The sequence below is a fragment of the Uloborus diversus genome, chromosome 10 (genome assembly GCF_026930045.1).
Source record: "Uloborus diversus isolate 005 chromosome 10, Udiv.v.3.1, whole genome shotgun sequence".
NCBI lineage: Eukaryota > Metazoa > Arthropoda > Arachnida > Araneae > Uloboridae > Uloborus > Uloborus diversus.
Window position 1 is genome coordinate 50,313,214 of NC_072740.1, and position 288,358 is coordinate 50,601,571.

The 288,358-nt window shown below is 32.8% G+C and overlaps 3 protein-coding genes across 6 annotated transcripts in view; 1 reads left to right on the forward strand and 2 right to left on the reverse strand.

Annotated features, from left to right (window-relative positions):
• Positions 1-922: 922 nt before the first annotated feature.
• On the reverse strand, positions 923-127,570 carry LOC129231863 (mitochondrial 10-formyltetrahydrofolate dehydrogenase-like). The gene is made up of 23 exons (XM_054866248.1): positions 127,337-127,570; positions 97,643-97,784; positions 91,893-92,127; positions 87,689-87,854; positions 85,756-85,860; positions 82,908-83,000; positions 72,681-72,815; positions 69,971-70,102; positions 69,804-69,889; positions 67,122-67,266; positions 64,293-64,412; positions 63,114-63,176; positions 57,299-57,363; positions 55,170-55,391; positions 51,258-51,451; positions 33,985-34,078; positions 33,806-33,905; positions 32,463-32,561; positions 28,194-28,267; positions 17,900-17,991; positions 14,237-14,342; positions 6,952-7,151; positions 923-1,124 (listed from the first exon to the last, which is right to left on the reverse strand). Exons 1-23 carry the CDS (start codon positions 127,379-127,381, stop codon positions 1,069-1,071), a joined length of 2,769 nt encoding a protein of 922 aa, XP_054722223.1. The 5' UTR covers positions 127,382-127,570; the 3' UTR covers positions 923-1,068.
• A 19,844-nt stretch (positions 127,571-147,414) lies between these two features.
• On the reverse strand, positions 147,415-181,370 carry LOC129231600 (tRNA-dihydrouridine(20a/20b) synthase [NAD(P)+]-like). 3 transcript variants are annotated; one of them, XM_054865961.1, is made up of 8 exons: positions 181,292-181,370; positions 180,594-180,760; positions 174,941-175,062; positions 165,040-165,112; positions 163,173-163,214; positions 156,767-156,907; positions 153,244-153,452; positions 147,415-150,704 (listed from the first exon to the last, which is right to left on the reverse strand). In XM_054865961.1, the coding sequence occupies exons 2-8, from the start codon at positions 180,698-180,700 to the stop codon at positions 150,463-150,465; spliced, it is 936 nt and encodes a 311-aa protein (XP_054721936.1). In that variant the 5' UTR covers positions 180,701-180,760; positions 181,292-181,370; the 3' UTR covers positions 147,415-150,462. The 3 variants fall into 3 exon arrangements, with proteins under 3 accessions (XP_054721936.1, XP_054721935.1, XP_054721937.1); XM_054865960.1 differs by having other exon boundaries at positions 165,040-165,115; XM_054865962.1 differs by lacking the exon at positions 181,292-181,370 and adding an exon at positions 179,022-179,095 and having other exon boundaries at positions 165,040-165,115; positions 180,594-180,723.
• A 136-nt stretch (positions 181,371-181,506) lies between these two features.
• LOC129231601 (cytosolic purine 5'-nucleotidase-like) overlaps positions 181,507-288,358 on the forward strand; it is a 125,405-nt gene continuing 18,553 nt past the window's right edge. The window contains exons 1-15 of one of the 2 annotated variants that reach the window (XM_054865964.1): positions 181,507-181,623; positions 181,717-181,789; positions 250,662-250,777; positions 253,027-253,100; positions 259,809-259,926; positions 264,639-264,734; positions 266,622-266,710; positions 266,793-266,850; positions 267,172-267,265; positions 268,291-268,370; positions 270,109-270,169; positions 274,437-274,478; positions 277,956-278,048; positions 283,316-283,382; positions 286,045-286,267. In XM_054865964.1, coding sequence (XP_054721939.1) covers positions 181,787-181,789; positions 250,662-250,777; positions 253,027-253,100; positions 259,809-259,926; positions 264,639-264,734; positions 266,622-266,710; positions 266,793-266,850; positions 267,172-267,265; positions 268,291-268,370; positions 270,109-270,169; positions 274,437-274,478; positions 277,956-278,048; positions 283,316-283,382; positions 286,045-286,267 — 1,214 coding nt within the window. In that variant the 5' untranslated portion in view covers positions 181,507-181,623; positions 181,717-181,786. Of the gene's footprint in view, positions 181,624-181,716; positions 181,790-250,493; positions 250,555-250,661; positions 250,778-253,026; positions 253,101-259,808; positions 259,927-264,638; positions 264,735-266,621; positions 266,711-266,792; positions 266,851-267,171; positions 267,266-268,290; positions 268,371-270,108; positions 270,170-274,436; positions 274,479-277,955; positions 278,049-283,315; positions 283,383-286,044; positions 286,268-288,358 lie in introns of those variants that run through there. The other variant, XM_054865963.1, reaches the window with a different exon arrangement.

A 288,358-nucleotide genomic window follows, 5' to 3' on the forward strand; every position in this document is an offset into this window, starting at 1 on the left:
AAATAGAAAAACAAAAGCTAATGCTGGAGCTCAAACTGAATTGTCAGATTAATGTATTACCCTAGGTTTGAACACAGAAAATTTACGAAATGATTTGATTATTCAGTAATCTTAATATAAATACCTGTATTCGTCTGCTCCTGTAAATCAACTAAACACACTACAGACTTCATGTTAGTAGAGATTATGCTGTAGTAAAAGATATATCGTCGTCTCAGAGCATCAATAGGATATCTTCGTGTTATTTCTGGGATTAGATATCTTACTGTTGCTCTGAGACGATGATATAAAAGTTGCAGAATAATCGAAATAATATATTTCATAGAGTTATTGCACGGGCAGATAAATCGAAGTGTGAAACAGATTAATTCTCCGTGGCCACGTGGCCTTCAATTTATGCTCAAAAACAAAATCTAGTCTCTAGTGCAAACAATTGAGATTTTACTCTATATCATATTTTTATGTGCAAAAATAATTTTGACAGTTGAAGTAAGATGCAAAACATTTCTTTTGCCATTGAAACGGATCATTAGAGTGTTATAAACCACCAAAAAATTATTACAGGTTCACCAATGAGGCTTAACCCCCCAGGTTATGACACGCTCTGTCTTTTATTGGCAATCTTGAATGAAATCTAGCGTACGATTCCCAATTCGGAAAATAAATAAGCCCGTGAAATTTAAATCTCAAACTTAATATTAAATGGGGTTTACAGGTTCATCAACACTCTAGTAACGTTACTTTTACTCATCAGAGCAAAATTTGAATAGACATACTCTATCAGATGTGCAATGTGCTGTGTCTTCCAAATTCCGCTTTTAGCAAATACTCTGTCCCGTCATTGGAATTTTACACTCCAGCTGTATAAATTTGCTCTGAAACAAAAATAAATACTGTTTATTTGGCATTCCAACTCCGTACACTCGTTTCGAAAATGAAAATTTATTAAATTTACATAAAGTGTTACATAAAGTAACTGGTGCAACAGGAGATAAATACAAAAATGTCCTTCACATGTTTCGCTGTTTGAGGATGACCAACATCTTCGCTCTTATATGAAATGACCCATTAATATTCCATTGTAACGCACTTTGTTCGTAAATATTCATTAAGTGCTTCTTCACCTGCAATGAATAATTAAAAGAATTAAACTTGGACATTTAAAATTCAAAAGCACATTTCGAATAATGTTCCAACAAAAGAACTCTTAGGCGTAAAGTACAGTTCAGTACCTGGTGATGAGACAATAATCTCATGATATAAATCTTTTTATGCGTCACTATTATTTCTGACGGGCGAAAAAAAATAATAAGCAACGAAATGAAGGTTTTTATAGAGTTTGCTCTAAAGGAAAGTCTCAAAAATGTTTTTAAGTCTTAATTCCAGTTAATTGATTAACATAAATTTATTTTACAGTTCTCCAAAATAAGTTCTTTCAAATATTTCAAAAGAAATTTCCTTCTTTTGAGTCTTTTTTTGTCATTTTTCAGCAAAAAAAAAAAAAATAAAATAAATTTGTGACGTAAACTATTACACGGTATCAATTTGACCTTATCGCAATGTATCAACTTGACCCAAGCAACGGCATTACGTTTACCTCAAAAACGGTAAAATAAAAAACAAACTTTTAATGTAAGCAGCGTCTACTATGTAAAATCCTACCTCCTAGTCAGGGAACAGAATACAATCTTGTTAAATCTGATGTAATTTCTTAAACACCTTTTATGACTGTTGAAAGCAAACCATAAAAATTTACTTTTTTTGCACGAAAAACAACTTTTTACGAATAACTCTCAAACAGAAAAAGACAAAGTTCTCCTGCGTACGTACAGGTATAGGACAAAATAATAATGAACACCCAGTTAAAATTAAGTCTTTCTTCGACCGTCCAATAAACGACCAGCAAGTGTTGCAACAGTTCGCTACCTAGTGGCGGTGGTAGGGAAGGTATTAATCAAGCATTTGGAAGTGTAAGGGTTGCTTGGAAAAATTCTGTATTTAGCAAAGCTCGATTATGTTCGATCTCTCTGGCGTGAAAAGAGGCATGATAGTTGTATCTCGTCTCGCTGGAGAGTCAGTGTCCAAAACAGCCAGTCTTGTGGATGTTTCAAGGACCACAGTATCAAGAGTTATGGCAGCCTATACAATTGTGGATGAGGTGTCTTTTACGAAGCACAACAGTGGGCGAAAGTCGAAGTTGTCGGATCGTGATAGACGAATGTTGAAGAGGATTGCCTCCCGAAAACACAAGATACTTCCGCAAACAACGTACGAAATGAATACCCGCCTTCAGAGCTCCGTATTAATGAAAACTATTCAACAGGAGTTGCATGTTGTGAACATTCATGGCAGAGTAGCTATTCCAAAATAACGAGTTTCGGCGCAGATTGCTATGAAGACCCAACAGAGAGGCAGAGACCACCTAAAGTGGACACAACTGCAATGGGTACACGTCATATGGTCTGACGAGTCATTATGTACTTATACCAGACCACCAGACATATGTTCGTCTGACGAACACCGGCAGAAGCATATCATATTGACTTCTAGGTTCCTATCGTGAAGTATGGAGGGGGCTCTGTGAGGGTGTGGGGAGCAATATATTCCCTTGGATTGGGGCCTCTTGTTGTCCTGAGGGGGAGAATCTTCACAGGTGAACATTATCGAAGTATTCTAGCTGATCATCTTTACCCTATACTTCAGACTTCTCTTTACGGGAAAACGTCCGGTGTTCCAAGATGATAACACCCCTATTCACACGCACAACTGTGTTCAAACATGGTTTTCCGGAGAACAAAGACCGTGCGCGTTATTCTCCGCCACGTACTCTATCTGAACTCGAGACAGTCTTGCACGAGGAATGGGTGCGAATTCCAATGAACTATATTCAAGACCTTCATTTGTCAATCCCACGTAGAAGACAAGTCATCATTCGAGCAAAGGGTGACCCAACCCCTTATTAATACAAGATTTTTATTTTTTCACAGGTGTTCCTATCATTTTGTCCTATACTTGTATGTTGAATAAATATAAGTCGGTTGCTTCTTAAAATTCTCAGTTCTAGGGCTCACATGCAGTCGAAAATAAAAGCCCCCGTATCAACTTAACCCTGTCTCCCTTATTGCTTATTACGGTTTTTTTTTTCCTTTTTATCTTTTAAAACAATTTTAAAACTTGTATTGTTTGCTGAGAATGTACTCAAACTATCCTGAGCATTTGGCAACAGTCTGATCAATAGAAAAACCACAAAAATTAAAGGAAAAAAGCCCTCTCATTAACACTTTCCCCTTCTCCGACCTCCTCTAATATGAGATCTTAGCATTCGTATCTCTACAGTTCCAGAAGGAAAATAGGCCGCCAAGGAAACATATTCCAAGCTATTTAATCGATTCCTTGGAATGTGGGAGCAAGAGTTCCTTTTTTTTTTTTGGCTTTCAACATCTATTTCTACACTGTCATGACATTAATTCATAGAAAGTTTTTTTTTTTCTTTCCACGTATTTTCTATCATTCAAACCGTATGTAGCTAAAACTGCTCTTTTTTTTTATTTCATCAGTATTTGATAATTCTAGATAACTATTAACGTGCTTTTAACAAGCAAGTAGCAAGTAACCTTATTTGTAATTTTATAAGCCATTAATCTTTACTAATGCAATACTAAACAATAACTTTCAACTGGCATGGCATTTTTGTTCTTACAAAATTTGAATTGTTAAAAAATGGAAAGTTACTGTAGCTTTAAGCTAAAAAAACTGCATCTTGATATAAAATCCTGACAACAAGTTTTTCGTTATTTTCTGGATCATTTTTACCTTGTTTAACTGAACTGAAATTTTATGCAATACATTTGATGACCCAAAATGCATTTTCTGAAAAGCTCTTTTATTTTTTTTTGGCCTCACGAAATATATCAAGAATACTAGTTTTTATTTTGCATAAAATTATCTTAATGTATACTGTCATGGGAAGGTAAAGCGCAGTATCTGCAAATTTTCCATTTTTCTTTTTTCCTTTTTGCATTTTTGTCATTTATTGTAATTTAGCCATATTGTACAAGATAACTGATTTCTGCTGACATTAAAACACACCCACAAAAAAAAAAAAAAAAAAACATGAAAATCCAACATTTCCCTATTGCTAATATCGATTCCAAAACGAGTTTCTTCAAATGTGTCAAAAACTCGTTTCTGCAGATACTGTGCTTTACCTTTCCTCGGCAGCATTAGTATCGATTTTATATCTTTTTCTAAACACTGAAAAATATAGAGGTAATGAAAAAAAGCTCCTGTTTGAGCTTAAGAGTTTTTGGAATTGGTGTGTCTGAAATTTTAATTGAAAAAAAAATACGTAGGTTTTACAAGTCCACTGTTAAGAACTTGAACTACAGACTAAAAAATGGCATATATACTATACATATTTAAAAGGCATTCAAATAGGGTTTTCATGATGTATTACCTCATTTACATTGCAATTTCGTATTTAAATAACAGAACCACCTTAATTTGCTTCCACACTTCGTGATCAGGTTTATTTATTAGGAGCTCTCTTTAGAACCGCTGAAAGAGAGTAAGTAAAACCCGTAGAAAGGAATGTAGCCTTTAGAGCCCTTTTTAGTGTACGTTCCCATAAAAGTTAAAAAACAAAAGCACGAAAGAAAGCTTAAGGGATCGTAAAAATGTCGTTAAAACAAAGAAAAAAAGTAAAGAGTTAATTCAACAAACAAATGTAGAAACATAAAAATTTTAAGCTGTAGATATCTTTGTCAGTCTGTCTGTTCCCCCTCTTCCTCCCAATAATTTTGTGGAAATAATTTGACTCATACAAATATTTATTTGCTCGAAAGATCTTGACCAGGGAGCACCTCTTTCACATATTTCATTTTTTTGATTTGAACTGTTTTTTGCTACTGTTTTTAAAAATTTGGTTAAATTGAAAGGTATAATCAATTTACCGTAGATTTCCTATGGGGAAATTTAATGTTTATATAAGTCCCGCTAAAGCACGATTTTATTTAATCAAACTTCGTTGAAACAAGCTCTTGATGAAGAAAATGTACGCAACACATTTTTTAGCTTTGGGTATTTTATTTTTATATTTTTAAGATTAACATTTTTTTTTACAACTAACGCCTACGAGAGAAATACAAAATTTTCAATCGAAAATACCAAAAACACTAAAAATCATATTTCTGTTCGGAAAGATATTAAGGGGAGTCGGTACCCTAAATACTTTTAAAAATTCGATTTTTTTTATTTTGATATATTTTAAACTCCATTTCAATACCTTTTTAATGATACAAACTTCTTGATCGTACTCATATTAGAAATAAGTTAAAATAAGCTTTTTAAAAAAATGTAAACCTACTTTGATGAGGTATGATTTTCCCCTTTAAATTGCAATATCTCGAAATGGTATTTTTGAAACTAAATGTTCCTTTTCTCAGCAATTGAATTTTGTTACACTTTGAAAATTTTACCACCTATTCCATACATCTAACTGCATGTACTGAAGTAAACTTTATATCATATTCGCAAAATATGTTTTTATAAAGCTGATTTCGTGTTGCAAAATGGCATTTTTTGAAAAAAATACAGTGACTTACACATTTGAAAAAAAAAAAGCAACTAAGCTTTCTTTCTGTAAAATTTTACTTCAGTATAGAGAAAAGAGTCTACTTAAGGTACAGAAAAAATTTCATAATTGTATCTTTAATTGATTTTCAGAAAAAGGTACATGAACCTGTGCAAATTAACATTGACGGTATAGGGGGTACTGACCCCCCTTAAGATTGTGGAGATTTTGTTTAGTTTTCTGTTTCAAAGAATAGGAGGAAAGTCATTAATGAAAACGGGAAATGCAGATTCGCATAGAACTTATGTGAAAAACTTATCTGGCAAAGTGAAATGAACTCAAAGCACGAAAAAATTGCTAAGGATCTATTTTTATACGATGGTTATTGTAAAAACAGTAGTTTTTAATTTACAATAAACTTTAGAATTTCTGTTATTTATTCATTATTATTATTATTTATTTATTTTTATTTTTATTTTATTTTATTTACTTATTTATTTTTATTTATTTATTTATTTATTTATTTATTTATTTATTTATTTTGTGACGACTTAAAAGTCGAAGCATAAATTATCTCGTAATAACATTTTTAGTTTTATTACTGTCAGGGGTTTTTTTTTTTTCGACAACGGTAAAAATTAAACTAAAGCTTCAGAAAAAAATTATTTGTATTTTTCATGTCTGTTTAAAACAGGGATTCTTTGTTAAGTATTTTGAACATAAATCTATTTTTTTATATATATCTTACTAACTTAAATTGGTAGTTTTATTTTGGTCGAATGTTTTTTATGTAGTTCATTTGTATGGTTTGTTTTCTCCTGATTCTGAACCCTGAGATACTGAAAAAAAATGTCTTGAACTTGAAATATTATTGTTGTTTTCATTAAAAATAAATGAAACTCATTGAACAAGATTCCCAAGTTAGACAGAATTAATTTGATAAAGTTTTAATATTATATTACTTGCTTTCTTTTCAGATAAATCACTGTTGGTTTTCAAAACTTGCTTTAACTCTAAAAAAAATACATTCGGGTAAAAGTTTCAAAACATAGTGGAGAGTAAGACGATCGAGATCGAGATTGTCCTGCTATAGAAAATTGATGTTAAAATACTAGAAAGTAGTCTCGTTTAGTTATGAATGAACATTTTGTTACGAAAGCTCTTTTAGAAAACGGACTATGTAATGTAACTTTAGTTAACTATTGTTGGTGCAATAACCAAACTCTCTTTTGTGTTTCAACTACATGAAAAGTATGCTTTTGGAGCTTAAGAAGTAGTGTCAAAATTTTAAAACAAAAGTTGAAAATTGATGCATTATAAGCTTGCTATTCAGAATACCCACACGGGTTTTTATTTTTTTATCTCAAAGTAATATTTACCTAGATCTTTCCCAAAACCGGACTGCTTGAATCCTCCGAATGGGGCAGCAACGTCTGTCTTATTATAACAGTTGATGAAACACGTTCCTGCATCAATTTTCTCGCTAACATACATAGCCTTCGACAGATCTCTTGTAAATACTCCAGAGGCCAATCCGAATTCTGTTGCATTGGCTCGTTTCAAGACACCATTCACATCGCTGAAATTAATTAAAAGTGCAAATTCAGAAATATTTTACAACTTTGCATGCATTAAACTTTCAATCCTGTTTTTGATAACACTTTAGATTTTTTTCCGTTTTGTAGTGATTTTTTGCTTGAAATCAAGTTATTGATCAGCAAACATATTTTCTTAAAAATTCTTAAAATTTGGCAAATGCATGAATGCTTCCTTTTTATCCACAACTTCTATGTTTTAGATTACACATTTTCAACTGGAGACGAATTTCATATTTTAAAAAAGTAACTGAATGATTTATTTTAAAAGCTAAATTTATTTTCTATTTTTAAGTTTTTAATAATTTTCCGAAGGCATGTTTTTATCCATGCTTTTTAACGATTAATCACATGATTTCATTCACATGCTTGTCCTATGATTTATATATATATATATATATATATATATATATATATATATATATATATATTTCAATATTGTAGAAAACAGGCTTTATGGTGCACTGCAATCTCACAAATGTTTGTGCTGCAAGTGCAAGCGCTTTCTATACTGTATAAATTCATTTAAATATATTTTACGCAGGAAAAGGGAATGAATTGAAAAGTTTGATATTGATTTTAAAATCTACGTTGTTAAATCCATGCTTATAATTAATGAAAAATCCCGTCTGATTCCTTTTAATCTCATCCACCAAATTATGCTACGCAATAAACTGCGCAATGCAAATAAAATATTTTCAGTTCAGAAACTTAAATCGTTACTCCATCTAATATTAATATACAAACATCAAACCATTGCTTAAGGAACTTCATACCATTTAATATAGCTCGTAACTCAAACAAGGTTTGTGAAAATTATGCTTTTGAAATGATTTGACCTCCCCGTAAGTTAGGAGTCATAATGCATATCACTGAATTTATTTGCATAGCTTAATAGCTTATTCATGATGCTGTATAGACTACGTAATTTCCCCAATGACTGTCCCTACTCATATATCATTCTGAAACTTCACTATCTAATGATAACAACTCTGTATATTTTCCTTCAAAATTGAGACCGTTTATATGTAACCGAATTCAAAAAAAAAAAAAAAGACTTTTATCAATTCGTACCGTGCGTAACCATTTCTTATTTTATCACTTTATGTATCTATTTGTATTTTGTATGGCTGTCCATTTGCAACTTCTCACTGTATGAACCGATTGCGATTATTATTATTTCTCAAAGGTGTGTTTTTTTTTGGGGGGGGGGACACCATAACTTCCTTAATGCGCAATCGAACTTCATATATAAGGTATTTCAAAGTCCCCCCCCCCCCCCCGCCTCGCGCTTTCGGTGAAATATTAGACAAATTACATACAAATACATTTAGACTGTTTTTAAGAAGATTACACTTAAAAACCGGGTGGATGCTTTCGGTTAATTTTCGAACTTTCGCTTGCATAGTTGAAAGGGACAGACGGATATCCAAAGTCGGTACAGCTGAACGGTTCAAGGTTCGAATCCCCGTCCGGTTGTCCTTCAAAACAGGCATTTTGCGTACAAAAAGTAATTCATTAAAATTTGTGCAGAGGGAATGTTCTCCACTTTTTTTAAATTAATCATTATGTGTTATATCTCAGGCGTAGGACAAAGTACGAGGGGTGATTGATAAGTAAGGTCTGCAATAGAATAAAATAAGTTTATGACATGGTAAAATTACAACAGAGATATTGGAATGACGAAAATTTATTACTTTTGCATATTGTCTACTCATTTCTCAACATAGCCAAGCGTTCTATCCATTTCTTCATTCCATCCACGAAGAAAGTGTGCGGATGGCTGTGTATCCATTTGCGCACGGTCGCCTGAACTTCGGCATCCGCCTAAAAAACGTTGACCTTTCTACGTCTCCTTCAATTTTGGGAGAAGCCGAAAGTCCAACTGTGCTAAATCTTGACTTTAGGGAGGTTGTGGAACCACTGTGAATTTCAGTCTGTCTATAATGTCCCGTGTTTGTGCTCTAAACTGCAGTTTTGCATTGTAGTGATGCAAAAGGTGTTTCTATCCGGTCTGATTCTGCGGATGCATTACTTGAGTGATTGTAATGTTGCACCCTGTCGCAACTCTGTCTTAGAGTCAGAAATACCATGTAGAGCGCACCACTTGTATCCCAAAAGATGATGAGGATGACTTTTTTTTCTGATAGAACAGTTTTGAATTTCCTGACAATTGGAGAACGACGATGAAGACAACCGTCCCCGTAAATCACTTTCATATGTCCATGAATTTCGATTTGAGTGCGACCTTTTAATGTCGAAATTTATCACCTATCGCTGCAACGTAGGAACATCGATCGGAGTGCTCATTACTCATTGCCACCTCCGCTTACAGGTTTTCACACTGAACTGAAACTACGCAAGAATATTACACTATTATATCGACTACCGGACGCATGCGCAAACGTCTCTTTTTCCCACTACTAACGACACCTCACAGGATACATTACTTATCAATCACCCCTCGTATATAGTGTTAGTCTAAAAAGAAATTTTTAATTAATTCATTCTTGAACAATCAACATTAAAGACAGAGATGAATTCGTATAGATTTTCTACAAATTTGTTCCTTTAAAGCTTAGTATAGATTAAAGTTTACTACTTAAATATAAATTATGCCTTAACATACAATGTAATAAACGCGTAAGCTGTAAAAAGCAGTCAAAAACTTTGTACTGTGAAATAAGTACAATGACACAACGTGTATGTACTAAAAATATAAGTATTTAAAAGAGAGTTAAAAACTCAGCAAACAGCTGTTTCGTGGTTATCAAATGCAAGCCCCTTTATCAGTGCATAAAAAGAAGAATGGATGGATCACCACTGCAAACCAAACGACAAATGAACGAAAATGAAAGGAAGCAAAGTAAATAGACAAGGAACCGGAAACTATTACGTCACCAGAACAGCAAGGAACCCAAGGATACAGAAGAAAAACGTCACTCACGGGCGAAAAAATTTAAAAAATAAGATTTCTTAACACCAGGGAAAGGGGGACGTATTCGACAAATTATCAACTACTGAAGCAGAATTTTTCCAGATGTAATACGATTCCCAAAAATCTAAATCGTAAATCGAAGAACACCCATGAATAATTTTGGCAGAAAAAAAATCGAAAATATGATTGTAAGACCAACAGTGTTGCGCAATAGAAGAGCGTTTAAAAACCTGTTTCTTGACAATTTTGGCAGAAGAAAAATCGAAAATATGATTGTAAGACCAACAGAAACAGGATTTAAAACGATCCACCATTGCGCAACACTGTTGGTTTTACAATCATATTTTCAATTTTTCTTCTGCCAAAATTATTCATGGGTGTTCTTCGATTTAGATTTTCGGGAATCTTATTACATCTGGAAAAATTCTGCTTCCGTAGTTAATGATTTGTCGAGTACGCCCCCTTTCCCTAGTGTTTGGGAAATCTTATCTTTTAAAAAATTTTCGTCCGTGACGTTTTTCCTCTGTATTATTATGTTGCATTAAACGTAGTCTTCCCTTGCTGTTCTGGTGACGTCATAGTTTCCGGTTCCTTGTCTATTTTCTTTGCTTCCTTTCATTTTTCGTTCATTTATCGTTTGGTTTGCATCAGTGAACAATTCATTCTTTTTTTTATGCACTGATGAAGGAGTCCGAAACAACTCGAAAATGATTCCCTGAATTTGACAGCTCCGAAACAGCTGTTTACTGAGTTTTTAACTCTCTTTTAAATGCTTTTATTTGTACTTTATACACGCTGTGTCATTTTACCTAAACGAGTACGCATTTACCAAATCTAATGATAGCATACAGATTTATTACTTAATGATAAAAGAATATTTTTCAAATGTTTTCGAGTCTCAAAATCAGGTCCTTGTAATCGTTTTTTTTTCTCCGAAAAATATTGACATGGATAAGCTACCAATTTCTACTGTGATTCCTTGATTCAGTCTACAGTTCTTATTTAGTAGATTTACAATTAAAAAATATATATATATATATATATATATATATATATATATATATATATATATATATATATATATATATATATATATATATATATATATATATATATAGTTTTGGCTGAGAGTTTTGCAAGGCTGGATAGAGCGTTAAGTTTTAAAGGTACAAAGCTATGCTCGGGACCTTTATGGGAATTTTAAAGCAAGTATTTTGCGTATAACACAGTAGGCGTTGAAATTAATTCAGCACGAAACTCTCCATTCAAGAAAACTAAATGTAATTTAAGCATAAAGAGAAACGTCTTTATTAAAAATGCAGACTCAAAGAGAATCCTCTTTGTATAAAGGAATGATTTTGATTCTTCTTTTTAACCGACTTCAAAAAAGGAGGTTATGATTTCGTATTGCGGCTTTTTATGTGTGTTTTCGAATTATTCCAAAACTACTGGACCGATTTGAAAAAAAAATTTTTTGTTTGGAAGTATATAGGTATACTTCCTAGATGGTCCCGTTGTAATTTGGTCTGGATCTGATAAGGGGTCTCGGAGAAATCCAAGAAACTTTAAATTTCATACGTCATGGTCACGCGGTGTTGCTGTGATCGGTGTATTTTCAGACCTAAGCTTTTGGCTTTCTCTTGAACGATATTTAATTCTCGCGGCGCATGGATGATTAATTTTCTCAACGCTGCGCCGCATGGTAATTTTTTATTATAGGTGTTACTAATGTATTTATTACTGCATAGCAAAGCAGTAAATTAAATATATTTTGCTACTTTATTAGTTGAATCAATTTTCTTAATATTTTATTTACTAATGAATAACTTTATTTAGGCACTAAAATATAAAGTTCTTTATTTAATATTCCAATTTTTAAATATATTTAGTGTTCAATTGAGGGGGAATTGAATACAGAACACCCCTCGCCCACTATTTAATTTATATTCTTCAATAATATACATTATAACTGTGTATGATTTCTGAAGTTTGACCAATATTCTGGATTTACTATTTCACGTTGCCGCCAGTTCAATTTGAAATTAGGGTTATATTAGTTAGCAAGCTTCAAAAAAAGGAGGAGGTTCTGAACTCGTGGGATTTGTTTTTCCTTTGTACCATGTTCCATAAATACTCGGAGACACCTGTACCCAGGGGCGTGCACAGGGAGAGGGAGGGACACCTGTTGGCCCGGGCGCGAGCCTGGAGGGGCCCAATATTTTTGTAACTAACGGTGAAGTATAGGGGTAAACAATATGGAGAGGTGCCCGGAAAAGTCATTTGGGATGGGCTCCAAAATTTCTGTGCACGCCCCTGCCTGTACCGATAAGGAAAATCTTTTTTTGTTTGAAACAGCATAGTTCCTCGGCGGTCTAATGTTGATCAAGTTCAGGTTTGATGAAATTGAGTTAACTCTTCAAATATCATACTCACATTTAAATCGATTTGTACTTTATTAACTTTGCATATCGTCTCACTTAGTGAACCGGTTTTTATGCTTTTTCTTGTTTAGTGGTGGTTTTGTTTAGGGGTGGTCTAACTTAGGGGTTCCAAATCTTTGATTTACCCTATTTGTTCTTAAGGAAGAAGGTAAGGGTAAAACAATAAATTTCATGCAACTTCCCTCACAAACGATTCAATATAAAACCCATTGATAAACAAAGGTCATAAAACAAAGTTTTATACTTTCTTTACCTATAGTTAAAGAAAGTACTAAAAATATATATTATTAAAAGTAATGATAATGAAAATTTTGAATTAAGGATTCTCTGAAGCAAACAGAAAATTCATTCTAGTGGAATTTTTAATTTTCATCTATAGTGGGGCCATGTGAAGAAACATGCGACTTTTATCACGAGTTACATGACACTAATTGCGAAACATAAATTACAATTTACAATATTACAAAAGCGATTTCGTTTTTTTTTTTTTAGTGACTCGTGCATTTGCTTTCGGAAAGTAAACTTTGATAAAGTTGAACAAATGATGAAGACAATTTTTTTTGTACATAGTTACGCATTTGAAAAAGCCTTTCTTCACAGTCGTCGGAAGTCTCCGAGACGCTCGCCGTGTTATTTACACCACTAAAAAGCAAAAAATAAATTACTTTTAAATTAAAAAAAAAAAAAACGCCTTCAAAAAATACCCAGGAACTACGAGGCGAAAAATAACTGATTACATTTACATTCTATTTCTTACCCAAACATAGAAATGAAATTTATTTTACAATTCCAGTACAAAAATCAACTACTCCGAATTATAAAATAAACACTGATTTAAATTACTATACGATGAATTATTTTAAATACCTGACTAACTATATCCGATCTCTTAATTTTTAATAACCTTTCGAAGTCGGGGCCTCCTATAAACTACTACCTAACGTAACTGATTAGGTTTAGTTTCAAAGACTAATTTCGCGTATAGTTAAATTAGTGTTTAATTCAGGATTCGGTGGGTTGTTAATTATGTTATGTAGTTGTTTATAGGAGGCCCCATTAAAAAGGTTATTAAAAATTAAGAGATCGTATATAATTAGTTAGGTATTTAAAATAATTCATCGGATAGTAATTTAAATCAGTGTTTATTTTATGATTCGGTGTTTAGTTTAGTTGATTTTTGTACTGGAATTATAAAATAAATTTCATTTCTATGTTTGGGTAAGATATAGAATGTAAGTGAAATCAGTTGTTTTTTATTTTTTAGTTCCTGGGTATTTTTTGAAGGCGGTTTTTTTTATTTATAAGTAATTTTTATGCTGGGACTGACTTCTTTAAAAGCAACTTTTGAAGTCGTCATTAAAACGCCAGGTAAAACCAAATGTAACTATAAATTAATTGCAAGTTATAACTAACTGTATATAGAGTTTTCAGGAAATCCTACATTAGTTAAAAAAAATTCGCGTACATTACGATGTTGACAACACATTAGTGTAGTGGTTCCTTTATCATAATGTGAAGTCGATTTAAGAAGTTATGTTAAAAGTAGAATTCTTGACATTTACGGAATGAATTTGTTCATTTACTTTTTGGTGTAATTAATAACTATATGACTGTTAGTTTTAGGTACTATTCTTCTTTTCTGTTTTTGAGCAAGGAAGAATAAAGCAGGGTAATAAAAAAAGCTATTTACCCATTTTTAAACCTGGAAATAATCATTATTGGTCCAAAAGATTCTTCTTTTGCAATGAACATATGATCTTCAACTTCAGTAAATATCGTTGGCTCCAAGAAAAAGCCTATAAAGTGACAATCAAGAATAAACGCATGCACTGTTTGTATATGAATTTGCTATTGATAAATTAAATAGGGATAATTCATGAATGAAACTTAAATCATTTCAGTTTGATACGAGTACCTTCAATTTGTTTCGCAAACAGAAAATGCGCAAGTCAAAATTATTTCTTGCAACAAAAAAAGTATTAGATTTCGGCAAAATATGATTAATGGTGATGAATTGTTTCGAGTATTTTGTTATTTCATTACGCTTTGCCTTAGTGCGCAGCATCCTGAGATGCAAACCCATTTTCTTAGTTGATAAGATGGTCTTGCTAATAACACGAAGGTCATGGAACCGATCCTCTTATGCGGCAGAAAAGATAGTTTTTGAAAGATAAATTTTCCGCAGCTGAATGTTGATCCAAAGTTGTGTTTGCTGAATTCAAATCAGAAACGAATACTTTTATTTTAAAATAGTAAGTCACAGTATCGTACAGTGAAATCTGTGTAAGTTGACCACTCGCGGTGCAGTACTTTGGCGGTCAACTTAGACAGGTGGTCAACTTATAAAGTGCGGTAATGTTTTTTTTTTTTTTTTTTTTGTCATTTCTTGCACCATGTATTCATTTTTTGTGGAATTCACCCTTACTCTTTCTGTTCAGCTCCACTTTCATTGTTTAACATTATTGAAAGTAAAACAATAATTAAAAATTCTATTCAAATACTTTTGTTATTTTTCCCTTGTTTTTAACTATATTAGACACTGTAGTTTTAGAAATTCCATAAATGCCAGCTAATTTTCTCTGGCTTTCTCCATTTTTAATTACTTTTAATATTTTATACTTTTTATTAATCTCAAGTTCCACTAACTTTCTTTTTGAAGCCTTTTTATGTAAAACTTATAGCACAAAGAGCAACAAGGTCGACTCTCCCAGTTCATAAAGGCAAAATTAAAATATCCTATCTCTTAATCCCTTGCACCAGAAACATGTAACTTTACTCATTACTCATTAGCAGGCCCAGATCTGCGTACCCGCAGTGCGAGGGGTCCGCATCCTTAAAGGTGCTAACGGCCCTAGAAATTGTTGAAAAAATAGAAAAAAAATTAGTACTAAGGCTTATTCGCTTTTCAAATAGACACTGCTGGCCACTAGGGAGAGGCCCTATTTTGTTGCATGGGGCCCAAAATGTATAGATCCGGGCCTGCTCTTTTTAGCAGAATTCCTGTGTTGCCACAACGTATTGCAACTGAAAGAAAAGACTTTGAACTTTTCTACTGACACCTATTTTCATTAAACAGAGTAAAAAAAAGCTATCTCAAATAGAACAACAAATGAAAAACAAGTTTGGAGAATAAAAAGAAGCATAAGCTTTATGCTGCTGTTTAGTTAGTAAAATGCTAGTATGTCATCAAAGCATTAAAAACATGCTTTGAAAGCTGTCAAACTCCAGACCAAACTTGGCATACATTAGTGGTCAAGATAGACAGGTGGTCAAGATAGAGAGGTGGTCAAGTTACAGAGGTTTTCCTTTATTATATGAGATAGGGCTAATTCCGTTCGGTCAACATAGACAGGTGGTCAACTTACAAGGGTGGTCAACTTTACAGGTTTTACTGTATATACAAATTACTCGCTGATCCGTGCGTACCATTTTCAATCGACAGAAGGAATTTAAAAACCCGGTATTTTAAGGGGGTTTTTATATTTTTTAAATAACAGAAAAAATGTGACTTGTTAATTTATTTATTTTTTTAGAATATTTTTTAAAAGTTAAACTGTTGCTTACCATGTTAAAATTAATGTCTCGGTTCCGGATTTTAAAAATGACAGAACTCTAACTCAGAATCTGGCAATGAGCTGATTACATATTCATGGAAAATTGGGTTAGAATTCTGCTCAAGAAAATAAGTCATCAAATCAATATTTTTTTTTTAACCGTTGGGGATTCAAACTCGCGACCGCCACATTATTAGCACGACGCTCAAACCAACTGAACCAATAGGTATTCGAATCGGGATGCTGTACATTGAAGCAGTGCGTAATAAAAACAGACAAAATCAGTTTTTTGAACTAAATAACAAAAAATCTTCAAAATGATTTCCTTACATAGGACGTTGGATGAAATATTGACGAAATTAGGGCGTGCCTACAAAAAAAAAAGAAAAACACCTTTGAGAAATAATGTATAGATTTCTCAATTTTTTTTCCCGGGTATTTCATAACATCCATGATACTTCATCAGTCTTCGTAAATAATCCATTACTTTAATGATTTTTTAACATTATCAGCAAAAATTAAACACGTCACATTTTGCCTGTTATTCGAAAAATTACAATTGAAAAAAAAAGCGGATTTCTGAACTCCTGCTGTCAAGGGCGAATGCTTTGCTCGGGACAGGGTGGTTATAAAATAACTAGGGGTGTTCAGAGCCCTCTAGCGAGTGAAGCATTGGACGAAATGCTGCCAAATTTCATGGGCATACACAGTAGACCACGGGATTTCGATTTCTGAAATAAAAAAAAATTAGTACCAAAAATCGTCACCAGGGGAAACTTTGGCGTTGAAAAAGTGTATTAGCTAGAATATTGAAGAATTAAATGCTAACTGACAAAATATGCGTCAATTTTATTCATAAAATTTAATTTTTACTAACAAATGAGGTTCATTATAACCAACATCGTGATGCTTTCCAGGTACTGCCATACAATGCACAATATTTTCCACACGTCCGGGAGAGGGGGGGAGGTTAATTTCTCCTACCTGTAATGTTATTCCAGTTTTCAAAGTTGAGATACCGGGAACGTGTCGTCGATACACAACACCGTTTAGAAATCCCCATGGCGAAATGTCACAAGGTGAAAAATTGAGTGACCACGGTGGCTATACAGCAGGAAATGGAAGATTAATAAAACTGCAATCAAAAAAATGTTGCCGCCATACACTCGGTACCTGAAGCCCAACGTGGGGCGGTGTACCATCTTACATGAGTATTATTCAAGAAAGAAATTCTTGCTGCCGCGCCGAAATTTCTTCCTGGCGACTTTGGTATTATTTTTCTCTTGTTACAAATTGAAATTTCTTGTTGGTTTTGGCAAGATGGTTGTAAGCAACAAATATCTGTAGTAAAAAACTCGGTGTGTGTGTGTGTTGTGTGCTGCTTTTTTTGCATTTAATTCTTCAGTATTCACAAGTAATACTCTTAAAGCGCCAAAATTCCCCCTGGTGGTGACTTTTGATACTATTTTTTTAATTATATAAATCAAAATCTCATGGTCTGCTATGTACGCATATGAAATTTGGCAATGTTTCGTCCAATACTTCACTTGCTAGAGGGCTCTGAACACTTCACGTTATTTTATAACCACCCTGTATATAATATTCCACTTAATTTTGAAAATTGATTTCAATTTGATTACATTGCTTCGAAAGAAACATTTTGTGTGTGTGTGATGGACGATGCAAGATAATTCTTCACTCGTTATTTTGTTTTTTTATTTTTAGCACCCCTTTCCTGATACTGATTTCAGGAGTTATGTGCTTTTTCTGGTAAATAAATTAGTAAAAAGGTTGTTCACCTGGTCTATTTAATCGTTTACCACCGTAAACTAATTTCGCTCCTTCTTTTACACCAGTTTCAACGTATTGTAAAAGTTTATCCATATGAGCTCTGAAACGAGAATAAAAATAAATAAATAAATAAGACTAATTTATGCATTCTTATTAGCTTACATGATCACAAAGGTTTGTGAAAGAATGACTTCATCAAAGAATAGTCTGGGCAAAAATATCTTACTAAACTAGTTTTGATGTCAATGTTACAGACATTCATCAATTTCAGACAAAGACAGTAAGTAACAAACGGAATCAATAATAGTTTAAAGTTGAAATACTTAACTAAATATTATCTTTCCTCGATTCTGATCTTTAAGAAAATTGTTAAATCAGTATATCGTCGGCGCCATGCTAAACTATCGAATGTGAAAAATTACGTTTTTCACTCTGTTTGCCGTAGTACTCAAAAAGGGCTACTGGTTATTACTACTTCAAAAGTAAAAAAAAAAAAAAAAACAATTGTTTGAAATTACATATGGGTCATTCCATACGGAATAAGCAAAATTCGCAAAAAAGTGGTGGCCGCATGGTAACAGATTTTTATGAAATTTGGTATACAGGTTCCTTTTATGCCTATATAAAAATATCTAAAATATTTTTGCTTAAAATTTTTTATTTGAATAGTTACATGCGATTGAAAATTGGTCAAATTGAACAGCATTCTCATAAATGCTAAATGTTGCATTTTTGAAGGCTTGTATCTTATTAACTATTTAATGAAAACATAAAAGTTATATGTTGTTGCAATCTATGGAGTAGGGTAATTAATCTGATGTCAGTAAAATTTTCAAAGTTATTATAGTTAACTTTTAACAGAGTTTCAAAAACTGAAAATATTTCAATTTTCTCATAATTAAGCATTTTATTTTTTAATCTCAATCTTTAAGGAATGCATTAGCTTTGATGAAATTAATACCCAATAATGTGCTAAAGTAGCATAAAAGAAATACCTTACTTTTGAAGTTGTATTTTAAATCCTTTTCTTTCAAAATCAGTTTAAACCCTTTCCGGCGCGGTGGTTACAAAAAAGGACACCAATTTTAAAAATTTCTTTAAAAAAAGTTTTTTCTTTAAAATTTCAAAAATTGCTGCATTATTTGCTTTTATTTCTCTTTAATGCACACAGATGGCAGCACTATTAAATATGACTCTTTTTGTTGGCTTAATTTCTTGTTTAAAATACCTCGATTTTCAAGCTCAAATACAATAATTTTTTCAAGGTTTTAAAATTTACACAATAAACTAAATTAGTCAAACATTTTCCCTCAGGAATCCAAGAGCTAATCAATCATAATTTTGCAAAAGATTCGAGTTCATTTTTGAATGCATAAACAAAGTTTCTTTCCAGGTGTCCCCAAATGTGGACACCGCCCTTCTAGAGCATTGATCTCACTGTTGTGGGTGAAAAATGTAATTTGATACATTTCAGAGAAAGGGGACTCAAAAGAATAGTTTTAAACGGGCTTTTGTTTATTTATTTTGGGTTCTTGACCAAGAACAGGTGAATTTGAAGGCCCATGACTGCACACGTTTGAGATCTGCTTTTCCTACCAGACAGTTGTATACTTTTTTTATTCTCAACTTTGATATTATTTTTTCTGTAAATGGTATTATACAGTAGCATTTTTTCATTTAATATTTTATAGCACAAAAAGAATGCACATAAAGCAAGAACAATATGCCAAAAATATTTTTAACATTTTAAGTTGCTTATTTAGATAATTTTATATAATCTATATAAACTTTCTTGAATTTTACTTCATCTTTTTCTTGGAATTTTTATAGTAAAAATATTGGATTTTAAGTTCTAAATATTCTTAATGGCATAAATTAGTGAAATAATTAGTAAAAATGCTTAAGAGCTTAAAATATTTGAAATTACTCCAATTATCATACGAGGTAAACATAACCTCTTCAGAAAACAATTTCGGCTCTAGGAGGGCCGTGGTCACAAACCGGGACACCACCCCTAGCTACGGGGGGGGGGGGTGAATTTAAAAAAATTTTGACTGCGAAATCTATGTCCAGATAACCAATTTATCCCATCCATTGTGTTTTTTTATTATATTTCTAAAATTTTAATGACCCGCGCCTGTAAGGGATAAACTTAGTGCCATTTTGTAAAATGATGATTTTCCCCTTCACATACACACAAAAATTTAAATGAGGGAAAATTCAGACAACTTCAAAATTTTACAAGAATATAGAGCTGTGTTTCTACTATTTGCTTGAAGAAACTCGAAATTGGTTTTTGATTTCCAAACGTAAAATAAAATTCAGAGAAATAGCATTTTCTTTGTGTTTTATGGGTCAATCCATACAGGTTCGATGGATTTGTGCGCTCAACCATTTTTAATTTCTTTGAAATTCATATCCCTAAAAACTGGATATGAAAAATCTTTAAAACCACTTTTATTTTTTCTCTCAACTGGACCTTTGATTTTTTAGAGGTCATCAAAAGTGATTTGTCGTAGTCAAAAATGGTACTTTTAGATCTTTGCATTTTGGCCAAAATCTATTTGAATTACATTTATGACAATTACTTTAACGCTTTGATGTTAAAGTGCATAAATTGATAGTCTTACATGCTGAGTTACGTAGCTGTACGTTAATGATTAAAATAATGGCAACAGGTTGAAGTTCAAGACCAAATGTAAAAATTTTACTCATTTCAAAGGGGGATAACTCACGTAGGGGACGGAAACACAAAATGAAATACGGCAAAAACTAATCACTGGAACCATGCTAAAAAGAATATGTAACTGTTGCTGTGTGTTTGTGCACTCTTTATAGATTACAGCCCCTCAAAAATCGGAAAAATGACAAAAATGACATTTTGAAACCCCTGTAAACCAAAAGGGGATGGAAATAAAATAAAATTTCGTGACCAATTGAATATTCCATTCAAGTACTATGCATGTTATACATATTGTTTTTTGTATTTGATTTGTAAAAAAGATACAGGTCTTTGAAATTGAGCAATTTTGCTAGTCAATTCACACACTAAAACAGAAATAAAAAGTGTGAAAACTTCATTGCACCTTCTTAAATTACGTATATTGTGCCCTATATATAAAAAAACATATTGTAATTTTCAAAATAATTATTTTAATTTTATAACTTAGAACTATTTGAACATGAGAGAGAATGAATAGTTTATACTGTATGGAACTTGTATGGATTGACTCTTATGTGAAATTACGAGAATTCAAAACACTAGATAAACGACTCAATGATGCAAAAGCAAGTATATCTAACATTTAATTCGATTTTTAAAAAAATGTACATTTTAGCAAATGCTTCATAAACATGCTTTTGAGAAAATGAAACACGAAAGAAATGGTTAGTTTTGCTAAACTTACAACAAAAAGAACTAACTAATGAAATTTTGCCTAAGTTCAAATTACTCTAGTAACAAAAATACGCTGATACCAATGATTGAAATTTAATAGCATCTAAAAGACACTTCAATATATTGCATAAAAAAACTTGAGTAAATTTAGAGCATTCCCTCATCTTCAAAAAAACATCTGAAATAGAGGAAAAAATGAAATTTCCGATTTTTTTAAGTACGATTTCGTCATCAAGAAATTCATAAACAATAACTAAATTAGAGCAGATAGTTAGTTATAGATAGTTTTTCAATTTGAATCATTTTTACTCTTATATTTTCATTAAAAGAGCTAGAAGAGTGATTTGAAATCTGAAGTAAATTGGCAAAATTTCAATATTTGTTAATATCTCAGATTCAAAAAAAGATCCGAATAAATTTTACTTTGCTTTTTCCCAATAGAGATTTGTTTATAGAATGCGGAAATATTTATTTTTTAAGTGTACGTTTATAACTTATGGAGTTATTGAGTCACAAACTGGCAGCAATGAACTCCGAAAATTTAGGCTTAGCGTAAGCATCAACTTCTAATGTCAATAACAAAGCAACAAACAGTTTTTAAACTTCCATACTTTGCATTTCCTCATAGATATGCATGGTTTACCTAAATAAAAATTTTCATTGAAATCTGTGACATGTCAGCCACAGCTGATTTGCTCATTTCGCATGGAATGACCCATATAGAAATTAAACATTGAAAATAACAGACGCGTCCGGTTTGTCTCTCCTGAAAAGGGACAATTTTCACATTTCTTAGTTTAGCATGGTGCCGACCAGTAGCTGGAAGTAGCGCGCTACAAGTAGCGACGCTACTGTAGTAGCTACATTTTTAAGTAGTTTGTAGTGTAGCAAACTACTTTTTGGAAAAAAAGTAGAGTAGCGATTTCTGGAAACTACTTTGAAATAAAGTTTCAAAAAAAAAAGAAAGAAAGAAAGAAAGAAACGTGGTTTCTCAAACGAATCTGGCTAGTGCAAATCTTACACGAGTAAAATTTGCACCAATGAGATTCGTAAGACTCAAAGAAATACGAGCTGTATTATTTTGACGCCATACCTTCTATCTGTTTAAAGCCATTAGTTTGTTTGGAATCGAAATTTTTCACATTTCCCCAATGTTCGCCTTGAATAGAGCAAGGCTTAGAAAGAAAAGAATAAGTGATAACTGCTAATGTAGTACCGCGTTTGTTTTCTGACTACAGAGAATGTCCCGTGGACGAACATTTTGGATATCATGCGATTATCGTGCCAATATTAACCGAATATAGAAGCTACTGTAAATGTTATGGATGAGGATGATATTGAACTGCCTTTTATTTATTTATTTATTTATTTATTTTTTTTTTTGGCCGATTAACAACAAATATTACAGTATTATAGAAATGTATGATAATGGCATTTTTTTTATAAATGCCATCCGCATATACGCGAGGGATGCGTTCCAAGACTCCTCGCGTTGGTTGAAATTTCGCGTTGTGGAAAAGGGTATCTATATACGAGTTTTTATGAACATACTAATTACATTGGGATTTTGAAACATCCCTCAAACTATTTTAACCCACTTTTTAACTTCCTATTATAAAATTTAAACATAGAGAATGGAAATTTTACTGTTTTTTAAAAAAAGCTGTGTTATTGAATAAAAATACTGTTAGGAGGCACAAAACTAATGGGAGAGAATGGCATAAAATGAAACAGTGCGACACGTATAATACAAGGGTGGACAATAGGGAAGTTGCAACCTATTAAATGTTCATATTTTGGCTATTGCATATTGTTAATTGACCCTCAAAACTAAAAAATTCACCATCGCCGAGTTTTAAAACACCGTGGTTGATTTTTAATGAATTTTTAAAAATCCACGCGCAAAAGTGCGCTTTTCTGAAACGTCACGAGCCTACGTCACAGGGCGCGAATGGGCAGCCTTCCGCCGAAGATCCCTTGTTTTCGCTAGGGACATTTTGAGCGCGCTGATATTTTTATTTTTTAGAAATTCTCAATAATCCTTTCTACTACATAACTTGGAAAACTTACTTGGAGCTTTAAAATAAATTTTCTGAATGGCATTAGGAAATATTGCGCTGAACATTGAAGAAGTCGTACTATCATCGTAAAGAGAAAAGAAAATGCATGTATTTAACGTGAGTTAAGTCTAGTTTTATTTTGCGCTTTATTTGTTCAGGGTAACCAAACTTTTATTTTTACTTTAAAGCCTCATATTAAGATGAATCTAGCGACTTTTTCCGCATTTTTTATCCATTTTTTGTGCATTAGAAAGAATTGAGACTATTAAAGCGATAAAAATATATTTTTTGAAGACTATAGGTCTTCATCACTACTTTTGCAACAAATTAAGCCCTGACCAGAAACATAAAATTAATTTGCATTTAATTTTTTTCTCGATAATATGGGGGGGGGGATGAAAAAAATTAGGGAAGTTGCAACCTATTAAATGTTCATATTTTGGCTATTGGATATTGCTAATTGACCCTCAAAACTAAAAAATTCACCATCGCCGAATTTTAAAACACCGTGGTTGATTTTTTAATGAATTTTTAAAAATCCACGCGCAAAAGTGCGCGCTTCTGAAACGTCACGAGCCTACGTCACAGGGCGCGAATGTGCAGCCTTCCGCCGAAGATCCCTTGTTTTCGCTAGGAACATTTTGAGCGCGCTGATATTTTTATTTTTTAGAAATTCAATAATCCTTTTGAAGACACTATGGAGACCGGATTCGTTAAAGCACAATCTAAATAATTTTCCTCGTGTAACAACAATGATGATATTCGAATATTTCCGAGAGGATGAGAGGTTTAATGTTCCAGAAACGCGAGGAGTTTAATGCGAGGAGATAAGCCTTTTACGTTTCATCTTCGAAGTCGAATGCACGTTCTTCGGTTTCTCCCATGACATGGGAACCGGTTCGCTAGCGTTTCTCTCCTATCGGACGTCACTTCCTATGCCATCTGACGTCACAGGCGCTTGAACTTTAAAAATTAATTTAAAAAAAACTACTTATCGTATCGCAAAAATTTTTTCACCTATGATGTTCATACATGTTACTCTATCATATAAAAATAAAATTGAAAAATCGAAAACTTCCCTATTGTAAGGACGGACGGCAATAGTGGTGTTGGCAACCGCAAAATGGAAGGCAAGGAAATATGGAAATTAGCATAAGTTCGGAACATAGTAAGACGTGTTGTGAGTATGCAAATTTCAGACTCACGACGTTGCTGGTCACGTGATAGGGCTGATAAGCGATATAAAGAATTGGGCGCGTGATGACCATTGTTGTTCAAATGCAAAGTTTGACGGGAAAAAATCAATTGACGAACTTACATTTTTCCGTATGTCTTCCCGACATCCCTTAGATGATTTTATGGGTGGCTGTGTGGTTGGCAATATCGAAGAAGGGCAGAAAAATTTAGGTGTTGCCAAGGAGTACGACGTCAGCCACAGGGTTGTTTCTAGTGTTTGGAAATCATTTCAAACATATGGAATGTGTAGCAAATGTCACGAGGAAAGTCGTGTACGCAATACGACGTCCGCAGAAGATTAGTACTTAGTGCTAGCAACAAAAAGGAACCAGCGTGACACAGCTACTGAGGTAGCAAAGCAGTTTCCTGCTGCTACTAGCAAGCATATATCCCGAAAACTGTAGCCAGACGTTTGAATGCAGTAAGAATAGACGCCCGTCAGCTTGTTTTGTACATCCCACTGTCAACAAATCAGTGTTTTGCTCGTTTGCAATGATGTCTTCAGCATCGCATTTGGAGAGAAGTCGACTGGGCTTGTGTGCTATTCTCAGATGAAAGCAGGTTCAGTCTGACGTCTAATTGTGGACGACAACTAATCTGGCATGAGAGTGGTACAGCATACAAGCCGACAAGCATAAAAGAAAAGGACTAGTATCCTACAAGTTGTGTCATGGTATGGATAGGACTAAGATCAATGGCCGTACGTCGCTCGTGTGCTTCCAAACAAGACTATGACGGCTAGTGATACATTAATGTTGTTCTGCTGCCTCATGTTCATGTGTTCTGTGGTGATGTGGGTCATAACTTCGTTTTCATTTATGGCAATGTAACATGTCATTAACAACTGCCGTCCAGGAGTGTCTAGCTCACTCAAAATATTCAACCCATCGGATGGCCTGCACGTTCTATAGATCTAAATCATATTGAAAATGTTTAGGATGCTTTGGGGAGCAGTCTTGCTGTTTGACAACGCCCTCCAATAAGCAAGGAATCCCTTATCCGTGACTGACAGAAGAATGGGATAAATTACCCCAACTGCTGCTTGATAATGTTGTGTAAAGCATCAAATGACGTGTGGAAGCTTGCATCGCTCTCCATGGTAGCCATATCCCATATTGACATCGTACGCCGGAACGCCTGGGGGCGGTAATTACATTTATTCACTTTTACGTATTCAGCCCAAAATGACTGTTTCGTCCTTTGAACACTTTTCAACGCCCTCTGGATTTCAGAGCACAATAAATTATCGTCATTGCAATGTTTTCGAGCTGTGGTATTAGTTCATTTCACTTGACTTGAACTACACTTATTTTTTTATGCGTTACATAGCCCATTATAATCCGTCCTTAGCAATTGTCCACCAATATATGTAGCAATAATAAAATGCAGCACTACAATAGTACTGTACAGTAAATACAGTAATTATATTCGACACACATTTTAATTGTTCAAGCAAATCGAAAATCTTTACATTTCTTTAGTTGTCAGAAACTTTCTATTTTTCCTTCCATTTTCAAACTTTAGATAAACAGCTCACTTATGTGAAATTATGTTTCATAAACTTCATATTTAGCATTAAAAAGATGTGGAGTGGCGGGTTGTAAATTAACAAGGCGATGTTTCGACTAGTACGGTGTGGGGAATTTCCGCTTTCAGTGATGCTAGCTAAAGGGTAAGGCCATTCACGAGACTAATATTTTGTACCCAATAAAGAAGATGATACTCAAACCCCGTGATTCCCTTTCGAAAATTTTCGCGGTGTGGGGTGAGGAATTCACGTTAGCTTTAACATTCGTTACTCGGGAAAAGATCGCTATGCAGCCATTTCGCGTTAATCGAATCGCGTAGTAGCGCGAGTCCACTGTAGTTTAAAATTTGCACATTGAAGTTAAGTAAGTATTCTTAGTTATGTTTCATATTTCGGATATTGATTAATATTTGATTATAAGTACTCGTACCGTTTGGGATATTTTCCCTATTTCTTTATTTTTTCTCTTTTTTACTGATTGAGTATTGATATATTAACATAATTAAAGTCAGTTATTAAATATTGTACGTTTTTGAGGTAGTTTGGTAAAATTGAAAAATGCTTTTCTTTCATTTTATCAGGGGCATAAGAAAGGAGATGGTGTCCAGGGCCGAAATCCAAGCTAGAAGCTGAAAATCAATTAACTAGTTCCTACAAAATATAAATTATTATAAAATTAACTCCTATAATGAAAAGTAAAGTTTTCTCTTTTTTAAAGACATGTTTTACATCATCTAAATCAATTTTATGTATATGTATGTTTACATAAAATATAAATCAAATTATGACTGCATCTATTTACAAATAGCCGAGTTCTTCGTAAATGAAATATACACTATCAAGAAAGGGTTGAAAACTTGAAGGTAGAATTCCTTCAACTTTTAGATCTTTTCTTGCAGCGAATATTCGTAAAAATCGTAAAAAAATGTTTGGAATGACAAATGGGCTCGGTAAAGGAAAGAAAGAATAAATAATTCTTAGTAATATTCCATGTTCAAATGAACCAATTTGTTAATTTAAACTACTTTTTGAATTGTTTCGTTCAATCCTCAAACGGTGTGCATGTGTATACCTTTTATTTATTTATTTTTTAAAGACTAGCGAAGTATCGGCTCCTTTTAAAAGGTAACTTGTAGTTGCTACATTTTGAAAAAAATAGTTGTAGTTAACTGCGTACATTTGTCATAAAATAGTTGTAGATCGCTAGAAACAAAATGTAGTTTTTCCGACGACTGGTGCCGACGATATGTGCAATATCTTAATAACCTTATGCATTCCTTCAAGAGGATCTTTTAAAAAGAGGATTTTGATTTTTTATGAAAAACATTTTTGATATTTAATGTAATTTTCGGGCATTATGTAATTATTCTGCCTTGACTGGTTGGAAGAATTGGTATGGCTGAGGTAAGAATCAGAATTATGTATTACACACATAATTGCAATGATTGTGAAACAACGTAAAGTGCCGGATACACTTTTTATGATTAACACCTTTTTGTGCTGATAAATGGGGGGGGGGGAAACCAGGGGAAATTTTTGAACTACATGTTTATAACATTCAGCAGAAAGTAAAATATTTTTCATTTTCCTTAAGCGTTATTTTCCTTAAGCGCTTACATTCAAAGAAATGTTTAAAACCCCATGCTTAATTCTGTAGAAGCATGATTTTTCTGAACTTACATTACTCACTTAAATTTTCAAAACATATTTGAAAAATTAATGTTGTCTTCTTTAGACTTATTTTGTTGCTATAATATTAAAAATATTTAATCTATACTGAAAGTCGATTTTTAATCGAGAAAGTTTTAGTTCAAATCAGTTAAATTTAATCTGAGATAAAGTTCTTATTTTAAAGTTGGAGCTGAATGAGAAAAATGTACGTCAACTTATTAAAAATACTTATATGAATAATTGAGAGAAAATTAAAAATTAATTTTAGTTACATTTTATGTGAGTTAAAACTTATTTATCATTTTATCACACATAAATCTTAGATCATGCAGTTTACCTTATACACTTTTCTCCGTTCTGCTCTTCAATGTGCAAGTCAAACGCAATAGTTGCAGAGTGATTAAACTTACTTGTGATTTTGAGGGCCATGATCTGTTGACCTGTCTAAAGGATCACCAATAACCATTTTTTTAGTTTCTGCAATCTAGAATTAGAAATATCCCATTTAGCAACTGTTTAATTTAACTTGTGTAAATAATGACTAATATACAAATAATTTTAAAACTATTTTGGAAAACAGTAATAAAATTTAATTATTAAATATTCACATCATGGTTAAACCGAAATCAAATTGAAGAGGAATCATTTTGTCATAAGAATAGTACGAAAATTGCGTAAATTAATATTGCCTTAAATTAAGACTGGGGGGAGAGAGCTCTGAAGATGTTTCTGTAAATTTTGCATAGGCATAAGAATGGTTGGCAATCAATGAGGTATTTTCTTCTTTTTTCTTTTCTTTCTTCTTTGAGCAATCACGATTGCTAATTGTTTTCATTTAACTATCATTGAACGCAATAAGGGCGTTAAATGGAGTTATGGATATTATATCGAAATAATATAGATGCATTTACTAGATTTTATAGAAATTATGTGGCGAATTTATTTCGATTTCGAATTTAATCTGTTAGTTTCCTCCCCGACGCAAAAAAGCATATTGGATTATAAATGCGACATGTGTGTGTGTGTGTGTGTGTGTTTGGCATCGCAGCCCCTATTTTATTTTATTTCATTTTAATCAGTGATACCTAACGGATGAACCGGTTTTGATATGTTTTCTTTCTTTGAAATGTACACTATCGAGAGTTTTTATCTACGTTTGAACAACCAACGGCCCTCGGGTCATATGAGAACCGCTAATTTTATCATGTGCATCATAGCCCCTAAACGAAAAACCCGATTCTGACATTTTTTTGTTTAAAATGTGACTTGATGAAGCCCGTAACCTAGGGTAAAACGAAACGGCAATAAATATCTAAATGTTTTCAGGTCAGTCTTGATGCTTTTCATGTTCGCTAGCTCGATAAAAGTTGTCTCACTGTTCCCACTTACTGTTCCCACTCACTGGGTGAACAGTGAGACAAAATTACATTTCGTTTTTATTTAATTTTTCTTTTGTGTGAATTCGTAGATTTTTCTAAACCACCTTTTATAATACCTATTGCAGTAACACATATTATAGAATTTAAAAGAAATTGATTTCAATGTGTTTTCATAATAAAAATGTGATTTAATTTTTCCATCTCATTGAATGATTGAATTTTTCATTCCTCTTCCCCTACATTGAAGAGGTTAACAAAGGAGACGCACTGGTAATTCAGACTATTATTGAAGTGCTATGAGTTTCTCTAGTCTGAGCTTCAGTCCTTCCTTCCATCCCATTTTTCTTTTTGATAAAAAAAAAAAACTCATAATGCCCATCGTTATGATTTGATTACACACAAATAATTAGATTATAATATGCAAGGCACGATCAATTTATGGTAATTGAATTACCCTTTTTTGTCATTTCTATCGATTGTTCCAGCTTTCTCTTGCCTCATCCACAAAGGAGTAAGAGTTTTATTAGAGCATTAAGTAACTACGTAAGTAAGTATTAATACAAAATTAGTTAAATAACTAATATTAGAACATTTAATATAACTTGTTTATAATAAAAAAAACTAATATTAAAACTGCATTGAGTGCATAAAGTTGCGTTATATACCTAATATTTGAAATAATTATTAATTAATAATTATGTGATTAAATTGTGTTAATTAACTAATATTAGAACGATGTTTGATGACTACGTAAGTAAGTATTAATACGAAATTAATTAAGTAACTAATATTAGAACCATAAATATAACTTATTCATAAAATTAAATAACTAATATTAAAATTGCATTGAATGCATAAAATTGATTTAATTATATAAATTATTTTTCAAATAATTATTCATTAATAAATATTTGTTTAAATTGCATTAATTAACTAATAATAGAACGTTGTTTGTTAGTGGAGTAAAGTATGATATTCACTTTTAAAGAATATACTATGATTACAATTTCGTTACAAAAATCAAATTTAAAATTATTCATTCAGCAGTTTCGAGAGTAATTGCAGAGACTCACTTGGTGCACTAAATTTACATAATCAGCAGGAAATTGGCTGATTACTTATTTAGAGGTAATGTTATCAACTTTCTCCATGAAACCTTTGAATCTCCTCATTATTATTTTAACAACACTTAATTTTTATTACATTTCCCTTGTCGTCAGCGCACCATAAACATATATACATAAACAACTATCTTCTGATTTTTGTAAAACTGAGAATAATATACATTGTAACAGCGTACAACAGAGAAGGGAATTTTAAACATTTAACATTAAAATAAATAAATCAATGAATATGAAATGATGTGCACAAAAACGGTCAGGCTCACAAAAGCAAATAAAATGCTGCGATAGAAAAATTGTAATTATTCTTTCATGCTCTAGAAAGGTTATGATTATTAAATTTCGTTTGATTGAGCAAAATTAATGGATAAAATAGGTTTTGTTCAAATATTCTCTGCATTGTGATTTATTGAGATTAATAGAAATGCTAGAATTCTGTACAGTCGAATTCGCTTATAACGAGCCCTGATTTAATGAGAACCCGGATTTAGCGAAGAAATCTTAAATACTTGGTTGGTACACTGTTCAATCTATGGGAGAATGACTCGCTTTTTACGAGCAAACCCCACTTAAAGCGAGCAACATTTTTGTGATTCATAAATTTTTTATTGAATTTCAGCTCAACTTACCTTTTTTTGGTACATTTTCTATGACCTTCCAAAGTTAGTGACAAACCGTAAAGCCTAAGAACAGGAAATGACGGCATTTTTTTTACTTTCTTTTACAAAAAAGGAAGTATTGTATTCGCGAAAAAAATTTCACTCAAAAATCGACCTTAATTTCCGTTTTGCTCACCCCCGAATGAATGTTGAGTTTTTTTTTTTCGACTCGACCACACTTGGATAAATGCCTAAGAATGTATCGACACGCGAAATATCCATTTTGACAATTCCCGTGTTAGTTACAACGAATTTTCTCGTGACGTCTGTATGTACGTACGTATGTATGTATGTGCGTATATATGTCGCATAACTCAAGAAAAGTATGTTCTAGAATGTTGAAATTTGGTACGTAGACTCTTAGTGGGATCTAGTTGTGCACCTCCCCTTTTGATTGCATTAGGGTGTTTCTAAGGGGGTCTTTTGCCCCTTTTTGAGGGGAAATCATTGTTAATTTCGATGTAAACTCAAGTGGTGTTACAATTTGGCGGACACTTGGCGATATATCGCCAGTCTTTCGGTCGTCAAGTTTTTTCGCCAACTTGGCGACAAATTTGGCGATTTTTTTTGAGCAATCACGATTGCTTATTGCTTTCATTTGACTGTTTTTGGCGTTCCTATGGTTTTATTTTCCCGCCAGCACCCTCTGCAGCATCACCGTCGACCGGCTCCTCACGATGCTGCTCCTCTAGCGAAAGCCGTCTCGAGGTTGCGTCCATATCCTACACACACACGCATACCTACACACACCTACACACACATATATACATACCTACACATACACACACACAAACACATACACACACCCACAGATACCCCCTCACACACGCACAAACACACATACACACACCCACAGATACCCCCTCACACACGCACAAACACACATACACACAACTACCCATACACTCATGCCTAACTACACAAACACACATGCCTACATACACACACACTCGTGATTGCGAAAAACATAATTTGAATTCAAGATGTCAAAATTCAAATTATTTTTTTTTTAATTGTTTTTAAAATTTGGTTTCAATTTGGCCACTGTTGGTGATATTTCGAGAGTAAACTATTGAATGACATTAAAATGACCAATAATGGTAAAATGACATTAAAATGGAGTAAAAGAAAGTCATGTGAGGCACACATCAGCTCGTTTAGTTTGTGGAGTAAAGAAACATTAATAATATTATACATGTGTGTTGTGTATATGTGTATCCTTCAAAAACAATTATACAAGAATATTCAGACAGTTCAAAGCGAAGTAACCCACTTTTTTGGTACTGGACAGTGATTAAAAAGAAGAAAAAAAAGCAACTATGATAAATTTTTATGATTTTTTCGAGAACTCGTTTTTTACGAGCACTCGGTTATAACGAGCAAATATCGGGCTCCTTTGCAATCGTTATAAGCGAAATCGACTGTAGTTCAAATGCAGCTGAAAATTATACTATAAATGGAAGAAACACAACAAAATGGAAATGTATGATTTTCCTCGAAAGCAAACATCTCGTACATACCACTTTCTCTACGAAGACGTCGTGTATTGAATCTTCCACAAATAATCGACCAGCTGCAATACAGTTTTCACCCTTGTTGAAATAAACTCCACTCATTCCCTGAAATAAAGATGCATTTATGACTTATGTATAAACTACAAAATGAAACAGAGAACACTTGTCAGCAAAAATTTCCTGACAAAAAAGGAGAGAAAAGAAAGCGTGTGTTTATAAAACCTCTTCTAAAGAGCGCGCATGTTGAAAATTAGAGTCCAAGCTCTAGTTTGCTGAAAATAAAACTTAACTTAAAGGTGACTAATACTTGTAGGCAAAGAAGTTTACTGATGCCACCAGGGAAAAACCTAGACTAAATAATTCAACTAGACTGGAATCCTACATAACACAGTATTGATTTGTATGTAGTGCTTACACGAGTCCCCTCAAGGGTAGCACAACCCTCACCTGATAGTTGAAGTTTTATTTTACTCTTGATGATGTTTTAAAATTTGTTAGTAATTTTTATGAGTGTTTTACTAATGATATTTATTGATTTAAACTTTTGAAAAACACTTAAACGTATTTGAATTCAGTGCAATCTTTTTTTTTTTTCATTATTTAGCCAAAATTGTTTTTAAAATTAGAATTTGACAATAAAATTACATTTAAAAAAATCAGTTTTTTTTTTTTTTTTTTTTGCAAAGAATTTTTTTTTTCCCCCATGAAAAGCATATTTTTAATCGCATAAATTTATTTTTGATTTAACTCAAAACTGAAGAGAAACAAAATACGTATTTCGTTTAACTCATTTAAAATGAAACATCAAGCTGTAAAATTAAAAATAAAAATTTAAGTGAAAGCGAATGGTGTTTTTTGATGACGTTGAAACCATTTGATTCTAGTTTTGAAGATACATATATTTCTTGATTACCATTTGTTCATATGACAAAAAGCGCGCATTAGGGAGTTACACGAAAAACAAAAAGATTTAAGGCACACAGCATCTGACTTTGAAAGCAACATTAAAGCAACTTAAACTTAAAACTACTATATATATGTATGTATATATATATCGTTCTTATATACGACACATTAAATAATCAAATGAAGTTCAATACGTCTTTAATCACTGAGATTAAATAATCTGAAAAAACTTTATTGCTCTTACACTCGACAATTTAAATTTAAAGCACTAAATTTAAATGACATTTTCCCATTTTGAAAAGATTCTTGGTGTACTTTAACATTTACATCCTAAACTTCACAGTAAAGTTACGCACATAAATTCATGAAGTGATACTTTTGTTTTATTTATAAAACCTGTAAGCATAATCAGACTAAAAGCAACTTCAAAACTAATATATTACCTGCCTTACGGCTTTGTCTAAATCACAGTCAGAAAATATTATCAGAGGAGATTTACCACCTAATTCTAATGACACTTTCTTCAAATTTGAAACAGCACAACTGAAAAAAAAAAGGGAGTTGAAAATATGGAAGATTAATATTTAATGAATTCTTAAGAAAATTTTTTCGTTTAACTTACCTGTTCATGATTTGTTTACCGATAGGTGTCGAGCCTGTGAATCCAAGCTTTCTAATAAGCGGATGCTCAGCCATAGCCTGCCCACATTCACCTCCTGCCCAAGTTAAGTACAATGAAGAAATAAAAAGTATTTGTATGCGTATGAAGTAGTAAAATAACAAGTACTTCTAGAGTTGGAGAGTTAACAAGAGAATAATAGCAGAAGTAATTAATAAATGTTCAAAGAGTAGAACAGAAATCCTTTTTTCTAAGAGTAAAATTTGTTACATCGTCAACACAATAAGAAAATTAATTTTCTTTTGTTCTTGTATGCAGTTAAAACTGTAACTGTTTTTATTTGGTGTAATGTAAGTAAATTAAATAACGTAAGTAACATTTCATGCAGACATAAAATGACAAACAAGACCGTAAGTGCTGCTTCATACAGCGCTATAAGTAAAATTACATCGAATGCATAATTTAACAAGGAGCTCGTCTAAAAGTAAGAGGATACTTCTCTTTATACTAATCCCTTTTTTTAGCATTTGTTATCATAATGCTTCGGCTAAGTATTGCTCTAAATAGTTTTTTCCCTCCCTATTTTTAAAACAATCATCTTAAAAAAGAAAAAAAAATCAAAGCTTCAATTTTTCTCAAAACGATTCATTAAAATGATTGAAACGATAACAAATTCATTCTATCATATGTTTAGGTTTCCTTTACATTTTGCCTGTCCTGATTATTTATAGTAAATTTCGATATTCAAACACAGTACTTCAACTTTTATGTGTTTCAAAGTAAGCAAATGAGGCATAATACAGTCGATCTCGCTTATAACGATCGCCTATTTAACGAGAATGGATTTAAATAGGAAGTTAGACATAATATGAATGGTACGTGTTAAATCTATGAGACCATAACTCACTTTCAACAACCAAACTTCGGTTATAGTGAGCAATATTTTTGTGATTCATAACATTTTTATTGAAATCTGCATCTCCAGGTCAGCTAATCCTTTCTCGAAAAAAATCTTTTAACATTCGGAAGTCAACTAACAGTTAGAGATTAGTTCGAAATGCAGTGAATTTCTTAGGATACTGCTGCTGAAGTTCATGGTAAAGCAGATGAAAAAACGATGAAAGTGGTGATGATGATTATTTCAAGCTGAAACTCCAAGTACACCCAACACACTCAACGGCTATTGAGTGCGCAGAAATACCTCAATTTTGTTTGGAACTAGGGGTGTAATGACAATATTTCTGTACTTCAGAGCCAGAAGGACGTGAATAAGTCACATTATGGTGATTTTACAGGAGAGTGGATAAACTTTTTTCTGGCGCATGCAAAGGACGCGTACTTTTAACCCACGGAATAGGCTTCTAAGTACTAATAAACGGAAATATTTTTGGACTTACGTCAGTCTGGCTCTGAGGTACAGATTTTATTTTACTGACCATAAATGTTCTGCAAAAAAACAATAGCAGAAACAAGAGACAATGAGACAGTTCAAAGCATACAAATCAACTTCTTTGGCACTGCACAAAAATTAAAAAATTAAAACAAAGTACGCATGCATATTTTTCTGGGTTTTTTTACTAAACCAAATTTTACAAGCACTCGGATATATAACGCGCAAAGGTGACGATTTCTTCGCACTCGTTATGATCGAGCTCGACTGTTTTGAACTAATGTAAAGTTCGGAAATTGAGTAACTAGTAAAAAAATTAAGTAAACAAATTTTAGTGCAACAGGTTTTCCAGGCACCTAAAAACAGCAAAATTGATTTAAAACCAGAAGAAATAAAACTGAATTCGTTTATATCATCCGTGTTTTCATCAAAAAAAATTTTTTCGTTGCTTAACCGACAAAAAAAAAAATAAGAATAACCTAAAATATTGACGTCATAATAATTTGCAGTAAAAACAAAATTATATGAGACTTTTTACTTGACGTAAAATTCAAAACGATTTAATTTTTCAGTAAATTTTTAGTTGAATATGTAAATTTACCATAAAAGTCGGATTAATATTATGTTTTAGCATTTTCTCTTAACCTTCTTCTTCGTGGAACCCACTAAAAATTTATTTACTTTCATTATAATTTTTTGACTTATCGAACAAATATTTTATTTCTGGTGTTATTCAATTTCAGATAAAATCTTTTACATTATACCGTAGATTATAATCTTAAATACTTTTGAAGGCTTCAAAAATAGTTCTAAAAAGGAGTAATTCGAAAAATCCTCTATAGTAGCAATCTTACGTCAACATTTTTTTCTGATAGTTTTTCTGAACCAAATCCATAGGAATTTGGACAAATGTCTGACAAGCATTTATTTTATGCTTTAAGAGCCATTATTTTGAAGTTCAGACAAGGTGTGGCAGTTACCATTTTTGATTTTTCTAAATTTTTTATATGTCAAAGTAGGTCATGAGAAGTGAACATTCTGATATTTTTAGCCTTCCAAAAAATTTTTTCGCTCGTTAAAAATTTCCAAAGTTTGAGGTTTTGCAGCGCTTTTTTAGAAAAATTCTAAAAGTCGCATTTCAGTGCGCTTTAGCTCTTTACAGAAGCACCAACCCACGGTTATGTTTATATTTATTGGTTGTACTGTATCTAGTGATGATGACTTCATAGTTATTTTGGTTGGGGGTTGTTGCTTTCTTCAGATTAGGGGTCGCAAAGTATGGATTTTATCCGTTTTCGCGCAAGTTTAACCTGCGTTATTTCCCGCCAAAAAGCCACCCCCCGAAAAAAAATGTGACATATACTGAAAGTTTATACTATAAAGAGAGTAAATAGCACAAAATTTGTTTGAGGTTTAATTTTTTTTCGGAGAAAAATGCCCTGATATTTTTCAAATTTTCAAAAATTGTGCTTTTATGATCGCAATTAACTTAAAACAGCATCACTAGGAAAAAAACCTTTTATATATTATGGTACCTGGCTATGTGTAAAACATCATAAAAAAGAAACCAGCATGGGATCTCTTCTTGTTTTCTAGAAAATTATTATTTTTTTTTTTGTAGCTCATTTTATGCGTTTTCTCGTGCGTAAAACGTGTGTCCAGTATGCAGATTAGATCTGCTAAAACTTAAAGTATGTAGTAGGAATGTATATATGTGTGAATAGAGAAAGACAAAAAGACTACCAATACTTTATTTTTCTGATTTTTACAAATTGATGGTATTTTAATTGCAGGTAAATCAGAAAACGATAAATCGATATCATATATATATATCTATATATATATAAAAATCTCGTGTCACGATGTTTGTTCGGGGTAAACTCCAAAACTACTCAACCGATTTTTATCAAATTTCATACCTATGCGTCATTTGGTCCAACTTAAAAGATAGGATAGTTTTTATAATTTTTTATTGCAAATTAAGTATTAATTATACAATTAATTGTTTAGTTCTAAAAATTTTTAATAGATGGCGGTGTAAGTTAATTAATTGATATAACTCTAACATCGTTTGACTTACTGCTAAAAAACAATATGCTAAAAAAACCCGAAACGTTGCTTATCATTTTTGTAGAGCGTTTCGGGATTTTACAGCTTTTTATTCACTTCCTGAGAAAATCAACTATATTTATCAAAAAGGTTTCTGAATTGCTAGAAATTGCAGATTTCACACTATTGTGAAAAATATTTTTCTCCACCAGTATCAAGATTAACTGAATGTTTTTAATAGGTGTATCGGTTTCAGTTTGATCACGGTTCGTCCAGATCGTCTCAGCTCCCAATAAGAGCGAAAAGATGTCTGGATCACGGAGTCTTTAAAAGAACTGCTGACGCGTTACCGTTGAGCTACTTGCTCAAGAGTTTGTCTTAGCCAGTGGCGGATCACCGCATAGGCGCATGAGGCGATAGCTGGGGCCTCCAGCAAAGCAGGGGGCCTCCGGGCCGCGAAGTGTTACATACTCAAAACCAAAATATTTTGCTTTAGGATTTGCCATGGAAAGTCATAATTTTGAGTGCAAAATGATCAAAACTCATGGAAATTGACAGTAATGGATTTTAAGCGCTGACTGATTGCTCCCCATAGGGCCGCGTCTAAGGGGGCCCCAGGCTTCAGGTGCCTTTGTTTGGATCTTTCCAGGGGAAAAAATTGTTCGTTTAGAAGAATTGCAATGGGTAACGTCATAATTTTGAGTAGAAAATGCTCGAAACTCATGGAATCAACAATTAGTCATGGATTTTAGGCGCGGGTTTGCTGCTCCTAATGGGGCCCCCAGCGTCTAAAGGAGCCCCAGGCTTGGAGTGCGTTTGTTTGGATTTTTCCAGGAGAAAAAATTGCTTATTCTGAGGATTTGCCATGGAAAGTAATCATTTTGAGTGGAAAATGCTCAAAACTAATGGAAATTGAGTTAGTGATGGATTTTTGGCGCGAGCTGATTGCTCCGAATAGGGCCCCCTAATGGGATTGCTCCCAATAGGGCCACATCTAAGAGGGCCCCAGGCTACAGGTGCCTTTGTTTGGATTTTTCTAGGAGAAAAAATTGTTCGTTTAGAGAATTTGCAATGGAATGTCATAATTTTGAGTGGAGAATACTCAAAACTCATGGAATCGACAGTTAGTCATGGATTTTAGGCGCGGGTTTGCTGCTCCCAATAGGGTACACCGCTTCTAAAGGGGCCCCAAGCTTCAAGTGCGTTTGTTTGGATTTTTCCAGGATAAAAAAATGCTTGTTTTGAGGATTTGCCATGGAAAGTAATAATTTTGAGTGAAAAATGCTCTAAACTCATGGAAATTGAGAGTCGGTCATGAATTTTAGGCGTGGATTGATTGCTCCCAATAGGGTACCCTAATAGGATTGATCCCAATAGGGCTTCGTCTAAGGGGTCCCCAGGTTTCAGGTGCCTTTGTTTGAATTCTTTCAGGAGGAAAAATTATTCATTTAGAGGATTTGCAATGGGTAAAGTCATAATTTTTTGTAAAAAATGCTCAAAACTCATAGAATTGTCAATTAGTCATGAATTTCAAAATATATTTGTTTCTTTCCTCCGTAATGCTTCATCAAAACAAACAGCATATTTCGTGTTCCACCTTAGCCATCACTTTTTCTGAGATCGGAGAGTTCCCGCTTTTTTTTTCAAGGTCGTGTGTCCCCTAAAGAAAGTGGGGTGTTAGATAAGAAGTAACAAAAGGAAAGGCATTATATGGCTCAAGTTCCACGTCAAATGGAAGCCAAAACAGGGCGGTTGACCTTGGGAAAATGACCGCGAGCACCGTTCTTCTTCCCGGTACATTTCAATCCAATTCAGCAGTGCAGTGTTATCTTGTCTTGCAACAGTGGTCAGAATCTTGCTAGTTTAATGAAAGAAAAAAAGCCTTCTCCCCCCCAAAAAAACAGCACTGGAATTTAGGTGAGCAATCAAACTTTTTTTTTTCTCTAATGCCTGAACTTACTTTTTAGTCGTAAGTTTAAAAACGAAATTGTTTTAATAGAATCGGTAAAGTAGGGAAATGTGGGGCAAAGTGAAATGGTTAAGATCACTTACTTCATTTCAGTATGAACAAATTGGAATTTTGTTCGAAAATTTTCGGCTCATAAAGTAGGAACAATATATTTTGTAATAAAACTTGCATTTAAACATTATTTTTAATTTTTAGCTATAACTTTGCACCTCCAAAAAAAGGTCGAAATATTTACTTATTTTTCTATGGGGCAAAGTAAAAAATGAAATTTTTTCGAATTAAATATTTTTTATTTTATTATTAAAGATATCTTTGATCAAATGAATGAGTAAATAAAAGAATAAATGAATGAATAAATAAAAAGAAAAGGAAAAAATAAGCAAATAAAAAATAATTAGTTAATATATGAGAAAAATTAAATGAGTCAATAAAAAAAATAATTTTAATTCTGAAATTTTGAATTCAAATTCTGTGTTTCGCAATAACGAGTTGCGACAGGACCCTACTCATTGGAGTTATTGTTTACAGAAACGGCTCCTGTCCCCCCAAGCCTGCCCCTCCTCCTGGGAAGTTACGTGTGCTTACTTGTGTGTGTGTAAACCTATGTGTATGCACGTAGGCGTGTGTGTATGTGTATGAGCGTGCGTGTGTGCAGGACATCGACGCCACCTACCAGAAGAAGCAGATTCCGGGGGACAATGCTCAGGACCAGCAGAGGACGGTGGGCGGTAGTGCTGCAGAGGAAATCGGGAGGAAAATAAAATCACAGTAACGTCAAGGACAGTCAAATGAGAACAATAAGCAATCGTGATTGCTCAATAGTGAATGAATAAGAAAATGAATGAATGAATAAATAAGTTAACTATTAAATAAAAGAATGTAAATGAAATAATTAATAAATAAATACGCAAGTGATTTTATAAAGTATTGAAGAAGTAAACGAAATGGAGCTGTTTCACTTTGCCCCACATGCACTTGAATAACTGTACAAATTATTTAAAACAACAAATAAGAAGCTTAATATTAAACAAATACTTTGCCGAATATTAGTAGTTCTCAATTAATATTTAAAACATTAATTCCAAGAACTTTATCATCTAATAATAACAAAAATAATTTTTGACTTACAGCAAAATATTACAATATGAGTATCAATTTTTTTTCTTTCTTTTTCTTTTCTTTTTCTTTTTTTTTTCGTTCACAAAAGTAAATTTTTATAAATTGCTTTCAACTGTCGGGTCTCGCGTAGGGTGGTTAAGTAATTATATCATATTAAACCAAGATTTCTGTTCCTTGAATATAAGGCACGTGCGCAGACCAAGTTGATACCGAGTAATACTTAAGACTTATAAATTTTAAGGGTTATTTCCTTTTACCAGAAATGCTTAGAAATGCCCCCCCCCCCCCAAAAAAAAAAGCATCTATCAGTCACATTTGAATTTCGACGTCTTGAATTCAAATTATTTTTTGGAAATCAGGAACTGCAATAAGACCCTACTCGTTGGGTTTCTTGTTTTTACAAATAAAATGGAATGATCAAGAAATTTGCACCCGTCATATTATGACTGGTGGTTTTCTAGAATTGGTAACACGAGGTATTTCCACAAAAAAGAAATAGTGATTAGATTGCGGTAATACAAATGAAGAATTTATAGCCGATATCCACCAGTAAGTATACTTATCATGAAGATTATTTACAGTGTATAACGTTATATATTTTTATTTCTTATCAGTCTTAAATGACGGGATAAGTGGACAAAGTACCAAGTGCGTACCGAGTACCCGGTACCACACTAATTACTGCTATACTTTGACCACTATTCTAGAGAAATTGATATAATTATTGTACATTACTGATTCTCGTGGGCATGTTCTACGTAATACATTGTTTTAAGCAGCTCCCCCCCCCCAAGGCCGTAGCCAGAGGGGGGAGGTCAGGGTGTCAGGCCCCCTCTCGAAATTTTCAAAATCTTGCATGCTAAAAACGCTGTCAAAAATGTTTTGCACTTCAACTCGAAAAAATTAAAAATCTCCCCCCCCCCTCCTCAATATCACCGAAGATCGTCTAAACTTCCGTTTTAAAGGCTTCAATTCCAAAAAAATCTCCGTTGAAGCGCCCCCGAAAATTAGCGAAAAAGGGCCCACAAACCTCTCCTCCCACTATCGTTACCGAAGATGTTCTAAAACATGCGTTTTAAAGCTGACTTCAAAATTTTTTGCAGGAATATCTCTCTGCCCCCCCCCCCTCATTAAAATCATTAAAGATTATCTTTAATTTAGTTTTCATGGCTTAAATTTCAAAAAATTTTCAGAGGAGAGCATCCGAAAACTCCTTTTTCCCCTAACAGCATTGAAAGTCAACCAAAATTACGTTTTCGGAGCTTCAATTGGGAAAGATGGCCAATCCACTTTACGTTACCGAAGATGATCTTTCAATCGTATTCTAAAGATTTCAGTTTCAAAAAAAAAAAAAAAAAAAAAAAAAAATCCCGGAGATTGACACCAAATCTCTCTCCTCCCTAACATTACCAAATATCGTTTAAAACTCCGTTTTTGCAACTATAATTTCGGAAATTTTCGGGGAGAGCCGCCGAACCCCCTTTCTCGTAGCATAATAGGTGATAATCGACAGTTTTAAAGGATACAATTTCAAAAAGGACCGGGGGAGCGCCTCTGAACCTCTATTTACATTATCAAAAGTTGTCTAAAATGCATTTTTAAAACTACAAATAAAGAAAATTTGCGAGGTCGGGCCCTGGAATCTCTCTTCCCCATAACATCACCAAATGTCTTCTAAAACTGCGTTTTTAGAGCTATAATTGAAAAAAAAATTAGTTGGCGAGCTCCCGAAATGCCCTTTTATTAACATAATTTAGAGATGTAACAATACTGCGGTTTTACAATTATCTTCATACCTCTTTTGCTTCTAACATTACAAAAGATCGTCAAAAACGAATTTTCAAAACTACAAATCCTTAAACTTACTGGGGCAGGAGCCGCTGCATTAAAAACACTTATGATATAAAAGAAGAGACCTGCATTTTCATACACCTCCTATTATTTTTTATTTGACTTCGGAATCGCCCTGAAAGTCGGATCATGCCGCGACAGCAACTTCTGACACTTACCACTGATCCAAAAGAGGGTTTTAACCCTTTTTGACAGGATCAAAGACAGTCAAAAATTAGGTTTTTACGATCGTAATTTTGGAAAATTTTCGACTCAGAGTCCCCAATCCCTGCTATCCTCCCAAAAGTCACTTAAAAGTCCATTTTCAGAATTTTGATTTCGAAAATTTGCGGGAGGACAGCAGCTACTTACCCACCTCTTATGCGGTTACCAAAGAGAACTTTAGAATGTGTTTTAAGAAGGGAAAACTCCTAAATTTAAATCTCCTTCCCATAAACTCTCCCAAAGAAGATTTGTAATGGCGTTTTTAAAGTTTTATTGTATATAACTTGAAATCCTCTCAAACCTCTTCTCTTCTCCACCAACATCATCAATCGTAGACCTTATAATTTCAAAAACTTTCCGAGTTAAAGCAACCACCTCTCCCCCTAACATGTCCACATGCATCCCAAAATTGCGTTTTTTAAACTACAATAACAAAATTTCCCGGGGTCAGCCCCAAATGCGTTTTTAGGGTTCAAAAATTTCCAGGGAAGCCTTCACAAAACAAACCCTTTTCCTTGTGTTTTTACCAAATATAGCCTGAAATTGCGTTGAAAAAATGTCTTTTGAAATTGCGTCTAAAATGAGATATCAAACCCAATGTCAGTTTTTCAAAATATTAAAAATACTTCTGGATCTGCTCCTCTCTTATAAACAATAATTTAGGTGCTCCTGACCTTCAAAGCTCAGGAAAAGTGATTGGTGGTTCATATTACTATTTCATGTTCTAATTTGTGAGCCAATTAAAGGTCTTCATGTCATTGGTATCTCTTTCACGATTGCGACATTTAAGACGCCACACATCATTTTTTGTACCAACAAAACTTGTACATTATTGAATTTTGATTAAGTGATATTATAATAATAATAAATTATTTGGAGAGTGGGAAAAAAAATTATAAAATAAAAAAAAGCCTTCAAAACGGCCGAGAAGATAACCAGCAGTAGCAGTGCATTTTTTAAAGTAGTATAAAATATTTAATATAGTTTGGAAATTCTTGGAATAATGACTGATAATCATCACTAAGGATCGCATTAAAATCTTATATTTGATGTCCTAAAGGTAAGATTCCCCCTCCCGTTGAAAAAAAAATCAGGACTGTAATTGCTAAGGGGGCACCTAGGCATATCAAAATGACCGTTACGTAACGTTTCAGAAATTATTTATCAAATTTGTAGTCTCCAGTTACATTTCGTTCTCCAGCTGAGCTTTAATTTAGACTATGATGTGCGCAAAATTAGAAACGCTTGTATCTGTCTAATATTAACTGAGCAAATTGTAACAAACTTCATCTTCTACAGAAAAAAAGCTCTTTTCGACGACGTAAAATATTAAGGAGTGCGTATGTCAATTTTAAAATACCAATTTTTGATATTTATACATAATTACACTAGTGGCGCAATCAGAGGGGGGAGGGGGGATCACGGCCTCCTCCTCATAATGCTGAGTTGATTTTTTTTAAACTATTCTTTATTATTGAAGCGAAGAAAAGAACAGGTCTTGGGAAAACACAGTGATTGTTAAAAGAAAAAAATAATAATGATGGGAAAAATCTAAATTTCTCTTTAAAAGAAATCTTTGAAATAAAAAAATTTAACAGTATGGCTTACTGTTCTTATTGCCACCCCATTCCTATTTCGTTCTTATCTCTCCCTCTTAAGTTTTAAAATTGACACTTCTCTAAAGTCCCCCCTTCACACACACACACACACACACATACACACACACCGAAAGCATTATGGAGAGAAGAGCGAGACTCTGAAATGCCATTTTTGAAGATCTTCAATTTCACAAAAGTTCCAGGGGTAAGCCCCCAAACAAGATCGAAAATCGCTTAAAACTGCGTTTTTGGAACTTTAATTTCAAAAAATTACTGGCCCTAATGTTGCAAAATATGGTCTTAACAATCGCGTTTTTAAAGACTTGAATTTCGGAAAATATTCGAGCAATGGTCGCTGAACCACCTTCCTCTAATATCATAAAAAAATAAGTTTTTTAAATTACACTTAGAAACAGTTTAAGTGGAATAGCCCCTGAATATAAATGCTTAAGTTTTTAGGACCATAATTTTGAAGCAAATGTCCAGGGGGAGAGGCTCCAGAACCTCTTTTCTGTAAAATTGTTTATCCCGTAATGTTGTCTACAATTGCATTTTTGAAACTTCAGTTTCTAAAATCGGGAAGGAGCTAGGAGTAATTGATTTCGAGCTATTTAAAAAAAAACAAATAATCGATTGGAGGCAGTTCCCTGAGCTCCATTCTTTACCCTAACGTCAATAAATATGGCCTATAATCGCGTTTTTAAGGCATCTATTTCAACAGCTTTCCGCTGAGGCCCTTGCACCTTTTGTCCCCCTAACATCAGCGAAGTCTAAAATTGCTTTTTAAAACAGCAAGTTTCAAATTTTTCCCGGGGGTAACCCCCGGACCCCCCTTTCCTTATCCGATCAGAGGTTATCCCCCTCTCTTTTTGCCAACTACCCCCCCCCCCCCCCGCCCCCGTTGGAAAACTGGTAATTCTGGGATTTTGCCAGAAGATGCCACAAATCAGGGTCGGATATACACCCCTGCATTAACTAAATTACAAAAAAAATAGAGAAAACAAAATTTTTTCGCTGTAAAGTTTTTTTGTCGGAAATGTCGTTTTTCTTCTATTAAATAAGGATGTAAGCCCCCCCCCCCCATTGCTGCTTGATTCAAAAATAAAAGAAAGTTATGATTTTCTGATATTCTGCATTGTTAATAGTAGTAAACTATCATTTTTGTCGTGTCAATTAGAGGGCCTCCGGATCAAGTTGCTCCTGGGGCCTCAAAATCGCATGATCCGCCACTGGTCTTAGCGTTGGCAATGATTGCATTAATGCTTTGGGAATTAAATTGGAAAACCAAGACGGTTCCAGACTTTTACATTAAACCTACGTTAGGCTTCTCTAAATGTGCCAGAATCATAACTGGCTTTAACCAGAAGACTACTGATTTCTTCGAAAATATTCCAGGATAATTTCTGGAAGGTTACCAAATTTAAGCGGAAAACATTTATTTTCTTTCTCCCCCCCCCTCCCCCACAAGAAATTTTTAATATCATTAATTCTTGTAAAAATACGTTCGCAACAGAAAATTGCAGTTACAATTGCAGTTCTGCACTGCTGTTGAGACGAAAAGTGAACTAATTGAGAGTGTATTCCCGAATAAATTTAATTTATTTTATTGTGATTGCCTCTGTAATCGCGTTATTTTGGCAGCAAAAAACGTTGATGCAGACGCATTTAACTTTTAAATGCAACAGTTGTTGCCCGGTAATTTGAAGAAAAAAAATAATTAAATCGATACAATTGCTGATTAGAACACATCATTAAAGTTTCCAACTAAATTTTAAATTCTCTGTATATACCAGGAATGACACTACACAATCTCCAGTTGAAAATTTATTCACCAATTAATCTTCTCCATAATTTAAACCCAGCCAGGTTTTCACAAATATACACGTATAGTTATCAAAAGGGTCACCGGAAATGCTCTTGAAGCAGCAATTTTGACGGGAAAGTTTAAAGGAGGAATCATCCTGCTGCCATGCATTCCATTAATATCATCAGAATCTCCAATACAACTTAGAAGGCTTCATATTCCGCTTCGCTTTGCCTTCGCGATAACCATTAATAGATCTCAAGGCCAAACAATAATGTCGATTTGGACAAGGAAAGTAGGTGTTTCTTCCATGGGTAATTACATGTAACCTGCTCAGGTGTGGAAAAACCATCAAATCTGTTCGTGTTAGCAAAAGACAGATTAACCAAAAGTAAAGTGAACAAATGAGTACAAAGATAATTTTCAATTTTAATAATTTAAAATAATCGAAAAAATAGTTCGAAATCAAAGTTATCTACCTTATTTTTAAAATTCCACTTTTATAGTTTATCAGTTTATTTAGTATATTTTGTGAGAAGTCATTGATTAAAAACTATAGTTAAAGCTGAGATGAATAAAATGTGCATACAAGAACTGTATATTGGTTAATGCTTAATTTCAACATTATGATACTTTACCTACCACTTTCAAGTTATTTTGCACCATTTGACGAAGTAAGTACACAGCAAAAAATTTCCGAAACGTTTCTGAGTATTTCCGTGTAACGTTTCAGGATTTCAGTGGTTTTTATCAACTTATCGGAAAAATCAAGTGACATCGTCAAAACGTTCTCTGAATTGCTACACATTGCACGAATGCAGTTCCTCACTGTTGTGAAAAATATTTTTAGCTGCCAGTTCAAAGATTAACTGAACGTATTAATAAAGTGTATCGGCTTCCGTTCGACTACAGAATGTATATTCGTCCATGCTAATCAGCTCACAAAGAGAGCGAATGAGTATGAACTACTTGCTTTGCAAGAATTGCAAGCGCGTAAAATTCGTGGTACATATTTGCAAATCTGGGTTTGCTTTGGCCATGTTTGCGAAGCTGCTTATGGAGTTTTCTTAACAAATCATAAAGGTGCCAAACTATTATATGATACCTACCTAAGTTTACTCTTAAGGCCATGTTTGCAATACTTCTTATGGAATTTTCTAATTAAATCAGAAAAGTGCCAAGCTGTTATGTTATACCTACTTAAGTTTTATCTAATGTTCGGGAAACACGACTGGCTACAAGCGGGAAGATTTCTGAATTTTTCAGGAGGCTTCAAGGAGAATTTCAGAAATGTTACTGAATTTTATCGGAAAACGTTTCTGATTTTTGTAAGGTATCTTACTGGTAGAAATTGGTCACATCAGCCGCCCATTATTTTCCAGGAACAATTCTGAATCGTTTTTAACAGTGATACTCACTAAATTTAATGAACGTAAGTATAGAAAGTAATGCTTTCACTGTAGAAAATTTAGTTAGTACTTTAGTAATAATTAGTTAGTAATTTAGTAGTCCTACTTCGGCCAAACCCGACCATTCTCAATTCCCTGTAATTTAAAATCGACTGAATATTTTCCAGCATTGTTAAAAATATTGATTTGATCGTATAAAAATAATGAGTAAAAATTTATTTTCTATTATCAGCCACAGCAACGCGTGGCTGGGTCAGCTAGTATATATATATATATATATATATATATATATATATATATATATATATATATATATATAGTATCAATCCCAAAATAATTCTTTTTTATTTATGTCCATAGCAGTCGAAGAAATTTCATGAATAATATCTGCTTCACTTTCCTCTAAATGTCTATTTTCTATGTCATCTTCAAATACCTGTTCAGAGTTCTGTTTCTTATGGTCTTGGTCAGGCATCTACCAGTGAACAAGGAGAAAACAAAGAAGAAAACATTTTGTCAATCTCATGTGAGGGGTGGGCTCTCCCAACTCGTAAAAGTACACGATTTTCAATGAAACAAAGAGAGTTTCTTTAAGAAAAGTTCCTTTATGATGAGAAAACAGGGAGAAATCAGACGCCCGACCAAGTAGAACATGCTATGAGAACAGAGATGATTGAAGACATAAAAATATTCCAACCGAAAAATATCTGACAAAAGGTCAAATTCAAGCTGCTTTTAGCCGATATACAATGCAAAAAAAAAGAAAATAATACTGATTTATCAAGAACTGATAGCCTTTTAGAGGTATTTGAAGATAACATAAAAAATAGACATTTAGAGGAAAGTGAAGCAGATATTGTTCATGAAATTTCTTCCATTGCTATGGACATAAACAAATAAATATGAAAGAATTATTTTGGGATTGATACGATAAATCTGTGTATATATATAAAGAAAACACTATCATATACTGTATTTATAATCTGGACAAGTCAACCAAAATGAACTTCACTATTCAGTTCAATAGGCGCCATAGGCTGCTCTATGATACTGGTAGACCCCTTGGGGATAGATAGTATCATAGTATCCCCCAAGGGTAGATACCCTTGGGGAGTACCCCATGATGAGGCCCCAGGGTATTTTGAGATTTTTCATTTTTTTCGTTCTTTTAAAAGAATTTCTCTTTCTTGTTCAATCCTTATATTGCTATGAAATATATATATATATACACACACACATATGATATCGATTTATCATTTTCTGATTTACCTGCAATTAAAATAACATCAATTTGTAAAAATCAGAAAAATAAAGTAGTGCTAGTCTTTTTCTCTTTCTTTATACATACATATATACGTTCTTACTACATCCTTTAAGTTTTAGCAGATCTAATCTGCATACTGGACACACGTTTTACGCACGAGAAAACGCATAAAATGAGCTACAAAAAAAATAATTTTCTCGAAAACAAGAAGAGATCCCATGCTGTTTTCTTTTTCATGATATTTTACACATAGCTAGGTACCATAATATATAAAAGGTTTTCTTTCATAGTGATGCTGTTTTCAGTTAATTGCGATCAAAAAAGCACAATTTTTGAAAATTTGAAAAATATCAGGGCATTTTTCTCCTAAAAAAAAATTAAACCTCAAACAAATTTGTGCTATTTACTCTCTTCATAGTATAAACTTTCAGTATATGTCACATTTTTTTCGGGGGGTGGCTTTTTGGGGGGAAATAACGCAGGTTAAACTTGCGCGAAAACGGATAAAATCCATACTTTGCGACCCCTAATCTGAAGAAAGCAACAACCCCCAACCAAAATAACTATGAAGTCATCATCACTAGATACAGTACAACCAATAAATATAAACATAACCGTGGGTTGGTGCTTCTGTAAAGAGCTAAAGCGCACTGAAATGCGACTTTTAGAATTTTTCTAAAAAAAGCGCTGCAAAACCTCAAACTTTTTAAATTTTTAACGAGCGAAAATAATTTTTTGGAAGACTAAAAATTTCAGAATGTTCACTTCTCATGACCTACTTTGACATATAAAAAAATTAGGAAAATCAAAAATGGTCACTGCCAAAATTTCCGTTTTTTTGTCTGAATTTCAAAATAATGGCTCTTAAGCCCCACTTTGTATTTCTCTTATATTTTTAACATGTATTGTATGAATAATGTTGTAATTTCTTGCTTTTTTTTGGCGATTTTTTTCACGAAAAATGAAATCGAGTTTGAAGCTTCTTTTTTTTTTTTTAACTTCACGTTATATTTTTACGGACAACAGTGCAAAAAGCTAAGTTTTATATCTTATGCAATAAGTATGAACACTTATCAACAACTTATGTTTACTAAATGTTCCTATGACTTTGAGAGATTTTATAAAAACCTTCTCAAATCTTCAGATCAGGTCCTGAAGAATATATTGAAAATTAGAAATTAGTATGTTGATTATCATATTAGTTTTTGACGTAGTAAAACGTATACGAACAAACTATATGGCAGTTAGAAATTAAAATCGTTCTGATTATTTAAAATGTATATTTCTTCTAAACTTGATAAAGGAAGTAGCATTAACAGTTTTTAAATCTAGATCACTTGTGTGGTAATACAGGTTGTTAGTGAAAGAACTCTTCTACTTTGAAATGACATAACAGCAAAATCGTGTTAGATAGAAATGTGAAACATGTTGTATGTTGCACCAACGCTCTGAAATTTTTTGTGCTCCGGTTTTCAAAAATTGTTCTTAAATTCAGAGGGCGCTGTAATGAAATGATTTTTAATTGATGTATGAGAAAGTACTCCGCCTATTTTGAAATGACTCAACAGCAAAACCGTGTGAGATAGAAAGGTGAAACAAGTGGTATGTTGCACCAGCCGGTGTGTAATTTTTTATACAACGGTTTTTAAAAATGGTTTGAAACTTGGACATCATAGAGCGCTGTAGTCAAATGTGTTTTAATTGATGCATGAAAGTGTGCGTATCGAACAAATGTTAAATCTCATTGCTCACATCAAACCCATTGGTTCGATATGGCTACTTTTCACAACTGTAGCATTATGCAATAGAATGACTGACAAATATTATTGCTGTGAAAGGTAGCCTTATTGAACCCATCGCAATGAGATTTGGCCTCTATTCAAAAAGCACTCTCATACACCAATAAAAAGACGTTTGACTACAGCGCTCTCGGAATTTTTGAACTATTTTTGAAAAGCGGGTATAAAACATTCCAGAGTGCTGGTGCAACATACAACTTGCTTCACCTTTCTATCTCACACAGTTTTGCTATTATGTCATTTCAAAGTAGGGTTATTTTTTCAAACACCCTATATTAAAAACATTTTAGGGCGAATAACACCAGCATTCTAAGGATAAAAGTATAAAATAAACATTTTTTGTGTAAGCCCTTCTTGAAAAAGATAATTTCGTGAAAGCCGATGCTTTCCAATTTGATGACGCTAGCACTTGTTGAGTGTATTCTTATTTGAGAACACCAAGGGCATTTAATGAATGTGTATAGCTAAGAAAGGGTGAATCTTTTCGTTGTTGAGGAATCTTGGAAAATTCCTGAAGCAGAAATGAATAGTTTTATAAACGCAAATTCATTTTAACTAGACATAAATATCCAAAAGATGCCTGGTGTTTAGAAAAATATCAGTTGAGCACATTGGTTTTTATTACAACAAAATAATTTCATATGTCCAATGCCGTTTACGACAGGTTTGCTTTTCCCACTAAGTGATTATTTTTAAAAAAACTATCGGAAATAAATATTTAATGCATGTTTCCTTACTCCAAAAATGCAACGACGTTACTTAAAATTGTGCTCAAATTTATAGTCAAGGAAAATCATTGTATTTTGGAGCAAAACCTTACCACGTCCAGGTAGAATGTTAATAACACCTGCTGGGAATCCGGCATATACGCTAAGTTCGGCCAATTTCAGTGCAGTAAGAGGACAGACTTGAGCTGGTTTTAAGACAACTGTGTTTCCTGCAGCTAGACATGCCGCCATTTTCCATGAAACCATCATTAATGGGTAATTCCAAGGAGTTATTATGCCACACACCCTGCGAAGCATAAAGTTGAGAATAGGTTACAGAATAACATTCGATTGCATACATTTTGCGAACATTGTACGAGAAATAAAGAAATGTTAGGAACCTAAACAAAATTTTCTACTTTCGCAAGCATTATTATCCGTCAAATGTTCGTGTTTAAGATTTAAAGCAATTTTTGAAAACAGAAGAAAGCAAATAAATATAAAAACGAGATCAGGTTCATTATTTGTAACGCTTAAGCATCATGTTTCAGTAAATTTCAAATACTATTAGTTTTTAAAACTGGATTATTTACTTTTTAATTTTTTTTAACATCAGCAGGCATTTTCAAAACATCAGCAGGCAAAAATAGGGAAAACAAATAACACAAATGAATAGCAACAAAAATAAGTCAAATAAAATTAAATAAGTAAAGATTTGATCAAAAAAGTACGAACGATTTATAAGGGATGCAGTTGTCTACAAAGGAATCGAATTTTAACCAGTTAATATTAAAAATAAAATAATTTTTTCCTGGAGCTTTATTTTACTCTTTGATCAATGCCAGAAAAGCTACATTAAAATTTTATTTCAAAAGAATTTTTGCTTTTATTTTTTAATCACGGCCAAAAATAAAACCTAATAATAATGTATTTAAATTGTGCTGTCAAATTAAGAATTTTACATATCAATTTCATCAAAACTAAAATCAGTTGCAGTTTTTCCACGCTGCATATATTCTCTTCATTTTGATTCAATCAGTCAGTATCTAACTTTCATCAATGTTAAATATAAAAGAAACTCCACTTCGTATTTTACTTACATCTTTTTTCTATGCTTTGAAACAGAAAACTACTATACTCAGAACCTCTTTAGTTTTCTCAACATTTCAGAACAAAAATTATTTTTAGTGTTGCAAGTTTTTATATAAAAAAAGTTTCGTAGGCGTCAATGTCAAAGATATTTGAATCATTAAAAAAATATTTTAAAAAAACGCATAGCATCCGAACCAAAAGGACTATCCAGGTATGCAAGAAGACAACACATTTTGAACTAAATTTGGGCTATTTGTTCTATTCCCTCAAAAGTTATTAAGGAAGAAGAGATACAGACAGACCGACATACATACATTTCCGTATCAATACCATATTTTCAAACTTTTTTTAAAATTTCAATATTTATTTAGTTATTCATTTAATTATTTTAGAATGATATTTTATGATACATTAAAGTTTCTTTCACGCTTGCTTTTTTTTTTTTTTTTTTTTTTTTTTTTTTTTTTTTTTTTTTTTTTTTTTTTTTTTTTTTTTTTTTTTTTGAGCTATTGCGAAGCCAATTGTCCTTATTTGACTGAAGTTGCTGTTCTGAGTAATTTCTGAGGTCAACCGGTATTCCGTGCGCGGATTATCCTCCTTGGCAATGGCGTCCATGTCCCCCGGAATTCACTTTATTTATACCCAACTGTCTCGAATTTACACTATCCCCTTTAGACGAAAACAGCCACCAGAGCACAGCATCTAACATCCAGCACCTAGCATTATTTTGGATTTTGACGTCTTGAATTCAAATTATATTTTTCTCAATTATGATAGCGATAGGAGCATTGTTAGAAACAAGTAACAAAACGGTTTGGGTCCTATCGCAATTCCTGATTGCGAAAAGCAAAATTTGAATTCGAGACGTTAAAATTCAAATTAATGCCAGGGCTGGATTCTAAATGTGCTGGATGCTGGATGTTAATATCTTTTGTAGAAATGACGCAGTGCGAAGCTAGTGTTTTATTTTAAACTTTTTCGCGAACGTCCACTAAAAACAGATCAACTTGAGTGGATTTTCTCTTTTTTTCTTACGATTACTTTAAGCCACTTGTAAAATCATCATTTTCTTTAAAATGTATACTACGGTCTTTTAAAAGAGATTCTGAAGTAACAAAGTTAGAAATGTATTGTGCACGGAAATTTGAGAATCCTTTTCTATAACTGACGAAGCAACGATTTTGTAAAATATCCAAGAAATCGGACGAAAATCTTTTAAAGTCAATCAGTCATGTACACTACCATGTATACCGTAAGGGATCGTTCGCGAATAATCTGTTTTTATCATGAATCACACAGAACGATTGCAAACAAAAGATGCAAACTTGCGAACAACTCCTCACCATTCGTCACCTATCCAAAAAACTGTTGAAATTCGGCTCATTAGATCGCTGATAACTTTCTGAATTTTTAAGATATTGAACTAGAATTTTATCAAGAGTTGAGGAATCAAGTTGGGTTTTAGATTATAAAAGTTATAAATTGCTATCTTTCGCGCTTGCGCAGTGAAAAAATAATTGCTTTAAATGTACATATCTTATCACATTTTCAACATTTTAACTTCAAATTTAAATAGTATACTTCTCTCGTATGCTCTCAAATTTTCTGAAAGTTTGGTAAGCTTTGATGGGGAACTTTGCGTGTTACGAACCAAAAACCTTCAAATAAAATTCCAAATTTTAAAAGAAATACTTATATCTTCGTGAAAATCAGTGGTAATTTCTTGAAAGTATGTAAAATAATTGTACATAGTAAGTTAACTAATTGTTGAAATTTACAGCTCCTTCTGGGCTATTTACGATGAATGATGATCAAACATTTTTGTTTCTTTCAATTTGTTACTGATCCCCGAAAAGCGAGGGGGATATAACTTTTATTGGAAAATGACAGCTAGAGCATATTTTTTATGTGACAAAAGTTACAAAGCAATTGGTCTTTTATTTCTTGAGAAATCCTTAAAAATGTGAATTTTTGAAAGTGCCCCAATACTTTTGGTCATATATAGTGTATATACAGGGTGTTCCGTTTTAACCTGCAAGACCTTTATTTTCGCAACCGTCAGTCCTAGATGCATACTTCCAATTGCAAAAATGTTCAAAATCAAATGCAGAGTTAGGATATTGAAAGTTTGAAGTAAAAATAAAAATGAGTCAAAAAATACAAAATTTAACTTTTTATACGGACCCCAGGTCCCCTGACTAATATTTAGCGAAATAATCTCCATTGGAAACTATTACTGACACAAAAAATTTGACATTTGTGCGACCAAAACTCAAGGAGATATTCCATTTCAAAGTTTTAAGGGACCATGTAGAAGATGAGATAAAAACTTATCGCCCATTCAGAAGAATGACAGGTCGTCGAAGTAAGAAAAGCAAGGTATTTATATTTTTCATTGCTATTCAAAAACAAATGCTAATGTTATGCCATGATACGCAAAAACACATTACAAAACCTTGAATAATTTGAAAAACCACTGTCTATGCACGCATATCATTTTAAACACTTTTTAACAGCTATATTTCCCACTAAAAGGTGTTTTTGACGGCGAGTGAAAAGTGGTCTAAATCACAGAACGCTGCGTTTCATATCTCGGTGAATATTGGTCGTACTAATTTCAAACTTTTTGTGTTGGAATTATTTTTCAATGGAGATTATTTCCGTAAATGTAAATTAAGAGACTTGGGTCCCGTATAACAAGTTAAATTTTGTATTTTTTGAGGCACTTTTATTTTTACTTCAAACTTTCAATATCTTAACTCTGCATCTGATTTTGAACATTTTTGTAATTAGAAGTATGCATCTAGGACTAACGGTTGCGAAAATAAAGGTCTCGCATATTAAAACGGAACATCCTGCATATTTTTCAACTCTTAATGAATTATGTGGTGAATAATACCGCAATTTTCAAATCTATCAAGTATCATACTTACCCAATGGGCTCTTTTTTCGTAAAAGTGAGATTCCTGTTAGGACGAGCGTTATTAATAGGAATAGTAGAACCTTGAATTTTGTCACACCAACCAGCAAAGTATCTCCACGTATCTATTGACATGCCTACGTGTGTTTTCAAGGCTAATGTATAGACAGCTCCGGAATCTATACTTTCTAATGTAGCAAGTTCTTCTTTATGTTCCTCCATGAAATCTGCAAGTCTAAAAATTTTAGATTTTTTAAAATTCCTTAAATGTAATGTTAATAGAGCTAAAGAAGAAGTAAAGTTTTAAAAAATCAATTTGTTACACAAAAAGTATATTCAAATCTATGCCCTAGAAATGGACAGGACCATCAGCGCAACGTGAACACATAAAAAACAAGTAATGTAAAAAAACCCTAACTGAATTCGTACGTATGTTAAGAAAGAAAAACTTTAGTAATTTTTTATATAAAAAATCAATTAATGTAAATATGTATGTACTTGTATATCAGAATCACAATATTAAGTTAAAAAATACAAATTTAATTAATTAATATTTGAAAAACTATATAAACATCGAGTGTCATCCACTAGAAGTTTTGAAAAATGTGTTTGAACTTGAGTGGATGAATAAAAAGTATTTTGTTAACTATTGAAAATTGGAACAAGATCAATAAATATACAGGGTGTATCAGTACAGCGTTTACACACCTTCAAGGCAGAAAGAGTTGCACTTAGATGATGGGAAACCACATAACAATGCATGGTCGGAAATGCTTTCCTAATGCGATGGTGACGAAACAAAGCATAAGAAAGACACAACACGAATAAGAGGAGAAAACATGTTTATTATTTTTATTGCAGCAAAAATGCTGGTAAGCTTTTTTTTTTTTTTTTTTTCGTACGTGGTAAGTTTTTGTTGCTACGTAAACCGAAGTATCAGATGACGGCGCATGCGCACACACGCGGTTTTCGTTGCCGCGCTCGCTATGAAGCTTCATTTCATCTGCCGACAGAGTAGTAGTAGGACGGAACGTTATACGAACGCTGAGCTCGCTGGCATGCATCTGATGCTTCGGTTTACGTTGCGACAAAAACTTACCACGTATGCAGACAAAAACTTACCAGCATTTTTACTGTATTAAAAGTAATAAACATGTTTTCTCCTCTTATTCGTGTCTTGTCCTTCTGCTTTGTGTCGTCACTATCGTGTCAGGGAAGCGCTTCCGACCATGCATTACTATGTGATTTCCCATCGACTAGGTGTACTCTATCTGCCCTGAAAGTCTGTAAACGCTGTACTGATACACCCTGTTTATAAGGGGAATGTGAACAAATAGTAGAAATGTCTGCTTAATGCTCCACTCATGAAATGTTGCTCATTGTTTCCTTTAATAGGGTTACGTATTTGTTCTTCCCAATTTTCAGGCCTAATACTTTATCGAGGGACTTGGACTAGCAACCGTTCTTTCTTGCGGCACCACTATTAATCCTCGGACCTGGGCGCAAGGTATTTGAACTCTTGCGAAGCAAGTTGCACTAGAAATATTATTTAGCCGAGAGTATCCAATCCAAATTGGGATCTTTCCCATCCCACATAATCAAACGACATGGACGCTGAAGATTTTCTGCATCTTCAAAATTTTAGTGCCATGTCCGGGTTTGAACCTGCAAACTTGGTCGAGCAGCAGCCAGAATACAGCCAGAAATGTAAGACAAAGAAAGCCCGTGTCTAGCCATGCGCAAGTCAGCTTCGACGCATCAAAAAAAGAGACCGCAGCGAATACGCAAGGAAAATTAATTAATTTCAACTTCTCTTGCGTTTTCTAAGTGACGTCACGCATTCAGTTTGCAGGCTCCTTAAGAGGGCGATGCCTAACCGCAACGCCACCCTCTCATGGCAAATTAGTAAAGATAGACTGAACTCCTTTACTAATTATTCTTTTTGATTTTTTTACGTTATTATATTTATTACATTAAAAGAAATGTACTGACAAAATATGCTTAGCAGAATGAAGTGTTGCTAAACGGACTTAACAATCAGCATTAGCATGAATTTGCTCAATACTTTTTCAGGAACTCTAAAATTTGAAACGATTTTCTTTCTGAATTTAATAGAAATTAATGCAATAAGTTGTGACATACCTGTACATTAGTCGCGCTCTATCCCGAGCATTCATCTTACCCCATTCACCATCTTCAAATGATACCTGTCGTTTAAACAAAATTATTAAAAATCATTTGCCTATGCTCGGCAAAGCACCAATATGCAATAACAATTACAGATATTTGATTTTTTAAAAATTGATTTGATCGCAGTGAAGATTAATGCAAAAATAAAGCAATTTTTTAAGTGGAACATTAGTTTCGAATTTATACACTACTATCATGATTCATAAAGGAGATGGGCGTTCTTGATAGAGTGACATGAACGTGTTTTGAATGGCCTTAGAAACATCTTTATTCACAACACCCCTTTCTTAGTCAACATAGAGTATTTGATCTTTTTCTCTCTTTCATGTGCGAGAATCGTTATTAGAATTTTCCAATGAAATAAATATGTATCGTAAATGTGTTTAATTCACTTCTTCGATCTTTATACGAGTCGTATTTGTAAAGTATACCGTTTCATTGTCCCGCCGCCGCAACGCTGCAATCGGCGTTCCGCGCATGCGCGTTACTTGTTCGCTGTGTTCGCGACTGATTTGTTCGCTGTGTTCGCTAGTCTCACTTCAACTTAAGAGCCAGCTTTTTTTAAGGGTCAGGCAGGCTGGATAGTTGACATTTTTGATTTTGCTGAAATTTTCTGGACATGTCCCTTTTTAAAACAATTAAACACGTACGTGAAATACACTGCCAGCTCAGTCATTTCCAGCCGAGGACTGCAGTTTCGTGCTTATTAGCACTCATCAGCCCGGCATAGGAAAGTGACAGAGCTGGAGATGGAAAACCTCTTAAGGAAGCCAAGAGTGCGAAACAAACTGGTAACTAATATAGAATTAGCAGACCAGACGAGTGACCGAAGCAATGGTTCGGTTCAACTCGAAGATTGAACAATTTTCGAGTTGTGACGTGTTCAATCGTGAGAAGTGTTCAATCTTCGAGTTGAACCGAACCATTGCTTCGGTCACTCGTCTGGTCTGCTAATTCTATATTAGGTACCAGTTTGTTTCGCACTCTTGGCTTCCTTAAGAGGTTTTCCATCTCCAGCTCAGTCACTTTCCTGTGCCGGGCTGATGAGTGCCAATAAGCACGAAACTGCAGTCCTCGGCTGGAAATGACTGAGCTGGCGGTGTATTTCACGTATTTCTGCTTTAGCCCTGGCTAATGGGCGGTAATTTACTGAATTAAACACGTGTTTTTTATTTTTGCAAAAAAAAATTTCTTTAAGTTTTTGGAGGTCAAAATTGGACTTTTTGATTTGGAGTTCGTTTTTTCAAGAAAAGCATAGCAATTAACATAGGCCAATACTTTACTAGTGAACCGTGGCACTGGCAATTATTTTGTGTTCTGCTATATCCTCGATATCTTTTAGTGCATAATTAGTTGTTGTTGACTCCTTACGCAAAGGTCAGGAGTCACTCAAATTTGTACGGAAAAATATTTTTTTCTGCAACTTTGACCGTCGAAATCTTCTTGCGCCAACAGGGAGCCACAGTAGTATATATTTCAGTAAATGCATACCACAGAGTAGTATCTAAAAAGGGAAAGATTCGTATAGCTGACATTTGGCGCACTGAAATATTTGACTCTGATATTGCAGAAATCACAAAATTGCATGACTTTCAACGTCATTAATTTCTTGCGCCGAGAGTCAGCAGATATGAAACTACGAGGTATAGAAACCTTTCTTATCATAGAAACACAATAAGTTAACAGACCTTGGGCTACTATTTCAACTTTTACATAATTTGGCTCTAAACTTTGCTCAAAGAGTGTTTTTTGGCGCTTGTGAGAAAATGCCAATTACCTGCTTTAAGTATTTATTACTATTATTTGGAACAATATTATCATAAATTTTCATAAACTAACTAAAATGGTAACAAAAGACAGCATATACTTAGAACTAACGTGAAAATTAAATCCATTAACTACTCAGTGTGCAACAGAAACTCTATTTCTCTAAGTTAAATAAATACCTTTGTGAATGAAAAGCAAATTATGAAATAAAAGTGTCAAATAGCACGAATTGCAGATTACTGCAAACACGTGCTTCGGCTTTACAAGGAACGCCTTTTTCAATGCAAAAGAAATTAGCGTATGGATGAAAAGGCATCCGACAAAAGTCATACGCTTTTGTCGAATGTCTTTTCATCCATAAGCTCATTTACTTTGCGTTGGAAAAGGCGTTCCTTGTAACACCGAAACACGTGTCTACAGACTGTTATTTCTTATTTTCTATTTGTCTACTTGGCCAGGCAACTTTTCTTGTAACACCTCGTCTTCCTTTTTCCATCAGTAACTTGTTCAGGTTCAGGAAATAGGGAAGTATCAACCTATCAAATATTCCTATTTTAACTATTGCACATTGTTGACAGAATTACAAAACACAAAAATTCACCATGGCCCGGATTTTTAAAACCAACGATTGATTTTTTATGAATTTTTTAAAGAGCGATGCGCAAAAAAGAGGTGTGGCCTAAAACGTCAGCAGCTGACGTCATTTCCCTGTTCCGATCGGAGCTCCATTTCCATGCCGTGTTGCGCCTACCAGGAGGTGAATAGCACTGTGTTTTTCCGCTTTTTAAAAGCATTTAATCAGCATTTTTTTCATCATGGAGCTAGGATTCACGAAAGGTCAATCCAATAACCTTCCTCAAGTAACGTCATTCATGGTGTTTGACTTTTTTTGAGAGGACGAGAGATTTAATATCCTAGAAGTACGGGGAGTGAAACAACAAAGTTTCACTATTGTTATTCTTTAAAATTGTACGTACATATGCGTCTATGTTTGCAGTTCATATTATTCGCATTAGTTTCCCTTATCAAGATTATTTCCATTTGTGTGTCGATGGTGTTTTTTTTTCTGAATATATAAATTACAATGTAAGAGCGCTATTCCAGTTCTTACTTGGCGGCTTTTAATGAAGCGCGCATTTTGTAACAACCCTACTGCAAGTGATTCCAGTACTAAGTTTTAGAGCAGTTTTCGCATGAAAATTTTTCTCTTTGTTGGCGATAAAAGTTGATCCTGCGTTTTTTTTTTTTTTTTTTTGTGGAAAATTGTTTTAAATCCATTAATACATGTTAATTATCCTTGAGTTTTTGTGCAACTTAGCAAAAAAAAAGAAAAATATATTTTTTTGCCCTTTTGATAAAAATAATAAATTTGAAAATGGTGTTCATTTCATAAAATAAGTACCTTTTTGCAAGTGAGAAAGGTCTTGTAAATACAGAAACGCTTCTAAGTGATAAACTGAAAATGTATTTTTAAATTATCAATTTGTATTAGTTAAAATTTGAAGATAGTTTGAATGTTAAAAAGAAAGTATTACTAGTTTTTGCATTGTTATTAAAATGCTAATAGTAATGCATCTATTACTTTCTATTTAAGTTTATTGTGCAGGGTTTAAATTCCTTTGTTTACTTGCATTTTTAAAAAAATATCTCATATGCTTATTAAACATTTATTTATGAACAGTTGTGAACATATATTTCAAATTGTATTTCTCACTTGACATAGTTTTTAATTAAAATGCAGTGCAATATTTTCAAATTTTAATTAATAAACACACTTGAAAACACTTCTTTTGAAGATCCTGCTGCGACGGAACAATAACAAATCACTTGTGAGCAGTTTTTTTAGATGTAGATACGCATCCAGGAACGAAGCAATACTTGTAATTGATTCTACTAGCCATGACAAAGAAAATCAAATTAAAAACAATCGCGGAATGCATTAAACCCTACAGACAGCAAAGGATTTTCACTACCCTTTTATGCGCGCGGTTAGAAGGCTCTTGTTTTCCCGCGCCTTCCCTCAAAGATCGCCAAGCTTTGTCCTAGCCAACCCCGCCGCCTCGCAGCGCGGCAGTGACGTCAGTCAAAGGACTGATTTCGCGAACAAGCAAATGACGTCACTCGCGCGTGAACTTAATAAAATTATTTATAAAAAAAGTATTAGTCGTATCGTAAAAAATTTTTCACAGATGATGTTCATGTATGCTACTCTATCATATAAAAATAAAATTAGAAAATCGAATACTTCCCTATTCCAAATTGAACCAAAAACCTTTTACAAAGTACCACGAATTTGAATGTATTTCAAAGAGGTTAGACCCTTTCCAGTAGGAAAAAAAAACGCGCGTCTCACATAAATAAAAGACGCACGATTATAATATTTTCATGAAAGGTGAGGAAACTGGAGTAAAATCATCTTCAGAAAACACATCAAAAGACATGAGAGAATAGATAGATCGTAATGGAAACAAATATTTCAACCTTCCTAATTGATTTCTTCACAAATCAGAAGCCTCTTTACATATCAAAAATAGGACGGCACAAATTTTTGATGACGTTAACGACATTGAGCAAGAAAGCACAATTGAATAAGTAAAGATTTTTTTTTTTTTTTGAGTTAATGTCTATATTATCAATCATAGAATATTAAGTTAGAATTAAAAATTTGGTATTTCAGGACATATTATTTATATCAGATAGAGGCATGAGTTTTATATACATAGCTTTCCTTTTTTCTCTTTTTTTTTTTTGCAGCAATATGAAAAACAAGAAGTGCATGTGCATGATTTGCTTACCGCACTTGAGCTGATTTGCATACTGAGTAGTTTGTGGACTGAATTTTCAATTTGATTCCAAGTATATGCTGTCTTTTGTTACCATTTTAGTAAGTTTATGGAAATTTATGATAATATTGTTGCAAATAATAGTAATAAATACTTAAAAGCAGGTAATTGGCATTTTTTCACAAGCTCCAAAAAACACTTGTTGAGCAAAGTTTAGGTAAAAGTTGAAACAGTAGCCATAGGTCTGTTAACTGATTGTGTTTCTATGATAAGAAAGGTTTCTATACCTGGTAGTTTCATATCTGCTGACTCTTGGCGCAAGAAATTAATGACCTTGAAAGTCATGCAATTTTGTGATTTCTGCAATTTCAGAGTCGAATATTTCAGTGCGTGAAATGCCAGCCACACAAATATTTCTCTCTTTGGATACTACTCTTTGGTATGTATTTACTGAAATGTATACTACTGTGGCTTTCAGCTGGCGCAAGAAGATTTCGACGGTCAAAGTTGCAGAAAAAAACATTTTTTCGCACAAGTTTGAGTGACCCCTGACCTTTTCCGTAAAGAGTCAACCACAACTAATTATGTACTAACAGATATCGAGGATATAGTAGAACGCAAAATAATTGCCAGTGCCACGGTTCACTATTAAAGTAAAAAGTATCTTGTAAATTGGGAAGTCCAACTTTGACCTCCAAAAGCTTTAAGAAAATAAAAAAACACGTGTTTATTTTTTTTTAATACGGGACATATCCTGAAAATTTCAGCAAAATCAAAAATGTCAACTATCCAGCCTGCCTGATCCTTAAAAAAACTGGCTCTTGAACCATTTTGGTTGCTGTTCATTGTTTTTTCAGTTTTGTGTACACACTTAAAATGTTTAAGACAATTATTCAGGGGTGCTGATAACTGAATAGGGCAACTAGGATGTGGTCGAGGGTCTCCGCTGTTTAGAGGAACAGCGGAGACCCCTAAATAAATAGATTTAGCCATTGATTAAAACTATTTTAGCCAATGGCTAAAATTGTAAGGATTGAGTACAGAGGGGCCCGAAAACGTTTGGCCTATGGCCTTCCGATGTCTTATTCGGGTCCGACAATTACTCATCCCGCTGATACTATTAAATACGTCCAGATTATTAATTTCATAAATGAATGTTAATATATAAGTACATAAACAATTGGAATCGGAAAAGAACAAACTTTTGAGTTACTTACTTTTGCTGCTTTCACAGCTTTGTCTACATCTTCTGGAGAAGCACATTGAACATCACAGATAATCTGTAGAGTAAAGTTAAACTTCATTGAAACATATTGTGTTCATTAAATTAGACCGGGTTGCTTCAACTTTAATTTTATTTTGATACATAAAGTCTAAAACCAGAAAGATTTTTATTTTCCAGGATAAGAGCAAGGAAATACATATTATTTACTTGTATAAATTACGCGTGTGTAAATTACAAACAAAAGTATTTTCTTGGGATGAAATAATATGGAGGTGTTATGGTAGGTAGAGCATATTCCACAAAGGACCACTTAAAAAGGGTTACTAAAAGTCATATTTAATAACGCGAACTTTATTTCTTGTGCACAGTTTTCTAACATTCAATCTTTGGTTGCAAAGATAATGTGCAGCTTTATCATTAAGTGTTACAAACCCTTAACAGCAAACCCAAAAACTACGCCCTTGCTAATGCAAATTACAAAACTTTTCTGTCATTCTCCCGTGAGTGCAAATTTTTCTTGGTATTTACAAAGCACATATTGTACTTTAATACTTTTTGTGAACATTAATTCTTTGGTTTTTTTTTTTTTTTTTTTTTTTGCCCAAAACATTATTAAGACTGATGGTTCTTGGGATGCATTACGTACAGTTTACTTTGGGAAAACTTTTCAGAAACAACAGTTTTAGGTGATAAGACTAAATGGAGTATTAATTTGCTCTCTCAATCACTTGGGTTGTATTTTGCCTTCTATCTTATTTTTAACCCTTTTTTGCACGATTTGTTGTTGTTGTTGTTATTAGTAGTAGTGTAATCGTAGTAGTACACTATGTAACGAAAAAAATTTAAGCACAAAGAAGGAGTTCAAACTGAAACGAAATTTTATATACTTAAGGAATGAACTCTGGCATGAATGCACAAGCCGGTACTGGAGAGGATTGTGGCTTAAAAGTATCGTACGCACTGCGTCATCTCGTGGAGGCAGTAATGCACTTACATTTTTTCATATTGTTATATGGGCAAACGTGTCGGAAAATTAGGAATTGCTAAAGATGAGGAATGATTAAATTTTTATGATTGAACTCGAAAACGAAAATGTTATTGGAAAATGGTTTTGAAATTTACCAATCCAATAGTTTTGCTTTAAATAAAGAACTGTAACAAAGGTACTTACCGATTCATCGGTGGGATTGATTGATTTTAGAACTTTTCCAGATGATGCATCTTGAAAACGATTATTTATGAAAAGTTGAGTTGGAAATTTTATATCCATATTATTTACATGCATATTGACCTAGAAAATAATATCAATAGATAAATATTATCATAAATTATAAAGAAGCCGAAACTGAAAATAAAAATATTCAAGTTAGATTATCAAAATACAAGTATTTTTCAGAAAGAATCATTGATATCAAAGTTTCGTAGTTTTAAAAATTAATTACATAGCAATAAACGCCCAGAAAAAGATATTTGAATTGTTCGAACGAGATTCAGTGTTAGTTCCTAGTAGACACTATGTTATTAGCAGAACAGCAGCAATACGACAACAGGTATACTTGAATTCAATGTACCTGTTTCTCGTTTCAAATTTACAAACAGCCACAAAACTGAACATAAGAGTTATTGTAGCAATGAGAATTAGTTTCAAAATGGTTTTCAGATTATTTAATGATATTTTGTAATCAGGAAAAAAATATAGTCAATACCACACAATCAAGAATTTTATTTACACCGTAACACAGAAGTAATGAAAGTACGATGTCTTATAATTGCACGTATAAATTATGAAGAAGCCTTTAATGATAGGGCAGAAAGTGTCCAGTTGATATAGGGTTAAGTTGCTACTAGGGTTTCAACTTTCGAGTGAGTTTTTGCCCAGAACTGAGAGTCTTACGAAGAAGCAACAGACTTATGCTGTTTTTGCTTTCGTATGCAGGAGAATCTGCAGTTTTCTTTTTGTTTGATAGTCATTTGTGAAAAATCGTTTTTTTTTTTGTGCACAAAAGTAAAATTTATATATATATATATATATATATATATATATATATATATATATACATACACATAACGCTTGTTTTCAACTCTCCTATAGGGTGTTTAAGTAATTATATCATGTAAAGCAATATACTGCTGTGCTCCTTAAAAAGGAGGTATGATTCTTCCCATCGTGAAGAGATAGAATGGATGGAGTGAAGACTTTCATTCGTGAAACAATCACACCAAGTCACGTGATAGATTTTAAAGCGAAGCATTGGAAAAAATCAGGTTTCTTTCGCTCGTTTCACGCAAAACGTGTCAACTATTCATCATTGTTAAGTCACGTGACTTGATATCTTTGCCCAAGCTTTTGCTAAGCCAATGATTGGACTTGCTCCCTCCATTTATGATTCCTGCTCTAAGATTTTTCCTAATCGCTTGTGCTCGAAGCTGTTTTTTGAGTTAACGTAATGGCGCTTGGGTCAAGTTGGTGTCGTGTAATAATTTGACTCGCAAGTTTTTAAGTTTCCTTCCTTTACCAGAAATGCTTAGAAATGACGTAAAAACTTAAATTAAGGAACTGCATCTTGAAATATTTGAAAGATCGCATTTCGGAGAAGATAGCCATACTTATGTTTGTACTAACTGTAAACATGATTTGCGTTTATCATCTAATTCGGTTTAAAACTTGGAGTATTTTCGAAGAGTCTCCTTTAAAAACAACTCTTAGAAAGTTCTTTTCGTATCTAATTCAGCATAACAGCTTATTCATTTGTGCATCAACTTGACCCTCGTTGGATAAGGTTTTCCGCATTTCGAATTTTTTTTAAAGATGTTTTCATATGAAAAAAAAAATGTCATCAAATATGTTGGATAGTTTGCTTCTAAAGGCGAATAAAAAAAAAGTAAATGTAGACTACTTCTTTCATTTTAACTGAGCTGGACGAGACGAGCAGGATTTTGTCTGAATAGGTCATATTGCATGCGGTATTAATTAAATGTCTTGTGCGATAGAGACCTGTGCACTAAATTGGAAAAGGTCGGATGTTTTTTGTCCTAGTTAATCGCAGCAACACTATTTATTTGTTCGCTTTCATATTTTACCAACTTCCTAAAATTCTCATTCTTCCTGACACAAAACAAAAATGATTAGTGGATTTGAAAATGCTTTCTTACGTTTTGATGCATTAAGGGAAAAATGCATCTTTAAGTAAAATATGTAGACGAGCAATAGTGCAGCAGGGACAAAATAATAACACTAAGTAATTAATGGAACAATATACAGAGAAGTCTGTTAGAAAAGTCTAAAAAAAAAAAAAATTACAGATACGTTCGAGCGTTTTACACTCAAACCTGTTTTTATGCGGTCTTTTTTTTGTGTGTGTGTGAGGTTTTTTCTGTGCGATTTTTTTTTTTTTTTTTTTTTTTTTTTTTTGTGCGGTATAAGAAAATTAAAAACAGATTGGGACTCAATTGACGAAATTGTTTATGAAACAAGTGCGAGGTAGTATCTTCAAGTGACGACAGGGGCACCCTGATGGGAAGTCACAGTGACTTCCCAAAAATTTCCTTATTCGGGAAATTTTGTCTGACAATTAGCCAAAATTATCATGTCTCGGTTTATTTTGATTTCGTTTAAAGAAGCTATTCCTAGTTGCTTGATAAGTTTTTAGGTTATTTTCTACGTGAGACTTTTTTATGCGTTCCCTATCCACCGCATAAAGAAAATATTTTTTAACTGTGTTGCGAAAACTATTTTTATAGCTAATCGTGAAGTTTCAAACTATTTTTTATGCGATATTTCTTATGCGGTCTCTATCTACTACACAAAAACAGGTTTCTGTGTACTACTTAAACTAAACGGACATTTAGTGTTTCCATGCATTAAAAATTATTTAGTAAATTTTACCTCCTTTAGTTCCACAATATGTGCTAAGAGTTAATCATTTGCACTAAGAAAAATAACAGCAAAAATATTTGAAGAAGAAAAATACAAAATCTCTTAAAATTGCAGGAAACTTACAGCATTGAACTCTAGTTTTGGAGACGCTGAACCCCTGCGTTGTCTCAAAATCACAGACTTAACAAATTCTTCAAATGTCGTAGCCATGTAAACATTCTCATTTTCAATTGTTATGCCACACTTTTCCTTAATCTCTTCGACTAATCTGTTGAACGAGAGAATTTAATTGCACTTTATTGAATCAATTTTGATTCATGAATAGCATTTATCAAGAAAGACAGGTAAGTTAGAATGAATAATTTCTCGGCATCAAAAGAAATTGAATGGTATAAACTCAAAATCGACCTTCGTCGACTTTGTTAAAATATGGTCACGTTACGAACATAAAATGTTTTGTAATATGAAACTATTTCATGATGCAATTTTACGTTGCAAACTATTAGCTTGGGTACATTTCACAGGCTAGCTCTACAGCTTAGAGATTAAAATATTTCAATTTTACTGTGTTTGAAGTTTCTTAAATGTTCCGATAGTTGGAGTAACAAAAAAAAAGCAGGTTTCATATACCGCCGTAGGCAGGCAAACGGCAGTATCTGCAGAAATGCGTTTTCGAGATAGTTAAAGAAATGAATGTTGGATTCAATACTATCCAAAAAAAATGTTGGAATTAGATGTTTTTTTCTCGCCTTTTTTTCAGCGGAAACCATATAAGCAATCTTGTACAATAATGTTAACGTACAATCGATGAAAAAAATGCAGAAAAATGAAAAATTTGCGGATACTGCCCTTTACCTGCACACGGCAGTATACTACTGTACATGAATTAGAAACGTGTTTTAAAAATCAACAGCCAATCAAGCAATTCTTCAATCGTAATTTTAGAAAAACCATTTTAGTCTGATTATGATTCTGAGAGTACTATACACATTTTACTATTTCTGAGAAATTTATCTCGTGAGAATTTTTTTAGAAAACTTTTGTGTTTGGTCAACAGTTTAGGCTTTCATAGTGCTTAGTTGACGACTTATCAAGTTTATCCATCTTTTTGCAACCATGAGAAATACCCTGAATTAAGAAATTAATTAGTGCGTTTATCATACCTTTTTAAATTTAAAATAATTTCCTAAATTTTGTATGTATCATTTAACGACAATGTATATGAACTTAACAGGATTACTCTGATTACAATTTTAAGCAAATCTCTGCTATTTTTAACATGTAAAATGCGCACGGTTAACCTAGAGGATTCTCAAAATGGTTGTACTTTTAATTTTCTTCACATTTTGGAAACATCGTACGTTATAATAACGTAGGTGAAGTTCACGTCGAACTGCTTTACAAACTGCGTTCTACAACGCATCTAGGAAAACGTCTACTCATGAAATTTCTATTCGTAATTCAGTTTACATCTAGTGTCACTGGTTCTTTCCGATAAAAAATCTTTTTTTCATGTACCCCCCCCCCCCCCCCAGAGAAGAAATTAAGTAGCATTTGATCAGAAAGAAATTTTAAAAAATCCAAATTTTTGTAGCAATCAAAAAGAGCATGGAAAAACATATTTTTGGTCACATAAGTATTTTGCCCTCGTCACCAGTATCGAAATATGCGGTCATAAAATCAGTTGAAAATTTAGGAAAAGTCACCAAATTTAGCGAGTTTTGGTGAGTAATTGAAAACATCTTTCACATGCTTTGCAGACGGATGTCCTGCTACACACAGATGGTGAAATCGCATAGTACCTTCAATGTCTCACTAAATCTTTAATATTGGCTCTTTTCTTAAAATTTCGGCAGACTTTAAAACGTTATACCTGGATAATAGGGGATACGCGAGCAAATAATTTTTACATCAAAAAAAAATGTCACAATTGTGATTGCTACCTATTTAGTTTTTTGCACTACTCCCTTGGTTAGTAGTCGGATTTAACCTATCCAGTTATAACAAAAATATTCGTAACTTCTATCTAGTGAGGATTGCTCTGATAATATTTCTGTACAATTTCTATGATTTTCACGAAAGTAAGATATTTATTTCAATTTTCTTATACAAGAATTTATCTATACTATTTAAACCTGTGCGCTTCTGTTTCTGTGTGTATTTGTATGACTATAACTCTATCTTCTCCAGACTGTCAATGTCTACTAAGTCGATACTGGTACCGTTGAATACAGAACATCCAGAAAAAGTCATTCTATCCTGTCTCACCAAACTAAACCTTAAGGGGCCAGGGATATGAATTGATAAAAACAATATCTAGGACTTCCAAGGAAAAAACATTAAAATCATCAATTGTCACTCGCCGCAGGGGGCATTGAACCACCGCAGTTGGCGAACGGGGGCTTGCGAGCGAAGCGAGAAATGGGCAGAGCCCATAGTGTACCATTAAATTCTGTGCGCGACTGTCTGTATGAAATCTCATCTCCTCAAGAACCACTGGTAGTTCAGAGTCGAACGAGATACACAAGAATTCGAAATATTGCGAGGAACCGATTTCGCCATCATATAACATCATTACGACTTAGTTATTAACTAAAACGTCAATAAACGTTATTTCAACTTTAGCCAATTCGGCTGCCTGAAATGAGAACGGGCGAAATGTATCTATGGCTTATTAGTGAGCAAGTCACTGTAGGGAGCTAACGGGGGTTTGCAAGCGAAACGAGCAGGTGCCGAACCCCCTAGTTGAATATGAATCTCTAAATTGATTATATGACGAAAATATACAAACCACATTCTACACACCTTGCCACATCCATCGATCCTGCCCCGCTTTTGAAGAAGTCTGTATCATTTTCGATTTCCGCGCTAAGTATTCCTTCCCAAATTACCTTTAGAAATAAAGTCGAAAATAATAAATTTCGTGACAAATATGGAACTGCAAAACAGATATGACACATTAAAAGAAATACCTTGATGTTATCTGAAACGGCCCTTTCTTCTTCAGTTAAATCTATGTCCTCTGATTCAGATTCCACTGCTCCGTACCTTGAAGCATTTATAACGCGTCCACTGTCCTCCAACTTCATTGTTTTTATATTGATCTAAAAAAAATATAAATAAATATTTGAATTTAACTAAAGCACTAATGGCTTACAATAATTCTTATGACCACTAATTTGATTGATATACATGCGCACAAGAACGTTAACGGAGGGAGTAAACGGTTCTGTTAACTTTAGAACCACGAGTAAAAGATATTTTACGATAATACAAGGTTAGCATAAAATAATATCCCGGTTTTAAAAGTTTTTATTTCATTAACTATTACACTTCGCACTATAAATGATGCTTAAAAATAAAGATTAACTGTCCAAATTTCTTTTCACTCACAAATGTTCGATGTGCACGCCTTTTTTAACGCGACACACGTCTAACATGCATTTTGGAGTGTTTCACTGTCAATTTTTCATAATGCTACACATATGCGATCTTTCAGTTCTTGCAATGTTGTAGGTAGGCAATGGTGGTGTATAAAACACTGTCTTCGACGAAACCCCATTAAAAAAATCACATGGTGTTAGGTTTGTGGATCTGGGTGGCCAACGCATTAAGGATCATCTTCACCAGCAACAACCAATCCAGTGTTGCGGAACGTCAGTGGCTCAGCGAAGGGGGGGGGAGGGGGAACGCCCCCCCCCCCCCAGAGGTCTTGGCTTTAGCATTGCTGCCAATCTTAATACAATAGCTAATACACTGTTGTGATCAAAAAAAAACCCTCCAAAAGGATTTTCAGGCTGCGCTAGTGCGGAACGTACACGTTTAAGTAGTTACGTACGTTCAAAAAAAATTGGACAGTTTATCTTTATTTTTGTGCATCACTAGCTGCATTGCCCGGCTTTGCACGGTCTACCTCAAAAATAAAAGTTTTGTTAATTGACGCATGTTCAACAATCAGGCTTCAATTATAGGAAAAAAAATACTATAAAATTTCCCGTCCAAATAATCATTCTCAAAGAAAGAAAACGGCAGATCAAAAGTTCATGAAAAAATTAAACGCAACCCTCCATAAATGCAACTAAAATCCTTTTAAAAAAAAAAGAAGGTAAATCGCCAAATAATAATCAAAATGGAAAATTTTTATCTGAAAACAAAACAAAAAAAAAAGTTTAGTCACAGTCGAGGGAAAAAAAAAGGTGGCAACCTTCTGAATTGTTTTCACGCTAATTTAAAATGAAATCGCGCAAACGATAAATTTTCGACATAAAATTTCTATTCCATGAGGCTTAATAATGCTTTTTAATTTTTTCCTGGTGATTTAACAGCTTTTTTTTTTTTTTTGGTATTCGAAGGAAATTAATGAACTTCATGGGTATTTTTCGCGGGCTTTTGAATGGGGCCAAAATCGAACTGGTCTGATAATTATTTCGGGTAGAAAAAGCCATTTAATGCCATTTTCGCGTCTTAAAATTAAAATTCGAACGGTTCGGTACTTATTTTGGCGTTCGAACCCCCCCCCCCCCTATGTTCCTTCTCGAATTAATTTTTTAAAACCGGGATACTCTTTTATGCTAATCCTATATATAAACAAATGTGTTCCAAAATCTAATCTTTAAGTTTTATGTAATCTATAGCTATTACAGTAGTGGTTAAAAAAAAAATGCATCACCTGCGCCGCAAAGGACAGGAATATCATCCCGACAGCATTCAACACACAGTCAAGCATCCCGTATCCCAGATGATTTGGGGATGTATTTCCGATCAAGGAGTTAGTGGGCTTCACTTTGTGCAAGGAACAGTAAACGCTCAGGTGTATATTGGCATTTTGGAAGAGAAATTGCTTCTTACTATCCGGGATCACTTTACTTCACTTCCAAACGTCATTTTCCAGGATGATTCTGCTCCATGCCATAGAGAAAAACTATTAAATAACAATTTAAAAACCTTTATCCTGCCATTAGACGTAAATTGATATGGGGTTAAGTAATTTTTTTTCTCTAAACTCACACGCAGGTTCAGAAATGGAAAAATGAGCATGGGGTCAGCAGTTTGCCTTGGCCCGGAAACAGCCCCGATCTACGTAAACAATTATCGGATTCCTGCTGTTAAATGTTTATTCCATAAGTTTTTCAGAATTTCACATACATTCATCGTTAATCGGTCGACCAAAACTTCTCACATAATCCCATCGTTGTGAAAAATGCGAGGGTGATGCAATTTTTTTTTACCAGCACTGTACCTTCCTTAATTTTTTACCATTATGATAATTTTAATGAATGCTGTTGTTATTGCTGTTATAATTTTAGGGTAGTGATAGTGAGTATTGCTAGTTTTTGTACACTAGTATCATTCTTTACCTATTTTTCGGATTACCGCGAAATTCTTATATACGCGGTTACCGCGCCAATCTCTTCATTCAGTAGATAATTGGGAGTTCACTTCGATCCATATCGTTGAGATCGCAAACCAGCTATGCAATGAAGGTAAATGAATAAAATTGCTTTATTGAATGACCTGGAATCCTGGTCTGAATCTAATAGAAAATGTATAGAGCCTCGTTCTATCTCGATGAGTTGGAACATAACTTAAAAGTAAACAAAAATTTATGAAAAAAGCTTTCCTCACTTACTAAAATTAAAAACAAATTTCATAAATAGAAATAAAAATCAAATCAGCACTCACTGCTTTACCATCTTTTCCTTGAATAAGTAAGCCAGCGGAGTGAACTATTGCTGGAGATTGCAAGCCTTTAATGGTTACTTTCTGACCGTCAGGAATTTCTCCATCCCATAGAGTTGAACCATACAAACGTACAAGCTGTAAACAAAGTATTGCTGAATAAAGTAGATTTTCAAGACAATTACTTGATGCGTACAACAAATTATTAAAGTTGAAGGCCCAATGTTCATGACCAGGGTCCGACAAATCTCGGGCACCAGGTCGCTCCACGTGATTAAAAAAAACTACCTTGGCAACTAGTTCTTTCAGAAAAGAATCTTTCTGAAGTTATGATACATTGAATTTTCATATAAACTCTGACAAGGAGACCTCACGGTCTCGGAAATTCAGATCGGGTTGAAATTCAGCAGATTAGTACTACCCCTTGAGAGTGTCCACACAATAAAGTAATAAAACGCATTAGCCAGAATATTCCGAGAAAACAGCCTCTAAAATTTTACGCGCAGCCTAAATATATTAGTAGAGATTACTCCTCATCAACAGCTCGGTGGCTGTGTGGTCAGTGAGCTGCATTCCCGTGCTGTCGATCCAAGTTCGATACCTCTCGAAGAATTTTTTATACAAATTTAAAAAGCGACCATTTCAGCAAATTGAAATTTGAATTGAAGATAACACTTGAGTTTTAAATACGTAGTGTATTTTTAATCGAGAAAATAGAGAAATTCTATCGATTATAAATTATAATTTGAATTACCACGGCAACAAAATTAGGGTAGGACTTGTTAATTTATATAAAAAATTTAAAAATATAGCTTTTTATTTATCAATTATCCATTTATATACATACACCTGAATGATAATTATCATAAAAACACGGAAAACAAAAATTGTTCTACCATCTTGCACAATGTATAAAAGAACATTGTTTACAGGAGCAACCTTTTAGTAAAATATTCATAGAAAAACATACTTCATTAACAATCATGAAAATTTCTCTTTTGTCTGAAAGTTTGGAAGTATACCAAATCATTTTATTGAAAATTGGCGATGTCGATGATGGACTATTGATTATATTTTTATAGTCTTCAAGGGAATTTATTTTTCTATTTTCAACGTGATACGCACAATTTTGTATACGCTATATTAGATTTTTTTACCAGTCTATAAAAATAGGCGTCAAAGTTGAACAAGTGAGGTACATTTTGGTGAAAAAAAAAAGAATTCTTTAAGAGGTATCGAACCCGAGATGGATTGTATGGGAATCCAGTACGCTGACGACATAGCCACCGAGCTGCTGCAGACGAAAAATCTTTACCAGTATATAAGCTGCATGCTAAACTTTAGAGGCTGTTTTCTTGGAATGCTCTGGCTAGTGCGCTTTATTACTTTATTGTGTGGATACTTTCAAGGAGTACTACTAATGTGCTGAATTTCATCCCGATCTGAATTTCCGAGACCGTTAGGCCTCCTTGTGAATTCTTCTTTTTTCTGGCGACTAAAAATGTTTCCTAGCGTCCAAGATTTTTCAATATTTGTCGGTCTCAGTGTATGACTTCCGCAAAAAAGAAAAAAAATCTTTCCAGTCTTACTCCAAAATCTTAAACGAAATATCGAGTGTTCATTATTTTGTAAAAATTAATGAGGACATCATGGCGTCATGACAACAATTAAAATTGCAGCCAAAAATAATACTGAAGGAAAATATGGAAGGCAGGTTTTTTTTTTCTAGTAGAGATGGGCAGTATAGTTATTTTTAATGATTTGTTCATTGTAGGATCTTATTTTTCGCCCGTACACTGAACTCAATCCTTTAAAAAAAAACTTCGGAGTAATATCAATGCAAGAGCTATTCACATACATTAAAAATGTTTCATCAATTACTATTTTAAGGAAAAGCAACTAAAAAACTACCTAACAGTACACTAAAAAATCTCGGAAAACTCTCTGAATATACAAAAAAGCTTTCCGTAATAAACAGATTCGTACGCCCTCAACAGTTTTCTGCTCTTATCAAATACCTTTTCCCGTTTAACAAGAAAGTAAGAGTCGACGCCTGCGCAGCTCACACGGCAATTTTATAGTCCAGCACCAAATCCAAACTGAAACTCGTGAAAGCACGCAATGAAAACAAGTGCTGACTCATGTGCGAAGTAACACTCATCAAGGCCATTAGTAGAAGTTTTGTTCCTAGCATGAATTCACTGAAGATAATTTTAAAGTCTTCTTTTTTCTTGCTAATGTATCGTCATGAGATTGAATTTGAAGCTATGGTCACTTATTTTTAAGTACGAAGTGCGACTTCTCGACACATGCTCGCGGAAGGAATACAAACTGAAATTAAAAACCAAATAACTGCCGAGAGGACGCCATGTAAATTCGTTGCGTCGCATAACTTGTGTAGGTAATTTACTTTTTTCTTGGATACTTTTCTTCTTTCTACCAAATGGGTAATTTTTGTAGGCAGAATTTTATTCTGTCATAAAAATCACCTTTTTGGTGACCAAAGCCTGCAAAAGACCACCACCGACGAATAGGTAAGTCGCTTTGCAACTCTATTACTTTAAAGTGATTTAGTTCATATAAATCTCGTTAAAAAAAAAACTATTTTCCTCAGTATCATTTTTTCGTTGTGAACTATTGCAATTTGAAAATATTTTACATTACATAGAACACATATTTAAAGTGCAAGTGTGTCTAGTTTTATTCTGTAAAATTTATGAATTGAAGATTATAAAAAACTTTAAATAAGTGTTATTGTGTACTTTGTTTTCATGTGTCAATCTCAGTTAATATTTGGCTGAACATTTATGTATCAAGCATTATGAATTAAATGTTATAATATGCAAATTGTCAGGCTTGATAGTTCGTCTTTACAAGAGAATGAAAACATGCAACCTTAAACAGTGTAGCTAGATTGTATGAAGTAAAAAAAAAAACTATCTCTTGTAATTAGGAACATAGTGCTTCAGTATTATCTAAATGACGTTATCTCTTTAAATATTTGCATTAGCGAAACGCTTTAAATTAGTTAAATGTGTATTAATTTATTCAACAAATAGATTCATATATGTATTTAAAAGTGTCTTCATTTTTTTCGTTTTACGAGCCTTAATTTTACCAAAAGCAAAAAAAAAAAAAAAGACTTAATAAAATAAATAATTTTGTATTTTTACACCATATTAAAGTATTTGACTTATAATTTATATGATACTTTGATTTATAATGTATATGATACTTTGATTTATAATTTATATTATACATGAAATATTATTTATCTCAGCAGAGCTTCATTAATACGATTTATTTTAGTTGCAATGTACCTGCCCTTAAGGGAAAGAAGCTGCAAATATAACAAACAAGAATTATTTCTCAATGTTATATTTTTGGGTTTGGGGTCAAAATGTCGCGGCCAAAATGTCGCCGGGCCAAAATGTCGCCGATCCAAAATGTCGCCGGCCCAAAATGTCGCCGGGCCGAAATGTCGCCGGCCCAAAATGTCGCCGGGCCGAAATGACGCCGGTCCAAAATGTCGCCGGTCCAAAATGTCGCCGGGCCGAAATGTCGCCTGTCCAAAATATTGCCGATCCAAAATGTCGCCGGGCAGAAATGTCGCCGGTCCAAAATGTTGCCTGTCCAAAATGTCGCCGGGCCAAAATATTGCCGATCCAAAATGTCGTCGGGCCAAAATGTCGCCGATCCAAAATGTCGCCTGTCCAAAATGTCGTACATCCAAAATTCGCTCATTCAGTTGGTAAGAAAAATGCATATGTACAAAAATGCTGTTTAACACCAAATTTGCAGAATAAATGATTACTGCCTTTAATGAATGTCTCCGTCAAAAATGGGGCTGGACTAAAAATTGATTAAATTCTAAAAAGATTATTCCGTTTTGATTCTCGGCTGTTTTTCAGCAAACAAATAGAATAAATACAAGCGTTACGTTATCTTATTTCTTGTGACTCGCTATCTACCAACTGTAAAACGTTCTGACGGCGTTCAGTTCTGACGTTCGCTAAATTATTTTAAACTTTTCTTCAAGAATAGTGTGCGTTTGTATGTGACCGATTTTTTGGGGCCATTCTACGTCAAAACCTGTAGTAAGAATTCGAACGATACCCGCAAGTACCCATATATGATTTAGGGCTGCGAGGTTTTTTGCGTCAATTCGTTCAAGATAGTGGAGTAACTGAACGTTTTCATCGATATGCGTGACTTTCATTGCTCAAAAATGATGAACGGAATCAAATAAAATGTTAGGAAGCAGCAGGGGGACAGATTTTGGGGTCAATAACACCAGAGGGTGGTGCAATCGAATGTTTTTTTTTTCCTTTCTTTTTTATTATCTGTGACTGATCTCAAAAAGTAATACAGTAGACCCTCGTTTCCAGCGGGTCTTTTTTACGAGGTTTCGATTATACGCGGTTGAAGATTTGACATCTTTATTTTATTTACGCAGATGAGTTTCGGTTTTACGCAGATGCGGCAATGCAAACAGGTAACATTTTCCTCTCTTTCAAAACCGAAGCTCCTAAAGATTGCAGATTACACGTAACTGCATTTTGGCGTGCTGATAATCGAACTTGGGTCCTTGGAGACATTTTATGCGATTGGTTCCAGAGCTTTTTCCATCAGAAGTAAAGTGATTAAACTCACACAGTTCAGAACTCACTGGAAGAAGAGCTTTTAGGAGTGACAAAGGAGGTCAAAACCAACGAGGATACCGACTCCGGTGCCACACAACCAAAAACGCTCACATTGAAAATTTTCGAACCATCCGTAGACAATAGAAATGATCTTTCTGATTTGTTAGTGAGAGAAGATTCTATCATGGAAATGACGCAAGTGATCATGGATGAGTTAATGCTCCGCAAAGAATTAGAGGAAAAATTCTTAACGACTACCAAAAGACTATCATAGCCAGCTCTTCTTCATAAAGAGAACACGAAATTAGTTTGTTTTCTTTATGCATATTATGCATAAAAATTGGTATAAGTACACATTAAACTTATTATACAATTAGTCATCACTAGAATGAAGTATTTTTTTATCTACGGAACCTAATCCCTATTTTGACGCTAATATTAGGTCTCAATTTACGCAGTTTCGATTTACGCAGCATTTCCGTGGAACATAACCCCCGCGTAAAACGAGGGTCTACTGTACAAGGGTTAAGACAAAATTTGGTCTACATGTATATCTTAAAGGGCGAGTTGCTCATTTATTTTTGGCTTCAGTCATCCCAAAAGGATGGATCACCGAATAATTTTTATCGTTTTATGTGACTGCTATATCTCAAGAAGTAATGCGAGGATTCATACGAAAATGTAGTATACAAGTGAAAGGAAACGAAAACAAGCCTTATTTTCGTTCTAAGTTGAGTTTCGTAATCGTTTACGTGAGTCAGTGTAATTAAATAAACAATGAAAAATATACTGAATATAAATATGAGAGGTTGAGCATGATATCAATAAAATCTAAATTAGCCGTGTATTCCTCTCATTTTTGTAGCACTTTAACTAGCGTGAGTGTTAAATGAAAATTGAGTTTGCATTCTTATATAATTTGCGTAGTAAAAATTCACAATTAAATCAGCAATTTTTTCTGAGAGAGAAAAACTTATTTGTTTATTATTATTATTATCAATATTCTTTTCTTTCTGAATTACCAAGCTATATTGAGCTGGAACTATTACTTTTTGAAAGTCATTTTAAAAATAAGTCTAGGTCAAAATTGATCTGAATAATCTCATTGATATCAGTTATTTCACTCTACATTATGAAATTTTTTCTTTTCTATTTGAAATTGGAAAATGTGATTAGCTGACAAGCACTACTTCGCATGCATGAAAGTATCCTCTTGAAAACCTTCAATAAAATAGCTGTTCTGAAATTGTCCCTTGATGTTCTATCGAATATATAAATTTCATGAATGTTGAGAATTGAAAATATTTGTCATCGCGTAGAGTCGTTTTTCAAAAATGTGAGTGAAAGACACCTGTTTTAGCAGTTACGGGTTTCATTGATTTCAAAAGATTTGACGGTGAACATTTCGACGTAATTTCAGAATTTTACTCATAAGAGATGGGAGTTCCCACGGCAATAATCTGTCATCTCTGTTAAACATTTGTTTTGCTGTCCCAAAATCCCGGTCGCAAAGGACATGCAAATATCCTCTCAGAGGAAGGTCTCGAGCAGTCTTGTTAAACTTCTTCAGTTTCATTTCCAGAAAAAGTCTCAGAACAGTTTTGATCTTACCTTAACCAACGTATATCTCACTGAAAACGTAGCTTTTTTTTTACAGTTCTTAGGGTAATGTTAATAAATCTATGAGAAAATTAAATTTCATTAAGATACTTCTACTTTATTTCCACACTGGCCCGTGATTTCGAATTTTTCCAGTGAAAGGGGAGAGGGAGGATAACGGGCGTATGTATAACCAATGCAAATTTCATAGGATTGCTATAAAAACCACTTCCACTTGTATACAAAAAAAAATTCAAAGTCGAGGGCCATTCCGCCTGATCCCCTAAATGACTGACCTGTCGCTACCGTAATAATATGCTAGAGTGAAGGAGTTATTTGTTTTTACTTCATTACACCAAAAAATACAAACCGCCTATTCTCTTGCCATATTCACATTGCGCCTCACTATTCTTTCATTCGCGTTTAGAACAGTTTAGTTTTACTTCCATACCAATTTTTTGTCTGAATCCTTGCGTTACATCTTGATCCTTTACGTTACATCTTGAGTATTATTATTAATCAGATTAAACGAGAAAGAGAATTCCGTTGCAGCAGCCTTTCACATGTTTACGTTTGTAATAGTATACAAAAAAACGTATGTTTTTCTGAAAACTATTAATTTTCTGGAATTAACCTGATGTTTACGAATTAAGACAGGAGAAAAGGTTTGGAATTTTTGAAGGAACTTACTTTGAAAGGCAATTAATATTTTTTTGCAACTTTTATGCTGGAAAGCATCGACGTACATTTAAATTTTTCGTACAAATTGAACTAGCGAATTTTAGGCCGGCGACATTTTGGACCGGCGACATTTTGGGCCGGTGACATTTTGGGCCGGCGACATTTTGGACCGGCGACATTTCGGACCGGCGACATTTTGGGACGGCGACATTTTGGACCGGCGACATTTTGGCCGCGACATTTTGTCCCGCGACATTTTGGGCGTATACCATATTTTTGTATATATATATGAAATACATAAGCAATGAATAGCAATGAGAAAAAGAAAATTAAAAGTAGCAATTATTAGAATAAAGTTGAAAGGTTGAATTCGGAGCTCATCAGCCGTGGAAGATTCGATAAATATGGTCAAAAGATCAAAAGATATTAAACTACTTACTAAATAGAGAGTGTTTAAGCTCTAATATATGCATTACATTGGGCCAAACGCACCATATGCTAAACGATATGCAATAAACAAGAGCTTAAACCTAAAATTAAAAGTTGGGGTTTTTTACTTCGGCTAAATTAAGAAACAAGTCCCTATAATTTGTCTTCCTCAGGACAGTACCTACTGCATGCATACTAGTTTAATGTAGGACAGTCAGGAGGAATGAGTCAATGGCAAAAATGGAACAGCTGCATTTACATGCCAAAATAAAAAGTAATATTATTCCATGTCATAGTTTTTTTAAAATGATTGTTTTAAAAGTAATGTTATTAATATACAATGTACATATGGTGAGGGGCGTTCACCACGCAGACTGTGCCATTGACATTTTCAGGGGGTTGCTTTTTTAAGGAGGGGGGGGGGGCGCTTTATAGCATTTTATGGGTGCACCATCACTCTTATGGTGGGGGGGGGGGAATCTCGTATATATGAAATGGAATAATCATGTAATAGAGTTCAATGTTTTAATAAATAAAATATATATTGCATTTTGCGCACAATGTAAAAATAAAATCAGTAACCTATTTTGAATAAGTATTTATATTTGTGATGAGCTGGAAAAGGGCAAGAACAGAAGAATCAACCCGAATGGTTCCAGCAGGGGTACTTGGTGTCATATTTAAATTCATCAATTTCTCTGTTGGTACTTTTCGGTACACTTTGTTCGTCAGAGAAATTGACTTGAGGTGAACGAATTCCGGAACGCGAAGGGTAGGTAAGTCCTGTCAAACTTTATCCGAAGATAAAAGCTATCAAGTTTGATACAAGATATGTTTTTAAGTTCTGCATTAAAAATACAATATGTTGATAGTTTTGTCTTGAAAATATTGAGAGAGAAACTGAAGTTTAAGATTGTTTAACAAACAATCCCCACTTTTCAGAAGGTACCCCCCCCCCCCCCTCCAATTCCCCGACGATTTTGTGATTAGGAATGAAACTACTAGATTATTTCATAATTTTTCAAAAATTTATAACTGTGCATATGTTATGCTGTTAACCATGCTATTTGTCATTAGAAATTCAAAAAAAAAATCCACGAATGGTTACTTAAATTGCTTGTATTATTGCTCTTAAATATGAAAGAATTGAAACTAATATGGTATGCAATACTATAATAAAGAATTATATTTTAGAAAAAATCACGGAAAAAGGATTCCAAAATTCTCGGAAACGTTTTTGAAAATTGTTTAGAGATTTCGAAATACTTGGAAACGTTTTCGAAACTTTCATGAACCACAGCAGCACAGAATATTCAGAAACATTTCTGGAAATTACGGAAAGAGGATTCCGAAATACTCAGAAACGTTTCTGAAAACTACAGAAAGAGGATTCCGAAATACTCAGAAACGTTTCTGAAAACTACAGAAAGAGGATTCCGAAATACTCAGACACGTTTCTGGACATTACAGAAAGAGGATTCCGAAATACTCAGAAACGTTTTTGAAACTTTCATGAACCACAGCTGCACGATATACTCAGAAACGTTTCCGGATTTTTTTTACAGTGTAGGAAAATATGCCTATAAAAATTTGTTCAAAATATTTTATTTAAGTCTAGATGAACTACCCAGGTTTTATTAGGTTTTACGGCACAAGAGCTTGTATAGACTATACAACACCAAAGATGAACTAGGAATAATGATAGTTCATTTTGGTAAATTATTTCTCAGTAACTGAGCTAAGACATCTCTTTTCCATTTCAAGTATCACAGGTTCAGAAAGATTCTCGTTCTGGGTAAACTATACTAAATAATTTCTGCTGAAACACAACACAGAACTGAGCATCTCTGTTAAATTACGCAAGTACTTCTAACTCTACGAACCAAGTGTCTTGATAACAGTTTTACTTAAAACTTATTCTTTTTCCTCTCTTCGTAAAAATACTGGAAAAAAGCAAGAATCTCTGTTAAATTATTCAAGTTTCTCGCTTAAAAACTGCGGGTCAAGTTTTTCGATAACAACTTCACAGCGAAAAGCTTCTCTCTCTCTCTCTCTCTTTTTTTCGCAATGTAAATGATTGCTGTAAAAATATAGGGGAGAATATAAGTATTTTGTTAAATATTACACGAGTACTTCTTCAAAAGATCTGGGTTAAGCTTGTTGAATAAGTTCCACAGAAACGTACGTCTATGTTTGTGCATTTCTTACGTATGATAAATATTTTTACCTATCAGTGTGAAGATAATGTCGGTTTAAAGAGAAGTTTATTGCTTCTGGCTCTGTCGCAGCTAGTTCACGCTGATGATCATCAAAATAGGTGAAATTCCAACCTCTGGTTGCCATAAAGCGAACGGGTTGGTACCTGCTCCTAAATCAGCAAGAACTCCAGCTATATGGCGATCCTTTTAACGACGTGTTTGTCTTGGGAGAACAAACAGAATCAATAATATTTTATTTATGTCGTGTTACAGAGCCTTGAAGTGATTTTTTTTTTCAGTTAATTTAGTGTCTTGGTTCTTTCCCTTCTGTGTTTTCGCAAAAAACTTCTGTAATTTTTCTTGTTCTAAATTATCCGTATTCTCCGTTACCTTTAAAAGTCTCTGTAGAATTTAAGTTTTTTATTCCCTGTAGTTTTAAGTCAAAAAAATTATCCTGATGAATTATTTCCAGGAGATTCTCATGTATTTTCCGGAAAAAAACTATGACAGTGTAATAAATAGGAAAGCAAAGCAAAAGCATTAAAGATATGTAAAATAATTAGAAAACTACAAATATCAGAAAATTTTGAATCGTTACTTAGAACAAAGATAGAGATTGTTTTAGGGGATGCAATACAAAGTAATTATTTAAGTAGAACATACGAAATAATTAGTATTACCTGATTATCTATCATAGCAGCAGCTCCTGGAACTTTATCCATTCCCCTAATAAAGTTATGTAGTTCTTGAACATTTAATTCCTCAAATTTAATCTAGCGAAATAAAATAAAAATCGACGTTATTAAACTAATTTCAAAACATTATCACATTTTAAAGCTGCATTTTAAAGATGCTCAAGTAATCATATCAAAGCTCGAAACTTTCACATTCTCATTTTCAGTGATGTTAATTTTAAAAAATTCGAAATTAAGATTTGGAAACTGATTTCCTAGACATGTTACTCAAAATGTCCATTGCTGTGATTTTTTTTTTTCAAAAATTGTCGCAATAAATTATAGATTTACAATCTAAGAAATGCAAAAAACGTATCATTCCAAAAAGAAAATTGAATCAATAACCAATAATAGAAGCGGTATTTATGATAGTTATGAGTTATATTTTCCATCATAATGCCTCTGCGTTTATTATTCTCTTTACATTTTACATGCAAGTTTATAAGAGATGTTCGGTACGAAATGCAAATAAAATTTACCATGCCCAGATGGGAGGTTACAAGAGGTCACTGTGAAATCCCAAAAATGTCCTTATTCGCCACATTTTGACAGGCGATTCGTCAAATTAAGAGACGTAAGGCCCCTATATATACGAGCCAGCCTTTTTGGATCGGAGCGCGTGTTTGAGTGGTTGTCTTTTCTGGCGAGTAATCGCGTTGGTGATTGTTCACTGTAAGCAATTATTAGCGGCACGTGAATTGTTCATAAAATAAATATTATTTTTTGCAAATTTGGCGAAATTCGAAACTTTGCTGTGGTAACCCAAGCAGTGCAACAATGAAAAATCCGATCCAAAATGGATAAACTTAAGCTGATGCGTCGGCCTATCTATATAGCGGCTCTAAGGAGACGTAATTACAATTTTTAACAACCCGAATGTACCTTTTCATTAGATGTAGGTATGTGTGCATCACCGTATTTAATTTACCGTATTTTTTTATTATCACCGACCAAGTTTTGAGTTCCATTCGGCGAATTAAGAGTTCCAACACAATAATTTAAGTTTGGGCTTCCCTGATCGTTTCCTGGGAACTGGGTTGTAAAACATATGAAGAGTTGCGTTTGAGTATTAATGAAAATACAGAAAACATCCACCAGTATCCGGCTACTTGTGAACAAATTTAGATGAACGGGTATCGTCAGAAGTTGATGGTCTTCCAGGATGTTTTTCATCCGTCATGTTACCGGTTCGTCCTAATTTGTTCACTAGTCTGATATTAACTCCTGCTGGTGGCTGTTTTCTTACTTTCGCTGCTACAACTGATGCATCTCTTCTAACGATAAGTATTCTTTCTTAGAATTTCCTCACATACATACGAAAGAAATTGATACATTAGTGCTTTCACGTAAATGGATCGTTATTTTTGGAACGCCCTATGAGCAAGAAGTTCAGTCAAACCATGTTCGTTTGCTGTTTTTAAACGATCTATGCTAATATTTGCTTGTTCGTAATAAGAAAAACGTACATATGCAGGTAGATAAACGTTTTAAAAGTGTAATTTATTAAAAGCAAGGATTAAATCAGAATCTATGCGCAATACCGCAATTGCGTATAAAATAGACACAAGAAAGAGAGAATGGAGTCGTTTTCAAAATTTTAAAAGTATTTTCTTCTGAAAGAGCATGCTTTATTTCATTGAATCTGACCATTTTTTAAATAATTTCTTTAAGTTTAATATTTTAAAAAAATTACTTAAATCGGTGCTCTTTCATCGTTTGACGCTTCTGCCGATGACATCAGAAATGATGAAATGCCATTCAGTGTTGCCATTCACTGTCCAAAATATTTAATTCGCATCTATACTCACGTGCATTGGCAACGATATGGTTGATAGCAAGCGTAGAGCGCAATTGTAATTCGCTTCTTGATTATCACAACGTGGAAATGCGGTAGAAAGATGCGCCATAGTGCATCATTTGTGACGTCATAAAGACCACGCATTGTTTGAAGAATCGGACATTTAAAAAAAAAAAAAAATAAATAACTGTTGGAAAAATGAAAGTATTTTCTGAGTCTATGTTTTTTTTTTTTGCTTATTCTATCAATTTCAGTGACAAAAAGGAATACTTATGACTGCAGGAAACAACCTCATTTCGATTACAATTTACATTTGCCACAAATATAAGTGTTGTCTTTAATTAAAATACTAAGGCAAGGATCACATTGATATCTGCCAAGAATTCTTCTGATATCATGATACAATATGCCTCTTGTTATAAATCAAACAGTTATAATTGGGTTACTCCACGGGTGACTGACAGACATTTTTAGAGCAAAACAGTAAATATTTTGTAATGTTCAACGCAAAATATACGTTGTGCAAACGATCTTTTCTCCTGGATTTTTGTATTATTTAAGCTGAATTTAATGGTTTAGTTGAATTCGAGAAATGCAATTTGGTTAATTTTTAAAACTTTATTAAAAACACGGTAACTGACTGACATTTTAACAGTAGCATGTCAGTCTGTTACCATGCTTTTGATATATATATTAAATCATCTAAAATATATTTCAAGAATTAAACTATAATATTAAATTTAGCTTGAAAAATACAATTATCCAGGGGTAAAGACCGTTTGCACAACGTACGTTTTGCGTTGAATGCTGCGAAATACACACGGTTTTGTTTTTAAAATGTCAGTCAGTTTCTCGTGGAATTGTCCAATTATAAAAAAATGATAAGATAGTCTTGACTGGGCATCACATCATCAAACGTAAATGACGTGTAATATTTTTAAAGCAATATATTTACATTATCTTTAGCTTTCTAGCTTTATGTAACCCAAAACTTACCATACATAGCTCCAATTTATTTAACGCCGGCTCATATGAAGCACCTTCTTCTGTTTGTGGAATTTTAGGAGCCGTACCATTTGCAACCATAGTTACTGCTTCTGCCTGTGAAAAAGTAATTAACATTTTTTATGAATCTTAGAAAAGAGGCGGAATTAACTGTTGATGCTTGGATAAAAGTATCATCCTCATATACATAATAGCCAATGATCGAGTTACGCTCCTGAGGTCATCAACAATGAAACTCGCGCCACGGCATGATGATTTTATAGTATGTTTTGGTGATGTTTAAAATGTAGGGAAAGGTTTTATTGGGACAAGGCTGAACTAGATCCGGTAACTTAACTGTTTTACTGTTAATCCACTGGAGTTAGAATTAAAATGTCAACTATCAAAATATCACCAAACCGGCAATTGCTTCGTTCAAATGTAGGAGCAATTTTCACCCGTCATATCAGACCTCAAGGGGAGTTATATCCCCCTTAGTCCCCCCCCCCCAAGAATCCACTACTGCTCGTAGGCATTTCCATCCTTCGGGGGATAATATAGCACCTAACAAGGGTGTAAAATTATGTGTGCATAGAGGGTCTTCTTATCAAAGGATGCGAAGTTTTGTAGTGTATTTTTACGTATCATAGCGTAATATTTATATTTATTTTCCAATAACAATGAAAAAGGTGGATATTTAGGGGTTTTTTTAACTTCGACAACATATCAAAGTGTTTCACCACATAACAAAAACTCTTATTACAACCCCCCTCCTCCCCCCCTCTACCATAAACCCCTAGAAAAAAGATCGTTTAAGGTGATTTCTTTTTAATATTTTAAGGGGGCTTTTATAAAAAAAACTGCTACATTAAAAACAAATTTCTCATAATGACGCGAAATTTTCGGCAAAGCAAATGTATTATATTTGCAAAACTGAAGGAAAATTTGACTGTAGTTACATAGGTTAAAGGCGCTATATTTCGCCCCACTTGACGTTTTTAGTCTCTGAGTACCATGTGTAACGATTAATGAGTCCAAAAAAAATTACATTACACCACTAACTAAGCCTATACATGGTTTTTAATCTTAAATACATGAAAAACAATTTGCGTTCGGTTAAGAAGTTTTTAAATAATGCATTTTTAACAGAATTGATAATAGTTATCCTATTTTCGTCCCCCTGCCAATGCAATAGATATTAATGTTGTATGAAACAAATAATAACAATAGATACCGATTAAGAGTTGTATCAATGAAAAACATCACAAAATATGCACTTTTAGCACAAAATATTTAATTAACAACTTGATTTTTCAACCCACCAAGCAACCTCAGAAATGAATTTTCTTTGTTCTTCGCTCCGGAGCACATTTTTTGTTTCCACGAGGCGTATTGAATGCAACGTACTCATAATTATCTATGTTTTGTCTAAACACGTTTTTGGCACATAGGATATTCTGCAGAATCGTTTTTTGCTTGAATCTTTTTTGGGAACTTAAAAAAGAACATCCTATCTGCCAATATAGCGGTTTCTTGCTCTGCGTCTGCGTGAAGTGAACCATATTTGATAAAACGTTCATGTCACTTAGTTTATCGCTTACCATAAGCAAATATGTCAAATGCAGCTAAATAAACACATTCTAATAAGTCCAAAAGATCATTTAAAAATAGTATTACGATAACTCATGTTTTCAAAAATCAAAAGAGTGATTCGAAATGGCAACACAGGACTAGACTCATGAAACTTCTATAAATCGATAGTGTTCTTGATTGCAATCAATAAAAAATATCACCGGTGGTGACACTTAGTGTTAAACCAGAGAAACTTAGGGGGACGAAACATAGCTACTATACCCTAATATTAGGGAAGCAATAATTGTAAATTGTTATATACATGATGATTAGGTACACGAAATATAGCTAGTGAATTTATTTCATACATTACCATAGCTGCAATTCCTTCCGGATACAGAAACCTATTGTATAAACTATCAACAGTATCATTTGGCTCAACATCGCATTCACGTTGGAGAAGTATTGGCCCTGTATCTAAGCCATCATCAGCCCAAAATACTGAAAATCCAGCTTTTTTGTCTCCACTTATTAGAGTCCTGAAAATTAATAAAAACTAATTAATCGTCCGCAGTAGAAAAGATAGATTAAGTAAATACATCAGGAAAACAAAGAAAAAAGGCCCGAAAATAGCCTCAAAATGTCTGAACGCTGAAATAGTTGACGAACTCAAATTCGGATTCAAAGGTTATTTTCAAAACAATTGCTCGGTGAGAAGTAAATTGCATTGAAAAAAATATTTTTTTTTTCCAAAAAGCTAAATAAAATGGTTTAAGCTTCGTCAGATTACCGCAGGTATGAAAATATGAGTTCTGCGTTAGCCTTTCAATGGAAAGCAGCCCTAAAAGAGTTCTGCAAAATGTATTTGAATATAAATTTTAAAAATAACACATTCAAGATCGAATTTTAAAATTTTAAGGATTTTAAAATTTCCTCCTGCCGAAAATATGGTACACATTGCAGAAAAAATGTGGGATTAGCAAAGTAATTTTATTTATTTATTTTTAAAATAATTAGAGGATTCATCCAAAATTTGATACACAAAAGGACCAATATAGAAACAAACGCTGATTCGTTTTGTAAGTCAACTGTTGAAAGCTGTGTCGATTTCTGTCAGCGTCTGCGCGAGTTATATTCAGCTTAAATTAATAATCGACGTGGAATTTGAATTAAATTCAAATATTATGACTAACAATCGCCTCAAGAACTGCCGAGAGTTAGGGGAAGGTGGCCCAAAGCGGGTAGGTTAACCAAGAACGTTCAAAAATTGTAGTTTTTGGATTTTTATCGTAACAATTTCGCTTTTATTTCCTAACAGGGATCGTGAACTACAAAATAAAATGTGATCCTTTCATTGTTTCAAACCCAATATTTATCTATCATCAAACATTACAAACACTTGAAAATCCCGCTTTGCACTACCAGGGTGTCTAAAGCGGGTAAGCCGTTCGGGTAAAGCGGGAACACTTGACTATTTTGTGATTCGGTATGTTTGCAAATCAAATATGAAGTTATAAATGATTGAATCAATTGACCAACTAACTGCCATGATAAAAACAAAATAAAATAAAGTTGTACTTATCTAATTTAAATTGAAAATCTAAATCAGCATATTTGTTTATAAAGCATAAAGAAATAATTTATTAAATTAATAGACTAATTGCCATCGTAAAAAATAACTTTTTTAAGTAATACATCCTATTTGAATAGAAAATCTAAGTCAATACATTTGCCAACAAAATAAAATAAATGCACGATTAAATCTTAAACCCGCTTTGCCCGAAAGCACGTTTTTATGTAACTTAAATGTAAAAAAGAAACAAGCAGAATGACCACCGTAGTTTATAGGTGGATGATGTCAGAATAACGTAATATTATTCACAATAAAAAAAAATAAACTGGTCTTCGATTAATCACAAGTTACACACTTTTTTTTTTTAATATATGTCATTTTTTTTATTTTAAGACTGGTTACGCCATGCCGCTCCATCGCTGCTTCGGTGGGACTGATTGAAACTCGGGGGTGTTCAGGTAAACACGACATATGCATACATTGCCGCTACCGCACCATGCGGTGGCATACGAACCCACTATGGACGACCTACCCGCTTTGGGCCGCCATACTCCCCTAGGGGTTAAGAAAAGTATCAGAAAACTGAAATTTTTCAAGAGTCAAGGGTTTAACTTCCTCTCATTTTTTGTGCAAGGCTTTAAATAACAGAGACATTAATTAAAAATAAATTTAGCATTCTTTCGCAAAATTTTGTGGTAGAAATATGTTTAAACATTTAAAAGTATGTTACTAATCGAAAGAGCGAGTTCTTCTACGCGTATGTTTTATTGACTATACAGAATTTTTCAATTTTTTTTAGTTTAATCGTACCTTTTGGCGGTTTTTTATAGATGGTCTTAATGGTTACCCGTGTTAATAACAAAGCCAATTCGTAATTTTACCCGATTGCGCGTGCGCGACGCAAAGGAGGGTAATGTGTTTATGAGTCTATGTTTGTATGTACGTATGTTTGTTCCTATGTGGTGTTATAGAGGCTAAATGCTTTGGACAATTTTGATTATTCTTACGTCAATCGATTTGTCTTAACCTTGGGAGTGTCACTAAATACATGACAGTAATCAAACTTCACCATATCAACAACCAGTCGCTATATTGTCAGTTTTTGATCGTGTCGCAACACAGCGTGCGATAAATGCAGGTAGCGTTTTCACTGCCTGAATTTTTTGTTTACTAAGTCTACTAATTCGATTTTCATCTCTAACATGTTGCATTTGTTTTTGTCGTGACTCAGGAGGATGAGTTTCGCAACGTGTACTTTCTTGACTGGCTTTTTTAGTTTTGCGAGAAAGATTTCTCTGACGGGAACGTTTTCGAGCTCGCGTCATCATAAGTTATACAGTCTGTTTATATAGCTGTGGTTCACTTAAGTTCGCTAATTTTTGCTAAAGGTCAAGCATATGTAGCTTTAAGCCGAGTTAGGTCCCTAGACGGACTAATAATCAGTAGTTTAGACCACTTCAAGTTACTTAAAAATCCTTACAATATAAACTCTCTCAATGAAATGACAAGATTGCGAAATTTACCGTCTTATAATTATAACTAAGTCAATGAAAATTAACTAAAAATTGTAAAATAAAAAATAACTATTAAATACAAACAAAAAATGCCACTGTGTGAAAAAAAAAAACTAAATAGGAAAAAATAAAAGTCCAGTAGTTTAGAATGTTATTAAGTACTATTGAATAACTTCACCATTGAAATTGTTTTTAAAATGGATACACACACAGGACAAATCATAGGACTCAAAAGCAGAAAAGAAAGATCAACAGTCGGGGTCCATCCAAATTTTATGAGGTTCCTTGATTGATCAAAAAGGAATGGATCCCGACGGTTGATCCTTCTATTCTGCTTTTGAATTTATGATTTGTCTTATGTGTGCATCGATTATAAAATTATTTCAATGGTGTAGTTATTCAGTAGTACTTAAAAACATTCTAAACTACTGTGCTTATATTTTTTCTTTTTAGTTTTTTCTGGTTTTCACGCAGTCGGGTTTTTTGTTTTTATTTAAGAGTCATCTGACGAATGTACAAAAATTGGAGCCAACTGAATCATAATGAGCGAGATATTAGACCCTGAACCTAAGGTTGGCCTTGATTGGTGCAGTTACCTTACTATTTTAGGTACCAAAATGAGGCAAATAAGTTTTGCTGAAAATGTTGTTAAAATAAAGACAACCGGAAGATAAAAGTGCTAAGTTCCAACAGCTGGTAAATTTTTATAAGTTCGTTTCAATGGAAAAGGAACATCTCCACATGATGGCAAGTTTATCCACATTTTTTGAGACTCATGATCGACGCTAATCAGGTAAGTTGACGAGTTCGCGGTTTATGGTCTGTTTTTTGACTCAATTTCGCTCCCTCTATGCGTCGCTGGAGAAAATAAGTATTTCGTCGCGAAAGCGGAATAAAGAATAAAAATTAAAAGTACTTCGAAGAGCCTCAGATTATGTACTAAAGTTAATTACAATTATGTTATTTAATAGATAGAAAATGGCTGTAGAAAAAAATATAAAACATTGGGCTTTATCTGATTGTTTGCGGGAAAGGAAACCCATACAGTCGCACGAAAAGCTTAGAATTGATAAGAGCATTATTTTATTTTAAATTTAAATAGAGAATTTTAATATTATCGTTATTCTAATCGGGATTTATTCATAAATTAAAAATTCCGCCGAAACATTAAGTCACACCAAACTGACCGCCGTATTACTCAAATTTGAAGTCGTGAAAACGTACAAACTTGGTCGTTGTGATTATACACAAGATCCAAGAGTTCATAAGAACACATCATGTGTGTGGTGTGTATTCGCGCACTCTTTCATAGATATACTAGAACAATTCACAGAAATCTTTCTGACTCTTTCATAATTTCTGTCCATTCCAAGGTCACTCTGAAAACAATTTCAGATGCTTTTGGGCATCAAAAGTTTTCATCTTTTAAGTAAAACAATGTTTTTAATTGTTGGACAATTAATTATAAGCGATTAATTAAAATGCATTACCAATTAATAGATGAGACTCCTCTGTGTTTAGGCAAAAGAGAAGGATGATAACATATTGAACGATGACGAGGATGATTGATGACATCCATTGGAATGAATTGAGTGCAAAATGGTAAAACATTAAGTTCAGCATCCACTGATTTATATTGATCAAGTACATCTTTGATAGGCTGTCCTTTAAGCCGCCATCTCGGTATCTTGAACACTGGAACTCCATCTTCTTTTGCCGTTGTGGCTAATTAAAAACAAAAGCATTCATATTGTGAAAACCGAAATGAAAAATAGTCATCTCGCATTATGGAACCTTTTTTTTCGCATTCTTGTTTCTAACGAAGTATAGTTTTATTTTTTGGGGAAAACAGTTTTCCGAACTGAACTTCAATGTATGACGCCCCCCACTCCCACCCCCTCTCAATCAACACTTTCGTAACGTATTGAAAATCCACTCTCGTGGTGCCAGGGAGGAATGACCTCAAGAACTTAAATGTCTAAAAAAAGTTCTTTAAAAGGAAAACAATGAACATAACGAATGAAAAACAAAAACTGTAAACAAAAAAAAATCATTTAAAAAAAAACTAAATGACACTGCCTGATATGGAAGCAGCAAAAATTACATAACAAAGTGATTTTCTTATCTAACGTTTGTTAGTGAAAAATATAAATAGCGATAGAGAGTTATCACTATGCAGTTTTTATGAGCTAATATATTTAGATAGCCTATACCAATCTCTATCTTTATTTATTAATTTTTTTATCCAACTTTCTAAAAAAGCTTTTATTTTATCATCTTTCTGTTGAAGTGATGTTTATAAACTTGAAGAGAATTTTTTTTCACTCCTAGTTAGATTTCCGGTTTCAAGAAAAATAAATAAAACCGATAAACTTGCATTTTTTTCCTCAATTCTTAGAATTGATTAAATATTTTCTTTTGCTTTTGCGTTATAATTTAAACCCGAGAATTATCTTTTATGTAATTTCATGTATTTTTCATATCTATCAATTATTTAAAAATTAAAATATAATTTATATTGATTTATATACATATCGTTTTGGGTTAAATCTAGAAATGACATTTATATTTCCCATTAGGTAAGGAACTTTTTGCAAAAGCAAATTTCAAAATTCGCCAGAAACGAGAGCTGCTTTATCAAAATAAACAGCATAATTTATTCATTTTTGATACATAACACATTATTGTGTCTAAACAAATGAAGCGCAAGAAGAGAGTAGAAGGTTCATTGACCTTAATATTTTCCATTAAGATTGTCATAAAAGAACCACATTTTTTTTACAATATTTTAAAGTGATTAACTTGATTAGTTTTTAAGATGTATGTCATGCCTTCACATATAACTCCCCGTCTTCACAAACCCTTGATAAACATGCATGTAAAATATTTACAATTTTTCTTCCATGCGTCGTCGAAGCTTAATTCGGTCTCAGTAACTCCACTTCACTTTTCGCTTTAGGGGATTCATTCTTAAAATCCACGCATTTTGAAGAAAAAATATAATTTTTAGCGTAGGATAGAATTTTTGCTCATTTCTATGAAAAGCAAAACACGAAACAAATTGGGTGTGAAAGATGTAAGCTGTTTTTCATAGGTAAAGCACAGAACAAAATCGTGACCAAAACTGGCGGATGGTGCTCGATTCTTCTTCCTAAATACAGTATGAATTCTTTGTACATGAACAGGAAAGTTCTGTTATGCGTTAAAATCTTTGAACATATCATCGCCGCAGAGCAACAATTGGATATCTTAGTGTTATTCCTGGGATTAGATGTTTTAGTGTTGCTCTGAGGTGACGATATATTGACGGAAAAGTGAAAACACGAGTGCATACAGAGAAAGAACGTCTACAGTATCGACAGAATCTCTTGAATTATATGATGCTTCGCCATTGATAAAAATAACTGCAAGAAAGAGAAGAGTTCTCCCCTTATCATTTAAGGGGGTCCGGGACACAAAAATCCTCAAATTTTGCAACTTTTTTTTATAATTTGAAAAATTGCTGCGTTTTTTTCTGCTTAAGAGGACGTTTGAATCTTGTTTCTACCTTAAATAGAACGAAAGTTATAGTTATTTTTGTTGCATGCATCTAACGAATGTGTACATAACTTTAAAACTTTAAACGCGTTTTTCTCCATGATGCAATTTTTCCCGATTTCTTGCATTCAAACTCTTATAAGTCAAGAACCGATAAAGATAAAGTAATGAAACTTGGAGCATATCTTTTTCAAACAGTTTACTTTAAATTTTATTCGTCGAATTTGAAAAAAACGTTTACTGCAAAAAATTAACGATTTTTTTAAAAAAAAAGTATCTTCGAATTTTTCGAAATTTTTCTTTAAATATTTTTTATTTTTCATTGAATCAATATTTTTAAAATCGCCGAATAAAAATTAAAGCTTAGATATTTGTGCATACTTTTCTGAAAAAAAAATTGAAAATTGACCAACAATATTTTGAGTTATAGCAATTTAAAGCAACCCCATTTTTTTGAAAAAAACTAATTAAATTTAAATAATAAAATAATTTTTTTTCATATTTATGTTATGATTTTGCTTATTAAATAAATGATGAATCAGTTCAAAAAATTTCAAAACTCTAAAGTACATAATAAAAAAATTTTCAAAATGTGTCCCGGACCCCCTTAAGATGAGTTAAAAGGAACAAAGGAACAAATTGGATCGGCTTTCCAATGAGCTCGAATGTCCCATCTTCTGAGTTCTTATTTGGATAATTTTATCAAAACACTTGAGTGCCATCAGCAGCGGATAAAGGAGGGGAGGCTAAGGGGGGCTATACCCCTTACCTCCCCCCCCCCTGAACTGAGAGTCAGGACAGGTCTGAACTTATACTAAATAAGATCGAAATTTCAGAGATTTTTGATACTGCAATACTTTTGCGAATGTATGTTTGCATTATATTTAAAAAAATATACGAGGGGGGACCCAAAAGTAACCGAATTTTTGTTCTAAAATATTTATATATTGGTTTATTCACAAAATTTCTTTTGAATCTTTCAAATTGTTTACCCTTAGATGAAATACACTTGTTAATTCTTTTTTCCCACTGTTAGAAGCTCCCCTGGAACTCTTTAGCTTTGACCATGTTCAGTGCCCGTTGCGAAGCAGTTTTCACAGCTTCTACATCATCAAAACGCACGATTTCAGAATTTTTTTTCATCCTCGGGAACAGAAAAAGATCACAGGGGTCTAGGTCTGGCAAATATGGGGGTCGAGGAACGACTGGCCACCTCTGAGAGGCCAAATGGAGGTTAATAGTAGACGTTGAAGAGCGCTCAGAACGAGCGTGATCTTCAACACTCATGCTACCACGTTTAAAGCGCCCAAACCACTCGAAAACTTCTGTACGGCTCATAGCATTGTCCTTGTAAACTTGTTGAAGCATTTGGTAAGTTATTCCATTGCCGACTTTTGAAGCACGAAGCAAAATTTCAAGCTTACAGTTTGTTCTTTCAAATCTGCCATAATGAGTTCGCAGGCGGAAAGCAACAACACCCGAGAAAACCAACACTACGATCAGACGTTATCAACTACACTGACGCCACTTGCACAGCTGGTTTGTGAAGGTCTGTATTTGAGCCATCTAGCTGGAGAACACTCTACTACATCTAGGATTGGCATCGCACCATTAGTCCGGTTTCTTTTGGGTCCCCCCTCGTATATATATATTATATATATAGTGTCACATTAATGGAAGCGGGGGAGGGGCTAGGAGACTATAGCCCCTTCCTCCCATTTGGTCAAAACTTAAAACAGATTAAATTGTGATGCTGCAATGGAACGGAAAGGCTTGGAGGAAATAGTTTCGTTTTGAGGTCCAGGTTTTTTAATCTGAAAGTAATTACAGTGACCTCTCACTTATACGCGACCCAAGGGGACAACGAAATTTTCGCGCACAAGTGAAATTCGCGCATAAGCGAAAAACCCAAAAAATAAGCTTAAATGCAATAAGTTTATATCAGTTATAGTAAAACTAATAGTACACTACTAATATTAATGAATCAATATGCACATAATTTCGGTTTACGCATTGTAATTTTTAAAAAAAATGAAGTTGTACGTTTGTTATTTTTTGTACAAGGCAACGTCAATGCTTACCGCTTGACCACGACTTTTAATGACGATAGCCTTTTCATAAGTAACCCGTTCTCCCCTCTCGATGTCAATCACAAGACTTATTCCACTCCCAATTGCTCATTTGTGCAAAAAAGAACGCGTGTTTGGAAGAATTCGAAAAATGGAATAAAGACGTGCGATACATTCAAAGAGACAGAACAAGAAGGGTACAAATTTTCTGATAAGCGAAGCGCAAATACGCGATTTAACTAAAACTTGAAAAATTTTTATCGCGCATAAGTGAAAGGTGCATTTTAGGTTTCGTGTATAAATGAACAAGAGTTAACATTGTTTCCTTATATGGCTGGCCGGGCCCGTGAAAAAAACGCGCATAAGTGAAAAACGCGTATAACAGAGGTCGCGTATAAGCGAGAGATCACTGTACTTTCAAATAAAAAGTATATAAATTTTACTTTGTTTCCAGGTTAAGTGGGCTGTGCTGACTGGACTGTTGCTGACAGTTGCCCTGCATACATTTAAACGGATTCTGGGACATTCAGCCTGGAATGTCACTGACAAGAGATCAATTGTGTTCAACGACGAGCCCTGCCGACCGACAAAGAAATGTCTGAAGATTTCCAAGGCGGAAGGTGAAATACTCACTTTGGCGGTTTCATCCAAACAGCCAGAGCCAACAGTTAGGGTTTAGGGCTCTATTTTATTTTATGGCCTAATTATCGCCCATGAGGCCTTTGTAGCCAGGACCCGGGTATGATTTTTAAGGACACAGGGCACAAATTTTATTTTGTGCTCCTCCTCCTGCTTGTACTGAATAATGAAATAATAACATATTTTAATATCTATGTATTACCGCAGTCACGTCATATAAAACACTATTTGTTATCGTATACAATACATAAAGTGGCGGACAAAAAAACCTGCATCACTAGCAAAAATCTCATTTTAAAAGAATTTCTCTATAAATGAGAGAACAATTGTTCTGGAACTTTTGTCACTTGAAAGACATGCTTTAGCTAACATTTTTCAATCAAGATAAATCTCCGTGTAAATTAGGTCACCAGCAGCAAATTGAACAGACCAATACAATAAGTTTATAGATTTTCGTGAAAGTATCATTTATGTTCACGAAGATATAGGAATTTATTGTGAGAATATTAATTTTGTTGGCAGGTTTTGGCTCATAAAATGCAGGGTTTTCCGTCAAACTTTCCCAAACTTTCACAAAATTTAACAGCATAATAAAAGAATCGTTATACTAAAATCTGAAATGAAAATACTGAACATTTTTGCAGAAATATGAACATTTTCTACCAATTAATTTATCACTACGCACGGGCTCAATATTGAAATTTTCAATTAGCAAAAGATGCTTTTTACTTTTACGTTGAATTTTGAGCAAACGGATAGAAGATTTTCGTCTATGACGAACGACTTTCGCTGAAAATCATGAAAAAAAGTAAGTAATAAACAGGGAAATCGCCGAAAAATGTTGCATTACAGTTAAATAAAAAGATAAGTATTTTTAAACTATTCTGTACATCTGACTCAATTTTGCTGAAATAAACAAGCAATCTTTAACAGTATAAGAGATTTTTTTTTTAAACTGGATTTTTGAAAAGTAGAATTGAAAAATAAGGAATTACCTAGTGGATCTTCTCTTTTTCCTTTATCGGGGACTGTGAAAACACCGACGATTTTGTGTCCATCTTGCCTCAATAGCTTGTATACTCCGCTGGCAAATATGCTTTGTCCAATTATAGCTATCTTCATGTCGTAAAGGATGCGCTAAAGAGAAAGATCTTGATTAAATTTTAGGCTCGAATAATTCAACTGTTCTAAACTTTTTGAACGTAAATGACACTAGAAAATCGGGAGAAAGTAATTCATTCATAGGGATCAAAAGAGTAAAATTAAAGATACAATGAGAATTTAAATACCTTTTTTTTGGAAATTGCTATAGCACAAAAATATTGTTACTGAAATATGTTTGGTGGTTTTCCCAGTTATTTGAACACATTAAAACTTTTTACTAAAGTCGCAATTAAGGTATTTTTAGGCAAATATATTTTTTTGATATATAGGCAATTAACATGACCAAAAAATCCGTTGGTGTAAGAAAAAATACTTTTTTTTTATCAAATAGCAGATGTTTGGAAGAACAGTAGAGAATAATTAAAGACAAATGCATTAATTTACTGTAAAACATAACAATATTATTAAAAATGTAAAATATTCATTGTTTATTTTACTCCGTTTACAATGGCAAATCAACAGTATTAAACATATTTTTTCTCATTAAAATTTTAAAAATATAAACTCATTTACAGAAGTGTAAATTACGTAAGAGATTTTAATTGGCGTAAAATCAATTGACCTAGTTTTGTTTTAAACACCTATTTTTAGAAATTAGTGATAAATAGCTATTAATTTACATATAAAACAATGCACTTAAAACAGTATTTTTACCCTCGATATTCAAAACCAATTTTTAATTAATTAAAAGTAAGCAAAACATTAACTTACTGCAAACACTGTAAACTACTAGATAAAAATAAAGGACGCTTCCTAAAAGTGATAAAATTAGTAGAATTTTCCCCTGTATTTAAAAAGAGAATTTCCCTCCGCTTATTGACGTGACTTTGTTCACGTGAAAAAGCCATTCTCTTATTTGACGTAAGTATTATCGCTATGATAAGTCCAGTGCTAAAGTTCATGGCCACTTTCAGCTTGGGTGAAGCTTCATTATTTGGTAACTTTCCAAAAATATTATGATTTTTGATGATAAATACTCCATGAAAGATCACTGTCATTTTCATCAAAAAAAAAAAAAAAAAAACAAACTAAACAAATTTTTATGTAAATGTTATCTGTTTGTATTGAATCATTCACCATTAGTTTAAGTACAATACTTTAAATAGTTTTCAAGGATGTGTCCATCAAAAGACAACTTTTTTTTCAGCATTGTTTTCTTTCATTCTTTCTTCTTTTTCTTTCTTTTATATCTGTTTATTTTTTTTCTTTTTAACCAGGGGCGGACTGAGTCCCCCAAGAGGGCGCCAGCCTCGACTCCCATCAAAGGGTGCGAAAAAAAAGGGTACACAAGTTTGAAAGCCCCCCCCCCCCCAAAACAAAGAAAGAAAAACGAGGACTCAAATAAAGTAAAAGGAAATCGAATTTAAAATAAAGGTTCGAGGGGGAGGGGGGAACAATGCATGCACGCTCGAGGGCGCAAAAGAAAAACTGAAGGAGCTCAGGTTTCAGGGCGCAAAAAAAAGTCGCATATGTTTGAGGGAACAATAAAAACAAAGGAGCGCAGGTTCGAGGGCGTAAATAAAATTAAATGAAAAAAAAAAGAAGGCACAGGTTCGAGGGCGCAAAAATAATAATAATAATAATAATAATAATAACACGCTCAGGTTTGAAAATGGAAAAAAAAAATTTGAATTTTGACCTCTTGAATTCAAATTATGTTTTTCGCAATCACGAATGTGTGTTGTGTGTGTATGTAAGCGTGTGTGTTTATGTGTGGGGGGGGGGGTATGTGTGTTTGTGTGTAGGGGGATGTGTATGTGTTTGTAGGTAGGTGTGTTTGTGTCTGTGTGCAGATATGAGTGTGTGGGTAGTTGTGTGTATGAGTGTTTGTGTGGGGGGATGTGTATGTGTGTGTAGGCATACGTGTTTGTGTCTGTGTACAGGCATGAGTGTGTGGGTAGTTGTGTGTAGGCGTGTGTGTATGTGTTTTTTTATGTGTGTAGATGTATGTATGTGTGTAGGTGTATGTATGTGTGTGTGTGTGTATGTGTTTGTGTATGTGTACGTGCGTGTATGTATGCGCGTAAGTGTAGGATATGGACGCAACCTGGATACGGTTTTCGCTAAAGGAGCAGCATCGTGAGGCGGCCGGCCGGTCGACGGTGGTGCTGCAGAGGGTGCTGGAGGGAAAATAAAATCAGCGTAACGCCAAAAACATTCAAATGAGAACAATAAGCAATCGTGATTTCTCAAAAAAAAACCGAATTTGCACAGGCTTGGAGTCATAAAAACAAAAAACAAACAAAAAAAAAAAACCTAAGCGCTCAGGACCAAGGGCGCAAAAAAAAAAAAAAAAAACCGGAGGCGCACAGGTTCGAGGTCGTAAAAAAATGAAGGCGTACAGGTTCAAGGACGCAAAAAACAGAAAAAAAAAGAAAATAGAAAAAAAAAGTCTCACAAGTTGGAGGGGGTGGAGGATGAACGAAAGCGCACAGGTTTGAGGGTGCAAAAAATGAATGAATGAATAAATAAATAAATAAACGAAGGTGCAGAGAGGGCGTTTGAGGGTGCACAGGCAGGGAGAGCTCATCGGCTAGCGGACCAGTCCATCCCTGCTCGTATCCCTTGTTCTTTCCTTCATACCTTTGACACTCGAAATGAAAAACTATCAAACCCCGAATTTCATTTTAAAAGCTTTGACGTTCCTTTGAAATGCTTCAGTATGATGAAACAGGGACAAAACACAGAAAAAGAAATTACCGCTGCTGCTGTCTGGGACAATTTCTGCTGTGACACGTTCCACTCTATCGAGTCTATCCTGAATATTGTAGCAAAATATCTGGCGGAATAGCTGATTAAAAACGTTTTTGGATGCAGATATTTTTTCTGAAATTCTAATATATTTGAACTGCAACATTTTAACCCCTCTATTTGCACACACCCAGAACTCAATTTTCTGCCAATCAATACGACTTTTTGAATAAAAACCCGCATTTGCTTGTAATAAAGCGGATTTTTCCGAACAGTGCGTTTAAAAAAAAAATCGTTTCAAACTGCATAAGTGCAACTGTTTAATGGTAGATAAGGCACCTTTCGCAACCAGATTCTTAGGTAGGAATATACGTGTGGTTTTCAGCTGATCGATATTCAACCGATTATTTTCATTTAAACAAAATGAAAATAATTCTTCTTCGGGAGGGGAGGTGTGATTTCTATTTATGGTATAATGTAACTGTATCACATACTTTAATTCAATTATTTTTCTTTCAGAGCAGAGAAGCACGGATTTTTTTTTTTTCCAATTGTTCAAAATATTCCAATTAAATTCTTTATGCTTTGGGTAGGAAGATTATTACTCGATTCTGATCCTTCGCTGCATTACCAATGAAATTCCTTCACTCAAATAAAATTTTAGTCTGCTTTTTCTATTTTTTGCATGTATAAATATAGTTTTTATTTTATTGATTTTTGTTTCATTTATTAATATTTTTAGTAGTTAAAATTAAACTTAGTGATTGTTTTCTTTTTTCATTTTTATCTGCAAAATTTTTTGGATTGGATATTTACAAGTTATTATCTTACTATTTAAATTTAAACGCATAGCTATTGTGGTTTTGAATGATTTTAAATAGCCGCAATTATCGATAAGAGCCGCAAACTACATCGTATTTCATATATAATACATTTGAGGTTTGATATATTTTTATAATTCATAATTGGGAAAAAATATCTCATGCTTATTTTATACAACGAAACCTTAATGACCTTTAGTGGAAAGAATAATACGTAATAGAAATTAACATATACAGTATAATGTTTCTTGTTTAAGTATAGAAACGTTACTATAAGGAGTAATTCATAATGACATTCAGAACATATGTTTTAAGTTATAGTTTTATTACAAGCATGAAACCACTGACATCTTCTTTTGTATAAGTTTGTATTATAAGATATAAATAATGTTAAGATATTTGAAGATCAGAAATTAGCATTTAAGTTTAAAAGTCATTTTGTAATTGAAACAACAAAAAGAATAGAAGTGGTGAATGTGCTGTCATAAAATGCTTACTATTAATGATAAGTAGAAAGAGTAGAAAACTAGTACAGTTAATTTATTTCAGAGCCCACATAAGTGATTATTTCCCTTTCATAACAGCAAAAGTATTCTAAGTTTCGAAGCAAATTTTCCTTGATGCGAATTGCAGTACGACTAAATAAATCATCAATCCTGGAGGGAAAATAATTGCTATTTTAGCAATATCTAATTCACCGAAATCCGTTCAAAATTATATGAAAATCAATTTATTGCAACAAATACGTTTATCGGAAATAAAATGTTGTAGACAATAAAAATCAAAAGAGAGCTAATAATTTGGTGGAAACTGTAGCATTGATTTATGTGGAAACGATACTAAGCAAATGTATTTGTCGATTATTTTGATTCGTGACATAATATATCGTACATATCAGCAACAAAAGTTTTCCCTATTTCTAATGAAAACAGCAAGAAAACATCATTATGAAATTAATATCTTTTGTATTACTTAAAAAAAAATTCGATGTTCCGAATTCAACAAAATATCAATTATTGTAAAACTTCTAGAAAAAACTTTACTTCCAACTGAAAGCTCTTCAACATATTAAGTTTTCTAAACTCGTTGTAGTCGTTTTGGAGTGTCTACTAACTTATGTTTTTACATACTTTTATAATAAGTGAAGGATATTTATATTCATTTGGAGAAATGTGCTACGTATTTTTTGGAAGCAAAGCAAAAACAGACACAAAAAAAATTAAATTTTGAGTCAAAATATTTAAATATTAATCTAAATCAAGGAAACTTTTCAAAGATGCGTGTTAAGAAAAACAACGATTTTGAAAAGGACTTAGAGAGTTACTGCATTTACAAACACGTGCGTATATTGCTTTTTTGTTGCGCCCTGGATACATTTACCAACTTAAATTCCTTCATGAAGATTTTTAAATTCATCGCAACCAGTTTCTTTAGATTTTCTTCAATATTCGTGGCGTTTTTGGTTATAGTTTCAGCTAGCTCCCTTCAAAATGGCTTTACTCAGAACAATATCGCCCTATGTGCTCTCATTCTTGTGTCATTATGCATGAACATTTTTTTGAGTTCCAAAAATAGAAACATTGCGAGTGTTCTTCAAACTGTTGCGACTATTTCAGTATCTCCATATTTTAAAATAAAATGCAACAAAGCAGTTAAGATAATGAAAATTCTGACCACTACGTTATCCTTGATGACATTGAGTCAAACTTTGATACAAATAATATATTTTCACGACAAAAAATTGCAGGATCTTGATCAATTTTATCCTTTATTTTTCGAAATGATAAAAACATCAAAACACGGAGACACGTTAATGAAACTTTTCTCACTAGCCGTCAGTATTATATTACCTTCTTATTTTGCTTTTAGATTTAATGCCTTCATCATTTTCTACTGTGCTGTTTCTTGGCATTTGAGAGAATTGTTTACCGTATTTACAGAAAATTTAGCTTTAAAACCATTTCAACTAAGTCATTGCCATCGACATTACGACTTTCTAACGAAAGTGATATTTACGGTAGATAAGCATTTACGTTCAATACTTCTTGCTACAGTTATCTACACATCAGTTGCTATATACGTAACTTTATTCAGATTTCTTCACAGTGACTATATAGTTTTCACACTTTCTGGACCATTTTTGTCTACACTTTTCGCAGTGTGTTTTCTTTGTGTATTGATATCCTTTGCTGCAGGTATTCCTGAAGCAAATGTTGATTTGAATAACATTATATTTAACTTAGGACACGATTACAGTTATTCCAATGAAATACTTATGTTAGTGCAAAAAGTGCAACAGGGACCTTCGCTTACAGTCGGTGGCATTGTTCCTATACGAAGAGGGTTATTTTTAGGACTAATGGGCACTGTAGCGACTTACTTTCTGCTAATTAAAACATTTCCTTTATTGGGAAACTAATAATAATGTACTTTTTTGGCTAATCAAAACATATCTTGCGTCAACTGAGAATAATAGTTCAAAAATTAAAAATTAAATTATTTCCTAGGTTTGAACATTTCTTGCCCATAATTCAATTTATTTAAGAATTATGATTCTTACACTCAGAGATGCCCCCTTCCCCAAAGAGTAAGGGCGCACCCCCATAAACATCGCAAAGACCCCGCTCCCCCAAAAAAAGTGAAAAATACCCCTCAAAATAACCCCCTAAAAATTTCAATGGCACAGTCTGCGTCATAACCCCCCCCCCCCCCCCCCCAATCTGGGCACCCTTGTTACACTTCTTTTTTTTACCTATTATTGAAAATCAGGATTTTTGGTCTTGTATTTTCTAATGAACATGAAACTTAATAATAATAAGCACATTCATTTTTACTCAATCAAGCTTAATGCTTATTGATTGTTCAGAAGTTGGCTTTGAAAAAGGTACAAAAGTTCTTTAAATCAAACAGTAGAAGAGACCGGGGCATGTTGGCAAATTTTTAAAACGTTCTTTTTTTAAAGGTTGTACATGAAGAAGAAAAACTTTCTTCTATTGCTTGGATAATCTGTATAGCATGAGCAATAAAGTCGTATTTTTGACACTACTATGCTTTGTGTAATTTATACATAATTTTTGTGAAACTTTGCATAGTACACTTACCGTGTCCCGGGGTAAGTTGGCGAGCAATATGAGGTAAGTTAGCGATTTGGGGAAAAATAATGATAGACATAGAGCATGTAACATCAAACCTCAGGATGGTTTAAAGAAGCAAGTAAAACTTTCCAATGAGTAAAAAAGAAGCGAAATTAGTATTGTAATAGCTTTAAAGTTAGGTATCACTATTACACCATATTAAAAGTTTAACTTCTATTTTAAAAGTAGATGTTGAAAAAGGTGAAAACTTTATGGATTAAACAAGGTTATATTTATTTTTATACTTCAGAGGTCGTGGGTTCGATTCCCACCGGAGTAATGGGTGCTTCTTGTGTTGTCTTAGATAATAAAGAAGTTGAACCTCTCGCGCGCGCGAGTTAATAACACCCCATATCTTCAAAGTACACTCAAGCCTGTTTTTGTGCGGTCTTTTTTGTGCATTTTTGTTTCTTTTCTTTTTTTTCTTTTCTTTTTTGCGTTCCCCCCCCCTTTTTTGGGGGGGGGCGGCATAGGAAAATTTTAATCAAATTGGGACTCAATTGACTAACTTATCTTAAAACTAACTAACGAATGCTTTTAGGATAATTTTGTGCAAACTTCTTTTAATGCGATTCTTTTTATGCGGTCCATGTCTACCGCACAAAAATAGGTTTGAGAGTAATTATTGACTGTGTCACGACAACAACAACTTAAACTTGATCAACTGTAACTAGTGATTGCAATACCGGTGCAGTGAAACCTGTGTAAGTTGACCACTTGCGGTGCTCTACTTTAGTGGTCAACTTAAACAGGTGGTCAACTTATAGAGGTTGAATTATATGATATACAGTAGAACCTCTCAATAAGGGTCACTAAGGGGACCAGAAATTTTTTCCCTTAAATAGAGGTGTCCCTTTTTCGGAGGTATTTGAGTTGATATAAACAATGTATTAAATCAGTATAATTTCGTAATAAACATAAACTTTTTAGATAAAATGCTAAAAATAATTCATGTTTAGTAAATAAAATTCAAAATTATTCAAATTTCAAAATTTATTCTTTTAATAATTAAAAGTTTATGAACAAATTTTCGCAATGGTATAGTTTTGTACTCATATGAATTATTTTGAAATTATTCCTTGCATAAACTTGTTAGATTTCAGGCAATTTACAATTCAATACAATATAAATTTCAATCAATGTTCATATTTCAAATTTTCTGCACAAAGCTATCCATGGGCCGTTGATTATCTATTGGCCGTTAGCCTATACGAATAAATTGCCGAGAGGGGAAAACACGCATGTAAATTTTGGCAAGAATTTTATAATGTATCATAACCATGCATTATATAATTCTCGAAAAAATGCATCATATTATTACACGTCAATGTCAATCTTTCACCAGTTGAATTTTTGATTCTTAAATTTCAGTAAATTCGAAACTTTGTATGTATTCACACATTTTTTTTTTTTTTTTTTTTTAAAGTTTTCGCTGTAACTGTCCTTAAAGTAGAGTGTCCCTTATTCAGAGGCAAATACATAGAGGTCCCAGTTCAAAGGGACTGGGACCAGAAAAAATGTCCCTTAAATAGAGGTGTCCCTTAAAGGAGGTACTACTGTAGATCTAATTCTGTGCCTGAAAATATCGGTCAACTTAGACAGGTAGTCAACTTTACAGGTTTTACTGTATACCGCATACCGGTATTTCGAGCAATTTTTCAATTTCGCAATACCGGTATTTGCTGAGGTAAAATACCGGTATTTTCTATATTAGTTGAAAATAATGAATAGTTTCAATTAAAGAATTTTCAATTTAACTAATTAAAGATCTTGTTATATTTTAAATGTACATTTCTTTTTCCGTGATACAGAACCTATGGATGTAAAAATTTGGCTTCAAAATCACCAACTAATATAGTATCGTTATACAAAAGTAGTGGAAAGATTGCAAAATGATATCGTCATTACTAGATGGTGAGATTAATCGCATTTTAGAGCGCTTTTGTGCATCAGGTTTTTTTTTTTTTTTTTTCCATTTCCCTGATCATTCACCGCTTTGTGAAAGTTCATTTCGAGTGTAATTTTAAATGCATTTGTCCTATGAACAATTTACATCAACCATCAATTGCAGTGATACTTTATGATTTTTTTTTTTTTTTTCAATATTTGTCCCAATTGTACTAAATTTTGAAAAAAAAAACTTTTTCCTGTTAGCATAAAAAATGGTAATTTGTTGTCACCACCAGTATCGGCTTGTTGTCTTGTCTCGCTATTTGGTTTTATACTTGGCAAGCTAACATTTAGAAATTACGTATGTAGTGCCTTGAAAATTTGCATAGAAGGTAGAGCATAATCAATTAAACATATTTTCAGATATTTACATTTCTATAATTGTAAAGAATTTTGGAAAGAAAGCGAAAACGAATAAGAAAACTAACAAGATCAAATTTAGTCAAGTTTATCATGAATTTCAAACCAAAGGGCTAATGAAAAGCAAACACAAACCTCTCCTGCTCAAGAAAAAATGATGTTAATATTGGGAAAGTATCGTCTCTTGGGAAATAATTACAACTCGTTATAAATTAAAAAAAAAAATGATGTACACAATACAAAAGAAGCACACACAAAAGGATTTATCCAAAATAAACACTCAAGAAACCGAATTATTTGAGGATGAAGGAACTTCTAGACAGAGATGGGCAGATTCGTATTCGTAAATCCGAATCCGAATTTGATTCACAGCACCTTAACGTGTCAATCCGAATACGAATACATTCGTATTCACAAGTATGAATTCGAATAGATTCATGTTTGCTAATGTGAATCCGAATACGAAATTCGGATTCATACCTATGAATCCGAATCTGAATCTATTCGGATTCAGACCTATGAATCCAAATCATTTCTGATTCACATCTATGAATACGAATCCATTTGGATTCACACTTGGATTCAATGAAAAATTCAATTTAAAAGTTCAATATAAATAAATAAATGTTTCTTTGTACCTCGCTACAGTTCGAGTTTTGGGTGTTAGCGAGTTTTGGGATGTATATTTATTGGCGTCAAACTAAGTAATTGACCAGAAAATGAACTTCCTACTATTTGGAGCCCCAAGTCGAATACTACTGGACCCAGGTTTTAGAAGTCTATAAAAAGTTAAAAATCATGATTTTATGGTCATGAACACTAAAAATTTTCGCTAATTTTTCGTACAGTCAAGTGCCCATACTTGGGACAGTTTTGAACTTTTACCTCTAGTAGCGTATTAATCATACATTTTCCATTCGAACGAAGTAATCTATTTTCAGGATGTGCCTTACTACGTCCCTTCAAGACAAGGTATAAGTGTGTAGATTTGTCCATTTAAAAATAAAACAAAAAATATGTTCATTCTCCCAAGTTAGGGACTTCCCTAGGGGGCTCGTGATAGCGAATTCTGCGAATTCGTGATAGCGAGTCTTATATCTGTTAGGCTAACAGATATAAGACTAGCTTTGAATTCTTCCACGATATCGCTGTAAATGGCGTATTAAATTCGAAGTATTCAAAATGTTCACCTGAACTTCTTTAGTTTTGGAGGGAACATTCGCATCACATTTTAAACATAAACCTCGAATAGATTTATGAGAGGCTCTCTCTAGGGAAATAGCATCGGCATTATCACTCACCGGCTTGAAAAAAATCATCACTTAGTGCTAATCTAAGCGAAAATCGCAATTTCTGAAAAGGTTCGCATTCCGAATTCAGAGAATTGTCCTCGGAATAATAAGTAATCTTGCTAAAAGAAACAAAAGAAATTCATATTGTTATTAAATAAATGTAATTGAAACCGAAGAAAAATATAAAAAAAATCATAGCAGCAGTTAACATTAAAAAAGAAAAAACTTGCAAAGTATATATATATGAAACGAGATTACCTTTCAATGAAATTAAAAATAATAAATTAAATTGGATACGTACCTATTAAGAGTTAAGCTTAGAGTGGTTCAAAAAACCTTTTTTTAGCTACAGTCCAGGATACACCCTATTTTTTTTCAGACTTACTAATAGTATTGTGCTGTAAAAGTTTTAGTTTCTTTCTCAAATTTTAAGAGGGTGCTCAATTTAACATTAGTCGTAGCATGGGAAATGTCACAAATTTGGAAACATTTAATTTCCCCAGCTGTGTTTTTGTAAATAATTTTTTTTTTGCAATGTATATGCATATTACTTTTGTATATTATATCATGTAGTATTGTTATTTCAGTTTAATGTAATTTTTAACGCCCCTCCCCATACTTACGATGGTTGGGGGAGGGAGTTGAGCACTCTATTTCAGTTGAAATAAGAAGTCAAAATTCTTCCGGTATATTACTATCCACAAGTCTAAAAATATTGAGGGGTGTCCTGTTATCTATTAGAAACTTTTTTTTAAATGTATTTTTGAACCACCGTAGGTAAGCTATTTACTTATTCACTAAAAAATAAACATACAATCCTCCTCAACTTACAGTAAGTCAAAACAGTAGGGGGAAAAAAATATGCAAGCGTTTTATAAGATAAGAATTCTAAAAAACAGTCTTCTTTTCAGTCCTTGATGAGTTTTATTAAAATATTTAAACTACAAGAAGCATATGGTTTCCTTTTTTTCTTCGTGCATTTTATTTCAGGTGTTATTTTTCCAAAAAAAAAAGAAAAAAAAAAGGAAAATAAATTTAATGTTCTACGCTATTTTTATTCTTTCTCAGTTTATGTACTTCCATATTATTTCCTTTTTTTCCCTTAGATAAAAGAAAGGTGTTACTTATTTTGATTGTTAAAAAATTTCTGGGAAATACACCCATATGGATATGGGACTTCATATTGTAGCAAGATTTTATCAAGCTCAGATGTGTAATTATTTTTTACTGATTTCTGAATTACTCAAACTTAGAGTTTATGAATTTTTAACCATATATAGGAAAAGAATTATCTGATTTAACATCTAACTTGAGCATTTTAACTTGTTAGTATCAAATACTATATTTAAATAAATTTAAATTTCAAAAATTCTATTTAAATCAGAAAAATCCGATTTAAATAAAAAAAATCCGAGTTTTTATATATATGTATTTAAAAATCCTGATTTTTATCAACCCTGTTATGAAGTAAGATCCAACAAATTAAACACTATTTTATAATCTGTTTATTAAAATATGTAGAGTTTTTTGCTGTTCTTGAGTACTGATTAAAAATTTCCCAATTTATCTGTTGAAGATCACTATTCTGTCAGTGCATTATGTTTTTATACATCATTCATTAAAACTTTTTATACAGTTTAACCTCAAATTATTTGACAAAAATTCCCAGCAGATTCCATCGTTATTTCCTATTTGAAATTGCATTTGAGGAAAAATATCAGCAGCAGTAAAAAACATTTATCGCCGCTTAAATTTCATTATGTTTCATAACGAAACTACCGTTCTTGCCACTCTAATCTCTCAAACCGATCTCCGTGCTTGGTCATGGCAGCCAATGGAAGCAGTATACGAGTCGTTCCTCTACCCTATTATAAAACTTTTTGGTACAAACAAGAACGTTTTCGCAGTAGTCAACGGTTGCGATGGGTGAAAATAAATGCGAAATACAAAATACAACCTAGCTTTCTTTTACGCATTTTCTGTTTTTTCGTGAGAAACTTGGTTAGTAGAACTGTTAGTAAATAATTATCTTTGTGATCGATGTTTCCTTCCGGAGATAGAGTTGAAATATATGTTTGTATTATTGAATAAAAAACCGTTTTCTTCCATCATGATATATTTGTTCTTTTTTTTAAACGAAACGCTTCAGAGAGAATCTGCATTTTCAACGATACAAGTATCTGTAACATCAACAAATTTTTACAATCAAATTTGGTCCTTTGTAACATCAATCACTGTACATTCATTATATTTTAAAGTTGTGAAATTAAGATAAATTATCTGTGATAAAATTATATAAACAAATCAAGTTTCAATTTACATGACTTTGGTAGAATTCCACTTTTAAAATTTTTGGACCCATAACAATATCGTCACTTTTCTTCAGAAATTCACTAACACCGAAAACTCGACCTGTAGCGAGGTACAGACAGACATTTATTTATTTATATTGGGCTTTTGAATTGAATTTTTCAGTGAATCCAAGTGTGAATCCAAATGGATTCGTATTCACAGATGTAAATCAGAAATGATTTGGATTCATAGGTCTGAATCTGAATAGATTCGGATTCGGATTCATAGGTATGAATCCGAATTTCGTATTCGGATTCATACTTGTGAATACGAATGTATTCGTATTCGGATTGACACGTTAAGGAACTGTGAATCAAATTCGGATTCGGATTTACGAATACGAATCTGCCCATCTCTGCTTCTAGACAAGTAGAGGAGGTGTATCGCGCATTGTTAACAGTGTCACCGACCTGCGTGAATCAGAAAGAGTATTTTCAACTGCAGGAAAGTTGAGCACTAAAGTGAGTTCCAGGCTTAGAGAAAATTTAATCGATGCAATATGTTTTTTTTTACGGCTGTATTATTGATTTTTTTATTATGGTATTTGCTGATTATGGTATTGATTTTTTTTAAGGTATTGATTTTTTTATTATGGTATGGTATCGTAACTGAGTAGATTTAGTTTTAAAGACTAATTTTGCGTATAGTTAAATTAGTGTTTAATTCAGGATTCGGTGGGTTGTCAGTTACGTTATGTAGTTGTTTATAGGAGGTCCCGACTTCAAAAGGTTATTAAAAATTAAGAGATCGTACATAATTAGTTAGGTATTTAAAATAATTCATCGTATAGTAGTTTAATCAGTGTTTATTTTATAATTGGGTGTTTAGTTTATTTGATTTTTGTACTGGGATTGTAAAATGAATTTCATTTCTAGTTTTGGGTAGGAAATAGTATGTAAGTGTAATCGGTTATTTTTTGCTTTTTAGTTCCTTGGTGTTTTTTGAAGGCGGTTTTTCTAATTTTTTATTTAAAAGTAATTTATTTCAACCCAATGATCTTGTTTACGTTTCGTGTGTGTGTCAAAGTGTTTTTCATTACGTTAGAGCGCATTGGCATAAGTTCAAAGCTTTATTGCATTAAAAAAAATCGCTTATTAATGCTTCCACTTCAGTCTTATAATATTTTACTCACACAAAGTTATGCATATACATATAAGAGAAATTGATATATTTTGCACGAAGCACTACAAAAATACTCAAAAACTAGAATCTGATACATGGCTATTTTGCATAATTCAAACTGGGAACGACAAACTTCGCTTTTCATCAAAGAAAGTAGTATTTACGGTTCAGGCCAGATAACTATTGAGACATAAAAAAAGCTGGTTTATAGGAAGCTTAATGATTCAATTTAATATTTTACAAGAAATATACAAAAATTTGAATATAATACATCAATCAAACATTTTGCATTTTAGGTAAGTGCGATAACCGCCAATCTAAGGTACAGGTCCTAATAATTAACTCATTTACGATTCAACGGGCTCCAATTTTTGTAAATTCACACGACTCATGAAAAATATGAAAAAATAATTACATGCGAAAATTCAAGCTTAAACTATATTTGCCAGCAGTTTAACAAAAATGGCGAATTGACCTTTTTAGGAACACAGGTCTCCAATAAGGCGAAAAGTAACTATCAAACTAAAAACAATTAAAAATTATTTACTGCCAATATAAAAACATGTTAAACCACATCTGACAAACTGAAAAATTCCATGTTTACCTCAATAGAAAATGGAGAAAGATAGTCGTCACATTCGGAGTACTGATAAGTCGTTATTTTCTATTTTTTGTCACTCCTGCGCACAGTTCGTACAAAGATTGAAACACAGGATCCTCCACCCGATCCTTTAGTGTGTTAATAAAGACACCGGAGTCCTAATAGTACCAAACATAACCTTATTAAGCTGCAGCTTACTTTTCTGAGGATCTGAGGTTATCAAACCACGGGGAAAAGTAACGGTACACAGCGACGGTCTTTTTGAATTCGTCAACTGCATTAATTAGGCTTTCTAGAACAATAAAAAAAAAAAAATTTATACTAGTAAACCATGAAGAAAGAAAATTTACTGTAAAACAAGATCAGGCAACGTTGAACCCCCAAAATACGTTTATGCAATAATCAAAAACTTCGTGCTTCGACCGGAGTCCTAATAATGCCCACCATGGCCTTATTGGGCTACAGTCTACTTTTCATAGGTTATCAAATCACAGGATAAAATGACGGTAGACAGTGACATTTTTCTTTTTAGAATTCCTAAACTACACAAATTAAGCTTTTTAGAACAATTAAAATTTTGTTTTAATACTAGTAAGTTGCAGTGAGCCATGAAAAAACAAAATTTAAAGCAAAATAAGATTAGGCAATTTTGACAAGATTCTTTTTGTAAAAACTGTTGCTACACTTTTGCTTGTTTATAACAAACTGCTTGTTAATAACGCTTTTTCATCAGTTAGACTTTCTGAAGACGTTAAAATCCCGATCTAGTGAGTTTCCTACATAGTTTTGCTATCCTCCATAGAAAAATGGGAAGGAGTTGGCATCATTGGTGCACATGGCCTTATTAGCACACCCACCTAGCTGAAATGGTAGCCATAAACTTAAGCATTCTTTAAAGAGTGACTTAGCGCTCAGACGAGATAACGATACAAGTAGGGAGAAAAGGAGAGTTCACCAACGGGAGGGGGTGTTGGGGTGTTAACACCCCCTCCCAATCCCCCTCCTCAGCCTCTACCCCCTCCCAACTCCTCTCACTCCCCCTCTGACCTTGGGTTGATCTTCCTCCTGATAGCCGCCTCCTGGGGCCGCCGCGAGGACTCCTAGAAGGTTACGGGATTTTTTCCCGCGTTTTTGAAGATTTTCGCGCGTTTTTGGACTTTGTCGTTTTTTCTTCTAACCTTATACGAAGGTTTTCGCACGACCACGTTTTCGCACGGCCGCGTTTTCGCACGACCATGTTTTCGCACGGCCGCGTTTTCACATGACCGCGTTTTCACACTTTGTCGTTTTTTACTTTTTGGATGGCAACACCAGTTTTCGAGTGGCAACACTTGTTGCTATGTTTTTTACTTTTCGATTTTTACTTTTAAGAACGTTCGTGGCGCCATCTATCGGGACTTTGACTATTTTTTTCTGGACTTAGAATATTTCTGCGAATTTAATTATTTTTATTTTACAGAGTGTCGGGAATCGAACACCATTACTTTGAGTTAGCAAAAACGTATGCTAACCACTATGCTATATTTTCCATTACTCTTTCAGTCTTAATGTGAATCTGTACCATGACAACGAATATTACAATTTAATTAATTTTAAAACCATCAATTAATTTACTCTTTAGTACTAATCAAGACACATCATTAATTAAATTTCAGCTCATAATTGAAACTATCATCATTATTATTATTTTTCATAATAACAATGTTTTTCACTTAAGTAAAGATTTATTTAAATACAACCCATTCGAGATTTTAGATTTATTTCAATGCTTTGTGGACTTGAAATATATTTTAAACTTTGATTTTCTTTTTCATGCATTTCAAATTTTATCATTTTTTTTTTACAACATTGATTCTTTGCATGAATTTCAAAACTTGCAATCAATTTACTCTTAGCATTAATTAACACTTATCATTAACAAATTTTCACGGAATTTTTTAAAATCATCTTAAATATGTTTTTTTCTTTTTTTACTTTTATACAACAAAATATTTTTTCTAACTTGTTAAATTTTCTTAACTAATTTTTTTTTTTCTTTGTCAAATTTACAAAATAATTTTTCTAACTTGTAAAAATTTCGAAGAAATAATTTTCTTAACTAATTTTTTTTTTTTTACTTTCATACAACAAAATATTTTTTCTAACTTGTTAAAATTTCGAAGAAATAATTTTCTTAACCATTTTTTCTTACTCGTATTTTTTTTTTTCATTACGAATAAAAATTAAATCAATTTTTTTTTTTTTTTTGACTTTCATACAACAAAATATTTTTTCTTACTTGTTAAATTTTCGAAGAAATAATTAACTTAAATATTCTTTCACACATTTTGAACTTTAACGTTTTTTCCTGTCATTTAGAACTTTGATTATTTTTTTTTTCACTATTTTAGCGTTTTTCAACTATTTTCAGTCTTTAACTATTTTCTTACTTTTAAGTCTTTAACTAATTTCAAGCATTTCAGACTTAGATTATTTTTTTGTGATTTCGATTTTTTTTAAAGTATATTTTAGAGTTTGATCATTTTCTCGCTTGTTTTTACTTTATCGTTTTTTTTCCGATATTTTTCGAAACATTATCAGGTCTACAATTTTCATCCAACTAATTTAATTTAAAAACTTGCAATCAATTTACTCTTAGTAGTAACTAACACTTATCATTAACAAATTTTCACGGATTTTAAAATAATCAACTTAATTAATTTTTTCCAGTAAGCAAATTTCGCACTCAAGTTACATTTCATCACTACATATGCTTTTCAAGAGTTTCATTTAATTCATCACATTTTATTTAATCAACTCTAATATTTATTTTTTGATTAGTATTTAACTTAGTCATTTCATCTCATAGTATTTTACTTTATTATTTTTTTTCATACAAGCACTCTTCTTAGAATAAAACCAAATTTTCACGAAGTAGATTCACTTTGACTATTTCATTTTCCCAATAATGTTTTATTTTACTTTACCATACTTTACTATTTTACTTACTGCGTTTTACTATTTATCATTCATTACAGCTTTTCTAAAATATTACTTTACAACCAACTAATTTCATTAACAGAATTTTCATTACAATTTATAAATTTCAGTTTTATTTAATTATTTTTACCTACGGTAAAATAAAACACATCACATAAAAATGTTAAACATCAATGAAGAAACCAAGAAATGTTAAAATTATAAGTCGAGTATCAAAACTTCATGTCTACAATCCTACAAATTTTAAAAATAGACTCACCGAAAAATAACTTCTACTGAAATTAATTTCAAAACTTACAATCAAATTACTCCTAGCATTAATAAACACTCATTATTAAGAAATTTTCATGGATTTTAAAAATCATCTTAAATAATTTTTTCATGTAAGCAAATTTCGCGCTCAAGTTACATTTTATCACTACATATGCTTTTCAAGAGTTTTATTGAATTTATCACATTTTATTTAATTATTTTTGATTAGTATTTAACTTAGTCATATTATTTCACAATTAGTGACAGGAATCGAACCCACAAATTTTTCGAAACATTATCAGGTCTACAATTTTCATCCAACTAATTTAATTTAAAAACTTGCAATCAATTTACTCTTAGTAGTAATTAACACTTATCATTAACAAATTTTCACTAATTTTAAAAAATCAACTTATTTAATTTTTTTCCAGTAAGCAAATTTCGCACTCAAGTTACATTTCATCACTTTATATGCTTTTCAAGAGTTTCATTTAATTTATCACATTTTATTTAATCAACTCTATTAATTATTTTTTTGATTGGTATTTAACTTAGTCATTTTATCGCATAGTATTTTACTTTATTATTTTTTTCATACAAGCACTCTTGTTAGAATAAAACAAAAATTTTCACGAAGTAGATTCACTTTGTCTATTTCATTTTCCCGATAATATTTTACTTTAACAACTAATTTCTTTAACAAAATCGTTATCATTTATTTTAGTCTTTATCCTTTTCGAACGATACATTCAAATGGTCAGCTATACGTTAAATTAAGAAACTTTATCTAAAATTTGACAAATTAAGTTATAGCTAAATACTGAGTAAAATTAAGTACAAAAGACTAACCTTTTTGGGGTGAAATCCCTCAAGTACCAGCTGTCGCGATGTTATTCAAAAACAATGAATGAAATTGTAATAAGTGGATTGTTAATTATAACTCAATCTCACAAATTACAACTACACGCTTGTTTTATTTGAAATCGCTGCATACGGCTGGCTGCCCATCGGCGAATCAACGCGGCTGTTGAAAAAAGCTACCCTCATCCTACAGCACTTCGGATCGTCCACACACACCGATGCGAATTGAGGAAATGACTTTATCAATATTGCTATCTACCCCTTTACCGATAACAGATAACAAACCCCACGTGCGAGTATTATTCACCCCCTAGCCTACGTCTTTCAAGTGTCGTCACTGTTTCTGACCCATTAAAATTAGTTCACGTTTCTCAAATATCAAGCACATAGATTGACAATAGCCTGATGTCAGGTTTTCCAAACAAAATTTTAGATTTTAATTCGTAGTTTCGAATTAATTTCTTTTTCATTTCAAACTTATAAAAAAATTTTCCAGCTTGTAAGAATATTTCTTTCAAAAACAGATTTTTGATTCAAAACAGTATTTTTTCAAACTTGTAATATTTTTCTACTTATAAATATGAAATCAAATTTTTTTTTTCCTTCAATCATATAAAATGTTTTAAAGAAATAATTTCTCATACTTGTAATATTTTTCTACTAATAAAAATAAAATCAATTTTTTTTTTCATAATTTAAAAAAATAAAATAAATTTCCTCAACTGAATCTTCAAGCACAATGATTTAATTAAATTTAAAACTCAATAACACTTTACTCTTAGTATTAATAACTCTTTGCACTCTAAGTATTAATTAACAGACACGCATTACAAATAATAATAATAATGTTTATGATACTTACAAATCATCCACTCAAGCTTTCAAATATCCATCTAGCATGTTATTGTTCATTCGTGTGAGGGAACTTGTAATTAAACTTTACTCATCAACCGAAATTATACGCGAAAATATCACATTTTTAGCACTTAATATAATCCTACAATTAACAAATTGGTTTTAACTTTGAATTTAAGAAAAATAAAAACTATTACACACTTAGTAACATATCTATCGATGTATATTATTTCATGACAAATCACAAATAGGTGAGGGTCTTTTATCGATCATGTGACCAACTAAGTTAAGAAAGAGCGTTCTTATCTCATATGAGAATTTATAAGTCTTTAATATTTCTCTTTAATGTAAGTGTATTGATACGTACGAGTTTGTGTATGTGAATATAACTGTGTATTGTTTTCTAACCATTGACATGTTTAAGCTTTACGGTTCTAATTTTGACTTTCCACTTAGCATTAGTCGAAGTCCTTCGCATGTATTAAACTATAGAAATATCACAAAAATTATATTTTCATTCAGTCTTAATTACAAAACCATACAATAAGATGAAGACAACACCGATAGTATAAAGATTACTTACAAGAAAGTGCATATAAAAAATATATGTAAGAGTTATTTCAAAGTATAATCCATCAACCATATTCAACAACTCAATAAAAACACAAGTCTCTTTTAAAATGATAAACACAATTTATTCACACACACAGTAAAAGACAATTAAATAAACTTACATCTTTAAGTAAAACTCTTCAAAACTTTCAAGCATATTTTTAACATCGATTGCATCAAATAAATCAGACACATGACATTTTAAACATGGACTATCAACATTCAAAGTAACGAAGTCACGAGTCAAGTTTTCCCAATTAACATTAAAAAGAGCCTGTTCGAAAAAAGTGTCGAACTTTCGACCCCTTGTTAATGATTCACATTCATGCACTCTCATGTAAAAAATGAATCCATTTTTACAATCCACACATTCTTTTTTAGAAAGGTAGTTTATGTTGCATATGAGCTCATCAAATAGACACTTACGTAGAGAATCAGCCAATTTACCAACTTCTTGTGATGTATATGTGCTGATTTTATCACATCGACAATCACAGGGATATTTTTTCTTAATTTCCGAAAGGATGTACTCTTTTAGAGTATAAGTCATAAGTTTGTCTTTGACACTACGTGAGATACAAGGGGACGCGTAACACAATTTGTCAATCTGGCTTTCCAAAAGTAGAACTCTATCAGGCATCAACTGGAACACTTCTCGTTTCAGTTTGAACAATCTTTGCACACTAACACAGATGTTACCATTCGCACTCTCGACGAATACACATAAGTCCTTTTTTATAACAAAAGCGAAATCACGGTCTTCGATTAATTTTTTATTTATATTTTTACGTAGGCTTGAAATAAGTGATCTCCACACATCTGGTTCTAAGGAAATACCATCCTTAGTTGGTCGAAGAATACCATCTTTCCCACACGTATATCTTCTAATATGCACGCGTGTACGTTTCCGAAAAGTATTCACTAAAGTGAAAATACAATCACCCAAGTGTATCATATCATCAGGCTGTGGAGAAGCCTCAATGTTCATTTTCATGTTCGTTGCATCCATCTGTTCATCTTCAGGCTTCAAAGTTTCAGAATGATTTTCACCAACGTTACTCATTCTTAACTCTCATAGGATTAGGAGTCACAATACTAAAATAACTTCCTGTGAACTTAAAAAATAAATGAAACTAGGTTTTAACACTAGCGGGTGAAGAAAAATCCTAAGTACATAGAACAAAATTTCACGACGCCTTTCAAAGCTCAGAATCACTCTGAAAATGATTCTCCAAACATCCACTATAAACCAATGAATATTCACTTTAACCAATGAGAAGTGTACATAAGTCTCTTGCTACTGACGTCATAGAATATCACACGAACTTTTGAGCAGAGTTGAGTTGTTTTCCACAGTATTCAGATTTTTAGAAAATGCGAACACTTTGACTTCCAACTTCATCCTGACCTACTACGAGTAATTTTAAGATGGTAGCAGGTTTTCACATCACACCTCATGCAAATTGACATGATCAATTACACGTGATTGACCATGTCATGCGCGAGATGCGAAACATCATCGACATTCGGTGTGATGTGAAAACCTGCTACCATCTTAAAGTCAAAGACAAACTTATGACTTATACTCTAAAAGAGTACATCCCTTTCGGAAATTAAGAAAAAATATCCCTGTGATTGTCGATGTGATAAAATCAGCACATATACATCACAAGAAGTTGGTAAATTGGCTGATTCTCTACGTAAGTGTCTATTTGATGAGCTGATATGCAACATAAACTACCTTTCTAAAAAAGAATGTGTGGATTGTAAAAATGGATTCATTTTTTACATGAGAGTGCATGAATGTGAATCATTAACAAGGGGTCGAAAGTTCGACACTTTTTTCGAACTGGCTCTTTTTAATGTTAATTGGGAAAACTTGACTCGTGACTTCGTTACTTTGAATGTTGATAGTCCATGTTTAAAATGTCATGTGTCTGATTTATTTGATGCAATCGATGTTAAAAATATGCTTGAAAGTTTTGAAGAGTTTTACTTAAAGATGTAAGTTTATTTAATTGTCTTTTACTGTGTGTGTGAATAAATTGTGTTTATCATTTTAAAAGAGACTTGTGTTTTTATTGAGCTGTTGAATATGGTTGATGGATTATACTTTGGAATAACTCTTACATATATTTTTTATATGCACTTTCTTGTAAGTAATCTTTATACTATCGGTGTTGTCTTCATCTTATTGTATGGTTTTGTAATTAAGACTGAATGAAAATATAATTTTTGTGATATTTCTATAGTTTAATACATGCGAAGGACTTCGACTAATGCTAAGTGGAAAGTCAAAATTAGAACCGTAAAGCTTAAACATGTCAATGGTTTGAAAACAATACACAGTTATATTCACATACACAAACTCGTACGTATCAATACACTTACATTAAAGAGAAATATTAAAGACTTATAAATTCTCATATGAGATAAGAACGCTCTTTCTTAACTTAGTTGGTCACATGATCGATAAAAGACCCTCACCTATTTGTGATTTGTCATGAAATAATATACATCGATAGATATGTTACTAAGTGTGTAATAGTTTTTATTTTTCTTAAATTCAAAGTTAAAACCAATTTGTTAATTGTAGGATTATATTAAGTGCTAAAAATGTGATATTTTCGCGTATAATTTCGGTTGATGAGTAAAGTTTAATTACAAGTTCCCTCACACGAATGAACAATAACATGCTAGATGGATATTTGAAAGCTTGAGTGGATGATTTGTAAGTATCATAAACATTATTATTATTATTTGTAATGCGTGTCTGTTAATTAATACTTAGAGTGCAAAGAGTTATTAATACTAAGAGTAAAGTGTTATTGAGTTTTAAATTTAATTAAATCATTGTGCTTGAAGATTCAGTTGAGGAAATTTATTTTATTTTTTTAAATTATGAAAAAAAAAATTGATTTTATTTTTATTAGTAGAAAAACATTACAAGTATGAGAAATTATTTCTTTAAAACATTTTATATGATTGAAGGAAAAAAAAATTTGATTTCATATTTATAAGTAGAAAAATATTACAAGTTTGAAAAAAATACTGTTTTGAATCAAAAATCTGTTTTTGAAAGAAATATTCTTACAAGCTAGAAATTTTTTTTTTATAAGTTTGAAATGAAAAAGAAATTAATTCGAAACTACGAATTAAAATCTAAAATTTTGTTTGGAAAACCTGACATCAGGCTATTGTCGATCTATGTGCTTGATATTTGAGAAACGTGAACTAATTTTAATGGGTCAGAAACAGTGACGACACTTGAAAGACGTAGGCTAGGGGGTGAATAATACTCGCACGTGGGGTTTGTTATCTGTTATCGGTAAAGGGGTAGATAGCAATATTGATAAAGTCATTTCCTCAATTCGCATCGGTGTGTGTGGACGATCCGAAGTGCTGTAGGATGAGGGTAGCTTTTTTCAACAGCCGCGTTGATTCGCCGATGGGCAGCCAGCTGTATGCAGCGATTTCAAATAAAACAAGCGTGTAGTTGTAATTTGTGAGATTGAGTTATAATTAACAATCCACTTATTACAATTTCATTCATTGTTTTTGAATAACATCGCGACAGCTGGTACTTGAGGGATTTTACCCCAAAAAGGTTAGTCTTTTGTACTTAATTTTACTCAGTAGTTAGCTATAACTTAATTTGTCAAATTTTAGATAAAGTTTCTTAATTTAAGGTATAGCTGACCATTTGAATGTATCGTTCGAAAAGGATAAAGACTAAAATAAATGATAACGATTTTGTTAAAGAAATTAGTTGTTAAAGTAAACTATTATCGGGAAAATGAAATAGACAAAGTGAATCTACTTCGTGAAAATTTTTGTTTTATTCTAACAAGAGTGCTTGTATGAAAAAAATAATAAAGTAAAATACTATGCGATAAAATGACTAAGTTAAATACCAATCAAAAAAATAATTAATAGAGTTGATTAAATAAAATGTGATAAATTAAATGAAACTCTTGAAAAGCATATAAAGTGATGAAATGTAACTTGAGTGCGAAATTTGCTTACTGGAAAAAAATTAAATAAGTTGATTTTTTAAAATTCGTGAAAATTTGTTAGTGATAAGTGTTAATTACTACTAAGAGTAAATTGATTGCAAGTTTTTAAATTAAATTAGTTGGATGAAAATTGTAGACCTGATAATGTTTCGAAAAATTTGTGGGTTCGATTCCTGTCACTAATTGTGAAAAATTTCTAAGTTTAAAAATATCGGGGAAAAAAACGATAAAGTAAAAACAAGCAAGAAAAATGATTAAGTTAAATACTAAGCGATAATATGACTAAGTTAAATACTAATCAAAAATAATTAAATAAAATGTGATAAATTCAATAAAACTCTTGAAAAGCATATGTAGTGATAAAATGTAACTTGAGCGCGAAATTTGCTTACATGAAAAAATTATTTAAGATGATTTTTAAAATCCATGAAAATTTCTTAATAATGAGTGTTTATTAATGCTAGGAGTAATTTGATTGTAAGTTTTGAAATTAATTTCAGTAGAAGTTATTTTTCGGTGAGTCTATTTTTAAAATTTGTAGGATTGTAGACATGAAGTTTTGATACTCGACTTATAATTTTAACATTTCTTGGTTTCTTCATTGATGTTTAACATTTTTATGTGATGTGTTTTATTTTACCGTAGGTAAAAATAATTAAATAAAACTGAAATTTATAAATTGAAATGTAAATTTATGTTAATGAAATTAGTTGGTTGTAAAGTAATATTTTAGAAAAGCTGTAATGAATGATAAATAGTAAAACGCAGTAAGTAAAATAGTAAAGTATGGTAAAGTAAAATAAAACATTATTGGGAAAATGAAATAGTCAAAGTGAATCTACTTCGTGAAAATTTGGTTTTATTCTAAGAAGAGTGCTTGTATGAAAAAAAATAATAAAGTAAAATACTATGAGATGAAATGACTAAGTTAAATACTAATCAAAAAATAAATATTAGAGTTGATTAAATAAAATGTGATGAATTAAATGAAACTCTTGAAAAGCATATGTAGTGATGAAATGTAACTTGAGTGCGAAATTTGCTTACTGGAAAAAATTAATTAAGTTGATTATTTTAAAATCCGTGAAAATTTGTTAATGATAAGTGTTAGTTACTACTAAGAGTAAATTGATTGCAAGTTTTTAAATTAAATTAGTTGGATGAAAATTGTAGACCTGATAATGTTTCGAAAAATATCGGAAAAAAAACGATAAAGTAAAAACAAGCGAGAAAATGATCAAACTCTAAAATATACTTTAAAAAAAATCGAAATCACAAAAAAATAATCTAAGTCTGAAATGCTTGAAATTAGTTAAAGACTTAAAAGTAAGAAAATAGTTAAAGACTGAAAATAGTTGAAAAACGCTAAAATAGTGAAAAAAAAAAATAATCAAAGTTCTAAATGACAGGAAAAAACGTTAAAGTTCAAAATGTGTGAAAGAATATTTAAGTTAATTATTTCTTCGAAAATTTAACAAGTAAGAAAAAATATTTTGTTGTATGAAAGTCAAAAAAAAAAAAAAAAAATTGATTTAATTTTTATTCGTAATGAAAAAAAAAAAAATACGAGTAAGAAAAAATGGTTAAGAAAATTATTTCTTCGAAATTTTAACAAGTTAGAAAAAATATTTTGTTGTATGAAAGTAAAAAAAAAAAAATTAGTTAAGAAAATTATTTCTTCGAAATTTTTACAAGTTAGAAAAATTATTTTGTAAATTTGACAAAGAAAAAAAAATTAGTTAAGAAAATTTAACAAGTTAGAAAAAATATTTTGTTGTATAAAAGTAAAAAAAGAAAAAAACATATTTAAGATGATTTTAAAAAATTCCGTGAAAATTTGTTAATGATAAGTGTTAATTAATGCTAAGAGTAAATTGATTGCAAGTTTTGAAATTCATGCAAAGAATCAATGTTGTAAAAAAAAATGATAAAATTTGAAATGCATGAAAAAGAAAATCAAAGTTTAAAATATATTTCAAGTCCACAAAGCATTGAAATAAATCTAAAATCTCGAATGGGTTGTATTTAAATAAATCTTTACTTAAGTGAAAAACATTGTTATTATGAAAAATAATAATAATGATGATAGTTTCAATTATGAGCTGAAATTTAATTAATGATGTGTCTTGATTAGTACTAAAGAGTAAATTAATTGATGGTTTTAAAATTAATTAAATTGTAATATTCGTTGTCATGGTTCAGATTCACATTAAGACTGAAAGAGTAATGGAAAATATAGCATAGTGGTTAGCATACGTTTTTGCTAACTCAAAGTAATGGTGTTCGATTCCCGACACTCTGTAAAATAAAAATAATTAAATTCGCAGAAATATTCTAAGTCCAGAAAAAAATAGTCAAAGTCCCGATAGATGGCGCCACGAACGTTCTTAAAAGTAAAAATCGAAAAGTAAAAAACATAGCAACAAGTGTTGCCACTCGAAAACTGGTGTTGCCATCCAAAAAGTAAAAAACGACAAAGTGTGAAAACGCGGTCATGTGAAAACGCGGCCGTGCGAAAACATGGTCGTGCGAAAACGCGGCCGTGCGAAAACGTGGTCGTGCGAAAACCTTCGTATAAGGTTAGAAGAAAAAACGACAAAGTCCAAAAACGCGCGAAAATATTCAAAAACGCGGGAAAAAATCCCGTAACCTTCTAGGAGTCCTCGCGGCGGCCCCAGGAGGCGGCTATCAGGAGGAAGTTCAACCCAAGGTCAGAGGGGGATTGAGAGGAGTTGGGAGGGGGTGGAGGCTGAGGAGGGGGATTGGGAGGGGGTGTTAACACCCCAACACCCCCTCCCGTTGGTGAACTCTCCTTTTCTCCCTACTGATACAGATAAATGACTTTAGTGACATAAAAAAGCCGACTTATTGGAAGTTTATATATTTTATATTCAATATGTTGAATAAAATGTGAAAAAATTGGAATTAATCAAACAATTTTTGCTAAGTCGGAACTACGAACTTGGATACTCATTAAGGGAAAAAAATGATAGTAATGATTATAATAAAGCTTATAAATAAAGTGGTACAATTTTCTAAACACTTTATAATTAAAAGTTATACAGTAAATTTAAAAACAATTTATTTACCCATATTTTTATGAATATGTAAATTATTTGCATAAATGATTTTATATTTTAAAGAATATTATTAACTGTCGCTAAGTTTTTACAAAAAATTACAAAATTATTATATACCTGTAAATATGTTTGAAATTTTTTCACTTTTTTTCTGGGAATGTTTTGTTGAGTTCATTTTTGCCGCGATTTTCACAAAAATTTGCAACTGCTCATTACGGAGAGGATATGGAAACTGTTCACATGTGCATCTACATGTTGTGTTTACAAGTGCCCCATCACCTACTTTATAACTATTTTTTAAAAATAAAAAAACTCTTAATTTAATTAAAAATTTAAACATTGTCATAAATTTGCTTGAATATTCGTTTTATGGTTTGCAATAATTTTGTTTAGCTTATTAGTTTGTTTAAAATATGTTTTCACTAAAGAAGACAGCAATAAAATTACATACAACACCAGCTAAAACAAAGAAGTTGTCACCAGAGAAACATAAACTGTCTTATTGCTCCAAAATTTTGATCAAGAAGTAGGACTCGTACTGCCATTACTCGAGAATTTTTCAAGATTTTTGCTTGATGTTATCCTAGTAAAATATACCATGTTCGCATGCGCCCCCTTTCCCCCTATACATTAAAAAAATAGAAGTGACATACAGTGGTGGTAAAAAAAAAAAAAAATGCATCACCCGCGCCGCAAAGGAGAGGAATATCATCCCGACTGCATTCAACACACAGTCAAGCGTCCCGTATCCCAGACGATTTGGGGATGTATTTCTGATCAAGGAGTTGGTGAACTTCACTTTGTGCAAGGAACAGTAAACGCTGAGGTGCAAATTGGCATTTTGGAGGAGAAATTTCTTCCTACTATCCGGGATCACTTTACTTCAGTTCCAAACGTCATTTTCCAGGATGATTCTGCTCCGTGTCATAGAGCAAAATTGGTAAGTAACAATTTAAAAACCTTTATCCAGCCATTAGACTTAAATTGACATGGGGTTAAGTTTTCTTTTTTTTTCTCTCTAAACTCACACGCAGGTTTAGAAATGAAAAAATGCGCATGGGGTCAGCAATTTGGCTTGGCCCGGAAACAGCCCGATCTACGTAACAATTATCGGATTCCTGCTGTGAAATGTTTATTTCATAAGTTTTGCAGAATTTCACATACATTCATCGTTAATCAGTCGATCAAAATTTCTCACATAATCCCATTGTTGTGAAAATACGAGGGTGATGCAATTTTTTTTACCAGCACTGTAGCATTATGAAAATTAAACATAAGATGTCGGCAAACTTTGCCCATTGCAGTAAGCCATTAATCTCAAAATTATCTATGGTAAAACTTTTAATAGTGTTGCAAATAGTATAGAACAAATTTACAGTGGTTTTGAAATTTGCGAATGAGATTAAATTTTTACAGGGATTTTTTTTTTTTTTTCTAGATTTAATATTTACATCTTGCTATAGTACGATATGAAATGAGTCCAAAACCAAAATTTTACCTACAAATTTGGTGCCCTCCCAAATGTTGGTCCCCTGCGCCTGTGCCCCATGTGCCCATGCCTTAATCTGGCCCTGGTGATACTTTCTCGAAAGTATAAAATAATTGTACATAATAAGCTAACTAATTTCTAAAATTTACAACTTATCAGCTTCTTACGATGAATGATGAACAAAAACATTTTTGTTTTCCTCAATTTGTTGCGATCTCCTAAACGCATAGATGACATAACTTTTATTCGAAAACGACAGCTGCAGCATACCTTTTATGCGACAAAAGTTACAAAGCAATTAATCTCTTATTTCATGAGAAATCCTTAAAAATGTGAATTTTTGAAAGTGTCCCAAAACTTTTGGTCATATAGTAGAGCAGTAATTCTTGAACCGGTGGTCCGGCGCGGCGGAGCGGCACCGGTCCGCAAAAAAAATTTGAGTGGTCCTACGCAATTGTCCACATTCAAAAATTTACATTTTTCAAAGAAAATAAAAATGCAAATTTAAAAAATATATATAATAACAATATTTCATGCGACTACGATTTTTCGCAATTAGTTTATTTATTACAGTAATAAATTATCTTTATGTTGAGATATTTTATGGCAGTTTTCATGCAAAAAAAAGTTTTAATTATTTATTTATTTAATTATCAATTACTGCTTTGTACAAAAAAAAAAGAAAAAGTATCACCTGTCCGCCAAATTTCTTTTACGACTTTTTAACGGTCCCCCGATAAGTGTGTGTGTGTGTGTGTGTGTTTTTTTTTTTTTTTTGGTGTGGGGAGGGCAAATAAATTAAATTTTTAAAAATCTCACCGGTCCGCAAATTTTTTTTCAAAAGATTTCGCCGGTGCGCGGGTCAAAGTTTGAGAAACGCTGATATATATATATATATATATGTGTATATATATATATAATCTTCATTTCATACAAAAAAAGTTGATATTTAATTTTGAAAAATTTAAAAAATATATACATTTCTTTCAAAATAATGTAAAACGATATCGAATCATGTGTGACAATGAACAGTAATTATTCCAAGAACACGTGCTTACCTTTGTTGTCGAAAAGCGTCGGCCGAAATTCAGAGTCCACAGCATACTTGATTCCCGCGGTTGACCTTGAACTTCAAAAGTTTCCGAACAATGGCTTAAACTGTCAGTGACCCGATAAGTGATGAATTATCAAAAACAACAAAACCCACACATGGAATTGCACCTACAACTAAGCTAAAATCTTAAAAACCTTAGTTGAAAGTGGACAGAAACATGTGTTTCTACATATCAATATCGAAGATTCAATATGAAAATTTAGTGACGTGTTAGTCACCGCATCATATGTAGGTCACTCATCTAGCTACGGTCGCTAACACCTGGTGGAAGGGAATCACGTCAGCCTGCTCTTCAAACAAAAATTGTTATTTAATTGAATGCATTAAAGCCGAAATACGTAAAACGTTTGTGGCTCTGGCATAATTCAGCCACGCAATGGACTTGGTGGTTCACTGTGCGGAAGTGTACTTCTCCCAACGTGAGGGAAAAACCGGAATAAGAAAACGAAAAGTAAAACGCATTCTGCCAAGGAACCTGTTCGTTAGATCCAAAACTGCCTTTTGTGCAAGATATCACATTGCAAGGGCGTACATAAGGGAGGGGCTGAGAGGGCCTGGGTCTCCCCCCCCCCTTAAAAAAAATGTGTTAAAAAATTTAAATAAAAGTAGTTCTTATTTGGTTAAAGTTTGCTCACAAATAATTTCCAAACCTTCAGCTACAAAAAAAGGAAATAAATAAAAAAAGGTAGTGATAACAATAATATATTATGATATGTTAGATTAGGGATTTCCGAATTGGGTGCCGCAAGAATAGGTGAGGAGTGCCGCGAGGTGTTCATTGCCCATAGTAACAATAAAATGTGTATAAAACTAGACTACTGTGCCGTTAGAATCTCATGGCATCCTAGAGTGAGAAAATTCTAATTCTTCAAAGGGGGCCGCGACTCGTTAAAGTTTGAGAGCCCTGCGTTAGAGGTTACCAAGCAATGGTGTTCAGAAGGAATCTGGGGACAGGGCCGTCGAGAGAGGGGGGCAAGCCTATGCATTGCACAGGGGCCCGTGAGAGATTGAGGGGCCCGCGAGGCGGGCCTGAGATAAAGATAAATCCCCTCCCCCAAGGACGTAGCCAAGGGGGGGTCCATGGGGTCCGGACCCCCCCCCCCCTTCCCGAAAGACCCCTGTCCTTTGTTTCCAGTTGTTGCATCTCGCATCAACAAAATTTTTCCGAAAGATAATGCTTTTATAAAACGCAGCATTTTCCCCTTAAATATTCCCATTAATCGGCAATTTTCTCAGCGCTTGAGTCAATTCAGAACACGAGAACCTCGTGCAACAACTGCAGGTTCCCGATTTTCGTCTGCTTCATGCTGTGTCGCGTACTTTGTTCGAAACGGGGAAATGTCCCTTTCGTCTTTCAAACCAGCTGGGTCGTGTGACCTTGAAATTCAGCCCCTCTCCTTTGGTCCATCAAATTGCCATCGGCAAAGTAAAAATAAGCATTTATTGCCACTTCCGCCGTATTCCAATCTCATTGGCGTGGTTTTCTTTATTTCTTTCTCCTTTCTCTTTGGATTTTCGTGGATTTCGTAGACGCATGTTGTACGAAAGACAGCCAGAGTGAGGTGCGTTCCTGGTGAATCAGTAATTGAATTCCGATTTTTTTTTCTGTTTTAACACGCAGTTTTTATCTGCGTCATACTTATAGGAAACATATCTTGAACAAAAAATTGTATGCAAAAGGAAATTAGTTTACCCAAACTAGGTAAGTCGCAGTGCTCCCCTTTAAAGTTTTCTTGATAATACGAGCAATTTTACGTGTTAATGTGTTTTTCCGTTTAAAAACTAATTTTAGATTTTAAGTCAGCAGCGAAAAAAGAAATTCTACACATTTCGTGCGTTTGAGGATGAGAAAAAATAATTATTGATTTTTTTTCATTTTAACTCTTTATATTTTTGGCATGGTTCATTTCAGATTCATTTCATATTTTGATAAAAATTTTATTTGAACTTTTAAATTATTTTTAACATCTCTCTCCTTTCTGAGTAACAAATTACGTAGATTTTTTACTTATGCTTTCCCCCCAATATTTAAGCATGATCATGGAACATATTAAATGTCCAAAAAGAATTCGTGTTTGAAGTTAAAATAAATAAAATAAATGAATAAATAAAACTTGAAAATTGATGTAACAAACTTTTTGCGGTATCAAAATTTTATAGAAAAATAAAATTGAAAATTACTTGAAAATTTTACTGTGATCAGTTTATGAAATTGCAAGTTCGGCCATATTAACGCATGTAATAAGTAATTTATTAGAAATTACTACTTTTAAATCTCACTGAATTGTGATTCTATGATCCCAAAAGAAAAACAGTTAGTCAGTTTTTAATTGACGAAAAAATCTCTTATTCGATGTTGTTCCATAAAACATATTTGTATTTGCATCATTGGAATACATTTTCCGTTTGTTATTCACTGGCTTTGTACTAAAGAGTTATTTAATTAGCGTCTATACATCATCCATCTTTAGTAAATTGTGAAGGTAGCATTAAACGTAACAAAAAACAGACGTCTGCATTTCACTATAAATTACGAGGTAAAAATTACCGCTATTTACTGCATTACAAGCAAAGAAACAAAAAAGGTGAATATGAGGTGAATTTTTTTGAGCTTTTTGTTTCTATGTTGCTTTTTTTTTTTTTTTTTTAACTCTTATTTTCTTCAAGCTAAAGATATTTACTATTTCTTGCAATAGAGTGTTTTGCTAACATCGTATTAAAGAAAAAAAAATCATTACCTGCGTCGTAAAATACGATATGTATTGTTGTTAAAATTAACAACATGTTGTTAAAATAAAATTACACAGATGCTTAATTTAATTCATTAGGTATACATTCATTAATCGACATGTAAAAGATCCCTTAATGGTGGCATATGAATGACTGGATGCCATATCGTTGGTTCGCACTTGTTCCGCAAAAGGCTAAAGCCTCTAACACAGCCCCATTAGATAGAAAAAAATGATGATAAAAAACGGCAATACGCCTTTTCCGATATTTAATTTTTTTTCGAACAGCTTTCACCCTTTGAGGAATAGTGACTTCACTTGAGAACACCATTTATTTCTTGCTTCTCTTTTTTTTTTTTTTTTTTTTTCAGCTAACTGAAATCACTGTCAGTTGGCTGAAGAAAGAAAAAATAAATATATAAAAAAAATGGTTGCATCAAAGGAAGCGTCCGTCCCTCAAAGAGTTAATAGTTTGTTCAAGCTTTTAATTGATGATTAGGAATGATAATTAGAAAACGGATGAGATTGGAAATATCATTCTATTTCGTATTATCAAAAGAAAATTATAAATGTAAATAAATAAAAAATAATTCAAGCCTTTTAAATGAAATCTTGTTAATATTTTCGTTGGGAGAGTTGTGGGATTTTGCCTGAAATGTTGTTCAAATCGGACAGGGTTACGTTATGTAACATTCATCTAGTTACACATTCGACTCTAGATATAGATTTATTTATCCTCATATAAATAATGCCCATGATCGAGTAACCCGCGTGTTTCAACAATCAATTCGTGCCACGGCATGATATGTAGTTTGATTATATGTTTTGGTGATGTTTAACATGTAGGGAAAGGCTTTATTGTGACAAGGCTGAACTCGATACGGTAACTTAACAGTTTTACTGGTAAGACTGTGTCATCTCAGAGGAATGAAGAAACGAAAACAATGAACGCTATCTACTGGAGTTTAGGGTTAATTCACTGGTGTTAGAGTTAAAATTTCAACTATCAAAATATCACCAAACAGGCAATTGCTTCGTTCCAATGAAGAAGAGTTGAAGCAATTTTCACCCGTTATGCCTTGACGGGTGACTTTCTAGCTTTCAAATAAAATGGCATAAGTACAAATGTACATTTTTGTTGAAATATATTACAACGCTTTAATATTTTATTAAATTATCGAATGCATTTTCCAAGTAATTTCTAGAACAGTTTTCGTTTTTCTTTTATTGTGCCCTTTTTATTAATAGAAAATATATCACTCATTTTCAAGAGAACAGAGGTTCACCCATATCTGGAAACTTTGTACATGATAACTTTCAGTTTAATTTTAATTTACAAACTAACAATAATTAATTTACCACTTAACATAAAATTTTTGTTTACTAATTTTAACTAATGACTTAATTAATTTCAATTATTTAATTAATTTTAGTTAATTATCATATTTTAATATTCAGTTTTAATTGGATTTATCTTATTTTGTGTCATTATCAGCTACTAATTCTGCTCTAGCATGCCTCCTCTTTTGAAGTTCGTGCAACCTTGGACCCCCCCCTGAACAAAGTTCTAGCTACGTGCCTGCCTCCCCCCTTAAAAAAAACTTTTTAGTTAGAAGGAAGTCTTTCTCCTAGAGTTAAGATTAATAGTTAAGATTATTAGTTTTCAATCGAAGTGAATTCAGTGAAAGTGATCAGGCTCGAAGTGAAAAATTCTACTTGTGGGTCATTCCATACGAAATGAGCGAAATTCGCAAAAAAGTGGTGGCCGCATGGTAACAGATTTTTATGAAATTTGGTATACAGGTTCCTTTTATGCCTATATAAAAATATCTGAAATATTTTTGCTTAAAAATTTTTATTTGAATAGTTACATGCGATTGAAAATTGGTCAAATTGAACAGCATTCTCATAAATGCTAAATGTTGCATTTTTGAAGGCTTGTATCTTATTAACTATTTAATGAAAACATAAAAGTTATATGTTGTTGCAATCTATGGAGTAGGGTAATTAATCTGATATCAGTAAAATTTTCAAAGTTATTATAGTTAACTTTTAACCGAGTTTAAAAAACTGAAAATATTTCAATTTTCTCATAATTAAGCATTTTATTTTTTAGTCTCAATCTTTAAGGAATGCATTAGCTTTGATGAAATTAATACCCAATAATGTGCTAAGTATAATGAAAGAAATACCTTACTTTTGAAGTTGTATTTTAACTCCTTTGTCTTCAAAATCAGTTTTAAACTAAGTGACATTTTGTAAAATGATGATTTTCCCCTTCACATACACACAAAAATTCAAATGAGGGAAAATTCAGACAACTTTAAAATTTTACAAGAATATAGAGCTGTGTTTCTACTATTTGCTTGAAGAAACTCGAAATTGGTTTTTGATTTCCAAAAGTAATATAAAATTCAGGAAAATAGCATTTTCTTTCTGTTTTATAGGTCAATCCATACGGGTTCGACGAATGGGTGCGCTCGACCATTTTTAATTTTTTTGAAATTCATATCCCTAAAAGCTGCATATGAAAGATTTTTAAAACCACTTTTATTTTTTCTCTCAACTGGACCTTTGATTTTTTAGAGGTCATCAAAAGTGATTTTCGTAGTCAAAAATGGGACTTTTAGATCTTTGCATCTTGACCAAAATCTAATTGAATTACATTTATGACAGTTATTTTAACGCATTGATGTTAAAGTGCATAAGTTGATAGTCTTACATGCTGAGTTACGTAGCTGTAAGTTCATAATTAAAATAATGGCAACAGGTTAAAGTTCAAGGCCAAATGCAAAAATTTTACTCATTTTAAAGGGGGATAACTCACGTAGGGGACGGAAACACAAAATGAAATACGGCAAAAACCAATCACTGGAACCATGCTAAAAAGAATATGTAACTGTTGCTGTGTGTCTGTGTACACTTTATAGATTACAGCCCCTCAAAAATCGGAAAAATGACAAAAATGACATTTTTAGGCCCCTATAAACCAAAAGGGGATGGAATTAAAAATAAAATTTCTTGGTCAATTGAATATTCCATTCAAGTACTATACATTTTATACATATTGTTTTTTGTATTTGGTTTGTAAAAAAGATACAGGTCTTTGAAATTAAGCAGTTTTGCTCGTCAATTCACACACTAAAACAGAAATAAAAAGTGTGAAAACTTCATGGCACCTTCTTAAATTACGTATATTGTGCCCTATATAATACATCATACTGAAAAAACATATTGTAATTTTCAAAATAATTATTTTAATTTGATAATTTAGAAATATTTGAACATGAATGAGTAGTTTATACTGTATGGAACCTGTATGGATTGACCTTATGTGAAATTACGAGAATTCAAAGAACTAGATAAACGACTAAATGATGCAAAAGCAAGTAAAACTAACATTTATTTCAATTGAAAAAAATGTACATTTCAGCATGTACTTCATAAACATGCTTTTGAGAAAATGAAACACGAAAGAAATGGTTTTAGTTTTGCTAAACTTACAAAATAAAAAGAAGTAAGTACTGAAATTTTTCCTTAGTTCAAGTTACTCTAGTAACAAAAATACGCTGTTACCAATCATTAAAATTTAGTAGCATCTAAAAGACACTTCAATATGTTGCGTAAAAAAAATTGAGTAAATTTAGAGCATTCCCTCATTTTCAAAAAAAACATCTAAAATAGAGGAAAAAATGAAATTTTCGGAAATTTTTGATTTTTTAAAGTACGATTTCGTTATCAAGAAATTCATAAGCAACTACTAAATAAGAGCAGATAGTTAGTTATAGATAGTTTTTCAATCTGAATCATTTTTACTGTTATTTTTTCATTAAAAGAGCTAGAAGAGTGATTTGAAATCTGAAGTAAATTGGCAAAAATTCAATCTTTGTTAATATCTCAGATTCAAAAAAAGATCCGAATAAATTTTACTTTGCTTTTTCCCAATAAAAATTTGTTCATAGAATGCGGAAATATTTTTTTTAAGTGTACGTTTATAACTTATGGAGTTATTGAGTCACAAACTGACAGCAATGAACTCTGAACATTTAGGCCTAGCGTAAGCATCAACTTCTAATTTCAATAACAAAGCAACAAACAGTTTTTAAACTTCCATACTTTGCATTCCCTCATAGATATGCATGGTTTACCTAAATAAAAATTTTCATTGAAATCTGTGACATGTCAGCCACAGCTGATTTGCTCATTTCGCATGGAATTACCCTTGTCTTTATTTTCATAGCCCACTATCGACGCCTTGAACCAAAAATAAATGTGACTTTTTTTTTTTTTTTTATTTGCGTGAATTCCAAGGCTAAAAAAAATTGCTTCTTTTTGAAAGCTAAACAGAATTTTAGTGAAATGGAAAAGGGGCAAAGAAATTAAAAAAAAAAAGAAAGACTTATAAGTATAAGCGCTTGCATTTTCAGCGTTCGAAACTCAAAACATAGGAAAGCAACGCAGTTCGATGAAAAGATTTAAAATATGAGTTGATTTAGTTTTGAGTACAATGATACAAATTGAAACTAGTTCTAGAGTTGTTTCTAGAGTAAAAACGGGGAGGGGGCGATTGAGGGGCACTTTGAAAGATGTTTCCTCATCAAAGTGCATAGAACGCCCTTACATATCTAAAAAGGGCACAGTTATGTCACCATTAATTAGAATCAGTGCTGGATTTACCTATAAGCTAAACAAGTTATAGTAACTTAGGTCCCCCGCTTCTTTGGGGGCCCCCAACTCTCGAAAAAATTGCATGATTCGATCCTAAAAAAAGGAGCAATACTTTAAAAAATGAATTTCATTTTCACGTGCTTAAAAACCTAAAGAACTTGGGACATTTTAAACTTCTTCAAATGCGAGGAGGGGGGAAGGGATGCCAAAATGTACCAAATTCAGCTCCTCGCTACATTTTGCATCAAAAATGTAAAAAAGTATGGTTATGACGTTCCTGCAACATATTGCTTGCTTGAGATACATTTTCTTGACTAACATGTTCACATTTTGCTATTTATTTAAACCTGAATTCCGTATTTTGAAAGTTATTTTGTTATTGCCTGCTTTTATATTACCTCTACTGCATACTGTCAATCTGTTTCGTGAGAAAAATTACTACACTATCTGTATTCCTTTTCGTTTTCTGCACTACTTGTTATTTAAAAATACAAAAGTGCAGAATAACAGGGGTTTCTTACTGAGTTAGAATGTAAAACTGTACGATCAAGTATTAAAATATCAGAGATTGGAAAGTACAAATGAACTGCTTTGAATAATTTTAATTGTTCTAGAGGCCTTGAAAATAATTTAAAAAGTTTCTGATACTGCTTGAAAAGTGCTTCAATTTTATTTACTATCAGTTGTATAAAGTATGATTTGTCCGAATGGTTAGGCTGTTATTTCCACCATTTCTTTTAAAGCATATTTTAATCTTGATCGTTTTTCAGTTAATTCAGTGTCCCGTTTGTTGGTGAGTTGATAAGGGATGATAGAAAACTAATTATACGGAGAGTCGATGTGAGCAAGTGACAATGCGTCATCGTTTCTCCCTCGTCGCTCTTCCTCTCTGTCGATTAATATCAACGATTTGTCGAACCACGAGCTGTTTGTATTTTGTATTGCCTTAGTCTGCAAAAGAGCGTAAAGTTTAAGAAATTTTTTGTTTTCCTTTTTTCTTTCATCATGTTTTTGTAGTTCCTATCATCCCGTATAAGACCTCAAAATGCAGAATTTTTTAGTGTATTTTTCAAAAAATTTCACGGTGGACAAACCCCCGGACCCCCTAAAGTTGGAGATCCCTGCATCACTCTCCTGATATCCCTCCTCCTCCAAGGAGGTAACAAAAAGACAGACAGCAGAAATGCTTTTTATTTATTTATTTATTCACTTCTGTTAAGTACACACACACAAGCGCGTAGGAAAAGACACATCGTGAGGAAAGAAATATAAAATGGCCTGTTTTGCTATCGTCATACAGTTGTCCGAGCTACAAAAAGGGTCCCCCATACCTTAAATCGCAAATCAATTTTAAGTATTTTTGTGAAAACGGAGCTTAGAAAGAGGAGGTTAAAGATTAAGTAAAAAGTTAGGGGTCCTGAAGAAAGTTGCATAGGGGGCCCATAAATCCTGTCGACGACTCTGTCTGGGGATCCGTTTCCCTTACTCAAGGAAAGAACGTGTCTTGGGAAAGCGAAGTTATTTTAACAAAAAAAAAAAAAACAAGTAATGTTGGGAAAAAAATCTGAGTTCTTTCAAAAAGAAACCCTTAAATAAAAAATCTGTTAATTAATTGACAGATTCAGACTATTGCTTAGCAATTAAGTTCCCCTATTTTTCTTTCACTCCCCCCCCCCTTTTTCCCTAATCAATCTGAAAATAGGGGTTTTCAAACTGTTTCTCTCCTTAATTCTCGTGTCCTGCAAGAAATTTAAAATAAGTTATAGTTGTTCGACGGATTTATTTAGGCGTTTCAACTGTTGATCAGGTAATTACGTCCAACACCTCATATTTCTTTCATCCCCACCCCCATTTTTTTTTCGTCTTCCTAGTCGACCTAAAAATAAGAAAGTCTTCAAAATGCTGCACTTCGTAAGCCCCCTCCCCACACCAAAACCATTAAAGAGCGTCTTAAATCTCGTTTTCAGGGCTTCAATGTCGAAAAATTTCCAGGGGACAGTTACTAAACGCCTTGTCTTCTAAAAGCATCGAAAATCATTTAAGATTGTTTATGAGCTTCAAAATTCAAAGATAGCCGGACCCCTAACGTTACCAAATATGGTCCACAGTCGCGTTTTTAAGACTTCCATTATGAAAAGATTTCGGACGAGGGCCCGGCTGCTCCCGCATAAAGTCTGAAAATGAAAAAACTACTACTTCGAAAAAATTAAGGTGGAGAGCGTTTACATCCTTCCACAGCGTGTCACTGAATATATCTTTAAAACTTCAATTTTTAGGACTTCTATTTCGAAATAGTTTTGGGGCAGAGCCCCAGGCCCGCAACATCATCGTAGTTAGTCTGAAACTGAGTTTTTAGAACTTCATTTTCGAAAAAATGTGCGGAGGGGCGATCAATTTAGCTCTATTTTTTTTTTTTTTTTTTAAATCGATCGGGAGCGATTTTAAAAAGTCCCATTCCTTTCATTACCCTAACGTCAACAAATATAGCCTATAATGGCGTTTTTAAGATTTCAATTTCTAAAAATTTCCACAGAAGGACCTCGAATTTTTCCTCCCCGTAGCATCACCAGAGACCGTCTAAAATTGCGTTCTTAAGAATACAATTTCAAAAAAATTCCGGGGGAACCCTCCTCCCCCCCCCCTTATTAGAAGCGAGAATCCTTTAAGTGCGCCCTTCTAAAATTATTTTTTGGTTTCACCTTGCACCACCAGGTGACAAATGAAATCCTTGCCCCACCTCGAAAAAAAATGAGAAAATCAGGGCACTGTTTCCACTCCCCCCCCCCCCCCAAAAAAAATGATATTACCAAAAAAAAAAGTAGGGGAAGGGAGTTAATCTTGTTTATATCGACCCCCTTCAAAATAAAAACAAAAAACGCCACTGTCTCATTGTTTATATTCCAGAGCACAGAGTAAATTTGTCGCTAAAATGTGCTTATGAGTTAATATATCACATCGGCTACTGTGCTACTTTTTCATAAATAAACGAGCTAATGTGTGCATCACATGACTTCCTTTTACTCCAGTTTAAAGATAATAGTGCCTCGGAGTGAGCAAAAAAACACTTTAAATACTTTCATTCCAAGTCTGTTGCGAACCGAAGCAAAGAAAATGTTTTATACAGATAAATTTTCCCAATATTGGCAGTTTTAATGTGATTCAATGGTTAACTCTCTAAATATGGCCAAATTGAAACCAGATTTCAAAAAAAAAAACGCCAAGTTGGCGACAAAACTTGGCGACCAAAAGCTTGGTGATATATTGCCAAGTGTTTGCCAAATTATAGCACAGCTTGAGTTTGCATTGAAATTAACAATGATTTTACCCCCAAGAGGTATAAAAGACCCCCTTTGGAACATCCAAATGCAGCCAAGAGAGAAGGTGCACAACTAGACCCCACTTGGAGTCTATGTACCAAATTTCAATTTTCTAAGACATACCGTTCTTGAGTTATGCGAGATACATACGCACATACACACATACACTCCTGTTTGTGAAAATTGCAACACCACGAAGGACTTGCTCGAGTGAGCTGAAAATTGCAGGAAATGTAAAGTAGGGCATGATATGCAAATGATTAGAATTGCAGACTGGTAGCGCATGTGTATGCTGAGCAGCGCCCTCTGAACGGTGGATCGAACCGAATATAAATAGACGGCTGTAGCGAGGCGTGCATAATAATCGGTGGTTATATGCTGGAGTAAACGTAAACTGAATCTTTACTATGCCTCTTCGACGAAAGAAAGCGAAATTTGAGCAAATTTCGGAGTTTGAACGGGGCAGAATCGTCGGCCTTCGTGAAGCTGGATTGTCTAATCGTGCAGTAACCGCTCGTGTGCAGCGTAACAGCAGCGCGATCATGCGTGTTTGGAAGCAGTGGACGGACGAGGGTCGGACAGCTCGGAAATCCGGGAGTGGACCCCGAAATAAGACGTCAGCTCACGATGTCACGCGCCACCTGGTGCGTATGGCGCTGACGGAACGCACAGCTTTTTCTAGACAATTGGCAGCACAGTGGTCAACAGCTACAGGTGTTTCATTGTGTGCTATCACTTCGGAGACGTCTGCTAAGCGTGGGCTGCGCGCAAGGATTCCTTTACAAAAGATTCCTCTCACGCAAAACCATCGCCGCCTGCGGCTACAACGGGCCAATGTGCATAGGAGCTTGCGTGCTGATTGGCAGCAGGTCGTCTTTTTTGACGAATCCCGCTTCAATTTGTGGCATCGTGATGGCCGAATTCGTGTCAGGCGCTATGCCGGTGAACGGTACATTCCGGAGTGCATTATCGAACGCCACAGTGGACGAACACCCGGAGTTATGGTCTGGGGCAGTGGTTGGAAAAACTACATTTTTTTTGTAGCGAACTACAACTACAACTACTTTGTTACAAATGTAGTTAACTACAACTACAACTACTTTTTTCAAAATGTAGCAACTACAAACTACTTTTGAAATGTAGTCGCTACTTCGCTACTTTCCAAAAAATAAGTAAATAAAAAGCATAACACAATAGGTTGTCCCTCAAAAAATGAAAGTCAATTTTTCAAGTCGCATACACTCTTGTATTTTTCCTCTTGTGTCAAAACAATCGTGAGAAAAAGTTTCATATAATTTGCACAACGGCAATCGGTGCCGACTTGCACCTGAAAGTGTTAAACAGTAACTTGTATGCTAGGCCAAATCGAAAAAAAAAAAAAACTTTTTTAGAAACTCGAAATTTCTGTTAATAAAACGTTGCCCCTGTACCGAACACCTCACATGTACCACAAGAACATTTATTCAAATTAAAAAACATTTAGATATGCCACACTTGACCTAAAATTTATAATTTTATTTAAAAAATTGATTTTTTTTCAGTTATCTTTTAAAAAAATACATATAAATTTAAACAGAATATCAAGTTCAAAAATTACTGGCGACCACATTTACAGATCAACAATTACAAACGAATAAATATATATCTATATATATATATTTTTTAAATGAAAAATTTAACTCAACCAGGAAAAAAACCAGATCTTTGAGTACTATGTGGGAGACTTTAAAATTGCAGGAAAACAAAAATTTCTATTTAATGCTGATTACCTACTTTTCTACTTTACTGTTTATATTTTCTAGCTTAATAATTTCGTAAAATCTTACATTTCTGAAAATATGTATCAAAAACTTAATTTTTTGAAGAAAATTATAAATGTTAGGCACGTGTGGGATAGTTAAATGGTTTTTAATTTGAATAAATGTTTTTGTGGTGTATGTGTGGGGTATAGGAGTAACGTTTTATCAGCAGAAATTTTGAGTTTCTCAAAAAACATTTTATTTTAATTTGGCCTAGCATTACACAAGTGCTGGTTCACTTTCACCTTTCAGACATAATCGGCACTTGCTGCCGTTGTTCAAATTATATGATTTTTTTTTTTTTTTTTTGACGTAAAAGAGTAAAATATAAGAGAGTGTGCGACTTGAAAAATCAACTTTCGATTTTTTGGGGGGAGGGGGAGGGCACCTTTATACATACACACAACGTAAAAGGATTAAACAAAAAAGATTGATAAATTAGCTCATCAGAAGACGCTAAGAAAAATGTCCGTTATCATACTCTCACACACTGCAATGCTCGTATTTATTGTAAGTCCTCCAGAACAGTTCATTTTCATCCTTTTCTCTAACATTTTCAGTAGCTTCTTTTTATTTGATGAATACTGTCGAAAATTTAAGCCTTGCTAAAATATTTTTGTTTTTCAATCTTCAGTCTGTTCATATAAAATTCACCAAATTTTCAACTCCCGAAATCACCGATATCTTCATTTTCGCGAAAATAAGTGCATTTTACAATATAAATATTGGTGAAATATGAAAATTACGAGGGCAAAAAAACTAATGGCGTCAAACAGATAGAACGTATGGCGTCAAAATGAAATGCCTGAGGTCAGCTCGTATTTTTATGAGTCTTATTTCTCATTGCATCCGCTGATGTACTTGTGTAAAATTTGCGCCAGTCAAATTCGTTTGAACCTTGATTTTTTTTTTCAGTTTATTTAAAAGTAGTTTCCAGAATTCGCTACAAACTACTATTTTTTTGTAGTTAACTACTCACTACACTACTTTTTTTAAAAAGTAGTGCGCTACACTACAAATTACGCAAAAATGTAGCTACTACAGTAGCGTCGCTACTTGTAGCGCGCTACTTCCAACCACTGGTCTGGGGTGCCATAGCATATCATGGACGATCACATTGCTACGAATTGTGGACAATTTGAACAGTACCCGATACATAAACGAAGTTTTACAGCCCCAAGCTATTCCTTTCCTGCAAGGATTGCCAGGGACTGTATTCCACCAGGATAAGGCCCGTCCACATGTCGCCAGGACTGTCAAATCCTACCTTGATTCGCACCAGGTACAGCTTCTTTCTTGGCCTGCATATTCCTTAGATATGTCACCAATTGAACATGTGCGCGATTTCGTTGGAAGGCGTCTCGCTCGTGATCCTCGTCCTGTTGTTTGGACAGACGAACTTTGGTTGCGCATACAAACAATATGGAATACTCTTCTGCAGGCAGATATTCAAACTTAGTTTCACGGAATGCCGAGTCGTGTAGCAGCTCTTATTGCGGCTCGCGGTGGCCACACAAAATTGTAATTTCTATCTCTTTTTATTGTTTGTTTGGTTTGAAAATGTAATCATTTATTTGAACCATTACCACTCAACTGTGTATTAAATTTCATTCAACTATGATGTTTCCTTCATGGTGTTACAATTTTCATAAACAGGATTGTATTCGGCTTATTAATGGAAAGATTCTCACCTCTGTGAAAGACTTTATCAATGTCATTATTTCTGAGGTGAAAATAACTGATGGAGGGGAAATACATCAATAATAGGTAGGGTAACGGCACCAGTAACAGACATTCTTAAGACATCGCTCTCAGGTGAACTCAATTTTCTGACCCTTTAAATGTGATTAGATTTTTAAAAATATTTTTCTCCCATGCAACAACATCTCATTTAACTTTTGGCTGCTTCTAGATCCTCTGAATGAGTCAATTATATTATTATTTGCTGAATTTCGAAGAAAGCTCTGAACCCCAGTAACAGACACCGAAAAATCTGATGATACCCAGTAACAGACAGGGTAAAAGGACGAGTAACAGACTGGATGAGAAATAGACAAAATTCCATTTTTCTCTTAAAAATTTGCAAACTTTCATTGTTTCTAGTACAAAGGCCTTTAAATTCAAATGAACAATAATTGAGTACCTACCCAACTACAGAAAATTTTCATCATTAAAAAAAAAGAATTTTTGACATTTTAAATTCAAGTTATGTTTTTCGCAATCACAAACGCGTGTGTGTATGTAGGCGTGTGTCTTTGTGTAGGCCTGTGTGTGTGTCTTTCTGTAGACCTGTGTGTGTCTTTGCAGAGGCCTGTGTGTGTCTTTGTGCAGGTCTGTGTGTGTGCATGTACGCGCGCGTTTGTGTGTGTGTGTGTATGCGATAGTGTGTAGGCATTCATGTGTGTAGGCATGCGTTTGTGTATGTATGCGTGTGTGTGTGTAGGATATGAACGCAACCTGGAGACGGTTTTCGCTAGAGGAGCAGCATCGGGAAGACCCGAACAAAGGTAGTGCTGCGGGGGGGGGGAGATTTGAAATCTTAGGAACGTCATTCAAAGATCAAATGAAAAAAATAATAATAATTTGAATTTTGACATCTTGAATACAATTTTCGCAGTCACGATGCGTGTGTGTGTATGTAGGCGTGTGTGTAGGTGTGTGTATGTACGCATGTGTGTGTGGGATAGAGACCCAACCTGGAGACGGTTTTCGCTAGAGGAGTAGCATCGAGAGGGACCCGTCGACGGTGGTGCTGCAGAGGAAAGCGGGGGGAATCAATCAAAAACAGTCAAATGAGAACAATAAGCAATCGTGATTGCTTAATAATAAGCAATTCGTGATTGCTTAATAATAAGCAATTCGTGATTGCTTAATAATAAGCAATTCGTGATTGCGCAACTGAATTCAGTCTTTGAGGTTTTAGCCATGGCTGAAATACATCGGCCAAAAATTCAAACTACGTCTTGCTTGTCATCCACCCTGAATCCGACTTTTCTAATCCCCAACCATGGGGCATACTGAACTTAAATGCTATCTGGGATTCTTACGTATTTATATGGATCACTGTTGGTGGTAGAAGATGCCCAGCGGCGTTTCCAGTGAATAAAACTGTAACACATTCTTTTTCATCATTACTCACAAAATACGGCATGAGTAACAGACACCCTTTTGTACCAGTATCAGACACCCTGTCTGACACTAGTCACGTTGTTCGATTTTCAATATTGAACCTGTAAGCACAATCAAATCAATGAATGACCTCTTCTGGAGCGAAAAAAAAACAAGAAAAGAAAAAGGCTTCAAGAACCAATAACAGACATGGGTGTCTGTTACTAGAAAAACGAGTTTTCTGGGGATGGGTAACAGACATAGATAAAACTCACATTAAAAGTGATTGTACGTAGAAAACGATGAGAAGAGCATACTTCAAACATTAAAAATACCTTCAGCATGCACTCATGTTGACATTTTACAATGCAAAATGATGGTTGAAAACACTCACCTTCTTAATGTAAACAGCTAGCTGCAGCATGAAACATTAGCTAACTTCGAGTTGGCTATCCATAACCTTCCATTACTGCCTTGTAAATACCTACTAACTCATGAAATTCACGCTGATAGCACTAGATGGCTGCACCGTATTCATTGGCCACAGCAACCAACCCGCCTAAAATTCTTATTATTTAAATCCAAACTTATGACTGTCTGTTACTGGACCCTTGTCTGTTACTGGTGCCGTCACCTTACTACCAAAATTATAAATTGCCAGAATATCCTCAAATTTACTAAATACTATTTTTAACATACATTTTGAATTTACTAATTAAGCCTTACTTTAATTAAGAGAACTTATTATTATATTCCCACTAATCATTAAAACAGCTGATTGTTTGCACAATGAACAAAATTACTACTTTTATATTAAATTGACCTCTATTTTTAAATATTAAAAGTTTTTTTTCTTTTTTCCTTTCTGCTAACAAGCCATTTTTTTTATTTATGCTTAAAGTAATTGGAACTTAGCTGGGCCATTGTTTATGGTAACTTCTAGTAGGTAACACTTTCATGTAAGAATAGAAAAAAAAAAGAAAACAAAAGGTTTCGAAATTGAAAAATATTTGCGTTCAAAAGTTAACGTTTTCTGGAGAATGATCCATATGCAATTTCGGTGGCCTTCATTCGTGTTACGAACTTACCATTACTGAAAATATCATTACTGAAAATATTCCTTTCTGTGACATTGCTTGTAGTCTCTACCTTTTTTTTTTGGTACCTCTTCGAGTGAGAAAGCTTCACTCGAAAAACTATGGACGATCTTCTTCATGTACCTTCTAGGTATTTTGGGACAAATGAAAAATAGAGAGGATAAGAATTTCTTTATTTTTCAGCTCAAAATAAGACGACCAGGCATTATAATTTGAATAGATCAAACATTTAAACAGAAAGAAGAAAGATGACTAAAGCACATTGTAATGGAAGTTACTAGCAGGGTTGCCAGACGTCCTGGATTTCAAGGGACAGCCTCGTACTATTTTGAAAACATGTTTCGCGTCCCGGGGAACATCCATACGGGACGGCTAAAGTCCCGTATTCTGGCTAATAACAGTATTTTACGAAACAAGACATTATTTTAAGCGAAAAAAATGACAAAACAAGTGAAATAAAGAGCTAAAAAGAAAATCATGTGACAGCAAATGCAAAAATTGTTATCGTTTTGATTTTTTAGTGTATATGTTTTTGTTTTGGTGGCAGACCATGAAGCTTACTCATTCAGATTTCCCCATTGGCTGGTGTGGCATTAAAAAACAAGTTTTGCTCCACGATTCCTTGCATTACTATTTCAGATAAAGTAGTCACATTTAACAAGAAAATATTCCGATTTTCCTTATAGTAAATTGGTAATTAAAAAAAAAAAAATTAGCACCTGTTCCTATCAACGTCGATCTGAAAACTGAACGTCGTTCTATTGCCTGCTTTATCCTCTGAGATAGATTTTCCAAAATTGTGCTCACCCATAAACATACTAAGAGGAACCTTCCGAAAACTATAAAAACATGGTTGTTTGTCACTCCTTAAAAATACACCATAACCAGTAATTGCACTCTATTTCAAAAATCCCCCCCCCCCCCTTCACTCCTAGAAGTCTTTCCCGTATTTGCTGTTCTAAAATCTAGCAACCCTGGTTACCAGGAAAAAAATGATCTTCTGAAGAAATGGAATGACAGTTTGATTCATCGAAAGCTTATTAATTAGCATCAAAATCAAAAAGCCCAAGATGTGATAGATTTGACAAGAGTAGCAACTCTTCTGTGATCGATAAGCTAATACCGAACTTCAATGCCTTCGTAAAAAAAAATAACGAAAACCTTAACGACTACAAGGAATTAGGCTACTTTCGGAAACGGGCACCAGCTCACTGGTGCCACAGCAAGCGGACGAAACGGTTGAATCCCTAATTGGAAACTTATTGCGACTCGATCGTTTCCGAACGCTTCTGGTGGCACCGGTGCGACCGGTGCCTGTTGCCGAAATTAGCCTTAGAGTTGCACTGAAGTGGAAAATTGCTTTCTGGATTGTTAGGGTAAAGAAAAGGTTGATAGAATGACAGTATATAATACCAACTTTTCAAAGTTAAGAGTAATTGCTAGGACTCTCTAAAGGTCCAACTTCTTCAGGAGAAAAAAAAATCCATGGTTGCTTACCAAGCACTGGAAAGATGAGCTTAACACTAAAATTCAGCACTTTAATGTAATAGGACCATCGTTAGGAGTCAATTTTAGGGGGATTTTAAGATCTACTGGGGTACAACTTCTGGTCCAGGGGCTTTCCAAGTGATAGACGGAAATGGGAACCAAATAAAAAAAATCACTCTGCAAAATCATTTATATAAGAAGTAGCAATGAAGTAAGGTAGGTGCAGCTAATAAAACCTACATAAGAGATATTTGAAATAAAATAAAAACTATATATCCAAATCAACAAAGTGTAAGGTTAATTAAACATATGGATCAATTACTACAAGAAACTGACAAAAAATCACCTGTTTTTCAGAAAACAAGCATGAAATAAAACATTTTTTAAAACCATGTCATTAGCCATATTATGCAGTGGTGGTAAAAAAAATTGCATCATCCCGACTGCATTCAACACACAGTCAAGCATCTCGTATCCCAGATGATTTGGAGATTTATTTTTGATCAAGGAGTTGGAGTTGATGGGCTTCACTTTGTGCAAGAAACAGTAAACGCTCAGGTGTATATTGGAAGAGAATTTTGGAATTTTTGGTGGCATTTTGAAAGAGAAATTGCTTCCTACTATCCAGGATCATTTTACTTCACTTCCAAACGTCATTTCCCAGGATGATTCTGTTCCGTACCATAGGACAAAACTGGTAAGTAACAATTTAAAAACCTTTATCCTGCCATTAGAAATAAATTGATATGGGGTTAAGTAATTTTTTTCTCTAAACTCACACGCAGGTTCAGGAATGGAAAAATGAGCATAGGGTCAGCAGTTTGCCTTAGCCCCCAAAACAGCCCCGATCTATGTAAACAATTATTGGATTCCTGCTGTTAAATATTTATTTCATAAGTTTATCAGAATTTCACATACATTGATCGTTAATCAGTCGACCAAAACTTCTCACATAATCCCATTGTTGTGACAATGCGAGGGTGATGCAATTTTTTTACCAGCACTGTATAATTGTTCTTAAGCTGATTGATTGTACAGAGCTCTTAAATTGTTCTTAAAGTGATTGATTGTACAGAGCTCTTAAATTGTTCTTAAGGTGATTGATTGTACAGAGTTCTTAAAAGGAAGCAACTTAAATTAGGCTAAAAGTATTTCTTTATGCATTCCTCTCGGGTACCACAGGAAAAGTTTGTAGCAAGTCACCGGCAAATAGGAAAGTAACAACTCTCATAATTTTTACTGAACTTTTTAGGTTTTTATAGTTTTGTTTATCATTTACATGTACTAGAAGTGGCTCATCCCACATTTGTCCCCCATTACGTGGCAGGTCTCTTGAACTTTTCCCAATGGTACACTATTTCTTATGGAACAAACATAATCTTCTTGGAGGGAGACATTCATATTATTTTAAATGCGAAGTGGTCAGTTTTTGCACCAAGTAAAGTCATGACAATTCCGAAAGAATGCTCTTCAAGTATTCATAGTGAATATCAATTATCATAGTTATATCGCCTAGCAAAAACTATAATTTGCCCGAAACAAATGTTATATTGAGTCATAAATATTATGTGATGCTGAAAATGGTTTGCAATGTTCCAGGCTTGTTGACACTCTCCTATACCTTACACTCTGAAAACTGAAATCCAGGTTAGTTACAGTTTGACAGTTCTTACGCTGAAGCCAATTTCTGTTTCATATGTTTCCACCCCTCATCTGACAGCTGGAACAGGGTCTTGAAAAGGGTGTTTTGTTACGGGTACATATCAATTGTTGTTGGTTTTAGGTGCATAAGAATACAAGAATACAAAACATAAACTGGTAGTCAAGACAAATTTTATTAATTAAAAAAATTGTATACATACAAATATGCATAACTAGCAGTAACCGCACAAAGATGCTCGTGCTAAGAATTTAAAAGAAGTCTGTTGAATTCAAAAAAATCCACGTCCCCCCTCTTCTGATGTGAGAAATGATCATTTTTCTTCAAAAAACCTATTAAAGTCTCTTTGGAAATAAAAACTATTTGCCAAAACACATAAGATTAACAGTAGCTTTAAAAGTCAAAATAATCCTTCAACTGTATTAATTCATAGCTTGACGCACCAAGCAACCACGCTAACGTAACCCTGCCCTTTAGTGAGTGAAGTGGTTTTTTTTATGTAATTTAAAATGTTTTGCCAATAAACAAATACTATAAAAAACATTATAAAGATCAATCACAATTGAACAATACGACAAATCAAATTATTTACTTAGAGAAGTAACTACAATCAGGAACATTGAAAATAGCGCCCCAAAAAGAAAACTTTGGATTGAAGTGAAATTTAATATACAGAATAATATAGGTGAGAGATAAACTTGATTCCTAAAATCAAGACAGTTAAAGATACAGGCTAAGAAATGAGATAAATACAGGGATACTTCAATAGTGCGTCGGACCCCCTTTTGCAGCAATACAAGCCGCAACACGGTCTGGCATTGAGCTAATTAAACGTCTGATGTTGTCCTGAGGCAGATAGACCCACAAATTTTGAACAGCCACTTCTAAATCTTACACAGAGTAGCACGGCAGCATCTGGCGTTTCAGCTGATCCCATACATGCTCTGTAGGGGACAAGACAGGGGAGCAGGCTGGCCATGGAAGAGTCTCGAAAGAACTTAAGGAAGACTTGTGCGACTCTAGCTGCATGCGGCCGAGCATTATCTTGCTGGAAAATTGCACCTGGGAGACCATTTAGAAACAGCCCTACATGTAGTCCCAGAATTTCATTAACATAACACTGACTCGTTAAAGGCTATCATAGGCTATGGCCCCAGAGACCATTATACCCATGATGCAGGCAGTGTGTCTTGCGACAGAGTGGATGGAATGGTACCTTTTTCTAGGGCACCTCCACACCCGTGCTCGGTTATCATCCGACCCCAAAACGAACCGGGATTCATCACTGAACATCACCTTTTGCCAGTCAGTGACATCCTACATTGCTCTGGCTTTGCATTAATGTAGACCGAGTTGCCTATGCTTTGGTTTTAAAGGGAGTACATGAAAAAAACACCCGGACTGCAGATTCACTCCCGCTAGACGTCTAGAAATGGTTTGGGGAACAACTGCTACCCCTACGTCTGCAAGTACGGCGCAATGAGTCACTGTGGGATCCACGAGCGCTTGCCGGACGATCCTTCGATCCTCTCTTCTTGTCTTCCTGGTCACTAAAGACCCGGTTTTTCTCACCTAAGTACCATTTCGTTTCCCCTGGCTCCAACACTTTCTAACGGAACACTCCGAATGATCTACCTGGGCAGCAACACAGCTCCTCGACCAGCCTGCAATTTTCATGCTGATGACAAACCTCTCTCAAACTCACTTAAGTGTGAGAAAGGTTTTCTAACTCGCCTACCTGGCATCCTTCAGTCATTAAGGTTCTCCAACAATCGAGATGTAATCTTAACATTTATGAATCTTAAGTTAAGCACTGGTTTATATGCCACCTTTCTCCCGATTGCACTGATACGTGGGTAAAGGGTTATGCATATTGACACCAAACTTGGATCATTTGCATATCAGATGTCACTCTTCTTATATGCAAAATTTCGCGATTGTAACTTTCTTCTTTTTTGGGGTACTATTTTCAGTGTTCCCGAGTGTATCTTCAACTATAAGAACAAAAACAAACATTGAAGAAATTCAGAAAGCAAAACCCAATAGAAAAATCCTACAAAATCAAATTATGTACCCGAATATCGAAAAATGAGCTGATGTGTGCATCACATGACTTCCTTTTACTCCAATTTAATGTCATTTTCCCATTATTGGCAATTTTAATGTGATTCAATAGTTCACTCTCTAAATATCACCACAAGTGGCGAAATTGAAACCAAATTTAAAAACAAAAAATCGCCAAATTTATCGCCAAGTTGGCGACCAAAAGACTGGCGATATATCCCCAAGTGTCTGCCAAGTTATAACACCACTTGAGTATCCATCGAAATTAACAATGATTTCCCCCAAAAAAGGGGCAAAGACCCCTTTAGAAATACATGAATGCAAATAAAAGGGGAGGTGCACAACTAGACCTCACTAGGAGTCTAGGTACCAAATTTCAACTTTTTAGGACGTACCGTTTTTGAGTTATGCGACATACATACGTCACGAGAAAACTCTTAACTAACTCGGGAATCGTCAAAATGGATATTTCGCGTGTCTATACATTCTTAGGCACTTATCCACGTGTGGTCGAGTCGAAAAAAAAACTCAACATTCATTCGGGGTTGAGTAAAATGGAAATCTAGGTCGGTTTTTTGAGTGAAAATTTTTTCGTGAATACACTTCCTTTTTTGTAAAAGGAAGTAAAAATGCATTCAAAACACAGCTCGCAGACCACAACAGCATAGCCGACCATGTGTCCGAGTCGGGTGGCATGGTTCCTCGCAGCTATCCATACTGTCGGCCAGAGCCCCCTCAATGAGTTAACTTACCCTACCATCTAATAGGAATATTTACCCCGCCATCTATTACGAATTCATAGAACTAAACACTTAATTAAACATATAATTTGCAATTACAAATATTTCGGTCACTTTTATCAATAAATGGACTATTCAACACAAAAGGAATTTTTCAATTAGAACCAGTAGTTCCTGAAATTAGCGCTATCAAACAAACTCTTCAGCTTTATATTATTAGTATAGATTTATAGCCTGTGTTTCTCTGTATGAATTTACTTTTCATATTGAGAAAGAATTTTTCAAATTGGTGCTGTGGCTCTTCAGATTACCCCGAATATATAAACATGCAAAATCTGCTCTCTCTCTTTATAATATTAGTATAGATTCAAGCTCAAAACCTTTTTTTTTTTTCAAAACATCAAATATAATTATCAAGATAATCCAAAACAGCAGATAAAGAATTGAATGAATTAAAATATTTTCTTTCGGATTTCGGCAAATTTTTCTCAAGCATAAACATTAAATGATGATGCATATTAGTAAAAGCAACACCATAAGATAAAGACAGGTAAATCCAATGTTTAATACATTCAATAGGTGTAACATCTGTTCCAGTAAAGAGTGACGGATTTTGAAGTAAACCTCGTGCTGACATCACACCTAAATTAAATGAAAACTTTCTTAGATGTATATGCAAGAATAAAAAAGACAGACAGTGCAACGCATTTAAAAATAAACAACTTGATGCAAATAAAGTAATTAAAACAATGACAGTAATTTGAAAACATGTTACTATCAAAATAAAACTCAAATTTCATTGTAAGTTTTGATAAATACTTTGGATGGTATTTAAAGCGTTGATCATTAAATTACTGTAGATCCTTAATAACGAAGAATTTCACTCTGAGGCACTCTGAAGAATATTTGATAGGAGTCAATGATTAATTGGTCTGACTGCCAATAGATCTACAATTAAGAAAGAGTTTTCAATTGATTTCAAGGGACAGAATAAGACTAGCATTTGAATTAAGACTATATAAACTCAACTGAAGATTTTCTGCAAGGATCTACAAATAAATTCACAGAAGTTTAAAAATATTTAGTATGTGAAACTAAGAAGTGATAAATAAAAGAATAAAATTATTATACTGGGCACATTAGAATAATTAAAAACATTTCATAAATTATTAAACATATGAAATACATACATACATAATGTAATGCTTTAGTAGGGTGGGAATGTCATTCCCCATAAATATTTCATTTATTATTTGAAAAAAAGAATAAAAGCATATACAGGGTCTGTATAATAAGTAGGGAGACTCATTTTTTCTTTATGCGATTGTACCTCTCAAGTGCGCACAAACTGGATAGGTTGGTAGTCTGGATTACTGGTTAGACTCACTCCAGTCTGCAGTTACTTAGAGGTCTTTTGTTCGGGCAGCATCGTCGTTATAGTGTACCTCTGTTTTAAACGCCGGTTCCAGCTCCAAAACGCAGAGAACATTTGAGCAGCATTATGCAATAAAGTTTTATGTCGAACTTGGTAATTCGGATTCAGAGACTTTAGAGATGAGTAAGCAAGTGTTCGGAGATAATTGTGTGTTAAAGGCGCATGTGTTTTTTCTGAACATATTTTGAATCTAAAAATTCAAATTCTGATGTTCCATCTCCTTGTTGCTGATCATCAATTTAAGTACTTCAAAGCATTGCCAAATGGAGGATCAGGGTTTATACTCTATTCCAATAAAAAAATTCCATGACTTTTGCGTGATTTCACAAAGATTTCCTTACCTGGTTTTATGAAGCGATAGTACTATTTAATGTCAAACTTGCCAATTTTCGGAAATGAATGATTTCGAAAAGAAATGAGGGGTGACCAAACTTCTATGTTAATGCCACTACCTCTTTGAAGCACTTACTTTAGTAGTTAAAAGTATGAGAATACTTTTATAAAGTATGCATATACACCTAAAAAACTCAACTATTCATATTTAACTTCATCATATAAATTTAAGTAAAATAAAAATACAGTGAATGGAATATAATGATGCTTAAATGTCTAATTTTTTTATAAACAGGCAGAAGGATAATGAATGTGACAAAGATTGAATGAGTCATTAAACAAAGATCCAATAAATTTGCCTTAAAAGTAGCTTTTAGTGTCAACAGTGCATCTAATCATCCACACTACGTGACAGTATTTTGGTTATTTAAAGTAAAGCCACATTCTTTAGTTTTTGATTCATGTACACTTGTTTTTTTTTCTTCACATTTTCAAATGCATATAAATTAGTAGGTTCAAAAATTCCAGATCATATAGTTTGATTCCTGACACTGAACATAGAAGTAGGCTGCACGTATTAGTTTTGGGGCCGTACGTTTTGGGGCACTACTGTTTTATAGTATTAGAAATCCCCTACTTCTGTATTCTATCGCCTCACTAAAGATTTTTTTTAAGCCTTCAACAGATTAAGATAAACTTTGATAAATTTAATAATAATGATTATATAAGTGACTGAAACGAACTTGGATGCAGTTGAATTGTGTGTTTTGAGTGGACAAAGCAAAACCAAGAACGTGAAAGTTCACTACTACAAAATATAAAATATAAGAAATGTTGAAAATAATGGTAAATAGTTTCCCAGTGTTAACAACTTTTATGTGCAATACTGTTATATCACTCAAGATTTCTAACAATCTTTTAGCTACTGTTACTTTCTCTTTGACCAAAATATTTTTCCATCGCTTTAAATACATTTCCATGACTTCGAACAAAAATATCAATTTTCCATGACATTTCCAGGTCTGAAATTCGTTTTTTTTTTTTTAATGACTTTCCAGGATTTCCAGTATGCAATCAGCAAAACCAGCTGAAAAATCAGTTCAAAATGTGGAAAATTGACAAAAACTGATTTGAATCATTTTACTTGCACTAAAAATTAGGAAATTCAAATAACAGCTTTTGACTTTGCACAAAAGCTCGCCCATTTTTTTAGCCTTGTCCTTCCAAATAAATATAAGTTCATATAAATTATACCACAGAAAAGTTTTTGCTGAATTTACAGATGTAAAACAATAAAAAGAAAGTTAATTTTTCAACAAAAATGCAAAATATAAATAACAATAATTTTTGCATAATACAAAGCCAGCTAATTCGTAAAAAGAAAAGTCAATAATGCAGAGTTTAAATCATTACCATCAACATTTGTAGCATTTTGGAAATTCATTGCATCTTTCAAATGGAAGACATCTCCATTACCAACAATAGGTATCTTCATGCAGCTTTTTATCAGCTTGATTCCATCTAAGTTAATAGGCTCATTTCTTTGCAGCTTTGTGCGACCATGAATACTAATAAAAGTAGCACCAGCCTTTTCTGCTCTTCGGCAAACCTCCACTGTTTTTCTGAAAAGTATCAGATAACTGGTCAGAAAAGAACATTACTATACTATATTGCAATGAAAAATAATGACTAAAACAAGGTACCTTAAAAATACAAGGAGTGAGAAAAAGGCGAACTAAATGATAGCAATATAAGTGTGAAGAAAATGTATATAATTGAAAGTAGATTAGATAGTGAACTCAAATAAATGCTGCAATATATGTTGTAATGAAGGCTGATATACCACATGAAAGGACAAAATCTAAAGAAAATATGGAGCTGGGTTTAAACTGATGTCAAAAGTGTTTTAGCACAGAAGCTAAAATTGGGACAAAAGCTTGAGCAAAACACTAAAATGGCAAGACTAATAAATATGTTCACATATCTTTCTAACAGCCTCTATTTGTTTCATCTCCAGTAGAAAACTAAATTCAAATTTTAGTCATAACATCTTTAAAAAAATAAATAGACAACAGCTGCTATTTTTGATTTTAATTTAAAATAAATTTAGAATAGTGGTAAGCCCCATTGAGAAAACACAAGTTTGATTTTTAGAAAGCTAATAATACATTTATAGGGGGGACACACACTATATGACCAAAAGTATTAGGACACTTTCAAAAACTCACACTTTTAATAACTTCTAAAGAAATACGAGACCAATTGCCTTGTTACTTTTGTCACATAAAATGTATGCTCCAGCTGTTAACTTCCAATAAAAGTTATATCACCCTTGCATTAAGGAAATCAGTAAAAAATTGAGAAAAACAAAATTTTTTTTTTGATCATCATTCATCATAAATAGTGGAGAATAAGCTGTAAATTTCAGAAATTAGTTAGCTAGCTATATACAATTATTTTACATATTTCTGCGAAAGTATCACTGATGTTCACAAAGATATAAGCATATTTTTCAAAATTACAAACGTTATTTGTAGGTTTCTGGCTCATAAAGTACAAAGTTATAAATCAAAGCTTACGAAACTTTCAGAAAACTTGACAGTGTACAAGAGAAATATAATATTAAAATTTGAAATGAAAATGATGAAAATTTGACAAAATATGGACATTAAAAGCAATTAATTTTTCACTGCATGCGCAAAATATAGAAATTTAAAACTTTCAAAATCTAAAACCCAACTAGTTTTTTCAACTCATTATAAAAATCCAGTTCAATATCTTAAAAGATCAGAAATTTATCATAGTCCAGTCATATTATACAAAAAGAAAAGGGTTAAAATCGCAAAACGCGATGTAGTTCTGATTTTTTTATATGTTGTTTGGGTCAGTTTGGGTAGTGAAAATCTAAGTTTGCAGTTTTCAAAAACCTGTGCTCGCTGCATAATTCGCGAAAAACTGCGAAATTTTCGGACTTTTTTTAGTTTTTCCTTTATAAATCCTAAATTACGCAACTTTTGATACTAAATGTGAATTCCATTTTAAAGCACATTAAATTTTGAACAATTTAAGCTCATATGGCATTCTGTACGACCAATAGTTTAGGATATATCATACTTCAAACATCCGCCATTTTTGGCAAAAAATAAAAAAATTATGCTTTGATCACATTCCACGCCAAATATGGACATGAATTCCCACTCTAATTGAAAAAACTGGATATACTGTTACAGAACGTTTCATTTCGAGATTGGTTCGTAAAGAATCACTACATTAAACGATCCATCCTCATCCGTCCTTTTCAGATATTTCTTATTTTAAGTGCAAGAAGGGATATATGGGAGTATACTGTTGTTGTAGAACTGATCTTAGCTGCTCAGCTTTGTGCAATCTGCAATTTGAAAAGACTACCCACAATATCTTTGCATTCTAATCGACAAAAATAAAAAAATAAAAATAATAAAATGAAAAAAAAATTGACCTATCCTTTTTTCAGTTCTGGAGTACGATCGTATCCATCAAAGACACTACACAATCAAGACATTAAGTGTACTTAATTTTTAAGATATCTTTCAGTGATAAAACTAACATGTAAATAGTTTCACTCTTTTGAAATCATTCTATTTTTTTCTTTTGTCCATATCTCCCTTATTCTAGTGGGAAGTGTTTTGTACTGAAAATCTTTTGTTCAAAAATATTATCTATTCAAAATCAAACTCGGTAGATAACTTTCCCGTCGAAAAACAAAATACGGCCGAAAACTCATCAATATGAAAGGCATAGATAAGTAGGGGAAGGAATGCTTGTGTTACCTGCATAGGACTCTCAACTATTTAATGGTTTTATAACCGCCCTGGTTTTGCCAGCTCACATTACTTATATAAACACTCATTAGACTCTTATTATATCATTATTTGCCTCCTTTTTTAGAATAGGATCTTCCATATTGTCTTGAAAAGTGTTTTGTCTTATTTCTTCAAAAATCGAATTTTCTGATTATTTTTTTGTTTTGTGATTGTAAAAGAACTATTGAATCTACAGACCTCGTTTTTGGCTTAAATGAAAGCAAATGAAACGTTCTGTAACAGTATATCCAGTTTTTTTCAATTAGAGTGGGAATTCATGTCCATATTTGGCGTGGAATGTGATCGAAGCATAATATTTTAATTTTTCGCCAAAAATGACCAATGTTTGAAGTATGATATATCCTAAACTGTTGGTCGTACAGAACGCCATTTGAGCTTAAATTGTTCAAAATTTAATGTGCTTTAAAGCAGGTATTCACATATAGTATCAAAAGTTAGATTGTTTAGGAGTTATGTAGGAAAAACTAAAAAAAGTCCGAAAATTTCGCAGTTTTTCACGAATTACGCAGCAAGCATAGGTTTTTGAAAACTGCAAACTTAAAATTTCACTACCCTAACTGACCCGAACAACATATTAAAAAATCAAAACTACATCTCATTTTGCGATTTTAATGTCTAATATGACTGGACTATCAGCGATCTAAAGAGTCGAATTTCAATAATTCTTGGATAGGTGACGAATCGTGAGGGGTCATTCCCAATTTCGCAACATTTGCTTCAGTATGTTCATGATAAAAACAGATTATCTGCAAACAATCTCTCACAATTCCTCGCCTATTCGAGAGTTGTTCAAATTCGGCTCATTAGATCTCTGATAACTTTCTGAACTTGCTTTAAGATATTGAACTGGAATTTTACTTCATGACATTTGAAAAAAAAAAATAATAATAATAATAACAGTAACAATCAATAAATAATGTAATAACGAAAGTATGAAAAAAAAAAAAACTCAAGATCAATGTTTGATATGTGTAACAAATCAACTTATTATTCAAAACATAATAAATAAGATGAAAGTATATATTGCTCCATACTTATTAACTTTCATGCATACTTATAAGCAAATACATTACCTTATGTCATCATGAATACGAATCTTTAAGGAGATGGAATATTTTGAATCAGGTAATCGATTCCTAACTTGATAAATCATATCATGCACAAGATCAGGCTTATCCAATAAGCATGCCCCATAACCATCAGCAAGAGCCCAGCTTTACAGAAATAGAAATTATAGAAAAGTTGACAGTATTACATTCAAACTACATTAATTGTGTTTTGCAGTTAAAATTATGTGATCAAAAAATTTTAAAAATCACAGATCAGAGAATTAGACAAAGAAATAATTTGCAGTTAGTTACTCCATTTTAACTATAAATTATATAAACCTGCCATCAGCAGGCAATAAGCTTTCAATGTTTGATACTTGCAATACAAATATTTAGAAGTGAATTATACAGGCAATATATAAAATGAACATACAATTTCACTGAATACATTAACTTACATTGAATAAAAACATTTTATGTAAGCAATTGAAATATAGGATAAAAATTACTAAAAGAAATAAAAATCAAACACCAAAAAAAGATAATCATGATTCATCTGTAGCAAATACTCATTAAATTTATAAGAAACAAAGGAATGCTATGGTAGAGGACTATAATGCAATATAGAAATATATGTATGGATACTAGTGATGTGCCGGATCGTTAAAAAAGTAGATCCACGAATACGGATCCGGATCATTAATGTCAAGATCCGCGGATACGGATCTTAAATTTTTTTCCCTCAAATCAATACCCAAGTGTAAAATTCGCTAAGGAAAGTATTCCGTCAGGGTAATGGCACTGTTTCTTCAGAAAATGTCATCTACGGCGAAAATATAATCAAGACTATGATTTGCTCTTAAAAGAAATCTCCGTTAAAATTGAGGGAGCGTTGGAAGGAATGAGTCAGCTTTGCATTAATGCTTAGATAGTATGTGAAAAATTATTTTTAGCTTGCTCGTTAGATGTAGGATATAGGAACAAGAGTGTAAAGCTGCTTCTGGACATGCTAGAAATATTTTTTTTTTTTTGCATTTTATTTCAGTATAAATGCAGCGTTGACCCATTCCAAACAATTTACCCGGACCAACGACATAACAAAGCCGGGAACACCTTTACAATCAGTAAATAGAGAATTTAGTATCACTTTTTTTTTTGAAGGATGCCGAGAAAAACCAAAATGAAGAATAATACAAACCCGAAATACATAACAAAAACCAATATTAAATAATAAAAAAAAACATGTCCCCAAGGGCCGACCTCAAATGAAGATGAATTTTGTGGGTCAGAACACACATTGTTAAATATGAAATGACAGCAGATAGAAATTTTAAATCATTGAGCTTTTTCTCCTTATCTTCCAACTATGAAATCGCTACTAATCAGGCATATAAAGGCTTAGAATTGCATTTAGAACTTAACAAGATTATAGCTCCTGCTGTATATAACTTGAAAGTTCCAAATAAATATAAAACGCAGAAAACTTCGTTCTTTCAATTAGCTCCAATATTTTTAACGTACTGGTAGGTTTTTACTACCATAATTGTGAAAAACGTTAAGTTGGTTTTTAATTAATATCTCCGGCACTCCGGTAATTAAAGTTCTACAAAAACGAGGCTAATCTAAGTATACTTTCTTTCAAGTCAGCTTTTGAACGAAAAAAAGAACTATCAAAATCGGTTTATCTGTTTAGGAGCTATGATGCCACAAATATACGCACATATACACATTTTTAAAACTTATTATCCCTTCCTTTTTGCGACGTGGTGTACAAATTGGCCTCGGAAATATTACCTTACAATTTAAATATTGAATAAAACCTAATTGAAATGGAATTTAATAGTCTTTTATTCAAATATTTAAGAATTTTTAGAATAGAAAAGATCCGTTTAAGATCGGTCAAAAAAGTAACGGATCCGGATACAGAGCTTTATTTTCCTTCGGATATCCACGGATACGGATATCCGGAACATCACTAATGGATACGCTACCCTAGAAATGTTCAATTTCTTGTCCCAGGCTCATAGCAGATTTAGAAAAGTGTCACATCTTTATTATTATTACTTATTTGCCACTTTCTAGAGAACAAGGCATCAGACATTTAAGACATTTAACAGCGCTACATAATACTTATTTATGTGTAGGCTTGATATAAGTGGGTCATTCTACAGAAAACAACTTTTGAACGCAAATATTTTCAATTTACAAACGTTTTGTTTTCTTTCCCCCCCCCCCCCTTCTTACATGAAAGTGTTACCCACTAGAAAAAACTATAAACAATGGCCCAACTAAGTTCCATTATTCTACTCATAAATAAAAATAATAAAAAAATTCCTTGTTCTGGGAGATTAAAAAAAAAAGAAAAGAAGAAAAAAATTTTAATGTGTTAAAAATTGAGGCAAATTTAATATCAAAGTAGTAATTTTGTTAATTGTGCAAACAATCAGCTATTTTAATGATTAGTCGGAATCTAATATTAAGTTCTCTTGATTAAAGTATGGCTTAATTTTTAGTTCAAATGTGTGCTAAAAATAGTATTTAGTAAATTTGAGAATATACTGGCAATTTTTAATTTTGGTAGAATGCCTAATATTGATGTATTTCCCCTCCATCATTCATTTTCACCTCAGAGATAATGACATTGATAAGGTCTGTCACGGAGGTGAGATTTATGGAGGTGAGGAATTTTCGATTAATATAGGCCCAATGGATATATTTTTCAGGGAAATTTTTTTTTCTTGGTTGCTACAATTTGCAGTTGGCTCTCTGTTTACAACTTTCAAGGGACCACAAAAAATTGTCCTTAAGTAAAAAGCAACTTTAAATAGAATGGTTTTAAAACTATAGTGGACCATCTGGGACTGCAAAAAGTCATCTTTAAATAGAGAAAATCATTAAATAGAGCGTCGTTAAACAGAGAGCCAACTATAGTTCATTGGAATTTGCAACCCATTCCTAGTGCAAGACCCTCTTGTGTTCAGATTGAGTGTGTGGAGGAAACTGCACACCAACTTTGTTCTCTAAAAAATCCCACAAAAGCTCAATGATACTAAGATAAGGGTCCTGGAGACACCACGTAAGATGTTCCACTTCATTGTTATGCTCATGTGACCATGTTTAAACACAGTACTGCATGTGAATAGGGGTGTTGTCATCTTGGAGCACCGTACGTTCTACCGGGATGAGAGTCTGAAGCATGGGGTGAAGATAATCAGCGAGAATGCTTCAATATTGTTCACCTGTGATTCTCTCCTCAGGACAATATGAGACCCCATTCCACTGGAAGCAATTGCTCCCATACCATCACAGAACCCCCAATATACGTCACGGTAGGAACCAAGCAGTCAATATGATATGCTTCTGCCAGTGTTTGCTAGACAAACTCAAGTCTAGTGGTCTGAAATAAAGTAAATAATGACTTGTCAGACCTTATGACTTGTTCCCATTGCAGTTGTGTCCAGTTTAGGTGGTCTCTGCACCACTTTAGTTTCTTCATAGCATTTTGCGTCAAAACCAATGGTTTTGAAATACCTACTCTGCCATGAATCTAAGCAGCATACAACTCCTGTTGAATAGTTTTCATTGATACGGGGCTCTGAAAGTGAGCATTCCTTTTGGAGTTTTATCGGCAGCAGTGCAGTCTTACGTTTTCAGGAGAGAATCCTCTTCAACACTAGTCTATCATGATCCATCAACTTTGACTTTTCCTACTGTTGTGCTTTGCAGAAGATACCTTACCCAGATTTGTCTAGTCTACCACAATGCTCGATACAACAGTCCTTGAAACACCCGCAGGACTTGCTTTTCGGGACACTAACTCTAGCGAAAAAAGCTCCAACTATCATGCCTCTGTCCACATTATCACGCTTTGCTAAATACAGAATTTTTCCAGGCAACCCTCAAACTGCCAAATCCTTAATTAATACCTCCCCTACCACTGCCAATAGGTGACAAACTGTTGCAACATGAGGAGGTTGTTTATTGGGCAATCGAAGAAAGACTCAATTTTAACTGGGTGTTCCAGTTATTTTGTCCTATACCTGTATATATATATACACTGCTCGACATTGAAAATGCAACACCAAGAAGGAGTGTTCAGAAATTTATGCAAATTTTAGAGTAGACTTACATCACTGAGTTATGTAAATGATGTGAAATGTGCAACTCTCCGACGAAAGTGAAGTAAGATATAAGGGAAGGAATTTGCAGAATGGGCAATATTCGTGTCGTTACTTCCGACTGGAGAATTATCGAAGAAATTTTGTTTTTTTTTGGAGGATATGTGTAACATGAGATAATGCCAGGCTGCCGTCAACGAAGGTACTTCCAGCAGATAGACGATTTTACGAGGAGTATGGTGATTGGACTCAGAAGGGGAGGTTGGTCCGTACATCAAATCGCAGCTGATACCCACATGGATGTGAGCATGGTGAAATCGGCTGCGCCATAGATGGTTGGAACAATGAAATGTGGCAAGATTGAGGTGTGCAGGGGCAGCCAGAGTGACGTCAGAACGCGTGGATCGACACATCCACCGACAAGCTGTAGCAGACCCACAAGTCACTTGTTCCTCGATTCTGCAGCAGGTGCAAGATACCCTGAATTTTCCCCTGTCAACCCAGAACCCAGAACCTTTCTAGTCGTTTGGTGGCACGTGGTCTGCAATCACGGCGTCCGCTAAGAAGATTGCCATTGACCCCAAAACATAGACAGCAATGTTTAGTATGGTGCCGGACTAGAGTGACGTGAATGGCAGAATGGTGAAATGTATTGTTCTCAGATGAATCCCACTTCTGTTTATCCAGTGATAGTCGCTGCATATGTGTGTGCCGTCGACGTGGAGACAGATCTAATCGGGCAGTAACTGTGGAAAGTCCCACGCACGACAACGTGGCGTAATGGTTTGGGGCACAATTGCGTACAATTCCATATGACTTCTAGTTTGTATTCAGGGCACTATGATGGCGCAACGATACTTGGATAATGTGCTGCGGTCGGTGGCAATCCCTTGCCTTCAAGGGTTACCTAATGCAATTTTTCAGCAGGATAACGCCCGACCACACAGTGCTCGCGTCTGTCAACATGCTCTCCAAGGCACACAGATGCTTCCCTGGCCACCATACTCTCCTGACTTGTCACCAATCGAACATGTGTGGGATGTGATTGAACGCCGTTTGCAGACTCTGTCTCTGCTTCGTTCAGAAGACTAACTCTGGCAAATGGTTGAAAGGGAATGGAGAGCCATCCCTCTGGACACCATCCGCACCCTTATTGACTCTATGCCTAGACGTGTTTCTTCGTGTATCGCTGTCCGCGGTGGTCCTACATCCTACTGAGCCTATGCAGTTCTCACTCTGTGTTCTGCCTATCATTTTGAAATTAAGATCATTTATTATTTCTTTTTGTCTCTGTCTTTTTTCCAAATTGCATCACTTTATGACCACTCTTTCTTGGTGTTGCATTTTTAATGTCGAGCAGTATATATATAATTATATATACATATATATAATAACCATGATAGATAAAAGTTTAAAACAACTACAAGCATAAAGCAGGGTTGCCAACCTGATTGAAGCAATTTGAGGAGTATCTGTGGTTTGAGGAGCGTTCAAAATTTTGAGGAGCAACTCGGTATTTTGCATAAAAATCATTTTAAAAAACCTAAAACCACTTAACTATGCTAGTTTTTGAGCTTTGATATTCATCTTAACTAATAGTATAATAATAATTGTTTTAAAATTAATAAAAGAGCTTTAAAAACTATATCATATTTTAAATATAAGCATAATAAAATAACAAAGTAAAATTAAAATAAATTCAATTTTATTAAAATCTTCATGAGCTACTTCTTTAGTAAGCATCATGATCAAATTTCACAAATGGCTTAAATTAACTTGGATGAAACAGGATAGAAATTTTTGAATGGACATGGCAAAACAATGACTGTTCAAGTGCTCAACAAAAATTAAAATGTAAGGAGAGGTGGAATTAATTGTTTACACAAAGTTATTAATGCCTAAGGGGTAGAATGGCATTGAAGACAAAAATGGGAGAGCGCTAAAAATGCAGATGAAATTGAACTTCAAAATGCATAAAACGTCATCTCACAAAAAGCTACTTTTTATGCTTGCACTGTCACACTCAAGCTTTGCTCCGTCCCCTTCTCTTCTCCACTCCCCACCAGCGTAAAGACATTCCTTTCCTTTTTTCAACCCAATAACGAAAGTATGTGCGTCAGAAAAAATTCTGATAAAAAGATTAGGGGAGAAGGGAAGAATATATTTGCGCAATTGCTTGAAAAAGGTTCGGCCTAGAAACGCGGAGCAAAATCACTTCTTTGTGACGCTGTAGAGCTTTGAATTTTTTGGGGAGCATCTCCGTAAGATGCCAAGCAGTTAGCAACCCTGATAAAGTAGTATTGAAAAAATACCGTTGCGGACAGCCACAGTTTAAATCCACACCATCAGAGGAACTAAAATGAAAAAAAAACAAAATTAAAATATAGATAGGATATTGGCAAAACATGTATAAAATAGTTTGTTTGGGGAGGGTATAAAAAATTTCTAAAAAGAATTATCTAAAACATTTTGAAAAAAAATACTAAAATCTATATACTGGGTGATCCAAAAGTCAGGACAAACTCTAAAAATGAAAAATTTGAAAACGAATAAAGATAAAAAGATGCGGCTTGCATTAAACGGATGGAAAAAAAAGTTGGGTTTTATTTGGCAACTAACTAAATACAGATCTGATAAATAAATACGTTTGTGCAGAAAAGTAAAGAAAGAAGTAACGTCAAAAAGCACAAATTGCAGATTACTGCAGACTCGTTTTTCGGCGTTACAAGGAACACCTTTTTTAATGCAAAAGAATTGAGCTTATTGATGAAAAGACATCCAACAAAAGCCAAGAACAGGATAAGCAAACAGCTTAAAAGATAAAAATAGTGGATTAACCAAACACCAATGAGAAAATTATAAACCAAAAAAGAATCAATAGGAATGCAAACAAAGGGCAGGAGCTCTCTCACTGGTACGGTAAAACTGAAAGAAAGAATTCAATAGAGCAAAGATTACGCCACAAAGCTAAGACAAAAAGAATGTCAATAACCATGAACCGTAAGAAAGGAAAACTGAATGGAAGAAAAAACATCGGGAAATGGAACAAACAAAAACGTTTTTTTTTTCAGGATAAGGAAAAAATAAAGATAAATAGAAGAAAAGGAGGTAAATGTCAACTGCATGACAAAAAAGTTTAAAATAAACAAAGTAAGATAGATAAAAGTGATTGGAAAAACCAAAATAGAAAAAATAGATGGGGAAAAGACAGCGTTAAAGATATGGAAGCCAGACACTGGAAAAATACAGAACTGCTTTAAGATCATTAACTAAGTTAAAACTGTTCCTCAAAAAATGGAAAGATTCCCAAAAGTCAAGATCTGATGCATTTTGGCATTTTTGGATAATTTGATAAGAGTTGAAATCAAAAGAGTGATTCGAATCCCAACCATGCTGGGTAATGCTAGACTTACTTAATTGTTGTTTTTTTTCACATAATTTTGATGCTCTTTCAAGCTAAATTTAAAAGCAAGCCGATTCTGTCCAATATAGGCAGTTTGCAACTACAATTAATTTTCTAAATTCCACAACAATTAAGAGGGTGCATAGGATCTTTAAGAGAAGAGAGTGAAAGTTTATTAATAGGAGCGAACATCGCATGGAATTGGAAACGTTTTAGAATCTTAGAAACCTGATAGCTCACAACAGAATGGATGGAAATAATGGCAAAACAACAAAATTCTTTCTGATGAAGGTTTGGTGTTAAGAACATTAGTTTGGAATTTATTTGAAGGTTTTTTATAAATTGAATCAATCAATGTTGGCAGATAGTCTCCATCAATTGCCACAGTTTTAAGATAATTAAGTTCCACATTAAAAAGTTCTGGTGAAAAACAAATATTAATAGCACGATAAACAAAAGAATTGAAAGCAGAATTTTTTGGATTTGGAGGATCAGGCGATGTCTATGAGGAGGTATAGAAACAGCACTCGAGGTTGCTGCTAGCCCGAACTCACCTGGAAAAAGTTCTGACACCAAATTACAATATAAATAAGAAAACTAATTTGATATCAGATTCACGATGGTAATTGATACTACAGCTGCCTTAGGTATGCTTTCATAATTAGCATTTTATTAATGCATATTAGTTTTAATATACAATTTGCAGCATCATACAAGCCTAAAGTTGTCACATAATAAAGAGTAATGTCCTGAGATGGATAAAAGAGGATAAATACCTATAAGCAATTTCAGCTGCTTCAGCAAGCTCTTGACCATTTCTTGCAGCAAATTGAACAATCAATGGCCTATCTTCTAAAAAGAAATAACTAGATTAAACTGTTGGTATAAATGAGGACAAAGTACTATTTCTCATCAAAATTAGGAATTTTGAGACAGTGTATCTAAATCAATCACCTAATGAAAAATAAATAGCATATATAATATAAACAGATTACTACTTCCTGTACATTGTCTCAGATAAACGTTCTTAGATCAGACACGAAGAAAAAATTTGAAAATAAATGCACATTAAATATAAATAAGATTGAATCTTTTTAAACTACTTCCAACAACAGCTATCTTGTCAGTTCCCCAAGAAAGGTGGTGAAAAAATAAATAAATTCTAAGCATTTTCTCAGCAAGACTTAATATTGCCACTACACATTAGTTTGAATATTTTGTGATTTTTTTAATGAACAACTAATACAAATACAAATACAAAAGTGACGACCAGCAACAGGCTCTGGGCCCAGCTAGACTGGTCCTAGTCAATTTACAATATCCAGTGAAGATCAATGGCCCTCTTAAAACTATCTACTCCCTTACTCATTACCACCTCTTCCGGTAAACTGTTCCAAGGTTCCACTACCCTGCTAAAATAATAATTTTTCCTAACATCCATATTAGCCTGAGATTTAAATAGCTTAAAACAATGACCCCTTGTCCTATTTTCAGTGCTAAACTTCAACCCCGTAACATCTTTCATTTTAATAAATTTAAACAACTGAATCATGTCCCCTCGGTCTCTTCTTTGCTCAAGACTGTACATTTTTAGCCTTCTAAGCCTGGAATCATAGTCTAAGTGAGAAAGTCCATTTATTAGCCTTGTAGCTCGCCTTTGAACCCTTTCCAATACATTAATGTCTTTCTTAAGATGAGGAGACCAAAACTGAACAGCATACTCCAAATGAGGTCTTACCAAACTTCTATATAAGGGCAGAAGAACTTCTTTAGATTTGTTTGAAATAGATCTATTGATAAACCCAAGCATCTTATTGGCCTTGTTACTAGCAGTGCTGCACTGTTGGCTAAACTTTAAATCCTGACTTATTAAGACCCCCAGATCAGTAACTTTGTCTGCCTGACTAATGACTGAACCTTACAAATAATAACTTGTACACTTATTTCCATGCCCTAAATGTAGCACTTGACATTTCCCAACATTAACAGCCATACCCCATTTATCAGCCCACTCCGTAATATGATCTAGATCCTCTTGCAGCTATTTTACTTGTTCTTCATTTTCTACAGTCCCCATAACTTTGACATCATATGCAAAACAATTCATGTTTCCAGAAATATTTTTGTGAATATCGTTCACAAAAACAATGAACAAAACAGGCCCTAACACTGATCCTTGAGGAACCCCGCTTAAAACCTCACTCCAATTAGAATAATTTCCCCTTACAACTACCCTTTGTTTCCTTCCGGTCAGCCAGTTTTTTACCCAAATGAAAGTTTTCCCTCCTATTCCTATATCAGCTAATTTGCTAAGTAGAGCAACATGCGGTACCTTATCGAAAGCTTTTTGAAAATCAATGTAAACAACATCTACAGGCTTCTTATTGTCCAAAGCCATGGTAACTTTGTCATAGAAATGTAATAAATTAGTTGCACAAGATTTACCTTTCCTGAAACCGTACTGAAAACCAGTCAATAGATTATTAGTCTCTAGAAAATTTACTATCTTAATTTTTATCAATGTTTCAAAAATTTTGCAAACCACCGAAGTTAGACTTACAGGTCTATAATTTCCCGCACTCCCTTTAGACCCTTTCTTGAAGAGTGGTGTAATGTTAGCCAGCTTCCAGTCCTCTGACACTGTCCCCGAGTTATAAGAAGCATTGAAAATATTTACGATTACATCTGCTAATTCCTCCGCACATTCAACTAAAATTTTTGGATAAATATTATCAGGTCCCGGAGCCTTAGTCTCTTTAATTTTTTTTCAAATGAAGTAAAACGTCATCCCTGGAAAATACAAAGTCCTCAAGCTGTACTATAGCGTGTGTCTCGTTGGTGTCAACTGTTGAGATACAGTTAGCGTTAAAAACACTCGAAAAAAGTTATTAAGAACATTAGCAATATCACTATCGTCCTGAATTAAAATTCCGTGCTCATCAACCAGTGGCCCAATATGACTATTTCGAACTTTCCCCGAATTAGCGTATGCAAAAAACCTCTTGGGATTCCTGTTTATGTTATCTGCCAGTCTTTGCTCCAACTCTCTTTTCTGAATCCGTACCAAATACTTAAATTTATGCCTTGCCTTACAATATTGGAGCCTATCTGCACTGTGACCAGTTTCTCTAAACCTATGAAAAGCAGCTTGCTTGTAATTTAGAGCATCTTTAGTTTCCCTGGAGAACCACATGGGCCAAATTTTAGTGTTGACACCCTTTCTCCTAAAAGAAACATGATCTCCAACCGTTTTCGCTAGCTTTTTCTTAAACTCTGCCCACTGAAGATTCACATCGCTATTGTCCAATCCAGAAGAAAAAACTACTTTCAAACTCTGCCTAAGTGCCACAAAATCAATATTTCTGAAATTGGGCACAAACCTAAAATTCTCTACTTTGTGCGTATCAAATGTAATCCCAAACCTAATACTGTTGTGGTCACTGTCTCCAATGTGTTCCCCTACACATAACCCCTGAACAGAATAGAATGGAGAACAGAACTAAAATGATTAATGCTTCAGTTTAAAAGTATATAATTGAGTTTACAGAATTTCCACTTTTATACAAGATAGAATATGAAGTTAATTTGAAAATTTCAGCCCTTGCTTAACAACAAGTACCCATTCCCTGGAGATATTATTATTACACAAGTGCTCCCATGGTCTTGCAATCATGAGAGCGTTAGTGATATTCTCTTAGGTCTCAGTAGACAAATACTCGTTATTGGAAGAAGAGGAAGACATCATGGTGACATGACTGTTTCATTGGGAACCTCAATCCCAAAATTTTCCTAAGCTTAGTATTGTTATCCAGAATGAGGGTTTTGTTACTAGAATGCTCAAAAGACAGATTACTAGATAAGAAAATTTACTGTGTGGTCGTTCCTCTCTTCATTAATGTTAAATCTTTGCTAAATTTCAGTTGACATTTAATTTATTTTACACATCTTTCAAACTACTAATAAATAATTTCTTTTTTCTTTTCAGTTCTTTAGTTTGAAAAAAAAACTTAAGTTTCATAGCCAGTTTTGCGCCGCCACAATCTGGCACCTGGACCATGAGCCCCATCTGCACCTCTTTAGCTATGGCCCTGAGGGTCACATGCAGTGCAGGAAAAACATGAATACCTCCCCTGCAACTACCACTAAGTAGCAGAAGTTGAAAATAGACCTAGATTAGCCACCAGGTAAAAGTACAGCTCTCTTTAATCTATTTTTTTCAGCTGGGCTTCCACTTGTTCACCCTCCCAATCACAAAGAAGTCACACCATAAGCAGACAACTGATGAGTGTTGCTCCACAGTAAGGTATTTTTAAAATAAATAAAGAAAGTGAAACAGCTGAATTTGTTTCTGAACAGGAGATTGCAATCAAATATTGTTGCCATGTTTTAAAACAATGGTCTTTTTTTACTTTGAGAAACATTCTTTTCTTTTTTCCCTTTAAAATTTCAATGCTCATTAGTCAGTTTCTCCATATTTCTAAAAGTTATATCTTTGCCTTAATTTTAAATATTCATGTATAATGTTTAAAGTGCTTCAGTAACATAAAGTACAAGAAGATTGACTTACTGCATTACAGAACAATAGATTTCCTAGATAGCATAAAAGATGGAGATGTTAATATAACTAGTGTCTGATCTTCCTTACCAGAAACATCACGAGTTCAGTAATCATGAAAAAAGTTAAAAATGGTCGCATTCGAAAGAGTATCTTTAAAAAAAAATTTGACCCAAATATTGTGTGCCCTCGTCCTTTTGTTCTTGAGATATGGGGGGTCAAAGTCTGTCGAAATCTTCCGAAAATTCGCCAAATTTAAAGACTTGGCAAGAAATGGAAAATACCACGTGATTTCATCGCCTGCATCTAGCAAGACTCTCATTCCAATTTCTGGTCATCTGCAAAGCGCGTAAACGATGTTTCGAATTAACCCTTTACTTGTGTGTGTAAAATTAAAAAGTAACTATGAAGCCTGTGAAATGGAAACTAGAGAGCTTTATCCAGAGGAGCTACAACTTTATAATGAAATTGAACGTAGGATTTAACTTTGTAATCGTGATAATAATGCATTTTAGAATTTAAGTGCATTTCAAGTGTGTTTTACTTAACTAATTTAAGTTTGTACTCTTGTTATGAAATGTGTTGTAAGCAATTAATAATTATGTATGAGAATTAATATGAATAAGTAAAAAAAAACATGCTTATTAAAGCTTATATATTGAAAATAAAATGGATAGTTTTTGATATTGAAAGAAAATGATCATGGATTGCAGTATCCCAGCTCTTATTAATTTTTTGAAAAGTTATTATCATTCATGAAGTTTTATTGTCTGACCACTGCCAGCAAAAATGTTTAATTTTTAATTTAAAATCGAAAAAAATAATAATTAAAAAAAAAGAAAACAATGGATAGTAAATGTCAAAAATTTGCACAGCAAAACTAACGATGTCGGAAATTACTTCATAACAGATTCTTATCAAAAATTTTATAGTCGATCTTATATTACAACAACCACTGTAGTTCGAAAAAGTCTGTCACTGCAACTGAAAGTCGCTATAACGTAAATGCACATCATATTGCATGTTATTTAGTCATTTTTAAAAATACTGAAGTCACTTTTACCAATTATGTTTCACGTTAAAGGGGAATTCAAATACGAGCAAAATAAAAATTAATAGTTTTTTTTTTTTTATTTGACTTGTTAGAGGGCTTACACATAACTTGGAAACGATACACATAACGAAAAACACACTGGAAATAACTGACAGAAATCGTTTTTTTTTAATTTGAGAACATGGTTTGAAATTTTTAAAAATGTTGTTTTCTTCGTATTTAGATACTGTTGAAGACTTCAGATTTACGACTTTTCAAAAAAAAAGGACTTTAAAGTGTGTTTACCGTTTCTCTACGGTTATATTTTTTTCAAAACAGTTTCATCATCAAATACACTCTTTCAGTGGAAATATTTCACCCGCAGAAGCATAAAAGTTTTAAACTCAGTTATTTAACAGACAGTCTTAAGAATAACAAAAAAGTTTAAACTTTGAACGGTATATTCAAATGTATTCAGTTAATACGTTCTATTGGATGCTAAAATATCATTACATCTGTGGAATTTTAAACGAGATTTTGTGCTCGAACCCTATGACAGATCGGTCGCAGTAATAGGAGGTCGTTCTTGTTGACCTGCAGTTAGGAGCGCACTGATGGGAGGCCACTGTGACCTCCCAAAAATTTTCCTTATTCGACAAAGTTCGTCTGACAGTTCGGCAAATTAGAGGACATAATTACAATTTTTTAACTCCCGAAAGTCACTTTTCATACATTATTATTTGCGCATACTTGTATTTTATCGCTCGGCAAAATTTGAATTTTCTTTCGGTAAATTGAGTTTTTGCTTTCCCAAAAGTTTAAGCTCGAGGAACCTCTCACTGCAGCATATTTTAATTTGCTTTATTACTACAGTAAAGTGTCAAAAATCAGAACTAATTGGTACCATTGGTAGTTTGAATTTTTGGAAATAACCAAAAAAAAAAAATACCGTTTAAAAAACAGGATGTCAATCGATCAAATAAAGTTACAAATATGTGTGTACATAACGTACAGTACAGCACATAACCCGACACTATGTGTTGACAAACCTATTAGTTGCTTATCGCTAGCGCCTCGACGATACTTTGTTTCTGCAAAACACACTTCTCGATACATTATTTATTGAGAGATTGATAGTTTCCAACATTTCATCTGGAAGGAACTTTCTTTTCTGACTCGAAAAATTTGCAATGATGCCAAACTTTATTTATTTTTTGTTTATTAAAATTTTCCAATGGATTTCCTTGTCATTTTGCGGGGCAACTATAATACTCCACCTCTATTACATCTGCACTTAATTTCATTTCTTAAATCAGTGTGTGTAATTTATTTCACGAAATGTATGCATAGCTTAGCAACTGTCAAAAAGTTTATTGAAACTTCCTGGGAAATTTTCTGATTTTTGACGCAACTCTGTATTTATGATCTTATTTATACTCTTATAAATATTTAAATTATTTTAACGAGTATATTTAACACACAATTTAGGATTAATTAATACGACGGTTGCATCAGGAAGCATTTGTTTTGAGGTGCAGGAAAATCTTATTATTGACGAATTTGGAGAGAATGATGCGTTAAGCGATGAAAGTGGTGATTTTGAAGACTGCGAAGAAGAAGCATCTCAAAAATCATCAGCATCTAGCTATCATCCAAGTTCTGACAGAAATAAACTGCGTGTTATTACGACAGAAGACAAGAAACGGGCAGTAGAGTACTGGAAGTCTGGAAAATCTAAAAAATTGAGTTTAGCTACAGTAAAAAAGTCTTTCAGATTCGTGACATCCCTTTCCCACTCATACAATTGGGAGAAACAACTACAAAGCACTCTTTCTAATATATCGAAGCGTTCAAAGTACAAACATATTTCTCATCACGTTTATCAGAAGTTAATTGAAGCTCGTGAGAAACGATATCCCATTCATGACGAAGATATACGTATTTGGACATTGGAACATAGTTCTATGCAACAAGTTACGGATTTCAAAGCATGTCGCTCTTGGGTGAATAGATTTAAAACTCGGTACAACATTGTGTCACGAAAAATCATGGTTTTGTCGGGAGAATCACTGCACAGAATGCAGCTGAACGACAACAAGCCATCTCCAATTTCACCGCTGAAATATGTCCAAGTACAACAAGTAGTCCATCCAACTGGTACAACTCAGACCAAAGTGGATTCCACAAGGAGATGCACAGTGGCAGAAGTCTAGATACACGAGGAGTGAAGAAAGTAGAAGCTGCTGCTCAATCAAAGCACAGTGTGACTCATAGCTATACTATTCAGCCAGTTATTAGTGCCCGATGGGCGATTGCTGTCACCAATGCTAATCATTCTTCAAGAAGCCAAAGGTGAATTGGGACCGCGTGTAAGACACACAATGTTCAAGCCTAATAATTTGAGCATCCAAGCTACGAATTCTGGTGAGTGGAAACATCTTAATTTAGTTGTTCAAAAGCTTTAATAAATGTTTCTTTGAGGCCTCGGTGGCTCTCAAGAAGGAGTCTAGCTTCGCATACCGGAGGTCATGGGCTCGATTCCCATCTGTGCCCTGAATGTTTTTTCCTTCTGATTGTGTTGTAAATCATTCGTGTGTTTGTTCGGAGGCAAATACGCTTTGTTCACGGTCCTCCGTGTATGTGAAGCAGATTAGCTTCTGGTATTGACAAAAGCAAAAAGTTGACTTTAACTAAATTTTTTTCATTAGGGAAAGTCACGAAAGTGCTGCTAAAGAGATGGCTTCAAGACGTTTATTTCCCCTATGTTGGTGATGAGTCTCACCTTGTGGTAGATTCTCTAACCCAGTATTGTGACGACTCCATCGTGAGTGAAGCGGTCCCTGACGCTGCGACTTTTGAATTAAAAAAAATTCCACCAGGTGCTACTGCAAAAGTTCAACCTTTAGATGTTGGAGTCTTCAGATCCTGGAAGCAGTTGGCAGGGAGAATATCTGACAAAGCAATGATGGAGGGAGGAATACATATTTTTCAACGTGACAACATCCTGAAACTGCAGTCGCTAATTCATTTCCAGTTTAGTGCACCACAATACTCGGACATGATAAAATATGTGTGGTACATGTCTGGACTACTACAAACTCGGCCACTTCCATTTGAAACACCTCTGCAATTTTGTTTTCCGCAAGAAGTTGACCGTTTCGTTTCCTGTACGAAATTTAAGTTCATAAAATGTTCCTGGTGCCACGATTTTCTATGTTTTAATCATTTTTTTGTTCAGTATCATATTTGTCAGTAGCATGTTTTTTTTCCTTTCCATAAGCGTCTTTCGTTTTTATTTTGTATGTGTCGGATCTGTATTTGATATTAATTTGCTTAATAAAATTTCTGAATTTGAATGTTTTTTAATAGTTTATATCATCTAAAGTAAACAAATTACGTTTGCACAGAACCTAAAAGAAAAAATAATTAATACTTATGAGAACCTTGTTTAGAAATAAATTATATTTCACCAATAATAATAACCATGAAAACTAGTGAAGTAAAATCTATTTACATCTACTACTACTACCTAAAATGCTAAAAGACATTTTTATCTTGACCTTCTCCATAACATTTTACAGAGGGGAGGTTCAAATTAAATTATTCGAGAAAATTACTTTTAGTTATTCGAAAAGCAACAAAAGACACACCCACATTTACATTTCTGTAGTTGGAAACAAATGTTTGAAAGAACTCCCCTTGGGGTCTAGGAGATTCGCCAAAAGAAAATATGATTTGAAGTCAATATACATTATATTTCCATTGTTTTTACAATAAAATAAATATTTCGGGCGGTGGCGTTTTCCCCTATACAGTTGCACGTTACCGGAACACAAGCCACTAAAAATTTCAATGCCGCAGTCTGTGCCACGACACCCCACGCCATGGTAGTCACCCCGAGTAAAGAATTAATGCGATATTTCTCACGCGTTTTGGTGGTGACCAAATATGGAAGTGAAATGTCTTGTCAGATGCAGATGTTGAATTCGTGGCGTACCTTCCATTTCTGAACAAAGCTCGCTAAATTTGGCGACTTTACTAAAAATTTCGGCAATATTTAAGACCTCATATTTCGATAACGTGGTCACGAGGGCATGTAGTTTCAGTGCCATAAACATGTTTTCCAATGCTCTTTCGAATGTCACCAATTTGGAATTTTTTTGAATTTCCTTGATCGTGATGTTTCCTGGTTAGTTTTCCTTTTGAGCAATCAAATGCATAAATAGGAAAGATCAAAAAGTGGTATGGCTCACACTTATTTGTAGTATGTACAAATGTAATAATTTTTAAACTGGCATGGTCAACAGGTAGCAGTGCCAAACATTTTTTTACTCAAGGGCCTCACCTCATTCTAAGATGAATCTTTTGAGCCAGAACACATATAAAATTCAAATATATTTCAATCTTTTTTATAGATAACATGGGGAAAACGCCAAAAATAAAAGAAAATTACCAATCAAGAACTGTTGTTATCATTACTACAAGCTTATTTCATTGATACGAAGTTTCAATCTGTTTTGTAGAAACAAATTTCTGATTATTTGGCTTCAAATTTACAGCAATCATTCATAATAGGACCATTTCACAGTATTTGGGACAAATGTAGAGTCTGTACCATGACACTGTTTCTGTCATAGCTACTAAATTTACTATTTAATTAGCACATCATTTTAGTTTGAGTTTGTGTGCTGGTAGGACAAACTCAAAATAAAATGATATGTTAATCAAACAGTAAACTAAATAGTTATGTCAAAAAAGTCATGTTACAGACTACATAACTGTCCAAATACAGTGAAATGAACCAATACCAAATAAAAACAACCTGTTGTTTGGGAAGGAACCAACATACGTCTTTTGATTTGTTACATTTAACATAAACAACGGACCACATGAATTGGCTTCGCAGGCCACATCTGACCCGTGGGCCGTAGAGCCATCACGTGGGCCTTAGACCATCACTGTCCAGAGCAATGCCATGAAAATTGACTTATTACATTTTCTTCTTTCTTTTCCTAGCTTTAAAAAAATGCAAAAATCATAAATTATTTCATGCTTGTTTAACTAAACAAAATACATAAAAATAGCATACCACAATTAGTTGTGAAGTCTGTGTCACGAGCTTTAACAGATTCAATGAAAGAATGGCTGATGATCATGGGTGTAAATGCAACATCACATGCATATTTTCTGACAAGCAGTCTAAATGGCAACCTGTAAAAAGAAACTCTCTTCAAAACTAAATAATTAAAAAATGAGTAAAATTTAGATTTGTAATAATTGATTTTACAGCTAAGTAAACAAAAATCGAAACTTGTGATCTACCTTGACATTTGGCTAACCTAGGGGTGTCACTGATGTTTGTACCCCTGACGGTAACCAGTAAAAGACATAGGATGCATGAAAAAGATCCGATTTTCCCAACATAATGCGTCCCAAAGGACACGCTTTTTTCCCTCCGGATAATTTTTCCTCGAAGTTCTTGAAAGTTTAAACAGAGTGCAAAGGAATTTTTCGTTATCCTAAAGGGATTACAATGAGAGATCTTTAAGGTCCATTAGCCATCCTTTTGTAATTTTATTTTTCATTAACTATGCGACTTACAGGAATGTGAAATATTTATGCCCTGTAACATTGGAAGATAAAATAAGTGCTGCTCCTGTCCCCAAGGGAGGATCTTAACTAGTTTCTTTCTATTACACAGGATATTTCTTTAGGTCATTGGGCATGGATTGCTGAATAAAAATAATTTTTAAATTATTAATGTAAAATATTTTTGGCTTTTCAACCATAGATGGAGTTTCCACTGCTGATGAGTACTGGCTCCATTAAATTTTTTCTGCTCTCCCTTTAATTTTTTGTGCTATTGAAACATATTTTATTAAATCCTTTATAAGTTTTTAAAAAATTATAAAAGATTTAAGCAGTTCCAAAGCCCTAAAATGACATGTGAAAGGACTGACAAACTTTTTCTACACTTTTTTTTTATTAGTGCATCTTTTATCATTTTTTTTTCTTGAAGGCATCAGTAATCCGGATTATTTCTCAACAACTTATGAGAAAATTGCTGCAAGAAAAGTATTGGTTACAAAGTTTAAAAAAAAAAGTAATAAGATGACTTTTAGTGTGGGTAAATTCATCGGCCATTGAGATAATTTTGTTGCATAACTGCCCAGATCCTTCTAATCAATAAAGTCCTCCAAAAAGTTGCCAACAAGGCAATTTTGAGCATATCCCCATCTAGCTGAGTGGGCTTTAAAATCTCCCAAGATGATGGAGTCTCTATTCTAATCTTGAATAAGGTAATACAGATCGGGTTTATTCTTTGAAGGATTATAAGCAAAAGAAATTCGGAATCCAATGTTCTTTTTCCAAATTTGTAATTCTATTGCTTCCAAAGTGTCAGTAGCTGTCATGGTATGTTTAATCAGAGGTTCTGCAATAAGAGAGTTCTTGACAAAGACAATTCCAGATGCACCTTCTCTGGAACGTTTAAGAGAATATGATTTATAATTCTTTAAAAGGGTGGAATCCAGGTGATCAGCAGACCAGCCATTCTCAGCTATACCGAATGCATCAGGTTTTTCTTGAAAAATAGTCATCTTTAGTTCAGAAAATTTGTCAGTAGTAAGGCCACCGGTATTCCAAAAAAGAACTTTAAAACCGGTCTTATCCTTGCCCTTAAAAGGGCAGTTTTTAAAAGCCTTCAAGGGAGTCTTCATGGTCTTCTCACAGGAGAAATGACTACAAGGTAATGGCGATGGCTGTAGCAGATTTAGCGTGACCCAGGGTGCACCACGTGGAGGCCTGCTACTCTACACCTGCTACTTCTTTTTTTTAATTTCTGAAATATTTTAGATTATAATCAGAGTAGTTCCAGATCTATAAAATCTGCATCAAGCTAAAACATCTAAGCAGGGTTGGCAAAAACCCGGGTTTTTTTAAAAAAGCCCATGGACCCAGGGTTTTTTTAAATAAAACCCCAAAAAAAACCCCAACTAAAGCTGGGTTTTTTAAAAGAAATGTGGGTTTTTGTCTTTTTTTAGGGAAAATGTGGGGTACATGTAGCATATTGTAGCATAAGCATATAGACAAAGGGCCAAAATTGTCTTGAGATAAAAAAAAGCTGAAAAACTAGTTAAAATTCAGCGTTTTCTGAAGAAAAGTATAAAAGACGAAGAAACCCAAGAATGGTGAAGTTTCAGTTTTTAGTTTCCATCATTACCAACTGTTAAGGCAAAGTTATTTCTTGAGTGATAAAATCTACTATTCGTTTATTTTTTGAGCAATCACGATTGCTTATTGTTCTCATTTGACTGTTTTGATGTCCTATCTTTTTATTTTCCCACCACCACCCTCCGCACCCTGTCACCGTCGACCGGCTCCTCACGATGCTGCTCCTATAGCGAAAGCCGTCTCCAGGTTGCATCCATGTCCTACACACACGCGCATACATACGCAGCTACACACACACGCACGCACACATACACACAACTACCCACACATTCATGCCTGCACACTGACACAAACACATATGCCTACACACACATACACACATTCATATACACAACTACCCACACTTATGCCAGCACACAGACACAAACACACATGCCTACACACACATACACATACCCCTACACACAAACACACATACCCCACACAGAAACACACACGCCTACATACACACACTCGTGATTGCGAAAAACATAATTTGAATTCAAGATGTCAAAATTCAAATTAATTTTTTTAATTTTTTTTTTTTTTGCATTTTACTTTATTTATACCTGCCAACTCTACTGGTTTTTCCGGGAGGTTCCTTAGTTTTGAGAATTTCTCTCGATTGTGTCTGTCATGAAAGGAAGTTACATTTAATTGTACTTTGATGGACAGTAAAAAAGTTTGTTTTTCCCTAAAATAACACTGAAAAATGTGATATTGCAGTGTGTCTCTATCATCTACTGGATTTTTTTCCCAGTAAATGTTGGCAGGTATGCTTTAGTGTATTTCATTTTGTTTGAATTCGAGCTTAATCCAAACATTTCTTTGAATTTTATAATGCTTGTTTTTCTATTTCTGTGTACAGAGTAACAACTTTTTCGTAAGATAATGAAAATACACATTACATCCAGATATACATGTACAAAATAGGATGTACATATTTATGTACATCCTATTCTATTTTCTGTCTGACCGTTAGTAAACCTGTTAATTTCTAAAAAATATACCTTGTTTATTTGAGATTTGTGACGTGTTGGTTTGCAGAACATAATTCACATGAAAGCTTTTTAGCTAAAGTAGTTTCCTCTGTACAATCTACAAATATTGAGAAAATTACACGTGACAGGACAGTCAAGATAATTTGAGTTATTTATTGACCAGTTAAAGAAAAAAGTTAAATATATTTATTTAAAATCTTTAAAGTATTTTTTAATGCTGTTAAAGTTCAAAATTCATTTTTATATCCATTGTCTGTGGTGAAGACCAAATAAAAAAGAAGTTTAAATTGTAAAAGTATTTAAATAATTTAATTTATTTAAAAAATTCTCGGAAAATTTAAAAAAACCCAAAAGTGGGCTAAATAATGGGTTTTTTTAAATGGGTTTTTTCAAAAAAATCCATTGGGTCCAACCCAATTGGATCCAATCCGGCCAACCCTGCATCTAAGTTCAACTTAGCTTTTTTTTTCTTTTTTTTTCTAGCATGACTTTCATCTTTTGTAGAGAAGTAGAGATGGTTTATTTTGATTTTGCTTTAAGTAATACACATACAAATGTGAGGGCCAGCAACAGGCTCTAGGCCCAGCTATTCAATTTCCATAAAAGTGTGGCATCAGCATTTACTTTTATATTCAGTTCTAGTCATTGCTCTCATTCAAGTAACTTATTTCATTCTTATTTTTAGAAGGATTAGGCAGCTTTTTCAACCTTTTCTTTTCTAAGAAAAATATTTGAATTAAACTATAATTGAGGCAACTCTTGATCAACAAAATTGTTCGCACTTCAACATTGTGTCAAAATGTTGCTGCCATACTGGCCTGTAGCTTTAAGTTAAAAAATGCTTTCATTTAGCTTTCTAAATAGGTTCAGGTTGGTTCACTCTTACCGGATTACTTAAAATGCAAAAAAAAAAAAAAAAAATCCAATGGCAACGCACGATTTTGAAAATGAACCCACTTTTTAGAAAACCATGAGTCCTTAGGGCTTGGTTTCATGCGTCATCAGCGACACCCCTGGACCACATACATAATCTGTAAAAAAAACTTTTATTATATGTTCATGCATAAAAGAACTATTATCAATAGAAATTTTACATGTAAAAATCAAGGTTAAAGCAACAAAAATTTGGAACATGATTAAACTACTGCCGACTTCTCAGCTGTTCAAAATAGATAAACATGAGAAATAAAATTAAAAAAACGGATGAAAGGTCTACACCCCAGGACCAGATGAAAGGTAGTTAGTTCAAAATTAACTACAGTGACCGTCGCTTATTTGAACCATGTTTGTCTCAAACAGTTTTGATTCAATAAAACAAAAATGCAAAACATTTTTCTCAATTTGGAATTTTACATACAATTTAAGAGAACTTTATTTTATCCTTAGTAAAACAAGATCAAATATCAGTAAAAGTAAGCGGTTCATGCAAAATTTTGATACTTTAACGTCCAAAGAACTTTATTGCAAAACAATACGAAAAAGCACGTACATTCAAATTTTAATTCATCTGCCTCTAAAAATATATCTGCTGAAAATTTATAAAAATACGTAGTAGTTAATTTATGTAGTCTTTATTCAACCTCATAAAACTAACTGTAACCATCAGAAGTTTCGACTGTACTATTCAGTCACAAAACTTGGTGACTTTTTAATTCCTTAAAAATCTGGAGAAGTTTCTCTGGTGGCAGGATGCTAGAGACAAAATACTAAAACAGGAATCCAAAACCAAAAACAGGAGAGTTGGCATGTCTGCTTTTGATTTTGCTATGAAATATGACAATCTCAAGATAGAAAACAAATAATAAATTTTGTATTAAGTAGAAAAATGATGCATAATGATTTATTAAGAGCTTAATGGTTTGCAGTAAGTATTTTATTTCCCTGTTAACAGTATGAAAACATAACAAGCGCCAGATAAATTCAGCAATGCTCAAATTCTTGCTAAAAATGGAAAATTTTCTTCAATCAACAATTATTTTTTTTTTTTTTTTTGTAATTTTAAATGGATCTTTTTAAAACAGAGACAAGTAAGAAAATTATGTAATATTGCTAATTAATTTCGATTCATTTACTAGGCATGTCAAGAAAATCCATATTCTTGAAGATCAACACAGGCAATTTAGTATGCACTTTGCATCATTTTTATTAATAGATTTCCTGAAATTCTGAAAACGTATCATAGCCTGTTAATTCTGTTATCAGTTCAAAGGAAAGAGGGTGGTCTCTGGGTCTGGACCCCCCCCCCCCCCCCCCCGAAGCACAAAATTAAACTCCAATAATGAAAACTAAAGTTATTCCTTTCAGATTAAAACAATTTTTTATCATCTCGTCATTTTTATGCTTGTATGATTGTCTCATATAAAATGAAAGCCAAATTATTGCTTTCATTTGCATTTCAAACTCTATCCAAGTTGGTTCTTTTTTTAAAGCTTGATACCCCTTTGAGGATTTTTTTTCTAGGTCACTGTCTGTAATAGCAGTTTATTGGGAATTCAAAAATAGAAAACGCAAAGCTGAAAGAATACATACTTGGAATATCGCACCATAGGAGCACACATAGTTACAAATTTCTTTTTCTTGAACAAATCAATAATACTTGGGAACTTCTGAAATTCTCCAACTTGGATGTTCTCCATCGTGGAACTCAGTTACAAATTACTATACACAATCAAGGGAATTTCAAATAACAAACATTCCTGTAAATTTCAGAAGAAAAATAAATTATTTTACCGAAATGAAACTCAAAGATATAAATATAGCTGCTACTAAAAACAGTCAATGCTTTTCTTATGACAATCTATGAAAATTATTCTGAATATTTTTAGATAGTTCCTTTAATTTAATGATATGCAATTTAACTTTTTCCTCAAATTGATGATATATTTCACTGATCCAGATTTAACCACATTGAATGAATATTGCTCGTTGATTTAACGATAACTTTTTCCAGTCACTTGACAATATTTAAATCGGGGTTACACTATACTATTTTTTTTAATTACTCCAAAACATTATTCAGTACGATCAGATCAAAAGTCCAGGTTACTAGATAAAATTTTGAAAATTCAAAATTTGTTTAACAAAGTTAGCAAAGCATGATGACCTGTAAGCTGCATAAAATTTTGAATTAAAGGTAGTAATTTAAATATAATGGCTAATAGCCTTTATTTTATATTATTCTGCGTAATACTACTACTAGTTAATGTTATTCAAAATTTATGTTATACTTCATCCATTATGCACTATTCCTGAAAAAAGCCGGTTCCTTGGGACTTCGAGTTATCGAGAGCTGACTGCAAGATACGCCCGCCATACTGTTTACATTAAGCACGGCACATGTGCTAAAACTCGCAACATTTGGCGAGATATTAACTTTTCACTCTGGTGGCAGAGCGTTTAAGCGTTGGCGAGATATTTCCTTTTTCATACTGGCACATCCTTGGCGAGACTTTACGCATGAGGATTGCTTGGTTTTCACGCTCATGCGATATTTCATTGGTCAAGCGATTTTTCTGGCTATTACAGGGAGGAGTAGGTAAACACAGCAGAAGCGTAGAAGGTACTGTGTTAGCACGCGTATTCGCGTTGTTATTGTTTATGTTATAAAAAAAAAGTTGGCATTTGAATGATAAATTAAAAAAATATTTTGCAGAGTTTTTCTAGGTGTATTCCATCATAGTAAATTGGAGTGCACACAGCAATAAAGGAAATCTCCAGCTGCCATGGTAATTATATATATCTTCTTGGAGACTTTTAAAATTGTATTGACTGGCTTAAAAGAGATTTCTCTTTGAGTTTATTGTGTTTCAAACTGACTTATCATTTTGTAAATTTTGGCACAGAAAAATGTAAATTATCTGGGTGAATTTTGTGTGTAAATAATTGAAAGTGAAGTTACCTTTTTTTTAAAAGCTTTACTGTATAGATAATTTTCACTGATAAGAATGAAGTAAAACTAGGAGCGACTCCCATTTTTGTGTGACAAAAATATCATAGACATTAAAATATTTTTTAGTTTATGTACCAGATATTTGTTATCAACTTTTAGTTGTTCAATAACATGGTTGTTTCCCAAAGCCAAACAGTCGAAAATAGAAAGGAAAAATTTCAGGGTCCGCAATTTTAGTGGACATTTCATTATGCTTTTAAACCCAGGAGAGCTCGCAAGTGGTCCTGAGTCACCCCGGTCACTTAAACCTTATGTTTTCAAGTGTGCAGTTTAACGGATCTGATCTAGAGCTTCAATAGCTTAATCTCTGAATGTTTTCTTTCAAAAGCACCTGTAGGTAGTTTGTGTTTTCATTTCTTGAAAACCCACATTCATTTCCTAGAAGGAAATCTGCAACTGGAGATCAAATCAAGCTGAGTGCCATATCCAAAAAAAAAACTAAATTTATTGTGTTGAATGCCACACTTTAATGTGTTGCATTCAACACAATAATATTTAATTTTATTGCGTTGAATGAGAATAATTTGCTTAACAAAGTTCACTCTAATTATGCCTATGATAACTGCTTAATGCTTGTGAAGTTCAATATGGGAATGTGTTTAAATGTGATTTTTTTTTTCCTGTATTTCATTCCTTGGAAATATGCTAAGTATTTCTTGTATTGTACTAATCAAATTAAAGTCTTTTAAATTATTTTTTATGTGTTAAAATATCTGTTCTACAAATTGATAATGAACATTTGTTAAAATTTATATGTCTGAATTGCATTAAGCAAAAAATAATTGTGGAGTCAGGCATTTCACGCAAGCTTTTGTGTGCTGCTTGACACACAAGCTCTATAAGGTTAATGAAAATTGTTGTGTCTTGACAATGTATCCTCATGTGACTTTTTCATGGCAAAAACCGTAAGCTGCTTTACTTACTGCAGAAATTGTGATAATTTTGGACTACACATTCTTAAAGTTTAAAACAAAACAATATTTTACTGTTTCACTAGTGTTCACCTTTTTTTTCAAAAAGGAGCAAGGTGGATTTGTAAAAGGGGGCACTTTTTGCAAATAAAAAGGCACCTACTCTTTTTTTCGTACAACCAAGGGTGCCCACCTGGGGGAGGGGGGGGGGGGGTTCAGACTGTGTTATTCAAATTTTTAGGAGAGGGGATTTGAAAGGTATTTTTTCCCTTGGGGGGAGGGGTCTTATGATACTTAAGGGGTGCACCGTAGCTCATGGGGGGGTGGGTACTCATGGTTACAACTTTGTATGCGACGCATTGAATAGTTATATAAACATGAAGGAGAAGAAATATCAAATAAAAAAATATCTTAATTCCAGTGTTAATAATTCTCAATGACTAAAACTTTGCAAAGAAATCTTGACACAAATTGTTGGGCAACAAATTGCATCAAAAATTGTATACAATAACTCGTTCTTCAGTACAAGGAACTATAATCACATAATGAATTCATTTTTCTCTTATAGCTTCATTTTCTTTCTTTGGTGTAGCTCCGAATCAGATGCTTTAACTTTTTTAAATATAAATTTGTACCTTAGATGTTTAACTTCTTTCTTTTAGAAGTATTTATAAACAGATTAATACTTATCACTAAAATAGCACTTATATTTTGTCTTACTTATCAGTTACATTTGTAAGGCTGTCTTATGTGGAAAACATTTATTAAGTAGAGAATAAAGCTGACATTTTAATTCAGTTTCCATATTTTCATCTAAGTTATATCTAACAAACAGAAGTTAAAATTTAAATTTTTAAGATGAGAGAATACTCTAATCTGTGCTTTTAACAGGGGCTGAAGCTCACTCACTTCAAGTTTTGTGCAGTCACTCTAAAATTTAACAATTAGATCCAATATGGTAAGTTCCAAACGTAAGAGAGAGGACATCAGGCACAGATTTTTGCTAAAATACCTACAACTTTCTAAGTCAAAAAATACAGCCAAACCTGACATTTTATGAACGAATGCTTAATAAATTGATCTAAAATTAAAATTACATTTTCATTTACCCCCATAATTTGATTAAATGTGTATGTAACTGAGGGGACAAAAAAAATTCAACACTATTTGACAAGTACTATAATTTATGTAAAAGTCTGAATTAGAGCTCTTTAAAGAACTGTATTTTTTTTTCTAAGTCAAAATATTTCAACGTAATAATAACGTCAATAAAAATGTTCAAAACAAAATCTCATTTTATATAAATGTGAAAAATAAAGTGTCTCAGACGGGACATGAGATGTAAAAGAGGGGACGGCTTACGAATTTTTACTGCATTACTACAAAATATCCTGGTCAAAAATGACTTTATGTTGTTTATTGGAGTAGGTAACAGGGTTGTTGTGATATATGACATCTGATTCCATGCTGCATCATTATCAGGATGTCCACCAGTGGGGGGAGGCGGGCTTGGTGCAGGTTGTGCCATTGAAACTTTGAGGGAGGGACATAATTTTAGAGGGCTTTTGTTCTCATTTGGGGGGAGGGGTGCTTTGGAGCATTTGAGGGAGTATGCCATCAATCTTTGAGAGAATGGGGGGGGGGGGGCAAGCAATCTTTGGAAAAGCACAATGGCAATTTTTGCATACTTATAACTACAGAGTTTTTTACTCATACAGATAGAACTAGAGAATATTCAATCCAAATATTAGGGATCTTTTAGAAAAATCAAAATATTTTAATCTTCACGATAGATCTAAACTTTGTAGACTGAAAAATATTAGCAAGACAAGAACATTCTATAGATAAAATGCAGGCTCAAGTCATTCAAAACTGCTTTACAAAGCAAAGGTAGTTTATTTCTGCATACATTCTACTTTTGGATGATATTAAAAGTAATGGGGACTCCGAAAATTAAGAAGTGCAGTTTTTAAAAAAAAGACAATTTTTCGAACTACCGAACAAATGCGCGTTTTAGTGCAAATTGAAAAGAAACCTAACGATATAAGATTTTTGGTTAATACTGCAATAGATGCACGGGTAAGAGAACTCAAATATCATTTGCTTGCATAGTAAAATAACAAAACTCATTACTGTGCTCATGAGATTAGCGTCCAAAAATTTTTCTTAAAAACACACAAAACAGTGCGCTAAATTTTAAAAAATCAAGAAATCTATTAGGAGCAAAATATAAGGTTTTTGTGATCAGATTGAGTCCGACAGGTTCACCTACATAGACTCAAAGTGACATCAAGATCCTGATGGTGAATAAGGGATGTCAAGTTGTTAGAATGAGAATGTCAGTTTTCTGCCCAAATCCTCTCAGAACAAAATAGATTAATTTTTTCCTTCTCCTTAGGATTAGCGGAACTTTAAGAAAAAATAACTTTAATGGAGAGGAAAAACTTTAAGGCCACTTTTTTTTGCAGGATAAAAAATAAGGAGATAGTAGCAACATTCAGGAGTTTAAAGGCCCTTATTTTGTTTTCTTGAAAATCAGGAGTTTGTAAGAAGCGTAGGAACCCTGATGTGATCAAACACTGAGGAAACTGGATTAAATATTTTTTATTACCCATTTATACATTATATTTATGAACAGGGTCAGCGAGTAAGTTTTATTAAAATATCAGCTTTGTCCCTTCTGTTACACATCAATCTCCAATCTGTTACTGCTATGGTATAAACAACCTGTGGTTGACTGAAGTTCACCGCATTTTTGCCGAAGGTGAAGCACATGTAGCTTTAAGTCGAGTTAGGTCCCTAGAGGGACAAATTATCAGTAGTTTAGACCACTGCAAGTTACTTAATAAACCTCACGATAGAAACAAACTATCCCAATGAAATGACAAGGTTGCGAAATGTACCGTCTTTTAATCATAATAACTAAGTCAATGAAAATTAACTAAAAAGTGTAAAATAAAAAATGGAACTGATGTGATATACCCCACCCTTGGCGACTTTTTCCTGTTGGCGCCAAGAAAGCGTCGCCAAGAAAAACAATGTATGACGTCATATGTCATACATCGTTCTTAGCGATGCTTTTTTAGCGCCAACAGGAAAAAATCAGATAAAAAAAACATGATCAAAGCACTTCAGAAACACAATATATATAAAAACAACATAAAAGCACAACAAAAAACATCACGAATATATGCTTCAAAAATGTACAGGGCCGGGGTTTTTTGTAAAACACATACAATGAAATAAATTATTGTATTAATTACAAGTTGAAATTAATGCATTAATTTTTTTTTTCATCATTTCTCCGGGATACGAGCCCTCGGTCTCATAGTACTTTCGTAATGAGACCCTCGGCTCGCCAGCCCTGCCTCGGTCTCATTACGAAAGTACTATGAGACCTCTGGCTCGCCAGGACCTCGCTCCGCTCGGTCCGTTATCCCGCCGACTGTTAATATACATTACAGTCGGAGTATGGTCACAGTTATGTATATTTTCATGGAGACACCCCAAGGGTGGCTCCTTCCGTTCAGTGTACAATAATGACACAGTTTTAAGTGTGAAATATGCACCATTATTGTGCAGATTTATTAATAAAATTCAGCATTTTTAAGAGTACAACCGAAAGAACTTTCAATTGTTAACATAAAATTCAGTACCTAAAGGAGGCACGTGAATAGAATAATTCGTGGCATCGATAAGAATTAACTTTTAGAACAAAATAACCGTACTATTCTGTAAAATTAATTTACATACAGTAAAAATAAAGTTAAAAAACTACAAGAACCCCTCAAGGATTTGTAAAAACAAAGAATTTTGGAAATGAGAGGTTTTTTTTTGAATTCTAAAATAAAGAACTTACCTTTTTATATGGTATAAATATTCACACTCAGTCTAAAACAATACATCATATGACAATGGCACGTTACAAGATACACACCACGTTGGAGTTAACTTTTAATTAACCTTCAAGTTTGAAGAAACTGGCCTTTTCTAATGTTTTTACTTCAAAACACAACTACTGAATTTAAACTAACACAAAATAAGCATTCCTGTAAGGTATATTGCACGAAACAACACCACGTATCTCTCCTGCGTGAAACCCAAACAAACCCAAGTAAACAAGTTTGAACAGATCTGTAAGATTGCCTTCAGGTTGCTAAACACAGGTTAGTTTGGCCAGGGATGCCATGCATAAAAAATTATCGCCTCATTGGCGAGAAATTTTTTTTTAATTTTGTGCATAAAAATCGAATGTCGCCAAATGGGGGGGGGTATATCACATCTGTACCTAAAAAATTATTAAATAAAAACAAAAACCCGACTGCGTAAAAACCAAAAAAACTAAAAGCAATAATGTATAAGCCCCGTAGTTAGAATGTTATTAAGTACTACTAAATAACTACACCGTTGAAATAGTTTTATAACCGTACACAGATAAGACAAATCATAAATTCAAAAGCAGAATAGAAGGATCAACAGTCGAGGCCCATTCCTTTCTGATTCAAAGTAAAGCCCTCGATCCGTCTCTAGAAGGATCCAGGGCTTTAATTCAAAGAACCCCGTAAAATTTTAATGGGCCCCCGACTGTTGATCCTTCTATTCTGCTTTTGAATTTATGATATTATCTTATCTGTGTACGGTTATGTAACTATTTCAACGATGTAGTAATTAGTAGTACTTAATACCATTCTAAACTACTGGGCTTATACATTTTTGGTTTTTACGCAGTCGGGGTTTTTTGTTTTTATTTAATATTTTTTTATTAAAATCTAACGGGACAGATGTCGCAGCAATGAGAACCCTTAAGGAATTTCTTTTAAAATTATATTTTATTGTTTTGTTATTATTATAAAAATTCAGTTTTATTTATTTAAATATATTGATGTAGCGATAAAATTTTACTCAATTCCCAGTCATTGATCAGGATTATTAATAATAAATTAGCCAGAGAATAATAAAAAACGTAAGTATAAGCTGAATTTTTTACCTTTTCGTTTTTATAAATCTAAATATTAGGAGAATGCCACTTCCTTTGCGCATTCTAATTTTGATCTAAAATCTAAATATTTTCTCTCTCGATAATTAAATTCATTTACAAAATGAACATTGATATAAGACTACACTCTTAAAAATTCTTCATTCAACTGACGAGATTTCTCTTGGCAGCAGTGCTGCCGGACTTTTCACGATATTTAACGGATTTCCGTTTCTATTTTCTCCTGTCAAATGAAGAGAGTTTCGTCCATATTTTGTCCGTTGTAGAAGGAATATTTTCCGCCATTTGACAATTTTCCGTTTCTTTTCTTCTCCATTAAATTGGAGAAATTTTCTGTTATTTAAAGAAACGTCCGTTATGGTCGTTTCTGTTATGTGAAGTCAACTTTTCGTTATTTGAAGAAACGCTCGTTATTTTTGTTTGTTACATGAATAATTTATTTCGTTGTTTGAAGAACGTCCTTTATGATCGTTTCTGTCAGATGATAGAAATTTTGCGTTATTTGAAGAAACCCTTTTTTGTTTCTGTTAAAGAGGTTTTTTACAAAAAAAATTTTCAGATACTTGAAGCTATATTTTTTATTTGTTCGAAACGTGGATACATCAAACTGTCAAACCGCCAAAATCCCAAGTAAAATTTTAGACCCTCATCCCCCCCTCCCTTCCCCACGCAAAAACTCACCAAATATGCATACGAAAATCATTAAAAAAAACTTATTTAAAAACAACTTTTTTTTTTTTTACTTTTAGAATCTGTTGTCTGAAGTAGATTCCTCACTGCTAAATATATTTATCAAAAATCTCTTTTTGTCACCTGAAAGCAGGTATCTTATTACTTAGCGGTAATTTTTCAAAATGCAGGTTTCTTTCATAAAAGACAACAAATGGTGAAAGTTTCAAATTTTCATCAACTTCATAAAAATTTTAAGAATATGAAAATTAGTTTGGGAAAAATGGCTATTTCCTGTAATGAGATTATCACTTTCAGATGCTGAAAACAAAATTATGCTGGTAATCTATGCTGGTAAACTTGAGATTTACTCACTCTGGCATTTTCCCAAAGCTCTATTTAAATAAGAACCTATAAAATGCATGCTGTAAAACATATACAGTAAAACCTGTCTACAACGATACTGTTGGGACCTGAAAAAAGTAGTGTTATAGACAGGTTATCATTATAGATAGTTTGATTGTTAATGCTAACATTTTGCTTGGGACCACGGAAAATATCGTTATAGACAGTATTGTTATACACAAGTTTCACTGTATAAAGGACCTCAACAAAAAGCTGTGCTTAGTATTAGAAAAAGATAAAGAGATTTGTTTAGTATCACTTAGTAAAATACAAAAAGAATGGATTTACAGTAAGAGAAGGTTAAATTAACTTTATTTTTATAGGCATTTATACGTACAGATAATATTAACAACGTTAGCAACAATCTCATTTCATTGGAAAATGAATCTTTTGCAAGTTAATACAAAGTAACATCTCTTCAAATTCAATTAATTTTATTTATATTCTTGCATCGACTGCCACCTTTATGGATATGAACAATTGACTAAAATAAAGAATTGAAAGTGACATTATATGATGAAAATTTAACTGATTTAATTCTGTTAAAAATAATTGAGACTAGACAATTTATAAATGGGTTTACACCCCAAATAAGAATACAGTTTCTTGACTTTTTTTTTATTTGTTCAAAGAATATGTTGAATATTTTGTTCAAAATATCATAAAGTCATTTTACATAATTTTTCAATCATAAAAAATACACTAACTAGATAAATAATAAATCTTAATTTAATTTTTGATATGATTAATTAAAATATTAAATTTCTGAAATTAGGGTTTACAACATAAATGTAAGCTTCTATACATAATTTTCTGAATAATGAAACAGCAGAATAGCTAAATTTCTAATTAAGACGTCCCGAAGATATTGTAAAAATAGTACAATTTTGAAAAATAGACGAGAGCAAAGTATAAAAATAACCAGGCACTTTTTTTTTTTTTTTTTTTGCTTGCATGTTTGAGCAAAATATTTCTAGTAAGGTTTCTTTGATCTATACTTCAGTTTTATATTGTTTTTAGCTTTATAGTGATATGACAATACTGCCTATATAGTTTGAATCTTTATCAACGGAGTTTTCTGTGCAGCTGAATTTCTTTTCGCAAAGCAACAAATTGGAGATAATACATGTAGAAGAGTAATTTAAAGTATTAAAAGTATTTTACATCCATTAACTTTGAACCAACATTGTAGTTTTAGTTGTAATAGCATGTGATTAAAATAAAGCTAATCCCATAATAAACACTGAAAAGTAATATAGAATTATCGGCAATAATTTCCAATCTAGCAAAATTAGCATTTAGATAACGACTTCTGACATCAATGTTTATTCATTTCAATCATATTTACTAATTCACTGACATTTCTTCAATTAAAATTTTAAGTCTGTCTTTTAATTTTTAAATGACTAATTTTTAGCCAAATCAATTTTTCTGCCAATTTTATTAGTTTCAGCAGGGAACATAATGCTTTACACAAATTGTTTAAGCAAGAAAAACCTATTTAAAAAAAAAAAAAAACTTAGTCTTGTTTTAAAACCACAAATATTTTTTGTGAGTTCTTGTGCCACAAAGGATATTTTTTTAATGCAGTAATTTTTAAAAAATGACACTTTAAACAAAAGCATAATTTGCAAGGTAAAAAAAAGATTGAGATATCGAGTTTTCAAGATAACAAGGTCATAATCATAATAAGAAAATATTCTAAAAATTAGTCACAGTAGTTAGAAATAAGTGGAAACATGTAATGAAAGTTGAAAAAACGTCTTAATAACAATAACATTTTTTTTTAATGAGCCAAAAATAATAGAGAAAAAATAACTCTCTAAAGAAGTAGAAAAATGTAGTGATTTATCATGACTAAACTGATCAAAGATTTGAATTACCAAGTTACAGAATGGTTTCAAAGCAAGTTTTGAGCGCTCTGAAACAAAAGAAATTGGACAAAGGATTGCACCATTACCTGCGTCTCTAAAGGTGTTTTCCATTCATCTCCCCTTTTTATGGAGGTGAAAATAAGGTCAAATGGTCCAACGAAATAGCGTGAGAAGGGGGCGAAAAGTTTTAGGTACATTTCTTCCGCTTCTTAGGACTTCAATTTTCTGAATCCTCCAGGCTTTACAATGAAAGTGACAGTAGATAAGCTTCTCCGAATCATTCTTAACCCCTGAGAGAAATAATGAAGGGGGGTGAGAAATTTTTGGAAACATTCCAAGACAATAAACTGTGATTTTTCCAGAAAAATCATATTTGACTTGGAAAAATATTTGTCATAACAAGGTTTTGATTAAAAACTCTTTGATATAAGAATAAAAAATAACATTAGATAAATACACAAAATCAAGGGGAAAAATAATTTTTCATCATATTAAGATTTTCCAGATATCGAGAGTATGCTGTACTTGAAAGACATAGCACAAAAATAAAATATTATTAGCAAAAGCACCAAAGAATAAATGTAATCTTTTTGGGCTCTTGGTTCTTCTTTCTCAGTTTATTTCTGCAAAAACACTTAAAGAAAAGAAAAGAAATTATCACAAGACAATAAAACTAAACTGAGAAGGGTGTAGAACTGTGCCTGCTGTTTGTTTAATGAATTCTTGCCCTTTTCCATACCTTGAGTCGATTAAGCATTCTTTTTGAAAATAAGAAGAAAAAAATATTTAAAAAAATTGGCTTCTATTTTAAGTTACTTAAAAAACTTGAAGGTGAAAAATGTTAACATAGTTGCAACCATCCATAAATAATCAACATTCCGAAAGTGATGTAATTTTGTTGCATTTACCTACGCATTTTTTAAAAACACTTACAGTATGTTACAGTAATATTAACACTATGGACAGGATATGGGAACTGCTCACATGTGCCCTTAAATGTTGTTCATAGGTGCTCCACCATTCACCTTAGAACAAATTGCAAAAGTGAAAAATCTAAATTTACTAAAAAAAAAGGGGGGGGCATTGTCTTTAATTTACTAGAATGTTCATGTGGACAGACTGGTACTGAGACCACTCAAACAATTTTCTAGAATTTTTTTCAAGTCAATTTGACACTGGCTAAAAATTTGAATTCTGAAGTCTCCCATTTGAGGCTTCATATGCTAGTGATTAATCTCCTGAAGTTACATCATACTACATGCAACTTCGACTGTAAACAAGACTAATAAAAAAGTTTGAACCAATTTAAAGCAGGAAATTTTCTTTTTTTTTCTTTTCTTTTTTTTTTCTTTTTTTTTTTTTTTTTTTGAAAAACTGTGAGGTAAAGTTATCAAAATTTTAGGATATTTAGTAAAAATTTCAAGATATTAGGAATTATAGGATTTTTTTAAATTAGAACAATTTTTACACCTGTAATAGTAATAAAGATGCTCTAGGAGATTGAAAAACTGTTCCATAAGAAACAATGACGATGAAGGGCTAGAACAAATAGATAAAATTCTACTGGACAGAAGTTTTTTTTTTCTATCAACTTCTTTCAACAAAAGACGCTTGCAAATTTCTTTTCTAAATAAATGTTAAATGCGTACTTAGAGAAGGCCTTTCTTTTACTAGAAAGGTGTTTATTTTTGGATTGGTCTTGGTAAATACTTCCCAAAGAAACATACCCAAATATTAACTATAACTTAAGTTATTAAAATTAAGTCACACATGCATGACAATAACAACATACCTCTGAATGAACTAATGCAGAAAATATATTACTTGCATGTATTGATGCTTTCCATCCAAAAATATTAAAAATTCTTCTGTATTTTAATATCGTCCTTTTTAAACAAACAAAAAATGCATTTTGTTAAAATTATGCAAGTGGTGATTTCAAAAATTTTAGGACACAATTTTGATAAAATTTTAGCACATTTCTAGGACAACAAATATCAAGTTTTTTTAAATTTAAATGTAATTCATTAGCTTGATTTTCGTAGTGGATGATAAAACATTTCCAATTCTTGAAAACTACAACAGAATGCATTCAATCTTTTATTATTTAACACAGTGGCACATTATGAAGTAGAAATATATACGAGTAGAATAAATGTATGTTCAAGTGCTTCTTTACTTGCCTTGTTATTGTTTCATCAAAGTAAATTAAAGAATGAGAAAGATATATCCTTAATAAGGAAGGATTTAAAGTAGGGTGCAAGTCCAATATTTATTGTGTACTTAACTTATATCAGATAATTTGATACTTTTTTTTTTTTTTTTTGCCATCTCAGAATCATCAAAAATATCCCTGTAAGTTACAGATAAATCATTTAAAGATGCAAATGAATAATTGTTTTTTACGGTAACTAAAACTAAGAAAACCTCCGCTTTCATAATTTTATCTTGATGTGAATTTGGCACAAAAGCTTTGAATTGCTTTTTACAACTAATTTGTTTTCAGTAGAGGACGAAGAACATGGAATTTAAAATACAGCTTGATTTTTCAAGCTACTTTCAACCTCTTATGTCTCGCCACATCAGCATGAGACAGTACCTGTGAAAATCCTTGATTATCAAACAGAACAAAATGCTTTAAATTGATCCTTTTCTGAATGGCACCTGTGCTGATCTTGCATGCATTTTTGTCTGTTTTTTTCCCAACCACAAGGAAGAGAATTTCGTTTGCCGTAACATTTAAATAAAACAAATTATGATTTACAATTTTAAAGCAAAATGTTAGCGACTAAATTTAAAAATTATATGTGTAAGAAATAATCCAACTTCACTGAACAGAAACACAAAGCAAACTGACTCTTTGTACTGAAAGAACAAGGTAATGCTCAGACCACAACACAAAATAAGCCCTATAAAAATAAAATTACTTCCCACCTGGGGGCAACCTATTTAAATTTTGCTCTAAATATATTTTTTGATCCAAGTGTTTATAGTTGGGTTCTAACTCAACTCATAGTATTTATTTTATTTCAATAAGCTGTGATACCCTTACCCCCCCCCCCCTGACCACAGAACTGCAATTTGAGAGGAGGGAATACTCCCCCCCCCCCGTTGACATATTTTTCATTTCTTTTGAAAGGGGAGAAATCAAAAATATCATATTCTATTCCTTACCCCTCCTTTTTTTTTTTTTTTTGCAACATTTGCTGCACAGCTGTTTTTATTTCTAAAAAATTTTTGCAGAAGAGAAATGACTGCAAGAGTTACAAAGCATATATAGATTTAAAAAAAAAACAGCTTTATATTGAGCATATGTTTTGGTTAACTGCATTCCCTCCCCCCCCCCCCCTCCTTCACCAGAAAAAAAAACAGAAGCAGCATAGGTTTTTCTCTCTTTTTTTTAGAGAAAATTTCTTAGGGTCTACCAAGTTTATTTTATTCTACAATATAGGCATATCATCATGAAAAGTTTCATTTCTGGGTTGAATTTTATTTTTCTGCACAAGTAGAAAATAAAATAATGAAAAAATTTAGGATATTTAGGACAACTTCCTACCCCTTCACTAAGTACTTGCAAAGCCAGAAAATAAGCAGAAAGTAGTATAGCTCCATTCTACATGTCAGGTTTGAAAAAATTATTCCTACTTAGTGATTTATTACTTGAACCTATCTAACAATAAGAATACTTTTTTCTGAATTATAGCAAAAAGTATGTATCTTTAAAAACTCAATGTCATGTAGACTGGGGCCCAATTAAAGAGATTTTTGTTCAGCCCATGCATATTACACATGTTCTATCCACTTCATGCAGGGTGTATGAGAGCCATTTAAAAAAAATAAGATGCATTAGCATTTATCAGAAAGAAAAGAAAATACATTCATATATTATTTCCTTCTTAAGTTTACCTAGCTTTGAACCGCCATATACATAGGATGAACTCGCAACAATGTATATTTATTTCTAACTCTGAATTGAATTCTTTCTTCTTTTTACCGATACTTAAAATTTTCTCCCCCTTAAATGTATTAAACGGTAAGGTGGAAATTTTGTACCGGCGAAAAGTATGTAACACCGAATTCTTGGGGAAAATTTCATTATTAAAGATTCTTAACAATTAGAAGGCTGGTAAAATCGAGCTCAGGTTCTATTGGATAAAAACTCCTTAAAATCATACACCGTTAAATTACTTTTTTCTCATTACAGTCAACTCTCAATAACTCGAAGTCCCAAGGGTCCATCAGCTAAAACCTTCGAATATTCGATATTTCGAGTTACTGGAAGTCCCTTTCTCAGTCTTTTTAAGAATAATTTGTATTTTCTTTTTCAGGAACAGTGCATATTGGATAAACTATAACACTTATAGTTGGGACAAAATTAAATATTAGTACAACGTAAAAATATTTTTACAGAGAGAATAATTAAAAAGATACTTTGAGAAAAAGGAAGTTAGTTTTGACTGCTTACGTTTTTTATCGTAAAATATCATTAAATTTATATGCAGTGGGCTCAATTTCTTTTCTCTTGATCAAGCTTATTTCTTATTGTCTTTAAAAGTCATTTTGTTCTAAAAGCAGATTCTTTGAGTCATCCAGAAAAAAAACTTTTTTCAATTTTGATTAAAATTACAATGACAAGCCAGCTATAAAATTTTGAACCGTCTGTCACGGCAAAAAATACCGGTTACTTTTCCTCACGCAATCTTGCAACACTAAGCACCTTAAGGAGCTCTACTGTATAAATAATCAACTTCAAGCAAGTTGAAAAGCAAAGCAATGAGTTAAGGGAAAAAAATTTTATGGTACAGATGTGATATACCCCCCCATTTGGCGACATTCGATTTTTTTGCACAAAATTAAAAAAAAATTCTCGCCAATGAGGCGATAATTTTTTATGCATGGCATCCCTGGCCAAACTAACCTGTGTTTAGCAACCTGAAGGCAATCTTACAGATCTGTTCAAACTTGTTTACTTGGGTTGTTTGGGTTTCACGCAGGAGAGATACGTGGTGTTGTTTCGTGCAATATACCTTACAGGAATGCTTATTTTGTGTTAGTTTAAATTCAGTAGTTGTGTTTTGAAGTAAAAACATTAGAAAAGGCCAGTTTCTTCAAACTTGAAGGTTAATTAAAAGTTAACTCCAACGTGGTGTGTATCTGTAACGTGCCATTGTCATATGATGTATTGTTTTAGACTGAGTGTGAATATTTATACCATATAAAAAGGTAAGTTCTTTATTTTAGAATTCAAAAAAAACCTCTCATTTCCAAAATTCTTTGTTTTTACAAATCCTTGAGGGGTTCTTGTAGTTTTTAACTTTATTTTTACTGTATGTAAATTAATTTTACAGAAATAGTACGGTTATTTTGTTCTAAAAGTTAATTCTTATCGATGCCACGAATTATTTAGACATTCTATTAACGTGCCTCCTTTAGGTACTGAATTTTATGTTAACAATTGAAAGTTCTTTCGGTTGTACTCTTAAAAATGCTGAATTTTATTAATAAATCTGCACAATAATGGTGCATATTTCACACTTAAAACTGTGTCATTATTGTACACTGAACGGAAGGAGCCACCCTTGGGTGTCATGAAAATATACATAACTGTGACCATACTCCGACTGTAATGTATATTAACAGTCGGAGGGATAACGGACCGAGCGGAGCGAGGTCTTGGCGAACCAGAGGTCTCATAGTACTTTCGTAATGAGACCGAGGCAGGGCCGGCGAGCCGAGGTCTCATTACGAAAGTACTATGAGACCGAGGGCTCGTATCCCGGAGAAATGATGAAAAAAAAATTAATGCATTAATTTCGACTTGTAATTAATACAATAATTTATTTCATTGTATTTTAATATGTTTACAAACGCCTAAAGCCCCAGTCAAATATTTCATAGCATTGGACTGAGGTGTTTTATTTATTTATTATTTTATTTTATTTTTGACTTTTGTGTAATAACTATAGTTATTTTTTGCACTTTATTTTATTTTAAATATCGTGCGTCTGGAATCTTCTGCAGAATGTTCATAGTAAGGAGGGAAAAATGAAAGTAAGAAAAACAGAAAGAAAAAAAGCATTAGCTCCCCAGAAGCTATCTTGTTTATTTATAAATTATACATTTTTTAGTCTAAATAAGCTTGCCATGAGTTTCTGTAATGCACTGATTTGAGCAGTTATCAAAGATAAAAGCACTTATTTTCGCATGGCCTTAATTTTCGTGATTTTCGTGACATCGTCGTAATTACGAAAATTGAAACCTCTCGAACTCTTTTTTCGTCGGATTTTCAACTTTCGGTACATACAAAATTCGCGAATTTTTCAGCTCGTAAAATCACCGTTATATTCATTTTCGCGAAAAATTAACGGTTCGCGAAAATCAATCCTTTTACAGTTGCGTATTTTCTTTCCTGTTTAAAACGTTCATCTCAGCGGCTCTTAGTTGGTTTAGATGATTTCCCTTCGCTACATTACAAAAATCTATTGGATTGGACTGAGATGTTTGGGGGCATTGAGATAAGAGGTCACTGTAATCTCCCAAAAAATTCATGATTCCGCAAAATTTGGCTCACGGTTCTGCAAATTCGGAGACATAATTGAAATACTTAAATGCCTAAATGTAACTATTTAGTAGATGTAAGTACATATGTGTGCAAATCCGTATTTTATCATTCTACAAAATTTGGAGCCCCGTTTGGCTATTTGAGAATTTCTCCCCTCTCAAAAATTTTAACTTGGAGGGCGCCCCTGCTGCTGATGATTCCCCTTCGTTTAAAATGATTTTAAAGTTTCTAATTAGTTAAAGTTAGACAAGAACTAAAACCTTTTACTTTAAACTTGTGCGAACTACGATTCTAGAATAGATAAGGGGATACCGCAGATCGCCTTCATTTGAAGATGGCGCCAGAATGTTTTCCAGGGAACCATTTTTTTAACAGCTCGGTCGCAATATTTCTCTCATTTTCATTTGGCAATTTTGCGCCCCTCAAATTTTTTATTCCGTGCTGGGGACTGACGGAGTATTAGTCCGGCCCTGCTATGAGACCGAGGGCTCGTATCCCGGAGAAATGATGAAAAAAAAATTAATGCATTAATTTCGACTTGTAATTAATACAATAATTTATTTCATTGTATTTTAATATGTTTACAAAAAACCCCGGCCCTGTACATTTTTGAAGCATATATTCGTGATGTTTTTTGTTGTGCTTTTATGTTGTTTTTATATATATTGTGTTCTGAAGTGCTTTGATCATGTTTTTTTATCTGATTTTTTCCTGTTGGCGCTAAAAAAGCATCGCTAAGAACGATGTATGACATATGTCGTCATACATCGTTTTCTTGGCGACGCTTTCTTGGCGCCAACAGGAAAAAGTCGCCAAGGGTGGGGTATATCACATCAGTTCCTTTTTTTTTTAATTTCTTACTTTGACTGAAAAGGAGTACATTCTAGATACAAAGACAACTTTGCATTGAAAACATTAAATTATTTTGAGACCGAATGAAAACTTTGAGATAAAGGAAGATTCGAGATACCGAGAGTCGACTGTAGTTTATCAGAAATAGAATGACAAGTTGCTCATCGTCGGACAAAAATTGCATGTGCAATGTGCATACCAAATTTCATTTTTCTAAGCCATAAAGTTTTCCCAAGAAGCACTCACCAAAGATCCAAATGAAACATTTAATTCGAGTATAGATTCGTTCAGAGTGACATGCATTAGACCAATTTGAATGAAGTCATGTTGTAACCAACTCTGGAATCCCACAATATCCCAAAACATTGCTTATAACACAAATGGATCATTGACAAATGCTCCGAGTCCGAATATTTACATTATTTCAGAATCGGTGCATTTGAACTTGATAAATTCGCGATCCGGAAAATGAGTGGTGATCCAAGTCTAATTTTACTCTTGGAAGATTGTCGAAACACCCAAACGCGTTCATAATTGAGACAAGTTAATAGCAGCAGGGAAACTCAGTGTGGATAAGAGAAAAATAAGCAATCCCTCATCTCTAAGGACTCGAGAAGACTAAAAGAGTATGATGTATTAACTATTTGTAATATCAAAATTGAAATTAAAGAACAGCAAGTTGTGGCCCAACCCAGAAACACTTTTGACAAAACTACTAACGAAATTTTTTTAAGTTATTTATTGAGCTTATATGAATTTTGGCCACAGAAGAATAAAATTAAGTCACATTAGAACAAATTTTTTCACTATGGACAATTGAACATGCTTTTCTAACTATAAATATTCAATAGACATCATTAAAGTGAAATTTTAACTCATTCCATTCATTTTCATAAGTTAAATACCTTAGAGTTAAAAATGACTTTTCTGACATCTATCTGGCTCTGAAAATAAATTTCGGAATGGGTTTGCTTCCATCAGTCAAAAGTACTACGTTTTGACACTGAAGTTGATACAAAAAAATAGCACGGAGCAAGGGAATCTTATTTTCAAAACGGTTAATTTTCAACTATTTTTTTTAAATGTACCATTTTTCAAACAAGGCGTGGTCTTTATGACGTCGCAAATGATCAAATTTGGCGCATACTCCAGTGGCGTACTGAATGCTGACGCTTGTTGTCTACTTCATTTCCAGGTTATGATAATTCAGAAGCGAATTGAATATTGTGCTCTCTGTGCTTGCTTATTAATCATATCAGTACCAGAACATGTGATTAAAGATGCGATCGAAATATTGCGCTCTGCGCTAATGGCATCAGTGAATGGCATTTCATTATTTGTGATGTTATGAGCAGAAGCGAAAAACCTGAAATTGAATCTGTGCACCGATTAAAATATTTTTTTTTAATATTAAACTTTGAAATTATGTATTTAAAAAATGGTCAGATCCTATGTTTTTAAGCATGCTCTTTTAGAAAAAAATACTTTTAAAATTTCGGAAGTGACTCCACTGGCATATTTTCTCATGATCCCTTCATGTTGTGGGCATTTGTTTTCAGACATTGTCCAACTTCGGTGCTGTGTTGGTTGCCGTCACATCACCTATTTTACACATCATCAATGTCGGGAAAATCTAAAACATAGATGATCAATATGTAAATAATCAATCTTTTAGCACAAATAGTTCTTGATAGTTTCATTTAAAAATTAAATTGTTTAAAAAATAATAGACTCATTTTTTCTAAGATAATTTTGAGTTTTTAATAGACGTACCGAGTACTTGGCCAAATTGGGATGAGGTACCCGACTCAGTAGAGTACATAGATTTCTTTGACCCCCCCCCCCCCCCGGTTCCGTATGAATTTTTTAAATTTTTAACATGGTGTTATTTTATTTTAGAGCGTGCACCCTTCCCTCGGGAGGGTGCTATGTATGCCACTGACTCGGCCAGTACCAGGTAGTTGTAAAAAAATTAAATATTGTTCAATACACATGTTTAGTCAATAAAAAGGTATGAGTATTTGTAACGACAAAAAAAAAAAAAAAAATTGGATGGATTTCTTTACATCCATAAGCTTACTGTTTGTAAATTGAAAAAGAGCATTGCTTGTAACACCGAAACATGTGTCAGCAGTGCTCCTGAACATTTGTGTTTTTAACATTGTTTTATTTGCTTAAAAACATTATTCATGTTTGGCGGAGCACTAGAACTATAATACATTCATATAATTCGTATTAATTTCAACTTGATTAACTATATCTTTTATTTATTCGTTTTCAATTTAAAAAAAAAACTTTTTTGTAAAATTTTTGACATAAACATAATATTTTAAATAAAATCGAATATTAGCTGGAATTTGTTTTGGAAACTATTATATGGAGATCTATATAGCTATTCATATGAGTTAAAAATTTATCGCGTCGTATGTCAATGGTTCATTTAAAACATAATTGGTCGAGTACTCTGTACTCTACCAAAACGATGTTTGGTACATCTCTACTTAATATTTCCTATTACTGTAAAACTTCAAAAATTAAAATACTGCAAAATTTAATATACTAAGTGTTTCCTTCCATATATTATTGATCACCTTTTCTACTATTTGCGAAATGAAGATTTTTTAAGCAGCATATTTAATAGACAAAATTAGCAGTTAAATTGACTTTTGAACACTTGATCGTATAAAATGAAGGGGAGATCGGGGCAAGATGACTCTGCTAACAATTTTCGTGGTTTATTAATTTAATTTTAAGAATAGTAAAATTAATTTTAAATGAGTTGTTAGTGTAGTCCTTTGTAGTATTAAATATATTACCATTTAATTTTTCAAATAAAAATAACGAAGGACATTTTTATTTTTTCATAACCTTAACAAATCGTCATCTTGCCCCAGTACTGGGGCAAGAAAAAAAACAACGTTGAAAAAGGTTGAACATATTTTATGTTTTGAATATATTACGTAGTTTTACAAATGATAACTGTGTTTTTACATCTTACTAAGTATCAAATTAAGCGTAATGCATTGTAGCGTAATGTTCAAGTGTTAAGTTGTGCAGCTAACAACAGACACAAATAAAAATACCATTTTCACGATTGGAACATTCCTCATGCCACCACTCTTGGCTTTTACAGCTCTGGATCCATTCTTCTCTGTTGGAGAGGGTCACAAAATTCCACTTTCCAAGCAAGGCATCTTAGAACACTATTCTTTGAATTTGATGCAACTGCATTGCTTGGCATGAATACGGGATTACAGTAATAGACTTGGGTCTACAGGAACTTGGTCTGAGTTTTGTTTTACTCCCTTTTTGGCTTCACGAGCTTATTTTCCCTTATTATCCAAACTTATTTAAATAATTCCTTTTTTTCTTCCGCTTTGCTCCTTGTTCTGACATTTCTCCGATGAGTGTGCTTGTAAGAATGTTTGAGCTTCAGTTTTTGTTTTCTCGCATTGTGTTGCTTTAAGCAATGCATTGAAATCAAAAACACTAACATGCTTCTTTGGTGTATCGGAATCAGTATTTGCCATAACTTCTGCTTCGTCTGGAGGGTTTATATGTTGGTTTTCTACTCCCAAAGTCTGAGGATTAGCACTATTATTCTCAATTTCATCGCCAGCAACGTCATAGTCCGCTAAAAACAAGAAAATTATAAGACTCGATACCTCATTCTTTAAACCCTTTATTGGCATTTCCAACTGTAGCTGCTTTGAAGTAAGCGTTGCTCAAAAGCTCACCAATATATATATATATATATATATATATATATATTTTTTTTTGTGATAGTTTGTCCTTGATGAATGACCATAAAGTTGTCACATGCTTGGCTACAGTAGGTTTTTGATGGGAAGAAAAATGACGCATCAGGAGCTAGAGACGTTGCGATGTGTGAAATGGCAACCCAACCATGATAATGTTTTTTCACTGCAATATAAGATAGCCTGCTAAGCTATGTGAGATTTATGATTGTCAATAATCAGCAGAATTCGGAGCAGTAGATTCTTTGCTTGGTTTAATTCATTCAACTAGTCATTTAGTCAACTAGTTTATAAGTAGCCCCTGGTCACCTGCTTTCGAACGATACCTCCCTTGATTCAATGCGTCCTTTAGCCCCAGAGGAGACAGGAATTTAATAAAGTGGACAACATTGTTAGATTAATAAATTTCGAAACACGGGCAATAGGCAAGCTCGTCATCTTGCCCCGCGTTTCTGCCCGTCATCTTGCCCCAGATTGCCTGTTTGAACGAATTCTTCTCCATAACCATAAAAAAGGCGATTTATTGACATTTATTCATGGTAATAGGTAGTATTTAAACTAAGTTACTCATAAATACTCAAGAGACACGATATATCCTATATGTATATGCAGCAGAGCTTATTTACACATGCATAAAAGTTATACCGTGGCTACGGTAAACAATCAGAGCTTCAGAAATAATACAAATATGGCGATTTCAGCGTCTCTATACTATTGCTGAACAAACAGCGGATAGGAGAGCCAGTAACATGCAGTTGATTCAGTTACTTAGTTTAAAACGGAAAAATTAAGGCATTCGTCATCTTGCCCCGGTCTTCCTAACTTATTTTTTTCTGGTTAATGTTTCATATTTAAATGAATTAGAACCAATCCACCTCTAGTTTTGAAGGAAATTAAAGACTTCAAAATATAGGAATCAGTGGTAATAACAGCATCAGCAAATAACAAGCACTTGAGAGTCTGCGACAGCTTTCTGGAAACAAACCCTGCAATATAATACTCTATGTGCTTAGCAAATTTAGTCAAAGGTCCAGGATCAAAGATGTAATCATGATAAGAAATAATGAATAGAAAATATTCACCATTAAACACAGCATTACACTACCATTTCTGAGCAAACACCACTGTTAAAGCCCTTTAAAGTCGAATGTTTTTGTTAGACTTTTCACCGTGCCAGTTAAAACCGGTTATGGTTTTGGCTACACGTTTCCCCGCGTTGGGTGTCTTCCCTTCCTTCTATCCTCCTTGGTTTTTACAGCAAAATCTGTCTCCTTGTTTTTCGACAAAAATCTCTCAACTTCAACTGTGACTGAAAATAAACGAAGGGCGCCCTTGTATGATGGAAAATAAAATTTGATGTCATTACTACCACGTATTAATCAGGAATGGCAGTTTGTGTTTAGGCAACGGAGGTGAGAATTTGTTGTGTGGCATGACTACTTATCCTAAGAGAAACGAACTAAAACACAATATTAAAAATTTAAATATACTTAAACAATTAGTATTTGAGACACTTGTGAAAGGAATAATAAATAAATATGTATATACTAGTCGACCCAGCCACGCGTTGCTGTGGCGAAGAAGTTGGATTTAAATAAACTTTTACTCATTATTTTGATAGAATCAAATAAATATTTTAAATATAAAGCTTAAAATAGTTTGGCCGAATTTAAAACATATAAGATTGATAATGGGCGTGATTCAATGTAAAAACGATTCATAAATGTTCCTGGAAAATTATGGGCAGCTGATGTGGCCCATTTCTGCCAGTAACATGTCTTGCCAAAACCAGGAACGTTTTCCGATAAAATTCAATAACCTTCCTGAAATTATCTCGGAAGCCTCCTGAAAAATTCGAAGATCTTCCCGTTTGAAGCTAATCGTGTTTCTAGAACTTTAGTGTAAACTTAGGAAAGGATAAAAAAAAAAAAAAAAGCTTAGCACCGTTCTGAATTATTAAGGAACTTCTATAAGCAGTAATGTAAACATAGCCAAAGCTTAGCCTGAATTGCAAGCAAGTATCGAGAATTTTTACTCAGTAACGTTTCGGATTTTTTTTTAAAGTGCAGGTTGAAGAAAAGTACTTATTGAATTTATAAGTACTAACTAAATTTTCTATGGAAAAAGCACTATACTTACGCTTAGTAAATTTTGTAAGTATGACTTCGGCCAAAAAAAAGCAAAATAACTTGAAAGTGATAGTAAATATCGAAACTGATTGTAAAATAACCGAATGTAGAAACTAAGCGTAAACCACCATACACTTTCAGATTCTACACTACATTTTATTCACTTCGCAGCTTTCTCTATAGTTTATAATCAATAACTTCTTTACAAAAGACACAAACTAAATTAAAAACATATAAAAATTAAATTTTATCAATGAAGTAGATAACATTAACTTCGAACTATTGTTTCTATTATTTGAAAACTGAAAACTATCAAAGCACTAAGTTGTGCGCAATGTTTATACTAATACGAAAAGTATGATGACTTTCCCACTTGTGAGTAGGCGACATATGGTTTCCCATGAGAGAAACATTTATGTTTCAAGTCCAAACCGAAAGTAGACATTGTTTGTTCTTGAGATCTATTTACTGTCCAACCACGGATTGCATGGCATTTTCAAATGTCCAGATAAGACGAATCTATGTAAATAAGGGGGAAAAGTAAAAATTTGATTCGCGTATTCCGCTCATTCGAAGGAGACTGCTTCTGCAAAAGCTGGCATCGGTAAAAAATAATGGATTCGTCCATTTCTGGCTGTAAAAGGGATGTTTGTCTTTCCATACAATCCGTGGTCAGACAGTATGATCTTTGCAAAAGCTAAACGAATCGAAAGTTGAAGCCTCCCAAATGTGTTTGAAAATTATGACGCTATTAATGGATTTCGTGGCAACACAAACATTTCTCCTTTAAACTTTCCAGTCAAAATTGTTGACTTTTGATGTAGAAACGTGCACCGTTGCATACTCTAGGTGGATTTAAATCTCGAAAAAGAATAAATTGTTGAGTCAATTTTCAACCGGAAATCGTGTAGTCGCGTTCCTCGTGTATCCAGGAAATTTAAAAGTTCAGTTGGAATGTTTACTGCTTTGCTTTCATCGACAACTGTATTGCCTTGTTCAGCATCAATGGGGAGCATTTTTTTCCAGCCGTCAGTAATGGCTCATTATTCGCAATAATTGTAGCTAAGAGAGCGTCATTGCTCTGTTGTTATACGTTGCAAATCACTGTTAACTAAGTCGGTGGCCCAACTGTCTAGTGACGGCATATCATAATGACTAAGTGGCAAATTTGAAATTGAAATGCAAAAACATTCAGTTAAAACTAAAGCTTCATATTCATATTCATCTCTGGTGTAAAATCTGAATTTTGACTTTTGTGTGTTTGTTAAACTAAATGAAATACGTCTTCAAACGTAAAAGTCGCGTTACTTATGTAAACGCGACTACACGATACCAAAGAAATCGTGTAGTCGCGTTCCTCGTGTATCCAGGAAATTTAAAAGTTCAGTTGGAATGTTTACTGCTTTGCTTTCATCGACAACTGTATTGCCTTGTTCAGCATCAATGGGGAGCATTTTTTTCCAGCCGTCAGTAATGGCTCATTATTCGCAATAATTGTAGCTAAGAGAGCGTCATTGCTCTGTTGTTATACGTTGCAAATCACTGTTAACTAAGTCGGTGGCCCAACTGTCTAGTGACGGCATATCATAATGACTAAGTGGCAAATTTGAAATTGAAATGCAAAAACATTCAGTTAAAACTAAAGCTTCATATTCATATTCATCTCTGGTGTAAAATCTGAATTTTGACTTTTGTGTGTTTGTTAAACTAAATGAAATACGTCTTCAAACGTAAAAGTTATATAGTTTCTCCTTAGGAATGATGATTGTGTTGGATATTATGTCGTCAAAATTGTTTTAAACAGTTGACGAATACTGTTTCTCCTTATGTCAAACCTGCATTAGAAAGTGTCAACTCCCAATGACCATGTGCGACCAATAAATACAATTTGCGTCATGCATAGGAATATGTATTAGACAGTCGACAATTGACGATCCACAAATATTCCTGTCTGTTCTGGAATGTTTACCGAAAACAAATGCAAAAAAAAAAAAAAAATATTCATTTTGTTTTGGATGCACACTTTTGTTTTGGATGGAGTTTTGGTGCCAATATCTTGGCTTCAATTATGCCCGAGTATGATGAATGTCGTATTCTTTGTTTACGTGGCTTCCGCGATTTTCTGATTTCATTCAACACTGTAAAAACAATCAAGAAACGACCTGAAAAATAATGGGCAGCGAATAGGCCCAATTTCTGCAGTAACATATCTTTCAAAAAGTATGAAAGTTTTCCACTTAAAGTCAGAAACCTTCCGAAAATTATTCTGAAATCATTCTGAAGAATTCCGAAACCTCTCCGATTCGAAAAAATCATTTCACTGAAACCTTCAGAGATAACCTAAGTAACATAAGTAACTGACGCACATTTTTCGACTCACCAAGAGAGTACCAAAATAAAAATTGCAACCATAGTCACCAGTCACTAAGAAGGACTTGCAAGCATGCACAAAGAATTCTACTTGTTTGTTACTCTTGTAAAGTTACGGAATCCAGACACTCACTTGCTCCCATTGAGAGTTACGTCAATCTGGACGGACCATGACGAAGGTATTGAAGTCAATTCTCATCGATAAAATTCATTAACCTTCCTGGAAATTATCCTGGAATTTTTTTTGATGAATTTCGTCATCTCCTTGGCTAAAATCCAGTCGTGCCCCCCTTCAGAGAAAACTTAGGTAAGTTTAACACAAAAGCTTGACACCTTCCTACTTTCCTAAGAAAGCTGCAAAAGTACGACTGCAAGCATGACAAATGGTAAGACAGAATTGCAAGCAAGTACTATCATACTTGCTCGCCAGCGATGCCTGCAAAGCTACGGATTCCAGAGGCTCATTCACTCGCAGTCGGAGCTTGAACACTTTAGCCGGATCCTAATCTAGTTGAAGCCGATACACTTAATAAATATACTAAGTTAATCTTTAAACTGGGAGTTAAAAATATTTTTCACAACAGTTAGATGTCTGCATTCATGACGTTTGTAGCAATTCGGGAAACGTTTTGACACAGATACTTGATTTTCAAAAGACATTGTTGAGGACTTATGAAATCCCGACACATTCCACGGGAATAATCAGTGACATTTCGTATTTTTTACAGTTTATGTAAAATAGCGTGGAACATTGGTTAATAGTTTTATTTCTGAGAGTCCGGCCGAACACTTTAGTTTTTTGACACAATGTAAAAAAAAAGTTTTTGGTGGTTGAATGCTCTTCGCAGAAAATATCTTCTGTAAAATATACTCGTTGGTCGTTTTCGAGATTTCGTTTTGTACTGCAATATGCTGGACAGAAGGGTCTCTTTCGTATATGGAGAAACTAAATTAAGCCAGATAGCTTCGTTGCTGCTTATATAACTTTTTATAACTTACTCATCTCTCATCGTGTTATTTCGTCATTGTTGTCCATATTTCGTACATCAACTGCGACCTAAAAAGGAACTTTAATACAGTATCGGCAAAAGTACTTCTTGAATTCTTGGGAACTCCAAAACTCGAAATTAATATGAGCCTCATACGTGTTTAAAAGCAGCGGTGAGTATGGAACCATTCGCCGCTTATCAATTTCAACTTGATTTGTAGAATTTGACATTTACATTGAAAAGTGCGGCCACTTTTCGTATCGTTTCTACGGAGATACAATTGCCATCGATATTCGTAACATAGTATCATTTGTAAATTTTAACTAACTTAAGAATAATTAATTTTGAGGAAGAATTAACTTACAGCGCCATCTATTAAGAATTTATAGAACTAAACAATTAATGCACACTATTAATGTGTAATAAACATTTTATTTGCAATTAAAAATTATAAAAACCATCCTATCTTTTAAGTTGGACCAAATTACAGATAGGTATGAAATTTGATAAAAATCGGTTCAGTAGTTTCGGAGTTTACCCCGAACAAACATCGTGACACGAGATTTTTATATATATAGATATATACTTTTAATTAAACAAGTTATTAAGCAACATAAACAGTCACACGAGGTGTGTGACATGCCATGAAGGTGAGAATTCACATATTGTGAACCAAAAATATACTAAAATAAAAATTGTTATTAAAAATTTGTTGACAGGTTTAAATAGATACAGTTTTGATGAAATTAAAAAGCATTGTTAGATGAATTGTTCCTTAAAGTGTTTTCTGTAAAAGGCGTGTGACAAAAAGTTACACTTTTTGAAGAATGACCCATATGCGTAGCTATGGTAGCTTGACCTGAAACTTCGGGCTCTGATTCTAGAGAAAATTCTAAACGATGCCAAAAATGATTTGTGAAAAAAGAAAAAAAATATGTTCGTTTCATTGTCTTATTTTTCTTATTAATCTATACCAATAATATAAAGCTGAAGGGTTTGTTTGTTTGATCGCGCTAATCTCAGAAACTACTGGTTCGAATTAAAAATGTCTTTTTGTATTGAATAGTCCATTTATTGAGGAAGGCTATAGGCTATAATTTACATTGATATTTTATTCAGAAAAAAAGTTATTCAATGCTTTTTGTGATCTTTAGCAGTTTTTAGTACTTTTTACAGCACAGACCCCGAACCAATTGCGCCAGAAAAATATTTGCTGTATTGAACTGTAGGAAATTTATTTTTGAGTATGATGGAAAAAAAAAGGACAAAAAAGGGCATGTTTTGTATTTTTTATGCATTTTTGAAAAAACCTTATTTTGCATTCTTTCCTGGATTTAATTTTTTCTAAACTCAACCCGCAAAAAGTATAAAGGCCTCTTTTCTGAACTCTAACTATATAATAGTAAAGCCATTTCTCTTCAGGAAAATTTAAAAAAAAAAAAATGCAATACTTATTTTTTACATTTTTTTTAATGCGGAGCACGGCACGACTTCCAAGCATAGCTGAAGTTTTGTCAATCTTCAATTTAGAATGGTCATTATGTCATAAAAATGACGTCATGTCCACGTGATCCATCTACAGAGCTTGCTTTTGCTTTTTTTTTTAATTTCCATTTAGGAATTTTATTCATTTCTCTCCCCCCCCCCCCGACGTTTTACTGTTGTTATTTAACGTGACATATTTGTGTGCATTTGATTCAATAAAAGCAGTTAGGTTTCCTTTGTCTTTTGCACATTACGGGGAACAGAGACTTTTTTTTGGTGCTATTTTAATTCAATAAATAAAGCGCGCATTTTTTTTTTTTTTTTTTTTGCATGATCTTTGTGTCATATACATAGAAAAAGATTGTTAATTATCATCAGAAGTAGATATGTATAGATGGTATCGATAGATCGATAGATAAATATAGGTCGATATAAGGTAGATGGTCAGTAAGAGATATCCCCGTATTTACGGAACTTCGACGGGGGTGATCAATGCCTCCCACTCCCCCCGACTCTGAAAAAATAAAGCATTCACATAAAAGTGGACGTGCTTTTTGTTATTTTTCAACAAAATTGGCATTGAGAGTATACCTACCACCCCCCCCCCCCCCTCCTTTGAGGCTGCTTGCATAGAAAGGCAAACTAGCTGATCGCCGCTGGCGGCTATCTTTTTATGAGTTTTGGCGAATGTAGCTTTAAATTCCAAAGAGACTAATAGTTTTTTTTTCTTTTTTTCGAAAAGGTGTGTAAAAAAATTATCATTTCACGTCAGAAGGGGGGGGGGGGGTCATAGATTTTTTTTATTCAACGGGCTTCCTTTCAATTCTTAGCTCCAGCAACGCCGTGCGGGTACGACTAGTGTTATTATATAGTTCTGTGATAGACAAAGGGGCCCTCAAAGCTGTAAATCCGTCACTGATTACACCAATATCCTAATTTCGAACCTTGATACGCTCATATGAACGTAAACAACTCAAGGCGCATCGCTTCTTTGAAATTTTTTTTCATTTTGTTGAGAATAATTCTTAATTCTTTTATCTTGATTTTTAGATCCAAAACAGCGCACATGCTGTTTTTATTATCAATTTCTTGTTTGTGTGACTAATGAAAGATGTGGTACTATTTAAATCTTGGTTTGAAAACAACTGACGAAATCTCGAATGTCTATTGCAAATTGCAATGTTCATATGATCAGACGTAACACGTTTTGTAACCTTGGTTTGCGATAACTACTTAGATTGTTTTATCTTAATGTAGCAAGTTAAACTTTTCTTAGATTTGATTTTCTAGTGAGTTTGTAAGGCTAAAAAACGATGAAGACAAATTTTATTTCATCAACTGAAGCATTGCTAGATAATAATTTCTACTTACCTTTGTTTCTTTGTAGTACATTTTGCCTTCAAAACCATTTATTCCTGTAGTTCATCTTTTAATTTGAAACAGAAGCATACAATCTACTGTAAGTATATGAACTTAAACATCTTCAGCATAAGAAATAAAATTTAAGAACCATAAATATATATATATATATATATATATATATATATATATATATATATATATATATATATATATATATATATATATTCATATATTCATAAATCTTATTAATTTAAAGTAAAAACTTTTACCTTTGAACAGTGGACCCCAAAGTGGGTGCTACAAGGAGAGGCGAGGGTTGCCACGAAATGTCCATGGTTTCAATATGTAGGGTAGGTGGGGATAAAGCCCCGCGATTTACAGTTTCTATAACATCATGGACAAGAAAGGATAGCTTTTCCCGCTTTTTCTAATTAGGGTCGTAAAACCGTTTGTTACGTATAACTCCTCCAAATTCAAACTCTATCTGATTCGTAATTATCCAGAAATGAACAATTTAGTGAAAAATCAAAATTGATGGGTTTTACCCCATAAAATGGGGTGAAGCCCCATAATGCGGATCTTTACCTCATTCAAGATGAATGTGAATAAGTGACTGCTTGATGAAAACACTTGACAACCCCCATGTCATTGGTTTATTGTTATTTATTAGTATTGAACTCGAATATTTCATGAATTTAAACCGGATTTTTTAAAAACTGGTACAGAAATGGTTCCGTCTCCGGAAAAGAAAGACTCAGTTAAGTAGGAAAATATGGCAGTAAGTTACCTTTGTCTTACATGAAATTGTGAGAACAGCGTAGCTTATTAAAAAGAGTTATTGCATTCGTAAATAAACACACTTGGAATATTGTTTTGCGCTTAGTGTTTCACAACATTTTGTTTGCTCACAATCGATGAATCTTTGGGTTCTAAATTTACGCTACTTATGCGCGTAAACAAATGACTAGGACATTTTTTTTTCGAAAGAAACTCCCCTCCCCTATACTTTTTCTTTCTTTTTTTTTTTTTTTTTTTGGTGTAACCTAGCTTGATTTGCTTCAACTAATCTGATTGTACGATTTGTTTGCGTATGCATAATCCGTTCGAAATACTGAGCGATTTTTTTTAAGCTGTTACATGCATTTTTTACATGCCCAGTTTTCATTTTTAGCTATAGTTAAAATGTATGCGAGTTTTTCATTCTTAGCTAATGCATGCACTAGTATCTCTTTTACCTATTTTGCGGATTATCCGCGAAATTCTCTTTTCCGCGTTTACCGTACCATCCCATTCTTTGGACAATCGGGAGTTGACTGTACTGTCTTATTCCAAGGACTTTACTTCTATTTTTGCAATACATTCTGTTTAACCGTGTACAAATATTGACAGATGAAATTATATTTATCTTTCCTGTTTAGAAATCGGCTCTTTGACGGTCGTCGGAAACTCAAATTGATAACTGTTTATTTTAATTTCGGTTACTCGATTTATCTTATGTATCTCTTTGTTCCAAGTCAAGTTATCCGCAGTCATTACGACATTGCTCACATAGGCCTGCGATGAAAAAAATACAAGATGAGTAATTGCTGAACTTGATGCATTTTTGGGTGCTAATTTCGGGAAAAACAATGGAACAATTCCCTCACATCCCATTTTTGTGAAAAATTCGATTTTATGTTAATTTTTATGTATATTTTCCACGATATATTTCTTTTTTTACCTTGAATTTCTTTTCCCCATTTCATCCTGGCCATTTTCTACAGTAGTCAATTCCGAAACCCATATACCCCTGTGAGACACTCTCCGATCCCTCACCGCCCCCCCCCCCCTCTTCTACCAATAGGACACTCCGTACATTTAAAAAGAACACTATGAAATCTTGGCTCGCGTTCTCAACAAAATCAAGTACGCTGATCACAATTAGACCATTTACGGTGATTTGAAGGTTATCTGCATGCTTCTTAGCCAGCAAAGTGGGTACACAAAGTGCTCGTGCTTCATTTGTGAATGGGACAGCTGCGATAAGGCGGCTCAACATTGGATCAAAAAAGAATGGTCGAAAAGACAGAATATGGAACCAGGCGCCTAGAACGTTATTCGAAAAAGCTTAGTTGAGCCAAAAAAAAGTTTTTCTGCCGCCACTGCGTATAAAACTAGTCTTAATGAAGCAGTTAGTCCAGGTTTTATATCAAAAGATGGTGGCTGCTTCAAACATCTGTGCAAAAAGTTCTCTGGCTTATCTGAAGTAAAGTTGAAAAAGAGAATCTTTGTGGGTCCTGATATCCGTAAGCTTATGAAGGACAAATTGGTTTCAACTACCATGACAGCAAAGGAGAAAGACGCTTGGGTTGCCTTCAAAGATGTCCCTCGTAAATTTCTTGGTAATTGCAAGAATCCCGACTTTAAAGGACTTGTAATCAACTTGCTGGACAAATTTCAAGCCTTGGTTTGCTCCTTAGAGCAGGAATTAGTAAATAGAGGGAGCAAGGTGGCTTAGCAAAAGCGTAGGCTAAGACCTCAAGTCACGTGGCTTAACGACGAATGGTTGACATGTTGTGCGTGAAACTAGCAAAAGAAATTTGATTTCTTCCAATGTTTCGCTTTAAAATCTATCTCCTGACTTGCTGTCTTTGTTTCACGAATGAAAGTCTTCACTCCCTCTATTTAATTTCTTCTCGATGGTTACTCCATGCAGGGTTGGTAAAAAAAAAACGGTTTAAAAAAACTCAAAAACCCGTTGTTGTTTTTTTTTTTTTTTTTTTGTTTGTTTAAACCAGGTTCATTTGGTTCAAACACAATCTGTAAGAAAAAGCAATTTTATTATAGAAAAATCATGAAGATTTTATGAATTAATTGTTAAGGAATGTTTAATATTCATATTTGTATGTACCTAATTTCTTCGTAATTAATTAAATAATTAAGAGTAAAATCTTTCAGTTTCATTTCCTCATGCGTAGAGATTTCTATAGGAGAATATTGTTTGAAAGCCTTTGACTTATAAAAATACGTAAGTGCGCCGTGGTCAAACATTATTAATTACAAATAACCAAGAAAAATTATTGCTTATTAATTTCCTCATAATCATTGCTATCTACGATAAATAAAATAATAAAATTAGAATTAAAATCACGCATTCTTGAACATGGAAAGCATTTTGCAGTATCTACAAATGAATCACAAGTATAATGTACATTACAAAACTTTAAAAATCGAAAGATTAGCGCATATTTTGTTTAAAGATTTTTAAAAAAGTTACAAATCATATTATTTATTTACCAAATGTAACAGTGACAACAATTGTAGAAACAGGACAAGAAGGTTTTAAGAAAATTATTACGTTTTCCATTGTAGACATTATTTCTCTTGGTGCTTAACTTAGAAATAAGTATAAGGGGGAGAAGCCCCCGGGACCCCTAAAATTGGAGATATTCTATTTCCCACTTAAAAGGGAGCCCTGAGTCACTCTCTTGATACCAGCCCCCTCTCTTAAGGTCATATCAAAAAGGAGAGCATGAAAACACATTAATGAAAACAACACACAAAAAAGTAAAGCATGGACATGCATCACAGAAAACAAACAAAAACATGGAGATGGGGGTTATAAAAATGTTGCTAAAAAAAAAAAAAATCCTGCCCCCCCCCCCCCTTCCGGAACTCAATCCTAAATCCGCCTATGTTAATAGGATAATTTTGAGCGAATTTTTTATGCGATTTTTTTATGCGGTCCCTATCTACCGCATAAAAACAGGTGGGTCATTCCATGCGAAATGAACAAATCAGTTATGGCAGACATGTCACAGATTATAATGAGAAAATTCATTAAGGTAAATCATGCATATCTATGAGGGAACGCAAAGCATGAAATTTTAAAAACTGTCTGTTGCTTTGTTACTGAAATTAGGAGTTGATGCTTACGCTAAGCCTAAATTTTCAGAGTTGATGGCAGCCAGTTTGTGACTGAATAACTCCGTAATTTATTAATATATATTTAAAAAGTAAATATTTCCACATTCTATAAACAAATCTGTTTTAGGAAAGAGAGAAGTAAAATTTATTCGGAGCTTTTTTTTTTTCTTTTTTGAATCAAAGTCATTAACAAAGATTGAAAACTTGCCAATTTACTTCAGATTTCAAATTACCCTTCTAGCTCATTCAATGAAAAAATAGCAGCAAAATTGATTCAGATTGACAAACTATTTATAACTTAGTATCTGATCTAATTTAAGAATTGTTTAGGACTTCCTTAATGTTGAAATCGCACTTTAAAACATCAAAAATTTCCGAAATTTTCGTTTTTCCCACGAAGTGTCTTTAAATAATACAAAACCCATTTTAGGGTTTGTAACGATTCGGCGCGGCTGTTTCGGCGCGGCCGTTTCGGTGCTGGCCGATTCGGCGCTGACCATTCGGCGCTGGCCGTTTCGGCGCCAGATTTTTGCATTCTGAACTTTGTGAATTTCAGTAATATTACTTCAAAGAAGAAAAAAGATTTCTGGAAGAATTATGAGAATTTGACGCTTTAGAAGCTAGTTAAAATTTATTTTAAAAGACTGGGGGGAAAGAGGGGGCATATGTGATTCACGTATGTTTTACTGCGATAACATAAAAGAAAATATCTTGAAAAATTGGTAAATAATGGCAATACCAGTCCTACCTCTTAGTCATTTTTTTTTTAATCAATGCTGAGCCGTTTTGTGTTTTTGTGGCGATTTCTTCTTAGTTGTAGCAGCTATTGGAAATAATTTCATTAGTCTTCTTCATGTGAAAACACTTTTCAAACTAACCAAAAAGCTCGATTTAACTATTGCAAACCCATGTAAGGTCTTCAAGGTAAATTTAGGGCAATGTTTGATTTTTTTATTAAATAAAAAAATATTTATTTTTGAAAGTTAGTTCTATAAACGCTATTATTTTTCTGTAATCAATTTATAAATGTATTACTTTTTCTTTTACTTTTTCGCAAATTACTTTTTTTCTAAAAAAGTTTTATTATTGCTGTTATTATTATTGTTGTTGCTTTTTTTTTTACTAAACAGTTAGTCGATAATTTAGTGGAATAGAGCAGTTACAGAAAATAAAATGACACAAAATATTTTATTTTAATAAAAAAAAAATAAGTTTAAAATATTTTTTATTCATTATATTAGTCTTTATGAAACTTTTTTAATAATAATCTTTACATTACATAATAAATATTATTTGTACCTTGTGGGTCTTATAAGTTTTTTCTTGTCTATCCTGTGTTCAAAGCACCCTACACAACTTAAAACTTTATAGAGAGCAGGGTTACGGGGGATTTTCCCCCACACGTTAACTCTTGCCAATGACAAATGTAAAAAATTCACCTTATTGTTAGTTGACAGTTTTTAATTTTTATATAAAGAAAATATATTTAAGTGAGTGCACAAAATAATGATCAGCAACGAAAAAAAATTCAATTTAAATTTAATGAGTTTTAAACTTAAACTGCATAGAAAAATGTCAATACTATCTCCTAACTTATCTACTTCAAAAAATTATGAAGACGTTTTTAAACTTTTATTTTATCAACTAACAATAAAAAAGGAAATAAAACGCATCTTTAAAAATATTACTTCATAAAACTTTTTACAAAACTTAAAAAACCAAAGATATCTAGAATTTTGAAGCATTTTTGTATGCAGTTTTGTATGCATTTGGCATATTTCTATGCAGACAATTTCGATTTTTGAACAGGTCGTTTTGAAAAGAGTCGCGCCGAAACAGCCGCGCGGAAATGGGTTTCGCGCCGAAACGACCGCGCTAAAGGGGCGGCGCCAAATAGTCCCATTCCGAAAATTTTAATAATTGCATTCAACGTATTTTTGTCACTATACACTGTTAAAAAAATTTCCTGAAAATAACGGATAAAGTACCGGCAGCAAAGTTGCCGTAAATATTACGTTTCCGTTAAATTATTTTCCGTGACTTAACAGAAGTTCCATTTCTCATTTCTCCGTTTAGTTCTGTTCTTCCATTTATAAATTTTCCGTGATTTAACGAAAATTCCATTTCTCTTCTTTCCGTTGATCTATTTTTCCGTTTTTAAATTTTTCGTTCATCTATTTTTCCGTTTTTAAATTTTCTGTATCTTTACAGAACTTTCGGTTCTTGATTTTTCGTTGCGCTATTTTTTCGTTTCTCATTTTTACATATTTTACTGAAATTTCATTCTCGTTTTTCTATCCTATGTTTAAAATAATATATTTTATAAAAATAGTTAACCATTCAAAAACTATTATTTTTTTAATTTGTATTTATTATTTAAATATATTTTACGTGAAATTTTTGCTTGATAACTTACCTTTCAAGCATCTATCTTGAAATTTGCACCTTCAGATGAATAAAAATAATCGAAAAGTACCAGCAAGGAAATTAGTGGATTTGAATATAACACCAATTTTTGATGCTGATACTGCTCGATATTTCCTTCCATATCTCCTCGTACATATTCTGGCATGGCATGGAAAAGCATACATGAAAAATAGAATTTTTTTTTTTTTTTTTTTTTTTTTTTTTTTTTTTTGCAGAATGAGTCAAATAAAATACCATTAAAAACCGGTTGACTTTATCTTGGAATAATATACCTGATGGGGGGTACCGCATACCAATTTACTGTGTTTAAAAACAGAATCATTGACATACACGTGAAGAATTTTTTGCTCAGATGATGTATACCCCCCCCCCCCCCGGTGATTTCCGCATTTTTCACTCATTGGAATAGCAACATAGATTTTTAGTGCATAAGCATTATACTTAGGCTAAACATATCAATCAGTTCGTTTTACCCGAAATGTTTTAACAAGAAACTTGCAATAATCTCAAATAAGTTATTGGATGAGATCCTAAGTAAATAAATTTAATAATTTATATTTTTTATTATAAATGAAATCCCGAAAGGAGTAATGAATGTTTCCAGATTTCTAAGTAGTCAAGAAAACTTATTCTTGTCAAAATTGTAATTGTATTTTCAAAGATTAACAATCTGCTATGCCTTTTCGCAAAAAACATAACAGCAAGACATACTTTTATTTAGAGATTCAAGATGTTTACTTTCAATCTGTCAAAAAAAAAAAGAAGAACTGAGTGACTTTTTTCTGTCTTGCTCGCACACCACGATAATCTCCGGTTGATACGAAATGTTGGCATTTAACGTTTTAATGCCTTTCAAGAATACAACGCGTTAGAGCAAAAACAGTAACTGTATAATAGTTCTATAAATTCTAAATCAGCTACCATCGGAATTCTATCAAATGCATATTAACAAGAAAAATACATTTGTATATTAACATGTACAAAGATATTCTACAATACTTACATGTGACCAGCGGTGCTAAGTTTAAGTGTCTCAATTGCGTCTGTACACAAGTAATCCAATAGCCTTTATTTTAAATGGATAACACGAGATTCTAAAACTATTCTCACCGCTAGAACACACAATATGACTAACGAACAGAATTGTTCGAAGTATTGAGCAAAATAATACACCGCAATAATATTCTAATACTGACTCAGTAAAACTCACATCAAATCACCAGGGCGATCAAAACACAGCTGCCTGTCTGAAAATGGCGCAAACATTTTTCCAAACTTACAAAGTCCAAAGGCGTAAAAACAATTTCGACATACGAGTATATTACTTTCCAGACATGAAATAGCAAGCTATCTATTTTGTCTTCGACATCTGAGTCGTTATTCTAAATAAGCTTTTAATTAAAAAATGTAACAGTGCGATTTAATAAGCACTATCAAAAAGCGATGTTTATCATAACTTGAAGGCTAATCAGGATACTAACAAAGTACAGCACAGCGGCAACCCTAGAAATGGAAAAATTCTGTTTTCGTTACTTCCTTTCGTGATATTTCTGTTTTTGGAAGGAAAAAATACGTTTTGAAGCATTACAGAAATATTCTGTTAAAATCAGTCAGAAAACTACCTGAACTTTCAGGTTTTTTTTAACAGTGTAGAGTAACTTGAACTAAGGCAAAATTTCATTAGTTATGGCTATTTATTGCAAGTTCAGCAAGACTAAAACATTTGTTTCGTGTTTCATTTTCACAAAAGTGAGTTTATGAAGTACTTGCTGAAATGTTTCCTTACATCATTGGGAAGCAATATAATATTCCAGGATACATAATAATATTTAATTGTGCTACTGGAAGTTGAATTTTCCTCTCAATACGTGATGTAGGAAAAAATAACAAGAAAGTTTCCATAAAACCTATCACGTCAGCAAGACTAAAAGAACATACTGAGTTTAAAGATGAGGACAGAGGACCATCTCGTCTAATTCTCAATAGCATTTGAGATTGGTCTATGAGTTTGAGGAACTTAGTTTTATCCATGAACGAGTTTATTTGACGAAATACACCCATTCATTTCAACCGTGCTGCTGTGACGTTCTTTAAAATAAAAGAATTCCTTTGGTAGTGAAACTCATCTATTTTAGTTATAGCTTTTCTTTCCAGAACAAAAATTGCCCGCTAAACAACATTTGCCCCAATGAATCGAATTTTCAATGGAAAGCAGATGGCTTTTCTTTCTACTGTCAATGGCAAAAAAGCATAATAGGCGTTGATGAAACTATCAAACTATTATCATTCAGATCAAGTTTACATACGACATACAATAATCCACTTATACTTGCAAGATATTTTCTCTTTCTAACTTGCTACAATCACAAATATTAGGGTTTTTTTTTTTTTCTTGTCTCATCAGTAAAACTTATTAATCTTGAAAGTTAGGTTCAATAAAATTTAATGAAGTACCAGTAGCTATTTTGGAGCTGTGAAAATAACATCGTTTCATCTCAATTAACAATTGAACACCTAAAAAAATTCCTTGTCTCTCATTTATCTCAGTCATCAGTGAAAAGAGCATATGTCTGAAGAAAAAGAATTTAGAAATCAGGCCTAAATCCAACATCAATAATCTCATTTGTTTGTTATACATATAGCAACTATTTGTGGCTAGGTAATTTTTTTCTACACATTGGTTTTATTCATCTCTATTTTTTCAAATAAATGATTTTCTTATGTAGTTAGTGAATCTACATGGACCGTCACTATAGTACACATGACCTATTAAATATGATGCTTTTCTGGAACTACTTGATTTTTTTAATGACTGTACTATTAACGTCTTCAACTGGATTTTCTTATAAAAATTGAGCCAAACGTTTTTATCCAGATCGAAAGAACTTTTGTGGAGAGCAAAAAGAAAAGAAAAAAATCTTTTGATGCATTTGTTGAAGTTATATTATTACTGCTTGAGATATCCGCTAATTCTTTTTAATAAATTTCACATTATGCTAGTACATTTTTTTTCATCATTTAGTCGTTTTTCTAGTTCTTTGAATTCTTGTAATTTCACATAAAACGCTAAAAAATGCTATTGCTCTAAATTTTATTTTAAGCTTGAAAACTAAAATGCAACTTCGAGTTTCTCCAAGCAAATAGCAGAAATACTGTTCTATATTCTTGCAAAATTTGAAAGTTGTCTAAATTTTCCCTCATTTAAATTTTTTTGCCTATGTGAAGAGGAAAATCGCCATTTTATAAAATGTCACTAAGTTTAAAAAAGATTTTGAAGACAAAGGAGTTAAAATACAACTTCAAAAGTAATGTATTTCTTTTATGATACTTAGCACGTTACTGAGTATTAATTTCAGCAAAGCTAATACATTCCCTAAAACTTGAGATTAAAAAATAAAATGCTTAGTTATGAGACAACAGGAATATTTTTAGGTTTTTAAAACTCGGTTAAAAGTTAATTATAATTACTTTGAAAAAGCTACTGAAAGCAGGTGAATTTCCCTTCTCCATAGACAACAACAATATTATGTAATTTTTATGTTTACAGTAAATAGTTAATAAAATAGAAGCTTTGAAAAATGCAATATTAAGCATTTATGAGAATGCTGTTCAATTTGACCAATTTTCAACCGCATGTAACTGCGAAAAAAAAATTAAGCCAAAATATTTTAGATGCTTTTATACAGGTATAAAAGGAACCTCTATAGAAAATTTCATTAAAATCTGTTAACATGTGGCCACCACTTTCTGTCATTTTTGCTCATTTCATATGGAATTACATAGGTTTGAGTGTATATTTTCTTTCTTTAAACTCTTAGAAAAATAACTTAGCTTCTAATTCAATGATTAATGAGCAACAAGCTAAGCCGCTTAATTGTTTATTATGGAGGAAGGGGGTGGGGAATAAGTAATGTTGTTATTAGAAGATTGTTTGTTCCACTCAGTCCCCTGAGCTGCATTGAAAATTGTGAAGGAGCTTTATATTATATTTAGTCCCAAAACATAATAATATTTTATAACTAAAGTATGAAAGATATGAATTTTCTTTTAATATTCCATTTTAGTTTAGTTACTACAAATATTTTTAAAACTCTTCATTCTTAACATATATCTTTCAGGTGAATGAACTTTTTACATTATTTAAAATTTTCCGAAAAGATTCTCTCCTCATTTTTTTAAACTCAAAAACGCAGTAGAAAATGTATTTTACAGATTACTCATGAATTTTTTAAGTAAAAGGGAAAAAAACTGTTTAAAATAATTATTTTTAACATAATTGAAAACGTAAAAATATTTCCAATAAAGACAAAATCATGCTTAATAACATTTATTCAACTAAACTTCTACGTTTTTATCAATAACATCTTAATTTCGTAATTATTTTTTAAACACTTCGGCGTACATTTCAAAATTAATTTTTTTAAACCTTTTCCAAACTTAAAAATATTAGTTGAAAACAGCATTATAGATAAGCTTAATTAATTCCGCAATAATTTTGAAGATTTTATCCTCTTCTCGCTCGTTCACGAGCTCTTTGACATAGTTGCTAGCCATGTCTATAAACTGGGCTTTCTGGGATATAAACATGCTCTTGTAGTTTTTTCTAACAACGTCCTCCAAGAAAGTAGTACTGATTCCAGACACATTCAAGCCTGAGAAATCAACATCTAATCCATCCAAGTCGACGTCAAATTCAATGTCATTCAACTTCATGATGTCTTCATTAAAGCTTGCTGATACATTAAGAAATGCCGTAGCATGTGACAAATTAGCAGCTGCTTCTCCCTCCATTGGAAGAGGTATGGTGGGCATCATGGCTAACATAACAGAGCCACTGATGTTGACATCAAGTGCAACGTCACTTAGATTCATTTTGGCGTATAAAGACAATTTATCGCCAGAGCAGCTTTCATTTTTGTAACTTTTTTGCACAGATAAATCCAGAAATTTAAAGTTGGTCAAGCCGTAGACAATAATCTAAAATAAAAACAAAATTTGCCATTAAGATTGCTACTTTCAAGTGTGAGATGAGTATTTTATATTAAAATTTATTGAAAGGAATGTTCAATACTTAAAAGGAATTGCTATTTTTCTACATGTTATACAGTCAATCTCAAATAGAATAAATGACGTTTTTGAGACTGAAGTCAACCATTTTTTTTCAATAGTAAAATTCACAAAATAAGCGCCGACAGCAAACAATAAAACTGACCACATATTCAGTAAAGGCAGCGAAAGATAGTGATATTGAATTTTATGTTCTCACGAGAAATTGAGCTCAGGAAATAGGAAAAAGAAATTAGTAAACTAAATAATAACATGATAAACATGCACAAACAAAATCAGAAATTGGTAAAATAAAAGTAGATTTTTTTTAATACTTTATTCCCTCGCTTGAGTTCTTGACTTAAAAGGTTCTTGATCAATTAATATCCAAATAATTCTTTAACCCCAAAATTGCTATGTTTTCCCTTTTGTTTGCAATTTTTTTCTAGTTACCTTATGTTAAACACTTAATTAATTGTAGTATGTATTTTATAAATATTTTATTTCAGTAAGTAACCTAATCATTCATTTAGAGCACTCTGGCTATTTTTACAGTAATTTCTTGAGTATCTCTAAAATTTAAAATACATTTTTTGGTCTTTCGGGGGAATAAGAGAAAAGAAATTCTACTTCTCTACCACAATTAGCTCGCTGCGCCTTTTTGCAAAGCTCTTTTTCTGACACTTTTCTCAAACATTACTTTGCTAGTAAAACTATTCAATATTTAAATTTGTGAGACAACGAAGATGGGGCCACTTTTCAGTACTGCAGATGAAATTCCGTCTTTAGAAATAGTTGACGGACAGATTTCCGCCCTAATGGAAGTTTAAAGGAAAATAGACTTTAAATTCAAGGACGGAAATCCGTCTAAAATTTTCATCAAATTTTCCATATTTTTATTTCAAATTGTATTATATCTTTTTCGTATGCTGTCAAATTTTCTGAAAGTTTGCTAAGGAGTAACGAAAAATGTTTTTGGATTCATCAATCTGTTGCTGTAGCAAATGTTTCAAATTTTTTGTGTTGGAATTATTTTTTCAAAGGAAATTATTTCCCTAAATATCAGTTTGGGAACCTGATTAGTAGTTCCTTGTAGTAGTTCCAGATTAGTCAGTTGGCTTAAAGTGTTCTTTTGTGATGTAGCATTTCGCAAGGATGGAATGATTTCACTGTGGCCTTTGAATATCACTAGTGCAACAGCTTTTTTTCCTGTTTATTTCAGAAAATCTCGAAAATGGCATACCGGACTTCCTTTTTTTCCAAGCATATTGAGAATTTTAAAATATGGGTAAATATTATTAAATTTAGCATATTGCGTTGAAATAATAAAAAAATAATAATTTAATGAGAATAAGTACGAAATGGAAATATTTATGTGATTGGCGCTATAAAAGTCATAACTGCATTTAAGCATCCTTATTTTGCTGATGCAGAGCGTTCAAATTCATTTTATTATTATTTGCATCAACAGGCTAGTAGTAATTAAATTTGATTCAATGCATTAATTCCTCCACTTTTAATATAAAAGAGTCATGGGAGCAGTGAGCAACGAATTAATGGTGTCTCACTGTTCCTGTCTCACTGTTCCCTCGTTGAAAAATATGAACTCAATAGCTACCATTCTCAGACAAAGAAAATTAACAACATCATTCTATTGCTAAAATGAAGGTTAGTAAATAGACTAATGTAAGATTAATAACACGAGTCTGTAAAGTTTATCTAACAGTTTAGAAACAGTGCAACAAACAATGGAGATATTTGACCTTGATGGGTTCAAACTATGATGACAAAGTTATTTTTCTTACATGATACTTGAAAGCAACCATTTTTGTACAATATTGTTTGCAGTATGTCGACTTGACTTTCTAAACGTTTTACCAGGCTGGAAATAAAGTAATAGAAAGTAAATTGCTGTTTCACTCTTCTCCTCCCTGTCTCACTGAACTCGCTCCTCCCCTACTGCAAAGTAGCAAGAGAGGAATGGCTAAGTTCAGTTGAGCATATGTTTAAGAAAATTTTAAAGCTATTAATACGATTAATTAAAGCAATTCAAAAAATAACAAAAATGACTAAAATTCTGAGACATTTCAGTAACTATTAATGTACCTTGGCCGTGTTGCAAGAACTAAGTATCCCTTTGAGAATTTTATAATATCCCAAATGTTTAATACTTGGAAAGATTTTCGATTTGAGTATGTAAACCTGAAAAACTAGTGAAACTACTACAGCAGATTTTCTAAATATGTTTAACATACATTATCTGCATTACACACCTAATTTTGAACTGTATTTCTAAAACATCCGCTCAGATTGTCAACTTTTCGTTTTTCAACGGAAATTTAAAAACAAATCCAATAAGTTTGAAAAAATTAATAAATAAGGAATTAAACGTCTGGAAATAGCGTTCTGATGCTCTCCTCTTCGCCTACATCCATAAAACTGTAGTAAAATTATAAGCGAGAACTTCTCAACAACATCCATAGTATTTTTTAAATAAACAAACGGGCAAAGTTAATAAAATTCGCAAATGGATACAATCTCCTTACAACACGACATAGCATAAAAATAAGTAGACACTTGCTCCAGCTGACAGACACCGTGGCTGATTATACTAGGTAAAATATATTTTTAACATTTTATTCGTAATGATGTAATTTTGGAAAGTTTTTAACACAATCACACAGGTTATGTCATAATTTAAAGACTTCACGGAAACCTGCAATATCAATTATTGTATTAATCTAATAAAAATAAATTCATCATTTTGTTTGGGTGAATCGCGCTGGTGGAAACAATAACAGTACAAAGATATTGATCAAAAACAAGTGAATATTAAAACAATGAAGCGTTATAAAATATACAAGTATCAGAATTTAATTAAAATGCAAAAATACAAAAAAAAAAGAACATTGAATGCACATCAAGCAAGGTGCTGGCGTGTCTTCAGGGGGAAGGCAAGACCACTACGAAGCTCTTTCTACCATGCTAATGGGAATGTCCCAAAAACTTATTTTTTTGCCAAAACTCGGGGGAAGAAAACTTATTTCTTTTTCCGACAGCCTCGAAAGTAACTTTGATACGTTTATTCAATACACCTCTACATAGAAAAGTAGAATGTACACTTATAGGCTTTTAATAAATTTAACAGATGTTTTTTGTTTTTGTTTTACAATTTTCCGTCATACAGATTTAAATGATAGTAAATATCTCATAAATAAATGCGTTTATAAAAAAAATCATACTAGAAATTTACATTCTTTATCAAGTAACACACCCTTACCTCTGTTTTTAGATATGCTTGATTAAAACTGAAAAGATAAGGGGCGACTCACTTACTCCTTCTTATGGGGTAAAAAGAACACCCATCTGATTTTTTTTTAATATAATCGTTAAGAATTTTTAAAGTATCATTTTAGAAAATAATGATGGATTTTTGTTTATCAATAATGTTTAAGATAAAAATAAATAAATAAGTTTATTTATTTATTTTTTGTTTCAAAACTTGTGTATAAGGTTTCAAAAAAGAACTGTTCTACAAAAGGGTCTCACTCACCCCAACTAACTCCTAATATATATATATATATATATATATATATATATATATATATATATATATATATATATATATATATATATATATATATATATATATATATATATATATATATAATGTGTGTGTGTGCGTATGTGTGTGTCAGGGTAAGAGAATAGTGAATGGAAATTTTTGGCATTAAAGACTTTCTTACCTAAAATAGTACAGGATTTTTTTTTTAACTGTACCTTATCCGAAACTATTCTTTCAATGATCACACTCTACAACCATTTGGATTCTGAACGAAGCTGAATTCTGAAACTAGCATAAAGTAAGTATGGCAGTTATGTCTAAATGAAGAGAAAGAATTCCCTATTTGCTTTGTCCTCTCTGGCTAAAAAGGAACCTTTTTTATTTTGCTCATTGTATTTTTTGGAAGACAAATTTTGAGTTTTTAACAAATATTAGGCAGTTATTAGAAGGGCTCTGATCTTAACAGCCCTCTCTGGTTTTGTGTCAACCTAATGGTTGATAGTTTTAAGTTGCAGTACTATCTATTACAGTATATCACTGCGAACAATTAAAAACGAAAGATAAATCAGTAAGGTCAAATGAATAAAGATATTTCCCACATTAAGCTATTTACTCGTAATTTTTAAAGACATATATAAACTGTTTAATTGAGTAACCAACTTGAGGAAAACATTGTACAGTAGTACTTTCTTTAAGGGTTTACTTCTATTTAGGAGACATTTTTTCTGGTTCCAGTCCCTTTAAATAGAGACCTCCATGGATTTACCTTTGATTAAGGGAACCTCTATTTAAGGGACATCCACAGAGAAAAATTGTGTAAATTAGTTCAAAATGCATAAGAAATATTTAATTTATCGAAATATAGGTTCTTTTTTGTACTAAAATCAACTGATAAGTTTGCCTTGACATTAACATAAGAGGAAAAAAATATGTATTTTAATATTATAGGTGAGATTAGCAATCAAGCTTTTTCCTCTCAGCAATTAATTCATATGGGTTCTGCTCTGATGTATAGTGCATTGCCCATGACAAACCATTGTTACATTGAATGCTGTTACATTAAATAGCATTGTAAGTTACATGACCTCAAATAAATCATATAGCAAATTCCTTAAAAATAATTTCTCTAAGTTACAAAACTGTCATTCTACTAATTTTTTTAATTCAATTTTAATTTTTAAATATTTTTTAAATTTGAAAAATTCTGAATTTCATTCAGTGTGTTGAAACATGTTCAATATTTATTCTCAAATGATAATAGTTTATGTTTATTATGATATTGTACTGAGTTAAGTACACGGTATGCATTAATTCATATACCTCCGAACAAGGGACACCTCTATATAAGGGACAAAAACTAAAGTCCATTTAGTGTCCCTTATTGAGAGGTTGTACAGCATTTATTTAAGTTATTTAAGTACAGCAAAAAATGTTGGTAGTAAATAGCAATAAAAATTTCTTACTCCTTCGATAGTGATATTTCCGACTCCAAAGCTCGATTCATTGAAGGAAAAACTCAAATCATGAAGTTTTAACGGATTGGCCGATGGTACTTCGAGTGTAGCAATTCCATTTGATAGAATTCTTCGGGCAAGGTTTTCAATGAAACTTAAAACAGGGCTAGGGACTTCAACTACTTCATCCTCTGAAATATCTATTACCATGCCTTCTGTTTCATTACTTGAAATGCCTATGTAAAATATGAAATATAGTGTGTAATACAATGGATCCAAAAATTCTATGTACCAGCAGTCTCCCGGGTGACTAAAAAATATACCTTGGAGAGTAGTTTATTAAGAACAACAGCCTTTCAGAAGCCATGTTACTCTGAATTTTTCTATAAATTCCGAGAGATAATTTGTGTAGCACCAAAAAATATTTCGTGGTTCCAAAGATTTCGCCATTTTTTTTGTTCCTGTCGTATTTACATATGCATATATGCGTAGGACAAATTTCCCGTTGTTTTCAGTGTTGCATAAAAAAAAAGATCCTAGTAAAGATTATGAATCCATTAATCATCTCTAAAAATCATTTTTTCACAAATGAGCAGATTTTTTGTACCTTTTTTTTAATTCAGCCATTGTCATCATCTGCAAAAGAAAAGACTTAAGTCAAGTATTTTAACTAATTTCAAAATTAAAAAAAATTATTGCTCTCATTCATTAAAAACTTAATGTTCTTATTAATAAATTTTAGTAATAATAATTTTGCTTATTTTTGTCATAGGCACAGCGAAAGTGTTTTTTTTTTTTAATCGAAAATGGTGAGCTCCGAGCATAACAGAGGTTACATCTGACAGATTTTGCTTTAAGAAAGTACATACAACTTACGAAAATAATTAAAATTTGACAAATCTGTCATTTTAAGGAACAGTGCTAGATAAATTGACCTAATTTTGAAATAACATTCTCATTTAACCTCCATAATTTAAGTAAATGCATAAGTAAGAAAGGGGACAAAATATGTTACCACTGATTGACAAGTAGGGGAATGTGGGGCAAAGTGAAAAAGTGAGAAAAAGTAAAATGGTGAAACATTTAATCTACTTTTAGCGTCACCTATCTGGTAATATTTTAGCCATGTAGCAAAACATGTCGTCTATTGCAGTCAGGAAAAAAATACCGCCGAAGATTAAAGCATATGATAATACAGGTAATTTTCAAAAATTGATGCTCATATTGTAATATTTTATTGTAAGTAAAATTATTATTTTTGTTACTATAAAATCATAAAGCTCTTGTTATTAATATTTTAAATATGAATGGAGACCTTCTAATAGTAGGTGAAATATATATTTAGTTAATATTAATCTTATTTGTATTTTAAACATATTGTACAATTAGTCAAGTACGTGCGGGGCAAAGTTGATGAGGCAAATTGAAACAGTTGATCTTGTCTACCCACCCAATGATATACTAAATAACTCACGTGTTCATTTATTAATTGATTCATTTACATTCCTTCAGTTAGTAATTCACTTACTTATTCATTGCCCCGTAACAAAAATAAGTGAAAAATTTCCTTTTTTTTTTTTTTTGAAGGCGCAAATTTATTACCACAAATTAAAAAGACTGTTTCAATGCAAATTTTATTATAAAATGATACGGTCTTTCTTTATGTACTATATTTTTTCAAAACAAATTTCCAATTAGTTCATTTAAAAACCACAGTCCTCTTAATTATTTCACTTTGCCCCACATTCCCCTACTATAGTTTATGCAAAGGTCATGAGCTTATGGATAAGCTCATTTATTTTGCAATGAAAAGGGCGTTCTTGTAACGCCGAAACACGTGTCTGCAGTAATCTGTACTTTATACTTTTTGACGTTGTTATTTCTTTCATTACAACCCTAGATCTATATTCTCTCATTTTATCTGATGCTGTATTCCCCATGTCGATAACATGCAAAAGTAAACAGTTAAAAAAGTAAAAGTGGCACAGCTTTACATAAATGTAATGAAACACTGAAGAAACTGCTTTCAACAAAATGTTACTACCGATTTATGCATTCCTAGATTCCATTCTGAACAGTGCAGCAGGGAAGAATTTTTTAAAAAATCTGATGTGAAGCTGTGACAGAGCACATTCCAGCCTTTTCCCTTCTGTTACACATTGATGTCCCCTCTAATACTGCTATATTTCTTCTAATTAGTAAAAACTTTACAAAGTTACTACAAAATATAATTCTACTAATTAATTTTATTTTCTATCCCTCTATTTAAGTTTGAAGCTCTTTTATATGGTGCATAAAAAAAGAAAACTTATTTAAAAATTTGTAACAAAGAGGACAAATTAATTTATGGAAAATTTTTAAATTTTGAAAAATAAAAGGAATTATTTGTTTGCATACAATCTCTGGAGACATATAATCAAAAACAATGTACCTTACTGTGTAAATAGAAATTTATGGAAAATCACTATATTTTAAAGTTTGTGAAACTTAAAAAAGCAGCATTTTTAAAGCGAGAAATCAAATTCATAAATCTCTCTTATTCATCATAAATTTGAAACTTAATTATGCATACCTCTCAAAAACAGCTATTTAATCCAGAATATAAATACATTTCCTTCAAATTATGCCAAACACAGAGGTATTGCTTTAAGTTCACAAAATGACATGGTGGTTTCAGTTGGCAGGAAATGAGACAAAAAATATTAGTTTCCACGAGTCTCGTTAAGTTATTTAATGCTTCTGATACATGAATCTAATTTTTTGCTGTGATAATTTAACAGATTCTTTCAGTGGAATTCGTCTTATTCTTAAACTTGATTTTTTTTTCTCGCTACACAAATGCTTTTTTTTTTCTCTCTTTTTCCCCTTTAATTTAACAGATAGTTTCACTATATATAATGTGAATGAGCTCTCAGAGAATCTCATCTCAAGAATTAATTACAATTGAAAAAAAAAAACCATCATAAAGTAGTATCAAATAGCTTCTAAATAGGCTATTGTTAAAAATGTAAGTTAATGTTATTCTTTTTTTTTTTTTTTTTTTTTTTTTTGTAACATGATTGTTTTAAAATCCTTAAAACAGTTGGAAATACTTCTTCTATGTCAAATAATGAGGAAAAAAGAAAGTACATAAGAATGGAAATTCACAGTAAAATCTCATTGCAGCGAATATCAACACAACGAAATATATGTTTCAACGAAACAAATTTTCAGTTTCATTTTAATTGCTATTACATTGCTTAAATTTCATTGCAATGAAATTCCCGTAACAACGAACAAAATTTGAGGTCCCTTGAAGTTCATTGTAAGGAAGGTTCGTTGTTGAAGTTCGTATTCTGTAATCCTATTTTGTTTAATTACTGCTTTTTATTTCTAAACATAAAATATTTCTATAATCAATGAAGAAATTGATATTATATTTAAATATTGACAAATGGTATCACTTGTTATAGGTCAAAAGAAGACGGAAAATTAAACATCTATTTTTAATAATCGCTACGCACTATTAATTAAAACATACAAACACCGGAATTAAAATACGTAAAACCTTTTGAAACTTACTGAATTGAACGTAATTTACAGACAATAACAGTAAAAATACTCGAAAAGCCATCTTTTATGCTTTAAACTTCCAAAATTATCTTGAAAATAGAAAAATCAGCAAACACTAAATACGAAGAACAGCAATGGCGCCGGTCCACGCCCCAAGCCTTTCTATAGGTACGTAGCTACGTGGTAAAATCTGGTGCATCTTCTTCTCCTCGAATGTCGACACATTTTTTTACCAAAAAATGCTGTTGAATTATCAGCAAATTATTGCTAAAACTTTTAGATCCACTGAATTTTTCTACACATTGATGGCGCCTCTAATACTGCTATATTTCCTCAAAAAGTTAAAACTTCACAAATTTACTAAAAATAATGATTCTACTAATTAATTTTATTGTAAAAGCCTTTATTTAGTTTTGAAGCTCTTTTATGTTGTGAATAAAGAAAACCTATTTAAAAATTTGTAGCAGAGAGGACACAAGTTAGTTTCTGGAAAGTTTTTAAATTTTGAAAAATAAGAAAAAATATTTGTATGAAGACATCTCTGGAGACATATAATCAAAAACAATGCACCTTACTCTGTAAATAGAAATTTGAGGAAAATCACAAAATTTTTAAGTTTTTGATACCTAAAAAAGCAGCATTTTTCAAGTGAGAAATAAAAATCAGAAATCTCTCTCATTCATCACGAATTTGAAACTTAATTTCATGCATATCTCTCAAAAACAGCTATTCAATCCAGAATTTCAATACAATTCCTTCAAATTATGCCAAACACAAGGGTATTGCTTTAAGTTCACAAGATACAAATAATATTAGTTTCTATGAGTCTCGTTAAATTATCTAATTCTTCTGATACATAAATCTTATTTTTAGCTGTGATAATTTAACAGATTATTTTAGTGAAATCGTCTTATTCTTACACTTGATTTTTTTTCTTCTTCCGCTACACAAATGCTTTTTTTTTTCTCTCTTTTTCCCCCTTTAATTTAACAGAGAGTTTTATTACATCATGTACACGAGCTCTCAGAGAATCTCATCTCTGGAAATAATTACAAGTGAAAAAAAAAGCATCATCAAAGTAGTATCAGATAGCTTCTAAGTAGGCTATTGTTCAAAATGGAAGTTAATGTTTTTTAATATTCTTTTCTAACATAATTGTTTTAAAATCTTTAAAACAACTGGAAATACGTCTTCTATGTCAAATAATGAGGGAAAAATAAATTACACAAGAATTGAAATACACTGTAAAATCTCATTACAGCGAATACTTACACAACGAAATATCTGTTCCAACAAAACAAATTTTCAATTTCATTTTAACTGCTATTACATTGCTTGAATTCCATTGCAATGAAATTCCCATAACAACGAACAAAATTTGCGGTCCCTTGAAGTTCGTTGTAAGACAGGTTCGTTGTTGAAGTTCGTTTACTGTATATAATATTTTGTTTAATTACTGTTTTTGATTTCTGAACATAAAAGATTTCTATAATCAATGAAGAAATTGATATTTTATTTAAATATTGACAAATGATATCACTTGTTATAGGTCAAACGAAGACGGAAAATTAAACATCTATTTTTAATAATCGCTACGCACTATTAATTAAAACATACAAACACCGGAATTAAAATACATAAAAACTATTGAAACTTACTGAATTGAACGTAATTTGCAGACAATAATAGTAAAAATGCTGCGTATGATTGAAAAGCCATCTTCTAAGCTTTTAACTTCCAAAATTATCTTGAAAACAGGCAGCTAACAGGCAGCTTAGCAAACACTAAATACAAAGAACAGCAATGGCGCCGGTTCACGCCTCACGCCTTTATATACTAGCTACGTGGCAAAATTTCGTGCCTCTTCTTCTCCACGAGTGTCGACAGATGTTTTTAACAAAAAAAAATGCTTTTGAATTATCAGCAAATTATTGTGGAAACTTTTAGATTCACTGAATTTAGAATAATTTTTATTCAAATTGAAATGCGTAAAGCGTTTCTTTCTGTATAATTATTTCCATGTGGATTTATATCATGATGTCCGCTCAAGGCTCAGCTGAATTTTTTGATCAAATTGGAACCAAAACCTGAGCAACATGATTTTACAGTATCAATTATTCTATTTCGGTAATTTTTCCGAGAATTACGCCAACTTTTGAGATGCTAATTTTTGAACTATCAAGACGTTCGAAGACTAAACTACGAAAATCTCGGTTTCATTTAGACATAAGTATAGATCCAGCTGAACTAGGGTGGCCATACTTCCTCAAATTCCGAATACAGTCCCCAAATGTGTATTTTTTAGCTCTATGTCCCCAAAATTAGTGCTGGTTCTTAGGTCCCTAAATTGAAACATTTACATTTTTCTGTCCCCAGATTTGAAAATTTGCCGCTGCATTTGCAATGATCTAAAAATAACAATAGTTTCGAACATTCTCGGTATCTTTTGGTCATAATTAAAGATCCATCTAAACTAGGGTGGTCGTATGTCCTCAAATTTCGTAAACCGTCCCCAAATGTGGTGCTAAAACTAGTGCTGGTATTAGGGACGCAATAGTCCCTAACTTTAAACGTTTACACCTTTTTGTCTCAAGATTTGAAAATTAGCTGCTGCAGTTGCAATTTGGAACTGTTTTTTTTTTTTTTTTTTTTTTTTTTTTTTTGGCGGCTTTACCGAATTCTACAAGTTATTAAATTTCTAAAAAAGAAATTTTTTCTTTGATTGTCTTGCTATCTAAGGATATAACCCTGTGAGTAAAACTTTGGCTGTATCGCCAAGATTGCCTGTCACACTCATTATTAAGATTCTTTGAAAAATAAGTTTTACAGCTCTAGAAAACTTATTTATTCTTGAAAGAGTTTTTTTTTTTTTTTTTTTTTTGATGTAATGAGAAAATAATTAATGGAAACTAAAATTTAGAATCCAGGAGAGATAATTAATAGGGAAAATCTTTAATGCTCATTTAAAAATAAATCAGCTATAAAACAGTTAATTATATAGAGGTACTTATAAGCGTACATTAATAACAAACCTTTGTTCCCATTCAATATTCAAACCGAACAAAGAGAGTCAAGTAAAATAAAAATCTATGAGTCTAAAAAATAAGCAACGAGATAGCAATTTTAAAAATGAAGAAGTATAACAACTGAAGAGTAAACTTACGTGCAATTGCCACAAGATTAAATGCAAGGAAAATAAAAAATGATTTCAAAAAACAGGTCATTTGATTACGAGACAAAAAGTTTATCCAATAGATTTAGGTTCGACACACAGAAGCACATTTCAGAACACAGGTGAACACAACTTGATGCAAGCATTTGATGCACTAGCTCAACGAGATGTTTATCTTGTCCATGGTTATCACAAAATTCCATCGGGAAGGGAAGCATAAAGATTCAGAAATAGTAAATGCAGCATGCCGTTGAGTTTTTTACAGATTAAAAGCCTTATGCAAAAGACTCCTTTAAAGAACTCACTGTTTCTAAAAAGCCTTAGAATTAACTTACTGGAAACAGTAATAGTTTACAATTGACAAACAAAACTTTTGATTCCGGAGCAGGATACTAGCAAGCATTGAGATTAGGAAAAGCAACCACTAAACCACCCTGATTTAAATTACTTCTGTCTGTGAAAAAGACATCTAAAAGCTTGGAACCGAAGTTCAGAAATTTCTGTTTCTCACCAAAGAGGCCCCCGTAAAGGAACTTGCTTCTCACAGGCTGTGCGTGAAGTGTTAAATGATATATTACCACCTAACTTTTTCCCCTCCTAACCTTGACCCGTCAGATCATTCGAAAAAGAATGACAGATTTATATGATATTCATTTCTTTTTTTTTTTTTTTTTCAATTCAAAGCAGCGAAATATTAATGAACTGCTTTTTAGTGTTTATCGCGTCAGTGAATCGCTTAAAATTTGTAACTTCAATTTTTGGCACTTCAAAGGTTTCTAAGTTATCTGAGTAAAAGTAAAAGCTTCGGTACTAGTTGAAGAAAAAATTCTGTTTTTTACTTCCTTTTACAAAAAAGGACTGTATTCGCGAAAAAATTTTTACTCAAAAATCGACCTTAATTTCCATTTTACTCACCCCCGAATGAATATTGAGTTTTCTTTTCGACTCGAACACACGTGGATAAGTGCCTAAGAACGTATGGACACGCGAAATATCCATAATGACGACTCCCGAGTTAATTACAAGGAATTTTCTCGTGACGTCTGTATGTATGTGCGGATGTGCGTGTGTATGTCGCATAACTCAAGAACGGTAAGTCCTAGAAAGTTGAAATTTGGTACGTAGACTCCTAGTGGGGTCTAGTTGTGCACCTCCCCTTTTATTTGCATTCATGTATTTCTAAAGGGGTCTTTGCCCCTTTTTTGGGGGAAATCATTGTTAATTTCGATGGATACTCAAGTGGTGTTATAACTTGGCAGACACTTGGGGATATATCGCCAGTCTTTTGGTCGCCAACTTGGCGATAAATTTTGCGATTTTTTTTTTAAAATTTGTTTCAGTTTGGCCATTGTTGGTGATATATTTAGAGTAAACTATTGAATCACATTAAAATTGCCAGTAATGGGGATATGACATTAAATTGGAGTAAAAGGAAGTCGTGTGATGCACACATCAGCTCGTTTTTTTTTTTTTTTTACAAAGCTTGATAGTAAATAAATCAAATAAAATATGTGTTAAATGTATAAAATCTAGCTATATAAATTGAAGGGCTCGGGGCAAGAATGTGATAGGCCACATGAGTTTTTTTTTCCGGTAGGCCAATTTCTAACTTTTAAAAAATTCTACAAATATTTTTTATAGATATTATACATGCTATATTCTGCGATTCTTCAACCAGATACGTTTTTCTGACAATGACATAACCCATTGTCATGTTTATTTCAATTATCAAAGCAGCATTTAGAACAACACACTCATTTTTTCAAAAGTGTGGCTTATCACGTTCTGGACCCGAGTCCTTCAATTAAAATATGTTACAGGGTGGCGACAGATCAGGGAGATCAGGGAAAAGTCAGGGAACTTTATTAATCAGGGAAAGGTCAGGGAAATATCAGGGAATTATGAAAAAATAACAAAAAATCAGGGAAAATTTTTTTTATGAAGAAAAAAAAAATTTTTTTTTTTTTTTGCTTTACAAAATTAAGTACTCTAATTTCCTACGCATTTTCCGCCAATTATCTGTTTAGAAAAAAAAAGTAAAATTAATGAGGTGTGATTATACACTGCCGCATATTTGTGCATCTTTTTTCCTCAACGTCAAAGTATTGAATCTTACTTATTAACGACATGATGAACTTCCTAAGATTGCTTCTGTGTCTGTTAGGTTGTTTATTTTACCTAGCTTGAAATTTCCTTTTACGCTTTCAATGCTACGTAAAATGAACAACCATACAGACAAAGAGGAAGCCTTCATTAATGCCTTAGCTTCTTTGCCTTTATTCCATTGTCTTGAAGTAATTAGCATACTGTAATCACGATCTCAAGAAGAAATCTTTGGTTTTTGAATTAATACTATAAAAGCTTAAAAGTTATCACTTCTTTGAATTTTCAATTTAATTGCTAAAATTGGACTTTCAATTAAAAAAACTTTGTTTTTTGCCATTATACTATTTGTTGACACCGCAGATTATAAAGGTTTTCTTTTCTTCAGACTTAAGTGATTCTTTAATTTTATAACCAAGTTGTACTCTTTTATATGTTTTGAAATTAACTAATTGCTTTTTTTTTCTTGCATTTCGAAGTTGTTTGTTACAAAAGCAATCTAAGAATTTTTTTTCATTACATACTGAAATCATTTTAAATAGAGTTAACTTGTGTACTTAAGTAAATGTCTTTTTTTTTATTGCTAAAATGCTGTATTCATTCATTAAAACCTATGTTCTTGATTAGAGAAAAGCTCCCTATGAATGGATGTCAAATGGTTTCATCTGTTTTGCATAAATATGTCAATTAGTTATATAAGAATAACTACATTACTTCTATTCTTTCACTATTACTTGTTATTCTTGCAACAATTATTATACTGTTTGAAAACTTAGTTCAAAATAACTTTAATTACAAATACAGATAGGAATTTATATGGGCCAGAGCGGAGCTCTTTTACCCTGTATGAGGGAAAGTCATGAAGGAGTTGATTTGAAATGGTGTGAGGGGGGGGGATGGAGTAGAAAAAAAAAAGAGGGCAAGGAGGAAAGCTGGGAAAAAGAGGAAGGGAACAGGAGGTGAAAAAGCCGGAAAAGCAGCACCAGGCGGTGAAGCTAAGGTGGCGGATAATTACTTTTTAGTTCTATCTTAAATACACATATGTTTTTAAGAGTAATTTTAATAGTTTCTTAAAATTCTTATGCTAAGTGGTTTCTGGAAATGAATTTTTTTTTATTTTAATTTTCTATAATCTTTCCATGTAGAAAAATTTAATATACTGTTTTGTAGTTCCCCCCCCCCCCAAAAAAAAAATTGACTTGATACATTTTTTTAACCATTTTATTAAAAAAAGTAACATCTTTTGAAAATATATCTTTAGTTCAACAACTTTACACAGCTTAAAACGTTAAAAATACTGCATTTTATACAAATATACAATGGATTTCAAGTAGAGCAAAGAAAGAAAACCATTATCATTGGTAACGTAAATCAGGGAAATTTGGTGAACTTAATCAGGGAAATCAGGGAAAAGTCAGGGAACTTTTTTTCACAGTTCCTGTCGCCACCCTGTGTTACATAAATCAAACACTGAAAGAGTGGGTTTCAATGAGTGTGCAATTTACATATTTATCTATCACCCTTACAGGTGTGAAATTTGGCATGCAAGTATTCCTAAAAGCGATCTAATGCACTCCAAACTAGCTATTTTGAAATTTAATCTTTTATTATTATTATTCAATAAAGTTATATTTTTTCTGAAAGACTTTTTGAGCTCATTTTGCTGTAGCATAGTTTCTTACGATTACATAAAAACATTCAATGCGCCATAAAAATACAAAAAAAAAATTGTTATTAAAGTAATATTTGGTAGTTTCAAAAGTTCTAAATTTTTGGAAAATTCTGAAAGAAAAATCACATGTTTTGAAAAACTTTAAAAAAATTGAACGAAAATTCCCTTTTTCTAAATTCAGATTCTGTTATGTTTCTTGAAATTCTTAAGATAATAAAATCAAAGTTTCTCGCTTTCGTTCTAATAAGAAACGATAAAAACTATTTTTTATATTCATATTCAATTAATTTTTTCTTAAAGAGTCTAAAGATTTCCAAATCTCAAATTGACTAGGTACACAGATTCTTTTCTTTTTCCTTAAACATTTATTTGTTTATTTAAAAATTTAAAATATACCTTGATTTGTATTTAATCAATATCTATTGCAGAGAGGGAAAAAAAATCCCCCTGATTTTTTTTCACTTTTTTTTTCTTGTTGTATTAACGTTTCTTTATTTATACATGTATGAAGTAAAATATACTACGGTTTATCATTTTAGGTTGTTAATTTAGTAACTACTTCTCATTTTGTTTTCATATGTATGATTTAACTTCAATGTACTACAGTGTTTTGGCTTTGATTTCAATAAAACTGGTTTGTTTATATTCTTTGTCGGAATCGTGGCACAGGCTGCGCCATTGAAATTTTCAGGGGGGTGTTTTGAGGGGCCTTTTTATATTAATTCTTTTTTTTCTTTTTGGGGGTAGGGGTCCTCGCGATATTCACGGTGTGCGCCCTTGTTCTTAGGGGGTGGGCCACCATGTTTTAATGTGGTCGATAAAACCAAATTCTTTTATGATGAAATCGAAAACAGTTATTACTGCTGTTAAATTATTTTTACACTGCACATTATTTCTTTTCATACAGTTTTACTTTTACTCGTTTTGTTCCCCCAACAAGAGATGAAAATTTTGCTCTTAAAGAGCAATAACTATGAAAAGTTGGCACTTATCATCGGCAAGGGAAAATGACGAGCTGTGCTGCTTATTATTTCATAGTGAATCATATATTCATAGTGAAATTAGCTGCTCTCGCTCCCGCTTAATTTCACTATGTAACCACATGCCAGGCAGTGGACTTTAGGAACCAGGGTGCCCCCCACCCCCAGCACAATGACATAACTCCCCCCTCCCCAAAAAAAATCTCAATCCTACTTTCAAATTGGGTTTAAAGATAACACTTTACAGAGTCAAATTTCCAGCTAAATTCGAATACTCTGCATTTTGCATTGAATGAATCGATCAAAAAAAAAAAAAAAAAAAATCAACCAGAAAATCTGTATGAGATGGGATAAATAAAGTTACAACAAATATGAAAATGAAGCAGCCTACATTTTCAACAGCAATGGCATTTTACAATCTGAAAAAAAAAAAAAAAATTCCCCTTTCAGTTCTGGGCTACGGCAATGAAAGTTTTATGCTCGAAGTCTATTATGACTTCCATCATAGAATTAGACACCGAACGAATCAACTGAATGTATGAAACAAATGATTATTACATAATACATATTTCAGCTGAAGAAAAATCTTTTTTGGTTTCCCATATTTCCTACTGACACCTAGGAAAAGCTCTCAGTTCACATTTAATAATGGAGCAGAAACAAAAAAAAAAAAAAAAAAAACTCAAACAAGAAGTTTGTGATCTTATGTACAGTTGCATCTACTTAGTTTTGCCGTTTGCTCGGAATATAAAAGTTGAGAGTTGGGTTAGCAGATTTGCACGTTGTCTCGGTTGAAATTTTTAATTTATGTCAAAATCCCAGCTTAAATAATGATAACATTAAAATTTTCAGGGCGGCAGCGAGATAAAAAGAATAAATAAAAGAAAGAAACTAGGAGTGGAGGTGTAGGAGTTTAGCGGCCGCCCTTCATTTTTTTTTTCAAATGCAAGTATAAACATAGATAGAAAGAGAGAGAGAGAGAGTGTTTAGGCATCTGGTTTTGGAGGGATTCATTACTAGATATAAGCAATATGATCCTTATCCCGTAAGTATAATATTCACTCAGAGATTGAGGAGTCCGAGGTCATCTTAAATACAAATATAGAGAGGATTCAGCTTCTTGTTTAAGAGGGGGTCATTTCTATAGTTGGGACGAACTTAAACTGGCAGCGTCGTAATGCTGGTTAGGATCTGCTTAGCCTTCGCAATGCGGCCAGGTTAGGTTTGCCCCAACTATAAATCGAAGTGCAACAATACGAACCTAATCGTAAGTATAATATTCACTCAGGAATATGTAGGTGCTCCGCGGAATTTTTTGAAATTACAGTGTTAGGTAAACTTTGGTAATTTTAGGGAAAGATGAGGTTCGGTTGTTCGCTGGCAATCCCCCAGCAATTTTTCGAAACCGCTATCTGCAAAAACGCAATTGCAGATTGACTTCTGTTATGTTAGGAGGGTTCGGGGACTCTTATATGGAATTTTCTTAAAATTGCTGTTCTAAAATGCAGTTTTAGACTACCTTTGTTGATGTTAAGAGGGAAAAAGAAAAAATTCGACAACCCGCACCTGGAAAATTTCTGGAGTTTAAGTCTTAAAAACGCAGTTATAAGCCATTTTTAATAACGTTAGCGGACAGACAGTTTTTCAAAATTGAAGCTCCAAAATCCTAATTTTAGCCGACCTTCGATGATGTTAGAGAGAGGAGTTTTTAGATGCACTTCGAGGAAAATTTTTTTAAAAAAATTGTTTGTCAAATGATTTATACCTTATTTTCAAACGATAATAAAATGTAATTTGCATATTAGCCCAGTAAATTTAGGCCAAAAATAGGGTCGATGCACCACAAATTTATAATTAGCTGAATTTTTCAGGGTTAGTTCCTAAACATGTGTAGAACGAATCCTGAAAAGTCCCCTAAGTTCCCGGGGTGAGCTTCTATCCAAAATGGCGGATCAAAGATGACCGCTTAGTTCCTTTTGTTTTCCTTATAACTCGGTTAAAAATGAAAAATTTTCAGTTCTGAAAAAAACTGTAGGCTCTAGAAGTAATACTGTTTCGATACATAACTTAAAATAACCAATAAAAAGTTTCTAACATTTGTTTTGACACCAAAAACTGAAATTTCTGTGTTCTATGTAACATGCAGCAGAACACATAAGCTACTAAAATAAATAATTTTTTTTTTTTGGTATGTTTTTAAAAATATTTTCCCTCATATAAGAGTCAATCGTTGTTATTTTTCAATTTTAAAAAAATGCTATGTATGTTTGAATTGGTGCTTATGTTTTATCAACATTTCCTCATAAAAAAAAGCTATAAACATATATGATCTGCAAATTGTGTTTTTTGTCTGAAAGGCAAAACTTTCCGTGTGAAAACTCAATGCTGATCTGTTTAGCTCTTTGGAAACTACCGTAAATCGTAAAGTGGCTCCAAATTCCTTTTGTAATATTAAGTGAATATTAAGTTTTAAAAAAAAAAAACACTCACAAGTAACGATAGAAATTCGTCAAAAATCGTTCAAAACTTTTTTTTTAAATAAAAAAGATCATTGTTATCTCAAAATGGTATTTTTTGTGCATTTTAGGTAGCAAATAGTTACTCAAGAATGCTTTTTTTTTTAAATTATGTTTCCGCATAATTATGTGGCAATTGAAAAAATTTCGGTGAAAGATCACTGCCTTAAACTTTAGGAAGTTCTTTTGGGGAAATTAAACTTCAGAAGAAAAAAAGGGGTTATTATTAAGAAATGAGCGATCTGTTCAGTCTTCCACAGTTTTTGATCAGGATGCTGCTGTTTTCAAATCAAACGATAATTTACGAGATACCTCAAATATGAATTAGCCCCTCAACTACCCTCGCTCTTTCGTTGGGTTTCTCTGATAAAAGGATAAAAACACAATCGTGGCAGCTATCATTGAATCAGTAGAGCCTTTTGTTAAGCCACCCACCACCAATCTCTTTGTCCATTAAAGATGAAGGATTTCTTATGCACGCATTGGCATGGACGAGTCAGACATATAATAAAAAGACATATGCCTCAAATACTTCAGGTGTCTTCAGAAAAAGCTTCTTTTTATGTGAAGCAGTGATTTTTAATAGATACGCGTATGCATTACCAACTAACATTGGGAAGAAACAAAGAAGAGTGATGTCGAAAATGTCTGAGACTACTGTTTTTTGAAGAAAATGTAGTAGAAACGACTATATAGACTAACTTTTTGTGGAATTCTGAGAACAAATCAAGACTAATTCAAATTATGATGGAATACTTCCGATTAGGAAGAATGACTGTAGTACAAGTGGATAGGGAGGTCAATGCATTAATTTGCTCAATTGCAATAAAAACAGGCCAGAACAACTCCAGACCAGTCGCAGTAATAGGTACTTACTGATACAGATCTGCTCTCGATTCTAAGTGAAAGAGGTATGTCTGGAACATCACTGTTTTTTTTTTTTTAAACTCCCAAAACAATTTAATACAAAGAAAATTTTTACAATACATTGAAAGTACAAGAAGCCTTGGGTCCCTTGAAGGATCCTCTTATTTTGCTCCCCGCAGCCACAGGATGCGACTCTGACTCCATGTCAGCTATATTCAGAAAGGATAAATTTTGAGCTTTCAAGTTGCTATAGGAAAATCTCAAACTGCTTTCTTTGATCTCACAGCTCAGTAGTTTTCAGCTTGATACCTCCAGAAAAGGTCACCCAGATTGCACAAGTGCTGCTAAAACATCTTTTTGATGGCAGTAACACTTAATTCTCTAGACATCTTACGATACAACCGCTATGATAATAAAGTAACGAAAACACCTTCTTCAAAATTTAAAACTTGGCAACTCTTCCACCCACAAGTGCAGTTGCTTCACAGCATCCATTTTATGTTTATCCAAAAGTACAACAGTGGCTTAGTAAAAACATGAATCCAATTAAATGGGGATGTGTTATGAAAGAAGGTGGACTGTTTACAACGCTTTTGTCACTTCCCGAAGCTTTCGAAGGAATTCTGCATTTAATGTTTTGTTATTACAAATTAACAGTAATTATGTGAGACTGTGATCTAGATGCTAATGAAAACGTTGACCTTTAATCTTCCAAGTTTTGCATGCATTGTTTATGTGAAACATCAAACATGTAAAAGTTCAATTTCTGGTCACAGTTTCGAAGATGAGGATAATGATATTGAATGTTGATGATTTTTTTTTTTATTTCTTTTTTTTCTATTTTCTTACAGACCCTACTATCTTCTCTTTATACTCTGGTGTGCAAAAATTAAGGACGAGACGGTTTTTTCAATATAACTGTGTACAAAAGCTTTCCAAATCAACACATTTAATACCGTAAGATCCCCAATACGTAAGGACATGTGTAATGTAAGCAACACTTACTAAAAGAGAAATCAGAGGGATAAAAAGAAGCTTTATTGAAAAAGTAGCATGGAACGCAATGCGACTGATGGCCAAAACATCCCTGTGATGGGTGTCCAGCAAGAAACATCCGGTCTTTAGTGAGGGATATGATCTCCGCCGACTGCTAGGCAGGTTTCACAGCGTCTGCCCAGCTGAGAATGAGGGTGTTAATGAGTTGTTGAGGCATTGCTGTCCATTCGTCTTGCAGCGCCCATCGAACGTTACTGGGTCGTTACTTATCCCGAATCGTTACTGGTCGTAAGGTACGAGCTGCCAAGCGTCTGCCTAGAAAATCTCATACATGCTCGATGGGATTGAGATCCGGAGATCGTGCCGGCCAATCCATACGTTCAATATCTTCACTCTCTAAGAGCTGTTCGGCAGCTACTGTGCGATGACATGGTGCATATTGTCGTCCATGAAAAGGAACTGCAGACCCATAGCGCCTCTAAAAAGACGCACATATGGAAGAAGAATCTCGTTACAATAACGGGTCCCGTGGACTGAACCTGCGTCGAAGATGTGAAGGTCTGTACGACTACCAAGCATGATGCCTCCCCAAACGAGAACACCGCGACCTCCATACCTGTCCTTTTCAATGATGTTCGAGGGATGATTGCGGCTTCCCCGCTCTCTCCAGATAAGTATGCGATGAGAATCGCTACTCAAACTGAATCTGCTCTCATCTATAAAGAGTACTCGCCCTCATTCATTGTCTCTCCAATTCCGGTGTTCCCGGCACCACAGAGAACGCCTTCTCCGATGGGCAAGCGTTAGAGGTACACACCGTATAGGGCGTCGTGCAAACAGACCACCACCATGCAGTCTTCTGGCCACGGTAAAACGCGATATCGGTCGTCCAGTCGCCTGTGTCGTGTGTCTAGCGATTTCTCCCGATGTCTGCCGCCTGTTTCTTCTGGCCTGTAAGACAATATACCGGTCATCTGTGGGTGTGGTTCCTCGTGGACGACCACTACTGAACCCCCGGATAGCTGTTCCTGTAGTTTGAAATTGTCTCCAAAGTCGTGAAACGATGCTGTGAGCAATTCCGAACTCTGCAGCCACACTTGTCACACTGCGGCCTTCCTCCAACTTCCCAATGATTCGACCTCGGGTAAAAGCATCCAGATGTCGTCTAACAGATTGATTATTCGCCATTTCTCGCTGAGGCAGCAACTCGGTGTGATTTTAACTGCTGTACGGCGTGCAATCTCTTTGACAGAAATACTGATCTTACACCGACAACATGCTTTATACTACTCAGACACTCCCCCATTACGTCTGCCTGCATATCTGCGCATGTGCTACCGTACATCACCTTACTTAATCTCCTGATTGGTCTTTCTGTCCGCTCTGCCTCTTCGTTCAGCTGATATGCTAATTTTTCGACTTCGTCCTTAATTTTTGCACACCAGTGTATATTTTACATGCTTTTCAAAAAGATATTATATGTCAGTTTTTTAATGTACTAAATTAATGATATTCTGCAATTTTTTTGAAAATTCATTATGAAAGGTCACTTTTTTTCTCTTATCCTATTTTCATACCAAAGCGAGAAATATCAAGATTTCTTTCAGAAATGGAATGAAAGGTCTTTATTATTCAATAAATTGAATATATCAATCATTTTGCAGTTCATATTTTAAAAAGAAAGCCATAAAATATTCCTTATTTTAGTAGCTTATTTGTTCTGCTGCATATTACGTAGAAAATAGAAATTTTAGCTTTTGATGTCAAAACAATTGTTTGACCTTTTTTATTGGTTATTTTAGGGAATATGTCAAAACAGTATTACTTTTAGAGCGCACAGGTTTTTTTAAAACTGAAAAACCTTAATTTTTGATCGAGTTATAAGGAAAACAAAAAGTACTAGGCGGTCATCTTTTTTGATCCGCCATTTTGTATGGAAGCTCACATGGGATCTTAGGCGACATTTTAGGATTTACTCTACATGCTATGAGGAACTAATTCTGAAAATATTTCTTAGTTATAAATTTGTGGTGCAAAAAATCTTAAATTTACTGGGCTATATTACCAATGCAATTGTTATGAATTATATGCGAAAGTTGTATCCTTGTTTTCAACTACCAATTATTAATTTCACCCTATAGTTTATCTGTTTTTGAACTGCACCACAGCAGCGCAATCTGAAGCCCAGATGAGGCCCGTGTACCTGATCCCAAAGAGATGATGAACCTCCCCCCCCCCTCACAATATATGTAGGCACGTAATCGTAGATTACTAAATTTAGGTAGTAAACGAGGATTACATGCCCAAAAACATGACTGTTTTCGAAAAAGAGCGGACATATTGCATTTTTAAAGCATTTCTTAATGCGAAATTTACTTTTAATCCTTTAACTGGCGCTGACATGAATGAACAATCAACCATGTAATAGACGGGTCAAAATAGAACAGTGGCACAACCAGAAAGGGGGCTCACAGCCTCCCGCAGAATGTGGAGTTGAATGTTTTTTCAAAACCTTTATTATTGATGAGAAGAAAAGAACACGTTTTTGGAAAACAAAGTGAGTTTTAGAAATTAATAGTAATATTAGGGGAAGATCTTAATTTCTTGCGCCCCCCCCCCACACACACCGGAAAAATTATGGAAGTAAATAAATGAATTTAAGATCGGAGATCTATAATTCACTTCATAATGTAAGAGATATACGTCCGTTTTTGCGTTTGAAAATTTCGTCAAAATTATCTTTTTTGTAATGTAAAGGGTTAGAGTTTGCGATTGTAAAGTTTACTTCTACACAAGAAAAATAACACTAAAATTTTGCTTTTCTATATTTTTGTTTATTACTTCAATTTATGACGAATTTTAAGGAGCTCAACTAACCGGAGAATTCACGTATCTGGAATTCGGCGTCTCACGTGCTTTCCAGCTAGTCCAGCTTTTAGTGTAACTCAAACTTTTATTTTTATGAACAAGTCCAATTTTGATTCTAAATCTTTTGCTTCCATTGCACTAGTAAAATTTTCAAAACAGCTAAAAACAACAAGATTTTGTTTAGATTTAAGTGTTTAATAATAGTAATTATTTAATCCAATCAAGTCAAAAGTCTAACGATTTTATTACTTCCATAATTCACGAATTTTTAAGTGTGTTTTTGAATTTGATTGGTCAAATGATAGCAGTATGTAGCTTTTCAGCTGCGAAATAAAGCCTGGAACCATTGTCAGTGGCATCACTACGGGGGAGGGGCGGTTCACCCCGGGTGTCACCCGTCTGGGGGGTACACCCGAAGTAGAATTGCAAGTTTTTGAAAAACATGAAGCTAAAATACATTTTTAAGACTACAAATTTGAAAATTTTCCGGGGATTATTCCCCCGGATACTCCATTTTTATCTGTTTGTACATTAGCCTACTTAAAATTTCGTTATAACACAAATGTAATTGTTTCTGAATTGCATGAATTTCAATTTTACATATATATATATATATATATATATATATATATATATATATATATATATATATATATATATATATATATATATATATATACATATATATATATATATATATATATATATAATTTTTTTTTTTTTTTTTTTTTTTTTTTTTTTTTTGCACCTTTTGGGGAAAGGGTGACACCACAAAATACCGCTCCGGGTGTCACCCATGCTAAGTACGCCATTGCCATTGTATATAAATTTGATTAGCTCTAAAAAAGGCTATTTTAGCAAGAAAATGGGCCTAAAAAAGACGTTATTGCAATAAGTAAATAATTAATAGGAACCTTGATTTGTGTTCAGAGTCGTCTAGTGCTCTGCAAGTAAGTGAAAAGATATCTATTCTTACCATTCATCTTTAAAATGAAGACGCTAGTTTCATCAGCATCTGGGATCGTGTTGAAAATTAACTGGGACTCGAACTGAGCATTTCTCGCATGCCTTTCCCGAAAGAACTTCACAATTAGCGTGCCAACTATCAAACAAACTCAGATAAGAAATACCGTAGAAGAGCAGCCTGTGGCATTACTGGATTTCATAGTCAGATATGCATGAAGGATTATCAGCCGAAACCTTGAAGGTATTTCAACTTCAATTTTTGCTTTAGAAATGAATAGATTAGAAATAGTCCTTGTATTGGCCGACTTATAACAGCTTGATTTAATTTAAATCATTTTAAAATCATGATTGAAATCCTTTGTTTTAATCAGATTAAAATCGAAAAAGAAATTTTCCTGATTTGGAACGCGCACTCCCCCCCCCCCCCCCCCCGATAGAGTTTTAAGAATTAAATTTCTTCTCATTATTTACGTCCACTAGAAAAAAAAAAGCTTTGAATGGTAGAAAACCTATTTCAGAAAGACTATTGTTTTACTTTTTAACTCGAAAACAAATTAGGATTATCAAAATATGAGAAAATTAATATTTTTGAACAAACATTAAACTATGTTTCCTACGAGCTTTTCATAGTGCCAAGCGCTACTAATAATATTTGTTAGTATTTTGTTTTTGTTCATTATTGTTCATCATTACTTTCAAATCATGCTTGACCAATTCCTGCAATTTTTCTTTAAAACTCGACTTTTATCAAATTAGACGAACGTACGGACGTACTTGTTTAAAAAGTAAGAAACTTTTTAAACAAATGAATGGAGATAATTTCCTGGTACCCTGGTTTGTGATTTTATTTTCATCTTTTGAAAATATTTTAAATCTTCATGCCAGCTTGTAATAAATTACAAAAAAAATAATAAAGCAATTCATTTATTCTACGTTTCTTCAGTCGGATAATTTTCATCGAAAGTAAATAATAATTGAAAGTGGTTATTACTTGGATCAGTTGCTCTCCTTCAGTGAAAATTATTATTTTGAAAGAAAAAACACTCCGCCAGTAAAATAATCTAGTTTTTTAAGAATTATTTCTTAAATGTAGGTTTCATCTTATATGCTCGCTTATATATTTATTTTTAAAAGTATCAAAATTTTATTTTTTTAAATGTTTTTATAAATTTTATTATGAAAATAGTATTTTACTTAAGTCTTGTCGTAGTTAAATTAAAAAAAAAATACATTTTACTTACTAAGTATTTCGTCAGACTGTGAAATTTTTAAAAAATCGAATTTGGATTTTTAAAGAACTAATTAATTTTAAAAAAAAAATCCCAATTTATTTATTTTTAATCTATTTTTTCTTTCTTTTTTCTTTTGAAAAAAAAAATCTTGATATTTTTCCTGCATCACAAACAGAGGCGTCTTCAATGGTGTGATTAACGGCAAACCTGGTGGTAGGAATAGCGTGACGTCGTGTTTTCAGACAATGGCTTTCCTTTTCCATGTTTTCCTATGTTATTTACAACAAAATTAAATGTTTTGAAATTTCGTTTGCTTTTTGGCCTCGGAAATAAATTTAAGATTAGATGCGGCCCTCGGGTAAGGTTGGGTACCACTGATCTAGAAAAAACAATAATCTTATTTCTATATAACAAAAAAAGTTCGTTGTCGTTGTTTTTTTTTTTAAATGGTTCGTTTTTGCGTTTTTCTGTTATCTGTTTCTTTTATTCTGAACTAACATTTATAATATGTGTACAGGTTTGTCATTTTTGCTTCCTCACGTTGTTTTTAAGATTTTACACTACCTTTTTGTTTAAAAAAACGAGCTCCATTTTACTCGTAATCAACGGTACGAAAAATTCGTAAATAGGAAAGTTGGTTTTTCCCGCACTTTTCAACCAGTTTTCCGTTTACTGTAATTAAATCTTTTAGTTAAAGGGTAGATAATATATAATTGTATCAGAATGTGTCATTATCTATTTCTTTATTGTTTCGTTAAACAGTTGGACTAAAATCGGGCCGATAAAAAGAAAAGTCGATCGTAAACGCTGCATCAGCAGCGTTTTTCGGCCGCACTTCCGAAACTTTAACTTTTAAACACGAAAACGAACAGTCATTTCTTCCGGAAATTACTGTAGCTGACTATCAGTGATGCGGAAATACAAAAACCAAAACTAAAAACGAATGAAAATGGAAGTGAACGTTATACAAAGTTAGAAGTGGAAGTAGAAGTAAATTCCACAGTTGGAGAGACATTTTCCCCTCTTTGCATCATTTAAATTCTCTTGCAGTAGGGTTAAAGTTTAATGAAAACCTAAAAGACAAAAAGACTCATGAATTTCTATTGACATAGAAATTTGTAAAGTTTCAGAAGGAGTTTAAAGATTTGTTTATGAAAGAGACCTTAATTGTGTTTTTAATAAGGGCATCATAGGTATAGGAAAGGCTAAAATGCCTCCTAATACAATGATTTCTAGTTAAAAAAGTGAAATTTTGCTGAAATAGATATAATTTAAAATACCTACATTTTAAATAAGAGTTTAAATGTAAAAAAAATCAGGATTTTCATGAGTTCCCAATTTTTAGGAAAGTACGATGGTCAAGGAAATATTTTCGGGAATATTTCCAACTCACAAGACTATGTGTGCATATGTTTATATGCATACATAAAACATACGATACAATTCAATTACAAATTCAAATAAAATTGAAAGAATTAACATAAAATGTACTGTTATGTCAGAGCAAAGTTGCTAGAAACAAAAACAGTGCAAACATATTCAACAAAAACAAAAAGAAAGTGCAAAATGCATAATTGCAAAAAATACAGCTTGGAAGGAGACAAAATGAAATATGTGAACAAGGGACTGATACGTCATCAGGGAGAAGACCAGCCCCTTAATTCACAAGACCCTTTTATTCAGCACTAGAGAACCAAAAACACCTCTCCGAGAGCCTTAAAGAATGAATAAATTGAACAAAATAACTAATCTGTAGAAGTGAAGCAATAGTCAAAAGAGCACTAAAATTAAAAAAACAAACCTTAAAATTTTGAAAAATGACCAAGAAAGGAACGCAAGCAACAATGCTGACCTTTAAAAAATGAAACAGACGTTACGGTTGCGTGAAATGCAAAAATTTTTATTTTGCTGTTGTTGTTTTCCAACTATTCTCTTGCCTGGTACTTGCGTGGCATGTAACCGTAACATCTGTTTTACTTTTTAAAAGTCAGCATTGTTGCTTGCGTTCCTTTCTTGATCATTTTTGAAATTTGCAGGTTTGTTTTTTAATTCCAAAGGATATAAGTGGACAATTTCAAGGTTTGAGTAAAACACGTTTAAAGATAACGTCCTAGGTAGGCTTTCTTTTTTTTTTTTTTTCAAAATCATTCTGTACAGCAGCACCTTCCAGGCTACAAGTCTATCTCTTGCCCAAAGATGGAGGAGAGGTTCCTCTTTCATTTGTGCTGGTTATCTCCAAATTTTTAATTTTGCCACTTACATCCCTTTGCTTCTCACTGTTTCAGTTGTGTTTGATCATGCATCAGCTTGTATATTTAATAAAGTTGTAGGATTTGTTAATGCTGCATTATTGATTTGTTTGTTTGTTTTTTTTTTTTCTTACTTTTGAAAGTTCATTCAGTCTTGCTTTTGTTTATGTTGCATTTTAAGTTTAATGTTTCAATTTCTAGTCATTCTTATTTCCTGCATCTGCATCTAATTTAAATTCTTTAATCTGTAATTTATGTTGCTATAAGTCAGATCATGTTGGAGAGGAAGTTAATAAATATAAAGCTTTCTTTTTTGCTCTTAACATTTCATGCCTGTGTATCTAAATCGGTAAAGTAAAAATTAAACTTTCCTTTAAAATGTCTGCAACATTTCTCATATCTGGTTTTCCAGACATTCTTGAATAATCAGAATATATGGATCTTACGATGTCTTATTGTATGGTGTTATCTTATCATTGCACTATGTCCTGCTTGTGAGTTATCTCTATTTGTAATCTTCAGATTAAAGCATTTATGAATTCTCTTTTACTTCAAGTTATTCATGAAACTCTTACTAAGCTAATTATTTATTTCAGTTTTTCATGCCTGTATGTAAATTAACTGTTGTGAATATCCAAAGTTTCATGTGATTATGCTTGTAATTATTTTGTTACTATTATTATTTTATCAAACTAAATCTCTATTTTAATTTTAGTCTGCAAGTATGGAATCTTTTCTTCAACAGAGTGAAAAAGAACAAGATGACAGTAGATCGGAGTCTGCTTGCAGTACTACACAATCCCGGAAATATTACCGAGCAACACAACACAGGTAATATCGAAACTGTGTTAAAATATTACAGCATTTTTTAAAATGTATAAAATAAACGTGTACAACTTGCTTGTATGCCTTGTTCAGAATTGAATCGATCAGTCTGAAAACCAATTGTCTTCTTTCATAAAACCCAGAAAATGGCTGGTTTTTGGACTCGTCGATTAAATTGTAAATTATCGCTACTGTAGCATTGTATATGTATGCCATATTGTATCATTATTTGAACTATGCATATATTGTGCAAGAATAGAAATGTTGAGTTAAATTAATTCATTGAATTGTGATTCAAAATCTAAAAAGAATGATGGAACTCAGCATAGGTTCTGTATTTGCCATGCATCAAAAATTTCTTGGAGTGTGCCATTTTTCTTAAACACACATTTATTTTTACTCTAATGTACTTTGATATGATTTTTAGTTATTGTGAAATGAATTCTATACAGTTCATGGACTGACAGTAAACAATTGAGTTTGGGTTTTAGAAGTGGTGTAAGAGGGAGTATCCAACAGTTTTATTTATTTATTTTTTTTTAGCATGGGAAAAATAAAATACACAAAATGACTTCAAAATTGCTTGCAATAGCAATGAATCAATAAATCTAGATTGTATGATTTTATCTTTTTTTATGGAATAAGTATGATGATTAAGGTGACATATGCCTTTTGGCCTGCCTAGTAGGAAAGGGTATGCAGCAGGCCTATCATACTATTTTTTCCAAGGATGTATATTGATTTTTATCATACAGTCGAACCTCGTTTACGCAAAATTCACGAAACCATGGTAATTCTTTCATGTATCTCTGATTTTATCTTATCCAATAAATCATTAAGTGATTGTTAACTCACGGGACCAAATCAATATTTCATTTAGAGCAATATTTCACATTGAGTGAGTTCACACTAACAAGGTTTGACTGTGTTTTAAAAATACAAAAAAAAAATGTTTACTCATACACTATATGAGAGCTGTTTGAAAGGGTATCCAACCTTCTTTTTTCCATGGAAATCTGATGGATATGGATCAACCATGCTTGCATGAGCTGACCTTGAACCTTTAGGTGCATGTGAGTTTATTCCTGTCTGTCTATAATGTCCATCACTGGCAAACAGCATTAGACTGAAGTAATGTGTTGTACTCTCGTAAGTTTATTTAATTTAAAGGATAGTGACAAAATGACTAGGGCAATGCTATAGCATCGAACAGCATTTTGCTAGAAACTGGGGGACAGTCAAGTGGAAACCATTCAGAAGATGCAGACAGCTTATAATGATGATTTTATAGCACATTTCTTGCACACAATTCAGCCGTTCTTTGGCAAAATACCAGACTCCTGTGGTTCAACAGGCTTCTTATTCTCCTTATATGGCACCCTACATCTTCAGTCTCTCCAGACTCAAAGCGATTGAAAGGAACGAGATTTCAAGCAAGAGAGAACATATGGCAGTAACGACATGCTTGTAACAATTACAGTATTACTGGGAAAAGTGTGTAGAGTCTGAAGGAGATAAATTTTAACATGATTAGATTAGATTTTTTTTTTTTTTAATTCAGCCTAAGGTCAGATACGTTTCTAACATACCTTATATTTCTGAAATCCAGTTAATTGCTCTCTCCTGACATAACAAATATGATAGAAATTAATCACCCATTCACATTTAAAAAAAAAAAAGAAAAATTCCCAGTTTTTGAGTAAAACCCAATGCTGAATAAATTTATCCAGGCCTTTTGTAAATACCCAAAAAAGTATTTACCTGTGCCCACTGGTTATAACCCAACCACATCGCTAGTAACAACTGCTGGTGGTGGCACTTGGGCAAAAATATTTGAACATTGATGACTTTCTTTCAGTTTAAGTTTTCAGAATTTCACTTAAAAGAAAATAAATTCAAAAATAAAACCAAGAGAAAGTTAAAAGTATAGGTATTTTAGCTATATTTTCTCTAAGGATTTGCTAGGACTAGCAGTTTATTCATGTGTTTTTTAAAGATTTGTCATTAAAAGTTGTGTTGTCATAGATTTGAAACACTATTGCTCTTTTTCTTTCTTTTTTTTTTGTGTGTGTGTAATTTTAATTAAACATTTGTTAACATGGTTAAACATTACAATAAAGGTATCAAAATTAAGTATTTCATAATAGAAGCAAATATAATGGAAACTGATATGATTATCCTGAACATATAAGTTTACTTTTGTTGCTTTTTCTTTCTTAAGTAGTCGTGGCATGCTAATATTTTTTTCTTTTTAGGGTCTTTGTTAATCGAAGCTTGCACTTAGAAAAGATAAAGTTCTTTGGCTTTGATATGGATTACACATTGGCTGGTATGAATAACTGTTTAACCCTTTCCATTATAAAGTACTTGAATGTGAGTTCAAAGCAAAGGTTAGGAGTAATAAAATTTGAAACTTAATTTTCCATTTCAAATTAATAATGAAGTGTTGAATGAAATAAATATTTGTAATACCAAGTCTATAGATATAAACATGAACAGTATGTTACAAAGTAAAAATATAGTCTGTGCTCATGCTAGTAACAATTGCAAAGATGAGCCACTTTCTGTGACTCAAGTTGAGCTACAATTAGTAAGCTTCAAGGAACATATGCTGTTTTGTTGATCTCTTTCTTTGCCAAATTTTTGATTTTCTTTTTGTGCTGTAACAACTTTTTAAGAACTGTTGCATTTTAATGAGAATAAATGTTGTTATGTAGAAAGAAGGTAAGATGAAAGATAACTCCATACCCTGAGAATGGCAAATAAATTAGTAATAATAGTGTCCTTACTAAGGCAATTTTTGGTACTGTATTATAATATCAGGGAAATCTCTTTATCAACTCTTCCACATATTTGGCTGCTGACTCTGATATTAGTTCATCTAGAATAAAAACTGCTTCAACAAAAGAAAGAAACAGCAAAACCCTGGAGCTTCGAGTGAAACTACGTCAGTGTTCCTCTTCTAGCTTTGGCTTGATCGCCAACACACAAAACTAGGTTAGGAAGTGTATTTTAATTTCGCTGTTTCATATTTTAAAGTAATGTAACTTTAGCTTCACAATGGCTGACATTTGCAAAATTAATTTTTTAATTAAAATTAAGTACTTTGTGCTAGAAATATGAAACCTCAATTGGTGCAAATGAGAAAAAATTAAAATAGGCAGACAGATTTGGAGGGCAATCACCTCTTTATTAGTCCCTAGCAGTGAAGTGAAAAGTATTGCATCATTGTTGCTTTGTCTACTTCAAAGACAGCTCTGAAACCAATCGGATTTCATCATTTGCTAAGCTAGGATTGACCGTAGAAATATTAAAAATATGCAACTTCAAACCCATTTCGTACCATGAGTGCTCATCCCCCCCCCCGTCCCCCCACAAATACCACAAAGAACCTCCTAAATGGGTTGCTCCCTCAAAGAAGAAAGACCTTTAAAACATCCCCCTCTAAAAACTTCAATGACAAAATCTGTGCTATGACCCCCCCCCCCCTGGGTATTCCTATTATTTTGTCCTATTATGGCAGGCTCTCGAAAATCACAAAAATTAAAACAGCACAAAAATAAGAACTTTTACAGTATACTAGCAATCGAGGTTGGCAAGGTTTTGGACACTATGGTAAAAACCCTGGTTTTTACCGTCCTGTCCAAAACTGTTCGAGAGTGTGTAAAACTATATATTTAGAAAAATTGTATTTTGTGAGAAAACATTAAAAACATAATAAAATGTATCAAAGTAATATTTTATATTGAGCATTTATTCAATGAGAACATTCAGCTATTTATGCAGCTGATTTTAATCTAGTTACATAGAAGTTGAATTCTTGATTAAAATTTCAATTTGTAGGCATGAGTTATTTTTATTTTTTATTTTATTTTTAATAATAAAAACTAAATTTTCCTATGTTTATGCATGTTTGCAAATGAAAGCAGGGTTGGCAAGGTTTTTATCATGCTGTTCAAAACCTTTTTATCTGAAAGTGTCGAAAACTATTTTTTGAGAAACTAGATTTTGTGAGAAAATGTCAAAAACAGAACAAAACGTGTCAAAATTATTTTTTGAGTATTTAATATATTTTGTTTAATTCAGTGTGAACATTCAAGTATAAATATATATGTAACTTATTTATGCGGCTGATTTTAATCTAGTTACCTAGAAATTAAATTCTTCATTAAAAATTTCAATTTGTATGCAGGAGTTCTTTTTTCTTTTCTTTTTTTTTCTTTTTTTTTTTTTTTTTCTTTTTTTCATTAACCAAATTTTTTGACATTTATGCATGTGTGAAAAAGAAAATGTTCAAAATATGGTGCAATAATTGACTTAAATGCAATAAATTACAATTTTTTGTAGTTATGGAATGTATTACATTAAAAATATGAACTAAAAAAAGAATAGCACAAGTTTTATAATACTAGTGTTTAATCATCAATTTCTTGTTCTTTAATCTATGATTTAAACAATTTCAGTTAAAACATCATGTAAAACTTGTTTGCAAAAACCATTTAAAAATTGAGGCTTTTTTTTTTTTTTTTTTTTTTTTTTTTTTTTTGCACCTAAACATTGCACATTTAACATTTAATAACATTCCTTTGAGTTATAAATGAAACTGAAATTAGTTGTCTTGGTAGTGTTGTGAATTTCCTTTTATAACTGTACCAGTTGTTACATAAGGAAGTTTTTATAAATACAAATACAAAAGTGACGACCAGAAACAGGCTCTGGGCCCAGCTAGACTGGTCCTAGTCAATTTACAATCCCCAGTGAAGATCAATGGCCCTCTTAAAACTGTCTACTCCTTTGCTCATTACCACATAGTTATGTAATAGTTATTGGCAATTCCTTTAAGTAAAATATTTTTTAAACGAACATTTTGGAGAAAAATATTATCAAATACTCATTATATATATATATATATATATATATATATATATATATATATATATATATATATATATATATATATATATATATATATAAACCTCATTAATATGCATTACAAATATTGCAGTAAATAAAAATTGATTAGATTGCACCCCTTTAGCTTTAGCATAGTTTTGGACAGTTTAAGACAGTTTCGGACACTTTTGGACAGTTTTAGATAGTAAAAACCACCTGTCCTGTCCTAAACCGGTTTTGGTCAGTCCAAAACCCATCACTGCTAGCAACGCATAGAGAATTCTTCGAGTACGACAATAAAACAATAAAATTGTGAGAAAACTAGATTCATTTTGGTTTATGTTATAATTTTACCTTTAAAGAAATAAGTGTTAATAATTTGATAAATAAGAATAAGGTCTAGCAATGGCCAAACCTCAATTAAAAAAAATGAGTTCTTCATTAAAAAGAGCTGTGATGGAACAAATATCGATTGCATGGTTGACAAATGTATAAAAAGCATCTATTTTTGGTTTTATGAAAGGACTTGAATCAGGCTTGGAGTAATCGCCGATTACGTGATCGTAATCTGAGTAATCGATTACGTTTTTGTGTAATCATAATTGTAATCTGTCGTTGGGATACTCCCGTAATCGTAATCGAATTCATAATCAAGATTTTCATGCGTAATCATAACTGTAATCTAAGTTAAATAATCCGTAATTTGCCCCTTGTAATTGCGTAATCTTGATTTCTAAAAGTGAAAAAATTTAAGCCGCCCTTTTACTAATGTATGGAAAGATAACATAGTTCAATAGTAACATAGAAAACGACTTCTTTCTTTAAACGACTATTCAGTGCTCGTCCCCACTCGTTCTTGTTTGCAAACGAGAGTCATAAATCGAGTCCTATCTTAAGTGTTTAGTACAATTAGTACCCTGTGGCTTGACAGGAAGGTTTCAGGGCTTCTTGGGAACGTCTTCCCAAATCCTTACAATTGGTCATTCATTAATCAGTTTCCCTTTCATCTGTCAATGTTAGGCAATCAAGCGAAGCACATTGCCGCCTCAAAATCGTATTTTAGCAGAAAAGTACAATGATATCAAAAGTACAACTAAGTTTCACACAACAAAAAGCTTTTTTTTTTTTTTTAATACTTTTATGAGAAAGTAGTGAATGACTGAAAAAAGATTTTGTCAAAAGAAAACCAAATTCGCATTTGTGTTTCAGTGGTTCTTTAAACACTCTTGCCTTTACACGTATTGCATTTTTTTTTTGCTATATGACATCTAATCTAAACCCTGGTGAATAAGATTTTTTTTTTAATGTTTTCAAAATAATTTCTCGCATAGTTTCATCTTAAATGCATGTTTATATGTTTACAACTGATATTATCTCTAATTAATGAGTATGTATGAAAGTAAAAAGTTTGCATTGATAAATTTTATAAAATGTGTTTACGTTTTATTGTATCAGGGAATTAACACAAATTTTGAAATTTAATCATCTTTTCATGCCTCATTTTTAAAGTGAGAAAAATTGCACTTCATTGCTGCATTAAAACTGTGATGTATAAACATTATTATAAAATACTCATTTATGCAAAAAAAAAACAAAAAGCTGTATGACTAAAAAGTAGAAATCATAGCAAAACATGTTATACCCAATCTTCTTTTTAATGAGTGTTAAGTTGAAACCGTTTAGCACTTTTAAAAGTGCAATTTCTTCAGTAAGTGATTGATTCAAGAATGAAATCAAAGCATATGCAAATAGCTTATCAAATGATCATAAAATTGATCCTGTAGAGTTGTACGGACCTAACACTCATATGTATCTTTGCTAAAAATAATATTACCCTAGTATTTTTTTTTTATTTCTGCGTCATCTGCTCCAGTTCAACAATTGTTTAGCATTGCTGGAATTTTTTTCTCTTCTCAAAGAATGAGAAAAAAAAGAAAGAAAAAAAACCAGATATCTTTGAAGTATTAATTACACTTAAATGCATTTAATCCCTTTTTTTCAAATTTTCAATTGTTTACTACCATATCTTTTATTTACACTTTCTGCATAATTTATTACATTGCAGTTTTTTCCGCATAAAAAACCATACGAGGTTCTTTTTTTAAAAAAATTACTGTGCAATAAATTAACTGATAATATACTAAATAATTGAGAATATCATTGCTGAAATATACTACACAATTTTCAGAAATTATAAACTAAAATGTTGAGCAGTTTAGCAGTAAGTTATTGCCCTTGAGCCAGGGCTAAGGCAGAACTACTTCAATGGCAAGATAACAATAAACAGCTGAGTCAAAAACAAGATGCACTGTGTATACATTTGAATAAGAGTGTGCCTATACCTGTACAGTCATTGTAGCATTGTGCAATGTAGACAATTTGAATTTCCTAGATGTTTTTTTATCTTTCATATATTGCTCTTTTCCTGCAACAGCGCAATAATACAAAATAAATAATCTTTAAGGTTATACTACACGGTAGTTGCAATTTAATTATCTCTTTAATATTAAATCAAAAATCATAATTTTCAACTATCACGTTGTTGATGCAAATGAGTGATATATATATACATTATAGTATGTCTGTAATCGTAATCAAAATCATAATCGGCATATTGCAATCGTAATCGATTACATTTCCAACATAATCGGATAGTTGCTGTAATCGTAATTACGTTTTGCCAGAGAATTATAATCGTAATCATAATTGTAATCGCTCTTTTTTTGTGCCCGTAATCATAATCGTAATCGATTACATTCCCTCGTAATTGACTTCAAGCCTGGTTGAATACAGTTAGGCAAAGAAACAAACTGTAAGCAGTTTTCTGTAAAGGGTAGTGTAAAATTCACCATTGTGTTAGAAATTAGCACATTCAAAAATGTATTTTTTCACTTTCAGCTGTGAACTGGATATTGGAATCAATATCCAGCTACTGTGGAAGAGTTGCAATTCCTCAAATTTTTCAGATTCCACTGCATGGATTTGAACTTGCATTTTCTAATTTCTTTACAGCCATACCGCCTCACCAAATGCTAAAACCTGATCCATGAAATGCAATTATCTATGAACCATACTACTTTTTAGAAGTTAGTACAATTAGTTTTGCTGTTCAAGCAAACCTGTATTCTTCATAGCAAACATGACAGCATTCCTTGGCAAATTGAATCTTGAAACTTTTTCCTCTTCTTCATATTAATTTAAAAGTTGTAAATGAAAAAGAGTATTCAGTCGAAAAGTACTAGGTTGTCTTTGAAAATTGTAGTTGCTATGCAAACTATGAAGCTAGAGAAAGTGCAGAAAAATACCCCTTATTTTTGGTTATGAAGCATATAAGTGATTTTGAGTTTTGAGACTCATTGTAGTTAAAAACTGTTCTGATGTTTAACTACAATGATACTACAATGATACAACTTATGTTAACTACAATGATGACATACTGATATATTCTGAATATTTTTTCATAAGTTTTGATTTTTTTAATGCCAAAATCTCTGTAATGTAAAACCTCTGGTCCCAAATCTGCAATCTATCAGTCTTCTACTGTAGTTTTTCATTTCTCTGCTAGGTGCTGACAAAGATAGCAATTGCCCTCAAAATATGTCTGCCTATTTTAATGTTTTTAAATGCATCTATAGACATTGCGTGTTTTTACTGTTGATAATTGATTGCTTACTTGTTTTTCAAAATGGATATATAAACCCCAATGTAAGTTGCAAGTGAAATTAATTTTACTATAGGTTTCTTAAATTAATGTAATTTTTTCTCAAACTATACTTAATTTTTTTTCGAAAGAAAGGTTTCAACTGGAATGTTTAATAAATATTTAGGTAGGAGTTTTGGAACTCATTTTACTGAAAATATCAAGTTGATATTTTCACTAGAAATTATATATGTTATCATAGCTACATTTTGTAGTGATTTAAAATTTTAGAGTTGCTTTGTACGTTTCTATTGATTGCATTTAAGCCCATATTTTCTATACTTTTTATATTATATATTTAATTGTTCTTTCTTAAATGTTTTGGGTGACTTTTTTTCTTGCGTCTACATGTGTTATTGAAAGTTTGTAATGTGTTGTTTTTGTATTAATTATTTTGAATCTCTCCTAACATGGAAGGAAACCTGTTTTCTTTTTTTCTTTCAGAATATAAAAGCCCTGAGTTTGAAGCTCTACAGTTTCATTTAGTAGTAGATAGATTACTTGCCATAGGATATCCTGCTAAAATAAAAGAATTTGAATATGACCCAGCTTTTCCTATTAGGTTAGTAAAATTAAAATTTATTTTAGATATTTCCTTTGATAAGAGTAGAAACAATGTACTCAGTGTACTTCTGTAAAACAAATTGATTCCACTAATATTTTGATATATTCATCTGAGTATGCTATACCAAGGCTGATGAATCTGCAGCCTTTAATGCTGTATGGTACCTTCTTGAAATTTTTTTGCTACAGCCTTACCAGCCATGTGCAATTTGCATGGATACATATGGTCATTAAGCATAATTGTGATTATAGTATGTTCATGTTATTAGATTTTCCTATAGCAGAGGTTCCCAAACTTCAGACCTCCATGTAACCCCTCCAGAAAAATTACAAACTTCGCAATTCCCCCCCCCCCCCAGTGCACACAAAACAATAAATTTAAGACAAAGTTAAATCTATTTTTTTTCTAATATATTTTTATGCTTTTTTTCCTTTTCATTTATCCTTTTCATTTATTTATTCAATGTTCTGTATATTTTTCAGAGCTCTTGTCTGGTTTTCATTTCTTACATTATTAGTTTGAGTTATAGAAGTAAAATTCTGTTTGAAATTCAATTAGGAATAAAAATGTTGTCACCAAATGTCCACAGCAAGTTTACTAGAAAAAATGAACTTTGAAGTTAAAGAACAAAACACTGTTAACCTAGTTTAAGTCTGTTAATTTTTCATATGAGTTGTATTTTTATGGTGCATTATGATTTTAATTATTAATTATGGTTCAGACAAAACTACCCTGGTAGCATCATAATGCTGTGATTAGGCTTTGCGTAGCCTTCACAATGCTGCCTGCTTAAGTTTGCCTCAACTATACACTGTTAAAAAAATCCTAAAATTTTAAAGTAAAAGTTACTGGCATCCATATTGCCAATAACTTTTCCCGTAAAAATTGATATTGCTGTAAAATTTTATGGTAGAGTAAACAAGAGTTTAAAAACATAACATGCACATAGCAGAATCAACCTCGGGACCTTCATATTAGCAGGCGGCTATGCTGACCACGGTACAAGTTGGAACACACCGAATGAGGGGGAATCTTGTGTTATCTGCTTTGCACTGTAAATCATGTAGTGTATCAATTGACGCTGCAGTCATTTATTTTTCTCGGTATAATTTGCTGTAGTGTTTTTCTCTACCGTCTACACTCCATTTTAAAGTAATATTTATCATAAAAATTTCCTGAATTTTTAACAGTTTAGGGAGCCACCGCCCACTGCTAGCTATCGGTCACCTGTCCCCGGAAACTGGAAACAGTTTCATTCATGGTAATCAATGTATTATCCATGCTTTAAATGTAATTATAATACTAAAAATGTATATAACCAATAATACCAGTCCTTGCTCACGCTTTTGTTCAACAATTCAATACATATTAACTAAATCAGCGGAGCCCAGCAGGTGCAGGTTCAATTAAGTATGAAGTATGCTAATAATATCAATATATTCTAAGCACTAAATATTTTAGGCCTTGACTATGTGGCCAGAATGAAAGGATGATTGCCCAAAGTTTGGTGACTGTATGAAAATCTGAAGCGTCGAATGTTTACTTTCACTTCAAATGATTTTTCTGAATAAACGTAAGCATATTATGCAACAAATTTATAATACAGTGATACTCCATAATTATCAAAATCGACTGCATTTGATCTATATCAGCTTTTGTTTTGAAATTTTGAATGTTGACTGTTAAATTTAGTCTTGAAAATTTTGGAGCAAAAGTTTTATTTGAAGTATAATATCCCAGCTGTAAAAATGTGCCTCAATGTTTACAGCTTACTTAATATAATTTTGTAACAACCTGAACTTCGTCATGTACACAAAATTAATTAATGTGTAGTGTGTTAACTTCCGGTGGGGGGGGGGGCCCTGCGTTCTGCATGTACTTAGGCAAGAACCTTTTTATTCCTCATAAATGTGCTTTCTTTTTGAGTTAAAATATCGTTACTCGTCCTTGAATCTCAACTATATTTAACATTTTAGCTGGATAGCACCGTGGATCACCTGGTGTCTGAAGGCCTCAGTTTGGGAAACTCTGTCCTATAGCATGTCTTTTCAAAAATAGTATGAAAATTATCCTTAAAAATATCTTTGTGCTGTCTTGCACCCAACTGCCAATCTCAATTTGGTATATAATTGCAAAGGTATACTGTGCTATCAATAATAGATACTGGTCAGCTTGCCAGTTATTGTATTTCTTACTTAATTGTACTTCTCCCCCTAGTGCTAATGTATGGTGATACAGTTGAATTCCAATGATCCTAACTCCAACTACCCAAATCACTCTCTGAAATTCAGGAGATATAGTTTAAGGATTAAAACCTACTGTGATTCTCAAAATAATGACTAAATCTATGCACGTGATTATCCTATTTAGTCAAACAGCTTACTTTGACCAAGATGTTCAGCAAGCAATGATATTCATTTACAGTACCATAGTACATGCTGTTCTAATGTACAGCACTTGTAAGTAAGCTTAGCAGGTAAAGTGTTACCTTTCTATTTGATTAATTAAAAGCTCTTTTCCTTTACAAATATTTTTTTCCCCTCAGTTTCAATGTACATTCATAAATAGATTAAAATAAACCCTTTTTTTTTTCAGAAAAATCCAATTATCCAAACTTTTGGCTATCCAATTGGGGTCTGATCTCAATTGATTTGGATAGTTGGAGTTGGGCTGTACTAACCAATCATGTTATTAAATATATTCTTCATCCTCATTTTGTTGTTTTACAGATGATCTGAAATATGACTGAGCTTTAGAGTTAATAATATGAGAGGTATGAGTAAATTCACCCGGCACAGAAATGGTAAAATTTGTCTCAATTCAAATTGATTAGGTGATTATTATTTCGACTTAAATTAAAATATACTGCCTGTCGAGTGGGGCAGAAAAAAAACAAAATCAAAAAATAAAGAAATGTTGATAAGGTGTCCAAATCGGGAAAAGTTTACTTGTCAAGGAATATTTTTTGAATAGATGCAGAAAAACACCATAGACACACAAACTTTTGTGGTGGTTGGTGTAGAAAACCCTGTTGTAACATAAAAATAAAAATTGAAATTGAAATTGTAAAACCTTTTGCAGGTTATTAAAGAAAATGCGCAAAATGTTTTTCTGATCGATTTTTGTTGATCTATCTGCTTGAATCACCAACATTATCCAAAAAAAAAATTTTTTTTTAACCTATGATCTACTTTTTGGATATAAATTGACTAGGTAGCCCAAAAAATGAGAAGCCTTTAGTGCTGTTTGATAAACTTTGCTAATGAGGTATCATCTAATGTAGTGGTACACAACATTTTTTCCCTCAAGGACTACACCGCACATTAAGGTGAATCTCACAATCCAGAACACATATAAAATTTAAATATAGTTGATCTTTTTTTTATACATTAATAACTTGGGAAAACATGGAAATGTAAGGGATATTACAAACCAAAAATTGATGGTTGGTTGTTTTGGAAGTTTCCAGAATGTAGTTTTTGATTTTTAACATTGAATATTACAATGGCCCATAAGAATCAGTTTTGTAGGCCAAATGTAGGCCCGTGAGCATAGATTGCTCCACTGCTCTAATGGCATTGTATTAGAATACTTGTTTTTATGGAAAAGAATGATCCCCAGCACTTGATTTTCTGACTATATTGGAAAAATGAACAGTGTTAAAAATTTTAATGATTTGGTGTGTATTATATGCCAGGGCCAATTGTATGACAAACTAACAAATAAGAAGCAACATGGTTTTTTTTTTTTTTTTTGTGGATTATGTGCTACTGCATATTCTCCGCCGATTTTGTTTTTAATTTTTACCCTCCAGAGCATACTATCTGCTGATTATATTCTAGAAAATATGGTACGAACCTGCATTTGCTAAAATGGAAGTTTTTCTTAGACATTTTAGTTAAACATTAAAATTTTCGAATATTGCTGCAAATGAGCCTTATCTCAGTAGTATCTGCTTTCTGTTTATCCTAAATAATTTTACTTCCTTATAGTAGACAAATGCAAGACATAAAACCAAGATACATTTTTTTTTCCCAAAAGCTTATTGCAGTTGAAAATTGAAATACTAAACATATGATGTAAGGTAAATGTTTGGCAATCTATTATATATACTCTTAAAAGGTGGTTAAAAAATAAGTGTGCAAAAAATAAGTATATTTTCATTCTATTTTATTTTATTTACTGCACCTATATTCATAGCATATGTGCAATCTTTTTGCACCATCGGCTGTAGTGGTGCACAATCTCTTGGGAGAATAGCCACTAGCACAGCTGTATAAGATGTGAAAGGTAACAAAAAACAAAATAGGTTAAAGAATTGCTGTCTACTGATGACAGTAACTCGCAGTATCTGTGCAAATATAAACTTATTTTCATGTGTATTTGCAAAGCTTTTGTTAAATTTACTTTTTTAGTATAAAAATGTACAATTTTTACATCATTAAATTTTTGTAGATACAGTCATACCTATTCATAGTAAGTTGTATAGTGTACAGTTTTTAAAATTTTGTTTCTTCAAATGTGATTCTACAGTGTGTTACAGTGATTTAAAATTTAATGGAGAAGTAATTCTATGTTAATTATTTCGTTTTAAGAATTAAAGAAACTATTTTTTTTTTTTACAAAATTGCTATTTTAAAAGTACATTATTTTTACGGCCGTTTTAAAGTACTGTTACTTAATTTAGTATTATTGTTTTGTTTTTTCAGAGGTTTATGGTTTGATACCTTGTTTGGTAATCTGCTAAAAGTTGATGCATATGGTAACATATTGGTGTGCTGTCATGGATTCAAATTTCTCAAAACGTCAGTATTTTAGTTGCATTCTCTTTTTATTATTCATCAAGTTATATTCTTTTCCTACCATTATTCCTATAAAAAAAATTAAGTAATGTATTTGGCGCACTAGATAATGCTATGAATTAGTCAATTTAACTTTTTAGTCACTTTTTTTTTGTTTATGATCACCATTAAACATACTCACTAATACCTAGATTATATTTTGAATTTTGAATAAGACAATTTTGCTATAATATCATGTTTTCTTCATTATTAGTTCATTTATTTACTTTTAAAATCATATTCTGCATCTGGGAGCCAACCCTTTGTTTTGTGCATTAATTTCAGTGTTTTGTTTTTTCTTGGAGTAGATACTCTGGCTACAGGGTCATACTCGCGGGGGGGGGCGCCATGGGGGGGGGGGGGGCTATGGTAAAATTTCTCGGGGGAAAGTCCCAAAAGATCCCTTTTTATAACATCTACAGAAATTATCTGAAACTGAGTTTTACTAACTTGAATTTCTGAACATTTCTGGAGGGGAGTACCTAAATCCATCCCTCCTTCTAACTTCATCAAAAGCGACCAACAATCCCATATTTATTACTTCCAATTTCGAAAAAATTTCATGGGAAAGTTCTTCTTCCAATATCATAAAATTTTGTCTACAAATGCAATTTCAGGACAATGTCGGAAAAATTTTCCTGGGGAAGCCTTACCTCAAAAAACAATGAAGGTGGTCTGAAAGTGCTGTCAACAGAACTTCAATTTAGTTGAGAATGTTCCAAATTCTATTCTTTCCCTGTAACCTCATCAAAGATGGCCCACAGTTGTGTTTTCAGGACTGATTTTTAAAACTCTTGGAGCGAGAATCCCTGAACACCCCGTCATGTAACATCATCGAAGATTGGCTAAAGTTGTGTTTTTAAAAATTAATTTCGAAAAGTTACCAGGGTGTGGTCGCCAAACCCCATTCCCCTATTGTTATTTTTGTTACACTCCAAGGCCCCCCATACCTATCATTACATTGTTAAACTGGTTTGGTAGGGCTCTGAAGAAAGATAGTTTTTTTTTTTTTATCAAAGCCAGAAACCAAGCAATCCCTAATCCAGCACCTTAGAGGTATTGATTTGGAGTGGGAACTTAGAGGACTTTGTGACCACGACATCCTTAACATGCCCAGTCACCATTAATTAACACGGAGGATCTTAGACCGACTGACATCAAACCCGTGATCTTTCAGTTGCAAGTCTGATGCCTTACCGATCAGGTCACCACAACCTTTCCCCCAACATTACCAAAGATGGCCTGCAAATGCGTTTTTAGCACTTATATTTTGAAAACATTTCCATTTAATGGTCTTCAAATCTCCCTTTTCCTGGCATCACTAAATATCGCACAAAATGGCATTTTTTCGATCTTGAATTTTGAGAGTTCCAAAGTAAGTTCCGAATCCCATACCTTCCCATAACCTCGTCACAGATAGAATGCATTACGTATTTTACAAATTCAAAATCAAAATTTTTCTGGGGGAGAACCCTAAGGAACACTTGCATACTTGCACTTAGACAGTAACACTTGCACTTATTTCTTCCTAATACAGTGCTTAACTTCTAATGAAGTAGGGGCTGAACTCTTGTGAATTCCCATGTAGATTAAACCCTGCTCTAATTCATTACATAACTACGCTTCTGTGTGTAAAAAAAACTCACTGTAGAATGAATTGTTCATCTTTTCCTCAGCAAATAAGAGGTTAATAACACAATTAAAATATTGTCAGGTGGCGGATAGGAGACTCCTCATGCCTCCCAATTCTGACCCATTTTAAGTTTGCATTTTTTGCTCTTTTGATTACTGATATAAATAGTAGATTATGAGTTGATTTGGTTAATTTTGTATGTGGTTTCATAATTTTAGGTCAGAAATTTATGCCCTATATCCGAACAAATTTATACAGCTGGATGAGAATCGGATATATATTTTAAACACTTTGTTTCATTTGCCAGGTAGTAAATTAATATTTTTATAAAATTTAAATATTCTTACCAAATTTCTAACTTTATTAAGTTACAATTTATTTTTTTTTAGAGGCTTATCTGCTGGCTTGCTTAGTTGGCTACTTTTCTACGTCACAATGTTACATTCCGTAAGTACGATTCTTTTCCCTAGTTAAAAACTGACTAACCAATAGCTTTCTATGAACAACACTCGGACTAGTTTCTTCAATTTATAATTCTATGATAGGTTATTGGATTATTTCCTATTTTCTGCTTCAAGTACATTGATTATTTCTAATAAAGTAATGCATTTTGCAGAAAATGAATATTTGTTCCTAAAATTTCTGAATTAATTTGGACAAAACCCCCTATCAATAGTCTTTTTTTTCCCCTCAATGCAACAAATAAAATCAGCAGCTACATTTTTCATTAACCTTATTTACATTTATCTTAAATTGTGTTTATTTTAGGGGTAAGAATGGAATTAAAACTGGAAACATTTTCATGTCTTATGAATCAATCTTCCAAGACGTCAGAGATGCTACAGACTATGTACACACAAGAGTAAGTTCTGAATATAAAAATCAAGTATTTTCCAATGTTTTTCTCCTTTGCAGAAAGATTGACCAATCTGTAATTATCAGGTTTTCAAGGCATACCATACAGTGACAAGCTACTCTCGTCATGTGACCAAAGTTACTGTTCAATATAATAATAAAAAGGTTAAATAAGATGCTAGTACATTAGGCTCCCTGAGAGTGCAAACAACTCTTACAGATTGCTGGTACATCATATTTAACATTAACTTTGAGTTTTTTAATTTATTTGTTAATTTTATTTTGTCTCCTTTGTTATTTCACATGGAATTACAGCTCTATTCAAAGCAGTAATCTAATTTTAAATAAAAATATTCACAAAATAATGACTGAAACATGTTTTGTTTTCTTAAATGAAACATAGATAGTTATTTCATGCAAAATGTATCAGTATTAAATCATATTCAGCATAAAATCAATGGGTTAGTTAGCAAATGTTAAATGTAATATATTTTTTAAACTTTTGATTGTTTCATATAAATTTTTTGGTATTGGTTTTGTACAAAATATTGAAAAATAGTTCACGATTTAGATTGCTCCACCTAACTTAAATGCCTGAAATGATAATATTTTATTTTAACTTTTGTTGCTTTTTTGAAATGTATTTGTTTGCTTGGAAATAAGTTTAAAATATTAAATAATAATATGAAAATTTGTGTAATGGTACAAATGATGTGAAATTATAATTTTTTACTCTTTCCACCCTATAATAAAAATTAAATTTTCATTCAATTTCAACAAAATATGTGTTCATATATTGTTTCATTACATAGTGAACCTTTTCCCTGTGGCACTGGTGTAACTGTTGTGCTGGTATAACTGTTGTACTGGTTAAAACAACCTTTCTTGCAATGCTGCTATCTTTATAGATTGAATATTAAAACACCAATTGTAATAATGTACTATAAAACTTTCCCTCTCATTTGCCATTAATAATATTTAATGCTTTTTTTTTATGCTTTCAAATGTTTGAAACTTTTTTTCTCCACATAGGGAACTTTGAAAGATGATACTGTAAATAATCTTGAAAAGTATGTGAACAAAGATGAACGTCTTCCAATGCTTTTTAAAAGGTAAATGAACACTTTATAATAATTCTGCTCTTTGTACGCATGTATTGTGTTACATGCTGCTTTTCTATGATCAAGATTATACTATTCTTTCTTATGCATTCCAGTGAAAATTCCTTTTTTGTCACAAACTATCTTGACATCTTTTCAATGATGTAATATATTATAACATTACCTGTAAGTCATACATTTTTTGTTGCTATGTGTATACGTATGTACAATAGAGTATCAATACTCTGGGTTGATCGGAGCTGACAACTTAGATTTATGAAAATTCAGTTTATGCAGACTACATAATAAAATTAAAGAGAAAATTCAGTTATATATGTAACAAAAAATAGAAGGAATAAATGTTGAAAAATAATGAGCTGACAGGTTTGTAAAAACTGTATTTTAAATAATGCCCTTCTGAAGTAAAATGAAGTTGTTGAAACCAAACTGACAAGCAGAAAAGAGAGACCGAAATTCCAACAAAAACAGACTGCCGACTCAACGGGCCAGTGACAAATATCATGTATTTGCAATAGGGGGGGTTGCATTATTTACGTTACCTTGGGTGACATGGAGCTCATATATGCACGACTCAGCCTTAAATGTTCATAAGTAAATATTCATCCTCTTTATATACACCATTGTAGCTAGATTTTTTTTTTGCATTTTTGGTATTTTATTGCAGTTTTATTTTTTCCCCAAACCCTTTTTATATTGGTATCACCCTATTATTCTGAAAATACTTCCACCTATAACTGTACCCTATAGAAAGAATATCAAATTGCTGACAAATCAGAATTTGACAATTTTGCATATTGTCAAATTGACCACTTTTATTCTTGTGTAAATACATGGAAATTTATTATATCATCTGCCAAAAAAAGTTATTAATACTAAATTAAAATAATTATTATGTACTTTGCTGGCTGACAATCAAATTGTATAGTAAAAGAAATTTGTATTAGATTTTGAAAAAAATATTGCATATGGTAGCCACATCGACTATGAAGAGGACATTGTTAGAATGATTACTCTTGTTTCTGGCATCATCCAAGAAACAATGGGAGTTTTTTCAAAGTCTCCATTTGCGACAATGCAGGTGTCAGGATTGCATCACTACTAGCATTTCAAGTATTCTGACTTTGTGCAGTGTTTTTAGAAGCTACAGAAAATGGGTTTTTTTAAGGTTCAGACATTTTTTGGTCTAATAACTTGAGATAAACTGGAGATAGACTAGGTATCTATGTTGATTTTTCCTCCATATGAACTCATTTATCACCTCTTCAAATATTTTGCAAGAATTTTTAACACCATGTATTAAAGTTAATTAGTTATAGAATTTTTTAAGCTTTAGCATTGCCATGCAATATATTTTCTGCTCTATTTTTTTGATTTTTTTATGATTTTACTGTCACATGAATGGATTCAACTGCAGATGTTTTTTTCAATAGTGTGTTCAAGGGCTCCCATATGGGGGGAGCAAGTGGGGGCTCAAGCACTCCCTCCCCTTAGAATTTAGAACTTCCTTGCTTTTAGTACTTTTTCTTTGCAAAAATGTAAAGACATTCCTTCTTCTGCCATTAATGAATAAGTTATTAAAAATGTCAAATTTTAATAACTCTAATCTGCACTAAAATCAGTTACCATGGGGAAAATATCTGAGCCCCCCCCCCCCCTTACAATTTTGCATATGGGCACCCTTGAGCATGTTCATCTTTCATTTTAATACATTTTTTTTTCTTTCATTTAGAATGCGTGAACTGGGAAAAAAAACCTTCCTTCTCACTAATAGTGATTATGCTTATACTGCTGTAAGTATTATTTCTCTTTTTACTGTTGCTAATTGCTCAATTATCCTTTTCTTGAAGCAAAACTGGGTAATTTCTTTTTAAGATGTTTTTATTTTTATTATTATTATTATTTCACCAGCTGGATACCAACAATCATACCAAAATTTGCTTAGAAATCATTAATTTTGAAAGATTTATGACTGAGTTTTTATGTTTTGTTTAGAATTGAATTTAAAAGAAATATCCTTACAACAAAATCTATGACAGCTATTCCTTTGAATCTTAATTTATAAAAAAACTAGCTGTACCCGACGTGCGTTGCTACGCCAACAAAAGAATACATCATTATACTGATTTTCATGACAATCAGTTGAACGGGGCAGAAGTTGCTACTATGCAGTGCCACCTGGTGGCGAGTGGCTTCAATGAGCATATTATGCACCTTCTCCTTGGAAAAATACATATATATAGCAATTTTCATAATAATCGGTCCAGGTATCAAGTGAAGCCGTGACTGTACTCAAATTTTGTACTCACGCAGTTTGCAAGATCAATCAATCGCTAAAAATATCAAATAGAAAAAGTTTTAAATCCCCCCGTTGCATGAAAAGCCATAAAACAATAAAGAAAGAATTTATTTGTTCAAACTCAAGAAAAATGGCAACAGCTAACTTCTTATCAATGAGATCTTTCACGCGAATTAATTTCTGCAGCCGATAATTTTATTCGTATTTATCCAATGGATTGTGACTTAAATTGGAATAAAAAAGGAACTATCGATCGGATTTTTTTCGAACTGGTCTATAAGCATTCCCAGTACCAAAAATAACAAACGGTGAAAGTTTCAGCCAAATCTGGCGGGTAGTTTTTGAGTTCATGGATGACATACAGACAAACATTCATTTTTTTATATATATAGATTTGTTATGTAGTCCTAAGTTCTAAATATCAAGGTATTTGGCTCAAAAGCTCTATATTACATTTACTTCTGCACAAAGTATTTACTATTGTATGGTTATATATTTTGTAACAAGTATAATATAAATATGTTTACATATTTTGGATTATTTCCATACATGTAATACACATAAAACTGTTTTAATAAAATCAAAAATGAATCAAAAAATACAAAATGCACAACTGATAAATTTGTGTTGAAAAAATTAAACTTTTATTTTCAATATTATGCTGCTTGTACCATCTCATGATAAACTTTAAGATTGTTTCATTCAAAAGGTCACCAGAAAAGCATATTCTTAAGATATATCAGTTCAGTTTGATTTTTATTTTTTTTTTATTTCAACCAAGTGGTGGGAAACAGGAATAACATTTAAAAAAAAGATGTATGTATTGTAATCATAAAAGTGGAGATACAATGATTCCTCGTTTTACAAGCATAATTCATTCCAGATTCTTACTTTTAATACAAAACAGTCATTAAGCAAAGCAATGTTTTCTCAGGGCTTAGAGAAAAATTGCATTATGCATTCCATTAATAAAAAACTTCAATCATATTTGTAATATGAAAATGGAGTATTTGTTGTGCATTCATTTCAATATAAAAATGCTATTTAAAAACATTTGTTGCTTCTCCCACTTTTGAATTTAGCAAAAATGAGACACAGAACTATAGTTAAAGGCATAGCTACAGTCCCGAAAGAGCTTGAATTTTGCTTTTGGGGATGGAAACCTTTATAACTGTCCTTACATATGTACATGATACCATATTTGAATTGACATTATGTGTAAAAACCAAGGGCTCTGTGGCAGTTGACGCTTTTCCCTTGCTGTTTAGTTAGAATAATGTTCATGCATGGTACAAGTACACTCAGAATGTTCCCTATTTTGCTAGAAAATTTTTGATTTGCCAAGGCACTCTCTTTCTTCACTCTGTAAAAAAATCTTACCCTTAACTTCTTACTGTGACACAGAATTTAGCTAGCTCCATCTACCACTTAATGGTCAACTCCTGACTATACTTTTTTTATAAACTCATTGCTGTCCACCTCCAGCTCCATAATGAAGATAATAAACAATGTAATCTATAACCTGCTCTATAGAAACTTGCTCAAAACCCTCAAAATCAATTTCACCAAACCTGTCTATCCACAGATTCACTAATGCAAAGCTAAGGATTCTTAATGGTCAAATTGTGCCATGATTTCTTGATCATATCAGGGCTCTTTTATATCAAGAGTGCTTCTTTCAGTTACCTTAAAGCAATGCTTGAAGACTTATTTGCTGTTGATCTTTCCGAAATGTCCTATGACAGACTATGCCATAGGCTGAAGCTCATAGAGTAGCTGGGATGTTGTGGAGAAAAGAAAGAAGGGTGTTGAGAAAAAACTGGATGTTGATGAATTTAAATTCTTTTAAAAAGGTTATCTTCTAGACCTGTAGGAAATTCAAACACAAACTGAATATGCTGTGATGCAGACAGACGTTTTCTGCAGATGTCATCCCTCTGTGAGTGATTCCCATCACTTATATCACTCATAATGAAAAATATCTCACTCTAAAGGAGTCAAATTTGTTTATTTTCTTTTGTTATACTGACAGCTGATAAAGTAAGGCTATACGTAACACCATACAGTCGAGTCCCGACTTACGCGAGGAATGCGTTCCAAGACTCTAGTAAGTCAAAATTTCACGTTGAGCAAAAATATATGCATAGTAATTTTTTAAAGCATACTAAATTCTTTAAGACATTTATAAACACCCCTCAAACTGCTCTGAAGTATTCCTCAACCATACACTACAGTTTTTTGCATAAAGAACTAAACTTTTACTGTATTTAAAAATAAAAAATTGTTTTGTTCAACATGAAATACTTTAAGATGCACAAATGAATGACCAATGGGAGGGAAGACACACGAAGGTAAAACACAGAATGTAGTGATAATAAAATGATGCACTATCACAGTACTGCACAGTAGATGTAGTAACACTATTTAAGAGTTTAAAAATGAAGAATGTGATGATTTCTGCTCCATGATTAGATCGTTATTCTTATCTAATACATTTTTAAATACGGTTGCTTCTCCTTTTCTTTTGTGAGGTTTCAATTTGTGGCAACATCTCCTCTTCCTGATCTCTTTATTAATCCACAATACAAGAGCAGCTTCCATTTTCATAATATTTTCTTTGCTAGACTGCTCTGCTAGCTTCAATATTGATACCAAGTTCTGAACTGTTACGAATATCTTTTTGTTTTGACTTTTATTTGTACATATGGGAGATTCACTCATACTGTCCCACCACCGTCGACGTTTTGTAGTTGTTCAAGCATATCAAGAATCTTAGCCTTTTTTCCTTTCCAAAAACTTTCTTTTTCTTCGCATCTTCAAACTTTGGATGAAACAGTGCACTAAGGTGTCATTATATTTCATCAAATTTAATATTTAGAATGAAAAAATAAATGAAAGATGCTGAGTGGTTATTTGATGCACTAGCTACACGATGCGTAGACTAGTTTGGTGTGGGAAGTTTGTCTGTCAGTGAAAAAATTCGTGTTGTGGGCAAAAAATTCGCATAAGGTCTAAAATTTGTTACTCATAAAAATTCGCATTGTAGCCATTTCGCGTAGGTCGAATCGCGTTGTAGCGGGAGTCGACTGTATATAAAAGTTATTTTTCTTTTCTCCCTCCAGAACTCACACCCAAATGGGTCTCCTGAGAAATTGCACATAAGAATTTTTCTCACACCAACCATTTATCTTTGACTCGACAAGCATAACATTTAATTGCTCATTTACTTTAGTCTATTTAGGTACATATCTTGTTCAATGTTTGACAAAACAAAATAGAAACAAGTTTTTAGTAAATCACCCAAGCATTTGCTTGATGAGAAAAGACTCACATTCAAGAAGAGAAAATTCTACCAAAACTTTCTCAGTGAGAAACACTCACAATTTGGATATTCCAACTAGCAAACAACCCCCCCCCCCCCCCCCCCATCTCCCACACTGACAGGCAGGATAATAATTGTAAAACCATCAATCCGAAAGAGAAGGTTAGAAGAGAAGCTTCAGGGAGCAGCATCTTCCCCTATCACATAGAATACCAGATATACTTTTTTTTTTCTTGGTGTAAGTATTTTACTTACGGCATGAGTTCTAGAGGTTTGAAGTGAAATATTTCTCTTTTATTTGCATTTGGAGTAAAAACATTTTTAAAATAGACCTTTTTTTAAACCATCTTATTAATTTTATTTTGACAATTTGTTTTATTAGTTTTCAGTATTGTTTAGCATCTCTACTCATTATTTTCTTTCGTTTTTTTTGTTACAGAAAATTGTGTCATATCTATTTGATTTTCCATCTGAAGAAAAAGTAAGTTCAGCAAAAAACTTTTTTTAAAATTATGCTTGATAAAAAGCCAAAATTTAAACTGCTAGATTTGTTTTTCGAAAAATGTTAATGAAATGTGTTCATTAAATAGTGCAGAAATTTATGGCAGCTTTAAATGTTTATTTATTTTGATTAATAAGTGCAATGCTGCATACTTTATATCATGAATAATACTTCAAGAAAGAATACCATGACTCATGAATACCAGATAGAGATTAACGAACTTTTATTCACAGGAGTGCATACTGAAGTAAACACAACCTAGTGTCGCCAAATAGAAATAAGAAATATATACAATCACCATACTGATACAATATAAATTACAATATATCACAGATTATGTTTACAATATTTTAATATGTAAAATATCAAAATACATATAGTTCCAAAAACTCAGTGCAAACCAATAGTTCTGAGTTTGAAAATGCTGAGCTGTCTGTAATGTGGTTAAACAACAGATTTGTGTCTGTGGTTTCTTTTTTTTTTTTTTTTTTTTTGATCTTGTCTGGGATTTTACTGTATTATTAAAAAGTGCTGTCGCATTTTATTCAACATGAGTTTATTCAAAGTTAAATTTGCTGATCTCATTGCATTTCAACACCATACATTAAGATTAAAATATCAATAGTAAAATTAAAACCTCTTTCTTATTATTTAGGATATTTTTAAACTATGTCTGGATACTATAATTTAGTTTTTCAAGTATATGTATTTTGTCTGTATAAAATTTTTACATATTGTCATTCATCCAATGACATATGTAAAAATTTTATACAGACATGTTGTAAATGGTGCAAAAGGTTTCCAATTAATTTTATAAACTTTGTACCTTAAAAGAAACAAACTAAATATATGAGGACTGGAACATGATTGTGTGACAACTATTCATTTACACCTGATACAAGAGTGATGTATGCCACTAAGGTTTACTATCTTTCAATGTAGTCGCCAGCATTGTGTACAACCCGTTTTTCACTATGGAAGTTCGCTAAGAGGACATATGCAGCCAGCGCTTGTTCTGTCGGTAGTTTGAATGGAGCGTTCTACTTTCCAGAAATCTCTGGAATAGTTCTGAAGCAAATTCCACAAAGTGATTCCTTCATTTTAGGGATTGAGTCAGTTGTGAATTTTAGTCATTTTAAGTCGCGACTTTGACTTAATCTGTAAGACAAAGAAATCACTTTGCAGAATTCACTTCAGAACTGCTCCAGAGACTCCTGCAGCTGTGGACTGCTCTATTCGAATTACGTGCAGAACACGCGCTGCTACGGGTGTTCTATGACTTCCACATCATTGGAAATAAATTGTATGCTATGCTGGTGACTATATTGAAAGACTAAACCTTGGTGGCATGTGTCACTTTTGTGTTAAGAGCAAATAAATATTTTCCATTATTAAAAATTCAACCCTTATACATCAACATGTCCTCACTCAAAATATTTGCCAATTTCGGAAGTAGTTCTGGAATATTTTCTGATAGTATTTTCTAAACTTTTGATTTTTTCTAAGGAATCATGTTTTCTAAAAACTGTTTTTCTTTGTTTCTATATTCTTTAGTTCATTTATAAAATGTAAGTGACCTTTCGCCATGGTTTAAGATGCTACAAGGAAAAAGGTGTATAAACAGTAGAGAGGCATAAATGAAAAATCTCAAGAATAGAACATGAGTGCAGCTAACTTTCTTCTGGAAAATAGAAATAAAATGAGATTTATGAATAAAATAAATTTTGTTAATCAATTTTATAAGAACAAAAAGAAATGAAAGAAGTGGGTGCTCAAGAAAACCAAGCATTGCAACTAGATGTCTATTGTACATATCTCAAAAAAAAAAAAAAAAAGAGTCAAAAAAAAAAAAAAAATAACTGAAGTGAAATTTACCAGCACCTAATGGAAATGTCTTGAATATCTCAAGAATCGGTTTTATGTTGGTCAAGGTGTTCAAACCTGTAGGCAGAACTCAGTTCACAAATAAGTAACATGTGAATAGCAATTTTATGATGATAAAGGCAACCCCTACAAGAAATATGAGCAAAGTGTGAATAATAATGATTTTATGCCAAATTTGTTCTTTTTTCTTTTCTTTTTTTTTCCCCAGACAGACAACAATGATATTTTTTATTGTTTTATTTTTTTATTTTATAATATGTTTTTGAACTTGGACAGTTGGAAACACATTGTTTCATCCCATGTTTAAACTGGAAGTACTAGCAAAGAATTTCCAATGCTTTATTTTGTTTGTTATAAGGTGGGGAACTTGTATTCTATCTGGTACATATTCTTAGTCTTTGATCGTTATATCTTATATCATTTCCATTTCTTTAGTTATCTTAAATTTTGATGTAATTGAAGCATCACTAACAAAAAAAAAATTGCCACTTCAACCGATATTTTACACATTTTTAAACCTTACTGCATCTGTTTCTGTAACACTCACTCATTTCTATTTGCTATGCAGTTACCTCTTAGACAATAATGACTTATTGTTGACAATTCTTTTCAATCTTTCCTGTATTTAACTTTGTGTTCCCATACTCTTACCGCTCCTATTCGAAAGCATTCAAGTTATTTCAGATCAGTGGCCTGTGCAGGATTTTTTCTAAGGTCAGTTGGATCCAGACAATCATTTGGTGGGGGGGGGGGGGGCGAATGACTAATACACTAAATGGGGGGGGCCTTATAAAAATAAAACAAAAAAAAATTAAGAAATGAAACATGGTGTTTTTTTTATTTTTTATTAATTGATGTATTTGAATGCTGAAAAATGTAACACTTAGTGTGGATATTAGGGGAAAGGAGGTTCGAAAATCTTCCGCGGAAATTTAGTCTTAAAAGTCTTAAAAATGTGATTGTTTTACATGTTTAGAGGCATTACTAAAGAGACCTGTTAACATTACTAAGGGGGCTGTTCTAAAAAGGGGTCCCACTTACCCCAACCAACCCTATTTTGTATTTAATATTTCTATTTTTAATGTATGAAATCGTTGTCTTTTTTTTTTTTTTTTTTTCAAATAGTTAATGCATGCAACTCAGCACTTTTAAGACCACAAAATAAGAAGCTAATTGTTGTTTCTTATAACATTGACTGTCAATGAGGTATATTACTTAGGTGAAAAATTTCTAATTTCAGTTTATTTTATATTTTTTAAGCCTTTTATTTTTTAAATTAATTAATTAATTTTTTAACTGTATTCTCATGCCTAGACTAAATGAGTTAGTTATCGGTATTTTGCTTAATGTTATTTCACGAAAAGTCATTTAATTATACTCGGATGTGTGATATAGAAAAACCTGTAAAGTTGACAGCTATTTTCAGACACAGAATTAGATCTATATCATATAATTTAACCCCTATAAGTTGACTACCTGTGTAAATTGACCACTAAAGTAGTGCACCACAAGTGGTCAACTTACACAGATTTCACTGTATTTTCTTTTCATCTTTTTTTCTCTTTTTTTCAGAAAGATTGGAGATCATATTTTGATTATATATTAGTTGATGCTAGAAAGCCTGTATTCTTTACTAGAGGTACAACATTGCGTCAAGTAGATACTGTAAGTATTTGATTTGGGAATAAAATATTGTTTCTTATGAATTAAGATTTCTTTATTGTTATAAATGTTACAATAAATTCTATAGGTTTTTACATCATGGAACTTCCTAAATTTTCCCACAATTTACAGTTGCTCAAAATTTTTTTAGCTTTTCACAATAGTGACTCTGTTGCATTGAGAAAGTAATGTGTGAAATATTGTTTATTAACTTGGGTTTTGTTTGTTAGTTATTTATACATTTTTCACTTTCTCAATTCTTACTATACTATAAATGCAAAAGCGAGTCTGTTTGTAACACTTTCACGCCTTAACTTCTAGGGCTGAGCAATGTATTGTGATACTCTGCAAAACATCAGTGTACACCCTACATTGTGTCACCGGTTTAGTATTCTTACATATAGCAATGCATCGGCACTGCACCAGTGTTGAATTGGCATCACCCCTGAGAGTCCCTTGTTCCTATCACAATGTGACCAACCATATTGCAGTCTCCTGGGAAATGTTGAATTGGCAGTGAGCCAAACCAAATCCAATATAATGAACAACTGTAATGGTGTGAAAATTTTCGAAAACTTTTCATGTGGACCAATGTGAGAAAATGAAGGTGAGGCAAAATGGTCAGATTTAATCATGGCAGCCCTTTTAGACTGATGTCATAAGTCACGGCTTCCGGCGTAACTAGGTGTGCCACGATATATCGTGATGCACTGAAGGATCGCCCATGCTAAAATATTCATTTTGTATAGGGTCTGGTGGGGTAAAGTGGTCATAAAATCGTAGGTTTTCAACTTAGGTGGATAATAAAAACAATAAATTCTTTAAACACTTCAACTTTTTTTGTTGTTATTTTACATTGCATTATTAAAGAACACCGTACATTGCATTTCAGGAAAAAAATATTGAATTTAAGTAGTTTTATAACACTTTCATTTCCCTTTGTATTTATGACCACTTTACCACATGGGATGGGGGAAAGTGGTCATAGCATGGGGTAAAGTGGTCATAATTTTAAAAAACTGCAAAACCGTTACAAATAACCCTAATTTTTGTATATTTCGGTTATTTTTATAGTTACAAGTATATGTACGAGTATATACGGGTATACACGAGTCTACTATACGTGTCGTGTAGACATGAGTAAACATGTTCATATATGAATAGATACATATATACATCAGATGCATACACATGCCTACTCAAGTATATACGTGTATACACGAGTGTATACACGTATATACTCACGCATGTATACGTGATTACCTATAGGAGTGTATACGTGTCTACACGAGTATATACGTATCACATGTATATGCGAGTAAAGCGTAGAAAAGAACATCATATGCGTGTTTTGCGCTTGTATCTCGAGTATATGCGTTCATAACTGAGTATATACGTGTACATTCGACGTATATACGCATATATAAGTGTACATACATACTTATACGAGTATACACGAGTTAATTCGTGGATATATCCAGTGCGTGTTTGTACGTGTCAACTCACGTGAATATATATGAAAGCACGAGTATATTCGTATGTTTACGTGTAAACACGATTATATACCTGTTAGACGTATATACGTGCATTTATGTGTATACACCAGTACATGTATCCACGTATATCCATGAGTATATCCGCTAATATACATGTATGCTTACAGAATGAATCCAAGATTTTTTTGCAAAATCTAAGTGGTGTGAAAGGGGAGGATAAGAAGCAAAGAATCATAAGGAACTTATGGTCGCTGACGCGCTACATGCACAAAAGGTCAGAAACTGACGTTAGCAAAACAGGTCACAAATTTGTTGCACAAAGATGATTTTACTCGACATTTTAGTTTTTAAGACATATTTAGAGCAGCTTGTTTAAAAGTTACAGCCTGTAGTAGTTCTAATACACGCATCGCAACGAAGGTGCAGCGACTGATGAAAGTTTTTCAAAAGTCTCGTAATTGCAACAGAGTGATTGCAATGCATGTATTACATCTGCCGGCTGCAAATTTCATCAATAACTTTAAATATTTCTTAAAACCTAAAATGTTGTGTAAAATTGTCATTGTGTAATAAATTTGTGACATGTTTTACATCTATCAGTTTCTGGCTTTGCGTGCATGTAGCGCGTCAGCTTTGAGTTTGATTCTGGATGTTTCTTATGATTCTTGCTTCTTATCCTCCCGTCTAACACCTTTTAATAATTTGACCAAGAGTTTAGACTCACCCTGTATACATGTATATCATATGCTTGTATGCAAGTGTCTACTCGAGTACGTCTGCGTATATACGTGTCTCCCTGAGTATATAATTGTTCGTATATACGAGCATATAAGCAGGAATATACGTGTATAGTCGAATGTATATCCGTATAGATAAAAAATACTTGCAGGTACCCAAATACGTGTTTATTGGTGCATTTATGTGAATACGTATATATACGTGCCTACACGAGTATATGCGTATACATACGCATATACTCATATATTTAACCCTGTTTATTGTAAAAACAATTTATATTAAGTGAAATTAATGTTTAATTTATATCTGCCTTATACTTAAAGATTTCAGTGACTTTAGAAGAACAATATTCGTTATTCCTAATATTATGACCACTTTACCCCATCTTACTTAAATTGTTCTAACAAATTATTCAAAATAGATTCAGCTAACTGCTAATGAGTAAGAGTTCTTGAGACATGTAGGAAGCTTCCTGTGCAGTCAATCTGTTCATAATTCTAACAAACAAAATTTCCCAAGGAAGTTAAAAAAGGTGTTTAGATTTTAAGAATTTTCATACTTACACAAAATATTTTTTTTTTACCAAATAAAATTTTGCCAGTTGTAAAATTTTTGTATTCAAAATAAAGTTTATAAATGCACTACCCTAAAATAAAATTTTCACATTTATTCGAACATTAATTTCCAAGCTATAGCCATTTATTTTAATTATGACCACTTTACCCCATTGACCACTTTCCCCCACCAGACCCTATATTGTGTTAAAAAAATCAATTTTTAAGTAAAACTTAAAGTTTTTATATCCAGAAATAATTTTTGCTACTGCAAATAATTTTTGTTTTGATTAATAAAAGTTTTATAAAAATATTTTTTACATTATTTCACTTTTCAATTTCTGTCTTCAATTTATATAAAAACATTCATATTTTTTATAATAATAATGAGTGATTGTGTCGCAATATTATTTTTCAAATTCAACCTGTTTGAACTACATCGTGATGTATCTCAACATTGCAATGTAAAGTTAGAGGAGGTTATTTTTTTGGAGACTAATTTTGAGATTCTACTAGGTATTTTTGAAGAGAGGGTTTGCTGACACTATTATGGGACTATTGCCTTTATTTTAATAAAACTTTTAGCGAAATTTTTTCTTGTTACTTTGGGTACTGCGAGATTTAGGAGAGTGTTAACTTGATTCATGACATTTTCTCATTCGAATGGGCATTTTTCGAGACTAATGACCAAATTCAAATAGGGAGTTTTAGTAACTGTTGTCATTTGTTTGATAGGAAATTTTACTTTGTTTGTCTTTTATATAAGCTGGATTATTGAGAATTGTGTTACTTGACATAACTTTTACTTTTGAGGTTGACCTGGCATGGCAGCTACTTGTTAAAGATTACAGCAAGCACTGATTTAAATATATATATACTATACATCCAACGAAAACAGATGCTATCACTCTATACTTCTAGTCAATGTCTCAGGACTACCATAATCGGTTGGAATCATAGAGAAAAAAAGATTGCAAGTTTTTTAATTGAATTTCTATTATTTGAGATGGTACTAGAAATGCACTGATAAGCATATTGGCCGATTAATATCATGATGATGATTTTCAGTACAACAAGTCACCCTTTAAATTAAATTGGTGATCCTGTTGAGGTTGTCAGCTCAACCATCCTTGAAAACCCTATTTGCTCCTTGGAGCTAAAACTGATAAAACCAACTCTTACAAATGGAGGGACTTGTACGATCAAGAAAAGCTCTAATTTCATCTGCTATAATAGGCAAGCATTTGCTTAAATTTACTTTTTATTGGTGTTTTTTATAATTTTAATATTTCTTTTCTAGCATGTACCTGTATAATTTCATTTTGTGTTTTGAACAATAAGTATAATACATTTTTAGTAGATGGTTTTAAGTACTCCTTCAAGGTATTTCAACTCCTGCATAAATTTGGAGGGGCAAATTCTTTGCAATTTTTGCCTTAATAAAATTGCTTTACTCATTAATTATATTAGCATTGTTTAATACACATTTCAGTTAGATCTGTGAAGATCTAGCAGTCCTTAAAAATGCGTTGCAAATGTCAATCTACTGTGTTTTAAAATTTACATTTCAAGGCACCTTGGAAGACTTATATTACTCCATGTCATTTTCGGCTCATCTTCTTTAAACGTTAATACAGTAAACTCCCAATTATCTACGTAATTGGGTGGCATGGTAACTGCGGATAAGCAAAAATCGCAGATAATTCGAATAGGTAAAAACTATACTTGAAGTATAGAATAGCTAAAAAATAATAATAACGCTCACACATACATTTAAATTATGACTAAAAACATTGCTACATTGCATCCACTAACGTTGAATGTAAAAATATTTATAAAATCTAAAAGCAATAAATAACACAATCATAATTTTTTTTTTTTTTTTTTGAATGAAAAGACCTGCGGATAATCCAACCTCTGATAATAGAGAGTTTACTATAGAGCAATAATTTTGAAAGGCTATAATAGCTTGATTTAAAAGTATTATGCATAACTTTTTTGAATAGTTAGTTCATAACTGGAATGAAATTTGATAATTTTACCACAGCATTTGTTGATTGTAAAAACTTGATTTGCACTTTCATTAGAAGATATTGTTTCATTCATTTAACCTGACTTCAAAAAATAAAATAAATCTTTCGGCCAAAAAAAAACAGCATTCCTTTATTAAGATTTCTGCTTTTTAGGTTGAAAAGAAGGTGTACTTTTTAACAGATATAGTTAAATATTGAGCTTGCTTGATTGATAAGAAGTTTTCATATTTTAAAAGGCTTCTTATTATGTAATTGCTAATTCTAGGTAGGTAAACTGATAAAGACATCAAACAATTTATTAAGTGTTTAGTCTAGAAGCAATGGACTCTCATTTTATGTAAAAATGAAAATTGTCTGGAACTTTTTACCAATGTACTATCTGATTTAAAATGTAAGCAAATTATAGTTAAAAGTAAATATTGGAAGTTGCTTATGATTTGTATTTTCAGGATACAGGTAGTCTAAAAGTTGGAATCCATGTTGGACCTTTAAGTCCAGGCCAAGTATACTCTGGGGGTAAGCTTTGATTGTTTTTGTCCCATGCGAAATAATTGTTGCATATTTGCATGACATAATTACCTAACTTTTAGATTTCAAGTTGACTTTATTTAAGGTTGAATTTAACAACTAATAATCGGCTGTTCGCATTTAGCTCTAACAATTTTATTTGTCCTGCAAATAATGTATGTTTTGATGTTATTGTATTCATAATTTTTGTAGTATACAGATATGAAGTGAGCATGCATTCATTAATAAATGTGAAAAATTCGGAAATAAATGTGAGAAAATCCATGTGTTCCAAGGCGATTGCATCTATCGAACACATTATGATACAAATTAGAGAAACTGGATGCATAGGCTCCAAAGCAGAGAGGGAAATGTGACTGAAAATTGAAAACAACACGAAACTGTGACTATTTTCTAATTAGATAAAATAAAAAAGACCCTTGCAAGATGAGTGCTGCACTTTATGCAAGGGTTCTGCCCCCCCCCCCCCTTAAGATTAATGGTGCTCCCTCAAGTGCTAGGCAACAACCTCCTAAGAATGAAACTTCCCAAAATGAGATCAAAATCACTTGGAATTAATGGAAGAATTGTACTCAAAAGGTAAAACATAAGTGTTTGAATTTAAAGGTTTATTTAACTACAGTAAACTTTTGATTATTTGTGTGGAATAGATTGGCACGGCAAGCAAATTTGCGGATAATCCACATATTAGGTTAAAATTGGGCTATTGTATGTAAATAGTGCTTAAAAGATGCATAACACTCGCCTACATTTAAACTATAGCTAAAAGATAACAGTGTATGTAAAAGCTAGAAAAGAATCTAGTTTTATTGCAAACGTATTGTACTCATACGCAAGCAGATTAAATGCAACAGCTCTATCTAGGTTACACCAAACACGCAAATGGGAGGGAAGAGAAATTTTTCTCCGGTCACATGTTTACGATGTAAGTATTGAAGATCTAAAAATCAGCAAATAGGGTAGGTCTAAAAATCAGTAAGTGGTGAAGATGTAAAGCAGTAGGTAGTGTTGATTTAAAAATTAGGTTTCAACCAGTCAGGATTTGGTGACCTTTAAATGTTTAATGTTATTGGAAGGGAGAGGGGAGAAAGCAATGGGGATCACTAAAAATAAATTTTACACTTGTTAAGTAAAAATATGCATTTATCTACATTCAGTTAATCTTCACCCAAAAAAATTTTTTTTTTAAGCATGAAAGGCCGCTGATAAGCCGCTCATGGATAATCGGTAGTTTACTGTAGTATATTTTAACTCTGCTTGAAGTGCTATAAAGTTTAAGAATTTTCAATGTCATTGGTATGGAACATTTTTTTGGATTTGAGCAAAAGAACTGTTGTTTTCTGATTATGTATCAAAATGTTCACTGATTTCCACTACAGGCTAAAAAAACTTTTATATCATAACTCAAATTCAAGTTTCAAAAGTAACCATGGTCCGTTGGTCTGGGACTGCGAAAAACTTCATTCCAACCAACAGAATATAAATTTTAGTGGTCCATGGGACCAGTGATTTTTTATTCCTGTTTAATTTCGAAATAATTTTGCAGCATCATTTTTAAAATGTTGATAGAATGTTTGAAACTCCTTTTAAAATGTTTATGTTTTCCTTGCAAGAAGATGTAAGTTAAGAATTTTATGCAGCATTATAACATTTTTTTTTTTTTTTGCAACCCTATTGCCTTTTTGCGAAAAAGAAAAAAGTAACACAGATAAGATTTTGTCAGCTGAATTCCTTTATCAGTTTTGGTGAACAGAAAGATGCTTGTTGTTTCCTCCCCAGTTGCTTAGACATGTCTATTGAAAACTGCTAATTGACTTGGTTTGTCATATTAATTTTGTTTTGTCCTTTGAAACCTTGTGCAAGAATGACCTACTGAAAGTGTGTACAGACCAGTGAAATTTTGTAGTTACTGGTCCATTGGACCACAGGCTTATTTTTCTAAATTTCTACTCCTGCTAGTGGTATAATTTTATATTCTTGGTGGGAGTTATGACCTACTGTACGCCCTTGGCTGTGCGGCTATGTACATATGCAGCAGAACTAAAATTATCTGACTCGGTTCGGGGAGGACCCTATTTGAGAGTAATTAAAAATTCGATTAGTTGGATTGTTTCTGAAAAAAATATCTCTTTCAATTAATTACTGTATATATCGTCGCCTCAGAGCAATTCTAAGACATCAAATCCCAGAAATAACACTAAGATATCCTACTGTTGCTCTGAGGCGACGATATGTTAAAAATGGCCGGAAAAAACCTTTTTAATGAGAAAATGCTTTTTATTAATGAAATGTAAAGCCAACATTTTTACATGTTAAGCATACTTTCAAGTGCTGTATAATAGTACAGTATGTACATACCATACTCAAAATGAAAGCCATTACTTACTGAATAACTTGGTTAAAGTAAACTGCTTGACCAGTTTCGCAGAGGGAACAGCTCATAGACAGAACCATTATTTTGATAATTTTTTTCCAGGATTCTGAAAGTAGTTCAAATAATCAGTGATTCAGGTAGTAGAAGTTTGGATGAGTGGAGTTCTACTGTATATGTATGAATGTTTCAAACTAAATTTTTCTTATATGAACTTCTTGTTAAATTAACAAAAATTAGTTAACGTTATATTTTTATCTTTTCCCATATGAATTTCAGGAAGCTCAGATTCATTTACTGCCCTCATCGGAGCTAGTGGTAAAGATGTACTATATGTTGGTGATCATATTTATGGTGATATATTGAAATCTAAAAAAACACGTGGTTGGCGGACATTCTTAATTGTTCCAGAACTACAGAGAGAAGTGCATGTCTGGACAAACAAGTGCCATATTTTTACCAGATTACAAGAGCTAGATGTTCAACTAGGAGATACTTATAGGTACTCAAGTTCATGTGAATTTCATTTCTCTGCTACATTTTATGATACTAGCTAACTCTTGCAAAGCATTAACACTCGATTAAAATAAATCCGATTTTTAAACCGTTATCTTTCAAACAACAGCCAGAAGGTGAATTCTTTGTTTACTTCTTTGCAATTGGCGGTAAAATAAAATCAAAAGATACCTTACTTTTGTAAATTTATGAAGAATTACCCCCCCCCCCCCTCCCAAAAAAAGGAATATTATTTATGATACTGTCATTTACCACGCTAAAATAAACTTTCTTTCCTGATTTTAATTCAAAAGTACAACTGTGGTTCAGAATCCAGCAATGAAATCGGATAATATATTTGTGGAAATTTGGATCAAGGTAAAGTGAGTGAAAACAGTCATTCAAAGCAACAATATCCAAGGAGAAATTGAACCCATGATCTTTGTGTTTTCAACACAATGCTGTAACCAATTGAGCTATCTGGTCTTTCTCATGGCACGGCAAACATTAAAGCAGCATTTCTTGATTTCTTTGATAATGGGATCCTTTTTAATGTCTACTTATTTTGTGGACCCCTGGCTTAAACAATCTGGAAATGGTTTATTTGTGATAAAAAGTTAAAGTATTTGAAATAAAATTTATTGACTTCAAAAAAGTAATTCCAGAAATTAACAAAAGTATTCTTTAAACGTTTTTAAATCAACATTTTAAAGATGCAAGCAAAACTTTCAAGTTTAAAGTTTAGAGAGATAAGTGGTAGTGATTTCTTACTATAGCTTATATTATTCATATGCTCTGTAGATGAAAGTTGGAATTTCAGGTCGCTTTCTTTTGTCTTTTTTTATTTTTGTTGGCACTTATCTTTAGAACTACTTAGAACTGAAAATGTTGAAAGTGCCAATGCATGGTGACTATTGAGAATATTCATCTCTGAATATTACGTTTGTCATGATGGAATGACCCAACATATATATATACACTAAGTGTCCAAAAAAAAGTCGCGGTAAAATTTTAAACGTTCCAATTTTGGAAGAAGGTGATTCAATGAGTATTACAGATATTTGCATAAATTTTTGCTCGATGCAAGCAAAAATGCAGGCGTTCCACTAGAAGACTGTTTAGTTTGAAGTAAGCATGTCTGGAATCGGTAGTTGTGTTTGAGGAAGTGAAGTAACAGAGTTAAAAAAAGGGGCAAATTGTTGGCCTGTACTTAAGTGGGACAAAATGAAAAGACATAGTTGAAATTAGTAGTATAGGATTGCGAACTGTTCAAAGCATTATTAAAAGGAGGAAAGATGGTGGAGAAGCTACCTGTTCGCGATATCTTTGTGGTCGTAAATCCATTCTGGACGAATGTGACCGGCGTTCTCTGAAGCAATTAGTGAAGAAAAATCACTAGAAATCGACCATTCAACTCACATCACTCTTCAACGAGGGAAGTAAAACAATTTCCAAGCGCACAATGGGACGAGAACTTCAAAAATCCGGACTAAGAAACTGTTGCAATAAGGAAGCCACTTGTGAGTGCCATCAATCAAAGAAAGAGACTGCAATTTGCAAAAGATCATAAAAATTGGACTGTTAATGATTGGGGTAAGGTCATGTGGTCCGAAGTGTCAAGATTTAAGCTCTTTCAAAACGATGTACACGTCAGGGTTCGAAGAGAGCCACACAAAGCAATGGACCCTACATTTCTCGTTACCACTGTGCACTCTTTCGGAGGCAGTGTAATGATCTGGGGTTGTTTCTGTTCATCTGGACTAGGCTCGGCTGCATTGTGCACCAACCAAATGAAGTCTGCACAGTACCTTAACATCTCGGATGATCATGTTGTGCCATCTATGGACTTTTATTTTCCTGATGGTAGTGGTGTATTCCAAGACGATAATGCCAGAGTACACCGGGCTACAATTGTTAAACCTGGGTTCGATAAGCAGGATTCATCATTTCAACACATGATTTGGCCCCCACAAAGTCCAGACCTCAATCCAATCGAGAATCTGTGGGACGTACTCGAGAAGGATTTAAGATCACACACCACACTTCCTTCATGTATCAAACGTTTAGGAGACTTCTTGATAGAATTGTGGGCGAAAAT

What these genes read in the sequence shown, in the direction of transcription:
- LOC129231863 (XM_054866248.1), bottom strand. Translation starts at nt 127,381, where the DNA reads ATGCTGTGGACTCTGAATTTCGGCCGACGCTTTTCGACAACAAAG. An exon ending in AAGGAAAAGATGGTAAAGCA is followed by an intron (nt 70,103 to 72,680) that starts GTGAGTGCTGAT and finishes TATTTTTTTTAG; the next exon opens with ATCAATATAAAAACAATGAA. An exon ending in TAAACGATTAAATAGACCAG is followed by an intron (nt 14,343 to 17,899) that starts GTGAACAACCTT and finishes GTCACTTTATAG; the next exon opens with GCTTTTTCTTGGAGCCAACG.
- LOC129231600 (XM_054865960.1), bottom strand. Translation starts at nt 180,700, where the DNA reads ATGGAGAACATCCAAGTTGGAGAATTTCAGAAGTTCCCAAGTATTATT. An exon ending in CCTATGGTGCGATATTCCAA is followed by an intron (nt 175,063 to 180,593) that starts GTATGTATTCTT and finishes TTCTTTTTACAG; the next exon opens with GTTGCCATTTAGACTGCTTG. An exon ending in CGTATTCATGATGACATAAG is followed by an intron (nt 153,453 to 156,766) that starts GTAATGTATTTG and finishes GATACTTTTCAG; the next exon opens with AAAAACAGTGGAGGTTTGCC.